This window comes from Anolis sagrei, chromosome 4 (genome assembly GCF_037176765.1).
Source record: "Anolis sagrei isolate rAnoSag1 chromosome 4, rAnoSag1.mat, whole genome shotgun sequence".
In the NCBI taxonomy this organism is placed as follows: Eukaryota; Metazoa; Chordata; class Lepidosauria; order Squamata; family Dactyloidae; genus Anolis; species Anolis sagrei.
The window spans coordinates 87,123,787-87,392,568 of NC_090024.1; the positions used below are offsets into that span (position 1 = coordinate 87,123,787).

Genomic DNA, 268,782 nt, shown 5'->3' on the forward strand with positions numbered 1-268,782 from the left:
TCCCCCTGAGGAGTTAGGGTGGAATATTTATTTATTTACGACATTTATATGCTGCCCTTCTCATCCCAAAGAGCAGCTTACAAGTTATATGTAAATAAATACAATATATTATATTATTAGCACAGCACAATATTAGTACCATACATTCCCATATTGTACACCACTATGCTATAATAACATTTAGTATGAAATATATTATTATATTGTATTATATTATAACATTATAATCAACTAGCTGTCCCCTGCCACGCATTGCTGTGGCCCAGTCTGTTGATCTGGAAAATAAAATAATGAGAAAGTGTTGGTTTCTAATATATGTAATTTCTTTATGCTTGTAGATAAACAGTATTTCTTGCTGTTTCTTTGTCAGTGTTGATGTGGAGAGTGTCTGGTTTGCCCACCCTGGAACATGCAAGATATCATTGCCCTTCTTTAAGGGTCCCTTTCAAATCTATGATACTGTATCTCTCTCTGTGTGTGAATCATCTATCTATCTATCTATCTATCTATCTATCTATCTAGCTATCTAGCTATCTAGCTATCTAGCTATCTAGCTATCTAGCTATGGCTGGATGGCTCTTTGTCAGGAGGACTTTGATTATGTTTTCTTGCCCTGATGAAGGGAGTGGGATTGGATGGTCTTAAGTATTTTCTGTTAGTCATGGGGGTTCAGAGTGGGAAGTTTGCCCCAATTCTGTCATTTGTGGGGTTCAGAACGCTCTTTGATTGTAGGTGAACTGTGAATCCCAGTGACTACAACTCCCAAATGTCAAGGTCTATTTCCTCCAAACTCCATCTGTGTTCATATTTGGGCGTATTGAGTGCTTGTGCCAAGTTTGGTCCAGATCCAGCATTGTTTGAGTCCACAGTGCTCTCTGGATGTAGGTGAACTAAAACTCCAAAACTCAAGGTCAGTGCCCACCAAACCCTTCCAGTATTTTCTGTTGGCCATGGGAGTTCTGTGTGCCAAGTTTGGTTCAATTCCATCGTTGATGGAGTCCAGAATGCTCTTTGATTGTAGGTGAACTATAAATCCCAGCAACTACAAATCCCAAATGACAAAATCATAATTTTTTGAGTAATGGTCACTCCTTGTGTTGTGAGACATTTTGTTGCCAAATCTGGTGTGATTTCGTTCATTAGTTCTTTTGTTTTTAAGGTACTCATTATGCACAGAGCATTTATATATATATAGATATTATATGTGTATACAATATATTATATTATTAACACAGCACAATATTAGTATTATATATTACTATATTGTACTACACCCCAATAATAATAATAATAATAATAATAATAATAATAATAATAATAATAATCTTTATTTATACCCAGCCGCCATCTCCCCAGTGGGGACTCGGGGCAGTTAACATGAGGCCATGTTCATAAATAATACAACAGAATAATACAAAACAATAGAAAATTAAACACAACAAAATACATAGTGCAACAAAATAAACCAAACAATAAATGGCATAATAAAATCAATAGCAGGGGCGAGCCAAATGTGTAAGATAAAATGTTAAAAACGTTAAAACCCTGGGTGAGGTAGAAAGTAGAGGAAGTGTTTTGTTTACAGGCCAGATTTGTGTAGAGGAGGTTTCCTCTGAGGTTGATAGAGTGTGACTTGCCCAAGTGAGTTTGCATGGTGAAATAGGGATTTAAACCTGTGGTCTAACCACTACACCATGTGGCTGTAACGATTGCATTACATAGATGTTCTAGTCCAAAATCATGTTTCCATAGACTTCATAGTGTCTCTATAAAGAAGTTCCATAGTGTACCTATTCTTATATTGGCCTCACATTTTTTCTCTCTAACCAATGCTATCATAAACATTGGCTAGCATCCAGTTCAGCAGTTAGAAGATCACAAGGTGGACTTATGAACTCATGATCATCAAGGATTCAAGTTTATGGTTGCTAATTACTGAATGTGACCCCCAAGCCTATATTTGTAGCCTAGCGACACACTAACTGGGGTGTTTCCAAGATGCGAGAGATCAAGGCACTGAGAAATTATGCCTGCAGTTCTCTCCTGCATTGAGAGAGATGTGACCCAGAGCAATCTCTCCAACTGCCTATTCATGATCATATTGCAACTGGGAGAGTGCTGGAAATGTCATCTTTCGGTCCCATTGTCTCCAGTGATTTGGAAATGCTTTGCTTGCAGTGGTCCCAGGCTGATAAGTAAATTTGGGCAGTGACATTGTAACTATGAGGGAGCTCCATCAAACATAGTTACATTGAAAATGCAAGATCACAGTCCATATTAGGCCTGGGTAACAACGGAAAAATTTGTTTCTAAAATCGATTTGTATTTGGGGTTTTTTTTTTTGTTTCGATATTTAAAATAATTACAAAATTTTCCCTTAAAAAAGTTCGGTATTTACGAAATTTCGTTAATATTAACGAATCAATTCGTTAAAATGGCGGATGCGGTTGCGCGACGTGAAAATAATAGTTTTAAATAATAGTTTTAACCTCGGAGAAGGAAAGAGGGGGGAAGAGAGAGAGAGGAGGGGTGAAACAAACCACTTTCTGCCTTCGTGAATGTAAGGGACAGTGAAAGCAGTACTGAAAGATGGCCATCCATTCTTAATAATAATAATAATAATAATAATAATAATAAATATAATTAATATAATAGTTTTAACCTGGAGAAGGAAAGGGGGGGAAGGAGAGAGAGAGGAGGGTGGGTGAGATCTCTACTCTGGTTTGACAGTGCTTCTTCTCAATAATAATAATAATAATAATAACAAACCACTTTCTGCCTTCGTGAATGTAAGGGACAGTGAAAGCAGTACTGAAAGATGGCCATCCATTCTTAATAATAATAATAATAAATATAAATATAATTAATATAATAGTTTTAACCTGGAGAAGGAAAGAGGTTAGGCAGGCAACAGGCAGGTCTCTGAGTGCTGCACTGCTGTGTCTCTTTGCCCAATGCACGCCGGCCAGAGCGAGGAATGAGGTGAGGTGACGACAGGAGGAGAGGAGAATTTGATCCACTTAAGCCGAGGCCAGGGACCCGGAAGTGGGGTAAATGCCGGGAGAGGGGAGGGAAACAACTATAAAACTTGCACCAGACACATACGGAAATAATAACGAAACAATAACAAAACAATTATGAAATAGCTTTAAAAATTCGTTTTGTTATTTAGCTGCTCCTGGATGGTTTGTTATCGCTTCGTTTACCCAAAAAATAACGAATTATTAACGAATTACAAAATTAACGAACGAAACCGCCCAGCCCTAGTCCATATTTATGCAACTGAATGTCCAACCTTTCAGAGTACAGGCACATCTTGATTTAAAAAGCTTGTGTTAACAAAGAAGTTTTTTTTTTTTGCAAAGTATTTTCATACCAGCACACATTTCTTTCTTGTCCTCTGTCTAGCTGGAAGCTTTTTTTAAACGTTTTAGCAACATCATGAAGAAGAAGGACTATGGCCCCTTCCACACTGCCATATAAGATCCAGATTATCTGTTTTGAACCAGAGTGTAGACTCATATAATCCAATTCAAAGCAGATAAAATGGATCATCTGATTTGATAATCTGGATTATATAGCAGTGTAGAAGGGGCCTGGAAGAAACAGAGGCTTCTGCTGTTGTGTTGTAGCTGCATGTGTGCAGTAAACAATGTATTAAATCTTCATTTGGGGGAGGGGGGGGAATCTGCTAATCCTGTTGTAGCTGTACGTGCCTGCCTACAATAGACAAGAAAAATATCAGTTGCCTCTGAAATCCCTTACTGAACGCTTGAATAGGAAAGCAGAGAGAATAGAGTGAAGCAAATAAGTTTGCCTCAATAGCTCCTGCCAGTATGATTTTTGGTTTTTTTTAAAAATCAATCTATAAGTTTGGCCACCAAAATATAAATCATAAGAAAAATGAAGTCTGGTGAAAAAAAAAATCCCTGGATGCACTTTTGAAAACGTTTCCAATTGGTCTCTAGAAGGTTCAGAATGTTTTCATTTACTTTTTTCAAGACTTGCCTGACTTGTTTGTTTAATTTCATACATGCACATCGTTAGTTTGGAATAAAACGTTTGCTGAAATATATTAAATTGTTCTTTTTTTGTGTTCCGTGCACTTGTCCCTATCCTTTCTACATTATATCTGCTTCTGGTACCAAACCTTCAAGAACACACTGTCTTGACTGAGGTATAATCAGCATAGAAACAGCATAGAAAGTAGTTATACAAGGAAGCCACTGGAAACAGTCACTGAATCCTTTGACTCTATTTGGTCTTACACTGGTTTTAAAGCTGTAGCTGATGTCTTCTCATCTGTCCATTAGCCAATAAAGAGATGAGATTCACAACACCTTAAAAAGGCATACAATTAAAATTGGCTATTTTGTGATGTGCCATTATACATAATTAAGCTTCATTACAATGATTGAACTTCAGATGAAGAATTTTGAGCTGAGTGTATTCTATATCACAACAGGCTTCTGTTCTTCATATTGATGTTATTACTGTTTCTAGTTAAAAGGCTGTATGTCCAGGTAATTGTGGTACACATTTTAAGAACATAATCCTTTAATTTTGGATACCTTTAACCCTATAAATTCATCATCCATAAAATGGCTTCTAGCTTTTAACACATTTTATTGTTAATAATATCAGGATCCAAAACTGACCAAATATAATAGCAAAACTGTAATATCAATGTCATAGTTGTAAACTTAAAAGCTGTGTGGGAAATACATATGCATACGCTATGGTGCTACACAGTGATTCCGGACCTCATCCCCCTTAGTGCCCATCCCGACAGTCTCAAAACACAGGGCGTGTCTCAGTTTTTACCATTCAAAAGATGCCTCTGGTAAAAACAAGTTAATTTGGAACAAACCAAGGTTTTCTTGGTTTGTTCCATATTAATTAAATACCCCATTAGATCTGGGTTTTCCTGAAAGGCCTGGATCTAATGAAGTATTGGGTCTGTGGGAACTCATTCCCGGGACTGCTTCTGCAGTCCCAAGGGTGATTGCCCATAGCCATCTCAATAGATTAAGAAGCCACCGTTGTCATGCTACATGCCATTGAATGGGACCTCACTTTGTGAGTTGATCGGCTGTGCACTGACCTCCACACATTAAAAAAACTCACACACAGGTATCTTCCAAGAAAAATAAAAACAAACCAACAAAAGTCCCATGGCGATCAGCGAGTGGTGACAGGGGCAGGACTGTGAAATCTGGAAGCTCCTAGTCACAGACTGGCATATGGGCAGTGGATATGGACTCAGTCGTTCTATCTCAAGGTCTGAGGCAGTTGAGTAGTTTGGCAGGTGTATCCATAACCGAGTAGCCCTTTTTAGGGTCCACTCTGCTCACACCACATGGGGAAGGGGCTAGAAAAGGTGCCCTAAACATAGTCTGCCTCTCTTATCCCTGACTAAACTGCCGCATCCAAAAGGGTCACCACCCTGCTGCCAAAAAAAGAAAAATGAACTTCGGAACATGGAACTTACAATTGCTTATATTCCCTAAGAACATGACCCATGGATATGCTGGCAGGAAGTAAACTACGTATAGTTTATCATGCAAATTATGTGGAAGACGCCTTTAATCCCTATAGTCAAGTTTATAATGGCAGCACAAGTTGTTTGCATCACCATCTCACTTTCACGTTTTGGGGGCAGGAGCTATGCACAGAGCCATGTTTTGATTTGAGATAACAAGTCCCACAAGGCTTGGCTCTCGGAGCTTAATGACCTGCTGTAGTATATATGAAACGAGGAGTGGTGACAGCCAGGGTCAGGTCATTAGTTATGCAACTCAAAACACTGCAGGCAGCTTGATCATTATTGTGAAAAGATGTCCATAGAAAAAGAACAAAACCTCCTGTACAGTTACACATGTTCCGGGAGTACATAATGAACTTGCCGCATGTGCTTTTGTCCACCTCAAGCTGTTTCAAATGTTGACTTGAAGAACAATCATATATCTTCCCTGTAGAGATACTAGGGAGCTTGCCCCCCTTCCTTTTGGGGTCTGTTTTTTTGTATGCTGAACTGAGAAAGATGTAGTCAAGAGAGTATTACAAAGTAGCAAAAAGGCAGTAATGTTGTTGAGCACAGCACACCCCCACAACACTGCGATTTATAGTTGTAAGCCACCCTGAGTCCCCCCTCAAGGGTTGAGAAGGACGGGGTAGAAATGTTGGAAATAATAAGAAATAAATAATGATAGTAAATCAAGTTCAATAGTAAAACAGCATGCAACCAGATGAAACCATCCCCCCGCTATCCAAAGGGTCCCCACGACCCCATGATGAGGCAGCAGTGGCAAATCATGAGACCCACTCCTCCCCATATAGATACACATTTGCCTTTCTCTCTTTTTATTAACGACCCACAGATATACGCTGATTCAGACTAGTGTACATGCAAATGGGGTCTGCAGCAGCAGATCTCTCACTCAGGACCCCTGATTTCCCCCTTGATGAAATATTTCCCTTCTATATCAAATATATCCCTTCTATATCAAATGTATTCATTCTATCGTTACCCTTTTATAGACTTCCTAAAATCATTTCCCCTATCTACCCTCCCCACCTTCCTGTCTATTATCAGCTGATCCAGTGATGCGCACATGCGCAGCGGTTAACTACCAAAAAGGATAACATTATAACTTTGTATCCATTATAATTTATTCTAAATACACCGTATTTATCAAATGTATCCATTTAATGTATTGTCCATTTAATGTATTATCCATTTAATGTATTCCGGCCATGAAGTCTTTCATGGCCGGAATCACTGGGTTGTTGTAGGTTTTTTTGGGCTATATGGCCATGGTCTAGATTAAAGCCTCTATCCTCGTCTTCACCCTGGCGGGTCTCTCTCTATTGGAAAAACATTAGGTCCACAACTTTTAAATTTTGACTTCAGTAAGAAATACCAGAGAGATCCTTGATGTGAGGCAATACTGAATGTATACTGTTTAATATAGATGAAAATATTCCTTATATCATTCTGAGCTTGACTTCTTGCTGATTGAAAAAGGGGAATTTACTAAAGTAGTTATAAGGGTAGGTTTTATTAGATATAAGATTCATAGTGCGTAGTAAGGAGTAACGGAAGTCTTAGGTGGTGGGTTCATTGGTTAGAGCAGGGGTTCGAAAACTTTTTAAGCAGAGGGCCAGGTCACAGTCCCTCAAACTGTTGGCGGGCCAGATTATAATTTGAAAAAATATGAATGAATTCCTATGCACACTGCACATATCTTATTTATAGTGCAAAAACATTTAAAAACAGTACAATAATTAAAATTAATAATAATTTTCACAAATATAAACTTATTCGTATTTCAATGGAAAGTGTGGGCCTGCTTTTGGCTGATGAGATAGGATTGTTGTTATTGTGTGCTTTCAAGTAGTTTTATACTTAAGTTGAACCTGAGCGAGGGCCGGGTAAATGACCTTGGAGGGTCACATCTGGCCCCTGGGCCTTAGTTTGAGCACCCCTGGGTTAGAGGAAGGAGGTAAAGGATTTGTTAAAATGTTATAATTTACCTATTTTGCTAGTTAATGTACATTTTTGCTTTTACATGTCACTTGTATGTATTAAATAAAAAATTGAAAAAGGAGGAAAAGTTGGTATGCAAAGCCATGTCTAAATTATTAGACCTCTAAACATAATTCTCTGCGGTTCTCAAAGGCAGGAATTCCCTTTTAAATTTTAGTATGACCCCTGTATCCACTTCTGAACTTACTGTGGAAATGGGAAACAGTGGATACTAACAAACCTCAATGAAATGAGCACCTTTTGCTGGATGTTACCATACTGTTGCCTTGGAGGACCTATCAAATTCCTAGAGATGACACATTTTGTCAAATTTAGGTAGGCAAAACTGCAGATACCAGTTCAGTTGGAGTAAACATATTTACAACTGGATGAAGATCCACTGCAGGAAAACTGATGGGAAGAGTAAGAAATGAGTATAGGAGAGAATGTACAAGTTTCTCAGTACCAGAATGATTTTTTATTTCTATTGAAAGACAAACTTTTATTCTAGGTCCACTGGTTGAATTTTAATTGTGTTCTGCGGAAGAGTTAAGGAATAGTTGCCTACTACAGCATGGTGATGTTTTAAACATTGCTTCTAATATATTCATAGGTTTGTTGTTGTTTAAAACAAAACAGATTTTAAGTTTAGCCGAGAGAATCAAAATACACATAATACTGGTTAAAGAAGAAGATGTGGGATATATTATACAGTGGAAATTATTGTTGAAGGATTATGCAATATTCTTGAGACAGTATGCTTGAGAGCAAGAGTTTATCAAGTGCTGGAAATAATAGCCCAGATGCTATAATGAGAACAAGGCAAATAGTTGGGGGGAGGGAACCCTTAAATAAGCAGCCTGAGAGAATTACCCATGGTTTTAAATGTACTGTATCTAAACAAATGCACAGAGCATGGGAAATAAGATTAATTTAAGGAGGTTCTACACGAGCACTAAATCCGAGTTAGGAAGTGGATTAGAAGGAACTGGTTCTGCTTTGATATGTCTACACAAACAGACCATGAACCAGTTCAATGACCACAACATTGGATGTGGATCTGAACTGAATGCAGGAATGATCTTTTCTTACTCATTCAATTTCATTGGGTCTTCTTAGGCAAGGAATACTCAGAGATGTTTTTCTTCCCATTCTGTCCCATGAAATATAGCCTACAGCATTGGTGCAGTCACCCATCCAAGTACTAACCAGGGCTGACTCTGTTTAGCTTCCAAGATCATATAGCATCTTATGGAACCATAAAGTTGGAAGAGACCACGAGAACTATTGAATCTAAAACTCTTCCATGCAGGAAAACATAATCAAAGCACCCCCAACAGATGAGGATTTAAGGATCGAACTGCAAAGACTCTGGCACAAGCCAGTCAATGTGGTCCCAGTGATGATCGGCACACTGGGTGCAGTGCCTAAAGACCTTGGCCTGCACTTAAACACAATTGACGCTGACAAAATTACCTCCTGCCAGCTGCATAAGGCCACCTTACTGGGATCTGCATGCATTATTCGCCAATACATCACACACTACTAGACACTCGGGAAGTGTCCGACATGTGATCAAATACAGCAGCCAGCAGAGTGATCTTGTCTGCTGTGGACTCATCTTGTTGTGTTTCAAATAATGATGATGATGATGATGCACAACACAAGAAAGAGGCACTGTGGCGGAAACATGAGACCATATGATGATTGCAATATATCCCAAGTCACAAGCAAGACGCCTACAAATTATCTGAAATGGGCTATTTCTTGATGTTTTCTGAAGAGTCAGGAGGACCTTTGGGTGGGGAATCGAGAAGAAAGGTCAAGGAGCAACACGAAAAGGTGTCCTAGAAATTTGCCCAAAATACCAGTTGCGATCAGCCCTTAATGAAACCCAGAATCTGCTTTTCCAGGTTAGACTTGGTGTTATCTCTTTTCTGTCTTAATCCTGAAGCCATAGAACGAAGGGAAAAAAAAATAAGGCAGGCGCCCACTCTTTGCATCCAACCTCTTCCCATTTTTTTATTTCCTCTTTCCAAGTTTGCTTTTGTGCTTTGATGGAATTTGCCACCGAGCTATAGCTACCATGGTAACCAGGACATGGCTCTCCTAATAAGGAAGAATCCCTAGAGAGCAAATAAATAAACCACAAACACAGCCCGGCTTCTTGTGTGTAGCCTCTTTGTGTGTATGCGTATGCGTGTGCACGCATGGGAGAAACATATTATCTAAGCAACCGGTTGCTATTTATTAAGAGCAAATTAGCAAATGAATCTCTGAGCAATCTGAGTTTTGAATGTGCTGATGGAACTCGCTGTACTTTCAGATGGTTGCTGTCCATTGAACTTCTCTTAATGTGCATGAAAAACATTTCACAATAAACTCCATATGAAATATCAGTAGGATTTAGCAGGCGTTTTCTGACTGGTTCTTGCAGCTGCCTTTAAGCCCATGGCAGCCAACTTAGGGTGCATCTGCATTGTAGACTTAATTCAGTTTGACACCTCTTTAACTGTCATGGCTCAATGCTATGGAATCCTGAGAACTGTAGTTTTACAAGGTCTGTATTTTAATATTGAGGCAAATGTTTTTAATGTTTATGTATGCATATAATGAATTCATGTCCCAACATTGAATGTTTGCTATATGTGACAGCGCGAGTGGTGCCACCTACATGTAGAACTGTAAGTTGCAGGATTTGAACTGTTGTATCATGCCTGATTTTGCCTTTTTACCCTGTAAATGTATAGTTGGATTGATTGGTTATTTATAGCTGTCAATAAATGTTGTTTGCATCAGTTGAATTGCTCCTCCTGCTCAATTGTTTGACCCCACCACTTCCTAGAGAGCAGAACAGTGTTTCCTTTTCCATTCCACCATAAAACTTTCTATCAGATGGATGTGTGAGAGAGACTTGGCTCTGAAGCCCTTGATTAAGTTACCTCTCAGCACCAATTCTGAGGTTCTTACCCTTGAGACTTATGCTTCATGTTCAGATCAACCTGGACGATGTTGAGAAGTCTCAAGCACCTTCAAACCAGTTCTTTGGCACCAGAGGAAGGCTTTGTGCCTTCAAAATATAGGCCATTGGAATTGGGGTTGTGATTATTCCGATATTCACAGCCATTGAGAAAGAGGGACCTGGAAAAGCTTCTCAGCTACAAAACTCCTTGGACCCAAGACAACCAGAGACTGTAATGTATATTTTCCTTTACCCCTTTGAAACTTCCAGCTTATTACCTTAAAGAGATAACTCTTTGTGAACAATAAAACCCATTTTGAGTTATCTACAGTGTTTTGGTCCTTGGGAGTTCCAGTTCTCCTAAAGGAGGCAAGGAACAATCCCCTGAGGGAAAGATGTCACGTCCATGATTCTTTCACTAAGAGTTATAGCCCCCAGGCGCAATGGCACACTGTATATATGCTGTGCTCTGCCCTGAGTCCCCTTCAGGGTGAGAAGGGCAGAATATAAATGTTTTAAATAAATAAATTAAACTCCCAGGATTCCGTCGCATTGAGACATGGCAGTTAAAGTGGTGTCAAACTGCATTAATTCCGCTGTGTAGACAGGCAACATTCAGGAACATTAGAGAGAACCATGCTTGAAAGAAAGAAGAATCATTAGGAGAAGCAGCTGCAATATTAAACTGGTAGATCATGCCTATTAACAAAGCAATTGAATTCAATTTAAATTATAGAGCAAAGAATCAAATAAGGTCCAACACAGGTCAAGCTACATGAATTAATTTACAAGGCACCAGACAAGAAAGCACACTTCTATGCATTAAAAAAGAAAACAGTACTTTCATTATCTCTATCTATCTATCTATCTATCTATCTATCTATCTATCTATCTACCTAATAAAAATGAAAATATGTATGTGTGTATGTGGTTGGGGTGCCCACTTCCACAGGCAGGCTCCCACTTCCACAAACAGCTTTAACCCAGTGCTGAGGAGCCACCAAAAGCCCTCCCTTCAATGCCATTTCAGTGCTATGAACATGTAGTCCGACCCCTGCCAATGTCCTCCCCAAACATCATCCTGCCCACCACCCAAGTGAAGGCTTTCATTTTACGTCTTTCCTCCACCACAGACATCCCAGTGTTTCTTACTCTCTCCATTGGTGGAATTTGCATGATCCCACCCACTGCCTCTCCCTTAATTTACTTATTATTTTATTTATTTATGACATTTATATGCCACCCTTCTCACCCGGAAGGGGACTCAGAGTGGCTTACAAGATATACATACATACAATATATTATATTATTAGCATAGTACAATATCAGTATTATATATTACTATATTGTACTATACCATTATATTGTAATATTATTGGTAATATTACATGTAATATAAAAATATAATTATAATATAGTATTATTGGTATTATATTACATTATAATATTATAAATGTTATATGTATATACAATATATTATATTATATTATATTATATTATATTATATTATTAGCATAGCACAAGAGACAAGGTGGAACTGTCCTCTGCCCCCCCCCCCCCCCGCTCTCTTCATTCTGGCCCAGAGCAGCAGTTTTCTACTCTCTTCAACTCTGTCTGCACAACAAACAGAACAGAACTAATCAGCTACTAAATATACTGGAGGAGTTTTGGGAATTAACTGTGACCCCCAACAACAATGGATCTGGACCACATTTAGCACACAGAATCCCCATGACCTAAGAAAAATACTGAAGAGTTTGGGGAAAATTCACCTTGATTTATAATCATTGTAGGGACTGGGATTTATAGTTCACCTGCAATCAAAGAGCGCTCTGGATCACGATGCTCCTGGACCTAACTTGGCACACAGAACCACCATAACCAACTGAAAATACTGGAGGGGTTTTGGGGGAACTGACCTTCATTTTTGGAAGTTGTAGTTCACTTACATCCAGAGACACTGTGACCACCACCAATGACGGATCTGGATCAAACTTGGCACACAGAACCCTAATGGCCATCTGAACCTACTGGAGGGCACTGACCCACCATGGTGGGAGCTGTAGCTTATCCTGCAGTCAGAGATCACATTGAAGCCCACCAATGATGCAAACTTGTTCAACATGACAAACTTTAACAACTGATGGAGTTTCAGGAGGTTAACCTGGCATGATGTGAGTTCACCCACAATCTTATGCATTTTGTAGAATAAAGCAATGACTGTTTCAAATAACCTGGGCAATGCCAGGTATCCACGCTAGTTATTACGGTAATAAAGAAACTTCATGTGTTCAGTATTATAAGCCATGTCATACTTCATGGAAGTGAACAGTGCTTACATTAATCATTTGCTTAATGGATGAAATGACAAATATTAAGAGTTTGTGGAAATTAGTATCGTTCAAGAGGAAGTGGTCAATGCAATAAAAGTCCAGAATAGTTAACTTTAAATTTGAAAATGATAAATGTGTTATATTCTGCTTCAAAGAAGCCGCTCATGCTCTACAAGGAAGGCTAGACTGGGGACATATCTGCATTGTAGACTTAATGCAGTTTGACACCACTCTAACTGTCATAATGGAATCATGTGAGTTGTAGTTTTACAGGATCTGCATTCATTCAACAGTTTAGATGCATTTTAGTAACTGTAAATTTATTTTACCAGTATAACAAGCAGCTGCTTTCTAATACTGTCCATAGTTGGTTTTAAAAGCATTAAAAGAAGCATAATAACAATAATAATAGAGTAAAATAATTAATGTAATAATAATAATAGAGTAAAATAATAAAAATAAAATAATAATAATAGAGTAAAATAATAAAAGTAATAAAAATAATAATAGAGCAAAATAATGTAAATGTAAAATAATAATAATAATAGAGTAAAATAATAAATGTAATAATAAAATAGAGTAACATAATGAATGCAATAAAATGATAGAGTAAAATAATGTAAATGTAATAATAATAATGAGATTAAAATAATAAATATAACAACAACAACAACAACAACAACAACAGAGTAAAATAATAAATAACTTTGACTCGAGTATAAGCCGAGGGGGGCTTTTTTCAGCCTAAAAAAGGGCTGAGAAACCCGGCTTATACTCAAGTATATACGGTATTGGGTTTTTTTAACGTATCAACTGCTTTATTGACTGGTAAGTCCTAAAATAATGATCATATTTCATTTGGTGAAACAAAAATAGTTACAGAAAAAATAGTAAGGGAGAAAAAGGAGCTGATCAACACTGATTGCTTGAGATTTTGGCCAAGATCCTATACCATTGATTTAGGACTACATCACATGAACCTACTATTCGACTATAGTCAATTATTGTTTATAATGGACACATACCACATTGATCACCTTCTATATCGCATTTCTCTTCATTGGTGCAATTGAACAAAATAAGAGAATATTGAAATATACATTACAGTTTATACAATGCTGATCATTTGTAATCCAGGCAGACTATCTCCAGGAGGATCTTGTCTTATTCCAAGCCCTAGAAGTAATAACATTTTTTAAAAAGAAATTCCATGGCAATATGAAGAAACAGGGGGCATTTCTCTACAGGCAGCTGTTGGAAACAGCTGAAGAATAATGCCTGTCCTGGAATGCAAGAACATGTCCTGGGGAGAGACAGATGCTGCATACCTAGCAAGAGAAACCACATCATTTGTTTTCTTGTATGAGATCTGGCATTATCAGATGGGAGTTTGCATCCTTATAAAGGAAAAAGGAAAGAAAAATGAAAATAAGTAGGAAACATAGGAACCTAACATGGCGGGAAAATAATGAGTTTGAAAAATGCAGTGAAGACAAGATGACAGATTTTCAGTTGTCTAGTTTTGTAACCATCTTCTGCCTTGAGAACGGAATCAACTGAAGTCCACCATCAGATCTTAGTTACTGAATCAATATGAATCAGTGTGTTGACCTGGATGGCCTGCCTCAGGAGAGGGTGTTTGCTCCATCAATGTTTAATATTTACAAAAATGATCAGCCACTGCCAGAAGGGACAGAGTTTCATCTATGCTGATGATCATGCCATCATCACTCAAGAAGGGATCTTTGAAATAGTTGAAGCTCTCCAAAGCTTTAGGTGCTCGTACTGCACCAGCAGATGTGTGCTTTTCCCCTTAAAAACAGACAAGCATCTCGAGCTCTGAGGATTACCTGGGAAGGAATCCCACTGGAGCATTGCAGCACATCCAAATACCTGGGAGTTACCCCTAGACCATGCTCTGACGTACAAGAAGCACTGCTTGAATATCAAGCAAAAAGTGGGTGCTAGAAATAATATCACAGGAAAGCTGGCTGGCACAACCTGGGGATCACAACCAGATACAATGAAGACATCTTCCCTTGTGCTTTGCTACTCTGCTGCTGAGTATGCATGCCCAGTGTGGAACACATCTCACCACACTAAAACAGTGGATGTGGTTCTTAATGAGACATGTCACATTATCACAGGATGTCTACACACTACACCACTGGAGAAATTATACTGTTTTCCCTGACATCCACAAGAAGCACTGCCTGAACATCAAGCAAAAAGTGGGCGCTAGAAACAATATCATACAAAAGCTGACTGGCACAACCTGGGGATCACAACCAGACACAGTGAAGACATCTGCCCTTGCGCTATGCTACTCTGCTGCTGAGTATGCATGCCCAGTGTGGAACACATCTCACCACACTAAAACAGTGGATGTGGCTCTTAATGAGACATGCCGCATTATCACAGGGTGTCTGTGCCCTACACCACTGGATAAATTACACTGCTTAGCTGGCATTGCACCACCTGACATCCGCCGGGAAGTAGCAGCCAATAGTGAAAGGACCAAGGCAGTGACATCTCCAGCTCATCCCTTGTTTGGGTGTCAGCCAGCACATCAACGACTTAAATAAAGAAATAGTTTTCTTAGATCTACAGAGACACTCGCTGGAACACCTCAGCAAGCGAGAGTCCAAAAGTGGCAGGCTCAAACCCAGCACCTCAATCCATGGGTGATACCAGATGAGAGACTCCCTCCTGGGTACACAGAAGACTGGGCGACTTGGAAGGTGCTGATCAGTCTGTGCTCTGGCACCACGAGATGCAGAGCCAATCTTAAGAAATGGGGCTACAAAGTTGAATCCACGACATGCGAGTGCGGAGAAGAGCAACCCACAGACCACCTACTACAATGCAGTCTGAGCCCTGCCACATGCACAATGGAGTACCTTCTTACATCAACACCAGAGGCACTCCAAGTGGCCAGCTACTGCTCAAAGGACATTTAGTATAAGCCCAAGTTTTTTAACTCTGTGTTTTTTAAAAATACATTACAATTGTACCCTCAGTTCATTTCTGATACGATAAATAAATAAGCATGGCTTAAACAGGTTGTAGATACTTGGGGTATAATCCTACACCCCTGAGGACACCAGGTTGGCGAAAGGCATTCTTAACCAACATGGATGGTGAAGAGAACAAGCTGACATTTTTCATATTTTATAAATGCTCTCTTTCTTTGCTCTGACCTACATTTTAGGTAATATATACAATCTGTACAGTCAATGATAGTTTCCAAACAGCAGCAATGCTTTGTTAAACACAACCATGTCTTTTGCATTTCAAACAGAATGTTTCTCTTCATACATCAGGCATTTAATGTAAATACGGCTAGGGTTGGTGATATAAACCACATGCCAGTCAGACTGGTCTTAGCGTTAAAATAAAGTGCCTGGATCATAATAGCAGGAGAAATATATTTTATAGTTTTTTGCTGCGGCAGGATTATCAACATGAACATACTGTGAAAGAAAGAAATGGAGAGCACTGCAGCATATTTTTAAAAGAACTGCCACAGTGAATGTAATAGATTCAGGTGACATATCGAATGACAGTATAGAGCAGCATGCTCCATGCTGTTTGATGTGGGGGATGTTTTCCCAATGTGCCAGGAACCAGTACTATATTTGAGCCAAATGGTTGTAATTGTTTTTCCTTTCTTGGAAACTGGTCATGGACCAACAGCCAGTGGTTTGCACACCGCATCTTTGAGTGGTACTGGCCAAGAGGTCTGTTGAACCTTATAATATTCTGGATTATTGTGTTTTGAACCATGGCTTCCTGTTATGTATGAAGCAGAAAAGTGTGGTTATGGATTCCAAACCATCATTGATATGACTTCAAAGTAGGGGTGAGGAATGTGTGGCCTGTTGAATTTGAATTTCAACTTCAGTCTAATCCTCTGCAACCAATAATGAAGGAGGATGGAAAATCTGGAGGGCCACACATTCTCTATCCCTGCTTTACTTCATATCCTGGCTTTGAAAGTAAGGACAACCTCTGGTGAATCATAACATTCTGGCTGGATTCTCTTATTGCGTGGAGGGTTGAACAAATTAGTTGCATGCACACTCATGAAGCTCGCTTTATTAAGTTTAGATTCAATTGTCCAAAGTGCAGTCAATATAGCACGCTGTTGTTCCTAGTGTGGAAAACAAGAATAGGTCAAAGATGTTGGCATGCAGGGCTATGAAAAATGCAGCTGTCTCTTTCTCCTTTGCTTTACCAAGAGAGCAAACAGTGTTCCTAAAGGAGATTTTGGAGCGTCATCAATTTCTTCTTACCCATAAGAGTCAAACAAGCACATGAAACATTATTCTGTTGTCCTTGGTGCAGAACACTTGATGAAAAACAAGTCAAAAGTGCTGCTATGCCACACAGAGCTTTCAGAAAACAACTAATTCTATATACAACAAATAGTTTCCTAGGTGTATCATTTGTGTTACATCCACTTCATCACACTAGAGAGAAAAAAACACTTAAAATCCGGTTTCTGCCTCCTGCAGAATTCTGGGGCTTGTAGTTTAGTGAGGCTGTTAAAGGCTCCTTCTTAAACTACAAACCCCAGAATTCTGCAGGAGACAGAAACTGGATTTTGAGTGGATTTTTTCTCTAGTGTGATAGGGGAGGGAAGGGGAGGTGGGTGGGTTGAACTTCCAGAACTCCCTAGTTAGCCTGTTCAGAGCCCATGATGGCCAGGGGTTTCTGAGAGTTGTAGTCCGAAAAATAAACTTTCCCACATTCTGGCATATCATATACCCCCGGTGGCACAGTGGGTTAAAGCACTGCCAACCTTGCAGTTCGAAAACATGCAAATGTGATTATTGTGTTTATTCCTCTCTTGGCAGCATGGCCCTTTCCAACAGGCAGGCTCAAAGACATATGCAAGGTCCTGCAGCAACTACTTCATCCCAGTGCCCCAGAAATCTCTCAGTTGGTGCGGCTGTCTAAATTTGAGGATAAGTTTTGGGGTGGTTGCATTGAGACTCCTCAGAATCTGAAGTGTACCTTTTCCCGTAAAGCATGTCTTCCTGACACAGGCTCTTGTATATTGTTTTGTGGAAGATAGTGGTAGGTTTGCTTTGGGAAAGATGTTTGCACCTATTTGTGGACTTCTTCACTATGGTGTCCTGATTGTAGAATGCTCTGCTTCTAAAAGCCCAAATGCTGCTGATGTTGGTCTAGTTGCAGTCTTCTTATTACTTTGCCCCCCACCTCTGGATTCTGGGAATCAAAGACTTACTGGGATACTGAGTTCTCATATTAGCCAGGATCCCATAGTAGCAAATCGTTTATGCAAAAGTCCATTACACTATAATTCAACACTTTGTGCTTTACAGAGAGGTGACAGCATTGGCAAGGAGAGGGCTAGACCTAAGGTTAGTCATCTCGTTCTTTAATGCCTGCCTTTGAGGTGTCCTCAGAATCAAAACGTTACCGAAACATGATTAGGAAAGAACGCATGTGCAGTGGTGTTGCTATTATGTTATTTTGCAGAGGAATCAGGAAAGTGACTATCATGCATTGGAATGGATGCACAATTGAACCTGATTTACAATAGGACCTAATACAGAACAGGACCAATGTGCACCAGGAAACTATTGCTAGTTCATCTTCACAATTCAATAACAGCATTCCTCAGCATCTATGCCAGGGGTCCTCAAACTAAGGCCTGAGGGCCGGATACGGCCGTCCATGGTCATTTACCCAGCTCTCACACAGGGTCAACCTAAGGCTGAAATGACTTGAAAGCACACAACAACAACAACAACAACAACAATAACAATAACAACAACAATCCTATCTCATCAGTCAAAAGCAGGCCCACACTTCCCATTGAAATACTAAGTTTATATTTGTTAAAATTGTTCTTCATTTTAATTATTATATTGTTTTAAAGTGGTTTTTTCTTTTTTGCACTACAAATAAGATGTGTGCAGTGTGCATAGGAATTAATTCATGATTTTTTTAAAAATCATGATCCGGCCCTCCAACAGTTTGAGAGACTATGACCTGGCCCTCTGTTTAAAAAGTTCTACGCTATGTAGCCAAAGATTTGTAAAGTTACGCAATCTGATAATAATAGAAAATTTTGGCCAACCTATCCAGATCTCCCTAATATGTCTACACTATGCCAAAATGGCTCCTTTATTGGCTGTAATAAATGCATACCAACAATAAATACATTCAGTTCCTTCCTATTAATACAGTTTAATGCAGACTGTATTTCATTTTTATCTTCCTACTGTTCGTGGATGCAGATGCAGCGTTTGCAGGCAATAAAATTGTGCAGTGTTTCTTCATAGCTTCATTGCTAACTCTATCCTCATTTTATTGCAAATGTTTCAAGGGTTTTTTGGAGTTTGCTTTTAAATTTATGGATGAAGCATCATAAAGCTTGTTACACTGCAAAGCTTTCTCTATCCAGTTGTTGGAGAGGGATTCTTTATACCTATTTACAGCAGGACTGTTCAGCCAAGATCTGCATAGAGACAAGCTGTGTGATGTGAGCAGGTTGTGCATTTTGGCTTTGCCCTATATAGCAACTACATGTCAGCATCGCTATGTAAGTTTGCTTGATTTCAGTTATACATTTGCTACCATTAGTTAAACTTTAGGGCTGTAAAATAAAACCTTCACTGCACAAGCGCGTCAGCACACTTATTTATTGTGTCAGAAGCGAACACATTTATTGTGTCAGAAGCAAGTTGAGAATACAGTTATAATGTGTGTGTGTGTGTGTGTATATATATACCCACAAACAAAGTTAAAAACTTGGCATTATGCTAAATATCCTTTGACCAGAAGCTGGCCACTTGGAGTGCCTCTGGTGTCACTGTAAGAAGGTCCTCCATTGTGCATGTGGCAGGGCTCAGACTGCATTGTAGTAGGTGGTCTGTGGGTTGCTCTTCTCCACACTCGAATGTCATGGACTCCACTTTATAGCCCCATTTCTGAAGATTGACTCTGCATCTCATGGTACTAGAGTTCAGCCTGTTCTGCGCCTTCCAAGTTACCCAGTCTTCTGTGTGCCTAGAAAGGAGTGTCTCATCCAGTCTCAGCCACTGATTGAGGTTCCTAGTTTAACCTGCCACTTTTGGACTCTTGCTTGCTGAGGTGTTCATGCGAGTATCTCTGTAGATCTTAGAAAGCTATTTTTTGATTTAAGACTTTGGTTTGCTAGCTGATATCCAAACAGAGGATGGACCAGAGATGTGGATGCCTTGGTCGTTTCATTGCTGGCTGCTACTTCCCGATGGATGTCAGGTGGTGCAATATCAGCTAAACAGTATAATTTCTCCAGTGGTGTAGGGTGTAGACATCTTGTTATATGTGGCATGTCTCATTAAGAGCCACATCCACTGTTTTCACATGGTGAGATGTATTCCACACTGGGTATGCATATGTGTTTTAGAAGGATTAGGAATCAGCTGGCTTTCCCTGTAATAGGCAGTAAGAGCACCTAAAGCTTTGGAGAGCTTCTGTTCTACCATCTCAAAGCTTCCTGTTTGGGTGGTGGTGACATGATCATCAGCATATATGAAACTATCTATCCCTTCTGGCTTTGGCTGTTCATTTTTGTAAATTTGTGTCAATTTTAAACATTGATGGAGCAAGTACGCTCCCCTGAGGCAGGCTGTTCTTCTGTTTTTGCCATCTGCTTCTCTGGCCCTGGAATTCTCTGGCCATTCTGTTTGTTGAGGATAAGAGCTGCGATCCAACATAACTGGAGATAGTTATAAGAAGTTAGTTTAGAGTTTTATTTTGCTAAAGGCATTGATTAATTTCAACAAGAATTGGATCCTTCTAAACATAATGACCCCAAAAGATAAATTTCATTTGGTCCTTTTCTCTGAGCTCCAGGCAACATTATTTCAAAGAGGAGGAAAAGGAGAAGAAGGAGAAAGGATGAGCACAGGCAAAGGAGGTAGGTAAGAGTGAAGGACGAGGAGAAGGAACCCTGTCAGCCAGGCATCTCCTGCCCTTAACCACACACCCTTGCTTGAAGGAGATCTGGTTTGTTTGTTTTTTGCGCCTTAATCTTCCTGCAAAGTTTGGCTTACAAAAGGATAACCCTTCTGTATCCATGGATTCAGTCAACCACAGCTTGAATACTTGTATATATCTCAAGCCTTAACTTTGCCATTTATATAAGGGACACCATTTTACTACGTCTTTGTATATTATGGGATTTGAGCATACATGGGTTTTGGTATCCACTGAGATTCCTGAAACCAAATCCTAGCAGATATTGAGGGCCACTGTATTTTACTTAAGGGAGTTGATTTGTATACACTTGGAAATTAGGCATCCCCTAATTAGTTATTGTGATACTGGTCCATTATCCGAGTGGAGACCACAAAGGGGCGCTAGATAGAGAAGAATAGTCCATTTTACGGGGTGGGGGTGGTTGAAGGAGTCTAACAATTTCTCCTTGTGTTCCTATTAGTCCCCCCACCCATGTCACCATCATTGGAACAACCATCATTTATGAAATGGGAAGGGGGGGGGATAACAAGTGAAAATGGGGAAAATTGTTTTCCACCTTCAACTCCTCTCCCCCCCCCCCCCGCCATTAAGTGGACTATCCTTCTATGTCTAGACCCCTTTTCAAGTCTGCCCGAATAATGAAATACTACCATTATTGCTGTGGTACAATTGGTCCTCCATGTCCACAGATTTAACCAACTGATATTCAAAGAAAATTTTGATTTGTATATCTCTTTTATATACTTGTATAGCTGGGGGTCACATAAAAATGTCTTAGACCAGTGGTTCCCAATCTTTTATATATTTTTTTTACCAGGGACCATCTTGGCCAGGGACCACTCTCCAACATTAGGAATAAAAGAGTTGCGAATCAGTTTTTGGTCAACTTTAGATTCGGTTTGGGGTACTGATTCAGAAAATTACAATGGATAGACCACATCAACTCTAGTTTCTGATACAGAACATATGCAATGGTCAGCGACAGGGAAGGAGTGGCAGGTCGCGTGAAAGGAGCAGAAATAAAATAAATAAAATAAGTACAATAAAATAAAATGTGTAAAGAGGAAGGAGGCTTGTGGGACCACTCTCCAACATTAGGAATAAAAGAGTTGCGAATCAGTTTTTGGTCAACTTTAGATTCGGTTTGGGGTACTGATTCAGAAAATTACAATGGATAGACCACATCAACTCTAGTTTCTGATACAGAACATATGCAATGGTCAGCGACAGGGAAGGAGTGGCAGGTCGCGTGAAAGGAGCAGAAATAAAATAAATAAAATAAGTACAATAAAATAAAATGTGTAAAGAGGAAGGAGGCTTGTGGGCCAGATTTTCATCCTCGCGGTCCACTGTTGGTCCACGGTTCACAGGTTAAGAACCATTGTCTTAGGCAAAAAGGGGTTGCAAGTTGAAGACGTTAAAGAACCCCTGCTTTCGGCAATTGATTTCACTGCTGAACCATTCTTACTGTCAAGAAGTTTCTTCTAATATTCAGTTGAAATCTACTCTCCTGAAATGTCAGACCATTAGACTTGTTCCTACTTTCCTGGGCATCAAAGAACAGGCCTGCCCCCTCCTCTCTGAGGCAACCCTTGAGGCTCTTAAATAATGCAATCAATTGACCCCTCGGTCTTCACTTTACCAAGCTGAACAGGCCTTGCGTTGTGCCCTGTGAGAATACTTGGCCAACATGAAGAGCAAAAGCACAAAGAGCAACCACACAATTAAGACACAAGAGAGAAAATGAAGGATTCACGCAGAGCTGCGTTTAGGCAAGACAAGCAATTAGCAAGAATGAGAAGCCTATTCAGCTTTGTGATTAAATTATGGGATGGGTCCCAAACTACACATTATGGGAAGACCTGGCCATGCCACAAATCCCCATCTTTCCAGTAATTAACGGTGAAGATTTCTATTAACGTCTAGCTGAAAATAGTGTGTTATGAAATAATGGGAATTATATTTCTCCACCCCTCGGCCTCATAATATTAACGCCAAGATTTTAGCATTACATTGTTGAGGGAAATTAATTTATTAGTGTTAAACTAGTAAGCTAAATTTATAAGAGGAACGCGTTGTATGAATCATTATTATAATAGTTAATCTTTAAATTAGAAAAAGTATTATAAGATACTGAAAACAGCAAAAAAGGCCATCACCCCAATTACTCTCTCCAAAAAAATGATTTAAAACCATGTGTAGTGTTGATTGGTCTAGAAAAAAAATGAACATTGCCAGCATTAAATTATTAAAATAACAAGATCCAATTTTGTTGTTCAAAACCTTAATGAATTAAAGATAACAAATTAAATTTTAATACGTTCTTTCAAAACTCTGCTCATTGCCCAGGAGCAACAGCCAGTAAATGGAAGGAAGGGTAGGAAATGCTAGATCGATGTTGTCATAATGTCATGTCCTTTCCCAGCTATGAGTAGTGGATATATCTTGCTACCTTCAGAAGCAACCATGTGATTTGTGTTTGTGTTTTATGGAGCTGGAAGCTGAGTGAACAAGAGGCCCATTGGAAAAGCTACAAAATAGAAACCTGCCCAGGTAAGAAGATGAAGGAGCGAACATTTCTCTTCCAGAGGGATAGTCATTTAGCCTGTTCAAGAGAACAGACCTGCAAGACCATAAAGAGTTATGGATTTAGTGAAGCACAAGCTTTCAAGTTCTGAAGCCATTAGGTGTGTGTGTTTTGCTAACCTGAAGAGCAGATTTCATGGGTGTTGCTATGTGTTTGCATTCACATATATGCCCATAAACATGCACACAGATGAATAGAGGGGGGAAATGTAAAACAGAATGCCATAAAATATAAAGGAAGTCTATGGCAGACTATAGGGTTGTAGATGATTGTTGTTGTTTAGTTTGTTTAATTGTTTTATATTAATTTAACTAGTTTTTGTATAATGTATTTTTGGAATGAAATGGTTGCCTCCATGTTGTAAGCCAGGGGTCCTCAAACTTTTTAAACAGAGGGCCAGGTCACAGTCCCTCAAACTGTTGGAGGGCCGGATTATAATTCGAAAAAAGCATGAATGAATTCCTATGCACACTGCATATATCTTATTTGCAGTGCAAAAAACGCTTCAAAACAATACAGTAATTAAAATGAAGAACAATTTTAACAAATATAAACTTAGTAGTATTTTAATGGGAAGTGTGGGCCTACTTTTGGCTTGATGAGATAGGATTGTTGTTGTTGTTGTTGTTGTTGGTGTGTGCTTTCAAGTCGTTTCAGACTTAGGCTGACCCTAAGTGAGGGCCGAGTAAATGAACTTTGAGGGCCGTATCTGGCTCTCGGGCCTTAGTTTGAGGACCCCTGTTGTAAGCCATCCCAAGTCCCCAGAGGGGAGATGGAACAGGATACAAAGAAAGTTTATTAATAATTTTATTATTATTTTATTTGTAGATGACTGCTGATATTAGTAGATTGTGTTGATTGGTATTTGATGCTGAATATTTACAGTAGTTATATCTGTATAACTAATATCTTCTGGCCCGACTCTCCCCAACTCACCTTAAGAGGCAGCAATCATGTTGGGAGAAGGAGGTCTGCTCAGCCTCCAACTGATGGACAAGGAAAATTTCTATATCCTCAGCAGCAAGTGAGGCTGAGACAAAGGTTTGTGAAAGAGGTCTTACACTGGAGACCTGACTTCAGTAAATGGTGGAAACATCATCTTCCTAGCACTCCATTCGGAAAGATTTCCTTTTACATAATCTGACTTCTAACTCTTAAGGTTTTGAGTACTGTTACAGTAAAATTAGTGAATACAGAATAGTTATGTCAGTCTGCTTTATGTATTTCTGTATCTATGAATGTATTTATTTGCATTTCATGGTGTTAAATGTATAAGTGTAAAAATGTGGAAGCACCTTCTCTGGAGGTTTCTAAGCAGAAGCTAGAAGAGTCGCTGTGAATTTCCCGGGCTGTATGGCCACGTTCCAGAAGCTAGACAGCTATCTGTTGGGGATGCTTTGATTCAATGTACCTATGACAGGTGGCTGGACTAGATGTTCCTTGTGATTTCTTCCAATTCTATAATTCTATGATTCTATATTTATTTATTTATCATATTTATAACCCATCTTTCCCAACCCCGTAGGGGACTCAAGGCAGCTTACATATATAGACAACAATTCAATTCCAAAAACACACACAATAAAAACATATACATTAAAACAATCATTAAAAATATATAAAACCTTAAAACCACTTATTTAAAATCACATAATCCAATATCATAGTCTGTGACCATTCCAATTTGTCATTCCATAATTTTTATTTTTGCACTAATAGATTCCTCACTGAATTCTTGGTTGCACATGCACATTTTTAGCCTTTTCCTAAAGGTGAGGAGGGAGGGAACTGATCTAACTTCACTTGGAAGGGCGTTTCAAAGCCAAGGGGCCACCACTGAAAAGGCCCTGTGTCTCATCCCTGCCAACTGCACCTGCGAAGGACATGGAATTGAGAATAAGGCCTCCCCAGAAGATCTTAACCTCCTAACTAACTCATAGAGGGATATATGTTAGGACAGGTAAGTTGTACCAGAACCGTTTAGAGCTTAATAGGCTAAAGCCAGCACTTTGAATTGTGCTCAGTAGCAGCCAGTGGAGCTGATGCAATAGAAGGGATGTCCTCTCTCTCTACGCTGCTCTGGTGAGCAACCTGGCTGCCACCCGTTGGACTATTTGAAGCTTCCGAACAGTCTTCAAAGTCAACCCCACGTAGAACACATTGCAGTAGTCTATTCGGGATGTAAGAAGAGCGTGGACCACCATGACAAATTCTGACTTCCCAAAGTATGGGCGCAACTGGATCACTCCAGGATCACTCCTAAGCTCCAAACCTGTGTCTTCAGGAGGAGTGTAACCACATCCAGCACAGGTTGTAACCCTATACCCTGATCAGATTTATGACTGACCCAGAGTACCTATGTCTTGTCTGGATTGAATTTCTGTTTGTTCACCCTTATCCAGACCATCACAGCTTCCAAACACTGGTTCAGGATCTGAATAGCCTCCATAGTAGCAGGTGGAAAGGAGTGGTGGAGTTTGGCATCATCTGCATACAGATGAAAACAAACTCCAAAACTCTGGATGATCTCTCCCAGTGGCTTCATGTAGATGTTAAACAACATAGGAGACAATACTGAGCCCTGCAGGACTTTGCAGGGCAATGGCTGTGGGGCCGGGCAGGCGTCTCCCAACAACACCTTCTGCATTCGGCCCTCCAGGAAAGACTGGAGCCATTGCAAAACAGAACCCCCAAGCTCCATTGCCAGAAGGCATCCCAGAAAGATACCATGGTATTGAAGGCTGCTGAGAGGTTCAGGAGAACCAACAGGGACACACTCCCCCTGCCCAGTTCCCTACGCAGATCATCCACAAAGGCGACCAAGGCTGTCTCAGTTCCATGACCTGGCCGAAAGCCAGACTGCACTGGATCTAGATAATTGGTGTCTTCCAAGAATCCCAGGAGTTGCGAGGCTATCACATGTTAAATGACTTTGTTACAAAAGGGGAGATTGGAAATTGGCCAAAAGTTGTTCAATTGAGTGGGGTCCAGTGATGGTTTTTTCATCAGCGGTTTTATTACAGCTTCTTTTAAGCTGGCTGGAATGTTGCCTTCCCGTAAGGAGGCATTAACCACCACCTTGACCCACTCTGCCAAACCCCGTCTGACTTCCTTTATCAGCCAGGATGGGCAGGGGTCTAGGATGCATTTGTTTGCCCTCACTTCTCCAAGGATGTTGTCTACATCCTCGAGCTGCACTAATTGAAATGCATCCATCACACCCAGACAAGCAGGTGCCAGGCATGTAGCCGGGGGGGGGGGGGGGGGCTTGAGGGACTTCAGCTCCCCCCCCCCCGAAATTCTCATGGTGGTTCGCGAAAAGGCCTTACTGGTGCATTATTTAAACTGTTATGTTTATTCATATCATGATCTGATTACCATGCTCAATATATCCCATATTCATGGGGGTATTGGGGTAATGATACAAAAGGTTTGCTAGGGTAGACCCTCTTTCACTCAGACTCAGCCCCTCCCAAAACTCAGCCCCCCTGAACCCCCCCCCCGAAAAAACTCACACACACACACACACACACACCCCCCCGAATCGAAATCCTGGCTATGGGCCTGGCAGGTGCTTGTGTTACATCCTCAGAGACTGCCGTTAGCATGGTGTCCATGCTTCTATATTATCATTACATCATTTACAAATATTAACATAAAACTCACAAATACTTTTTCATAAAATTAATTTTTGATTCATTTAATCAAATTGTTACAATTAAATGTTAAAATTAAAATAACTAGAAATTAGCAACAATGAATCAAAGCGAGAAGAAATGTTGATTGTTATTCAAAAGAAAGATCACTGGCATTTGGTGATTCAAAATAATGCATTATAAAAGCACGATGGAAATGTTGAAGAACTAAGGGGGAACAAATTAATTTAGTACGTTATTTCCAACCTTTGTTTAAATGTCAGTGACAGTGTTTCATCTCCAATCTTCATTAGTGGCATCGTGACACCAGAAGAAAACTAGGCTTCTCGGTACATAGGAAAGAACTTTTTTATTGTCACCCCACAACTCTGGAACTCTATGCCATGAAAAATGAGGTTGGCTCAGTTTTCTGAATTTTAGTAGTACAATTGATATTCTTAACTATGCTTTGGGATAGTTGCTTTAATTCTTTTCTTTTCACTTTGTCTTTTACCTTTCATTGATTTTTCTTGTAATTTCACACTGCTGGAACCAGGATTTAGGAATACTTTAAACAAATAATATGGGGGAGTTACTTGGTTTTGTTTGTTGTTTTATTCTGTGTTATGTTGCCATTTATATATTTTAATGTTCTATATTTTAACCATGTTGTTCAGGCTCGTCCCCATGTAAGCCGCTCCAAGTCTCTTTGGGGAGATGGAGGCAGGGTAAAAAAAAGTTATTATTATTGTTTGAAACACAAAAAGGTTAGTACACAGCAGACAAGGTCACTCTGGTGGCTGTTGTATTGGATCACACATCAGATACTTCCCAAGTGTCTAGGACTGTGTGATGTATCAGCGAATAATGTATGCAGATCCCAGTAGGGTGGTCTTTTGCAGCTGACAGATGGTTATTATGTCAGCATCAATTGTGTTTAAGTGCAGGCCAAGGTCTTTGGGCACTGCACCCAGTGCCTTGTTGTTGTTGTTGTTGTTGTTGTTGTTGTTGTTGTTGTTGTGTGGACAAGATGCACCCTGCTTCTGGGCTCTTCCAAACTTAATTTTGCAACTCTTGCTCTGTGAACTAAAGCTTTTTTTCTGGCAAAAAGGGAAATACATTTCCTTTTCCAGAAACCTTCAAGAGAAGCAATACGCCTTTGAAATAGGTGTACATGCCTTAACTTATGGTACAATCACGTTCAGGGTTCATATTTGTATTCACAATCTATGCACATTCAATACTGTGGAGGGAAATACTGGGGGCAGTCACTGAAAACAACATTCTCCTGTTGATTGGAATGCAGTAAATTGATTTTTCCACTCTCTTCCGCAAGTGATCTCTGGTGCAAGGAAGGTTAACAACAGAGATCCAGTTTCTGCTTGTCACGCTGGATATCACTTCCAGAAGTAGCAAAGTGGAAACATGAGTCTGTTGCATCCTGAGTGACAGGAGAACAAGAGCCCTGCCACTCATAGTTCCTGCTGCCCAGGAAGTTCCCCCAACTTCCTGGAGAATTAAGCCACAAGATGCTACTTAACTGATATAGTTATGGACTTAAATACCTGGTCTAGAGTTTTGGTCTGGTCATCAGTTTTTCAAAACAAAAAAATGAATTTCCAAATGTGTTGTCAACAGCTTTCATGGCCCCGGGCTGTATGGCCATGTTCCAGAAGCATTCTCTCCTGACGTTTTACCTGCATCTATAACAGGCATCCTCAGAGGTTGTTGGAAACTAGGCAAGTGGGGTTTATATATCTGTGCGAATGTTGCAATTGGCTGCCTTGATTAGCATTGAATGGCCTTGCAGCTTCAAAGCCTGGCTCGTTGCTGCCAGGGGGTCCTTTGTTGGAAGGTGTTAGCTGGCCCTGATTGATTCTTGTCTGGAAATCCCCTGTTGTTTGAGTGTTCCTCTTTATTTACTGTCTTGATTTTAGATTTTTTTAAAATACTGGTAGCCAGATTTTGTTTATTTTATGGTTTTTTTCCTTTCTGTTGAAATTGTCCACATGCTTGTGTATGTCAGTGGCTTCTCTGTGTAGTCTGACATGGTGGTTGTTAGAGTAGTCAAGCATTTCTGTGTCCTCAAATAATATGCTGTGTCCAGGTTGGTTCATCAGGTGTTCTGCTATGGCTGACTTCTCTGGTTGAATTAGTCTGCAGTGCTTTTCATGTTCCTTGAGTCCTAGATACTGAGTGCCAAAGCAAGGTCCCTGACACCTTTTTCATCAAACTGATCATTGACTGGACAGTGTAGCTTTTCAGACCACTAGTAGTAACTGTCAACTATGCCAAGGTGTTGGTGAATCTGCTCAGGAGTTTAGTTTGAAGGTTAGCAGAGGCCCCATCTATACTGCTATATCATGCAGTTTCAAATTTAATTATATGGCAGTGTCGTTTGTTTTTTTGGTTTTTTTGTGTCAAAAGCAACTTGAAAAACTGCAAGTCTTTTCTGGTGTGAGATAATTGGCCATCTGCAAGGACATTGCCCAGGGGACGTCCGGATGTTTTGATGTTTTACCATCCTTGTTGGAGGCTTCTCTTATGTCCCCGCATGGGGAGCTGGAGCTGACAGAGGGAGCTCATCCGTGTTCTCCCCAGATTCGAGCCTATGATCTGTTGATCTTCAGTCCTGCCGACACAAGGGTTTAGCCCACTGCACCACTGGGAGTTCCTATGGCAGTGTAGATGAGACCTAAGTTATCCATGGTACTGTAGCAGTTTTGGGAATATTGATTGTTCCCTTAAACCTAGAATGAAGCCATCAGGAATTCAAACACAGAATTCCTTCGAACACAGAACTGTCTTTTTGAGATGTGACACATGACCACACTATGCACAAGGTGTTATCAATATAACTCTGAAAATAATGAACCAGTATAATGAAATACTCTACTGCAGGCTCAAATGCCAGCAAATTATCATTTCCTCTACAACTGATAGAGTAATTCAGAGAAAGAAATATGTTTCCTTTTTCCCAGCTTCCAGCTTCCCCATCCATCAGTCTTCCCTGGGGAGAAGAGATTTCGATCCCTTCCAGCAACTTAGTAATGATTTGTGCCTTCCTTGTATAATAAACTAATTCTCTGGAAGAACTTACAGGAGATTGTAGCCTAATTCAAATGGAATAATTTCCTGTGGAACTGCAGGACTTTCAGGATACCACCTCCTGGCTCCATCTGTTTCCTGCCTTTTCACCATAGATAGTGCACAGTTCACTCACCCACCTAACCTACTTTTGCCCTAATGACTCATGCCTCTCACGTGATGCTGGGCTGTGTTCTGGTTGATAAATGGTCACAGCCGCTAGAGAAATAGTAGCATGACAGCATAATGTGTGGCATTTGACCTTGCTGGGACAGCTTTGCTTCAGCCCCTTGGCCTTAATTATGTGCCAAAGGAGTACAAGAGGTCAGGCAGCAGAGACTTCCGAAGCAGGGAGAAGGTTATCAACTGGCATAATTTCCGAGTAAAATTCTCCGTGTTGGTCCATGGTGCTTCCTCAGTTTGATTATTCAATAAATTGGGGGTGGGCATCATGTAGCCTGCAAAGAGTATGCAGCTACCCAGTCCCTTTTCTGTTGTCCCTTAATTCCCTTTATCTCTCAAAATTTAAGTTGCCTTAAAAATTAAAAATGTCCTGGTGACCCTTTGTGGAGGGTCCCCACATGCACAATGTCACTGCAAAATGGCATTCCTTTCATGCCAAGCCCCTCAAAAACCCACATAGCTATAAGCAGAATATATAGGCTGAAACAGAACATGATGTCATATGTCATTCAGTTTCATATTTGAGGGGTGACACAGTCAACTCAAGGTTCTAGGGTGGAAATTGTGGCTCTGGCTCTGTTGCTCATTGAGCAATAAATGTAATAACTTCATTGGAAGTTAGGGACATTTACATAAGAACATCTGATTGCTGGGGTGGAGCAAGGATCTAACTCATCTTTGTCCAAACCTAATACTTCAGATGCTGTAAAGGTGGCAAGCAAAACAAGGTGAAACTGAATTGCTGTTGCATCACTTCTGAATATCAAAATAGTGTTTGGTTATCTTCACAACCCACTGATACTGATATCTCTATTATTAGTTTGCATTTAAAGCTGTACAAGCGAAATCATCTCAGCACCAATTATTTTCTGTGAGAGTGTGTCCCTTTAAATCAGGAATGAGTAAACCCAGGCCCAGAGTTTGGATGTGCCCCTTGGTCTTTTTCTCAGGCACCCCTCTCTCTCACCATCCTATCCTATCCTATCCTATCCTATCCTATCCTATCCTATCCTATCCTATCCTATCCTATCCTATCCTATCCTATCCTATCCTTCCTTCCTTCCTTCCTTCCTTCCTTCCTTCCTTCCTCTTTCCCTCCCTCCTTTCCTTACCTTCTTCTTTCTCCCTCCTTCCTTCCCTTCCACTTGTTTGTCCTTCTTTCTTACCTCCTTCCCTATCGCCCTTTTTCTCCTTCCTTCCTTCCCTCTTGTCTTTCTTTCCTTCTCTCTTTCCTCCCTCCCTCCCCTCCCTCCTTTCCTTACCTTCTTCTTTCTCCCTCCTTCCTTCCCTTCCACTTGTTTGTCCTTCTTTCTTACCTCCTTCCCATTCCCCCTTTTTCTCCTTCCTTCCTTCCTTCCTTCCTTCCTTCCTTCCTTCCTTCCTTCCTTCCTTCCTTCCTTCCTTCTCTCTTCCCCTCCCTTTTCCTTCCTTCTTTCTTTCCTTCCTCCTTCCCTTCCTTACATCCTTCTCTACTTCTCTTCCTTCCTTCTTTCCCTCTTCCCCTCCCTTTTCCTTCCTTCTTTCTTTCCTTCCTCCTTCCCTTCCTTACATCCTTCTCTACTTCTCTTCCTTCCTTCTCTTTTTCTTCCTTCCTCCTTCCCTTCCTTCTCTCCTTCCCTTCCACCCTTTCATCCTTCTTTCCTCCCTCCTTCCCTCTCTCCCTCTTTCTCCCTCCCTTCCCTCTTTCTCCCTCCCTTCCACCCTTTTGTCTTTCCTTCCTTCTCTATATCCTTCCTTCTTCCCTTCCTTCCGGCCTTTCCTTCCTTCTGTCCTTCCTTTCTTCCCTCCCTTTTGTTTTTCCTTCTTTTCTTCTTTTCTTCCTCTTTACTATCCTTCCTTACCTCCCTTTTTCTCTTTCCATCCTTCCATCATCGGACAGCCAGTCCTCCTAGCAGGGAGTGCTAGCATGCGGCCCCCAAGCTAGAAAGTTTGCCCATGCCTGCTCTAAATGCTATTGGACTGCCAACCCCATTATGTTTGACACATTCTGACATTTCTATCCCAACAGATGTCTGCAATGTTAATTGTTGCGTTTTTAAAAATAATTGCCAGTGCAAAATCTCAAATGACAGCCAAGATAGACAATTCAAGAAATTGCACTTAATTTTACTTTCTTCAAGTTTGTACACTAAAACATCTTCTGCCACAGCTGTCAAACCAGACTAGTAAACTGGTTTGATTTATGGTGATTGCTTGACCGTCTTCTTTGAACATCACAGAGTCAACAGGTGATAGCAAAGTGGCTGGCCAAAATTGCGAGGTCTATTCGAATCAGAAAGCAACTATAAGCTCCAATGGACAATTGAAGCATATAATTGCTTTCTGATTCGAATAGACCTCGCAATTCTGACCAGCCAATTTGTGGAGTTCTCCTTTCTCTAACTCACAGGAGAGTCCCTTATCCCAATCACTGGTGAATATGTTGACTGTCACCTGGATGACAAGAAGAAATGGAGTGAATTATTCATTGGCTATATTTATAACCTGCCTCTCTTCCAGTGAGCTCCAAGCAATGTGCTTGGTTTCTCACACCCACTTTATCCTGGCAAGAAGAGCATAGGAGGCTGAGTCAGACCACTGATCCATCTAATCCAACACTGTCAACTCTCATCATCATCAGCCTACTAAGGTTTCAGGCAGGGTTCTTTTCTATCCCTACCTGGACATACCTGTAGCTCCGAGAAACTCTTACATGTAGATATTGTTTGGTTTTGTCTGGGGTTTTTTTTTCTGTGTCAGGAGCGACTTGAGAAACTACAAGTTGCTTCTGGTGTGAGAGAATTGACTGTCTGCAAGGATGTTGCTCAGGGGATGCCCGGATGTTTTGATGTTTTACCATCCTTGTGGGAGGCTTCTCTCATGCCCCCGCATGAGGAGCTGGAGCTGACAGAGGGAGCTCATCCACACTCTCCCCTGATTCGAACCTGCGACCTGTCGGTCTTCAGTTCTGCCTGCACAAGGATTTAACCCATTGTGCCACCAGGAGCTCCTTGTTTTGTCTGATGAAATCTAGAACTACTAGTTCTGGTTTAACTCATTACATTGCACTGGCTTCTGGCCAGCACTCTTTTTACAGGAAAATTAGCATTAAAAATAACCATAGCTGGAATGGTTTATTTTTAAATTGCTTTAAAAATAAAAATTAAGGAGCAGCAGAAGTGCAGGAAGGTGGGTGACAAGGGTATCCCAAAGAGCAAACAAAGGACCACAAATAGGTGAATGTGTGCAACTGTGCATATTGAGAGAGTTCTGATAATGAGGATGCTCATGACAGTATTATCTGATATTAGTGATTGTGGAACTTCTGTAGAGTAGCAGCTACATGCAATAAAGCCTTAGAGAATAATAAGTACTACTCTAGTCTGTTTTAGTCAGATCTCACCTAGAATATTGTGTCCAGTTATGACCGCCACAATTCAAGAGGGATATTGACTAGCTGAAATGTGTTTAAGGAAGAGTGCTATGATGATCAAAGCTCTGGAAACCATGCCCTTTGAGGAATGTGCTAGGAAGCGGGGTATGTTTAGCTTGGAAAACAGAGGATTTACAAGTCACATGGCAGCTATCCTTGGCAAACTACTTCCGGGGAGACTCTGTGGCTGATCTGCTGCGGCCACTGAAAAAACACTGGTGGCGTGTGTGATGAGGTGGTAGGGCATGACTCCCATCTAAACATATCCCATCTAAACATTAGGAAAACTTACTTGACTATGAGAGTTGTCTTACACTAGAACAGACTGCCTTAGAGGGTAGCAGCTCTCGTCTGGAGGTCTCTAAACAGAAGTTGGATGTAGTACTGTCAGGAATGCTTTAGCTTTGAATTCCTTTACAAGATGGCTCTAGTGCAGGTATGGGCAAACCCAGGCCCAAGAGCCGGATGCCGCATAACCCTTGGGCACTTTGCTCAGGCTCTCCTCAATCTCACCATTATTTCCTTCCTCATTTCTTTTTCCTTCCTCCTTCCCTCTCTCTGTCTCCTCCCTTCCACCCTTTCATCCTTTTTCCCCTCTCTCCCTCTTTCTCCTTCCATCCTTCTTTTAGCCATTTGTTCCTTCTCTCTTCCCTTCCTCCTTCCCTTCCTCCCTTCCTTCTTTCTTTCCTTCCTTCCCTTTATCTTTCCTTCATACTGTCTTCCCCTCCCTCCCTCCCTCCCTCCCTTCCGTTTTATCTTTCCTTCCTTCCCTCTTTTCCCCTCCTCCCCTCTCTCCCTCTCTCTCCTTTCATCCTTCCCTACCTCCCTACCTCCCTTTCATCCTTTCTTCCTTTTGTTTTAACTTCCCCCTTCCCTCCCTTCATTTTGTCTTTCCGTCCTCCTTCCTTCCTTCCCTCCCTCCCTTTCCTTTTGTCTTTCTTTTTGTCTTTCCTTCCTTCCTTCCTTCCTTCCTTCCTTCCTTCCTTCCTTCCTTGTCTTTCCTTCCTTCCCTGTTTCCTTCCCTCTCTCCCTCTTTTTCCTTCCATCTTTCCCTTCCTCCCTTTCATCCTTCCTTCCTTCTCTCTTTCCTTCCTCCTTTCCTTCCTTCCTACCTTCCTTCCTTCCTTCCTCCCTCCCTTCCTTCCTTCCTTCCTTCCTTCCTTCCTTCCTTCCTTCCTTCCTTCCTTCCTTCCATCACTGGGCAGCCAGTCCTCCTAGCAGATAGTGCTAGCATGTAGCCCCCATGTGAGAAAGTATCCATGATCTATGAATACTTGAGGGTTTCCAATAGAATATCTGCTGAATGTATAACAACTTGCTAAACACGCCAACTAAAATGTACCTTGAATGGCGGGAACTCAGCTCCCGCAGTGCTGCTCTCCAGGCATGTAGCCGGGAGGGGGGGGGGCGCCTCGGGGGGCTTCAGCCCCCCCCCCCGAAATTTTCATGGTGGTTCGCGAAAAGGCCTTATTGGTGCATTATTTAAACTGTTATGTTTATTCATATCATGATCTGATCACCATACTCAATATATCCCATATGTATGGGGGTATTGGGGTAATGATACAAAAGGTTTGCTAGGCTAGACCCTCTTTCACTCAGACTCAGCCCCCCCTGAAACTCAGCCCCCCCCCAAACCCCCCCCTGAAAAAAATTCAGCCCCCCCCCCCCAAAACGAAATCCTGGCTACGGGCCTGCTGCTCCCACATTGATTTGCACCCCAACGTGATCTTTCTTCAGCATGTTCTGGAAATATTGGTTATCCTGAGCAAGCAACATGTTTGAGAAGGAATTCTGGGTCAGCAATCTCATCTGACAGCTCTGAGAGGTGCACTGCCCAGAAACAAATGTCTGTTCATTCTACCTGAGTGAATGGATGAACAGTTCTAACACTGTCCTCAACACGAGACACAGGCAGCTGCAAATGCTGGTAGAAATGGAAGTTTGAGAAATAGCTATCAAGGATGAAGGCTTTGGAAATAAAAACCAGACTCTGAGGAAGACTTTGAGTCTTGAGTTCTGCGTATCCAAACTTTCCCACATTAAAGGTTTCAATGATACAATACTTCCTGCCATTCTTGGTTTTGTTGTCACATATAGATGAGTTGGTACTACAGTAGAGTCTCGCTTATCCAACCTATGCTTATCCAACACAGTCTGCCTCCTGCCCTGATCCACAGCTGTTTCAATGCATTGCGATGTTTTGGTGCTAAATTTGTAAATACAATAATTACTATACAACGTTACCATGTGCTGAACTGCTTTTTCTGTCAATTTGTTGTAAAACATGATGTTTTGGTGCTTAATTTGTAAAATCATAACGTATTTGATGTTTAATAGGCTTTTTCTTAATCCCTCCTCCAACATTTTCACTTATCCAATGTTCTGCTGGCCCCGGGAACGCATTGCCCAGCAAGATTAGGCTAGCCCCCATCTTAGAAACTTTTAAGAAGAACCTCAAAACATGGCCTTTCCGTTGCGCTTTTGTGGAGTGATTTTACATCTCCTTTGTCATGCTCCTCTATAATGGGTGTCCTCATATTGCATTGTCTCTTGCCCATATGAAGGATTGTCTCTACTACTTCGTTCATGAGTCTCCCTTACAAATATATAGGTTTTTATTTTTATCTCATTCTTGGTTTTTATCATTGTATCTTGTACAGGTGGTCCGCTCATTGTGATTGCATTTGATTTTCAATTGTATTACTTTGCACTGTTTGTTAAAATTTACACTTGATTTATTTTATTTTATTGTGATGTTGCTTTATGCTTTTTATGTTACTGTATTGTAATGCACTTCTGGGCTTAGCCTCATGTAAGCCGCCCTGAGTCCCCTTTGGGGAGATGGTGGCAGGGTATAGATAAAGATGATGGTGATGATGATTATTATTATTATTTATGTTGGATAAGCGAGACTCTACTGCAGGGGTCCTCAAACCTTTTAAACAGAGGGCCAGGTGACAGTCCCTCAAACTGTTGGAGGGCAGGATTATAATTTGGAAAAAAAAATGAATGAATTCCTATGCACAGGGCACATATCTTATTTGTAGTGCAAAAAACATTTAAAAACAATACAATAATTAAAATGAACAATTTTAAGAAATATAAATTTAGCATTTCAATGGGAAGCATGGGTCTGCTTTTGGCTGATGAGATAAGGTTGTTGTTGTTGTTGCTGCTGTGTGCTTTCAAGTCGTTTCAGACTTAGGTTGACCCTGAGCGAGGGCCGGGTAAATGACCCTGGAGGGCCGTATCCGGCCCTCGAGCCTTAGTTTGAGGACCCCTGCTCTACTGTATGTCATTTTCTTATAACCTGTCAACTTCCAGATGTTTAAGACTAGAGATTAACAATATTTGATCCTTCTGATGCTTTAGACTTTAGTTCCCAGAGGCCTTGACAAGTATGACTAATAATCAGGGATTCTGGGAGCTGAAGTTTAAAACATCCAGAGCACCAAAAGGTTGAGAACCACAGCTTTGAATTACATTCCCTATCATCCCTGACTATTGTTGGCAATAATTGGGGTTGATAGAATATACTACCAAATTGGCACAGGTATAGCATATATTTCTGTATGTTTCAATAGAGACCCGGACAGAGTGTGTTGTGGCAGAGTTTTTTGTTTGTATGTTTCGCCCTCCTGCTCTCTTCCAAACTTGAGGTAGGATTAGATGAAGGTATTACCCCAGCAAAGGACACAGTTGGAAGTACAGTCAGGTTGCTGAACAATATAAGTCCTTAACTAACCTATCCATTTGTTTCAGCCATCTGCCCACACATATACTTACGTCATTTCTGACCTAAAGGAAAACAGACTTCATGCCTAGCAACCAGGTAAGTGGCTATTGAACAAAATGAATTCTGAGAAGTCGTTCAGTGAATACAGGGCAATCGTGTAGATAAATAGACAGAAATTAGTAACATCACGAACAGCCACCCAGCACAGTCCCTTGGCAATCAGGGGAGCTAATCCAGAACAAAACCAGCTAGCCACTGTCCAGTGGAAGGAATGACTAGCTTGCTTTTCATGGAGCAGAGAGGGAGGGACAGACAGAACCAATACTGATTAAAAGAAAATTGAACTATGTGACTGGTTGATTCACACTATGATCTCTTATCTTAACTGGATAGCAACAGCTGCAGATACTACAGCTTATTCCCTGTTGTTTACCACCCCCAGTCCTCTCTTGATCTCTGCCAAGTTGTTTTTCCTCCATTATCCTATCTTCTTGAGGCTTGTGAAAGCAAAATCTTGAATGTGTTCCAAAAGAAAGCATTAAATTGTCCAAACAACTGATAGTACAGAAGCATGTCTGCTATTCAAGATTCCATAGTTTTCAAACACAGATTATGAAGTTGCTTTACAAAGGTTATCTCCCGTCTCCTAACCCTATAACCTGACTGCAGGGCATAAAGTAGGTTAAACATCTACTACATGGAATAAATGAATATAAAACACTTTCACTTGCTTGCCCTGGGATCTTGAAGAAAGTGGATACTATATCTCAGATACAACTAGATGTTCCCACTAGTCTTCAAGATTACCATAGCTGAAGACTGATTGGGTTTTCCCTTTAGAGCAACGAGAGAATGGCTGCAGTGATACACTGGAATCTATGCCAAAAATAATAATTTAACATTGACAGAAAACAGGATCACAAAACAAAACATTATCAAAAATTGTTACATAAAAATCCTATGGGATAGTAAGATATACACTGATCAACAATTAGAACATAGTATGACGGACTTAGTGAGTCAGTGTAGTGCAGTGGTTTGAATGTTTGACTATGACTCTAGGCTCTAGAGACCATGGAACACCACTGGCTGAGTGAGTCACACACTATGAAATCCCCATGAAAGGTTTGCCCTGGGGTCATCCTGAACTGGAAATTACTTGAAAGTACACAACAAATGACAGACATAACTGTAGTTGAAAAAAGAAAGAAGGAACAACAGAACAGAAGACAAGAAAATTATGAAATACTAGTATTGAGATCTACAAGTTCAGAATCTGAGGGCCCTTCCACACAGCCCTATAACCCAGAATATTAAGGCAGGGAATCCCATATTATCTGAGTATGGACTCAGATAACCCAGTTCAAAGCACAGATTGAGGGATTTTCTGCCATGATATTCTGGAATATAGGGGTGTGTGGAGGGGCCCAGAGTCTCTGTGGAAAGAAAACAGTAATTCCAGCAGTGATAGTGATGGGGAGATATTGGAAATAGATAGATAGATAGATAGATAGATAGATAGATAGATAGAGAGATGTATATTGTATGTACATTAGAAGCATTTAAATGTAAGAAAAATCAGCTTATCTATGTATTAGAAAACCAAGCTGACAGGCCAGAAAGAAGCTGAAGTATCTGTGTCCAAGGCACAGCAAGAGTGGGATGAACATTCCAGGAGGCCATTGTTTGAAAATCATTGGTCTAAGGCATTGAGGTCTCTTCCTTTGCTACTTTCCTCCTTTGTAGTAATACAAATCGATGACATGGAGTCATCTGTGTTACCCCGTTCCATGATCCAGTCCACTACTCAGACTTGTACAGTTGCGAGGGTATGATGATATTACATCTCATGACCCCCTCCGATGACTAGGCTTAGGCTTACCAAGGTAAAAGAAGAGGAGGAAATGTAGTGCTGCAATTTTTAGTAACAGCTTTAGTAACAGTTTCCTTAGCTCCAGAATAAATATATAGCTCTTCGTGCTCCTGACTTAATTATCAGGTTGAATTGTGTGCAGTTAGAATGGTCAAATCCAGTTTCTTCATCTGTATTCTTAGTGTGCGGTTTTTTAAAAAAAGCCTTGACTAATGGATAGTAGAATAGAGTATCTGCTGTTGAAAAGAAGGTTCCAGTCTGAAATCCTGGCCCTGGGTAACACAAGAATTATTTTGAACTGAAGCTATCATGTTTCATAGAGCTACAGGCTTTCATCAATTAATTGGTATGGTGAGTTTATAAAGCCGCAGCTTAAAATTGCCTCTGTCAATTAACTGGTGTGCAGATAATAAGCTAAAATTCTTGGTTCTGGGACTCATGAAAGACCTGCCACTATGTAGACCACAAGGATACAGTGGCTTGATACTTACTGGATTATATTAACTGACAGGATGTTTAAAACCTTGAGTCTCAAGTACAGTGTTCCCTCGCTATTTCGCGGTTCGCTTTTAGCAGACTCGCTATTTCAGAGTTTTTCAATAAATATTAATTTAAAATATATCATAGTATTTTTGCTGTTTCACGGATTTTTGCCACCACAGCTCTCTGAGGTGCTTTCCTTCCTCATTCCTTCCCCCCCCCCCCCCCCCCAAGCCTTAGTGGGTCTTTCCTTCCTTTCCTTCACTCTCTTTCTCTTCACCCGGCAGGTGAGGCGGGCTTGCTTCCTCTCCCTTCCTTCCTTCCTTCCTTCCTTCCTTCCTTCCTTCCTTCCTTCCTTCCTTCCCAGCCACTGCACTGACAGGGAGGCGGTGGTGGGGGGGAGCTCTGGCGGGGGGGGGGAGAGGAGGAGGAAGAGGAAGAGGAGAGTACTCAGTAAAACAGAAACAGGGTTTATTTTAAGTTTAAAAAGACGTTAAAAAGTGTATAGCTACTAAAATAATGTATAAATATTAAAATAATATTAAATATAGCATCCCTATTTCACGGATTTTCACTTATTGCGGGTAGTCCTGGAACGTAACACCCACGATAAGTGAGGGAACACTGTACCGGCTCAGAGATGGAATGGAAGGAGGAAAAGGTCAGTTTAACTACATTCCAGAAACTTGTGTGATCAATAATTTTGTCCATATTAGCATTAGTACTGAAAAATGAAATATGCTTTGGCTTGTATTTTCACCAAAGGTAGAACATGAAGCTGGAATATATCATTTCCATGGAGAGCCCTCCTCTGTGCCCATGCAGAGGGGCACAAAAGTCTGGGCAGACCCCCCCCCTCCCCCACAACTATGTTTGCCCATGGGAGTATGCCCTGGCACCAAGTTTCTCCAAAGTAAGAACTCTTCTCCATTGGCGTCTTAAGGTATGGACATACTGGACACTGGAGCCCACAGTAGTCGGTGGGCCCCACAAGCATAAGACCCCATGCTAATCTATGCACAGACCAGAATATAAAAATAATTTTCTGACAGCTACCTCAACTTTCAAATCTCCCGCTAACTCAGTAGAATGAGAAAAATTATGATTTCTCACGGAGAGTTGGCATGCCTTTATTGGCAAGAGAAAATTTTCTGGTTTTATTGCTTGCAGTGTTATGGAAACAGAATATTGTAATGGATTCATGGGAAGCAATTAACAAGTGGGGATGAAAATTGCTGACAGTGTGCGTTTTCATTATCGGAAGCAGCGCCTTCGCTGTTTGTGTTCCAAGAATTCTATTTGCGTGGTGAAAGGTTAGAAGAATTGTAAGAAATTGATGTGAATAAAAAGAATCTGTAGTCTTATTACGTGGTACCAATAAACATAAGTTTATTTTATCAATTATTTACATTTGTATACCTGTGAATTGTTGTGTAGGAAGGCCCCAGTGCATTACTTTGCAGAGGAGACTATAATCCTGTTAAGTTGGCCCTACACTTCCCTTCCTTCTCTTGTCAGCAGAGGCTCCTGTGACAACTGGAAACTCTGAAGGAGCTCCATGGCTGGCAAGGAATGGTGGCTATGGTCCCGCAGCCATGATATATGTATTTTACCTGTGCTGGTGATTGCAGTGAAATGCTAATGATGCCACTATCCAGTATAATCAATGGTTCAGGATGAATTGGACCCAGTCGTGCTGTACAGATGGCCCTGAAGCCACAGGATATTCTCGCGTTTTGAGGCAAACTTTGGAATATTCTCCGTAAAGTCATACTATAGTCAAAAACCTTGGGATACTCATGGGAAGCCATTTTATATTGCAGGGACAACTGGCCTTTCATTCAGGGTGAATACATATTGTGTTTTTCCAAGACTAGACAAGCCTGGAGACATTCTAAATGCCGAGAGGAGTTACTTTACGATGAAATTTTTACTGTTCTTTTTCTCAGAGGCCTTCTACACTGACACAAAATGCAGGCTGTATCAGTTATCTCTCAGTTCAGCACCACTGGGCAGTCACCATAGGAGTCTTACACACACATACACACACACACATACACACACACACATACATAAAGGCTGTCCCCAGATGGGACATACCATCTACATTCTCCTTAGTGCTCTGCCCAACATCAGACAGAATGCCACCACACTAAGGAAACTGGGAGGGTGGAGGGGTGAAATCCAAGGAGAAGATAGGTGCCATGTTTGGGGAAAGGTGTGATATAGGACAGTGGGATGACAAGAGACTACCATCCAGTATTCACAGGTCACCTGAATCCAAGAAATACAGGATGGCAATCAAGACAATTGTGGACAGTTCCAATTAGGAAACAGACTAACTGTTCACTGGCCTTAAGCTGAGGGAAAGCCAAAATATTGGATCAGGATTCAGGCTTTTCCCCAATTTGGAATAACCCAGGGCAAAGCTGTATAAAGGCAGCCTATTTATTTATTTATTTATTTATTTATGATTTTTCTATTCTGCCTTTCTCAAGCCCGAAGGCGACTCAAGGCGGCTTACAAATTGACAGCAATTCAATGCCATAACAATCCACAATATACAATTAAAACATTTAAAACAGCATTATAAAATCAATATAAAATCAATACAATGAAAAAACCATTAAAAACATATAATAACCAATGTAGTGTTTAGCCACTATTGAGGGTTTTGTTTTGTTTTTGTTTTGTTTGTTTGTTGTTTTTGTCGTGTCAGGAGCGACTTGAGAAACTGCAAATCACTTCTGGTGTGAGAGAATTGGCCATCTGCGAGGACGTTGCGCAGGGGATGCCCGGATGTTTTTGATGTTTTACCATCCTTATGGGAGGCTTCTCTCATGTCTGGACGGGGAACTGGAGCTAACAGAGGGAGCTCATCCACACTTTCCCCGGATTCGAACCTGTGACCTGTTGGACTTCAGTCCTGCCAGCACAGGGATTTAACCCACTGCACCACCTTGCTATTGAGGTGATCCAGGTACACAACAACCTAAGTGGTTGCATAGAGGTTACCCCAGATCAACTGAACAACGGAAATGACATCTAAAACAAAATGCAGGCTTGTGAATCCCAACACCATCACTTTTCATTTTCTGTATGATTTTTGAAACATCTTTTGCTTTATAAACAAGCCAGTGGAGCTTCAAAAGCTTGTTGTGTTGTATCTTGAGCATTTTGTTTTATTTGGCAGTATGGCCAATACAACTACCCCTGAATATATTTCCTCGTAAATAGGCTTATAAATGCAGCCTTCACTTTGTGAATAAGGAAGAACTTGGAACATTCTGAGAAATGAAGATGATTATGATTGCACATGCCGAGCTTTCTGAAAAGGTCATTGGCATGGCAATCTATGTAGATCTGCTCTGTTTTAGCATTTGGACTCAAACTTTTGTTCTCTGAAAGGCTGCTTTGAAGTAAAGGATGATAGGGATCCTGGGCAGCCCTGAAGGCAAACTCAAATCTCAGTGGTAATCCCATCCTCTGTGTTCACTTGATATTTCAGGCAATGAAAGTAAAATTCTTGTTTTAATCAAGGCATGTGCGGCATTTATCGTAGTTCAGAAAGAGAATGCCTGACAAAGTGAACCTTTAAATAGATAAGATAATTTAATAGTGACTTTGTGTCTATGAAAAAGAAAACCACAAAAACTACTTGCTACAATCATGGCATGAAATATGGGACTAATTGCCTGAAATACCTAGTGAAATGCATAAATCTATGGTAGTTGTGTTCTTCTGCTAACACCTCAAGTTCCCATTGGAGTCTGCAACCTTTGCATGCCTATATTCAGGGAAAGTCAGGGCCCTTCTAAACAGTCATACAACCCAGAATATCAAGGCATAATAACCCACAAAATCTGCTTTGAACTGGCTTATCTGAATCCCCACTGTCATATATTCCAGTTCAAAGCAGACAATGTGGGGTTTTATTCAGCTGTGTGGAAGGGACCTTAGATTACATTGAAAAAATGGTATTTTGTTTACCATTTTTGGTGTACCAAATGACTTTTTTTAATGCTGTCACATAAATAATTTCTAAATTGTTACACCGTGTAAAGTTTTTGAGAAACAGCCAATTTTGTTTTACAGTTATTGCAAAATTCCAAAACATTTTCTTTCTCGACAGTAATTTATTTATTTATTTATTTATTATTTGGAACATTTATACCCCGTCCTTTCTCGACCTCCAAGGAGGGACTCAGGACAGCTACTGACAGGCAACAATTCGATGCTGAAACAATAAAATACACAATAAAATACAATCAAATGCCTTAAAAATCAATATAAATATACATTAAAACAGTTTGCCAAGTTAAAGTCATCCAAATTGCAGTCCAATAAAATCTCATTCATTTACATGAATTTTTAGATTGTTCATATCTTTGACAGCTATAACCAACATTATGTAGCATGTTAACAGAGACTCAGTCTGTTAAAATATCACAAAAATACATTTTTGATTATTTAGAGATTTGTTCGGGCATGTCAGAGGCATGGACACTGGCGGATGAGGAGGTAGGTGATGATGGTGATCAGGTGCAGATGGAAGCTGATGCTGATCTTGATTTTGTGTCTTCAACATCCAGTGATCCTCATTTAATATCTCGGGCAGAGCTGAACAATCTGGCCAGAGATTTGGGTTTATCGAATAGCCAGGCAGAGCTGCTTGAATCAAGGCTACAAGGATGGAATCTTTCATCATCTGGTACGAAAATCTCAAAATTCCTCCACCGTGATGAAGATTTGACAAAATATTTTAGCCACGCTGACAGTGTCACCTTTTGTTGTGACATCAATGGATTGTTTTGTGTTCTCTGATGCAACCATGACCCAACAGAATGGTGATTGTTTTTTGACTCATTATTCATAGAATCATAGAGCTAGAAGAGATCACATGAGCCATCTAGTCCAACCCCCTGCCACGCAGGAAAAACACAGAGTACTCCTGACAGATTCTTAAGTTTGAAGGCTGTTTTGCTGCACAACAGCAATATCTACCCTTCTATATCTGTCAGACATGCTGTTCATATGAAAGAATCAGATGAAAACATGCAATTACTGCTAAACCAACTTCAATACTCAAAGCACAACTGGAACTTGTGTGGTGATCTTAAGGTTGCTGCATTTCTACTGGGTCTGCAGCTTGGTTACACAAAGTGTTGCTGTTTCCTTTTAGAGTTGGATAGTCAAGTGAGAGATTTGCATTATATCGGAAAAGATGGACTTCCCCAAAATAAATTGGTTCCAGGGCAGAAGAATGTTGTTCATGATCCATTGCTGGATCTAAAGAAGATCTTCTACAACAGAAGGTGCATAATTTGTCTAATTTGTTGTAATGTTTACTTACACTGTCTGATTGGATTGTTTTGTTTTATTTTTCATCGCAATGCTTAATTCTTTGTCATAAGCTCACTGTTATTACTGTTGCTTTATTGTGTATTATTGTGATATGTTTGTACTCAACTGAATGCTCACCTTTTTGTATGTGTAAACTGTCCTGAGTCCCTTCGGGGAGAGAGGGCAGTTTAGAAAATTATTATTATTATTATTATTATTATTATTATTATTTGATACATATAAAGATAAGCACACAGCAAACAAGATCACTATGCTGGCTTTTGTATTTTATCATATGTTGGACACTTCCCAAGAGTCTAGGACTGTGTGATGTATTGGTGAATAATGCATGCAGATCTGAGTAGGTTGGCCTTTTGCAGCTGACAGGTAGTAATTTTGTCGGTGCCAATTGTTTTTAGGTGCAGGCCAAGGTCTCTAGGCACTGCACCCAGTGTGCTGATCACCACTGGGATCTCCTTTACTGGCTTGTGCCAGAGTCTTTGCAGTTCGATCTTTAAATCCTCATTTACATTATTATTATTATTATTATTATTATTATTATTATTATTATTATTTTACTGACACAAAAACATAGTATTTCACAGCAAATGAGATCTATATGCTGGATTTCGTATAACAAAAATCACAAGTTGATTATTATTATTATTATTATTATCATTATTAGCTGAGTGGAGGGTGAGTCCTAATGCCATAATGACTAGGAAAGAAAAAGGAAAGTAGCTAAATAAATAAATAGACCCCCTTAAGAGTCTTTGCAAATAGTCGCAATCAAAAAGTTAAGCAAGGTCCTGCTGTCCTAGATGAGCTGGGAATCTGCACACAGCCCTTCTCCCTTTCCTGGGGCCCATTGAAAATCAAGAATCAGTACCCTGTCTTCAACCTGAAACTGTCCCATGAAAACTGGTGACTTTAATGCAGGATGGAACGAAATTAGAGACAACTCTGGAGGGGGGCGGGAATCTACCTGCAAATGCCTGTGCACTTAAACATATTTATGGTACTAAAATTAAGGTTGTCATTTCTTTTGTTGCTGACAGGTTCTTCACTTTAATAGCTGCATGGCAGATAGGTACAACACAATCCTATACATTCTGAGAATAGCTCTCCCTACCAAATGGGTGGGAACTTTGTCTGGTTCATTTCTTTTGATGCTTTATCAAGATTCACTGGCATCTTCCGAAATTTGACAGGGAAAGTGGCATTTAAAAGAGAAAATTGGGAAAAGGAAAAGTAGGAGAGAAAAAATTAAATGCTGCCAAAAGTGTTGGAAAGATTTGGGCTGGCAGATTTGTTCATCCCTTTATAGTTGCCACCATCATTCCATTTGGAATTCCAAAGGAATTCAATGTCCTTTCAATTTTCTTTCCCTGAAGTGTAAACCCTGTAAAGGTGTGAGGCCTGCTGAAATATCAAACCAGAAAGGTGTCTACATAAGATTTCCAACAGTTATCAGCAAAACTCCTATGGTTTGACAAGTTTTCTGGCTCGTCTTCACAAAAGGCAGAAGTAGAATAAATTATTCAAAATAAACTAAACAAAGGGCAGATTTCGTTTGGCTGAAGAACAGAGCTCTTCTTGGTGCTGTCTTTTGTTTATTTTGGCATAGTCTTTTCAAAGTCCAAGAGTAAAACAAAAACCTGGTCCATGAGGTCATGAAGAGTCGGAAGTAACTGAGCAAACCAACAACAGAGAAAAACCGACTATGACTTACATTTAGATTATTTTATTCTCCCAGGCATTTGGATTTATATTTTTGAGATATCAGTGCATTATAATTACACAAGAACTGGCTCTAGTAGAGATGAAGATTGCTAGAACTGCTTTTTAAAAAACTTTAATATCCGCAGTTATATGGCTTTTGGGACTCTCCCTGAGGGTGAATGGGAACTGACATAATAAGCATCCCTTTAAAATACACAGATGACCCTCAACAATCTTCCCTATCTCTACATCTGTTGTAGGATCAGTGAAGATTTTCTCCTTATGGGGAAAAAGAGCTGCAGACAGAATTACATGTTAAGTAAAGGTAAAGGTTTCCCCTGACATTAAGTCTAGTTGTGTCTGACTCTGGGGGGGGGGGGGGGGGTGGTGCTTATCTCCATTTCTAAGCCAAAGAGCTGGTGTTGTTCGTAGACGCCTCCAAGGTCATGTGGCTGGCATGACTGCATGGAGCTGAAGCGGTACCTATTGTTCTACTCACACTTGCATGTTTTCAAACTGCTAGGTTGGCAGAAGCTGGGGCTAACAACAGGAGCTCACGCTGCTCCCCGGATTCGAACAGCTAACTATTCGATCAGCAAGTTCAGCAGCTCAGGGGTTTAACCCTCTGAACCAGTACTTTATTTAGTGTAACTCTCTATACAGAGAGCTTTGGATCACATAGGGAAGGGTGAATATGTCTGTGGTGGTTTTTGTTTTTTGCTGTTGTTTTTTTTAGTTGTTTGCTATTAGTGCCTCTGTTCAGAAGATTTCACCTCACTTTCTGTCCCTGTGATAATTGGATTTGGAAATATTTGGTTTGTTGTGGAAACAAAGATTGGTGATAAAGCTTCAGTGGAGACCCCTTTTCCCCGTGGTATCTCTTTCAGGAGTGAATTTCATTTCAGCGGGGAAGATTTCTCTCACATCCTCTTGTCTCACCCCTGTTCTTAACTCTGGATCGTTTGATAGTCGAATGCTTGTAACTTGGGGACTGTCTGTACATGTGATTTGTCAATTTCAGCAAGATAGAAGCGCAAGATGGGATGCTCCCTTGAGTCACATCAAATTCCATGGATTCAACTTCTGTCATGAGTAAAAATGAAGACCAAATAACTGAGTAATATAAAGAAATTCAGAACTTTTAAGGACAAAAGATTGAAGTGACTTTTAAGGTACTTGCTCTATATCCCTGAAAACACACTTCAATGTCATTGAAGACTTGTTGCCCTGCATCCAGCAAAGGAAATAATAATAATGATGATGATGATGATGATGATGATGATGATGATGATGAAAAACAACAGGAAAAACTCAGCTGTTATCAGGACCTCAAAATCGAACTGCAAAGCCTCTGGCATAAACCAGTAAAGGTGGTCCCAGTGGTTATCGGCACACTAGGTGCCGTGCCAAAAGACCTCAGTCGGCATTTGGAAACAATAAACATTGACAAAATCACAATCTGTCAACTGCAAAGGGCCACCTTACTTGGATCTGCACGCATCATTCGAAAATACATGACACAGTCCTAGACGCTTGGGAAGTGTTCGACTTGTGATTTTGTGATACGAAATCCAGCATATATCTCTCATTTGCTGTGACATACTGGGTTTTTGTGTCAGTAAAATAATAACAGCACTTTATTGCCGTTTTGGATAGACAATACAGAGATGAATTCCTAGCCTCCAATGTGTGTTTCTGAAATGTCATGATGTATTTTGCCTCTCTTGGGTTAGAGGATACACCAGTCATGAAACAAGGCAAGAACTTTATTGTCTCCTCAATCACGAGAAAACAGCAGCAGGAAATTCCTGACTGCACTCTACTTTTTAAGGTCTCAGTTTAAGACTGCTTTCCTCTCCTGTTTATGCAAGTGTAACCTTGATACTAGGCTTGTTGCATGCAGCTGTGAAAAGACTGTCATTGAAAAAACAGCAAGAACACAATGAGAGGATCAACAAATACAGAGGCTTGTTATCAGGATCTAGTTGATTAAAATGTGTTTAAGGAACAGTACAATCTAATTAACTGTTAATGTTACAATTTGTGCTTCTTTTTAATGTCCAAATGCCTCCGCCATGTTTCTTTTCCAGCATTAAGGAACCCGTGCATTTACTGCAGCTAAAATTTCAGAGGAACCAAATCCTGTCTGATCTTAGGAACTAAGCAGGGTAGATTATGTTTGGTACTTGGATGGAAGACCAACAGAGTATTCCTTACCTAAGAATACCTAAATTCATGGGGGTTTTTTAAGCAAGAAAAATTCAGGTGGTCTCCCATCCAAAGACTCATTCATGGAGTCACCTTAAATCGACAGGTGACATGAGGGCGCATACACACATAAACAAAAGACTCGGACTTCAAAGTTGGAAAGAGAAATATTAACAATCCATCATCTTCTATAGTGAGAAGATCTCTCTGTTTTAACCACAAAACACGTGTTTTAAAGGCAATGTCTGCAAATAAATGGGGTTTTTTGTTTTTGTTGTTGGTTCAAGGCCACTCAGGGCGCTTCCAGACAGCATGAAAATGCAGGCAAAAACAAGTTACAATAACCTATTTTTGCCTGTATTGGAGTCTCCACCCTACACCCCAAACCCCGGATTTTTCTTCTCAGGTGGCTAGATGCTATCCTGATTGTAATCCGGATAGCAGTAATCTACCCCAAACCCCAAATATAGGCCCTAAAACTTACCTGAAAGCAGCCGCCAGGTGTGGAGTCTGCTTGTAAAGTTTTCCTGGTGTCACATAAGGAGAAAGAGAGGGGGGAATCTCCTCACGCACCATTTTTGTGCACCAGGAGAACTTTACAAGCAGGCCTTGTGCCTGGCAACCACTTTCAGGTAAGTTTTAGAACCTACATTTAGGGTTTGGGGAGCTTGAAAAACCAAAATGGCTGTGTCAGGCCCGTAGCCAGGATTTTGATTCGGGGGGGGGGGGGGGGGGCTTGAGTTTGATTTGGGGGGGGGGCTGAGTCTGAGTGAAAGAGGGTCTACCCTAGCAAACCTTCTGTATCATTACCCCAATACCCCCATGCATATTAGATATATTGAGCATGGTGATCAGATCATGATATGAATAAACATAACAGTTTAAATAATGTGCCAGTAAGGCCTTTTCACAGACCACCATGAGAATTTGGGGGGGGGGGGACTTTGGGGGCTTCACCCCCCCCCCCCAAATTCTACATGCCTGGGCTGTGTGGATTAGGCCCAGGGATCTCAGAACACCATGCCCAGGCCCAATTCACATAGGGCTCACACCTGGTAAGACCTTGAGCTTACCTTTAGATATGGATCAGACCAGGTGTTTAATTAATTCGGTTTTACCAGTCATCCTCTCTCTCAGTCCATGATTGGAGACTTATAAAGATCCTATCTGTAAACTACTCTGAGAAGCAGTTAATAAATATAATAAGTTAGTGATCACCATCACCACTATCACAATCATCATGATAATAGCTAGATTGTATGCTTGTGTTCACTAGAACTGTAATATATGTGTGTATATGTTTGTTCAAGTTACCTGTCAACTTAACCGCAATCCCATGTTTTTCACAAGGTCATCTTAGCTAAGAGATGTTTTTTGCCAGTTCCTTCTTTGAAAATATAGTATATAGCACTTGGAAGTCATTCACGGTCTGCCTTCCAAACATTAATTGGTGTTGATCCTGCTTAACATCCAAGATTAGATGAGATCTGGTACCTTTAGGGTATTTAGGGCTTCAGAGTAAAATCCTATTGAGTTTTATGTGGCTGATATCTCAGGAGAATGCATAGAATTTCACTATGGCTAAGCAAAGTAAGGAAAACACCTCAAGTGGTAGATGTTTAGGATGCAAATGGTACATCTTGTTGTTTTTCCCGAAGCACAGTTTGTTTCACACCCTTTAAACCAGTCTGGTCCACATATATATAAAGGAGGGTCCGATCCTGTTGCTGCATTTCAATAAAGCATAATTATTAATATTTGTAAATGGAATGGGAGAGGATTACCTTCTATTTCTTCTCAGACAGCAAAATGTCTTCTGCAATAACTTTGACAATAGGGCTCAAAATCAGCATATCCCTTTAGTACCATAACTCATCCCTGAAAGATAGGAATAGATGCAACATCCTCAGAGAAATGACATATCTCTTACCGCAGTTTAAATATCAAAAGAGAACAGGCACTGCATCTTTCCCATTCAAACTGTCATCTGAAGCCCCCTCCCAACATTATCCTTCCCCTAGCCAGGATTTCGTTTCGGGGGGGGGGGGCTGAATTTTTTTCAGAGGGGTTTCCGGGGGGGGGGGCTGGGTTTCGGGGGGGGGGCTGAGTCTGAGTGAAAGAGGGTCTAGCCTAGCAAACCTTTTGTATCATTACCCCAATACTCCCATGCATATGGATATATTGAGTATGGTGATCAGATCATGAGATGAATAAATAATAACAGCCTAAATAATGCACCAGTAAGGCCTTTTCGCGAACCAGCATGAGAATTTTTTTGGGGGGGGGGGCTAATCTGCTCTAGGTCTGACCTTTAGAGGAGCTATCCAAGGTGCTATGTTTGGAATAGGACTAGCATCGTGAATATTTCTGTTGAAGTCTAGACTGAAACCCAGAGCAGATCCACTGCCCCATGGCATGGATACTACCAGCAGGTGACATTATCTGACATAACTAGAAAGGACACACAGTTGGAGAAGGCTGGCTTAGTGTCACGTCATTTCCACTATGGAGATGATATTGGGAGAACCTTCTTAGCTCTTACAATGATAGTATCTATAAAACTGAAGGCATGGACTGCAACATCATTTTCCCTACAAACAGTTTTTTTTTCAGGTTTGTCCAGAGCAAGAGGAAATTGAAACCCACTTTTTAGCAAGGATGGTGAAATGTGCTGAGCTGATAGGGAAAGACAGGCTGCTCGACTGTGTGTGAATGCAATGCAATCTCATAAAAGCAGTGCAAATGGTGTGGGTTCTGGTTCCAAGACTGAAAATGTTCAAAGGAATTGGTCAGGAAATACCCAGCTTCTGTAAATTGGTTATCTACAGAGCCAGATAAAGGACATGCTAAGTAAAAGAAACTGCTGGCCTATTTTTACTTACCATGTTTTAGAAACCCTGGAAAAAGAGGTGAGAAGTCATAGGACTGGCAAACAGTGGAGTAAGTTTTGAAAAGTGGCAAAAGAAAGATCCAAAAACTTCTACAAGCCTCCTATACTAGTTATTTGTTCTGTATATAATTGAGATTGCTTATTATATTGTATGTATATATTGCTATGCAGTTTTCTCTTAATTCTATGTTGTTTAATGTTATGGGAGGGACTACAGACCATGTGACCAGACTATTCAGACTGAGACTCCATTTTAGAAGTCAGTGTGTGTTAGAGTTTGCATCAGAAGTGTTAGTATGAAGTCGGTTGAGTATAGTGCAATATGTATGGAGTGAGTAGTCAGTTTATATTGAGTGAATGTTCTGAAGAGAGTGTTATTCTGTATGCAACAAAGAAGAGACTAAAACAAAATGCTTTAGAGAACAGATTGTTAAAACACACCAGCCCAGGAGGAAGGTTCTAAGGCCATTTGCACATATTCCACATTAAAATGACTGCACCACACTATTTTTCAAAAGCCTGCTCCCAGAGCCAGGTTTTTACTCTCCTTCTAAAGCAGTAGTTCTCAACCTTTGGGTCCCCAGATATTTTGGCCTTCAACTTCCAGAAATCCAACCAGCTGGTAAAATGGCTGGGATTTCTGAGAGTTGTAGGCCAAAACATCTGAGGACCCACAAGTTGAGAACCACTGTTCTAAAGGCTAGGAGAGAGGGAACAGATCTCATATTGCTAGGGAGGGAGTTCCACAACTGTGGGGCCACGAGTAAGAAGGCCCTGTCTCTCATCCCCACCAACCACACTTACGAAAAAGGTGGGACCAATTGCAGGGTCTCCGCAGATTATCTTAATCTCCAAGATGGTTCATAGGGAGAGATACATTTGGACAGGTAAACTGGGCTGGAACTGTTTAGGGCTTTATAGGCTAAAGCACTTTGAATTGTGCTCAGTTGCAGACTGACAGCTAGTGGAGCTGACATAACTGGGGAAGGGGTTGTATGCTCGCTCTACGCTGCTCCAGTGAGCAACCTGGCTGCTATTCATTGGACCAATTGAAGCTTCCGAACAGTCTTCAAAGGCAACCCCACGTAGAGCACATTAAAGTAATCTATACAGGATGTAACCAGAGTGTGGACCTCCGAGATGGTGCAAAAGCTCCCCTGGTCACCACCGAAACCTGGGGTTCCAGGCTCAAGGATGAATCTAGGATCACTCCCAAGTGGCAAACCTGCATCTTTAGGGGGAGTATAATCCTGTCCAACACTGGCTGTAACCTTATACCCTGATGCCTTCTTTCAGGCAGTCACCCCATAAAGCACAGCAATTGGCTACAAAAGAGTGGGAATGTCCTCCACAAAAAAGGTTCAGATGACACATATATTTTGAGTGGTTTGTAAATCCAATTACTATCTCCAACTAGTGTAAAAACATTAAATCACTGGTATGTCAAAAGTTATACAAATTCTATTGATCTATTATAGTTGAGATTAGAAACTGGGCTAATCTCAGATAGGAGTAGGAATCGTGATCTCAGGTTTTGGACTCCATAACCCATTAGTGCTGGCTGGATAGCCCACCAGATTTCAATTTTGGGTTCAAAAAGTTTAACAGACATATGCTAAATATCCTCCCCATCCCAGTCTCCAAAACTGACAACAGAATAAAGTAATCAGAAATATCTTGGTAAACAAAAACACAGAAGCATGTGAAGTTGTATAATACAGCAACAAGGGAAAAGACCTATTTGAACACTAATGTCAAAAGTGAATTTTGCTCAAAACAAACAGTGTGCCGAAAGTCCTTCTTTCCGAAACTATGAAAGAACAAACAAACCATATTCTCCTGCTGGGAATTGTGACGGGGGAAAGTTCAAGTCTTTTTCTTCAGCATCATAAGCTCTGAACAAATAAAAAACAGAATCGTGAAGACGGTAAGTGTCAAGGGTTTCTATACACAAATGTGCCATGAAAGACAAGCAATACAAATTTAGAGTTCACTCTGACAGCTATTCAAGTGGCTAAGAGACTGTTTAAATCTGTGTTTATTAACATTCTATCCAATAACCAAAATCTCTGAGCACACAGATTAAAAATATATAGTACAGAAAGCAGTAAAAACAATGATAATAAGTATTGTCGAAGGTTTTCATGGCCGGAATCACTAGGTTGTTGTAGGTTTTTTTGGGCTATATGGCTATGTTTTAGAGGCATTCTCTCCTGATATTTCGCCTGCATCTATGGCAAGCATCCTCAGAGGTAGCTCTAAAGATGCTTGCCATAGATGCAGGCGAAATGCTAAATCTATGTGAGGGATAGGATACAGCATCTTGGATCACTTTGTTAAAGTTCAGACTAAAAGATGGAGCAGACCAAGATACCTCGGGGGTTTTTTCCTCAGATGAAAGCAGGTTTCACCAACAACAATGGATCAAGAAACCACATTTGAGAGAAATGGTTACCTGGCCTACCTCCAGGTAAACCTGCTTATCTATGGAAGTAGATAAGCAGGTTTCTGTCTCCCTATATGTGCCAGCTCTCAAATACATTTAAAATGTGTCAGAAGTTCTTTCCAGTTGATCATAAAACAATAAACTTAAGAGAAGATACACAAGCTGTGCCTTGCATCACTACTTATTAATGATTGAATGCGATTTTCCTGCTTCTTGACGGGGGGTGGACTGGAAGGCCCACGAGGTCTCTTCCAACTCTATGTTTCTATTACTTTTAAAATACATTTGTAACCTTCTCTTTTCTTTTAAAACAGCTTTGCAAACACTGAGGTTATGAGGAGGAGGTGTCAACCTATTAACATAGTTGGGGAACAAAGACAGGAGGGAAGATGTTCCCGAAAGGCAAGATGAGTAGGCAGAGGCGGCCCTAGGTAATTTTCAACGGTAAGCAAACAGTATTTTGGTGCCCCCCTCCCCGCCCCAACCAATCATTGATATATATTTTCTGTTTGTCGTGGGAGTTCTGTGTGCCATATTTGATTCAATCCCAACATTGGTGGAGTTCAGAATGCTCTTTGATTGTAGGTGAACTATACATCCCAGTAACTACAACTCACATATGTCAAGGTCTATTTCCCCCCAAGAGTGCCTCAAGAGTGCCCCTGGGCAAAATCAACTACACTGCAAATGCTTACTTTACGTAATGGATTGAGCCGCCCCTGTGAGTAGGTAACTATACTAAGGTGGAAGGAGTTACTGGAATGTAATGTAAGGGTGTCTGGGAACCAGGAAGAAGAAGTGATATACTGGCCAAGGAGGCTCTCCTAAGACGGGGCTGTTAACTACTGTTGTAATATGTGGAGTAGAGAGCCTCCACTGGTGCAATGAGTCTCCAACATGAGAGAAGCCATCCATAAGAATGGTAAAACATCAAATATCCAGGCATCCCCTGGGCAATGTCCTTACAGATGGCCAGTATTGATATCCATTGGGAAGTAAAAGCCTATAAGGAAAGGACTAAGGCATTGACATCTCCAGCCCATCCTCTGAACAGATATCAACCAGCATGCCAACACCTTAAATAAAATCAGATGTCAGTAAACATGTAGGAAGAGCTTAAATACAGCACATCCTGGCTGTTCTTTTCTGAATGTCCCACATGAATGATCAGAGTGAACAAAAATTTAATGGAGGGTATACAACCCATGCAGCAGACATCTTTCATTCAGTAATGCACCTTGCATTCAGTAAGGCAGAGATCTTGGCTTTCTTGTATTCCCTGCAAAAAACAAGGAATAGAAAAAGAGTGCAGAAGACTTTGATCATGTAAAGTCAAGCAATACATGAAAATTGCAATCTAAGGCCAAATTTTGGCAAGGGCCCAGAGGATGTAAACAACTTCAAAGCAGACAGATATTGAAATAGTATAATTTCTCCATAGGCATCATGTGATAATGCAGCATGCCTCATTAAGAGTCACATCCACTGTTTTAACATGGTATTCCACACTGGGCATGTGTACCTAGCAGCAGAGTAGCAAAGTGCAAGGGCAGATGTCTTCACTGTGTCTGGTTGTGATCCCTGGGTTGTACCAGTCAGCTTTCGTATGATATTATTTCTAGCCCTGCCACATGCACAATGGAGGACCTTCTCACAGCGACACCATAGGCACTCCAAGTGGCCAGCTTTTGGTCAAAGGACATTTAGCATAATGGAAAGATTTTAAAACTTGGTTTGTGTTTTAAAATAGATTATAACTGGAGCCCCTCGTGGCACAGTGGGTTAAACCACTGAGCTGCTGAACTTGCTTACTGAAAGGTCACAGGATCGAATCCTGGGAGCAGTGTGAGCTCCTGCTGTTAGCCCCAGCTTCTGCCAACCAGTTTGAAAACATGCAAATGTGAGTAGATAAATAGGTCACACTTCGGCGGGAAGGTAACGGCACTCCATGCAGTCATGCTGGCCACATGACCTTGGAAGTGTATACGGACAATGCCAGCTCTTTGGCTTACAAATGGAGATGAGCACCAACCCCCAGAGTTGGACACGACTGGACTTAATGTCAGGGGAAAACCTTTACCTTAACTGTACCCTCAATTTGCTTCTGACACAGAAAATAAAATAAAATAAATCTGATTTTATGCATTTTCTTCTTTATTTAACTTTTACTACAGAGTAGTCAGGTGCTCTGAATACTATTTTTTAAATAGGAAGGTGGGGTTGAATTATAATTAGTAACTAGTAAACATATTAGTGAATGCATTAATGGAAATGTACATAGCCTTCTATATATTGGACCCCATTATTTTGCCCCATAGCTCCCCCTTCAATTGCCTGGCCCATAGGCTGTGCTACTGCTCTCAAATTAAACTGAAATGGATGTGTATGTGTGTGGTGGTGTCCACATTTTTTAAAAATTAACCCACCCAATCCTATTTATCTAACCAAACACAAATAAATAGCCTGTTTATACTCCTGAACTGGATGCTGCTGCAATGGGGATTCAATACCTCCCTGAATTCATCTTTCAAGTGAGAGCGCTTCCATTTCATTTTTCATACATTATAAATGAACTGTGTCAAGTGCTAGGGTAATAAGTACATTCATTCATTCCCACCTGCCAGTGTATAGCGTTAGGCATACATTGAGGCAAAGAGTATGAATTTTTAGCAGGTGTTTTAATCAGCAAGGCTACCTTAAAGTCCAGTTTAAATATGTTATAACATGTCAGGAACAGATAAAACTGCTTTTAGGCTAAGACCCCTTCCTTCAGATGTCAAGCATACTAATGTGCATTATCAAATTCAGTGCAACACTTTCAGGTGTGCTGTTGCGGCTTTAAGAAATAAAAAAAGCTGGCCGATTCCAGTTTTGATCTTTCCAAGCACGTATGCTTGAAAAGAAGAGACAGGTTTCTTTAAACTTCTATGTAGCTGTAAGAAAGCCACAATTCATTTTATTCTTTCGAAGAGGAATATAAGAGCATTATTATTACTCCTTGATTCTGCCTCTCTTTCATGGGGTGATAGAAAGCAGGCCGTGAACTGAACTGGTTCAAAGAACTGTGTAGTTGTGTGTATTAGAAAGGAAAGACAATTCTCAGAACACCATCATAATCACACCTGACCAAAATATGGAAACAGAGGTGCAGTTTATAAGCTCAGTTTCCATAGCTCCTGTTGAATCTTATATGACAAGGGATTCTATATTCTGGGCTGTTCTATGAGATAAGGTTGAGGGACAGTCATAAAATCTGGCATGTGATAAGAAGATCATCAAGGACAAGTGACTCAACAAACATCTTAGTGACCTTGTTTGCACAGAGCACACATTGCCACATTTTTTCAGTTATGGTGTCTAGAATAAAGGGGAATCATATCATAAACTAGCTGTCCCCTGCCACGCGTTGCTGTGGCCCAGTAATGAGAAAGTGTTGGTTTCTAATATATGTAATTTCTTTATGCTTGTGGGTAAACAATATTTCTTGCTGTTTCTTTGTCAGTGTTGATGTGGAGAGTGTCTGGTTTGCCCACTCTGGAACATGCAACATATCATTGTCCTTCTTTAAGGGTCTCTTTCAAATCTATGATACTATATCTGTGTGTGTGTGAATGATATCTATCTATCATCTATCTATCTATCTATCTATCTATCTATCTATCATCTATCTATCTATCTATCTATCTATCTATCTATCTATCTATCTATATCTATGGCTGGATGGCTCTTTGTCCGGAGGACTTTGATTACGTTTTCTTGGACTGGATGGCTTTAAGTATTTTCTGTTGGTCATGGGGGTTCTGTGTGGGAAGTTTGGCCCAATTCTCTAATTCATGGGGTTCAGAATGCTCTTTGATTGTAGATGAACTGTGAATCCCAGTGACTACAACTCCCAAATGTCAAGATCTATTTTCCCCAGACTCCATCTGTGTTCATATTTGGGCGTATTGAGTGCTTGTGCCAAGTTTGGTTCCAATCCATCATTGTTTGAGTCCACAGTGCTCTCTGGATGTAGGTGAACTACAACTCCCAAACTCAAGGTCATTGCCCACCAAACTCTTCCAGTATTTTCTGCTGGTCATGTGAGTTCTGTGTGCCAAGTTTGGTTCAATTCCATCATTGGTGGAGTCCAGAATGCTCTTTTATTGTAGGTGAACTATAAATCCCAGCAACTACAACTCCCAAATGACAAAATCATAATTTTTGAGTGATGTTCACTCCTTGTGTTGTGAGACGTTTTGTTGCCAAATTTGGTGTGATTTCGTTCATTAGTTCTTTTATTTTTAAGGTACTCATTCTGCACAAAGCAGAGCATTTATATAGATAGATAGATAGATAGATAGATAGATAGATAGATAGATAGATAGATAGATAGATAGATAGATAGATAGATAGATAGATAGATAGATAGATTGTAGCTCTTCGCATTCCTCACACAGCACAGTCACAATCCAGTTTGGTTGGAAATTCTGGGATATGTCTTTTTTTTTAAAAGAGCTTTTCCAAGTTTTTCATTTATGTTTGGGAAGTGAACTCTTTCCAAAAAATCTCCAAAAATTATTTATTGACCTTACATTGAATGTGCTTCATGTGTCCCTCAGCATGTTGGGAATAGGGTTGACTTTGATGTATTGTATAAAATACCATCTTATCTAATCCATTATATCCATCTTGTCCAATCTATGATTTCCAATAATAAGAGAAAAGGATACTTCAGAAGGAGAAAAGTGGTAGTAAGGCACCGGCTGCAAATAAAGGAAACAAACAATTGGGACTTTTTAAAAAGGGTGATTCATTACAGGTAGCCTCTGAGTTTCAAACATCCAACTTACAAACAACTCATAGCTACGACTGGGTGTGAGACAACAGGAAGTATGAGAAATCTACCCCTTGGAAGGGGAATTCACTTCTGAAAGACTTATCGTGGGGAAAAGGTGTCTCCTTTCTCATTAATACTTGTTTCCACAATAAGCCAAATTTTTCAAAATCCAATTATTACAGGGACAGAAAGTGAAGTGAAATCTTCTGAACAAGGGCACAGACAGCAAAACAAACACCACATGAGTGTTAACCCTTCCCTATGCTATTCACAGTCATGTGTGTGTGTGTGTGTGGCTGGCTGGAGTTACACATAAAAATGTAGCTGTTCAGACTTGCATACAAATTCAACTTAAGAACAAACCTACAGAACCTATCTTGTTAGTAACTTGGGGACTGCCTGTATATGCCTATCAAAACATAAGCCGTCATTGGTATATTGCAGTTTATGTTAAAATATAAAATACAGAATCAAAGCCTATGTTCAATAAAGAATAATAACTTTATTTTTATACCCTGCCACCATCTCCATGAAGGAACATGAGGTGGCTTACAAATGGGTCAAGATGCCCACAAAACATAAAAGCAAAACAATCTATTAAAGTAAAAACACCATTAAAATAAGAGCATAGTAAAATATAACATTAATATATTAAATATAATAAATCTGGAAAATAACAAATAAAATGCAATAAATGATGCCCGGGGAATGTTTTTCTAACACCACTCTCCAGATCCATGGATTTCATAAAGACTTTTAAAAAGAACATTTTGATTTTTCTGCTTTTGTAAAGGGATATGATTTTGATACGTCATTGTATATTTTGAGACATGAGCATTGACCGATTTGATATCCATAGCAGTCCTGGAACCAAATCACAGTGGATACCAAGGGCCCACAGTACTTGAACTTAAAATAATAATAATAAACAAAGTATGGATTGTCGATGTTGCAATCCCAGGTGACAGCAGGATTGAAGAGAAACAACTGGGAAAGCTGACATGATATGAGGATTTAAAGATTGAACAGCAAAGACTCTGGCACAAACCAGTCAAGATGGTCCTAGTGGTGATTGGCACACTGGGTGCAGTGCCTAAAGACCTTGGCCTGCACTTAAACACAATCAGCGCTGTCAAGATTACTATCTGCCAGCTGGGATCTGCACACATTATTCACCGATACGTCACACAGTCCTAGGCACTTGGAAAGTGCCGGACATGTGATCCAATACAACAGCCAGCAGAGTGTCTGCTGTGGACTCATCTTGTTGTGTTTCAAATAATAATATTTTATTTTTTACCCACCTTTCCCCAAGGCTCAAGATTTAAAATGCATTTAAAACACATAGATTAAAACTCATAAGGATAAGTTTAAAATCATTCACATCTATAAAATGTCAATTTCAAACTTCATAATCAGTTATATAGTAGGAAAGTCAGTACAAAAGGATCAAAGAACAGTTTAGGCTTTCATCCAAAAATACAGTGTGTGCCTAAACACAAGCCAGTAAGATTATTTTGTAGCTCTTCCTTTAGACAGGATAATTGAAACCTGTGCTGAAGCATAAGAAAGACTGCTGTCATTCCAGCATAGTCTGCCCTCTTCCTTGCCCTCTCCGGTGAAATGTCAGGGGATATCTTTGCTAGCAGAACTAGCATCCACACACACAAAGCCTCCTTCTGCTTGCCACAGTGGTAGCTTTGACCTCCGCTCCCCCAAAGATCTGGCAGCAGACAGGTTTGTTCCATTATTGAGCTTTGTGCAGATAGAGCTTTTGGGTCCTTTCTTTGTTTGCCTTTAAAAAGAGCCAGGGGCGGGAGGAGAACAAAAATTGTTTCTATTGTGGGAGGCTCCTGGGGTCCTGGTTTCTAGGTTCTCTTTCTTGTCCAGTAGAGACCAGCGTGGGTTTCCATTTCAGAGCAAAACTGTGCATGTTCCCTCTTTCCAGAAATCGCAGTGAGCAAGCAACAGTTTCAATTCACACTTCCGTTGTTTGCCACATTCACCTTGCCATACTGTATGACACTGGAAAAACTATATGTAAATGTAATGGCATGTTAATTTCTATCAGTAAACAAAGTGTCTCTGGAGTCTACAAGAAAGATTTTACTGCATCATGATAACAGTTCAAACCCACTTTAACTGTTATGGCTGTGTTCTCTGGAATACTGGATTTTGTAGTTTTGGATGCTGCTTTATTTATTTATTTATTTATTTATTTATTTACTATATTTATATACCGTCCCTTTCAGCCTGTAGGCAACTCGGGGTGGTGTACAGTTGGTACTAAGATCATAAAATATAATTTCAATACCATAAAATAATCAGAGAATATAAGCAGAAAATGTCAGATTTTATTCAGCTGTGAGGAAGAGGCCTCAGACGCCCAGTCCAACACTCAAACCATTAAACCGCACTGGTGTTCACTACATAGAATCATAGAATCAAAGAGTTGGAAGAGACCTCATGGGCCATCCAGTCCAACCCCCTGCCAAGAAGCAGGAATATTGCATTCAAATCACCCCTGACAGATGGCTATCCAGCCTCTGTTTTAAAGCTTCCAAAGAAGGAGCCTCCACCACACTCCGGGGCAGAGAGTTCCACTGCTGAACGGCTCTCACAGTCAGGAAGTTCTTCCTCATTTTCAGATGGAATCGCCTCTCTTGTAGTTTGAAGCCATTGTTCCACATCCTAGTCTCCAGGAAAGCAGAAAACAAGCTTGCTCCCTCCTCCCTGTGGCTTCCTCTCACATATTTATACATGGCTATCATATCCCCTCTCAGCCTTCTCTTCTTCAGGCTAAACATGCCCTGCACCTTAAGCCGCTACTCATAGGGCTTGTTCTCCATACCTTTAATCATTTTAGTTGCTCTCCTCTGGACACATTCCAGCTTGTCAATATCTCTCTTGAATTGTGGTGCCCAGAATTGGACACAATATTCCAGATGTGGTCTAACCAAAACAGAATAGAGGGGTAGCATTACTTCCCTAGATCTAGACACTATGCCCCCAATCTACATCCCCAATCTACTGTTACCAAAGTTACAATTTTCCCCAAAACTAACATTGTTTGCATTCATTAATCTGGCAGAAAGCTATAGGTAACATCATTACTTTTGACTTTCAGTCTAAACTATAAAGAGGCATATTAATCACCCTGCCAAGAAGAAATTGAAAGTCAGCATTAGCAAGTGTCCAGTACTCTGTGGGGAAGGCAAATTGGTCACAAGGAGTGCAATTGTACCGCTCTGCTGATGCCGTGAACCTGGTTAAATGTCTGTGCTACACAACAAGATACACCTTAGGGAGGCAAGTAACCTGTCAGTATTTCTCTCTGAGAGGACACTGGGTGGAAAAGATATCTAATAATAGGAGCAAGCGTCAGCAGAGCAGAAAACGTCTGTGCTGACAGAGCAAGTGTCTAATGACAGAGATGAAAACAAAGGTAGCAACAGCAGCAACATCCATTGTTCTAACACCCTGAGACGTCTGGCTCAGCAGTTCCAAACTGAGATCCAAAAGATGAGAAAGAGATAACCAAGATCTGTAGCCTTCTGCTTTTGATTTAGTCTCATAGTATACACCTGAGTATGTGAGTGATATCATGGGGCAATAAATGCTAGAGGTGGGTGAAAATTTCATTTTTAATGTCTGGTAAAATTTTCCCCAAATCCTTCATCCACTCCCAAATCCAGTATGTCCTTCAAGTTCAAACAGGAGTATTTTACAGAGAATCTATACACATTTGAGAACATGAAAAACAGACACGAGTGGTACAGTTCCAGAATCCATGGTTTCATTGAGCATGGAGGAGCCCCCGGTAGCGCAGTGGGTTAAACCCCTGTGCCAGCAAGACTGAAGACCGACAGGTCGCAGGTTCGAATCCAGAGAGAGGCGGATGAGCTCCCTCTATCAGCTCCAGCTCCTCATGTGGGGACATGAGAGAAGCCTCCCACATAGATGATAAAAAACATCAAATCATCCAGGCGTCCCCTGGGCAACGTCCTTACAGACAGCCAATTCTCTCACACCAGAAGTGACTTGCAGTTTCTCAAGTCGCTCCTGACACGACAAAAAAAATTGAGCATGGAGGCATGTCTGTTGTTGGCTGTTGATTTGCTGAAAGTTTAAAGGTCCATAAATCTTGACTGGGGAGTCTGACAGGAATTTCAATAAACTGGCATTGGTTGAATTTGAAATTCCCAGGTTTGGGATAATTGGATTCCCAAATATATTAATGGGTTCAGGGATGTGCTTTGCCAATGTGACTAAGGGGTGCAGAGATGGGTAAATGGGTTTTTTGTTTCTGCTGGGTTAGGGTCCTTTGTAAGGCAGACAATACTGACTGGGACTAATTTCCACTTATTGTGATAGTGTATGTAAGGGGGAAATATGTGGTGCTTGTGCAACTTGGGCCAGACCTCAGAAGGGAGGCTCCATTTAGTTTGGGAGAAGGGACCTCATGAGGCAAGATAGGATATTTTAGCTTAGGCTGAATGATGTAATTATGCAGCAATTATTGTAGAACCTTTTGCTAGGTATCATTCAGGAATGTATCATTAGGGAGATGTTGAAAAATGAAAGCATTGTCCCTCCAAATACAAATTCTATCCCCAATGAACTTTTCTTTCAGACTCCAAATTTGAAGCTTTGCAAAGGGATGGCGCTGTCAGACAGGCCCCAAATTTTGGGGCCTGTCAGGACTTTACTTGAGGTGCCCAAATGACACCTCAGGTAAAAGCAAATTCGGGACAAAGCAAGTAAACCCTGTTTTGCCCCAAATTAATTTTATACCCTGTTAGACCCAGGCCTTCCTGAAAGACCTAGGTTTAATAGGGTATTGAGCCCTGACAAGTGATAGAGCACCCCACTGCCCACCACCACCAAAAGACTTAAATTTTTTAAAACTTACTGGGCCGCCATGACACCCCTACAGCACGCCTCCTGGCACATAGAAATTATACTCCAGTAGGCGAGGGAGGGCCAAGAGCAATTTTCCTCCTGGATGCATCATGGGGTCTCATATATCCATTTCTCATATATCCATTTCCTCTCTAAGTGTGCATCTACATTATAGAATTAATGCAATTTGACACCACATTAACTGCCATGGCTTAACACTATGGAATCATGGAAGCTCTAGTTTTAGAATGCCTTTAGCCCTTTCTGTCAAATAGTGTTGTTGGCTCACTAATCTGCAATGCCCATGATTCTACAACATTGAGCCATAGCAGTTAATTCTATAGGGCAGATGCCCCTTAAGTACCACATCAGACAAGCAGTAGGAAAGCGGGGATAGCAGGGGACAGTGTGGGGCAGTGAAGGGAACTATCTTACTCTGTTTCCTCCTGTCCAGGTTTGCCTGCTGCCATCCCACGTCCTCCACTTTGTGCCATTAGGAGTTGGGTGTTATCCAATTAGGCTCCACTCTGTCAAAGTTGCCCTACATCATGTAATGGGCTCTGTGGGACTCCGTTTCGGCAATGGGGAGAAACAGGAAGAAGACACAGAGGAAATTGTGTCTGATAAGGTCCTTAGTATTCTTGCATTTGACATAAACCTTTTTAACCACCTATTGCTGTTCAAAAGTCAGTTATCACCTCTGGTGAGCTTAGAGAGACAATTATGGTCACTAGCAACCATCATTATCTTCATTTTTCCCCAGCAACAAGATCATGCTTTCATCTGTTATGTGTCACTTTGCAAAAGTATTCTTGGTATAAGCCAGACTGCTTCACTGCCCCCTGTTTCTATCTCAGTATGCTTCATCATGGCACATAGCTCCACAGGCCCTATTAATATAACTCCAATACTCCCTGCGCTTGCAGCAGAGTTCCTTTGTTCTCTCTGTGTATGTGTTTCTTCTGTTTTGCTTGTCTTCTGTATTATTTCATGCAGTTGCTTAGAACATTTCAGCAGGCTATTATTTAGTTTGTTCACCCCCCACAACCTATTTGTACTCAACTTGCAAGTTGTTCCCCATCTGTTGCCATGATTTTCTTAACAATCATGTTTATCACATTACTTGGTAAATGCAAAAAGGTGTAAAATGTTCACTTTTTTCTTTATGGTGTGTTTGACAATACTGATCAAAAGGGCAGACCTGAACCCTGGAAAGTAAGTTGTAGAGTCAGGCCCCATGGAAATTGGGCAGTGCTATTATTATGCAATTATATGACAGCTCCCCGTGGGTAAAACTACACCGTTGCTCATGCACTTTTTCAATTTTAAATGTGGGAAAGTTGTTCTCTGGAACAAACTGAATCAGAGAACACAGACTGCATTCTGAACAGCATTATGAAACAACACAGATAGAATTGAGAATTGGGCAGGCTACCCAAAGTTGCTAGATTACAACTAGTTACAGCTAGGAGTCTAGTTACTAGACTTGTGCATTCAGGACTTACCTTGATCCGTTTTATGTTCAGCTTTCGGTGGGAGATCAGATATGTGTTGTTTCATTTTCATGTACATTATTTGGGGGGGGGGGGCTTCACCCATAGGCCCAAAGTGCCTGGGCCATTGAGTGCAGACTTTGGGCATACATACCCGAGCCTGGCAGGGCCTGCAACCTAGTGCACAGTAAGGAGTGCTCCTTCCTCAGTGCTTGGCTGCACGCCATGCCAAGCCCGGGTGCATAGGCCCAAATCCTGCACCCGTAGATCCGAGCGCTATTATCCCAGGCTTGGGATAATAGGATTCACAGACACCTTGATTGGCCCTGGGAATGAATGGCAATAGGTGTTTTGGGGAAATGGAAGGAAAAAGGAAGAGGGGCCAACCAAGGGCAAGTTGGATTGATGATATCCTTGAAGTGACAAACTTGACCTTGAAGGAGCTGGGGGTGGCAGCAGCCAACAGGGAGCTCTGGCGTGGGCTGGTCCATGAGGTCACGAAGAGTTGGAAGCAACTGAACAAATAAACAACAAAAACAAAGGTGTTTGGGTGCCTTGATGGGCTTTCCAGATATGACAAAGGGGAGAAGGGGGAGGGTAAATGAGTTGTTGGTTCCTGTTAGGCATGCTTATCAAGTTTGTAGATAACAGCAAATACCGAGGGATAGTTCATACTGGGGAAAGTGGAAGGTAAAAGGAAGAGGGGGCGACCAAGGGCAAGATGGATGGATGGCATCCTTGAAGTGACTGGACTGACCTTGAAGGAGCTGGGGGTGGTGACGGCCGACAGGGAGCTCTGGCGTGGGCTGGTCCATGAGGTCACGAAGAGTCGGAGACGACTGAACGAATGAACAACAGTTAATACTCCAAAAGAAAGGATGAGAATTCAAAATGATCTTAAGAGATGAGAGGCCTGGGCCAAAACTAACAAAATGAATACCAATATTAAAAAAGTATTAGTAGGGCTTCTGCAAATGTCTCTAGACCCATCCAAGTGTCCCCAAAATATGGTGGACTGCAGTTTCCTTAATTTCAATTCTCATAATCCACAATCAGTATGGTCTGGTTGGACCTGAAGACCAAATCAACTGGATGGCACAATATTGGAGGAAAGGGCTGTTTTAGAATTCAACACTGATGTGAATGAAGATAATGAGCACAAAAATCCACTAGCTGCCTCTTCATTTCTCTAGTCATTCCTATTATATAAGATTTCCACTGCATCAGACCAAAGGTCTATATGGTACAGTATCCTATTTTTCACTGTGGACAAACCAGTGTGTCTGGAAAAAATCAGAAGCAAGACATAAAAGCAACATCTTCCCCTTTTCTTCCATTCTCCTGGGCTCATGTCAGCAAGACTTTAGATATTTCAGAGCCTGCAAGTTATGATTTTTTAAATTTTTATGGCTATTAATAGATGTTACCTCCAATGTATAACTTACAGAACAGATCTTCTTATTAGCACATTTGCATTGATAGGTGTACATGTGTGTCTTGAGAAGCTGGGGCTATATTTGGATTTGCTAACTGTCCATTTGTACAACTCACAAAAATATTTATTGTAATTAAGGAGGGAAGTGACCTGACAGAAATGCTATTCTACGCCTCTGGGTACAAGACCCCATTCTTGAATTCAAAGCGACCACCTTGAATGTATTCTAGACAGTTTTTTGACAAGCAATAAGAAGAATGGACAGTACAGTCTGCCTGTTTCTTTTTGTCAAAGGAACCCCTCTGCTATTTCCATTTCCCTTCTGATTAAATTGAGTGAGATTAAATGCATTGCTTGGAGGAAGTCTTTGCAGTTTTTACAGAGTGAAAGGAGGTGGAATCAAATGTTAATTTTCTGCAGTTAAACCTTTTTGATCAATATCAGACTGTCTTCATGTTAATGGGGTATTTGTTTTACATTCATGGCTGAACGTCTGAAGTCACCAATTTAGGACCAAACACCATCAAAAATCTATCAGCCATATTAATAAATAGTGACAGAGAGAGTAATTTCACTGTCACTTTGCCTAATGGTAGGGCCAGCCCTAAGTGCACTATATAAAAATATTGTGAAAGCAGTATATAATAAATACCCGTATATACTCAAGTACAAGCCAACCCAAATATAAGCTAAGGCACATAATTTTACCACAAAAAACCTGAGAAAACATCTTGACTCAAGTATAACCCAGGGGTGGGAAATGCAACAACTACTGGTAAATTTCAAAATGAAAATATATACCAATACAATTAAATTAATTGAGGCATCAGTAGGTTCAATGTTTTTGATTATTTACATAAAACTGTATTTAAGATAAGACTATCGAACTCTAATTAAACCATTATTCTAACCTCCTTCAATATAAATGTGCTTGTGTATCCTTCCAATAATAAAAAAGAGAGTGAAATAATAAATATAATAATAACAATAACAATAAAAATAATAATTGTGCGGTTTTCTGGCATTGTATATTTCTGCTGCTTCTGTGATTGTTCATTTGTATTTTGACTCTATAGCCCACTTGTATATGGATGTCCAGAATCAGCAGCATCCACCGTGGTCCTTTTTATCCTGGGCATTGACTAAGCCAGTATAGACTTCGTGTTGGTTTGCTTCTCCATAATGATAATGGGTTAGGTGCTCTTGGTTCCACTCCTCAGCTGAGACCTCTCTAGCTTGGATGGACCTGCTGGTGGTTACACTACTGCCAGCACAGCTCTCAGCATCCTTGGAGCAGTTAAGCCCTCCACCACAACGAGGTGGCACCCATTGGGGGGTTAAAACTCAGCCGTTATCAGGACCTCAAAATTGAATTGGAAAGGCTCTGGCATAAACCAGTACAGGTGGTCTCAGTGGTTATCGGGGACCACCTGTACTGGTTTATGCCAGAGCCTTTGCAGTTCAATTTTGAGGTCCTGATAATGGCTGAGTTTTAACCCCCCGATCTCAGCTGGCATTTGGAAACACTAAACATTGACAAAATCACGATCTGGCAACAGCAAAAGGCCACCTTACTTGGATCTGTACACATCATTTGAAAATACATCACATAGTCCTAGACACTTGGGAAGTGTTTGACTTGTGATTTTGTGATAGGAAATCCATCATATATATCTCATTTGCTGTGACATAATAGGTTTTTGTGTCAATAATAACTAATAATAATAATAATAATAATAATAATAAAGTAAAATAACAAATAATCTTGACTTGAGTATAAGCTGAGACGGACTTTTTCAGCCTAAAAAGGGGGCTGAAAAACTAGGCTTATACAATAAATTTTAAATAAAATAGCACATGGATGTAATGCAATGATGCAGGCAACACAAGCAGCGATAAACACAACAGACTAGATCCTTAATTTCAGGTCTATTTATAAATGGAAGAAGGGTGCTTTCTATGTCATTAGCACATTTCAATATTTTCTCATTTGCTTCTCACTTGCTCACTGTGAATGTTGAAATACTTGTACGCAGATACTGCTCACAGGAACAGCAAGGAACAAGAGCAGGGGTGAGGAGTAATTTATATCCTGCCTTTCTGCTGTGGTAGAAGGCTGAAAGGAATATGATCACGCTGTATAAAAAAAAAAAAGATATTGCCTGAATTTGAGGGACAACACTCAAGCAGTGTGATCGATTAAATGTCGCAAGATATAAGGATAATCCAAAAGCTCAGGTGACAACCCGCCATTCTCTAATCATTGGCCCAGCTTTCTGGGGATTATGGGGTGTGCACCCCAGAACAAACAGAGGGCACAAGATTGCTTCCCTTTGCATTCGAACATTGCTTCTCAATCTTCCTAATGCCACAACCCCATAATACATTTCCTCATGTTGTGGTGACCTCCAACCATAAAATTATTTTAGTTGCTACTTCATAACGGTATCCTTCTGGGACGCCTCGCGGGAATGGGCCTTGGTGGCACTGTTTTGCAGTGGCTCAGGTCCTTCCTAGAGGATCGTACCCAGAAGGTGTTGCTGGGGGACAACTGCTCGACCTCACAACCATTGTCTTCTGGGGTCCCGCAGGGTTCTATACTGTCCCCCATGTTGTTTAACATCTACATGAAGCCGTTGGGAGAGATCATCCGGAGTTTCGGGGTGCGGTGTTATCTGTACGCAGATGATGTCCAACTCTGTCACTCCTTCCCACCCGCTACTAAGGAGGCTGTTCAGGTCCTGAACCGGTGCTTGGCTGCTGTGTCGGACTGGATGAGGGTGAACAAATTGAAATTGAATCCAGACAAGACAGAGGCACTCCTGGTCAGTCGAAAGGCCGAACGGGGTATAGGGTTACAGCCTGTGTTGGACGGGGTTACACTCCCCCTGAAGACGCAGGTTCGCAGCTTGGGTGTGATCCTGGATTCACCGCTGAGCCTGGAGCCTCAGGTCTCGGCGGTGGCCAGGGGAGCATTCGCACAGCTCCGGCTCGTGCGCCAGCTGCGCCCGTACCTCGGGAAGTCTGACTTGGCTACGGTAGTCCACGCTCTGGTCACATCCCGTATAGATTACTGCAACGCGCTCTACGTGGGGCTGCCCTTAAAGACTGCCCAGAAGCTTCAGATGGTCCAGCGCTCGGCAGCCAGGTTGCTAACAGGAGCAGCTCTCAGGGAGCACACCACTCCTCTGTTGAGCCAGCTCCACTGGCTGCCAATTTGCTACCGGGCACAATTCAAGGTGCTGGCGCTAGCCTACAAAGCCCTAAACGGTTCCGGCCCCACTTACCTCTCCGAACGCATCTCCACCTATGAACCGACACGGACATTAAGATCGTCCGGGGAGGCCCTGCTCTCGGTTCCGCCTGCGTCACAGGCACGGTTGGCGGGAACGAGAGACAGGGCCTTCTCGGTGGTGGCCCCTCGGCTATGGAATGCCCTACCCATTGACATCAGACAGGCCCCTTCGCTGCTGGCGTTTCGGAAGAAGCTTAAAACCTGGCTCTTTGAGCAAGCATTTGGCTAAATCAGCGCAATCAAACATAGGATGACGGTAAACTGAACATAGGAATGGCACAAGGATTATGAGACTGGATTTTGTTTGTGATCGAGGCATTTGTATGATTGTTGTGTGTTTGCTACTGTGTATGATGTGTTTTAACTGTTATTGCTATGTTAATTAATATTGTGTAAACCGCATTGAGTCACCTAATTTAGGTTGAGAAACGCGGTATAGAAATAAAGCAAATAAATAAATAAATAAATAAATAACTGTAATTTTGCCACTGTTATGAATTGTTTCGTAAATATCTGATATGAAGGATGTATTTTCATTCACTGAACCAAATTGGGCACAATCACCCGATACGCCCAAATTTGAATACTGGTGGTGGGGGGGGTGTGATTTTGTCATTTGGGAGTTGTAGTTGCTGGGATTTATAGTTCACCTACAATCAAAGAACATCCTGAACTCCACCAATGATGGAATTGAACAAAACTTGACACACAGAACTCCCATGACCAACAGAAAATACTGGAAGGCTTTGGTGGGCATTGACCTTGGGTTTGGGAGTTGTAGTTCACCTACATCCAGAGAGCATGTGGGATTCAAACAATGATGGATCTGGACCAAACTTGACATGAATATTCAATATACCAAAATTTGAACACTGGTGGAGTTTGGGGAAAATAGACCTTGATATTTGGGAGTTGTAGTTGCTGGAATTTATAGTTCACCTACAATCAAAGAGCATTCTGAATCCCACCAATAAAACCAGGCCAAACTTCCCACAGAGAACCCCCATGACCAATGAAAATACCGTGTTTTCTTATGGTCTTTGGCGACTCCTCTGACATCCTATTGCAACCCCCAAATGGGTCCCAACCCCCAGGTTGATAAATGCTGCCTCAGAACCTACTAGCCATCCCAGAGACCTGCACACTAGAATCTGCCGTACTATAAGTGTGTGTGGCTTTTGAACAACACAAAGAAAATTCAGAATAGATTCACTGCCCCCTTGATAGAGGCATCCCTGTTGCCATTGTTCACTGCAGCACAACATTGCCATGCCTTCTCAATAGAGGATCAACAAATTTGTTGGAAAATCACCCCAGGAGCAGGTGGAGGTAGTGGTACCGACTACAATGAGTGAGACATCATATATTCAGGGCACAACACGGGTAACCAATTATGCACCAGACATATCCACTGCCATGCTTGAGTTCTGCACAGCAGGACTCAGTGGAAGTTAGTGGTGCCCGATGGGTGATTCAGGATGATGTAAGGGAAGTGAATGAGAGCAGCCATTCTCTTCTCATACAGATGAGAATGCTAAGCTCTGGGTGGGTGGTTTGTACACACACACATAGTACAAAAGCAGAGTTCTTCTCACTGCAGCCAATCAGAAAGCTCCCCTTCAACTGGGTTGCAGGGTAGTGCTAACCATTCAAAGGCTGAATAATTTAGACTGAAAAGGAGAGGAAGAAAAGGGAAAGAATTGAGCTGTGAATTTCTGACTGCCATAAAATAGATCGTGCCGACAAACAATCTAATTTATCGAAATATTTTAAATGTACTTCTCCCCTCGCTAGAGAAGGAAACTCAACACAGCAGTGACTGCCGCAAGGGAGGTGGATGAAAGGCTAAGCTTAAAAAGAAAAGAAAAAAAAACGAGTAGATTATTCACAGAGGATTTAGGAGATGGAAATGTCAATAGAATGGCTGATGATAAGCAGGACCACAAGGAAAAGCCAAAGGAAGTTAGGAATGGAATTGGGGTTGTAGAATGTATTTAGAATTGCAAAAAGCTGTTTAGGAGTCGCAGCTGTTCCTTGACATTATTCCTTGAACTGTTTTTTTTCCTCCAACTCTAACACCAGTAAAATGAACTCTTTCTTTCTTTTCTTCCCCCCCCCCCCCCCTTTTGTTACCATTGCTGCATATTCATGTGTGGAAAAGATCTGCCCTGTAGTTTCTGTTTAGTTTCTCCTACCTTCCTTGAATGAAATGATAGCAACCTGCTAAAGATAACAAACATGGAAAATACCACACACACAGGCAGGCTTTGTTTGTTGAAAGAAGGCAATGTATCGTGTTAATCTGTAGTGACCTTTTGAGAACCGGTTAAAACAGTACAGAATAGGTATGTTAAAAGAAATTCCATCTGGTTTACCATAGCTAGGGTTGCTCACTTTCAAACTGGCCTTTGTAGCGCTCTCTCTTAAACTCCATTTGTGGCAAACGGAGTAGTAATACTATTTAGTTCTATATGGAAGGTTTGGTTGGATAATTTCTGCATCAGAAATCATTTAAAAAGTACAAGCAAGTCTTTTCATACACTCCAATTGCCCAGATTTGGCAGGGACAATCCTGATTAATCCTCTGCCTTCCCACTTTTTCAGGGCCCGTCCATGAGTAAACAATGATGCTGTCATCAGCCTTGGTTATCTAGGAAATGAACTCTCGCAATAAAGGAAAGGCTGTCCAGACAACATTCTGGACAGTCCCAAATTAATTTGCTACAAACTAGGAAAATCCTGGTTTGTAGCGAATTAATTTGATTGGGGATTTATTCTGCGCCTTCTTGGAAAGCATGGGATAAATCCACTATTTCCATGTCTGGACTACAGTCCAGACACTATTCCCACAGTTTACCGGGCTAAATAAATTGTGGGAATACCCTCCCCTCCCCCCAAGGACCCAGACCCCTTAGAAAAGTAAAAAAACTTACCTGGCCTGCAGTATACCTTTGGAGCAGCTCTCACGGCACATACAAATGACAAGCCAGGAGAGCGGGGGGAAGCGCTCTCTCGGCGCACCATTTGTACATGCCAGGAGAGCTGCTCTGAGGGTATACTGCAGGCCTGGTTATTTTTTTACTTTTCTAAGGGGTCTGGGGGCTTGGGGGGAGGGAGGGCCTCCGGACATTCTCTCGGGCTAGTCCCAAGAGAACATCTGGACAACCCACTCCAGAAAGCGCGCATTCTGGGATGGGTATGGGCAGGCCTCCAGAAACATCTGCGTTACTTTAACATGGATGCTTCTGGGATAAAAACCTGTCTGGATTCGAACTCAGATGCTTCATTAACTTCCTGCCATTTTTGTCCTTTATACTCAGCTTAATTCAATGGATGAAGATTTTTCATCTAAATTACATTCTGATGTTGCTTGGCCATATGTCTTCTGGTTTTCATTTGTGAAATGTGGAAGGTATAGTCTTTGATCATTTGTCAACTTTAAGGTCATTGTTTTTTCTTGGCAAAGCTTCTACACAGGGGCAGAAAGGAGCTTTTATCCTGGGACCCCAAATTGAATTCCAGCGAAGTTCTCATGAGCCAAACTCCAGTGGTGGGTGGAATCAATAGTGCAAAATGCAGCATCTAAAATATCTTAGGTGAAGCATTTCAGCCTCATAGTATAGAGGACAATGATGAGTAAACAAGGATGCTGTCATCAGCCTTGGTTATCTAGGAAATGAAATCTTAGAAGGCACAAATTTAGACTCCAGAACCCAAGCCCGCCTCCTCCTTGCTTCAAAGGCTACAGAAACTGTAGAAATTCGGTAGATGAAGCTTTTCTGAGTATCCAGTTTCTATGATGATAGAAAAGAGGGAGGAAATCCTTACGCTGCTGAGATCTTACTTGTCACAGGCTGTGAAAGGAGCACACAGAATTGGCTTCTTGAAATGTGATAAACCTCCAGGAGTGAAAAACCTGAGAATGGAAATGTCAGCCTGTTAGCACTGCAGCAGGTGCCTAAGATGAAATAAATAAAATGCTGAAATTATCCCAATTCAATTTCCTGACTGTAATGAGGGAGCGAGGTGTCCTGGTTAATTTTTGGCTTCCCGATTATCTCATAATAGCAACCAGGCTACATTTGAAAATGGAAAGTAATTAACTTCTGCAAAGCTTGACAAGTCTTTCAGACAGTCTTTGTAAAGAGCATGTTGGGACTAGACTTCTGCATCAGCTAACAGGATAAACTGGACTTGGTTTTAAATCTGAGTTAGAATGATGTTTCCTTCTAGATGGTGGCCCGCAGATGGTGTCAGAGCACCACCCCAGCATTCCTCTCTACAAGCCATGCTGGTAAGGCTGTTGGGAGTTGCAGTCCATCAAAACCTGGAAGTTGCACAATTCTCAGTCTTGTTTTTAAGCGAGGAAGAGAAACATATCCCCATAAGCAAATGCACATCTCACAAGGATCCCCTCTCCCACCTCACCACCACCACCACCTCCTCATCTGGTGGAATGTGCTAATAAGAAGCAGCTTGTCCGATGGGAATCAGTGATGGAAGGAACCAGGGCAAAGCAAGAAATTGAAAGTGAGCATTCCCATGGGAATGCTGTGGTTTCCTCTCTGGGGTGAGTGCATTAGTTTACCTTCCATCTGAACTCTACATGATAACAACCAGGCTACAACAACAATTCTCCAAAGGCTTCAGTGCTAGCCCTGTTCTCACAAGTATTTATTCATTCATTTATTTATTTACCATGCTTGTACCTTGCCTTCTCATCTGAAGGGAGCTCAGGGCAGCCTCACAAAGGCAAAATTCAATGCCATATACACATATACATAGCGGTAAATAAACAACTGCCTTAAAATCAACCCAATTAAAACATAAACCTTTAAACATTAAAACTTCAGTTAAAATCACAAAATCCAGATCATATTCCAGGGCCAGTCCAAGTCATCATAAAATACTCCACAATTTGGTCTTGGATTCCTGCAATATCTGATATATATACTGATTGGCTTCAGCAGATTTTATGGCTTGATCCAGAATTTATTTTGAACTTCTTAAATATGCTGTTTCTGGCTAGATGCATGTTGCAGCATGCATTGGGGGAGGTGTATGTATTGTAGACACCCTGAGCTACAAGTTGAATTTTAGCATCTGCCCTCAGATCTAGTGGGCAGCAGGAAATATTTCGGCAATTGCCCCTGAACATGAAGCACAATTAAGCCCTTTCCCCCATTTTCGTTTCCTGTGCTAACTTGAAAATTAGGTTATTATATAGATGATCTCCAGCAAAGGATCACCGCCTTGTCGTGGCGCTGGATGATGGCATTACAACTGAAGATGCAAGACCTACTCTAAGAAAATCTATGTCTATGGCAGAAGACTTTGCTTCCTCTTTTAATTGTAAGTTCCTGAAAAGTTTTATTTCCTATTTATTAGTCTGTAATAAGGATCGGTTTTGGAGTCACATTTCCTTAGGAGAAGAACCAAGGATTTAAAGAAAAATGTGATGGTGCCAAATTGAAAAATATTGATTCATCAAATTTGTGCCCTGCATTTCATCAATCAAAGACAGTCTGCATGGCATAGTGAATTGAATATTGGACTATGGCTCTGGAAACCAGAGTTTGAATTCCCACTTGACCATGAAAATCCATTGGGTGATCCTGAGCAAGCCACACACTTCAGAACACCCTATGATAAGTTCACCTTAGGGTTACCATGAGATGAGAATGACTTGAACACACCCAATAACAACAACAATTTTATAGCTCAAGGGAGATGACAATCAGTGGTGTAGGTTCGATCCAAATGTTTTGCTCAGTGAAATCGGTCTCTGAAGATTAAGTCAATGATCCCATTGATTGAACGGATCTACTCTCGTCGAAACTAATGATTAGATTTAGGGCAAAGGTCTTATACAGAAATGGTACTTTAGACAATGATGAATGGTTCAAAGTGTAGTAATCCAACAATAGTATGAACTATCAGATCTTAGAAGAAGGGTTTCAATCTACATCAAATCAGACAGCTGTGCAAGACAAAGCCAGGCTTCTGATGTGAATCCCCCTAGCCACATTTGCACATACTGGTGAGCCAGATTTCATGTCCAAACCTATCCTTGCAAACAAATCATTGTTAGTTAGCAAGTGCAAAGATACATTGAAAACCATGGTTTTATTGTTTGCTTATGAATTCTGAATTGTTCAAATTCTGAATTGACATGGTATCCAAATCCACAACCATGTATTCTCTTATTTCTATGACTTTTCATCCCCAAACAGCAGCAGACAAAAGAGGTGGGAGAAGAAATGGGGGAAAACAAAATAGAGCATGTTTTGTCATCTGTAGGACAATATGTGACTAACACAATCAATTATGACAAAACATAATGACTAACAAACTATGAGTGTGATTTATGAGTGTGGCTGCTGTTTGGACAGGTCCATAGAGGAAGACAGGGCCTGTAAGGTATCCTGTCCTCAGACCATTGACATGAGGTTAATGGTATCACTAGGGTTCGTGTGATCCAGTGTTGTAAATCATGGTGTCAACCCCATGGACTTCTCCTCATACCAGACCATGCCACAATATTGTAGCTAAAATACTCAAAAATCTGATCAGCAACAATAAAAAGTAGCACAAGTGAAACAACAGCACATGCGTGTAGCACATGCAGATGAAACCACATGATTCAAAGTGTCATTGTAACTGGGTAATAATGAAAGCGCTGACCAGAGTGCATGCTTATTAGAAGATTCAAAAAGATAAATCAGCATAGCATTTTAGCCTTGTATATATATATGAATAAAAGAGCCTTAGGCTAGGTTTATGAAGCATGTTTTGGTGGTTATAACTAACAACAGGGATATTTGAGTAAAAATAATAAATTTCTGCTGAAACACAATGCAGAATTTTTTAATAGATTTTATAGAATATTATAGATTTTATACATTTTATAGTTCCTTTGATGTCACTTCCTTGGATGTTGTCACCAAGCGCTATGCTCTTCTACTGATGCCATTGTACGAGGCCAGCTCCATAGATATGGGCATCTTTTTATTTTTATATATTTAAATGCCCACCACAAGGCTCTTATTGACAGGAGTGCTTCCCCGGATTCAAGTAATAAGTCACAGCATGGTACACAACTGGGAAGCTGGAAAAGAGCCCTCAAAAACTGTGTTTGCTGCTGGTCTATTTTTGATGTTAGGCCCCCAGTCCAGATGCTAGAAACGAACAGCAGCTGGGAGGCTATCTTAGCATTAAAGACTTTAGTTGCCAAAGTATCAACTGCCCCCCTTTAGTAGTGGTAAAATGCAACATGACTGAACTGCTTGCTTGAGCTTTGAGGATAATAGAAGCAATATAAGTAGAGCAGGACAGTCTATGGTGAAAGAAAAGCCTCAGATATTGGAAACTCCTGACCTGTTTTAGTGTAAGCCCATCAAGAAACCAACGGCAAAGGGAAAATCTTTTTTCAAATACTAGAACTTTAGATTTTATGTAGTTGATTTTAGGTTGTTCTGGGAACAGTAGTTCATTGTAAGTATATGTTTGAGTTGAACTATAGCCATATATACATTCTCTTCAAATATCTAGCGCTTGGACTAGGCAATATCCAGTTCAGCAGGGAGCTACTGGAGATCTGAGGTTAAATGAAAATTACTCCTTTGCCCCTGGGGATTATGTCCTGGTGGAGGTGGATTTAGCATACAAACTTTAGACTTTGTTCAGTGCGATCACAAAACCTTGCTCTGGTGGTTTATCAAGCCAAGAAAGAGCATTTGTGAGCTCTACTCCAACTAGTTGTGTATAAAGCATTTGTTAAAAACGACATGATGACTTTCTTCCCCCAGACTGTCTATCTCTTCAATTGTGGAGATACAAAGAAGTTTTGCAGGTAAAGCTTTCCTGATAACAAAATGAGTGATGGGAGAAATTTCCATTGCTGAATTCCTGCAGTTTTAGAGTTCTCCAAAATGCTTAACCCTGTTCTGAAATAGATTCGGCCACTTTCAGATAATCCTTTAATGCAATTGATCCTGGAATGGATTCACTGCCCCACTGGCATAAAAGTAACCACCAGCCTCCTCTATAAATCCTACAAGCTCTAGATAAGACCTCTGAGATTGTAGTTCACTAATATCTGGGGAACTAAGTTTGGGAATCACTGCCCTGGTTCAAATCCCCTTGAACTTGAGTGTCAGAGCAGAGCATTCAAAGAACCTCACCAAACTTTAAATCTCAGAATTGCATAGGATGGAGTATAGGCATGCAGCATCCTTTCAGTTCCCTTTTCTGCTAACATTCCCTATTTCCGATTTGGTTTCCCCATGGAAACAGATGGAAATCATCCATGCTGTAATTAATCACCTGATAAATGAGCTCATCTGAAGAATCGAGGCTGTCTTCTCAACATACTTTCCACATAGCTCTCAAATATCCAGCAGATACAATAGCTACAGTTGGCCCTCTGCATTTGCAGATTTGACTTTTGAGAATTTGATTAAATGTTTTATCTAGTTATCTCTAGATCTCACAAAGCAACTGTATATTCAATTTTCACTTGGGCTTGACCATAAAGTTAAACTGGAGAACCTAGATATTTGTAGAGAGAACATGTTGTACTCCAAAGCAGGAGTCCCTCTGACTCTCAACACCACACCAATAGCAAGCAGTTTATTGAAGATAGTAAAAACCAAAGCAATAAAAGTAATCCACAGAAAAAAAAGGCAAATCCACTTGATTAGGAAGTAAAAAGAGCAATAAATCCAAAGAGAAACAGACCCAGAAAGTTCATTAAACCAGAGGCTTGATTTCAAAGGCAAAAACAACAGCAGAGACACTTTAACAGGAATCAAACAAAAAACAAGGTCTAGGAACATGGCATGGCAAACTATTCATGAATACAACTATGCTTCATCTGAAGCTAGACTCCACACTTGGCACTATATATCTACTTTGTTTCCCAAACAGCTAAGAATGAATTTTTCCTTAGTTTTGGTTTCCCTACTAGCTTCTGCTCTAATCTGGCTGAGCGCCTTAGTTTCTGATTTGTTTGTCTCCGCTAGCTAAAAGCTCTTCTTCTGTTCAAGATTTCATTAAAATCTGCACCTGGAGATAACTGACCCTGGGACTGCAGCTCAGAGCTTCTCCCAGGCTCAAGACCTTGAGAATCCCTTTGCAGCAACACAGGCCTATCTAAGCCATCAAATGAACTGCATTCAGGCCCTACATCCCTAAAACTAGGCCCAGGAAACAGACCACCATCCCCATTCCTTTCAGGAACATTTTCATGAACAGCATCCCCATTCCCCTCAGAGGAATCAACTTGAACATGAACAACATTATCATTCCCATCATCCAAAGCAACCTGATCATTAGACACAATTACAGGCTGAACAGGCTGACAGAACACCTCTCCGGCAAAAGTCAGCTATGGACTCATGCTGAAGGACCTGTAGATCCCCAGAGAGGGGTTATCTAAGGTTTAAAAGGTGTTATTTTTTATTCATGGTTTTTCCACTTTTATGATGGTTTTGTGACCCTTACCCCAGCAAATGTGAGGAGCCGATTGTATGTTAAACAAAGACTCTGGCATTGAAGTTTTCTTATTAAGTTTCCTTGCTTCTGTTCTCTAATAGCACTTTCAACACACTTCTTGGGAAAGCCATTCCAATGTTTCCTAAAGGAGTGGGCAGTTAATACAATCTAGGGCCCTGCTTCTTAAATTGTGGGTCCCAACACCAAATGGGGTCCCCTTAGCGCAATGTTGAGGTCCCAAAAATATGACAACAGTAAAATGTTTCTGAATGCTACCTAGACAGCTACATAAAACTGTGTTTGCAGTGGACTGCAGAAAATAAGCCTGTTTAGCAAACCTTGCAAATGTTGATTTATTATCAATAAAAGTTTAATTTTTATACCTATTTTATATACTTACTAGCATAGCCTGGGTATAGATTTCTTAATGCTGCTTCTGAGAAATAATCATTGATAGATTTATGATTTTATGAATGCCCCCATTAGAAAATGCATACCTGGGCAATTCACTCAGGTTAATTCTTTTCTCAACTACACGGCTCTGAATAAAAGATTCTGTTAAGAACTGAATTGTTAGACATATTTTGTCAACTCAAGGACTCCTTTCGCCCTTCTCCGACTCACTTGCATTTTTGCCTGGCCCTTTGAGAAGACCTCCCTTAGAATGTCTCCATGGGAACACTTTGGCCCTCTGAAGTGGACTCCTAGGCTGGATCTACACTGCCCTATATCCCAGAAACTGATCCTAGGTTATCTGCTTTGAACTGGATCATAGGAGGACCCTTCCACACAGCTCTGTAAAATCCACACTGAAGTGGATTATATGGCAGTATGACCTCAGAAAACCCAGTTCAAAGCAGATATTGTGGATTGATATTATGGATTATATGGCTGTGTGGAAGGGTCCATACTCTATACTGCCAGACAATCTGGGATAAACAGATAATCTGGGATCAAATCCAGGGATATAGGGCAGTGTAGAGGGGGCCCTAGAGCATCCCCCTTACTCTAGCTCTCTTCCATTTTTCATCTCTCCCTTTGAAGTAGCCTTTCTATATATATTCTGCCTTCTTGTGGTTTCATCTGAGTGCTGCATGCATACAAGCATACATACGTACACATATATTTATTCATTTTTGAGGTCCTAAGATATATATATCATATATATATATATATATATATATATATATATATATATATTAGTTGAAGCCCTATCAGTATTTAAAGTTTGATAATGAAGATTGTGTGCATGAAGTTTGGTTCAGACCCATCGAGTCATATAAAAGTACAAATACACATACATGTTTTTACTTTTATGTATGTATGCATGTATATATAGACAGACAGACAGACATGAGGTCATGTAAATATTTCTCAAGTTGAAAGGGTTGGCAAATGGAAAAAGTTTAAGGGCCCTTCTACAATGCCGTATAATCCAGAATATCAAGGCAGATATTCCACAGTACCTGCTTTGAACTGGATTATTTGAGTCTACACTGCCAGATAATCCAGTTCAAAGCAGATAAACTGGATTTTATGTAACAGTGTAGAAGGGGTCTAAGAAGCCCAATTTAGTATAATGGGGTCATGGGGAAGGCAACACAGAAATCTTGGGAAAGACCGTTCCTGATAATGCTGAGCTATATCACTGATGGAAACTACATAGCCCTTATTCTGCTGGGCTACAACTCCCAGAAGCCCAGCCAGCATACTCATGATGAGGAATGCTAAGAACTGCAACCCAACAGCATCTGAAAGGCCATATGAGTTTCATCCTTGGCTTAACCTTTGCCCTTTTTGCTGAGGAACTCTGGAGACAATACTAACTGCAAGATAAATTCAATGCTTTGCCTATCAGGCTGAAAAGCTTGCAGATACCAGACTCCACTGGGTTAATACTATTGACTTGCAGAGGCTTCCTGTTGGTGATCTGTGAATAAATATTTGACATCCTGTACTATTAAGGACCCAAGTGGAGATCTGAACCATCTGTTACTGCAATGCTATACCAACAACTTGCTTTCAGATATATCTTCCAACCAATATTCATACTAACTAGTCTGGTGCCCAGTAGATTAATTAGACTGCAACCTCATTGTGGGAGTTGCAGTCCAACCCATCTAGGGCACACCAATTTGGGGGAGTCTGTTCCTGAGTTTAATATGTCATGCTGCATTCAGGACTTATGTAAGTCACTGTTTATTTTAGAGCATGATGGGGATTTCACAGCCTTCCAGATTTTTGAACTGTTATTGCCAATACAGCTAGTGGTGAAAAATGTTGGGACTTGCAATTCAACATCAGGATGGCCACACAATTTCTACTCCTATTTTAAGGTAAAGTTTTTCCCCTGACATTAAGTCCAGTCATGTTTGACTCTGGGGGCTGGTGCTCATCTCCATTTCTAAGCCAAAGAACCAGTGTTGTCCATAGACACCTCCAAGGTCATGTGGCCGGCATGACTGAATGGAGCATTTAAAATGCATACAACAACAAATGTTGAAGAAGAAACAATACAAGGAACATTTAAAGGACTGGCTAATGGCTTATAGTTTCAGTCAAGCTACTGATTTTATCTGTTTGCCAGGTATTTTTCCTATTTTATAAGAAATGAGAAGAAAAGTTGGTATTTGACCAGGTTTGGGAAAGAGAGGTAAAAATAGGAAAACTGTGCACACTGGTTTGGTGCACCCCAAACTTGGAAAAGTTACTCTTTTGGACTGAAACCTTTTGGATTGCAACTCCCAGAATCCCCCAGCTACCAAGGCCTTTCCCCAAAAAGGTAATTCTTCTACATTATGGCTGAGCCTTGGAGCCTTATCCTCGTTTTCCTTTACTTTTGATTTATATCTTAAATCAGCCTTGATATTCAAACTGGTGAGACATCTTGTTTTGTTAATATAAGGATATTATGTTACACGATATATTCCATAGCCATATTGGGTAATTTATGGTCGTATAACAGAGATGATATTCTAATGCATAAAAGAACAAGATGAAGGCTGAACTTTTAACATTGATCTCTCTTTTTTTGTTGTTGAAAAAATTGATTTCCCAACCCTAAAGTTCTATTAAATTGCATTTTTACTGAAGGGGAAGAAATTAATGTTCTTACGCTTCAGTTAATCTAAAACAGTTTTGCTTACAGAGAATTTGCCTTGAACTCCCTAATCTGAAATTTTATGGAAGGAAAATGGAACAAGTTAAGTATACAATCTAAAACTAAATAAACTAAAAATAAACTAAAATATTGGTTTCCACTTTTATTTATTTAACAGGAAATATGCCCAGCTCCCTTTGAGTTCAAAATCCATTATCCCACCTCCAGACAAGTACAGTTGACCCTCCATGTTTACGGATCTCACTTTTTCAGATCTGATTGTTCACAGATTTCATTAGTACGTTATTTCTATGGCCAACCTCTACCATAGTGTTGCACTGGAGGATCTTGGGTTTCCAAGAGAGAATGCTTTTCTAGGCATTTGTCGGTCCTCCAGTGTGATTCTATGGTCATCTTCTGGCAGATGTTTGTTGCACAGCAACCGGATCTTAGCCATGTCCCATGCACCAGACACACAGACAAGAGTAGAAATGAACAGAATGTTTTTACTCTTAATTGCAGAGATGAAACACAAACTTGCAATGTTGCATACAAAAACAAACAGTGCAAGAAACTTACATAGTCTTTGTAAGTAACACAAAATAAGGCATCTTCATCTTCAGTCAAATGAAAAAGTAAAACATAAACCTTGAGCAAACAGCTATTCCACCATAGCCTCCTTTAGAGCAGCATAACAGCTTCTCTCCAACCTGCTCCTCAGAGCAGAGCCTTTTAGCATAGATCTTCTCAGAAAAAAAGCTCTCCAGAACTTTATTCTAAAATCCCATACATTTATACCCTATCGGGTGTGGTCCAAGATTGCTCGTTGACCTACATTACCAGCTGCACATAATTACGTACTATCATAAGGTTTTTCTTCAACACACACACACACATGGTCCTGCTACAACTTACTATAACAATGTTGACTGCAGAGTTGTGCTGGAGAGACTAGAGCAGTGGTTCTCAACCTGTGGGTCCCCAGGTGTTTTGGTCTCCAACTCTGAGTTTACCAGCTATTAGGATTTCTGGGAGTTGAAGGCCAAAACATCTGGGGACCCGCCAGTTGAGAACCACTGGATTAGAGATTCCTAGAGAGATGTTCTCTAAGATAAAAATAAAACATTTTACTCACAGTTTTCCCATTTTGCAAGGAGTTTGAGGCCCTGACCTCAGCACAAGTGGAGGGCTAATGGTGCTTTCATTTCCTTTGCGATGTGCATTTTTCTTTTCTAGTTTTTTTATCTACCACAGCTTTTGTTCAGCCTAAACCCTCTAGTCCCCAAGAGCTTTTTTCCTCCTTCTCTCTGCTTTTCTCTCTCTTCTGCTTAAACCCCACTTTGAAATGGCCTTCCTCTTCTTCCTCTGCAGTGCTCATTTTAGTCTTCAAATTGTTCCCAGTACCCTCATGGCTATCACAATGCAAGAGTATAGAACCTGCAAACCATGGTATTCATTATGCCTTTTGTTTCCTTCCATTCTTCTTATAGAGTTCCTGTGTATTCAATTGCAAGAGATGTATGTATGTATGTATATTTATTTATACCCTGCTTTATCTGCCCTGAAGGGGTCTCAAAGCAGCTTAACATAAAAGCATCAGCATAACTATTTAAAATATACCGATATGCAAACATTAAAACAGGATAAAATATAAACAGTATTTTAAAATTTGCATTTTTAAATAATTAAAACACAGCATGATTTCAAAGCATGGTTTAGTTTTTTCCAAGGATGGAAAATCCACAAAATTAAAATTTTATAATCACCCAACTGCATAGTCTGCACCTACTGTGATGGCACGTCTGAGCCTTTGGGAAACTATATTGTCTATCTTTACTCACGGCTATCTGATACCTTCTAAGATTAAGACCCTTAGCAGACAGAGGCACTTTGAGACAAGGTGAAAAGATAACCAAATGAGTTTACTGAAAGATAAATAAAGGATTAACTCCACCCAGGACTATCATGAGGTAACTTAAAACAATACATTACAAAAGGAGATCTTGCTGGTTGCAGCCATCTTTCTGGGATCTTTGACTAATCTCTCTTACCTCTGGTGCCAAGTGATGGGTTATCAGTTGTTGCTTACAAACTGTCTTAATCTTCTCTCCTGTGAAGCTTAGGCTGGCCAAAAGCTTCTATTGTCCTTTGGACTGGTGGTATAATAATACTGCTAAATGCAGCAACTAAGAATGCCTGTTTGAACTGCTTGGTTATCAGACAATCCCAAGCCACTGTTCTCTGGAGAAGTCCAGCAAAGGAACTCTTTACAGGAAATGAAATAGACCAACTAAGGCTGGCCTCTAGGGGTTTTATGCTCCATCTAAAAACTAATACAAAGGAAGTTATCTATACTATTGGGAAAGCCTATAAACAGGGGGAACTAAAGCAGAGGAGAGGAGAAGGCAGAGCCAAGACTTCACACCTACCCAAATATGCCAATATCCTCTCTGGAGAATGGAACTACCATTCTAATCAAAGCCAGGGTTGTGGTTGTTATAATGAGATAATGGTGGAAATGTGCTCTATATTAAAATGTTAATGTCTTAAATGTTAAGGTGCTCATGTTACATAGTTATAGGAGTGATACAATTGAATAATGCATCTCTACCTTTCCTTTGGGAGAACAAGCTTCTTTTTACAGAAATGAATCTGAGCATCATTATTTGTCTTCCAATTGCTGGTGCCTCTCTTTAGTGCAGAGCTTTCCAAACTGTGTGAAATCACACATTAGTGTGTCGGCTGCAGTGTGTAGGTGTATTCCGCAAATGAAATGAGAGACCTCTGACTCTATGTGAAATAAGCGCATATTTTAAAATATATAAATGAAAGGTTTTAATGAGATAATGTTGCATCCCCATGCATTTTATTATTACAATTTATGTATCTGTTCCTCTTATAAGGGATTGGTTTATCTTCTAGTTTGCTAGTAAAACCCAATTACTATGTCACAAAATGATGTGTGTCTAAAAATGGTGCCACCAACACCAAATGTCTGGAAAGCTCTGCTCTAGTGCAATTACAATAGGATAAAAGCACCTTTTGATGGGCTTCCCACACAACATCCTGGTTGTTCCATAGCTGCACTGCACTTGATGGAGTTGTGGTAGCGCAATGAGTTAAATCCTTGTGCCAGCTGAACTGTTGACCTGAAGATCGGGAGTTCAATTCGACAAAATGGGGTGGGCTCCTGTCTGCCAGCTAGAGCTTCCTATCTGGGGACATGAGACACAGGATGGTAACGCATCCGGGCATTCCCTGGGCAACGTCCTTGCAGACGGCCAATTTTCTCACATCAGAAGCAATTTGCAATTTCTCAAGTTGCTTCTGACACAATTAAAAAAACTGCACTTGATTACAGTTGGATCATTTCTTTTTCTGATGAGGAAAAAAACCCATCAATGAATCCAATACTGTTGTTGTTCCACAGCTCTTCCACGTATCATAATTCATTTCCACTGCAGTCCCAGTAATGCAAAGTGGAGGTACAATTCAATAGGTAAAAATAAATGGAAAAAAATAAGAAAAATATATAAAATATATAAAAGTGCTCATGTTTTGGATACGGCAAGTACAGGTGGGAAGTGAGACTGGGCAGGAGACCTAACTGCAGGAATTCACATTGACAAAAGATCCAGCCTTGCACAATTGCATCAAAATGTGAAAGTGACTGTGTTCCATTTCCATCTATTTCCATTTGCCTAAAAAATATAATTATGATGAGACAATCAGTTGGTGTAATAAAAGTCCTTCGTGTTCTCATTTTGACTGTGAACAAGCTGACAGTCAGGATCTGAATTTGCTATTTTAATAGTTGTTGAATGGCTAATCAGTGATTGCTTGATAGATGGAGGATCTGTGTCCCTGAATGAGAACACGGGCGGGGAGACTGGAGTTACATCTTTCCACCTTAGGAAAAAGGGGAAGGTCCACATTCGATGTATTATGAGAGAGAGTTTACCTTTTGGAATAGGAATTTTCTTCATTTTTAAGCAGACGCTGATCTTGCATTGGCCTTTGTCCAAAAAATTCTCATCTAGATTTCATGAGTATCATATTTTCCCTCCACACCAGCAGTTCTGGAAGTCTCATGAAACACTATAATAAATAAATACTAAAATGTGCCATTTTCTCCAGCAGTTCTGTGCCTTCAGGGGCTGCCCTCTTCTATACTGTGCTTCCTGCCATATGGAGTAGAGTGTGATTTTCACACCTCGCAGTCTCTCAGGCTGATTCCATTTCCACTGTAATGACCTATTGCAGATGAACTCCCCGATTCTCACTTGGATAGCGTACATGTGCCATGTATATACTCACACAGGCACAAACAGTGAGAAGGAGAGATAAAGGCATGGTCTGGGATGTTTACTTTAACTATGTCAGAATGGAAAAATGACATCTACCAACTAATAAATGTGAAATCCATCTATCACTGTCGCTGGCGTATTGGAACATAAAGCCCTCCTCTATCGTCTGCCACAGAATGAACTAGATGGATTGGATTACATTCAATTTCCCCAGTGACAGCAGAACAGAGTTGACTGATACCTCACACTGGAACAGGATTTGGGGCAAGGTGGACAACTTGTAGCCCCACCATTGTATATTCATTTCAAAAGCCCTCTACAAATAACCAGTTCATCTCTTGGGTGTCTGCTGGATTAGGAGGAATGTTGTGAGAAGAAAATGGTGTGAGAAGGAGAGATAAATGGGCATCCTGATCTATAGTCCAGGCCTAGTATACCCAGGAGAATATAGGCCTGAGCAGAGAAAATGTTACTATCCTGATTTCTAGTTCAGCAGTGGAGTAGAAGGTTCAGCAGGACCAGATAACCAACGGTTAAATTGAAGACAAATGGTTAAATTGGGGCATCACTGGCTAGGATCTCAGGGAGGGAGACGAGGGAGAGGGCCTTCTCGGTGGTGGCCCCCCAGCTCTGGAACTCTCTTCCTAGGGAAATCAGACTGGCACCTTCCCTGTCCACCTTCCGCAAGAACCAAAAAACATGGATGTTCCAAAGAATTGACCCAACATTACCTAAGTTCCAGCACTTTAGCATGGTCCTCCACTCTACAGTGCCCAGGAACATTATTCTCCCAGCCCCGCCTTTCTAAATTTTGCACTTTCCCTTAGCTCTGCCTAGGTATTTGCACAAACCCAAAGCCCTCTGAACTCAGCACTTTTATCGTTCTATTTGGTACTGTTTTATGATGTTATGTTTTAATTGTGATATGTTTTTATTTGGTTTTGTTTTGATGCGATCTTATTGTGTTATGTTTTTTAACTTTGTGCTTCTTGGGCTTGTAAGCTGCCCTGAGTCCTTTAGGGGAGATTCAGGAGGGGTATAATAATAATAATAATAATAATAATAATTATTATTATTATTATTATTATTATCACCAAAGGGAAAAAGTATATTTTGCTGTTAATGCTTCCTTGATCCATTCCTGAATTTCCTGAGATACATGAGTGTCAGGTGAGTATGCCTAGACCAGCCTATTGTTATCAACATGAGGCATGCTCTTCATTTCCTCTCAGCGTCTGTGAAGTCTTGTGCCAAAAATAAAAAAAACTCTATGGACAATACTATAGGCAATTCTCTGATACCAAGAAATTTCAGAGAGGTTCACAGGGGTGACATTTCATTGTGGGGTAAAGCCAAAGGCAAAGGAGATGGACCCCAAAAATGTGTGTGTGCCTTCAAGTCACCTGTTGGCTTGTGGTGACCCCATGAATTTCATAGTTTTCCTAGATACAGAATATCCAGAGGTGGTTTGGCAGAATTTGGCTTTAGCTGACTGGGATACACTCATGTAAATCACACAGAGGGAGGTAGTCTAAATCTATCCTCCCTTCTCCCCTGTCAGCCACAACTGCCTATCTGGAGAGCAAATGCTGCCAAACATGTTTTAAATGGCAGCTGTCCTAGACGTACATCAAGATCTGTTTTGAGATTACAATATCCTCTTCTACATCCCTCCTAAAGTAAATAAATGTAAATAGTTGTGGTTAGTTTAATGTACAATTGCTGGAAAAGAACAGAAATATCCTAGACTAGTGTTTCTCAACCTTCCTAATGCCAGGGCACCTTAATACAGTTCCTCATGTTGTGGTGACCCCCAACCATAAAATTATTTTCGTTGCTACTTCGTGACTGTAATTTTGCTATTGTTATGAATCATAATGTAAATATCTGATATACAAGATGCATTTTCATTCACTGGACCAAATTTGGCAAAAATCCATGATACACCCAAATTTGAATGCTGTGGGGTTGGATGGAGGTTGATTTTGTCATTTGGGAGTTGTAGTTGCTGGGATTTCGAATTATCCTACAATCAAAGAGCATTCTGAACTCCACCAGTGATGGAATTGAACCAAACTTGGCACACAGAACTCTCATGACCAACAGAAAATACTGGGAGGGTTTGGTGGGCACTGACCTTGAGTTTTGGAATTGTAGTTCACCTACATCCACAGAGCAATGTGGACTCAAACAATGATAGATCTGGAATTAACTTGGCACGAATACTCAATATGCCCAAATGTGAACACTGGTGGAGTTTGGGGAAGATAGTCCTTGATATTTGGGAGATGTAGTTGCTGGAATTTATAGTTCATCTACAATCATAGAGAATTCTGAACGCCACCAACGATAGAATTGGGCCAAACTTTCCACATAGAACCCTCGTGCATTGAAGGGAATTGCAGGAATGAGCCTCCCTCCAGCCTCTCACGCTCTTCCTCACCTGCACATGTGCACCACACTGTAATGCAGCAAGCATGCCTGCTCTCCTCTCCCAACTTGATGTCTCAGAAACAGCCCTCCCCTTGGTTGAGAGGCCAACCCATGACAGTGGAGAAGGGTTTTTGGTGGGAGGATTAACTGTTTCCAAAAAGGAAGAGGACAGGCAGAGAGATCTTCAGCCTTCTCTGCCAAAGGGATTCCTAAGACCATCAGAGGCGACCCCTCCGAAACCCCTAGTGACCTCCCCAGAGGTCCCAACCCCCAGTTTGAGGAACACTGTCCTAGACTGATGGGAGAGGGGCACCTGGACAGCAATCTTTGCTGTTAAAATACAAAAATATATGCAACTATCCCAGGGCTCCCTATTCTCAGTTGCGAAATGCGAAGGCTTGGTTTCATTGTGCAGTTCTGCATGGGAGGAAAGAACAATGCTTAGACACAGAGCTTGAAAAGAGTCACTTTTGTGGTGGATATTATAACTCCTGGAATCCCCCAGCCAGCATGGGAGATTCTGGGACTTCTTCTCTAAAGCAGCGGCATGTCCAGGCTCTGCTGACACTTCACAGACTGTGGCTGGTGCCCACATTTCAAAAACTGGCACAACCAGTTTGTTAATTACCTTTCAGCCAGAGGTGGGGCTATATAGTGCAAGGGTCAGGTTGGTTTTCCAAAGCAGAGACCCACAGACATTTTATGTTTTTTATTTAATATATATCCTGCCTTTCTCTCAACATAGAGTCTCACAGCATAGATATAAAAGCAAAGTTAATAAACGAATGAAAATAAGTTTAAAAAGCAATGAAATATATATCTGCCTTCAAGTTGCCTGCTGACTTATGATGACTCCATGAACTTCATAGGGTTTTCTTAAGAAAGGAATTACTTGAGAGATGCTGTTACTATTTCCTTCCTCTGAAATACAGCCTACAGCACCTGGTATTTCTTGTTTGGGTAAAGGTCTGGGTAAGGGGTTAGGCTCAGGCTTACGGTATGGTTCAGGGTTAGGGCAAGGGTTAGGGTAAGGGTTTCACCATTAAAGAACTTGGTGATAGTATGATAGCTGGGTCAAGAAGCTCTGAGCATTTTGGAGATGCTGCAAAGGTTCGAATAAGGCTGTGAATAAGGGAAGAGAGGGACGGAGTGAGAGTGGGGGGAGCGAAGGAAGGATAGAAAGGAGGGGATGCTTAGGGTAAGGGTTAGGGCAAGGTTTAGGGTTTGGATTAGCATAAGGGTTAGGGTTAGGGTAAGGTTTAGGGTTTGGAGTTTGGGTTAGCGTAACGGTTAGGTTAAGGGTTAGGATTTGGATAAGGGATAGGGTAAGGATTAGAGCAGTGGTTCTCAACCTGGGCTCCCCAGATGTTTTTGGCCTACAACTCCCAGAAATCCCAGCCAGTTTACCAGCTGTTAGGATTTCTGGGAGTTGAAGGCCAAAAACATATGGGGACCCCAGGTTGAAAACCACTGGATTAGAGTAAGGATTAGGGTAAGGGGTTAGGCTTACGGTACGGTTCAGAGTTAGGGTAAAGGTTAGGGTTTCACCATTAAAGAACTTGGTGATAGTATGATAGCTGGGTCCGGAAACTCCTGTCGTTATGGAGATGCCACAAAGGTGGCTGTGTATAAGGGAAGAGAGGAGGTGGAGTGAGAGCGGGGAGAACAAAGGAAGGATAGAAAGGAGGGGACACTTAGGGTAAGGGTTAGGGCAAGGTTTAGGGTTTGGGTTAGCATAAGGGTTAGGGTTAGGTCAGGGGCGGCTCGTCCATTATGCAAAGTAAGCGGTTGTGGTACACTTTTTTTGCTAGGGGTGCAGAGGCGCCTCTGTAAATGCCCCTTGATTGCCACTTGAGGAGCACCCCCTCGACTCACAACAGCCCTAGCAGTCCAGGGGGAGCCTCGGCTTCCTTGCCTCACTGCCGGGTGATTCTCTTCCCGAAGGGGACGGGCCCTTGAGCCTCGCCTAGCCCCTCTCATTCCTGCTCCATATCAATGATTGGTGTGTGTGTGGGGGGGGGGGGCACCAAAATACAGTTTGCTTACCGTTGAAAATTACCTAGGGCCACCTCTGGGTAAGGTTCAGGGTAAGGTTCAGGTTTAGGGGTTGTCGTGTCACGAGGGACTTCTGGTGTGAGAGAATTGGCCATCTGCAAGGACGTTGCCCAGGGGACACCCAGATGATTTAAGGTTTTTATCATCCTTGTAGGCTGAGCGAAGGAAGATAGATGCTTTTGAAGTGTGGTGTTGAGAGTGCCGTGGACTGCGAGAAGATCCAACCAGTCCATCCTCCAGGAAATAAAGCCCGACTGCTCATTGGAGGGAAGGATACTAGAGACAAAGTTGAAGTACTTTGGCCACATCATGAGGAGACAGCAAAGCCTAGAGAAGACAATTAGGCTGGGGAAAGTGGAAGGCAAAAGGAAGAGGGGCCGACCAAGGACAAGATGGATGGATGGCATCCTTGAAGTGACTGGACTGACTTTGTAGGAGCTGGGGGTGGTGGCAGCCGACAGGGAGCTAGGGCGTGGGCTGGTCCATGAGTTCACGAAGAGTCGGAGACGACTGAACGAATGAACAACAACAACATCATCCTTGTGGGAGGCTTCTGTCATGTCTCCCCATGAGGAGCTGTAGCTGATAGAGGGAGCTCACCCACCTCTCCCCGGATTCGAACCTGCGACCTGTCGGTCTTCAGTCCTGCCAGCACAGGGGTTTAACGCACTGTGCCACTGGGGGCTCCTAGGTTTAGGGTAAGGGCTAGGGTTTCACCAATAAACAACTCTTCCATTCCTTCCATATTCTCTGTCTCCGACAGGGCTTACATCAGCTAAGTCTCTCTTGCGCCAACAGCGCTCCCGAAGGAGCGATGCGGCATCTCCGTAAGGCTCGGAGCTTCCGGACCCAACTATCATACTCTTCCCCGGTTGAGAACTCCTGCCTTCAAGGCTTATCAGGGGCTACCGAGGGGTCAGTGCGAGAGTCGTGGTTGGAGGCTTGCGGAAGGCGCCTTTTGCGCAGGCAGGGCTGTGCGCACGCATCCGTGGGGCCGAGGGGGCGGCGAGTGGGGAGCTTGGGGAAAGCGCCTTCTTCCCTCATTCCCCTGCAGAGGGAGCCGGGCGCCCTTCCCGCGTCGGAGAAAGAGAGAGAGAGAGAGAAAGAGAGGAGGAGGAGGCGGAGCAGGTGCTGCAGCCTCCTCCGTCGCCACCGCCGCGTACCTTTCTTTCCCTCACAGGAGGAGAAGGAGGAGGAGGAGGAAAAGGCGGGTCAGAGGGCTGGGCTTTGCAGGTTGCGAGCCTAAGGAAGCCTTGGGAGGAAGAGAAGGGAAAAGAGGGGCCGAGGAGCTTCGGAGCCTTCCTCCCCCCCCCCCCCTCTTTTCTTTCTTATTTTCCATTCCTCCCGAAGAAGGGAAACCTCCCCTTGCGGAGGAGAGGGAGAAAGAGGCGGGAGAGGCCCATGTGGGGCTTCGGCGGAGGGAAAGCAGCCTGAGAGACAGAGAGAGAGGAGTGAGGCTGCGGCTTTTTTTGTTTCCCAAAGCGAAGATGGGCGCGCCTTGAAGGAGCTGGCTGAGGCGAGGAGGCGGGAGAGCCTCGTCGAAAGCTCCTTCTGTATGTCCTCTATGGGAGCCTGAACCCCCCCCCCCTCCTGCTGCCGGATGGCGATAGACCGGCGCCGAGACGAAGGGGGAGGCGAGGCGGGCGGGGGCGGGCCCCTCGCCCCCCTCCCCGAGGAGAACGGCGCCCTGCCGGCCGGGGAGGCGGACCCCGCCGCGGTGGCCGAGGCCCCTGCTGCTGCTGCTGGTGATGGTGGTGGTGGTGGTGCGGCGGTGATCGCGGTGGCGGAGATCCAGAGCTTGCCCCCTCCGCCCGCCCCTCCGGCGGGGCCCTGCAGCCCTTTGCTGCTGGACTACGATGGCTCCGTGCTGCCCCTCCTGGGGGGCCTGGGCGGCGGGCACCAGCGCACCCTTATCCTCCTCACCTGGATCCCGGCCCTCTTCATCGGCTTCAGCCAGTTCTCGGACAGCTTCCTCCTGGTGCAGCCCGTCTCCTGGTGCAAGGGCGCCGACGGGCAAGGCAACGCCACCACCGCCCACCCGCCCATGCCGCCCCGCGCCCTGGGATACAACGCCTCCAGCCCCGCCGACAACGCCACGGGCTACAGCCGGGGCATGCAAGCCGCCCCCCAGCTCCCCACGCCTGAGGCCCCCAACCAGAGCTACTGCGAGTGCAGCGAGAGGTACCACCGCATCACGGCGGGGCTCCGGCAGAACATCGTCAGCCAGGTAAACGGTCTTCTTCCCTTCCCCCCCCCCCCGGTCCTTTCCTCCCTACTGGCCCTTTAAGAGCGGCGTGGGATTCCCGCAGGCGTCCTTTGCCGGGCAACCTGCTCATCCCTCTTGTCCTTAAAGGCCTCCCCTCTGCATGGGAGGGAAAAGGGAGGCTGCCCTTCCCTGGCGTCCTCAACGCATAATTTATTTATTTATTTACTCTGTATCCCGCCTTTCTCTACCCCGAAATGGGGTGGCTTTAACAAATAATAAAAATAATCTATATAAATAAAAATGTAATGTTCTGGGTTGTTGTAGGTTTTTTCGGGCTATATGGCCGTGGTCTAGAGGCATTCTCTCCCGCCGTTTCGCCTGCATCTATGGCAAGCATCCTCAGAGGTAGTGAGGTCTGTTGAACTAGGAAAAAGGGTTTATATATCTGTGGAATTACCAGGGTGGGGCAAAGGAGTCTTGTCTGCTGGAGCTAGGAGTGAATGTTTCAACTGACCACCTTGATTAGCATACAATGGGCTGACTGTGCCTGGAGCAAACTTTTGTTGAGAGGTAATTAGATGTCCCTGCCTGCTTCCTCTCTGTTGTTGTGCTGTTGCAATTTTAGAGTTTGGCTACCAGTATTAAAAACCTACAACAATCCAGTGATTCCAGCCATGAAAGCCTTCGACAATACAATGTAATGTTCGTTTGTGGGATTAACATAACTCAAAAACAACTGAGCGAATTGACACCAAATTTGGCCACAAGACACCTACTAACCCAAGGAGTGACCATCACTCAAAAAATGGATTTTGTAATTTGGGAGTTGTAGTTGCTGGGATTTATAGTTCACCTACAATCAAAGAGCATTCTGAACTCCACCAATGATGGAATTGAACTAAACGTGGCACACAGGACTCCCATGACCAACAGAAAACACCAGAAGGGTTTGGTGGGCATTGATCTTGAGTTTGGGAGTTGTAGTTCACCTACATCCAGAGAGCTCTGTGGATTCAAACAATGATGGATCTGGACCACACTTGGCACAAATATTCCATATGCCCAAATATGAGCACAGATGGTGTTTGGGTAAAATAGACCTTGACATTTGGGATTTGTAGTTACTGCAATTTATAATTCACCTACAATCAAAGAGCATTCTGAATCCCACAAACAACAGAATTGGGGCAAATTTCCCACACGGAACCCCCATGACCAACAGAAAATACTTAAGGCCATCCAGTCCAACTCCCTTCAGCTGGGCAAGAAAACGTAATCAAAGCCCTCCTGACAAAGAACCATCCAGCCATAGATATAGATAGATATATATGACTCTCTCACACACAGATATAGTATCATAGATTTGAAAGGGACCCCTAAAGAAGGACAATGATATCTTGCCTGTTCCAGAGTAGGCAAACCAGACAATCTCCACATCAACACTGACAAAGAAACAGCAAGAAATACTGTTTACCCACAAGCATTAAGAAATTACAGATTAGAAAACATTACTTTATTTTCCAGATCACCAGGCTGGGCCACAGCAACGTGTGGCAGGGGACGGCTAGTCTATATTAATAAAAATGTAATGTTCGTTTGTGGGATTAACAGAACTCAAAAACCACTGGGCAAATTGACACCAAATTTGACCACAAGACACCTACTAACCCAAAGAGTGACCATGACTCAAAAAAATTGGATTTTGTCATTTGGGAGTTGTAGTTGCTGGGATTTATAGTTCACCTACAATCAAAGAGCATTCTGAACTCCACCAATGATGGAATTGAACTAAACATGGCACACAGGACACCCATGACCAACACAAAACACTAGAAGGGTTTGGTGGGTATTGATCTTGAGTTTGGGAGTTGTAGTTCACCTATATCCAGAGAGCTCTGTGGATTCAAACAATGATGGATCTGGACCAAACTTGGCAGGAATACTCAATATGCCCAAATATGAACACAGATAGAGTTTAGAGGAAATAAACCTTGACATTTGGGAGTTGTAGTTACTGGGATTTACAGTTCACCTACAGAGAGCATTCTGAACCCCATGAACTGTTTACCCACAAGCGTAGAGAAATTACATATATTAGAAACCAACACTTTCTCATTACTTTATTTTCTAGATCACTGGGCCACAGCAATGCATGGCAGGGGATGGCTAGTAGTAGTAGTAGCAATAATAATAATAATAATAATAATAATAATAATAATAATAATAATAGACAGAGTTTGGGAACACAATACTCCTGATCTCACAATAGTGTTAAAAAACCAAAGTATGGATTGTCGATGTTGCAATCCCAGGTGACAGCAGGATTGAAGAGAAACAACTTGAAAAGCTGACACGATATGGGGATTTGAAGATCGCACTGCAAAGACTCTGGCACAAGCCAGTCAAGGTGGTCCCAATGATGATTGGCATACTGGGTGCAGTGCCTAAAGACCTTGGCCTGCACTTGAACACAATTGGCGCTGACAAAATGACCATCTGCCACCTGCAAAAGGCCACCTTACTGGGATCTGCATGCATTATTTGTCAATACATCACACAGTCCTAAACACTTGGGAAGTGTCCGACGTGTGATCCAATACAACAGACAGCAGAGTGTCTGCTGTGGGCTCATCTTGTTGTGTTTCAAATAATAATAATAATAAACTTTATTTATACCCCACCACCATCTCCCGCAACGGGGACTTGGGGCAGCTTACATGAGGCCAAGCCCAAACAACATATTACAATAAAGTAAAAACCAAAACACAAACAACAACATAGTAAAATACAAAAACAATAAAGCAATATACACAAAACATAAGACTGCAATGAAAAATCATAATGACAATGAGCGGGCCGCATGTACAATAAAATAATTAAAAATTCAGGGTGAAATAAAAGGAGCAGATTATTTGCAAGGGAGAACTCATAGAGAAGCGGGGTAGTGAACAGGCCTTCGTACAAGGGGGAAGTGTACTCCTAGGATAAAAACGTTGAGGGGAGCAATAGCATAAGATAGTGTGGCTACTCTCCAAAAGCTCAACGGCAGAGCCAGGTCTTGAGATTATTTTTAAAGATTTCTAAGGTAGGGGCTAATTGCCCTAATCTCTCTGGGCAATGAGTTCCAGAGTCGGGGGGCTCTCTACCTTGTACCCACAAGACGAGCCTGTGAAACTGGCAGGGGCGAAAGGAGGGCCTCCCCCGAAGATTGAAGAGCTCAGGCTGGTTCATGGCAGGAGATACAGTCACGAAGATAGGCGGGTCCCAAACCATTTAGGGCTTTATAGGTAAGAACCAGTACCTTGAATTGAGACCAGAAGATGAACAGCAGCCGATGAAGCTCCTTAAAAATCTTTATTTATATACCGCTCTATCTCCTCGAAGGGACTCATAGTGGTTTCCAAGTAACATCATCAATATATACAGAGTAAACAACATAAACATAAGATTAACAACACAAAAAAATTAAAAATTAAATTTATTTAAAAAAAAAAAGATGCAGAGCCAACCTTAAGAAATGGGGCTACAAAGTGGAATCCACCACATGCGAATGTGGAGCAAACCACAGACCACTTACTGCAATGCAACCTGAGCCCTGCCACATGCACAATGGAGAACCTTCTTGCAGCAACACCAGAGGCACTCCGAGTGGCCAGATACTTGGTAATAGAATACCAAGTCTGCAAACTTTGTGTTTTGTTTGTTTGTTTTTAATGCAATGCGACTGTTTTGGTTCACTCCCAACACGATAAATAAACAAACAAAACAATATAAGCATAAAAATTGTCACCATAACACATATATATTAAAAGTAATCCTCCCTGCTCAAGGCATTTTAGAAGGCCGGGCTGAGATTAGTGCAAGCTCAAAAATTCGAGGGGGGGGGGTATTAAGTGCAGTGATTCAATGCCTTTGAACAACAAGGTAAAGTAAAGGTAAAGGTTTTCCCTTGCCATTATGTCCAGTTATGTCTGTGTCGGGAGGTTGGTGCTCATCTCCATTTCTAAGCCGAAGAGCCTGCATTGTTCATAGAATCATAGAGTTGGAAGAGACCTCATGGGCCACCCAGTTCAACCCCCTGCCAAGAAGCAGGAATATTGCATTCAAAGCACCCCTGACAGATGGCCACCCAGCCTCTGTTTAAAAGCCTCCAAAGAAGGAGCCTCCATCACCCTCCGGGGCAGAGAGTTCCACTGCTGAACAACTCTCACAGTCAGGAAGTTCTTCCTCATGTTCGTGAGGAAGAACTTCAATTCGTATCTGAAGATACATGTGATACCACCAAATGTAAAGAGATTTGGAAAGAAATGGAGAATCCTCTTTTCTTAGTATCCAAACACTCACACTTGCTGGTTTATCTAAGTTTTCTTGAAGTTCCACTTGAACAATGGGAAGGTTCTTCTCTTTGTGTTTCAGCACCTTCTATCAGGGCAAGGCCTGACAAACAATACACTTAGGTTAAAAAATTAAAGTCGCGCCAGGATGGTGGAACAGGGGGCCCATTCCAAAGATCAACTGCATGTATTTTGAAGCTATTATTTCACTATAGAGTAATCTCCAGAGGCTTGAACCCAGAGCCAAGTTTTCACTTTCCTTCTGAAGGCCAGGAGGGAGGGAACTGCTCTAACATCACCGAGGAGAGAGTTCCACAGCCGAGGGGCCACCACTGAGAAGGCTCAGTCTCTCATTCCCACCAGACTCTCCTGCAACAGAGGCAGGACCTAGAGCAGGGTCTCCCCAGACTTCTAACTCCTACCACCTTCTTTTGTGCCCTTCCCTATAACCCATAATATCAAGGAAGATAATCCATATTATCTGCTTTGGGCTGGGTTATCTGAGTCCATACTGTTATATAGCCCAGATCAAAGCAGATAATATGGGATTTTATATAGCTGTGTGGAGGGGGCCGTTTTTAAACCCTCTATAAATGTAGAAAAGTACATTAATTGGGTTACCACATCTTCCTTAAAGGCACAGGATTCCTGCCTTCATTGATAATATAGGAAAAATGTGGATTGCTCATCCGCATTGTCCTTAAAGGCACAGGGCTCCTTTACCCACTGATAATGTAGGAGAAAGGTGGATTGCTCATCCCTATTGTCCTTAAAGGCACAGAACTCCTTCCCCCATTTATAATGTAGTTTCCCTACATTAGTGAATTGGTCATCCTTATCCTTCTTAAAGGCACAGGACTCCTGCCCCCATTTATAATGTGGATGTTCATCCATATTGTCCTTAAAGCAGTGGTTCCCAACCTTTTTTGACCAGGGACCACTCTCCAACATTAGTACAGAAAGGGTTACAAATCAATTTTTGGTCAATAGTTTGGCTATTTGAGGTGCTGGTTCAGAAAATTGCATCGGATAGACCACATCAGCTCTAGTTTCTGATACAGAACATATGCCATCCAGTAGTCACCATTTGCTCATGCTCAGCAAACCATATTTAATAAGCCTCAGCATTATATGAGAGTTTTGCAAGACCAATCACTCTAGTTGCAATTGTGTAGTGAGGCTGCGGACCATATTTTAGTTCTTGTGGACTACTAGTGGTTCATGGACCACTCATTGGGAACCACTGCCTTTAAGGCAAAGGACTCCTGTCCCCATTTATAATGTAGTGAAAATATGGATTGCTCATCCTATTGTCTTTAATATTGTCCCTGAAGGCACAGGACTCCTTTACCCACTGATAATGTAGGAAAAGGGTGGACTGCTCATCCATATAGTTCTTAAAGGCACAGAATTCTTGCACCCACTGATAATGTAGGGAAAAGGTGGATTGCTCATCCCTATTGTTCTTAAAGGCAAAAACTCCTGCCCTCATTTATAATGTAGGAAAAGTGAATTGCTCATCCTTATAATCCATAAAGGCACAGGACTCCTGCCTTCACTTATAATGTAGGAGAAGTGAAGATTGCTCATCCATATTGTCCTTAAAGGCACAGGATTCCTTTACTCATTGATAATGTAGGGGAAAGGTGAATTGCTCATCTGTATTGTCCTTAAAGGCACGGCACTCCTGCCCTCATTTATAAAGTAAGAAAACTGTGGATTGCTCATCCGTTTTGTCCTTAAAGGCACAGGACTCCGGCCCCCATTTATAATGTAGTGAAAATGTGGATTGTTCATCCATATTGTCATTAAAGGAACAACACTCCTGCCCCTTCTTATAATGTAGCAAAAATGTGGATTGCTCATTGTATTGTCCTTAAAGGCACAGGACGTCTGCCCCTTCCCCATCCATGATGTAGGGAAAATGTGGATGACTCTTCCAAATCCTCATTAAAGGCACAGGTCTCCAGTCCTTTCTTTTTATGTGTGTGTTTTATAGAAATACGTTTTAATATGCGTATTTTATAGAATGTTTACAATGATTACGTGTTTTAACTGTGCCACAACCTCCCTTGAGCCATGAGGAGAGGTGGGTGAGAAATAAAATTATTATTATTTATCCTCCCAATATTCTGGGGAAAACGTTGATCGCTCTTCCCTATCAACATTAAAGGTGCAGGACTCCTTTTTTTAAAATTCCCAACACTGTGGGGAAAATGTGGATCACTTTTCCCTGCTAAAGGCACAATACCCCCCCCCCTCCCCACACACCTTTAAGGTGAAAAGGAAGATGTATCCACTGCAGGCTATCTGGGAAAGGATGCTTCCTGAAGATCCATGCCTCCCAATGATTTCCAAATTCTAGTCCTCCAGGAGGTGTGTTTTTTTTTTTTGGACTTCAGCTCCCAGAAGCCTCAGCTGCTTTGGCCATGGATCAAGGATCCTAGAAACTGAAGGACAAGAACACTTTAAAACCAGAGTTTGGAAACTGGTCTACATGATCTATGAGCTCTGGGTTGTGAACAAAGGCACTTAACTGATTCTGTCTGCAGCACAACTCTTAACAGGACTGAAATTGGTATTTTTGGCGTACAGACCATATTGTCATTCTGTGTCCCTTGCAAGTCACCTTGCATCTCCATTTGGGGTGAAAGATCAGGTGTAAATAAAGGCACAGATGGATTGGAAGGACTGGTGCATTTGCTTCATTTTTGAAGGCACACAGAAAAGACACAAAACAGGCAAATCAAGACTGGATTCTCTATAGAAGCCCAAGATGGCTAAACTGAGACTGTCATACCCTGGGCATATCATGACAATACATGATTCTCTAGAAAAAAAAACACAATGCTTAGTGAGGTAAAAGACAGCAGGAAAAGTGGAAGCTCCTATTTTAGCTGGATAGATGCAATCGACAAAGCCATGGTACTGACTTTGCAAGATATGGCCAATATTAATGATGATAGGATGACAGGAAATTTTACACTGCAGAATTAATGCAGTTTAACACCACTTTAACCTCCATGGTATAATGCTGTGGAATACCAGGATTTGCATTTTGGTGGGGCACTAGAACTCTTTGATAGAGAAGGCTGAAGACCATAACATTTAGCCATGGTAGTTAAAGAGGAATTAAACTGTATTAATTCTAAAGTGTAGATACACCCATGAAGGTCTGTCATTCATAGGTTGACAACAACATTGTGTCTCTCTGTGTGTGTGCTATACTATGCAGTAAGACCCCATATCCATGAGGGGTACATTGGAAGGCATTCCCTCCCCCGTTGTGCATAAAACCCTATATTTTGACTAGAAGCATACATAGAACTGCGCAGGAAGCCCTAGAGAAGCCCGCAAACAATTCTGAGGGAATATTTTGAAACCTATTTAGGGATACTGAATATGTGGATAAGCGGATTGTACTGTATAGCTTCAGCTAGGGACCCATGAAGGTCATCTAATTCTGGCAAGGCTAAACTAGTGTGTTTAGGGTGGGATACTCAATTTCCTGTGCTGCTCTGCATGTACCATCAGGAGTGGTTTTGATACAGTAAAAGCCCTTTTGCATGGCCAAGGTGGAAGAAGCAATATGTCAGAGATGGTCAGGGTGAACACACCACTATTGATGGCATGACAAGTCTGTGGCCCAACCCTTACATTGCCATGTCACTGCCCTGGTGTTCATACTTTTCCAGCATTTCTGTAGTCCTTGTGGAAAAGTGACTTGAATGAACTATCCTACAATCCTGCCATCCAACCCTAAACACACCTGTTCTGTGCTGATTTGAGAAGTTAAACAATTTTAGTCCAAATCATTACATGGGTAGGAAGCCATCGGGTCATCTCCAAGTAGGATTACGAAAGAAACTTGTGGAAACCCCTGCAGAGACTGCTGCTGGTTAAAGTTGACAATACTGAGGCAGATAATCTGACTTATTTCTGTGAGGGTGCAAGAAGAGCCTCCACAATGTATTATTGAAGGCTTTCATAGCTGGATTCACTGGGTTGTTGTGAGTTATCCATGCTGCAAGGCCATGTTCCAGAAGCATTCTCTCCTGCCGTTTTGCCTGCATCTATGGCAGGCATCCTCAGAGGTTGTGAGGTCTGTTGGAAACTAGGAAAAGGGGGTTTATGTATCTGCTAGGCCATTACATGCTAATCAGAGTGGCCAGTTGAAACATTCACACCTACCTCAAGCAGAAAAGAGTTCCTTCTCCCACCCTGGGCATTCCACAGATATATAAACCCCATTTTCCTAGTTTCCAATAGACGTCACAACCTCTGAGGATGCCTGCCATAGATGCAGATGAAACGTCAGGAGAGAATGCTTCTGAAACATGGCCATACAGCCCAGAAAACTCACAACAAACCAGCCTCTACAACCATTCACACATGCCACCTGGACACATCAGATTATGTCTGGTTTCAAGGGGAAAGCAAGACCAGTCACTAGCCTGAAAACCTAGAGAGGTGCTACGAGTCATTATTGACCATACTAGTCTAGATAGACCATTTTATTATCATTTGCCATCAACTTTGATTTCTGTTGACTATGGGAGACTTCCAAGAGCCCTGGGAACCAGATAATTCTCAGATCTCATGAAGTCAGAACTGTGGTTTCTTTTATTGAATCAATTCATCTGTGGTCTTCATCTTTTCTTATTGCCTCCCACTTTATTGAGCATTATTGCCTTTTCTAATGAGTGACATTATCTCATGATACATACAAAGCACAGCAGCCTCAATTGACTCATCTTGGCTTCAAGGGAAAGTTTAGGCCATTGGTCTTTCTAGGAATCTGTGGTATCTGTAGAACTCTCCTCTACATTTTAGTAATGGAAAATTGGTCAGACTCAACAAACCTCCTATATTCCTATAAAGCAGTGTTTCTCAACCTGGGGGTTGGGACGTTGGCCGGGGGGGGGGGGGGGGGGCTTGAAGGAGGTTTCACAGGGGTCGCCAAAGACCATCAGAAAACACATATTTCTTATGGTCTTAGGAACCCCTTTGGCAGCAACTACAACTCCCAAATGACAAAATCATGCTCTTTGATTGTAGGTTATCTATAAATCCTAGCAACTACAACTCCCAAATAACAAAATCGATCCCCCCAACCCCACCAGTATTCAAATTTGGGTGTATCGGGTATTTGTGCAAAATTTGGTCCAGTGAATGAGAATACATCCTACATATCAGATATTTACATTACAATTAATAACAGTAGCAAAATTACAGTTCTGAAATAGCAACAAAAATAATTTTCTGGCTAGGGGTCACCACAACATGAGGAATGGTATTAAGGAGTCATGGCATTAGGAAGGCTGACAACCACTACTCTAAAGGAATTGGAGTAAACATAAGGAAGAAGATTCTGGAGGTATCCATGTGGCAGCCACAACATCACAATTGACTTTACATAATAATGTGAAAGTATATCTGAGCACATGCAAGATACTTTTCTCTCAGTAGATCGCAACTCTTTATATTCAGGATTAAGGCCTTCCATAGCACAACCTATGAAAGTGCTTAATAGTGACAGTCAAGTTGAACCATAGCATCTTCAAGTGGATTTGATGAATGGCAAAAATGATATCAGTTAAAAGTAAGTCTGGGAGGTCTAACTTTTATCTTCAGACACTATTTATGTATTTAATGAAATATTTACACCATGCTATTCATCCAAAGATATCATTCAAATCTTTACTTTTGTTTTGCATCTACAAGGATTATTGTGTTCCGTGATGTCATTTGCAGGCATCCCAGGGTGTCCTTTCCCTTCCCCACAAGGAAAACAGGTCTTTTTTCTGCTGGATTAAGGTTCCTGTCATGTTTTCAGTCATTAGATATATGTATCACAGTACTTTTATACTTCCTGATAATCCAGTTTTCAATGTCAACACAAGAGGTTACAAAAGATGTTATCTTCTGATCAACAATACTTCACCAGTGCTGGCTGAACATTTTCTTGTATTGTCGGGGGCTTTCATGGCCGGAATCACTGGGTTGTTGTAGGTTTTTCGGGCTGTATGGCCATGTTCGAGAAGCATTCTCTCCTGACATTTCGCCTGCATCTGTGGCAAGCATCCTCAGAGGTAGTGAGGTCTGTTGGAACTCACAACCCCTGAGGATGCTTGCCACAGATGTAGACAAAAGTCAGGAGGGAATGCTTCTCGAACATGGCCATACAGCCCAAAAAACCTATAACAACCCAGTGAACATTTCCTTCTCTGTTTGAAAAAGTTCCTTTATCATATTCTTGTTATATGATGCTATGAAATATTATCTACTTCTTGGGCACACATTTCTAGGTGTGACTTGCAGTATGTGAATTAGTCATGGGCTCCAGCTATTGCCTGCATATATGAGACTTTAGTAATAGATTGTCCGTGAGTAGTTGAGCGTCTTGTCATATTACCTAAGATTTTTGCCAGTGGGCGGTTAGATGTCACAAGATTATAATAAAACACAAGGGAGGCATAATGTGCACTCCTAATCTCTAGGAAGTTGTCCCCATAGAGAGGAATGGGACTTGCTTATTGCGCTTAGGAATTCCATGTAAGAAAACTTGTTTTCCATTAACAATCACAAGATAACACAGATATCATCATCTGGTTCTAGTTTGGTGTGTTAGGGATGCTAGGATGTTTTATTTGTTCTAACGTCAAGTAGTTGCTAATTGAAGTTGTGTTTTCATATAATGTCAAAATGTAGTTTGTTAGTTTATTAATTAAAGAATAGGCACACTATCCACATTCTTTGTATGCAAGAACATGTTAATTTTAATCATGCAAATAAAATTGAAACAACAAATTTAGCAATCTGTACCGTATATCTATCTTATCTCGTACTGTTCCATAGGCTGTTTCTCATATGGCTTGGAATCAAAGTAATAGTCGAATTAAAGTGCTGTTATTTTGCAGAGTGGATGCACTTGTTGCTAAGTTCTTTAAACAAAACAGTTTGTTGACACTGAATGTGGGATGTATGTGCTGTCAATAGTTTATTTTCTCTTGAAAAGTTTTTAACTCTCTGAATAAGATATGTTTGTCTTTGCATTAAGTAAATTAAGCTTCAAAGCCGGATATAGATTTCACACAGGCTGAATAATGTACATACGTTGAGTCTGAAATAAGTACCTTTAAGTTAAGTGGGACTAACTGAAGTAAGTGTGTATGAAACTGTATTGTCACTCCCTTTGTGAACAGTCCTCAGTGGTTAATGTCATTCTTTCTGACACAGAGCTTGAGTGGTGTCATGCTTATCAGTATGGAAGCAAAAGGTTTTTGGCTCAGAACGTAATAGATTCTGCATTCTCACAGAACTCCACAGCTATGTTGCAAATCTATTTGTTTGCAAATGAAATGTTAAAAACAACACTGAAAAATAGTCCACTCCCTAAAAAAGCACAACATCACACTGAATGGTTTTTGGTCCTTATAGAATGCTGAAAGTACTGGTAAAATGGAAAGTTGGCCATGGTTGTCTATACTCTTGTTCCATCTCAATTCGACTACTGCAACATACTCTGTGTGGGGTTGCCTTTGAAGACTGTTTGGATCTTCCAGTACAACTCTATGGTCATCCTCTGCCAGAAACTGACCATAAAATTATACTGGAGGGCCTGAAGATTTTTAGAAATCTCTAGACCCTCCAGCATGACTGTATAGTCAGGTTACGTCAGAAGCTAACCATAGCTTTACATCTAAGGACTCAGATATTCCTAGGGATAATGTTTTCATCAAATCTGCAAAAGTCAAAGTCACAAATGTGGAGGGCCAATTGTATATTGCATAGCATAATAGTAAACGAGAAGAGTGTGACAGTTGGTGTCAGGTTTTCAAAGCAGCAGTAAGGAAGCACTGAAATCCATGACAATCAGGAAATAGCTATCATCAGGTTTATGTTCTTCCTAAATATGCAATGAAAGTTGATTTGAGGTAATCCAGCTATGTATTCCTCAGTAAAACTAACATATTGCTCACATTCATAAATTATATGGTGCACACTTTTGTGCCTTTATGAAGGACCCACACTTCCAAATATAGGACTTATTTTGGCTTTCCAACTTTGAAAAAGGAGAAATTTTGTATAAGACAAGCTCCCTGCCCCTCAAATACAGGACATTTTTATAATAAGGGAAGGTTGGCAACCCAAGTTACATGTCCTCTACACCCATAAGCCCAAACAGTGCAAGGATAGATAATTATTGTTAAGACTGGGAGTGTCTTGCAATTGTTTTGTACTTATTTTTCCAGTGGCTTTCATCCAATTACCAGTTCCAATGGGAATTTCACAAATCAACACTTGTGTAAGTTAGACTTATCCAATAGACTTTCTCTAGTACCAACTCATGATTGAAAGTTAACTGTTGCTGATTTAGTCAGTGAGATTTGTGTTTATATTTGAAGCTTAGCCTTTCACTCCAATGCTGATTTGGAGGAAAGTATCCTATCAAAAACAGCATTTCCATGTCACTCTAGAAAGCAACTGCAGTGTAAAATGAAACTATTACATCATGATTGTAATTCCCTGAATCCCAAACCTCCAAAGCTCAGCAAAGTTAATACCTCCTGGGAACTATGTGTTTGGATTAACTGTGCTGTGAGCTAGGCAGGCAGAAATCGAGTGACTACAAACTTTCTTTTACTCGCCATCGATGCTGGCTGTTTGGTGATTGCTGAAAAACATTTTAACATCCCAGTAATGCTTTCTTTTAAAACAAATGGGAATGAGGGCAATGCACCAAGTGAGACATTCTGAAAATATGGGTAGCCACAACATGGCTTCAAGTGTTAACCCAGTAGAGCTTCAGCACCTCAGATCTCATAATATATACAGTATTGTTGTGTCCTTCCTCTTCAGTGGCGATTCTTTCATTTCTTTGTCATGGCTAAATCCAGAAGCCAATGCTATGGTTGATCTGACAATAGATATTCTGAAGAACATACAGAGAACTGTTAAAATATTTTGGCTAGAAGGAAAAAAATTCCTCAAAGGAATTATAATCTCTGAGATCAATTCATGTTCTCCATGTTATCCTTTCCAGTGGTTGTCAACCTGTTGGTCCCCAGATGTTTTGGCCTTCAACTCCCAGAAATCCTAACAGCTGGTAAACGGGCTGGGATTCTGGGAGTTGTAGAACCACTGTTTAGCCCATTGCATCATTGGAGGCGTCTTCATTTTACCCCACAGAATGAGTCTTGGGCAATGCACATTTTTAGTAGAATTCTTCTTCTGCTGTATCTTTGGTGAGTACTGATGCTTAGGATAGATAATGACATTAACTAGGGCTAGTTTAACCAACTTTTGTAAACCATTTTCTAATCCTGGTATCAAGATTGGATTAAAGCTATGATTTTAAGGGAACGAAATCTGTAATTCAACCAGGAGAGGAAAAGAAGGAACATGCCCAATATTCTGATACTGATTTTAGAAATGAATAACATTATTTCAACCAAGATTAAGCTTATTTGTGACATGAAAGGTACATGGGGTTTTTAGAGTGGTATGTACTCATCAAAAGTGAACACATGAAGTTCTGTTTGTGATGCAGCAAATGCTTCTGTTAAATGTAGGGGAACAATTGTTTTTTTAAATGGCAATCAACTTAATTTACAAGCAAGTTAACTAATACAGCAACCTTGTACAGTTGTTATTGATATGTATATGGAGAGATTGCAAATATACTACCAAAAGTTAATGTTTTTTTTCTTTTTTTGCAGGAATTTGTTGCTCATTATTTTTATTTATTTTGCAGTGCTGATTTTCTACGTTCTAATAGTCACTTACTTTACATTATTGCAATAGAATTTTTCTTCTTTCTCCGAGGTTCTTACCTGACAACCATGTTAAGTGGAAATACATTCATGGAAGCAACAAGTTATTTTTCTTTTTGCCCAGCACTTTTTGGTTATCCATAGGTACACGACTGTATGGAGTGGTAGGTCTGCTACAGTTGCGGATATTGCAGCATACTTGGGGCGTGTAGATTAACGTAGATCAATGCTATGGAATCCTGAGAGCTGTAGTTTGATGAGGCACCATCATTCTTTGGTAGAGAAGGCTAAGGCCTTTAGCCTTCTCTGCCAAATAATATTGATCCCTCATCAAACTACATATGCCATGATTCCATAACATTGAGTCACAACACTCTTGGAGACATGAAGACTTGAGGGGGGGGGGGGGAAAAGTCTGATTATCTGCCACCATACACACACAATTTCTCTCTGTGTTTCATATCTCTGCAGTAGTTCTGGCATTGTGGAGATGGATGCCCTTGGGCCAGTCACTATCTCATAGTCTAATCTATTTTAGAAGATATTTTAATGTGGATGAAATCCTCTTTGACTGATGTGATATAAATTGTGTTTGTTTTTATTGAGCTTGTTCCTATTTTAATTGTGGTTTTATTTCATTTGCTGTGAGCTACACTGAATGCCAGTTTTGGGAGAAAGATGTGATATACATAAATAAACATTCTCATCTTTCCATTTCATCTGGCTGACATTTTTGGGAGCTATAACCCAAGCTATCTGACAAGACTGAATGGTGAGAAGGCGGTTATCTGTGAAAAGCATAGAGAACTTGGGGCTCAAGTATTTGTATCCATGCAAGCTAGTGCTTAGGCCCTCCAACAGGTAGATTACTTTGCAGACCTCAGTGATTCCCAAAGTCCTCCAGATATTTTGGACTTCAACTCACAGAAGCGTTTGCTGCTTTGACCACTGGGAACAGAAGTTCAAAAGACCTGGAAGACCAGAGTTTTAAGACTTAAACTGTTTTAAGTTTCAGGCTAAAACCCAGAGCAGATTCACAAGTCCAGTACTGTAGGAGATACTGAGCACTATTGATCTATAGAAGGCATGTCTTCTCATCTAGGAGGTTTGGGATGCTATCCTTATCCTAGATGCACAACTGTGATTGCACTGAGAGATGAGAAGCATTTTCTCCTCTTTGATGCTCCTTTATTCTAATGTTGAACCCTGTAATTCACAACATGTTTTATGTTTGAGTCCATGTTCAAATAGAACTGTTTGTTTTGGGGTTTTTTTGTGTCAGGAGTGACTTGAGAAACTGCAAGTCACTTCTGGTGTGAGAGAATTTGCCATCTGCAAGGACGTTGCCCAGGGGATGTCCGGATGTTTTGATGTCTTACCATCTTTGTGGGAGGCTTATCTCATGTCCCCACATGGGGAGCTGGAGCTGACAGAGGGAGCTCATCCACACTCTCTTCAGATTTGAACCTACGACCTGTTGATCTTCAGTCCTGCCAGCACAAGGATTTAACCAGTTGTGCCACCGGGGGCTCCTAAATAAAACTGTCTCCTGTTGTCATTAGGGACTGGTTATCATTATATGTAGGACACACGAAACTCCACACAACTCAAATAAATGTACTGGGAAGAAATAATGCTAAAAGTCAGTTATCAGTGGGTCTATTTAATCGCAGGTCTGTGTTAATGTCTTCATCCAGACTATAATTTAACTCTTTGTAGCATACTCTTCCAAAAGCCAATGTAGTGCAATCATTTGAATATTGGTCCAGGGTTGCATGAAACCAGGATTCAGATCCCTGCTTGGTCAAAGAAATCCACTGGATTATGTTAGGCAAGTCATACTCTTTCAAAAGAAAGCAGTGGAAAAACCCATCTGAACAAATCTTACCAGAAAAAGCCTCTCATGTTAAGTTAGGCTTAGAGTCACCATAACTCCTAAATGACTTGAAGGCACACAGTGACAAAGAAGGACTACAGTCAGTATCTCCCACCAGATTTATATATCCATTTTTCTTCCAAGAAACATCTACCTGTAATGAAAATAATGTCTCTATTGCTGGTATAACTTACTGGTAATTATATTCTTCAAGACTTTATTTATTGGCAAATGTTGCAGTGCTGATGAAGCCTTGAAGGTATGAGCTATCTATTTATAAATGCCTTTAGTGAACAAAACCCTGACATATCACTCTGCATTAATTCGGGCTAGTTGACTGTTATGTGAGGGTTTTTTTAGATTTTTTTTGGTAATTTATAGCTTCAGTGTGGGAACAAGTCATAGTTATGTCTTCATTGGGTAGGAAATAAAGGTGCACTGAAAACTTTATTGCAAATACCAGTATACAAAGGGATTTTGTAGAATTTCTGAAACTGAGAGAACAATGTTGGTAGCATAAGCTTTTAAGACTAGATCTAATTTCAGAGATGCCTTTGTATTCTGATATTCCAGACTAACATGGCTATGTCTTTGAATTAATTGCAAATAGCACTATGTTTTATTCTAAATTGAGCAATAAGAAGTTCGTGATCTGAGCTACAGTCAGCCCCAGGTCTTGTTTTCACCGACTGGATGGATGTCCGCCACCTTTGGCTGCAAAGGATGTAGTCAATCTGATTTCGATGTTGACCATCTGGTGAGGTCCATGTATAAAGCCGTCTTTTAGGTTGTTGGAAGAGAGTATTCGTTATACACAGCGAGTTTTCCTGGAAAAATTCTATCAGCCTGCGTCCCGCTTCATTTTGTTCTCCCAGACCGTGCTTGCCTGTGATCCCAGTTGTCATTTGACTTCCCACCTTGGCATTCCAGTCTCCTGTAATGAAAATAATGTCTCTTTTTGGTGTATTATCCAGTAGGTCCTGCAGATCCTCATAGAACTGATCTACTTCTGCTTCTTCAGCAGCTGTGGTTGGGGCATATATTTGGATCACTGTAATGTTGAAAGGCTTTCCTTGCACTCGAATTGAGATCATTCTGTCATTTTTTGGGTTGTATCCAAGCACCGCTTTAGCGAATTTCTTATTAATTATGAAGGCTACTCCATTTCTTCGATGTTCCTCTTGTCCGCAGTAGTAGATCTGGTGGTCATCTTATGTGAAGTGGCCCATTCCAGTCCATTTCAGTTCGCTGACCCCCAGAATGTCTATCTTTAGTCTTGACATCTCACCGATAACAACATCCAATTTGCCCTGGCTCATAGATCTTACATTCCAGGTTCCTATGGTGTGTTGATCTTTAGAGCATCGGATTCGTCGTTCACCTCCAGTACCGTCGGCCGCTAGCCTTCCTTTCGGCTTTGAGCTAGCTGCGTCATCACATCTGGGGCTAGTTGAACTTATCCTCTGCTCCTCCCCAGTAGCATTTTGGCCATTTTCCGACCTGGGAGTCCCATCTTCCAATGGCATACCGACATATCTCTGGTTGTACTGGTCCATTTAGTTTTCTTGGCAAGGATACTGGAGTGGTTTGCCATTGCCTTCCCCAGGGATCACGCTTGGTCTGACCTCTCTGCCACAACCGTCCCGTCTTGGGTGGCCCTTCACGGTTTCGCTCATGACATCATTGAGGTGCTCAAGCTCCAGCGCCCCGACAAGGCGGTGATCCTTTGCTTCTTATTGCCCAATTTAGAATAAATTTAGAATAAAACTAAAGAGATCAGGGAAAATACACAGACCAGTTAGATATGATCTCACTAACATTCCTAGCGAATATACAGTGGAAGTGAAGAACAGATTTGAAGGACTAGATTTAGTAAACAGAGTCCCAGAAGAACTATGGACAGAAGTCCGCGACATTGTTCAGGAAGCGGCAACAAAGTACGTTCCAAAGAAAAAGAAAACCAAGAAGGCAAAATGGTTGTCTGCTGAGACACTGGAAGTAGCCCAAGAAAGGAGGAAAGCAAAAGGAAACAGGGATAAGGGGAGATATGCCCAGTTAAATGCGCAATTCCAGAGGTTAGCCAGAAGAGATAAGGAACTATTTTTAAATAAGCAATGCATGGAAGTGGAAGAAGACAACAGAATAGGAAGGACAAGAGACCTCTTCCAGAAAATTAGAAACATTGGAGGTAAATTTCAGGCAAAAATTGGTATGATAAGAAACAAAGATGGCAGGGACCTAACAGAAGCTGAAGAGATCAAGAGAAGGTGGCGAGACTATACAGAAGATCTGTATAGGAAGGATAATAATATTGAGGATAGTTATGACGGTGTGGTGAATGAATTAGAACCAGACATCCTGAGGAGTGAGGTTGAATGGGCCTTAAGAAGCATTGCTAACAACAAGGCAGCAGGAGACGACGGGATCCCAGCTGAACTGTTTAAAATCTTAAAAGATGATGCTGTCAAGGTGATGCATGCCATTTGCCAGCAAATATGGAAAACACAAGAATGGCCATCAGACTGGAAAAAATCAACTTATATCCCCATACCAAAAAAGGGAAATGCGAAAGACTGCTCAAACTTCCGTACAGCGGCCCTTATTTCTCATGCCAGTAAGGTATTGCTCAAGATCCTGCAAGGAAGACTCCAGCAATACATGGAGCGAGAGTTGCCAGCTGTTCAAGCTGGGTTTAGAAAAGGCAGAGGAACGAGAGACCAGATTGCCAATATCCGCTGGATAATGGAGAAAGGTAGGGAGTTTCAGAAAAACATCTACTTCTGCTTCATTGACTATTCTAAAGCCTTTGACTGTGTGGATCATAATAAATTGTGGCAAGTTCTTGGTGGGATGGGCATCCCAAGCCACCTTGTCTCTCTCCTGAGGAATCTGTACAAGGACAAAGTAGCAACAGTCAGAACTGACCACGGAACAACAGACTGGTTCAAGATTGGGAAAGGCGTATGGCAAGGCTGCATACTCTCACCCAACCTTTTTAACTTGGATGCAGAACACATCATGCGATGTGCGGGGCTGGATGAATGCAAAGCTGGGGTGAAAATTGCTGGAAGAAACATTAACAACCTCAGATATGCAGATGACACCACTCTGATGGCCGAAAGCGAGGAGGAGCTGAGGAGCCTTCTAATCAAGGTGAAAGAAGAAAGCGCAAAAGCCGGGTTGCAGCTAAACGTCAAAAAAACCAAGATTATGGCAACAAGAATGATTGACAACTGGAAAATAGAGGGAGAAACCGTGGAGGCCGTGACAGACTTTGTATTTCTAGGTGCAAAGATTACTGCAGATGCAGACTGTAGCCAGGAAATCAGAAGACGCTTACTTCTTGGGAGGAGAGCAATGTCCAGTCTCGATAAAATAGTGAAGAGTAGAGACATCAGACTGGCAACAAAGATCCGCCTAGTCAAAGCCATGGTATTCCCTGTAGTAACCTACGGATGTGAGAGCTGGACCTTAGGGAAGGCTGAGCGAAGGAAGATCGATGCTTTTGAGCTGTGGTGTTGGAGGAAAGTGCTGAGAGTGCCTTGGACTGCGAGAAGATCCAACCAGTCCATCCTCCAGGAAATAAAGCCCGACTGCTCACTGGAGGAAAAGATACTAGAGACAAAGTTGAAGTACTTTGGCCACATCATGAGGAGACAGGAAAGCCTAGAGAAGACAATTATGCTGGGGAAAGTGGAAGGCAAAAGGAAGAGGGGCTGACCAAGGGCAAGATGGATGGATGGCATCCTTGAAGTGACTGGACTGACCTTGAGGGAGCTGGGGGTGGTAACGGCCGACAGGGAACTCTGGCGTAGGCTGGTCTATGAGGTCACGAAGAGTCGGAGACGACTGAACGAATGAACAACAACAACAAGCACTATGTTTTTGTTTCACTTTTATGTGCCGGTAGTACATGAATCCAAGCAGTAAGCCCCTTTATGCCCTCTAGATATGAGGAACTCTAATGCCCATCAACCTTAACCAATGGCTGTTCTGATGGGGAAAGATGGAAAATTCAGTCTACTGCATCTGGATCATGCCATTTTGAGGAAGACTGCCCTGATGCACTCATTGGAATTTTACCAGTTCAAAGTCTTCTTCTGTGTAGATACTGGTATTTGCATGGAAGCTGCCACAGTGACCCCCCCCCCCCCAAACATTAGACCAAATGGTCAGGAGAAATATCCATTATACTTCTAGCTCCGTGTGTGTAGGTATCTTCAAATTGGATGTTGTGTTATGGTGACTCCCTGAATTTCATGAGGTTTTCTTAGGTAAGATATACTCAGAGGTGGTTTTTGCCAGTCCCTTCCCCTGAAATAGTCCACAACACATATGATTCATTGACAGTCTCCAATCCAAGTACTAACTGATTAGCTTCCAGGTTCAGATGTATTCTGGTGCCATCTAGTTAGTGAACAAAATCTTGACATATCACTCTGCGCGACATGGAGATGAGCATCACCACCCAGTGTCGGACATAACTAGACTTAAGGTCAGAGGAAACCTTTACCTTTTACCTATATAGAAAAGCATTTCCCACATGAATACTTATGGGTGATGTGGGAATCTAATCAATTTTAGAGTGACAGAATACAGTAATGTAAAATCAGAATTCATTTGTAACCAAACTTTGGCAGTTATGAATTTAGCAAGCGACTCATTATAAGGATAACAGGTTCAGTTTTGGACTGTAATATTTTACAAAGGAAGAGATTCTAAATTTTCCATGCAGGTCTCAGTTTTTATAGTAAGATGTTTGTTGTTAGTGACAGCAATATATATATATATATATATGCGAAGTCATGGATTAGTTCCTGACATCTTGAAATGTAATTTTATATCTCTCATGTCAAATACATTCTTATAACATGGAGAGAGGAGGTCAAGTATTGTACTCATTTTCTCTTAAGAGTACTTACAGTGTTGGCACTTGAGTTTATAAGCCCCAATGCTCATTACTATGAAGTAAAATATGTAAGTTGTCATGCTATGCATAGCAGGCATTTCTTATGATTCACGCCCAACTAAGAATGCTGGGCACTCAAACAATTTACATCCCTATCTTTATTGCATATATCTGAAAGATTCCCCCAATATGTGCCATCATATTCAATCGAGTATCCACCCTGTTTTTTTTTAAATGGCATAATAACATTCTTATGTCCCCTTAGATACAAGATCTTTTTATTTACTTAAAATGTAAGGGATTCACCCTGCTGGGAACACTTATTCCTGTTCTTCTGTGTGTATTCCTGAGCTCCTGCTCTAAAGAAAACCCAACATTGCCACTTTAGATTTGCTACCCTAATCTACAGTTGCGTATTTAGGTGATTTCTCCAGATATTCATATTGCAAAGGATTCCTGAAGGTGTTTTATAGACTTCTTCACTTATGTGGGCGGTAGTATGATAGTATAATGAGCTTTGTAATAGGTTTATGTTTATGTTTAGGCCAAGCAATAAGTTTAGCTCCTACTGTAATGGTGTCCCTGATTGACCTCCGTTATTTTTTCAATACATGTCGGTGCCGGTAGTTCCATTTCTTTTAACCGGTATTCACTGTTCAGGCCTTCACTGATAAAAGTATCCCTAACAAAGAACAACATGTACTATGATGAAAGGATCTTGGAGGAGTTTGTTGTATATACCGTAATGTGGGTTAAACCCTTGTGCCAGCACGACTGAAGACTGACAGGTCACAGGTTCAAATCCGATGAGCTCCCTCTGTCAGCTCCAGCTCCCCATGCGGGGACATGAGAGAAACCTCCCAAAGGATGGTAAAACATCCCCTGGGCAACGTCCTTGCAGATGGCCAATTCTCTCACACCAGAAACAACTTGCAGTTTCTCAAGTCTCTTCTGAAACGGAAAAAAACCCTACATGTTTTGTGGAGGTAATCCACATAACTCAGGGCACTGGGAAGCCACTGTCCTGAATTACATTTGGCCTTCCATATTTCCAAGTTTGCTTATTCGTGGATTTGATTAATATGGTCTCTCTTGGAATCTCTTAATTCCTCCAGTATATGGATGTCATCAAAATCTGTTGGAAGTTGACGATTAGACTCACACTGGAGGACCTAGACATTCCTAGAGAGGTATTCTCTCAGGGAAAAACTAGCAATTTCTGTTTGTGGTTTTTCTACTTTCACTGAGGTTTTGCTCACCAGCCCCAGTAAATATGGGTGACTGACTGTACATAGAGAGCCCCCATTTATAAAGGTGATTCTTGAACTTCAGAAAGTCATCTACCCTGTATAAAGAATGATGAATACTTTGGATAGAAAGGCTACTTTATTGGAAGAAAGGCTACTTTATTACCTGTGTAATTACATTACTCTGTGTTCAAACCTGCCTTGAGATCTGAACCAATTCAATCAATTTCTGCTCTGTTCTGTCATATCAGGATGATGGAGAACTACCTAAGAATCTAGCAGAAAATCTTATGGCTCTCCAAAGACTATTATAATTATTATGGCATACGTTTTGTTGATTACAGTTTATTTCATTGTTTGTGGATTGCAGTCGCTTTTACTACTTTCTCTTCTGGGTCTGTCTTGTTAATCTTGTACTTTCCATTGCGGCATCAATAATGATCCTTTATAAGGTTACAAACACTGTGGTCTAAACTTTTTTTAAAAATCCTAACTAAGGCAGATAAATTGAAACAATGAAATTTCCATAAGCCCTGATTCAACAACGTTCCCACTGACGCAATGTATCTATTATAGTCGGGACCAACAATTGGCTTTGGCTTTAGTGCAATTAATGTTCCTGTCACAGTTGTAATGGAATATGCATTTTCATAGACAAATGCTTAGAAAACATTGAATTTTTATGCAGTCCAGTGGACAGCTCCCTTTTCTCCTTAATGGGGTCAAAGTGTAAGTACAATGCAGCATGATAGGGTAGTATGTATTTTAAGAGCAATGGGTTGTCATGTTGCAATTATTTTCCTTATAACCTTTTATAGTTCAGCTTGCACTTTTGCATGTGTTTTTAAAAAGTAAGACAGCCATTTATATCTTCCGAAATGCTCCTAAAGAGGATCTAAATTTAGAAAGTGATGGAACAAATGCAGATCTTTTGTCTTCATCTTATCCTTTTACCCTCATGCTTGAGTGGTTGGCTGCAACATTTTGAAAAATAGGTGTAAAGTCTTTTCCTTTTCTTGATGCATTTCAACATATACTAGTATTTGTTACAGGCATTTTAAATCTGTTTAGCAGGCCTTTTTGGGAGACATCACATTTTTCCGGTGTATAGAGAAGAGTGCTTTTTCTGACAACAAACAAAAACACAAAATAACCTATTGCTTTATTGAATCTGCCCAACTGCCCTATAAATTAAATAGTCATAAGCTATGATGTGCACTGTGCATATGACATTGCAAGGTATAGAAGATAACCATAGATGTTCTCATTGTCGTTTTGTGAATGATGATCCAATCCAAGCCCATATGTAAAGGGATGACTACATGTTACATACAGTCAGCCTACAGAGGGGCCCTTATTATTATTGCATACCTTCGTTTTCGATTTATGGCCACTGTATCTTGTATTTTTCATGGTAAGATTTATTCAGAAGTGGTTTGCCTTTGTCTTCATCAGATCCCTTTTACACTGCCATATAAATCCAGATTATCTGCCTTGAACTGGATTATATGGCAGTGTAGACTCACATTCAAAGCAGATAACATGGGTTATCTGATTTGATAATCTGGATTGTGTAGAAGGAGCCTCATAGGCCAAGAGAGTGCAGCTTGTCCAAGGTCATCCAGTGGGTTTCCATGACTGAACAGGGATTTTAATCCCAGATGGCAGTCTTCACTATACCATGCTGGCTCACTACAGAAGCCCTTAAATAGTTATTAAACAAATCCTAGAATGTTCCCCATATCCAGCTGGGTCTAGTCATACACTTCCCATAATACTCTTGTTTTTAAAAAATCTACCTCCATATTTTACTAATGTCATATCCATCTCCCCTATTGAAACAGCCAGTTGTCTTATATCTATCTTATAATGATATCATGCTATCCTGCTTCATGGCAGTTGGACTTTTGCCTGACTGGTCCTAAAACCATGCCAGGAAAAGATCAGAGACTAATAACGTTTTTTAAGAACTGTCTGGGAAACCACTTTTGTTCTACTTTGTCTACCCTTGTTAAAAAATATTCTCTCTTCGTTCATCATATTTTTCTCCTTTTGGCTACTTAAAAAAACCAGAATGCCGTTAGCTGCTATCTTGTGATACAAAACACTCTCTCCCCCAATCTGTTTTGTGGTCACCATAACAGAGTATGAAGGACACCATGTGACGGCACTAGAGTCATGAAATAATGCCAATCAAATTAATGCCTCCCCGTGGAATCTTTTGTTTTCACTCTGTTTTCTAAATGCCAGCTAATGCATGAATGTTGTGCTAGGGACCTCAAGCAGTGTTTGCAGCTCAGCTCAGGGTAAGAAATTTAAATGTCTCCAAAAAATATAGCAGTGATGGATCTCAGAAATAGACTGTTTCAGGAGGATCCAAGATGGTGCCTGTAATAAATATTATGTGGTGTTTTGCTTGGCATGCTGGTTAGAGTGCTAGACTTGAGCTCAGCAAGGCCCCTCTAATGCTCTACCCACACTGTAAACTTGTAACAAACACCACATTAACTGCCATGTCTCAGTACTATGAAATCCTGGGATTTGTAGTTTTGTGAGATTGTTACCGTCCTCTGTCAGAGAACTCTGGTACCACAATAAGCTTCAAATGCCAGTACAGGCAGTCCTTGAGTTACAAACAAGATAGGTTCAGTAGGTTTGTTCTTAAGTTGAATTTGTATGTAAGCTGGAACAAGTACTTTTTAAGTGTAACTCAAGCCAGCAGGTATAACATCCCAGTGGTGTTTGTTTTGCTGCCTGTGCCCTTGTTCATATAATTTCACCTCACTTTCTGTCCCTGTGATAAATGGATTTTGAAAAATTTGGCTTGTTGTGGAAACAAGAATTGGTGATAAAGCTCTAGAAATTCACTTGCAGGACTGAATTTCTTTTCCTAGGGCTAGATTTCTCTCACTTCCTTATCTCACCCCTGGTCTTAATGAGGAGTCATATATCTCATATGTTTGTAACTTAGGGACTGCCTGTATTCTATAGGAAGAAGTTAATACAGTTAAAATGGTGGTTTTTGAGTCTTGAAATTGACTGAATGAACATTGCTCACAATGGTCAGTCAATTTCTATCTCTCTGAGCCAGATCTACTTCACAGGATTGTTGCAATGAGGGGAAAGAGAGATCTATACATATCATTGGGAAAAGGGCTATATATATAATAGATGTTGTGTGTAGTGGTGCCATTCTAGGGCATTTCTGGGAAGCTGGCACAACCAGTATGCCTGGTGCCAAACTTGGAGCATGCTCCTTGTGCCAGAGGATATAGAACAAGCTATTCTGCTATGAAAATTATGGAAAACCGCCGAGCAGCTGCTTTGCCTGCAGTAAAAAGGCTTTGCTTTTGACATCTGTCTGTTTGCACTGCCTTATATTGCCAAATGCAAGGGCAAAACCAACAGGTTATAAATTAGAATTGGGAGCATGGCCTTCTGTTGTGTTTTGCAAATGGGTGAGGCTGGCAATTAGGCCATGGCTCTGCGGAAAAATGGTGTCTATTAGATGCTCAAAGTCTGGTTGAAATGAGCTGCATAGCATTTAAATGCTGAAGCCTGCGACTGGGAGGGAATCCCATCAGTGACAAGGTTATGAGCGGTAGTGAGAAATAATATTATCAGGGCTGACAGAATGCCAAAAGGGCAGGTTATCTCGTTCAATTAGTCTGCACATTTCCCTGCTGCACTATGTAAACAAGCAAATTGAGCTGGCAAAGGACTCAAATTTCTGCTGCACCTTTTTAAATCCACTAGGAACAATGTCAAATATATAAAGCATGTTAAAAAATCCCATATATGCTTTTTTATTGTGAAGAGAGAGGAGAGGGAGAATAGAAAATAAGAATTAAAGTGTTGCTATAATGGAATCTTTGCTTTTTGACATGCCTCTTTGGATTTAAAATATATTCAGATGGCTACAAAGGCATGACTGGTTACATTCACTTTTTCTTAAGAATGAAATGACTTTAAAAAACCCCAAATGGTCTAATAGCTGAATCCTCAAATTGCATCAAAAACAAGTTGTTCGGTTTTGTAGTGGACTATTATGCTTGGTTTTAATTGGATGCTTCTTTGATCTCTGTGGTTCAGTTATAAAGAGATGGCCATTCTCCATCATTTGGACTCTAAACTTCCCAGGTCCCTCAAATTCTGATTCTAATTCAGATAAGCGAGTCATAGTAGCTGGTGTAAATTCCCTAAAGGCATCAGATGTCATCTGACCTTCAAAGCTAAGAAGGGTCAGCTTTGGTTAGTACTTGAATGACAGACTGCCAACAAATGCCAAATGCTGTAAAGTATATTTCAGAGGGGAGAATTGGTAAAACCACCTTAGAATATTCCTTGCTTAATAAAACCCTATGAAATTCATCAGGCCACCATGTGTCAACAGCTGACTTGAAGGTATATACACACACACTAGCCGTCCCCTGCCATGCATTGCTGTGGCCCAGTCTGTGTATATGTGTTTTGTGTATATGTTTGTGTATATGTGTATATATGTGTGTTGTGTATATATGTGGTTTTGCATATGCGTTGTAATGCATTTTTTGTTTTTTGGCTTTTTAAGTCTCTTCTGCTGTGTTTTTCAGTGTTTTTATGAGTGATGTCACTCGTTGGCCTGATAGGGGTATTGTGTCCAAATTTGGTGTCAGTTCGTCCAGTGGTTTTTGAGTTATGTCAATCCCACAAATGAACATTACATTTTTATTTATGCAGTCAGTTCTCCACATTTGCAGGTTTCACTTTTGCAGATATGATTATTTCTGGATTTGATGTGTTCCCTCGAGGAATCTCTTAAGTCCTCCGGCGTGACTCTGTGGTGAGCTCCCACTATAGAACCAAGCTGGAGGATCTAGAAATTCCTAGAGGTAATTTGTACTCCATTGTGATTCTGTGGTTAGTTTCTGGCAAAGGCTGACCATCGAATTGTGTTGGAGGACCTAGAGATTCCTGGAGAGTGTTATTATTGGGTAAACAAAGTAGTTATTTTTCCATTTCCCCACATGTCATCAGCTTTGGTTCATTTGGGGATCTTTTAGTCACGACAAATATAAAATTACGGTGATGGTGATAGTGTTGGGGATTATTTTTAATTGAAACCAAGGGTTCAGCTTGTGAGCAGTGCTGTGTAGGTAGCTGTACATGACTGGAAAATATCAAAGCTAAAGACAGCATTTGGTCATGAATGTATTCATTTACATAGAAGAAGAAGAAACCCTGCCGCATAGTTTTGCATTTCAAAATATTCAGTATAGTAGCCTGGGGAAATGAGCAACTGTGCAGTCTATAGCAGAAAGAAAAGTACCTGATTCTTTTTAGGGGGATAATTATGATAGCTCACTTTATTTTTGACAGTGGATGTTACAGAGGCTATCAAAACACATGGCTTTTCTTTAAGAGACTACATTTCAGCAGGTGGTCTGGCAATCTTAGGTTTGTTGAAAAAGTATAAAGAACAGTGAGACATCAGGTGCTCTTTGTAGGGTTCTCTTCCTCCACTACCCCCTGGCTTTACTAGTATTTGATTTAGAGTCTTAGAATTGGCTTTCTAAGGGAAAGTTGGGACTTCTGCATTAAGCATTTGTTGCAGCTTCCATGTCGACTTCAAGGGCAGACAAACATAAAGAACATTGTAGTAGTCTAACTCAGAATTTATCAGTGCATGCGAGAATCACATTTATAACAATTCACTTATTCCACTACTATGTTGTGATTGGTTAACTGTATTAAACATCACCAATACTTTTTTATTTCCCAATCTATAATAAGGGGATCAAATCGCATAGTCTATCCATTTTAAAAAGTTTAACAGCTCCTATTGCCTTTATTAATTTTAAAAGCCTCCATACCTCTTCCAGTTAAACAGACTGTCCAATAATCCTTGTATCTAATATTTTTAAAAACATAAGTAAAGCATATACCATTCACACCTTTATTTCCATGAAAAGTCTACTGTCTTGGCCACAGTAATCCACGCTCTTGTTACATCTTGAATATTTTATTTATTTATTTATTTTATTTCAAAGTTTTATATACCGAGCTTCTCACCTCATAAGAGGGACTCAGCCCGGTTTCCAACCATAAAAACACATACAATCGGTAAAATATCAAAATACACATTACAATAAAACATTTAAAAAGCACATATATTTAAGACTACTGCAACATGCTCTATGTGGGGCTGCCTTTGAAGACTACTCAGAAGCTTCAAGTAGTCCAACAAGCGGCAGACAGGTTGCTCATTAGAGCGGCGTACAGGGAGTAGACATCCCTCCTGTTACATCAGCTCCACTGGCTGCCAGTCTGCCAATTCAAAGTGCTGACTTTAGCCTATAAAGCCCTAAATGGTTCTGGCCTGACTTACCTATCCGAATGTATCTCTCCCTATGAACCAATGAGAGCATTAAGATTTGTCAGGAAGGCCCTGCAAATCTTTCCCACCACCATCACAAGCGTGACTGGGGAGGATGAGACAGGGCCTTCTCAGTGGTGGCTCCTCGACTATGGAACTCCTTCCCCAGTGACATCAGACTTGCACCCATCCTCTTGGTCTTCAGGAAAAAGTTCAACACCTGGCTATGGGACCAGTTGTTTGGAGAGTAGTGCAATATGGAACTCGACATAATTGTGGCAATGACAACTATGGGACTCGGCACTATTTTAATCTATTTTAATTGTATTTATAGGTTTTTTTATCTGTTTTATTGCTTAATGCGTTGTATTTGTTTATTTGTATTGGTAATGTGGCATTGAATTTTTCCATAATTGTAAGTTGCTGTGAATCCCCTTCAGGGTGAGAAGAGTGGGGTAGAAATATAGTAAATAAATAAATATATTCCAATAAATCTCTAATCTCTTAATAAAGCCATGCCTCTTTTAACCATAAGCTAAACCAACATTTTATCTAATAATATATATTATCATTATTCCTTTCTTTATTGTGTTTAAGTCATTCTACAACAATTATATCTTCTTTAATGAGGACTCATTTTATAGGTCTATAATCATTAATTCAGTTTATATAGCATACTTCCAAAATTCTATAGCAATTCAATCCCCTTTCATGGGATTCTTCTTCTAAACATTACAGAATATTATTCTGATATGCAATATTATAGCTGTACGTTTGTCTTAGAATAAAATCACAAGGCATTTGGAGTTTTTAAAAAAGTGAATGCCACTCTCTCCCTGCTTGTTATCCACTAATGGTAGCATTCGTTGGACCAAACAGCTATTAGTGGCATGTGAAAGATCCTTTATATGTAGACCTTTTCCTCAGGGAATTACTATGTTAATTGATGCTAACGTGCTTTGTGTTGTTGTGATTTAAAGTAGAGTTAGGTGTCTGCCTAGTTACTTGACACAAGCAAGCTTTATCCCTTCCATACCAATGTCTAATAACTAATTCTGCACTGATCCATCAATTCATATTCTGGAAGCCTTATTTTAATCATCTCAGATTCTCTTCAATCTTCTTTAAAGAAATGCTTCTTAGTTCTAGACCAGCTTATCTTAATCTCAAGTAGTGCAGATAAAAATGACCTTGGAGCAAATTCAAGGTGAGGAGATGAAATTTAAAAGTATAATGAAGGACTATTAGCTTTAAAACTGTATTTCTCTTGCTGAGAATTCTCACCTAGTGCCATCTTTAAAGATATTCCCTTCCTCCACTTCCATAAAGTATATCTGTTTATGATGCTGACATCCTACAGTAATCCTGTTAAAATATTATGCTCGTAATATTGGGTTGACATAGCTGTGGGCAACACATCCTATCAGTGGCTGTTAGAGCAAGGATTAAAATTAATTTATCAGTCGTATAGGAAATGCTGATCTCTCTACGGGACCTTGTTTATTTTTAAGATTGAAGCATGGAATCTCATCAGTGCATGAAGTTGATAAGAAGCCTTTGTATTGACCTGATGTTACAGCATTAGTACAGATTGGCCTCAGACTAATCCATGCAGATGTTGTAGAATGTATGCCTAAAAGTTTTGATCAGGTTTAATAAGTTAAGAGTTTGACTCCTTTGATAGAGTCTAGATAAAATTAGTCACAAATTATGCTTTATAATAAATGGCATATGCAGTGTGTAATGATCCCCTTTTGCTTTCTTAAGTGCATGTTCTTGTTGGCTTGACTGAGGCTGAACCAAAATGTGCCATTAATAGCCCAAATTAATCAATGTGCAGTTTTTAAAAAAATTAATATTGGGTCTCAGCCTCAGAGGAAGGCAAAATCAAATTCCCTTCTGAACAAATCTTGCCAAGAAAGTCATGTGATAGGTTTACATTAGCTTTGGGTACAAAACAGCTGTGATATCAACAACGGGAAAAGGCTGAGGAGCAATGAGACTAAGTAAGGAGAAGGCAGACTTTAAAAATAAAATTTTTATTTAACAATAAAGAAAAAATATGACATGAAAAAAACATTAGGAGAAACTCCATAAACCCAAAATGATATAATAATAATAATAATAGTAATAATAATAATAATAATAAACTTTATTTGTATACCGCCCTATCTCCCTGAAGGGACTCGGGGCTGTTTCCAACATATAAGGCAAACATTCAATTGCCAGAAAGAAAATCATACAGACAAATTACATCAAGACAAATACATAGACAATATGGAAAAATATTATAACATTAATTTACTACACTACAAAAAAATTAAAAAACAAAACAGGGAAAATTGAAAAAACATGGCTTCCAACTATCCATTTGACAGTTATAATTGATCACTAATCCTACTTCGAGTTTCATAACATAACATATTTCTATATATTTGCTAACTGACTATTCTTCCCACCCTCATACTGATTATCTTCCCCAGTAGTTGCTCAAAAATACAGTTAATGACTGCTAGACTTGCTTAAACGTGGTTAATGGTTTTTCTTTAATCAAAGCTGTCAATTTGTCTGGTGAGGGAGACTGTTAAAACCCTTATCCTGCCACACACTCATGTAATCGTGACAAAAATTGCTTCGTTGAGATCCTGTTTGAACCCTTCCAATTGAGCTGGATTTTCTGAGGCAACTGGGGAAGAACTAAATTCAGATAGGGATGTGTGTGTCCCATTACTCAACTCCCTCCGCCATCTTTCCCTTACCTTGTTGATTATAATGACCTGCAACTGAGGACTTCACCCCTCCCCATCAGCCCCAGAAAGCATTCCCATTGATAAGAAATTCTGCAATTTGTGGTCCAAAGCCAATTCACAGGGCTCTAATTAGGGTTCAGTGCCCACACCGCTTTGCTGCCTGGAGCAGCCTTGTTGCTTCCTCTGCTCACCCCGATCTTGTCTCAGTGGGATATGGGAGGATTTCAGACATTTGTTTCTGCCCACATGGCTAGCCTGGTCTTTCAGCTATCAGTCAGCCCAGCCACATTCAGGGAACAGCTGTTACACTATTTCTTTTTTTTAATCAACATGCAGCGTGTGCTGTGTTTGAATCAGAGAGACCATCTCGTCATTTGCCAGCCTTGCTGTGGAATGACCAGCCAGTAAATGGTCAAACTCTGGCCTGTTCCAAACCTAGGATTCACAATGCCAGTTCCAAATGCTCAGTCTGGAGTAACCAATCTCCCACAAATGGAGTGACACAACAGGATACAGCCTTGTAGTTGTGTGTCCAGCTGTGATAAGCTCCAGCCATTTGCCTGTCCTTGGTGGTGGTGAGGAATGGAGCGCATGGCAGGAAGGGCATATCAGATGTCTGAGGCTCAGACAGACAGCTGCATTTAGCTGGATTTCCTTAATGTGCCTCCTAAGACTGCAGAACAATCTCTCTCCAGAGATATCTCGTATGCCTTCTTAAGGCTTCCTTATGCTGCCTAGTAACTGCATAACGTTGCCCGAGCACATAGTTGTTTGCAGCACTAGCATTGCAGAAGAAAATTGTATTAATATAACTAAATGGGCACGTTGGCAAATAGGCAGAAGAGAGATTCCTGTCTGTCTGGGATCTCCTGTAAGCAAGGCACAATATCCAAATCTGCTCTGTAGAAACTTGTGCAGAAACCTGGTCCAACTGTGCTGGCCATGAAAAAGCTTTTGTGAAGAAATTTGGGAGAATCCTGTCAGTGTGGTTTAACCACTGTGCCTTGTGATGCAGCTGCTCTGGTTTTTGCATGCCTTCCAGCTAGCTGTGTGCTTGGGAAATGTTATTCTCATTGTGTGAAGAGGGTGAAGACACTCTGATCCCATGTCCTGCTTATTCCCTGCCTCACACACACAAAAAGTCAGAACTGATTGTTGAGTAGGTTTGGATAAGAGGACAAAGTGTTAGAATGCACTCACACTAAATAGTTATAGCAATTTGATGCCACTTTAACTATCATGGCTTCACCCTCTGGAATTCTAGGACTTCTAATTTGGCTGGGAAGTCTCTACTAGAATGCTGCAGTGTTGAAGTTCAGGGAAGTGGCCTAGAGCTCTCTAGCATGGAAATTGAAATATTTTCCCAGATTATAATATCCAACATTTTGTAGGATGGAGGCATGATATTTATAGTAGAATCACTCTGAATTTTGCTGCCTCATATAGATGCACTCTTCTTTTCAAGAAGAGTTTGACTCCTTTGTTCAAGAAGAGTTTGACTATGTTCATGTTTTACTTGCCCATATGCAACTTCAGCAAAATATTCTATTAAAAAGCTAATTTGAAACAGATGGTCTATTTTAAGCACATGAACCTGAGGTAGAGAGCTCTATATGGGGGGGGGGGGGGGGGGTTGTCTGTACAAATAGGGACACAGTGTTCCAAGCCTCTTAATAAAGCATAATAAAGTGCATATTATCATATTTGCTTTGAAATATTTGAAAATATGTTTGATTGATGTAAAGAAATTAAACAAATTTTAAAAAATCTAAAATTAGTTTTGAATCCATTACATTAATTTTAAGATGAAGAGCAGCCACAGATGGCTATTACAGGAGATATTTTATTGGTCTACCTGAGAAATGAGGAAAAACATCTCTAAATGTTCAATACTATGTGTTGTCGAAGGCTTTCATGGCCAGAATAGCTGAATTGCTGTGAGTTTTCTGGGCTGTATGGCCATGTTCCAGAAGCATTCTCTCCTGATGTTTCGCCCACATCTATAGCAGGCATCTTCAGAGGTTGTGAGGTTTGTTGGAAACTAGGCAAGTGGGGTTTATATATCTGTGGAATGGCCAGTGTGGGAGAGAGATCTTTTGTCAAGGTGGCCAATTGCAACATTCACACTTGCAATTGGCCACCTTGATTAGAATTGAATGGCCATGCAGCTTCAAAACCTGGCTGGGAATTTTAGGGAATTCCAGACAGGAAACAATCAGGGCCAGCTAACACATTCCAACAAAGGATTCCCCTAGACAGGAAGTAGCCAGGCAACATCCACACTTTCCTCCAGCAGACAAGAGTTCTTTCCCCTCACTGTTCAATAATACTTTTTTAAAGTAGAAACATCATTTAATAGTTGGAGAGTTCCTATTTCAGACACTTCTAAATATGCACTTGAGGAAGGCATTAAAGAGAACATATAGATCAAAATATATCAGGATTTTCTATTAATAAAAACATTGGATTCCATTGGCCAAGTTTTTGCTTCTTTTATTTTATTGGATTAGGTTATATAGTCCTCCCTGAGTGATTGATTAAGATTCCATCTGAACATTAGGAAGAACTTCCTGACTGTGAGAGCCGTTCAGCAGTGGAACTCTCTGCCCCGGAGTGTGGTGGAGGCTCCTTCTTTGGAAGCTTTTAAGCAGAGGTTAGATGGCCATTTGTCAGGGGTGATTTGAATGCAATAATCCTGCTTCTTGGCAGGGGGTTGGACTGGATGGCCCATGAGGTCTCTTCCAACTCTTTGATTCTATGATTCTATGACCTAGCCATGTTCAACCCTATGTGTTTTCACACAAGGACAATGCAGTTACAATATGGATATATGATATTCATACTTAGATGTGCTTGCCTATGTACCTACTCCAAAGAACACATCTTCAAGGAAGTCTCCTTTAATCTCCCTTTCTATATTGAAGACTGTTAAACAGAAACTAAAACACTATTGTGAAAAAGAGTCCCGGATTCTTTCAGGGAATGAGTGGCAGATATGATGTCTAAAACTTGCAAATATATCTGCAAAATGTTTTCTAAATCCATGGCATTGAAGAAAACAAATATGATTACCCTCTCCAATAATACTGGAAGAGGACAATCAATAAAATTGAAGAGCATGACTTGAGACATTCCCATGGCTTTGTACTGGTATAGTGTGAAACAGCCTGAGATCTAGGAACCCTAGAGACAAGATATTGAGACATGATTACCGTGAGACATGCAATGCTTGTAATCTGGCAAAAGTATTTCGTTTGTGAAAGAGCTTGGAAACATTAGTTGAAAATGAATATTAAAATGTTAATATCCTCCTAATTTTTATTACTGGCTGCCTGTCAACAGAAATGAACATAATGTATTTTAAGCATATTATTTTGGTGTTATTTTTCAATTTCTTTGTTTGTATGATGTGTGGTCAGTCTAGAGATGGTCTCAGGGTCCTTCTGAAGGTTTTCGTCCTCTGTCAGCTGCAGTAATGGCTACAGACCCTCCTACTCAAATATCTTATTCAACTTGTTTTCTTCTGCCTTGGAGACTAGGATGCAGAACAATGGCTTCAAACTACAGGAAAGGAGATTCCACCTGAACATTAGGAAGAACTTCCTAACTTTGAGAGCTGTTCAGCAGTGGAACTCCCTGCCCTAGATTGTGATGGAGGCTTTTTATTTGGAGGCTTTTAAACAGAGGCTAGATGGCCATCTGTCAGGGGTGCTTTGAATGCAATTTTCCAGGTTCTTGGCAGGGGGTTGGACTGGAAGGCCCATGAGGTCTCTTCCAACTCTATGATTCTTTCTTTTAAACAGAATAAACCATATAGGACTCCAAGACTCCGGATACACATGTAGTTCGCCTACCCAATTGATATTATTTCTCTTCTGGATGTGTATTTCATTTTCTGCTCTCTGTCTCATTCCTTCTCCCATTGTTCTGTCTTTGCGTATACATGCTTTCAGGAGGTGTCCTGGAATACTATTAACCTTTCTTACAAGCAGCCAGCTTCTGAACTCTTCCCGGTTACTTGATTGAAAAGAAAGAAAAATTGATTGGGGGATAATCTAAGGGTAGGCATTTTCATTATGTGGCACTCTGTGGTGTGGCAGCTTCAGAGGTGCTTATGGGCTCATGCTGGAAAGTTGGTCTTTCTTATACTTTTATAGTTTTTATTGCAAAATTCTTAAACTGACCAATTTATCCTCATAAATAATGAGTGAAATGAAACCTTGAAGGGCTTCAGTCATGCCTTTATGCCAGAAATGAAGAATGTAACACTTCTGATATTTTGGGACTGCAATCCCCATCAACTGATGGTGAGAGAATCATGGGAGATAAAAGTATCATCTGGAAGACACGTGATCCTTTTTTATTATTTGTAGTTCTCATTGATGTGTTTGGTGAATTATGAGGTACATTTTAAATGTTTCTTTCTTTTCTTCTATTTGCAGTGGGATCTTGTCTGTGATTCTTCTTGGAAAGTCCACATCGCGAAGTTCTCCCTGCTTGTAGGATTAATCTTTGGCTACCTAATAACAGGATGTATAGCTGACTGGTAAGTGAGGGTTTACATGTGTCTTAAGATGGTTAAACACATTACTCAAATTGCTTGGGATCAGAAGTGTTTTGGATTTCAGACTTTTTCAGATTTTAGAATATTTGCATAGGCATATTGAGATACCTTGGAGATGGGACACTAATCTAAACACAAAATGCCCTTGTGTTTCATATACATCAGACGCATATAGCATAAAGGTAATTTTATAAACACTTTTTTTTTAGTAATTTTGTACATGAAACAAAATTGACCACTTATCTTTAGGCCAAAGTTGCGTGGTAGTCTGTGTCTGGGTGCCTAAAGCTGAGGAGGCACAGTATGGTCTTGTAAACTGTTGTGGCCTGTTCCATCTCGGAATTGACCAAACTGTTTACATGGCCTGAAGGTACAGTTTGCTCTGGTTTCTGGAGGGAATTTGCATCTTTGGCTAATACAGTTTAAGACTGGATTAAGCAGCCTGGGTTTGTGTTAACTTAAATCAGCTTTGTGCATTATTTAGCTACTACAGAGCTGATTTGCTGACCCTTCACACTACGTTATCAGTGTAGATCAGGTATGGGCAAACTTCGGCCCTCCAGGTGTTTCAGATTTCAACAGTTCCTATTGGCTGTTAGGAATTGTGGGAGTTGGAATCCAAAACACCCGGAGGGCCGAAATTTGCCTGTTCCTGGTGTAGAAGCTCCCAAAGTTTGTGACAATTGAGCTATCAGAAATCAAGCATGTCACTATCTTGGCCACTCATGTTACAATTTTGGATTTTGAAGTATTACAGATCTTGTCTTTCTGGATAAGGGGTGTTCAACTAGTAATAAATTTGCTTATCTCTGTTATAAGGCTATTTTTCATGGAGAAGCCCCAATTCTTTTCCCCAAAACTATTATTTATTATTTATTTAAAACATTTATATTCCGCACTTCTCACCCCACAGGGGACTCAGGGCAGAGCACAACATATATATGGCAAACATTCAGTGCCGGGACTAAAACCATAAATATATACAAACATTAAAATCACTTATATACACATTAAAAGTTGCTTAAAAACCATCTCAGGACACCATTTTGCCTTAGTAAACTCAATCAACTACTGTTACTTATTCCTAAACCTTCTATTTTGAAGCATGTGACACAAGCACTGATTGATGTTGTTTTTGTGCAAACTAAAGGGATTCTAAATTTTTAAAGAAGGTGCTATGAGATAACATGGTTGGCTTACAGTGATGTACATTTACTAGGGCTGCTTGTCAGCCCAGATTTATTCATCTGGAGATGCTTTCCAAGGGGGGTAAGATAGATGCCTATTACATGCCTTTCCCAATAGATAAATTTCAAATTCCCTCACAAACATAAACATTTCTTCACTTTGTGTGGTTTGGTTCATTGTCATTAAGAGAGAGATAGTATACAAATCATAAGCAAGCATGAATAGCAAGAATGAAAAAAATGGCTCCAAAGTAGAGGGGAACTTTCATTTGCATTTTGAAAACTCTTCTATTTCTAGAAACAATAGCAAGCCCAGCTTCATTCTGGTATCCTAATCCAATTTCAAATGTTCATGTAAAAGATTTGTCATGGCTAGTAGTACGAGGCTGCAGATAGAGATCTGCAATTGTTATTAATCTCCTCCTGAAGAACAACGTTGACAGTGTCCATGCTCTGATGCTCATTGAGATCTGCATCAGATATGCCCCTGTGGTCCTGATGTGGCATTTGACATGTGCATAGAAATCTGATTATGTCCATGGAGCTCTTAGCTAAAAAAATCATATTCTATTGTCGAAGGCTTTCATGGCCGGAATCACTCAGTTCTTGTGGGTTTTTTCGGGCTATATGGCCATGTTCTAGAGGCATGCCTCTAGAACATGGCCATATAGCCCGAAAAAACCCACAAGAACTGAAATCATATTCTGTTCATGCGTTTTGCTCCCAGACTCTGGTACTTCCAAGTGACCTGCAGACTGTTCTTGTTCTATAAATCTCCAAAAATATACATTGTATCATGCCAGAAACTTTGTATTTTTCTCATGATTTAATGAGATCATTATCAGTCGAGGACAGGGTAGGAGCTGCACCAGACCTTTCCAGCAAAATAAGGATGAATCTACATTGCAGAATTAATGCAATTTGACACCACTTGAACTGCCATAGCTCAATTTTATAGAGTTGTTGAAACTGTAGTTTAGTGAGTACCTGGCAATCTTTGGCAGAGAAGGCTGAAGACTTTTTAAAACTACAGTTCCCACAATTCCATAGTATTGAACCATGGCAAGTAAAGTGACAAACCAGACTAATTTTACAGTTTTCAACATATAATTTGAACAAAGGTCAGGGATTAAATCAGAGTGCCTTGACTGTAAATTTCTCTTAGTTTGTTCTTAAACTGATGTTAATTGAATTGTTGTTTTAGGATAAGCTATTTAACTGAGTTTCAGTATTATAGCATTGTGGGTTTTTTTTAAATTTATATATGTTTTAAATTACTCTATGTGAGCTTCCTTGACCCCAGTATTGGAAAGAGGGATTTCCAGTATTGGAAAGAGGGAACATAAAATCAGTCAAATAATAGTAATAATAATAATAATAATCATCATCACCATCATCATAATGCATATCCGAGTAAGGTGGTCTTTTACAGCTAACAGATGGTAATTTTGTCAGTGCCAATTGTTTTTAAGTGCAGGCCAAAGTCTTTAGGCACTTCACCCAGTGTGCCGATCAACACTGAGACCACCTTTACTAGCTTATGCCAGAGTCTTTGCAGTGATAGAGGATTTAAAGATAGAACTGCAAACTACTTAGATCTGCACGCATTGTGCGCCGATACATCACACAGTCCTAGACACCTGGGAAGTGTCCAACGTGTGATCAAATACAAAAGCAAGCATAGTGATCGTGTTTGCTGTGTACTAATCTTGTTGTGTATCAAATAATAATAATAATAATAATAATAATAATAATATTTCTTACCCGCCTCTCCTCATGGCTCGAGGCGGGTTACAACAGTGCTAAAACACATAATCAAATGACATCGTCATTTAAAAACACTCAATAAATTCAACATATTAAAACATATTTCCATAAAATGCATATTAAAATACACAAAGCAAAGTTAGACATAGAGTGGAAGTTTAAAATTTATCATTGAAATTGTTTGAGTAGGCCTGCTGGAAGAGATGGCTCTTTGCTTATGTCTTAAATTCCAATAGCTGATCTAGTTAGTCAAGGAAAGGACTATCTGCTCTCATGGGAGCCTGCAAGCACATTAAGATTTTTATTGGAAGACCTGTTTTCAGTGATCATCTTAGACAGGTGTTCCCAAACTGAGCCATGTGGGCCAGATGTAGACCTTTGAGGTCATTTACTCAGCCCCTGTCCTATACTTTAGCCTGAAATGACTTGAAGGCAAACAACAACAACAGTCCTAATTAACTTGACTATCTCATTTGCCAAAAGCAGGCTCAAACTTCCCATTGAAATACTGGTAAGTTTATATTGGTTAAAATTGTTCTTCATTTTAAATATTGTGTTATTCTTTAATATATTTTTTTGGTATGACAAATAAGATATGTGCAGTGTGCATAGGAATTTGTTCATGTTTTTTTCCCCAAGTTATAGTTCCCCCAAACACAGAGATTGTGAACCGTGCTTCTGCTTTAACAGTTTGAGGACCCCTGATCTTAGGCAAGGTGAGCTACAGAATCGCCTTGGTTGTTTTATCTTCTCATCACAAAGTCACAAATGTAGCAGATCCTCTTTCAGGGATTTCCTATATGTTGTTCTCCCTTGGGACTCAACAGATCAGGTTAAAAATCAGACCTGTTTGAAAGGTGGCTGGAAATGCTGGAATAAAAACCTTCTTGGCTTCGTTCCTCTCTCCTTTCTCTAGGGTTGGTCGTCGACCAGTGCTTCTCTTCTCCGTCTTATTCATTTTGATATTTGGACTAACGGTGGCCCTCTCGGTGAACGTTACAATGTTCAGCACACTCAGGTTTTTTGAAGGGTTTTGCCTGGCTGGGATAATCCTTTCACTGTATGCACTGAGTGAGTATTACCTTCACAATGCATCTTTGCATCTTTAAAAAACTTGCCATCTACATTTTGCCACAGTTTGTGGAACTGATTGTATTTCATTTTGATTGTCCTGAAGGGGCCAGATAACTTGCTAATTTTCTATGTGTATTATTAGCATTGCTGTTGGTGTCACATTGCTCAAAAAATTAACCAACATCCTAGTGTGTTTGTTGCATTACAAAGTCCTCATTTATGCAGATTTACCATATGTACAAGATTGCATTGTTAGTTTATCAATCATATGGCGTACAGCGTAACTATATATGTTAACATGCAACATCTCTGAATTAGAAGGCAATAATATTTCATTATATTCATTTAGAACATTTCTCATATTCAACCTTAGTAGGAAATTTCTCATTCTGAGTTTCCACTGGTCACAAATGTGGTTATCTCTTTGGTCTCTTTAATATAGTTTTTCACCACAGTAGATAGAAAAACAATGCTAGTGCATCAAGTTTGTAGTTACTAATATAGTAATATATGTCTTCAATACTTTGGTGAATCTGAACAACCATAAGTTTACCTGATGGACTTTGCCTTCTTGTGTCCTTCAATGTCACACTTAGATGCAAAGACAAATGCTTTTCCCCATTCTCTTTGTATTGGGAAGGTAGTCATGTGGCCCAAACAGATGTTGTTGCATTGCAGCTCCCAGCAGCTCTGGCCAGAACAGCCAACACAAAGCCCTCCTGGGGAGGTGTAGTTCAACAGTATATAGAAGATTACATGTTTCACACCCCATGTCCTAAAAGGATTGTGTTCATTAGGCAATTCAGGAATGCAATACAGTAAGGCCCCATAACTGTGGACCCATATCTGTGGTTTCACTTACCTACAGAAGGGGAGGGAATGGTCTCTCTAGGAATTCTCTAGGTCCTCGAGACAATTCTAGAATAGGCTTCCCTTGGAAGTTGCCACTGAGGTCATGACTGATTTTTAGAGAAGTACTTCCCTCAAATGTCTAACTCCGCCACACCAACTCAGTAGCATACTGGGACTGGAACTTCAATCGTATCCCTGATTTCAGGTAACAGCAATCCAGTTAGAAATATATCCCCCCTCCTATATGATTTTTTTCAGAATATTAATTTTTCCACTTAAAATCTTATCTTAAATAGGCAACATTCTTAAGCAAGGGATTTCACATAGTATCATATTTAGGCTCTAAGTAGCCCGGGAGGGTCACCATCAAATTGATCCATCGAAATCAGATATTAGTAGCATATCAGGTGTTCCCAATGAATTTCAGTGGGTGTGCTGTACACACGTCTAAATCCAACACACATTGGGGATTCCTTACTAAAGATAGATCTCAGCCAAGGAGGTAAACATCAAGAAGTTGCCTCATTGGTCCTTTCAATATTCAACCTTCAGAATGATATAAGTGTCTTTGTACTAACAGGAGCCCTTGTGTCAATGCCCATCCGTGGAAGTAAGAGCCAAGAAAATATTTATGACATATGAAAATTACTGAGTGATTGGTTTGTTTGGGGATTACTGGTAGTCCAAAAGGGCAGCTTTTCCATGCTTTAATACTTCCTATAAGCTTCTCTCTCCTTTCACCTTGTGTTATATTGTAGCATTTAAGAGTCAGAATTTAACATTAAGTGTTAGTAGAAAAGTAATCTAAAACTATATAAGTGGAAAGAATTTCACATTTTTAGGTAGATGCTCCTGTTAGTGTTGAAGCCTGTCTTGTTAAAATACTGTGTTCTCATTTCTGTAATGACCTTCACCTTAGCGTACACAGCGGTATCTAAGCAGTGGCACAGGATTTGCACACAATTGCAGGGTGTTCAGTAATTTCATGGACTGCTGAACTAAAAATTGCCCTCCACAACTAGGAAGTATAGGCCGACTAAGCAGGTAGCCAGACTGGGCTCTGAAAATAGCTTTGTTGCAGCAAATCACTGTGTCTGTTGGTGCAAGGAAGTGCTTTCTGCTTTGAAATGAAGTCAAGGAAGAATGCTAGGACAAGATAGCCTTACACTAGTTTCATTAGAGGCAATTCACATTATGCTAAATACTATGCTCAAATACTTGGTTTCCCAATGAATTCGGAGGTGTGAAGGAGTAGCTAGCATTATAATAGCTATGGGAAATTTCTTTTTGCAGATTTCATCCTTTTCCCTTCCCTCACTACATTGTGGAGTGTTGAAGTAGATTCAGACTTCTTTTTCCTTTTTTGTCTGGACTAGCTTAAAATAGCCACACTGTTTTCAACATAAAGGCAAGCATGTTTTGTGTCTCCCTGCATTGAGGCATTTCTGTTATGACTTTTCTGTAAGTGAAAGAAACCCATCATCAAAATGAATTGTCTCCATCTTTGGAATCCTGAGACTTACAGAGAGGAACATTCAGGTCTCCTGTGCATCACAAAACTATTAAGCCCATTATTCAATAGAATGGAACCACAGCAGTTACTCATACTGCTATAGTTATGGAGTATGAATGAGCTCCATATTTTGATCAGAGTTTGGAAAAGTTTCTTTGTGAGTTTACAACCCCTAGAGGCTCCCAGCCGCCATAGATATAGGTATCATTTTCCTCTTAACTTACTGAGAAATCTTATTTCAAAGTGGGCAGTCACATCTCAGGTAAATGAACATACCAGAATCCAAAGTGCATTGAATATAGCATGGGTGTTATTTTATCACCACATTTTCTTTTCTTCAAGAAATATTTTCATTCATACTATGTTTTGCTACCAACAGTGTTTTCACTATTGTGGGCCCTTAGTATCTGCTAAGGCATGGTTCCAAGACCCCGTCATAGTTACCAAAATCTATGAATACTCAAGTCTTATTATACAAACTTGTTTTCTGCTGCCCTGGAGACTAGGACACAGAACAATGGCTTCAAACTACAAGAAAGGAGATTCTACCTGAACATCAGGAAGAACTTCCTGACTGTGAGAGCTGTTCAGCAGAGGAACTCTCTGCCTCGGAGTGTGGTGGAGGCTCCTTTGGAGGCTTTTAAACAGAGGCTCAATGGCCATCTGTCAGGGGTGTGTTGAATGCAATTTTCCTGCTTCTTGGCAGAATGGGGTTGAACTGGATGGCCCATGAGGTCTCTGACAACTCTATGATTCTGCAATGTCATAGTAAAATAGTGTCTCTTATATAAAATTGCAAAATAAAAAATATATTTTGTATATATTTAGAAATATTTTCAAGTCATGAATGGTGGAATTATAAGCGCATAATCTGTGGATATGGGGGCCAACCATATTTACATATTCATGTGTGAGTTGCTGCTTAAATAAAAGAGCACTTACACATTTTTATGATATTATAACTAATTTTTAAATGGTGTGTGAAAGCCCTTTTCCCATCACTGTTTTAGAAATGTGATTTTTTCTAATTAAATCTTTCTGATCCAGAACAAAGGTTAATCACTGTGTTTTATGACATTTCATGGGTTAGTTGTATGGCAGCTGTGGCTGAGTGAATAAGCAGTTAGCACTAAATAAATAATTTCCTTTCCTTTAATGATTGCTTTGATTTATTTTTTTCCTGTTAAATTGGTTTTTGGGTGAACTGGACCTTCCCACATTCTACCTGCAGCAAGCTGTGGTGCACATGGGCCCCTTTCACACTGTATTTATAATTTAAAGAGAAATGTTTAGAATTCCCAGCAAAAAGGATCCTCACCAAATTACAAACCCCAGGTTTCTCTGGCATATAGTCATGGCAGTGGCATCATAGTGCTATAACTGTGCAGTGTGAAAGGCTGCTTATTGATGAGGATGGAACTTAGTGGGATGTGCCTGCAGAAGAAGTTCCTTTCCCCTGATGGTATCAAAATTTAGCTGCAGTTTCACTTGTAGCTCACAGTGAAGAACAAATATTATTTCAAATCCAAGGAGCCACCCATTCGAAGGAGCTTCTGTTTGAGGAATGGGTGTGAGGTTGGAAAAAGCTTTGGACCTGCTAGCGTAGAATAAATACGGGCTGTGTCAATATGATACTAGTGTTGTATGCAGAGCTAAGGTCAAGGTTTCCAGCTCTGCTTTTGGTGTGCACAATTGATTTTTGCCTTGAGTGCCTTGAGTTTATTGTTAGGTTGAAAAAAGAATTATATTGAGTAGGTGAATAGGTAAACCGGGTGAAGGGCAATGAAATCGCAAATGGCTTGTCAGGGTTACCTTATTGGATTACAACTTGCATCATGGCAAAAACAACAACTACCACTAAACAACTTCCAAGCTTTACAAAGAGGATTTGATATGAATACAGGCAGTCCCCAAGTTATGAACAAAATAGGTTCTGTAGATTTGTTCTTAAGCTGAAGGTGTATGTAAGTCAGAACAGGTACATTTTTAAAGTATAACATAAGAGAAGCCTCACACAAGGATGGTAAAACATCAAAACATCTGGGCATCCCCTGGGCAGTGTCCTTGCAGACAGCCAATTCTTTCACACCAGAAGTGACTTACAGTTTCTCAAGTTACTCCTGACATGAAAAGAAAAAAAAAAGCAAGCCTTCATTCTTAACTATGAATTGTTTGTAAGTTGGATGTTTGTCATTCAGTCCCCAAAGTGCAAACAAATGGGATCTGAACTGGCTGTCACTACTCAGGGAAAAAGTTTGAGTGGAGGATGGTGTATAAAGTTTGGAGAGAGAAAAAATAGAAGTATGTATCTAGCATCAGTGAAAGAAGCTGGATGAGAAGAAACTGAAACTGAAGCACCCGACTTTTATATCACTTGAGATGTGGCAGCATTCATTGTATTTTGTACACGTCTAGTTGCCCAATGTCACAAGGAAGTTAGTTCTTGCATTCCTATAAAAGCTTAGGCAGAAAACAAAAGAAAGTCAACATCTGTCAGATTTGTTTTACTTCTTTCTCTGCTCTTGCTTGACTAGTTATGTTGACAGGCACACAGTCCCTGGTTTGGGCATCGGTGCCAGCAGGCAGACCCTCCTGCCAGGACTCTTCATCAGACAAGTGACAGATGGCTGGCCTGATAGCATCCAGCAATCCAAATTAGGCAGAAGGCGGTGAAAGAGATCCAGAGCTTGTCTCTTAATGCCCATGGTTTTTTTTTCTTTGCCTATGGGTATTGAAAAAGGGCCTAAATGCCCTAAAGGCACCAGATCCCATCTGGTCTTGGAAGCTAAGCAGGACTGGCTCTAATTAGAGACCACCAAGGAATATCAGATGCTGTAGACTATATTTTAGAGAAGGGAACTAGCAAAGCCATCTGAGTATCCTTTGCCTAAGAAAACCCTGTAAAACCCATGGGCTCACCATAAATTGCAGATGACTGGAAGGCACACATAACACACAGTGAAAGTGGAGAGAGAAATCTTGGCATGCCACACCACTTGTCTGATAAAGAGATTTATCTTGTTCCTCATTCCGAGCTAGCCTCCTCCAAGTTGGCAACTTCTGGATGTGCTGCATTACAACATCCCATCCATCTTGTCTGGACTTTCAGTGGATGATAAGAGGTATAATATCATGTATCTGGGAGATTATAGTTTGTTTGACTTCCAAGTACCTCTGTGACATGTAGTCTGAGGAAGAATCAAACAGTATGTTAGAAAAATGTAAATTCTTAAAGGATGAGGCCTTCTATGTGAGATCATAATGTCTTCATAATTTAAGTTATCAGAATGAAAGAAAACTTTATTAACAATAACAATAATAATAATAATAATAATAATAATAATAACGCTGATACATCACACAGTCCTAGACACTTGGGAAGTGTCCGACGTGTGATCCAGTATGACAGCTGGGAGAGTGATCTTGTCTGCTGTAGACTCAGCTTATTGTGTTTCTAATAATAATAATAATAATAATAATAATAATATGTTACAATCCCAGGTGACAACAGGGTTGAAGAGAAATAGCTGGAAAAGCTGAGGATTTAAAGATCAAATTGCAAAGATTCTGGCTAAAGCCAGTAAAGGTGGTCCCAGGGGTGATCGGCACACTGGATGCAGTGGTCTGCACTTATACACAATCGATGCTAACAAAATTACCATATGTCAACTGCAAAAGACCACCCTATTTTGATCTGCCCACATTATTCGCCAATACACCACATAGTCCTAGACACTTGAGAAGTGGCCGGCGTATGATCCAATACAACTGCCAGCATAGTGATCTTGTTGTGTTTCAAATAATAATAATAATAATAATAATAATAATAATAGAACTTTATTTCTAGACTACCCTCTCTACCTAAAGGAAGTTAGGATGGTTTACATATACAAAAAAGTAAGCATCCAATGCCTCAGGTGAATACAAACATATCAAAATAATACACAATAAAGCAACAGTAATAACAGTGAGCTTATGACAAAGAATTAAGCCTTGTGATCAAAACAAAACAAAACAATAAGACATAGTGGCTTTTGGAATCAGGAGAGGTAAACCTTCTGAGTACCTTTTTGCTACTCTGTTAGTATTCCCACAAGAGACAAGACAGAAATAAATTTTGAAGCTGCCAAGGTGGCTTTCTGTGTATGGAAAGGAAGAAATGATTGACGATATCCTCAGACTCATTGCATAATCTGGTTGCTGCGTGTTTCTGCAAGAAGTGATGATGAGTTGAAAAGGACTTCTCATATCCGGCTTGAGTATCCTGTTTATTCTCAAGATAAACAGCCAGGAGTAGTGCACGATATATACACTTTTGATTTAATCAGAAGTGAACACCTTTATTGGAACCTTTACAAAAATTTCCTATCATTGTTTAGTTAAAATGATGTTTCGTGAGAAACTATGCAGTGTCTAGAAGCAGATTTTAATATAGGGTACAATCTAGTTATCTAATTAAAAATGTATTAAGATAAACAAAACCTACACACAAATATACACAAAACAAAACAAAAAAAACATCCACAGCAAAAATTGAAAATAGTTTTTCAAGAATAATAGTACTATAGCCTATCCATCAAAAAGCAATAACTACAAACAATCTAATATAAGAGCTTTACATTTTCTGATGGTGATATTTTCTTAGTTTTCTACACCAGGGCCCTCTGGATAAGCTTGAACAAAATGGGATGAAATACATACATTATTGGTATTAATATTTTATTCTAAATCCGCTTGAATTAATCTTTAGATCTATAAAAGATTTTCTGTTTTCTTGTCCCTCACCTACGTGAAGGAGCCCCTGGTGGCGCAGGACTGCAGGCCGACAGGTCGGCGGTTCAAATCCAGGGAGCAGGATGAGCTCCCGTCTCAGTTCTAGCTTCCCATGCAGGGACATGAGAAAGCCTCCCACAGGATGGTAAAACATCAAACATCCGGATGTCCCCTTGGCAACGTTCTTGCAGACAGCCAATTCTCATACACCAGAAGTGACTTTCTGTTTCTCAAGTTGCTCCTGACATGAAAAAAAAACCTAATTGAAAATTGGTCTCCTGTGTGTCAAGCAATTTTGAGTGCTTCCCACACCATTTGGAAATCAACACGGATATTATCAGAAGATTGTGTTTCTGTGTGTGCATGTGTGTGGGAGCAAGAGACTGAGAGAGAGAGTGCGTGCACTCATGCTGACTTCGGTCCAGCATAAAGTTAAAAGCATGGCTTTTTATCAAAACTTTTGTGGTACTAAGATTTTGTCCAAATTAGTACATGTACATGATTTCATGTTGTTTTAAGCTGTTAATTTATTTAATCTACTTTTAGATAGTTATAATTATTCCTTGTTTTTATAAACTGTTTTACATTTATTTTCTTAGTATTCATTTTCCAGGTTCTCCAGAGTGAGTCTATGGTATGCCTCCACTAGATATTAACCATAAAGTCACACTGGAGGACCTAGAATTTCTCAAGGGGTGTTCCCTCTGGGTATTTTCTAGGTCTTCCAGTATAATTCTATGGGATGCTTCCACTAGAACATAGTAATTCCAATAGGTTCACTGTTATCTGCTGTTTTGAATTTTCATGATAAGTCTAGAAATGTATCCACTGCAGATATGGGCTCATACTGTACACAAATTTTATCAACTCTGGTGCTAATAAGAACTTCTTTAAAGATATGGCAAAAATAAATCTGAAATGTCTTACCATATACACCACAAACAGATCAGAGGTGGTTGCTTAAAGTAATTGCTGAATGAGTAGACCTCATAGGACTAGTTCAATAGATAAATACCTTCTTTATTAACCATGTCCCAACAATGACAGATGGTTTAGAAGCTTTGTACCAGTATTCCATGGATATGCAGCCATGCTGTTATTTGCAGAAGTGGAAAATCTGCAAAAGGGACTGCTGTGATCAATCATTAATATTGCAGCAAAAGCATCAGTGCAGTGCCTGTTCATACATTAGATGTGATCCAATACATAGTTCTGATGATATTTGATGGGAGATATGTTGTGGATGACATTTGTTTGTTTGAATTTGAAAGGTTATTAACATTGTGTTGCAGTTAGTTTTGACGCTTTACTTGAAATAATTGCAAAAGAATGCAGCAGGCACACAACTTACAGGGAAGTCTGTTGCAATACATACTGGAAACAGAAATGCTAGGTTTGGATTCATGTCACAGTCAAAATGGAGGCTCACTAATCTCCCGGATGAGCTTTAGGCTCAGGAGGAAACTGGATAGCAAGATGTGCCCTGGAGATCTCAGGCATCTTTTCTGAGCAGCTTCAAAGGCAAAACATTTACTCTCAAGTTGCTTGGAGATCTCCTCAGTGCGGCATTCAGAATATTGAAGAGGAGTAGTGGCTGAAGTCTACATTTTGTGATTGCCCTAACCTATTCACAGAATTATACAGTGTTCATGTGTTTACAGCTTCTATTTGCAAACCCTACTGTGTTTTTCCACCACTTTCCCCAATTTTTTTTCCACAGCAGAAGAATGCATTAAGGAGGCAAGGGTTCAACAGGGGCAGAATTGCTTTTTGATGTGTATTACTGGGAGCCCGGAAGCACTGCTAGTAGGAGGCTTAAAGTGTTATTCCAGATGTGTCTTTTCAGAAAGGATTCACATGTCCCCTCTTGTCTTGATGTTTTCGTTCCCTGTGTTTATTTCTTCCTTTTCCTTCTCCAGGGATATATCAAGCCTATAAACCTTTATCTGTTTTATACCGGTTGGTGTCTTGAGATTTCCCAAAGAATCATAGGAATTGTATTTTTTGTAAAGTGATGAGATTCTCTGACAGAATGTTCACATTGCGCTCAGAGCTGTAAAAAAATGCTGAGAAGAAGAAGAAGACAGTGTGTGTTCACTTGCACAGGTGCTTTTGGTGTGTGTTACTGGGAGCTCGAAAGCAAGAGATTTGTTGTTTTGTGGTGACCCCAGGAATATCATAGGATTTTCTTAGGCAAATATTATTTTGTCTACGTTTTAAATCCTGCCCTTCTCTTGATATGGGGACTCAGAGATTATTTCCTTCCTCTGAAATACAGCCTGCAGCACCTGGTGATCATACCCTGAGTTTATTTCTGAATCATAACTGCATCATTAGTGTATACTGTTCTCCACATTTTCCCATTTTCCCCTACTTGTCCTACTTTATTGTTAATATGCATTTATTACATTGATATGCCTCTTTTCCTCCAGTGAGCTCAAAGCTGTATACATGGCTTTCCTTTTTACAATAATCCAGTGAGGTTGGGTGTTTTTTTTTTTTTGTCGTGTCAGGAGCGACCTGAAAAACTGCAAGTCGCTTCTGGTGTGAGAGAATTGGCCGTCTGCAAGGACGTTGCCCAGGGGACGCCCGGATGATTTGATGTTTTATCATCCTTGTGGGAGGCTTCTCTCATGTACCTGCATGAGGAGCTGGAGCTGATAGAGGGAGCTCATCCGCCTCTCCCCAGATTCGAACCTGTGACCTGTCGGTCTTCAGTCCTGCCGGCACAGGGGTTTAACCCACTGCACCACCAGGGGCTCATCCAGAGAGGTAGTTCAGGCTGAGTGGAGAATGATTGGCTTGTAGCAATATGTAACAAAATTTGGAAAAAAAAAATTCTGTTCCTGGTTTGAAAGTGGTATTCCTTTTTAATTGTGTGGTACTTACTTGGAAAGTAGTTGTTATACTCCAGAAACTTCCATTTTTGTGGCTGTCACAAACTAGGTTGAGTTGCTTGAGACTCCATGAGAAAAGCTATAGCAAAATGTACTGTAGGCTGTCCCACAAAATCAACATTTTTCAGTTTAATAAACTTTTCCCCACATTTTTATGATAGAACCGATTAGGAAATGACATTTATAACTCAGGAACAAAAATAGTGTTACACAGTGTAGTCATCGAATGAGAAGATACAGGACTTGGAGCACTGCTGAATTTGGCAATAATTTCTTTCTGCGCAGCTGAAGTGGGTGGTGATAAATGTACCAGCAGAGACCTTGGGGTCTGCATACTCCTGGGGGTCCCTTGTGATGAAAATTGTCAAGTCTGATTATTACAGCAAGTATAGGTTTTGGAAGGTGGGTCAGGATACACTGGAACACCTCTAGATGATTTGCAGTAAGTCAGCAAGTTTTTCAGCGAATGCAGAATGAGGACATAATTCTCCCAATTAAAAAAAAGGGCCTCCTTGAGGAAATTTTCCTCCAGCTCCAATTTTCTAACATTGTAGAGACTTAACTTTTCTGCTGAACACAGAAATTGTGTAGTTATCCCATTGAAGCATAGAAAGAAAAGGGGAAAGCAAATTTCACAAGGGCTTGGGAATACAAAAAAGTTATTAGGCACAAACGACTTTCGGTGTCTCTATAGTGCCTAAATTTGGGGCAGAAGGATGGTTACATGGAGGGTCAGAATTCTTATTTGTAGAGGAAATATCCTCATTATCCTGTTCCCCATAATTATGTAACAGTGGCATTTATAAAGTGGCACACTACCACCTTAAATTATACTGTTGAATTGAATGAATCTTATTGAAATTAGGAATTGATTGTATAGGGAGACAATCATCATCATCATCATCATCATACTTTATTTATATCCCGCCCCATCTCCTAATACATAGACTCTTAATAACTTTATTAAGTTATGCCTGTATGTATGTAATTGTTGGCAAATATTCAGTGCCAGCGAGTACATACATACAGGCATAACTTAATAAAAAGCAACCACATTCGATAGTAAAAATCATAATAAACAATACAACACAATGTCACAGTATCTATAGTGTTTAAATCCATATTCCTTTTCTGTTCCACATTGCTTAAAAGCCTTTAAAACCTTAGCTTAACCATCTGCTTCTCCATATGCTTAGGAGCACAAAAAAAATTGAACTGCTTTTTGAAGGAGAGTAGCGAGGGGGGCATTTTGATTTCCTTTGGAAGGCAGTTCCAGAGGCGCAGGGAGGGGGGGGGGTTGTTTTGGATGCTTGGGTAGGTTGGGTGAATCTTGGGTTCAGAAAAAAAATAATTTTGTGTTATTTCAGAAGAATACCTTTAAAGGGCTAGCCAAGATTATAATGTTTTGGGGATCCCCAGAACTTTTTGGGAGTTAAATACCGTATCAAAGAGGGAAGGAGAAAATCTGGCTCTGGTTGCTGGATTTCAGTGTTTTTGTTTTGTTTTTAAAAAGTATATCCCAGAAGCTTGAATGCAGCCCACACTAAGATAGCAGAAAAAGCATATATATGTGATTATGTCTCATTATAAAAATTGTCTACTTGTTCAGTAATCCATGTCTTCAAATATTATCCAGTTGAGATCTGTGTATGTATCCGGATGCTGTGAACTGAAGGTAGTAGGACATCTTTGCTAAAATATCTGAAGTATGGTAGTGATTTGTAGCTCTTACACTGTTGATAGCAGTCTCTGTTCCCTTGGATGAACTGCATAGCTCCATGCCCCAAGAGCTGTCAATCTGATTGATGACTGAGGAAATTCAAGATGGATATGACTAACCTTTCTTAACCCCAGTTTCCGTAGCTCTGAAAGGTGACCCTGTGTTGTGCAAACTGGTGCTATGAAGGGAAAATGATGCTCATGAAGGTTTGGGGAGTATCAGAGAGGAGTGGCAAAAATCATTCATCAAGGAGAAACGAAGCCACACCATGATGGGGAATATATATTTCAACTCTCAGTTTATGTTTTAAAGCCAAGAAGATTAATGTTTTTCATAGAATCATGGGGTGCATCCATACTGTGGAATGAATGCAGTTTAATACCACTTTAACCATAATGATTCAATGCTGTGGAATCATGGATGTTGTAATTTTACAAGGTCATTAGCTTTCTCTGCCAAAGAGTGCGGGTGCATCACCAAAATTCAACTTCCATAGCACTCAGCTATGGCAGTTAAAGTGGTGCCAAACTGCATTAATTCTATAATGTTGGTGCAGTCAAGAGTCATTATATACATGTGTGAACTAGAAACATTCTACCTGAGGGTTTGTGTTGTGCTTTCTATATTTCAAGTGCAATGCCCTTTCAAGCTAATAACAACAACAACAAGAACAATAACAACAACAACTTTATTTTTGTATCCCGCCACCATCTCCCCGAAGGGACTTGGGGCAGCTTACATGGGATCGAAGCCCAGACAAGCAGAAATTAAAATATAACACAGTAAAATTCAAGTAAAAAAAATCATAAAAACATAACCATCAACAATCAAACCATCAAAACAACCAATATCCTAACCTAGGGCCATATACTGAGCTGAGGGTCGAGGCAGGGGTTTGTGCAAAACAGTTGCAAGGACAGGGCTGATAGGAAAGTGCAGGAACCAGGTAATAAATATGGGCTAAACAGGCCAAGTCAATGTGTTGTTGGAGGGGTAGTTCTCCCATGGATTTATTTTTGCTTGTATGACCAAATACCATGGTAAAATGCACTGTTTTTAAATATAATTCTAGAAAAGAAGACTTCTCTTTGAGTTGACTAGTTCAGTTTGAAACGCTTTTGAGCTTCCCACATGATAGCTGGTACAGTTCTGCCTCGAGACAGCAAATGTTTAAACAGATGCTCATAAAAACGAATTATGTCCTTTTTATAGACTCTTCATTTAGTTCAGCACACTTGCATTCTTAGAACAGGAAAACTACAACCAAAGGATTGATGGCTTTCACCTTGTCTCCCAATTGGAGATTTGAACTTTATTGGAGAACCAATGTCATCATTTCTTAGTTCCTGGGCCAACTGGAGTCCAGTTTTAACTCACAGTAAGCTTTTGTTCACCAGAATTCAAGGAGTTTGATCTGAAAATAAATAGACGCCTGCAGTGAGCAGATGCCAGTAAATAATCTGTCCCTAGGACTAAAGTATTTTATCCAGAAATCTGGCAGTCACTGTACCCTCAGGAAGAGAAACATAAACCACCAGTTTAATGTTACAGCATTAAAAGAACACTGCATTGAGCAAACATTTAAAGCATGGCTTTATCACACTGGTTAATTTTACTTGGGTTGACAAGTTAGGAGATAATTAATTTTGTAAATATGCAAATAGGCCTTGAATCAAAAGTATGAAGTTTCACTCTCAAAGTGAAAGAGAAGTCCCAAGGCAGATGAATTATGAGACCTATTACAAGACTCAGGATCACTCTTACCTGTCGTCTTGCCACATCCTCTGTGTGCTACGATTTTTACATCATAGGCTATCACTTGTGATTGTCTTCCAAAGGTTGAGTCTTGGTGTTGGATCTGTAAGTGACTGTGGAGACTTGTTCTGGATCCACACTGTCTTTCACATTGAGGACATCGATTTTCAGTCATGACAAGGGTTTGTTTGGCATGTTTCTTCCTTTTTCTTTGTATTCACGCCTCTTCAAAGTTGATAGAACAATTGATAACAGCTGAAGTGTATCTTTGGTTGCTTTTACCTTTTCTTGTGACCTTCTTTTAAATTGAACTGCATTGCTTTAGAATGGACTTTTGCAGACCCTGAAATCCCCAGAACAATTTTCAAGTTGTTTTTCCCTTAAAACTTCACATAAAGCCCCATAATATATAAAGGCACATGAAAATGTCTCCTATCCCCATAATCACCCCAGAACCTCATATTGCCCAAACACCTATTTTCCTTTATACATGGGTACCTCAATTAACAACATTTCAGACAAAAAGGGTTGTCTTCTTATGTCTGACTTCTCCTTATCTACTACATAGTTGGAAGCATATTAGTAGCATTCGCATTAGAATGATAGTGAAAGAGGGCTGGAGAAACACATATGTTCTGTGCTAAGCAGTAGAGCTTCTGTAGTAAATAATATCGTAAAGGTTTGAGCTGAGAAAAATGGGATTTAGCTCCAGTTCAAAACTATGAGTTGGGTCATGTGATTTTAATGCTTTTATTAGGTGTTTTAATATAAATACTGTAAATAATAATTAAATAAATAATACTGTAGCAAACTATGCCTGCCTGCAAGAGACAAGGTAAAAAGCACTAACTCCAGAATCAGTTACTATGCTTGCATGAACAGCAAACCAGAAAGACATGGGAAAAGCAGATATTCCTGCATGAACTGTTCCCATTAGCATGACAAAGGATGATAGAGCAAAATGACCACCAAAATGAAAATCATAAGAAATGTGGAGGTCGACAAAAGAAAAAAAATCTCATCCCTGGATATATTTCTTTCTATTGTCTCTGGAGGATTCAGATATTTTGATGGGAAATTCTGCAAGTTGCCGTCCAACAGCATGTTGTAGTCCAACATCGATGGCTTTGCTGGATAGACTTGTGGAAATCACACTCTACAAACATCCAGAGGACTACAGCAACTGAAGCACCACAGTTCTCCGAAGCTAGAAAATTGCTAATATTCCATAGAGAAACTTCAATTGACATTTACCATCTGTAGAACCATTTTTCAAAAGACCTTTATCTTAATTGGGGTAGCTTAATAAGGCTCTTCTCTTTTTTCCTTAGTCCTTGAAATAACATGGTAACTTCAGATGGTCAACAGATCTAGTAAATCAAACACGTGGATGTCATGATTCTAGTAATGTTTATCAGGCAGTGTTTTTATTTCAAGCACAGACATTTGGTCTGTGTTTTTAAATGGTTCAAAGCTACACTGCTATTAAATTTTCCATGAAGGGTTTTGTTTGGGTCTTTTGACTTCTTGTCAGATTGAGTTCTATATAAACCTTATGTGGTCCTCTAGATTGTATTTGGTTGAAGAGGAACTAAATGCCTTTTCAATGCAAAGAAGAATGTGCTGTCTTAACATCCGCTCTTTGGCAAGCACTATAGCCGTGGCTCATAAATCCAAGCCATTCTGATGCACCAAGTGTGGCACTGTGGCGAGTAAACAAGGTAGTTAAAAAGAAATAGGAGTTATCATGGCTTTACTTACATGATAAGTGGATGTTGCCATTTGGATTTTCAGATCCATGGGGCAGAAAAAGACATTTCACTTTTTCAAATAAGGGGGGGGGGGAATCAAAGCGACTGTGGGGATTCCTTTTGGATTTTCTGTCCTCATGCATCCCTTTCCCTAGTAAACAAAAGGAATTGTGGTCCTCCAAGTGTTTTGGACTTCAACTATCAGAAGTCTCAGGTAGCTTGGTTTCTGGTGAGGGAGTTTGGGAGTTGAAGTAACGAATGAAGCCCTACACTAGCATTTTCATTATCAGCAGCCAAGTAATGGGGTTACAATGAAATTTGTCCTAAATTACATAACCAGGGTACTCGGGGTACCTTTGTTACAGCAGTTTCTGTGTATCATACAAAGCAAAATTGTATATATTCCAGAGGGCATCATAAGAATACATTTCTCCAAACTTCCTTCTGTAGTGCCCGATATTGAATTTCAGCTTCCCTTCCCAACCTTCTTGTGGCTGGTAGTGAATTCATTGGGTAGTGAATTCACTTCCATTACTAAGGCTACTTTATTGGATGATAGCTCCCATAGTCTCTAAGGTAGCATGTACAGCAACCATATTAACTAGGGAATTCTGATAATTGTCATCAAAAAAGTAACTTTTGAAAAGTTAAAGTTGCAGTAACAAAGATTTCTGATTAATGTAAATCATACTTTTTTCTAACTTTAGCTAGGATACGTCAGGTGTCCTGTGACACCTGACAACTGACAATTTTATTGTGGCTTTTGCTTTATTATTAACTTCTCTCAAGTCATCTTCAGTTTACGGCAACCCTGTGAATGAGAGACCTCCAAGTGATCCCGTCCTCAACAGCTCTGCTCAGGTCTTGTAGACTCAGGGCTGTGGCTTTCTGGATTGATTTTTTTTCTTCTTTTCCTACTGCCTTTTACTTTATCATTACTTTTCCAAAAATCTGTAGGATTTTGTAACAAACCTTCAGAGTATCCTCAGGTAAGTACAGGCAACTGCTTTAAAGACCATCTTTACCATGGACTATTTTTGCTTCTGCTTATCTTCTTACCTGATTAGATTTACCTATTTCTTTAAAGTGCTTTCTACTTTGCTGCTTTTTAATTATCTTCAATAAAAAGATTGTTTTCCAAAAAGAAAAAAGACTATCCTAGTGACCCAGAATTAACCAAAACCCCAATATGCCAGGGTTGCCAGAGAGTGTTGTTTTCAGAAGTGAAGACAGTCCAGTGTAATGAAAAAGAAACATATCAGGAGGGGACCATACAACATAGTTGACCATGTTCATTCTGTGAACTACCTCATAAAGTTTCCAGAGGCTGAGACTGAGCCTAAAGTGTCCCATGTGAATTCACTGAAACCTTTCCATGACAGAGATAGCCGTCTTCTCATGCTTTCTTCCCCAGAGGCAGACAAAGTAGAAAAACTTGGTGGTATGATTTGTGATTGAATGAAAAAGGGGTAACCTAAAGAGTGTTAATGCTCCTCTGAGGCTGTACCCCCAACACCACAGTTTTCACAATTACGTTTTCTTGTGATATACACCCGACCCTCAACATGCTGTGGCAGTAGATGACAGCAAGCTAGCTGCATTACAACCATAACACATATCTCCTATGGGCAACAGATTATAGAGAAGGAGATGTTGGAGACCAGAATTATCTGACTCTTCCACAGTGTCTTAGTCATCTGCCATGGTTCTCGTGCCCCAAAAAGGAATAGATCTCTATTTCTCTGACAGTTGCTGCAAGTTAAACTCAAATGACATGGCCTCCTCCATAATAGCACCTGAAGGCTGGATAGCTTCAGAGAGCATACATAAAATCTTCTATGTTAAATATCTCTCATTTTGTTGCAGGACACAATATCCTTGAATCAACTTGTGCATCACTTCTTCTTCAAAAGTATTGTTGGAATGGTGAAGCTGTCATTAGTAAAGTTACTTGTGCCAAGTTGGTTTGTTTGGCAAGCTTATTTAATAAAAATGTGATAGATCAGGGGTTATTTGCCATCCATCTTTGTCAGTTTGTCTGGCATAAATGCAATTATGGCTGAAGATGCTCTGAACTGGAGGTAGATTTATTTGAAATGACAGAAAATAAATAGAGAAAATCTGGCATATCCATCCGGATGTGTAGCCATTATTTTCTGTCTTGTTTCCTCCCTTCTTTCATAGGGAACATTTTTTTTTAAAAGCACTTGATTAGAAAGACTGACACTATGATGATGAATATTTGGGGGGGGGGTTGCATTCTGATAACTTAATTCTGGAAATGGGGTGTCTCAAGGCCACACTGCATGTATTAAGAATGTTTGTGGTAAAACCGTAATTAGAAATGGACTTCCTTCATTTTTTTAGTCTTAGATCATACACTGTCTATATCAATATTACCCTTTTAGAGAAAGTGCTCAACAACATCAACTTCAGAATGAAACAAATTATCTAGAATCCTTATAACTTTTTGAGGGCTTGGTTTTGGGCATACATTATGAAATTGTCCTCATGCCTCTTGAGGGAGAAAAAAAGCTAAAAATACAACATTGTTATGATCTTTTGAAGCTTGGTGTGTTCTGACCCTGGCTTTGCCCACCCCATTAGCTACTATTCTGCTTGTATTTAAGAAAAGAAGTACTTGTTTTGCATGCATAGAGAAAGATGATTCTGGACATGAAACGTTAGTGGCAACTTATGGCTTCTGTATTTCACTGGAATGAGTCCATTACAGACAAAATTTCTCTCCAACTTTTGTTCAACTACAACTGCTTTTGGTGGTGGGAGCAATAACTAAGTAGCCGCTAATGGCCTCATTCTCCTTACATTCATCTAATTCCATTTCAAAACTGTATAGTCTAGTGATACCATTCTATACACCATATAAAACTGAAGCTTTAAACAGAGCTGATCCTACTCTGAAAATACTGAGAAGGTAATTTAGGAAAAATCAGAGTGACACATTGGTATTTAGTTACTTGTTTTGTATTGCTGTCTTTTTTCGTCTGAATTTTGGGGTAATTTTTAGTTTTTCATCTTTATGAGCTAATTTGTCACAGACAGTACTCCTTCTGATTTCAGCCGTTTCTAATCTCACAAAACACATAGCTCTTCCTTGGAGGGATGATAAGATTCAAGGTTATGTATACTTCGGCCAGTGTAATATTTTGGGCATTGGACTATGACTCTGAAGACCAGGATCTGAATCCTCACCCAACTACTGAGTCTGGGTCTACACTGCCATATAATCCAATATCTGACTCCGTATTTTCTGCTTTGAATGAGATTATATGAGTCTACATTTACCATATAATCGAGTTCAATGCAGATAATTTGGATCAGAAACTGGATTATTTGTCAGTGTTGATAGGGCCTGAGGAACTTTGGACATACACCTTGAAGCCTCGGGACCTTATCAGATGCAAGGAAAGGAGTGTCTTCTCACCGCAGTTCTCCATTGCTGGAACGGAGTCCCACGGACCATATCATATGACACAGAACTACTTCTGGTGGGACTGTGTGGGGCTCAGTTGCAGCAGCAGAGCCCAGAGAAGCCCAGAGGAGTCAGATGTTTCCCCAACTCTGCATTGAAGAAGGGAAGAGGAACAGGAGAAAAAACAGGGTCAGATGGAGAAACTATGTGGGAAGAAAAAACATGGACCCCATGGGTGGGTTCAGAGCCCCACAGTTCCCTCTGCTGTCCCACAATTTCCATTGCTGTCCCCCACTTTACCCCTGCTCATCTGGTAAGGTCCTAAGAGGAAATCTCTCTGAACAAATCTTGCCCAGGAAAATCACCTTGGTCTGATTGTGATATGTGGATTAAGACTTGCTTTCTTACCATTTGCTCTTGATTGGCGTGGCACTGAAAGCACAAAAAAGCAGAATGTAAGTTGGCTTTTCCTTTTAAGGGTTGTTAAAGGAGATTGAAGTGGCAGCAAATGAAAATTGATGGTGGTATTCCATCCTCTGCATCTTCCAAGCTAAAATGCACTTTCTTTCAGGTCTCTCAGAGTTAAGTGTTTTGGTTGTTATGTTACAAACATTTTGATGGCATTCCAGTCTCCCAGTAAACTGTCCCTTCTTGTCTTGTTCAATCTTTGGTGTGGCAATTGAACTAAAAGAATATACTTGCCTTCTTGCTGCTAGACTAGATGGCCTCTTCAAAAATTAAAAAATATATATTTTAATGGACTAGAACTCTCAGAACCCACAAGCATGATTCTACTTTTAGGGGGTTATTAGCGTTGGAGAGGGGGAAAACTCTTCAAACTTTAAAGGTTTCTGCTACGTTTTGATTTATTTTTCACTTAGTGTAGCTAAACTCATGTCCCATTTTAGAAAACACTGAGGGCAAATGGACCGTGTTTGTGAAAAAGCAATTTGTGCAACAACCACATTGACCTTGTGATATTGTTAGAAAAATGGGGGAAATGGCATGAAGATTTCTGCTCTTCAGAAGTAGGAAAGTCTGGTGTATATTTTGACCAGAGTGTAAAGTAAGCTTTAAAATGTCAACTGCTGCAAGACATTTTGTACAAGGCCCTGTGTTTTTCCCTTGTGAATTTTCTTTAAAAAAAACAAAACGCTGAATTTTGTGCAAAGCCCATTATTATTATTATTAATGGTATTTTTCACAAAATCATGTAAATGATGAAAAAATGGAAAGTTTTCACAAAAATACTGTAATCTGAAAACCCATTTTAAAATGACAAAAATATTTATCATTCCAACACAGTGGATAGAAACATTCTGGTAAGTTTTTGCTCTTATGTAGGAGAACAAATATCCTTTTCTCTGATTTCACTTCTTACCTTATCTTCAACATTCTTTAAAAAGCAAAACAGAAAACTATGAAAATATCCCTCATAGTTCATAGGCCTTGACCTAGTTGTAATAAAATGTGCACATATGTGCTTTCAGATCAGTTTATGGTGATCTCATTAATTTCATAGGATTCTCATTGGCTGGATTTACACTGCAAAACAGTTTCAGAATGCAGATTCACTGTATTGAACTGAATTATATGAGCCTACAATGCCATATAATCCAGTTCAATGCTGTTGGTCTGCATTCTGAAACTACGTTATTTGGAAATGTAGATCCAACCTTAGACAAGAGATAAACTCGGAGCTACTTTGTCAGTTCCAGCTAGGTAAATCAAGATTTACATATATTCCATTGGTTCAGTTGTTCTGCTCTAGCAGGTAGACTAATAAATTGGATTAAGGAATATAAAGGAAGCATATAAAGGTATCTTTAAGGCTGGATCTACACTGCCATATATCCCAGTTTCTGAATCCAGATTGTCTGATTTGAACTATATTATATAAATCCACATTGCCATATTAAAGCATTCAAATCAGATAACCTGGATTCAGAAACTGGATTATATGGCAGTGTAGATGGGGTGCATTTAACACAGTGACTTAATTTTTGAAAGCATACAAAAAGGAAAAAGGAAGTGGCAAACCAAGCTGGAACTCTTTCTATAAATTAAGGTGTTGCAAACTGAGACTGTCTGTTTTAGAATATTTTAAGACACGGCTCACTAAATAAGTCCATAATGCTTGGTAAGGTAGAAAAAGAGGAAGACTGCACTCCAGATAGATAAACTCAGGTCCCTTCTACACTGACTATCTAATGCGCTTCGAAGCTAGCTTCCAACTATGGCAACCAAACAACAAATTATCGCAGAAGCACAAAAAAGAAAGTCTTTAATGTGCATCAGTGCTCTGTAGTTTGTATAATCACCACTCACACCTCAAACTGATTCCAGGATTTTCTATGCAGTCATCCTCATAACAAAACCACTTTCTGCAATACTGTTTTCAAATGGCATTAAATGGACAGTGTAAATAGGGCCTATATCACGGAAGTCACAGCCATGAGCCTACAAGGCCTGAACAGTGCTATGGATTGTACAGTGACCTGGCGATCTCATACAAGCAGCATAAATGTAAGATGACTTGGTGGCAGTCATTTTTTTGCATCACAGTTTATTGGGACTAAAAAAATATCATGGAGTTTTTGAGCATTGGACTACAACTCTGGAGGCCACTTGAACATGAAACTTTGAGCAAGTTACACTTTGTCAGCCTCAAAGGAAGGTGATGGCAAACCTTTTCTGAACAGCTTTTGTCATTCCTGAGAAGAGCATTGTTTATATGTTCTGGTGTGCAAGCCACAGCTGCTGTGCCTGAATTTGAGCCATTATAATCTTTGTGCCATGTAAAACCTGAATGACAATGGCCTCTTCTCAAGTTTTCAAGGCAGGTGGCCCTGAATTATGAGCCAAACAATACTGTAATGTTGCTGTCACACAACGTGCCATCTTGATAAACAAGCAGCAGTGAGACTATGCAGGCAATTGCTGCAGGTCAGAGAGAGAGAGAGAGAGAGAGAGAGAGAGTTTGAAGGCGAGAACAGACTGCTGGGAGAGAAGATTGTTCTCCTCATTGTGGAACTGCTGCATTGATGGAGTGCTTTATTGGATGCCTTGAGAATTTGAGAATTGGTATAAAGATTAAGTACTTGGTAGAGCTTTAAGTGTTGAACTATGATTGTGGAGATAAGGGTTTGAACCCATTCAGTCATGGAAATCCACTGGGTGACCTTGGGCAGGTCATGTTTCACATAATCAGAGAAAGGCAAAGGCAAACCTGATCTGATGAAATTTTGCCAAGAAATCCCCACATAGATTCATTCACAGTCACCATATATTGGAAATGACTTGAAGATACATAGTTAAAGGTTTTCCCCTGACATTAAGTCCAGTCGTGTCCCACTCAGGAGGTTGATGCTCATCTCAATTTCTAAGCCGAAGAGCCAGCTTTGTCTGTAGACCCTTCCAAGGTCATGTGGCCAGCATGACTGGATGGAGAGCCGTTACCATCCCACTGGAGCGGTACCTATTGATCTACTCAAAAGTTGCATGTTTTTGAACTGCTAGGTTGGCAGAAGCTGGGGCTGACAGCAGAAGCTCCCTGGATTCAAACTATCTGGCCATCTGTCAGGGGTGCTTTGAATGCAGTTTTCCTGCTTCTTGGCAGGGTGTTGGACTGGATGGCCCATGAGGTCTCTTCCAACTCTATCATTCTATGATTCTAAACCTGTGATCTTTCGGTCAACAAGCTTAGCAGCTCAGTGGTTTAACCCACTGCACCACCAAGGGCTGCATTGAAAATATATAAAATATAAAATATATTGAAAATATATTCCTCCAGGGAGGCATTTTTCATTTTCAGTTGTACTGGGTTCCTCCATTTCTGTGGGTGTGTTTGTGCCTTCTAATCATCTGGCAACTTACGGCAACCCTATGACTTCCATAGGGTTTTTTTAGGCGAAGAGTGCTCAGAAGTTCTTTCCTCTGTTTTCATCTTTAATAATGAAACAAAACCTGAATCTTTGAATATTGGGTTAAAGATGGCTGTTGCAGTTTAAAAAGAAATCATTATTTTGTCACTTCACCCACTTTGCAAATGACAGGCATATTTGTGCCTGCCTCATTGTTCGCATTTACCTTTGTGCATGGGAAATAACTATTGTTCGCAAGGGTGAGAAATGAGAGCAGCATTAATATTTAAGGGACTTTCATTATATTTTATTTTCTGTCGATATGTGAAAGCGCTTGAGTGCTTCATGTCCTATTTGCAACCATCAAACACTTTCTTTTATAGCAACTCTATTCAAGATGCTTTATAGCAGTGCTACTCAGTCATGGCTCCTGGACTAAGTCTGGCATCTCTGAAATCAAATTTAAGTGTTGGGTGGAGGGAGCGCTGGAAATTTTATGTTTAAGAATATTTCCAAATAGCTGCCTGAAGGATGTGTATGCTTATCAGAAAATCATCTGCTTTTCACCTCTCCCTCCTCTCCCAAAGTTGCAGGTGGAAATAGATGGTGGAAAATGCAAAAGAGCTCCAGGCAACAGCCATTGACAAAACTCATGGGAGGAATCCAAGCAGCTGTGATTCCTCCCAGTCGCAACTTGAAAAAGCTTCTGTTAGCTAGAGATGTAAAAATCTGTGTCAATTGCATTCTATTGCTTAATAATTCCACCTAAGTGACCGCATTATAAAACCTCCTCTCCAAAGGGAGAGATTTTACACATGCACACAGAGGTCCCCTTGGTGGATTTAGCCACCTTAATCTGGTTTCTCGCTGCATATATAATGTATGTTTGTCAGGGAACTGCACCATTCTTATCTCTGTGTTGGCACATGCACATGTGTCTTTCTGTACTCACACTTTTAAAGAGGCATGCTTAAAATAACCTACAGCAGGAGGAATATAGTTTTCAAATCTCATATGTGAAATCTGGGCAAACTCTACTATAAAGTCATAATGAACTCTGCTCTCATTTAATTTACTGAAAAGAGGGGAGCAAAGCGGCCTGGATTGAAAACATTGTTTAAATTGGGGATCACCCACATTCTTTTCTTGACCCTCAAGGTTTACCTTACTTCACACTCCAAGAAATTATTTTTCTTGTCCAAGAGAGAATGGTGTAATCAAGGGTCCCCAAACTAAGGCTTGAGGACTGGATACAGCCCTCCAAGGTCATTTACTCGGCCCTTGCTCAGGGTCAACCTAAGTCTGAAATGACTTAAAAGCGTACAACAACGACAACAACAATCCTATCTCATCAGCCAAAAGCAGGCCCACACTTCCCATTGAAATACTAATAAATAAATATTTGTTAAAATTGTTCTTCATTTTTTTAGTGTTTTTTGCACTACAAATAAGATAGGTGCATTGTGCATAGGAATTCATTCGTATATTTTTTTTCAAATTATAATCTGGCCCTCCAACAGTTTGAGGGACTGTAACCTGGCCCTCTGTTCAAAAAGTTTGAGAACCCCTGGTGTAATCAATATCCCTCCCTTCCATTCTCTGGAGTAAGAAGAGGATTTCTCAGTTCTATTCCTTAGAGATCTTGATCCAAATCATTCTTTCCTGGCTTTAGCAATATCAGGGGAACCCCAATCTGTATGAAATGAGAAGGAAATCAGCAACAGCAGGAGGGATTTTATCACAAGCAGCAAAGGGTCAGGGCAGGAAATGTGCCCATCACCTCCAGAGTAGATTTGCATAAGTGGCATGTTTCTCCATCCAGCTTTATTGACTAGAAGCAACATTTGAAGGTTTTTCAGAACTGACCTGAATTATGTATCAAACTATTAAAACAGAAGCCTGCAGAAAATGAACTCTATCTGGAGCTTCCCAGGGTAGCTTGGCATGATCTAAAAATAGGCCTCCAGTTGCTGGGAAAGCCCGGAGAATGTTAATTAGCTCATCACTTTGAGTGGGTAAAATCCATGTGTGCTGCTCAGCTCAGAGGTGATACCAACCACTCCTTAGCATTTCATTTTTTTAATTTCAGTAGCATATAGAAAAAGACGGCTGAGGCCAATGTCTCATTTGGACTGCTTTTGAGCGAAGAAATGAAAAAATCATGTTACTTATTTATTACATTGCCCACTATAGAGAAGAGAAATGACATTTTGAAAGCAATTAGTTAAAGCTTCCATCTCAAGACCTCCCTAAAATAATTGATGGTGATTTTCTTTAAAAGTGTAGCCTTTTCTTTCTTTTAGTTGAAAAAAAAAAACCTACCTGCCTTTTTTAAAAAGTCACCCAAATGCTACAATCGGCTGTCTTTTGACTGCACACACATTGTAACTATATTCAAAGCATTACAAAAGGAGAGATGTTATCCTTTATTACAATGACATAACAGCACAATTGAGTGAAGGCTTGATTAATTGTGGAATTAATTGCAAGTTACTCTGTTTATAATTCCTTGCTTCCTAGCTCAGATATGGGAAGGAGTCTGGAAGTTAGAAAGATTATAATTTTATTAAGAAACTAGCTGTCCCCTGCCACGCGTTGCTGTGGTCCAATCTCTTTATCTGGAAAATAAAATAACGAGAAAGTGTTGGTTGTAATATATGTAATTTCTTTATGCTTGTGGGTAAACAGTATTTCTTGCTGTTTCTTTGTCAGTGTTGATGTGGGGAGTGTCTGGTTTGCCCACACGGGAACATGCAACATATCATTGTCCTTTAAGGGTCCCTTTCAAATCTATGATACTATATCTCTGTGTGTGAATCATATCTATCTATCTATATGTATGTATGTATGTATGTATGGCTGGATTGCTCTTTGTCAGGAAGACTTTGATTACATTTTCTTGCCCTGATGAAGGGATTTGGATTGAATGGCCTTAAGTATTTTCTGTTGGTCATGGGGGTTCTGTGTGGGAAGTTTGCCCCAGTTCTATCATTTGTGGGGTTCAGAATGCTCTTTCATTGTAGGTGAGCTGTGAATCCCAGTGACTACAACTCCCAAATGTCAAGGTCTATTTCCCCCAAACTCCATCTGTATTCATATTTGGGTGTATTGAGTGCTTGTGCCAAGTTTGGTCCAGATCCATCATTGTTTGAGTCCACAGTGCTCTCTGGATGTAGGTGAACTACAACTCCCAAACTCAAGATCAATGCCCACCAAACCCTTCCAGTATTTTTTGTTGGTCAAGGGAGTTCTGTGTGCCAAGATTGGTTCAATTCCATCGTTGATGGAGTTCAGAATGCTCTTTGATTGTAGGTGAACTATAAATCCCAGCAACTACAACTCCCAAATGACAAAATCATAATTTTTTGAGTGATGGTCACTCCTTGTGTTGTGAGACGTTTTGTTGCCAAATTTGGTGTGATTTCGTTCATTGGTTCTTTTGTTTTTAAGGTACTCATTATGCACAGAGCATTTATATATATATAGATAGATGAGGCAATTGATACTGATGGAGCAAATTAAGCATTTACTGGAAGGTGATGTGAATAAACTGTTCAGCACTTTCATTTTTATTGTAAAGCGTTCTTATCATGCCTTTTCATAATTTATTCTCAATGTGGTTTGTGATAATGAAGCAAAGAATTAATTGCTCGAACCACATTCCAATCAAATAAAGTCTTCTCTCTGTTTTGAGTGTTGGACAAAAGGTCTGGGTAACCATGGTGTGAATCTCTGTTCAGCCAGGAAAAACCATTGTATGACCTGTGGCAAGTAACAATCTCTCAGCCTTACAAGAAGGCAGTGGCAAACCTATGTTGAAGAAATCTATGATAAGTCAGAGTTGGCTTGAAGGCACCTAGAAACAATAACTTATCCCCACCCCAATTACGTATGAAAATTATGTGAGCTATCATGCCCAACAATCCTAGCTGGCATTGCCAATAGTGACGAATGCTAAGTGATGCAGTTCAACAACATCTAGGAGGCTGTACAACTCCTATTCCTGTTAATATGTTGTTGTAATTGCCTCTTTGTAAATTGCCTTTTTATATGTGTTGTACACTGCCATGAGTTGCCCTAAAGGGCTGAGAATGGCGGTTAATAAATGCATCAAATAAATAAATAAATAAATAAAACTCAGTGTAGCTTAGTTGCAAGTATGTATGGCTAGAATTGGCAATTAGATGTTAGTACTGTATTCCACTAAGAGCCCAGGTAATACATTAATATGTGGGAGTAAAAAGTGATGTGTTTGGTTTGTACAGTTTGCATCCCACTCTATTGATTGCATACCATATGCACCCAAACATACATATAATACTACTCTGCGGGCTGATAACAATGCTTCATGCATCTGGTGCAAGTATGCTATAGAATGTGGAAGCTTATTCCTAAATGGAACTTTTGAGCTTTACAGTTCCACCAGAGTCTTTGTTATATGTTGTTTTGGATCATTTATCTACCATTGTGCACTTTAATTTTTTGTTCCCGATGCCTTGTGACCATATCATTTTATTGGACTTTTCTGGCAGATGAACAGGATGTTTGGCTATTTGTCTGATGTTTTAAGTCAAGTGATAATGGAATGATTGAGAAAGCAATTGAGTGGGTTACCTAGTTATTATCTGTTCTATTGCAAATCATAGCATTAGTGCTCAGGTTGAAAGAGATCTTTTTATTACATTATTTCACTAAGCTCAACATCAGCAAGAGATGGGAGGCAGTTTTAAATATTCACACATGTGAATTGGTCAATGCAAGAAAAAAGACAGTTCTTAGACACTAATTTGTTAGTAGTTGCAGTAGATCAATTGCAAACCCAGATTGTGCAAAGCATCTATCCATATAATGCCATCCCAATATATTTAACAGAGATTTCTGTCATAGTTGTGTGACCTTTTCTCTTTGGATATTTATTTATCATGTCAGAAGTGAATTGAGAATACAGCTACAATGTATTTTAAAAACCACAAAAAGTTCAAAAACTTGGCATTATATTAAATTTCCTTTGACGAGAAGCTGGCCACTTCGAGTGCCTCTGGTGTCGCTATAAGAAGGTCCCTCATTCTGCATGTGGCTCAGACTGCGTTGTAGTAAGTGGTCTGTGGTTTGCTCTTCTCCACACTCGCATGTTGTGGACTCCACTTTGTAGCCCCATTTCTTAAGGTTAGCTCTGCATCTCGTACCACAGCGCTTTGGATGAAACTTCATCTTACATTTTAAGCAACTGAATGAAAAAAGAAGTAATGTGAGAGGTTTTCTGAACAGTAGGAATGCAAATACTATGGATATATTTTCTTGTATTTGATGAAAACAGATGTCTTCTTGATATGTTGATCCCCACCCCACTCCCAAATAAGCTTGTGTAATGCTATGTCCTTGAAGGAAAGCAAAAACACCAGCAAGTTCTTCTATGTATGCAATCTTGTGTCCACAATTCAACTATTTGCATGTGTGTATGTGTGTGTGTGTGTGTGCGCACACATATACACACACACATTAAAAAGACTTTGGGAAATTTTCACAAATAACTTTCGAAGTATGAAAAAAACCCATTGAAAATTGACTTTCATAATCAGAAATAAAACTTTGGAAATTGTTGTTCTCACTTGTGAAAATGAAACAAGCAAAGCTTTACATTTCCAGCTGGTGAAGGCTAAAACAATAGCAGTAACTGAATGTCTGCCAGCTGCATGAATAGGGTGTCCATGTGCCTTTACATTGCTAGAGTTTGAGGAACAAAATGTCACAGATACTTCATGTAAAAGGTTGTTGTTACAAAATCAGGGAAGAGACACATAATACATTTATCTTACAACAGAGTTTATTTAATTTTAGATATTTTTCCTTCCCGTCTTGGTGTGAGGCAGAGATGACAGAGTCCATGAAACCAAGATGAATGAATAAATACAAAGCTTTAATTGTGTCAACAAAGCGAACAAAGTTCCCACACTTCTGTTTCTCCGAGTTTCTAAATAATGGAGGGCCGGCACCATCACTCAAGCAAACTGGGCAGCAGCCAAAGGCCTGAGAAACAAATCTTGAATTGATGTATGCTTCTGTTTGCGCTTTCTTCTTTTCCTTTACCATTCTATAGGCTACACAGAAGCATTTGGAGAAAATACAATTAATGTTTGTATGAACAATAACAAAGGGGGTGTCTGTAAATGTGTGTGTGTTTAAAATCATGCAAACACATTTGTAGTCTATCTCCTTTCGTTTTGAATGAGGGTTGTATTTCCTTGCCTTTGTTCTGAATTTGCTTTGTTCTGCCATTGCACCACTTTCATGAAACCAGTCCAGACTGAGGTTTGGTAATATTGTTCCGTGGACTTACTTTCGTTGTGTTACCTTAAAATCAAATTTTGCTAATCAGCAGGGTGACTTGATAACTTTGTGCCTACCGTTGCCATTAAATCTGAGAGTCTAATGAACAGGAAGAGGAATTAAAGAGGAAAAATAGGCTAGTATAGCTGTAGGGAGAGGCTACAAATGCAAGGAAACAGGTGGAGAAATGGTTTCTATTGGGAGATTCAGAGAGCATTTCATTCCCCTGCCCCCTACCTCTGTTTCTACACAGACGGTATTTATGCAAGAATATTAAATGCAGTCTTATTGGCATGTAATTCAGTTCTACTGTGAACCAATATATTATTTATAGGGGCTTCCCTTCCAGGGCATAAGTGGTTCTTAATGCAATATTAATAAACATGCAAAGTGCTGAGTGATTTGAGGTTCTGAATACAATCTAGACTTATTTTCCCAGCAGTTTAAACACTGCTTGCATAATTTAAAGGTTGTTAACTTGTCAGACCTGCTAGGTTCTCTTTTTTCACAAAAGCAAGGACCAGATTTCTCTGGTCATGCAACTACCGGTATTTCACAAGTAAAGCAGTACTGTGCTGTATCAGATCAAACGCTCTTCTGATCCAGCATCCTGTATTCCAAAGAGGCCAACCAAATGCCTCTTTGAGCTTGGAGAAGGTATTATTTAGTTACAGTTTACAAAATGTGTGCCCCAGCCACTTTGAGAGATGGGAGATTCAGGAACTGTAGTCCCAAAGAGGAATTTAAATGCTCGCAATATTGTCAGATATGTTCACCTGCACCAAAGAAAATACAGACAACTGAAATTTTCGCTAAGGGAAAAAACACAAGTTTCAGTAAAAGAATGAAAAATATTTTTATTATTATTATTTCCCAGGATTTCCTGACTATTAGAAATCCCTCTTCGGGAGAATAATAGAGCAGCAAGAATTTTGTCTAATTCTCTCCTGATTTTAGAACATCCTGAAGTATAGAAAAAGAAGAGGGAAAAAAAATAAAGAGCTGTTTTCTGCCCATATAAAATGGATATTCTGTGCAGGAATTTCACAGAGGAAATGTTTGATGTTGTTTTCTTCTTAACATGCTTTTTTGTCAAAATAATTCTTCCTCAACGCTTTAGGGTTTTTGACGACAGGGAAAACACAAGAGAAGAACATTTGGTTTCTTCTGCAGCAGGAAGACTACTGCAATAATTTGTGCTCACCTAGGAAGATGATATAGTCAAGAACGTACATGCATAGTCCAAAAAAATTAAAAGCATCCTTACCCCATGAAATTTATATTCCAATCCTATGTTCCCTCCCAATCGGTTAATTGATCTTTCAGAAAAGTGCAAGACACCTTAGCACATGTGAAGTGCTAGCAGTATGAGTACTCTTAAAATCTCTTGGTATTTAGCAAATAGTTAGTTTTCAATTTGCTATGCATGGATCAGTACTGCCCATTGTTCTAACTGACCCTTGTGTGTTTTCATCTGGAATTCCAAATGGTTGATATGGTATCATGAAGGTCTAACATTTTTAGCCTTTAACATCTGTCCTGGCACGATCAATGTTTTCTGTGTTCGTTTTATCAAAGGCAGATTCTTTTGGGCTGTGGGAGGTGGGGAACAGAAACTGTGGACAGACCTTCCTTATTCAATTCCACATCAGGTTGCTTTCCTAGGATCCTACAGGGATCTTCTCTATTTACCAGTGCTGTATATCATTTACCTGAAACTATAGTAGAGTTTTCACTTGCTGCTGATAACCTGTATCTAAATGTTCCCTTTTCATTAGAGCTTGCTTTTGTAGTGCTGTCTCCGAAACAATGTAGTGGGTTTATAATGGGTTGGATAAAAGACCGTAGGATTCCACATAAAGTGGAGCTACTTGTGATAAAAAACTAAACAGGCTTGCAAGCTTTGGATTTACATGAGTTCTAGACAACAGACCATACTCACTAAACGATAATGTTAACAAATTTGCATTTCTTTTGGATACAACTTTGGGTTCCCTTTTTTTAAAAAAAAAATTTGCTCTTTTAGTTCACAAATATGTGGTTATTGTGTTGCATACTTGAGTAATTTGAGTGGTTATGGCATGTGGTCAATATGGGATTTCCTCATCCCCCATTTTGCTCAGATTCTAGTGGCATGGCTTTTTTATTATTTGTGTAGGTGGCATCTTAGAATAATTTTATAAGAACTCTACTGCCTCCCTGTTGGGTTCTGGAACCATTAATAGAAGCTTGGATATTCTATTCTATTCTATTTTATTTATACTCTGCTGTTCACCCACAAAGTTTTTCAGCACAGCTCACAAACTGTTAATTTGTCTGTTCCCTGACTTGTAGGGATAGTTCTATTTTTTTCCCTCTCCCTCTCAGACAGACAGGCCTGTTCAGCTTAAACATTTCCAGCTTTTGGTCTTGTAATGAGGCTGAACATACCTGGATTTTACAGTGGAAAACAAGGTGATTGGAAACACAAAGTTTCTGGAGAAGGGCAAAAAGCATTCAAAAAGATTAATTCCTCTCGCTTTCAGGCATAGTGAAACATATGCCATGTCAGGTAGTAGCCTAAACATTGTAAATTGAGTTCTCTCTTCAGCAGTTTTTATGAGCATGTTTAGTTAGCCTGGAGGTGTTTGAACCCAGAAGAAAGTTTTTTTTAAAAAAAATGCCTTATCTGGCAACTCCCTGCTGTGACTCAGTAGATTACTGAAGGTAAAGTTAGTAAACAAGAGCAATACCAGAGACTGATTTTTTTTCTGTTCCTCGTTTAAAAGTGTTATTCTTGTTTAATTGTGTGATACCTACTTTGAAAGTAGTTGTTGTATTCCAGAAACTTTGTTTTTGTATCTGCCACAAGCTATGTTGAATTGGTTGAAAGATATTAATTGAAAAACAATAGCAAAATGTGCTGCAGGATGTCCTGCAAAAACAAAGTTTTTGCAGTTTAATAAACTTTTTTCCATTTTTCAATGATAGAACCAATTAGGAAATGACATTTATAACCCAGGAACAAAAATAATGTTACATAATGTTATCCGTGCCAACTACATTTCTTTGGGAAGAAGTTCCATTCACTTAGTGGCTTCCTTTCAGTATTTTTAATAGGAAGAGGTATAGAGTGAATGTGTTTCATCAGTACTCATAATATCCAAGATTGTGTCATATCTACTAACTAAAAATAGAGCCTGGAATGGCTGTTCATGGGTGCCAATTGGTGCATGTATTTCTGCTTTTCCAACTTCTGCTGCCAAGAATTACAATTGGCTGTAAGCTCAACATGTGTATAGCAATAGAGTCTAGAGAAATCTCAGACAAGATAAGCATAATTGTAGCAGTTGGTGTGGAAGACAATAAAAGAGATAGCTACCATCTCTTGGAGTTTTATGCAGTCAAAATATTATGGAACAGCACATAAAATTCTCAGGGGCCTTTCATATTTCACAGTACATCACTATGATTCCAGTTTATTTATTATTTATTTATTTACTTTATTTATATACCGGTTTTCTCAGCCCTCAGGTGACTCAAAGCGGTGTTTAACTACCATGCCAACATCACATAGAAACCTGGGACTTTGGGAGGTCTATTTAGTATTCCAAGTCAAAGAACTCTACTGCCTCCCCAAACTACAAGCCCTAAGATTTCCATGGGATGCAACCATGACAGCTAAATCACAGTGCTTTAACTGCTTGTTGTGGAAAGGCCCTCGACAGTGGTTCAATCCAAGTCCTTCTGTCTATGCTGGAGCAAGTCTGTTGGAAAATATAGTCCATGGGTGAGCAAAACATTGCCTTGGGGAGATGTGTGGAGTTAACACTATTTTTGTAGCTCTTGACCTCTACAGATTCTTCTTTTCCTGAGAATTGCCTTTCCTCCCCTGGTTTAACATTTTTTTAAAAATTCCTGTTTTTAAAAAAACAAAAACAAGAAGTTGACTACAGTTACTTCTGGACGTCAGTTACCAGTTCGTGCAGCCTCTCAAGGGTCCCAGGAATCAAAAATTTGCTCTTGGAGGCTGCAGGAATATCTCGATCCATGTTGTAGTCCAACACAACTGGTTGGCTTCAGGTTGAGGGAGACAGTGTTAGGTGAACTCATGCATTTCTTCCCTCTGTGGTTCCCCTTTCGCTTACAATACCTTTTTAAAAAAGAAGGGAGCTTAAAAGACAAGCTGTATTTGGGTGACATGGTACAAAACTGCCTGAGACTTCTGCCCCATAGTTTGGAAACCAAAATGAGTGTGCTGTTGCAGTACATCCTCTAGTATTTCTTTCAAATACCCAGGGAAGGAGCGCAACCCTGCACAGATGGGAAAGGAAACCAAAAGAAACTGGATTTAGAATAGCAAGACAAACTGAATCCTGAGACAGATGGCTTTGTTTCTCATCATGCTTTATTAAGATGCATGGAACATTGCATCTCAATTTGTAGAGACATCAGGCTTTTCTAATGTCAAATCCTTCATTACCTGAATTGCAAACATAGCTTCCAAAATACTCCATGTGCTTTTGCAAGACTTAGTATATCTATTTTTCTATAAAATTGGATATTTTAATGACACTTAGCTGGGCAAGTAAGACATGAATCCAGTGTATGATTCTTTAAGAGTAAGACTACAGTTATACTACACAGTAATAGCAATTTCATACCACTTTATATATTATTTAGGAGCCTGGGAATTATAATTTGCTGTGGTATGGCAAGCCCTCAGTATTCTCTGGAGTTTGATTCTAGGATTTCCTATTGATACCAAAGTCCATGGATGACCAAGTCCCAGTATACACAATGGCATAGTAAAATGGCAGACAGTTCAAATATTGTGCCTGAGGAATTGCAAGAGACTATAGCAAGGTATTTTTACACATTACTGTAGTCCTTAGCATGCAATAAAGTCAAAGTTTGGTTTTTGGAATATTTTTTAATGGAATATTTTCAAGAAACCCAGGATTCTATAGGATGGAGCCATGGCAGTTAGAATGGAATCAAACTTCTATGTAATGGAGATACACTCTTAAATCTCACTGAACATTATGAGATTAACTGCTCAGTTATATTTTAGAAAATATTCCTCAGGTGTGTGGCCGTATTCTAGCACACTACACCCCAGTGAGTCCGGCCATGACAGCCTTCAACAGTAGACTTGGGCGTGGATTTGTTTTCTTCCATTTACTTCTGTACCTTTGGGAGCACGTAACTAAGGGCCCTCCCAGTGAGAAAACCCGTTCCCAATTAAAGGAAGCAGGAGCTGCTCGGCTCCTCCTCCCCTTTCTGGCATCACTGTTTAATCATCTTTATTAATCCCATCAAGCAAGAAGAAAACCCTCATTCCCCGAAAACTACTACCAGTTACCTCTCCTCTAGAGTAGAAACTAGTAGAAACATCTGTAAGGAAGCATTAAATCCAAAGCAGTAAAGAGATTGAAGCATGTCAGGAAAAGAAAGGGGTTTTTAAAGGAAGCCCAGGGAGGATAGCTCCAGAAGGCCATATCCCTTCCTTAACTGGAAGTGGGAAAGCCTTCTTAAAATGCCGTGGAAAGAGTGTGTGGCATGGTGCAGGCCCGGGAGAGAAAGCGCATGCACCAGCCTACAGCGTCTCTCCTCTAGAGTAGAAACAGCTTTAAAGCCTCCTTAAAGCATCTGCGCTTGCCTGCAGCAATTCTCTTCTAGAGTAGAAACAAGTAAGAAGCTTCCTTAAAGTGTGTAAAAAAACCCAATTCCCATTTGTACATAACATTGAGCTGAAGGTGTTGCTGAGTAGATGAAGGTAAGAAACTGGTATTTGCTTCAATCAGAAAGATTACTATAATACAAGGGGCATTCCTTTTGAAATGGCAAACATTCAGCTGCTCCAATTTAAGAACAAAACACTGCAGCACAGTGTTGTTCCCAAGCTGTGTCTCTTCAACAGATGGGTTTTTCAGAGAAGATGCGGAGGTGGTCAGACTTTGCTAAGGGAAATTTGTGTAGCTTAAAAGCAGTCCTCAAATAATTGTGTTTTTGTGGACTGCTCAGTTCTGCTGTTGGATGATGTGAGGTAGTTGCCTCAGGTAGTAGATTTGGGATATTATAAAAGGGCAGAAAGCAGTTGCATTTTTAATATCAGGGAATTTTTAATGTTAATGTTCTATATAGCAATGATTACTCTGCCTCTTATTTTTTTGCTACCTTGCCTCTTATCTATTGTGGTCCTGGATGGCCAAATCTCTCTGTTATAGTTTCTCCCACATTGACCTCTTTCCCAAGAGATCTCTCCATCTTCAATGTGAAGATTTTGGGGAAATTCTGATCAGAAATGGAATGGCCCCAAATCTTCACGCATGGCTAAATGGGATCAAAACCGCTAAATCTGTCAGATGAAAAATTGGTTCACCGTACCTAACATCCCTGAAGGCAAAGGCAATACACCTTTCTTCCACCTTATCAAGAATATAAATCGCATAATAAGGAGTGGTGGAAACATTCCAGCAGAAGGTGTGTATGGGAAAGAGACAAGGGGGTCGGTGATGAAAGTGTGAGTTAGCAGTTGTCATTTCACATGAGACCAGGTGAATCTGCATCTAAGAGACAAGCCAAATTCCATATATGCAAACAAAGTTCAGAACAGAGGTTGTTAAAATGTATTTTTATCCTTCTGTTATCTTTAATGTGATATATTGTTCATGCTTCCCATTTTTTGTGTGTGGTGTTTTCCTCAAGACAATCTAGTTTCAGCAAAGTCAGTAATTTTTGTAACTGCTAAAGTGAGGTGATCCCAAATCGTTTTTCATGGCCAAGTCAAAACAGCAAGTGTCTCCCATCCCATAAGCACCTCCTCCAGAGTAATATAAATAAAGATAAGTTTAATATTTAACTATTCTCATATCTTTTGTGTAATCCCAAATAGGCCTCCTGGGTCTACATTGGCCCTTGGTATTTCTGGAATTAGGTTCCAGGATCTCCCATGGATACCAAAAACTGTTGATGGTTAAGTCCAATTGTTTACAACAGAGTAGTAAAAATATTGCCCTTTATGTAAAATGGCAAAATCAGGCTTTGCTTTCTGCAATGTTTAATTTTTTAATCAAGTCTTGGATGGTTGAACCTCTGAATACAGAATCCATGGGTATGGGTGGACCAACTGTACTTGAATTAAGAACAAAATCACAAAATGGAATTTCTGGTCAGTATCCCCCCAGTTCAAAAATCTCTTTATCCAGATAGCAGAGAGAAGTTTAGTCTAGAAAGCTTTTCTCTGACAGTATGTTTTCTATATTTTTGATATATTAGATTTATAGCACTCCATTACTGAGTTCCCACCTGCAGCCTCAGAAGCTTTAAGACCCTAAAATTTAACATTAGCAGCAGTGAGAAATAAGTTATTGGCTGTTTTGGTTACTTATGTGGGGTAATACAGATTTAAAAGAGGGAAGAGACGCTTGTGCATCGTAACATGCTTCAGATCCATGAAGGTTATACTTTGTAAAGTGGGGAAAGGGCAAAGAGGATAATTTCTATTACTTTTCTAAGTACTGTAAGTATCAGCCACCATAACAGCAGAAGCAATATAGCATCCACAATATTTCTTCACCTGGTTCAAAGCCATGTACAGACATATGTGTTTTCACCTATCACCACCTTTAAAAAAAACAGCAATTAAAAAAGACCTTGTATATAAGTTTGGGCCTTGCTTTAAAAAAAACATTAACACCAACTGCAAAAGGCTTATAAGAAAGGTGAATTGAAGTTGCCATTATCTAGTTCTTTTCATATCAAGCCTTTATTTAAGGCAAGGATTTTGAAACTCTCTATAGAAACTTTTTCACATAGAATTGCTCCTTTCTGCTGTAAAGAATTCTGGATATTTTTGGGACATACATGGCATTAGCCAGACCTGTTTGATCTCTTACTTGTTATCTGTTGAATGCATACATAGTTTCAGCCAGAGCTTGGGACGGTTCCTATGTAGACAGTTTTGTACTGTTTACTCTTTAGAAACCCTATGCCCCCACCCCATGATTATGTTGATTAGAGGATTCTAGATATTTTAGTTTAACCTTTTCAATCTTTCCGGTATATGTCTAACACAAGTGGGCTCATAATACAGGAGATGATCAGTGATAGGCAAGATTTTAATTTTAATAAGATGGGGCTTGTGATTTCAGCAGCAGAGCTTGCTGCACAGAAAAGTACAGACTGATCCTGTCTTCAAGTCTCATTTTTTGTTATGTCTTATACTAGGTATCTTCTAAGTTCTTGCAGGGTGGGTTCAGAGTTGATTTCAGTGATGTTCCTCTAATACTGAAGAAAGGGATCAGGACAGTAGAGATGTGACTAATATTTATTAGTTTTTTGCATGAAATCTACACATTTTTGTTCACAGATCAATATATTTTGTGCAAAAAAGAAAATATGGTTTATGTACAGATGAATTTTCCCAAATTAAATCCAGAAGTGTAAAAACAAAAACAAAAAATGCCTCACACTGTCAAAATGCAGGAAAAGCTCTCGTAATCTCACACAACAAGGAGCAAACTTTTGATTTATTTATTTATTTGCTTTAAGAACAAAATGGGGGGAAGGCTGACCACCTTCTCAATTCCTTGCCTCTTGTCACGAACCTCTCCAAACAATATGGGAAGTCGTGCCAGAAGTTTAATGGGGAACTAGGAAATCAGAGGGAATGGCAGTCCCATCACTTTGCTCCACTGGAGCACAGCTTTCTCCATAAGAAGAAACCTTCCTTTTGGTGAAGGGCCATATTTGGAACTAGCTCTAGATATCCCTGTCTTAGCTGCTTGTATTTGTTCTGTGTCCCATAAGAAACAACTCCCCAGCTGTTTCCATAGCTAGACAAAACAAAGCCAAATCAGACCCTCCTAATTAATCAGATTGTTTTTATTGCTTTCAGAATTCATCCGATTGACATTTTGAACTCATAAATAAATTGGAGATTGAAGCTAGGGAGCTAGAGATTTGGAATAATCAGTTGGGTAAACAGGATGTTTTTCAACAATAAAACAGAATCAAACAATGTCTTGCAAGTATCACCTGCTGTAATGAGAAACACAAAGGTCTCCCATCTCCCAACAAGTTGCCTTAGCTATAGCAATGGTATAGAACAGTGGTTCTCAATCTGTGGGTCCCCAGATGTTTTTGCCTTCAACTCCCAGAAATCCTAACAGCTGGTAAACTGGCTGGGATTTCTGGGAATTGTAGGCCAAAATACCTGGGGACCCACAGGTTGAGAACCACTGGTATATAACCTGGTTTCCCCAGTTTCCTCACTGGGCTTTGAGAAGCCTTTAGCAGTATTTGAACCTGCAGTTCTGACCCTATATTATATTTTAAGTAGTCTTGATTTAGGTTGAGCTTGTGACCTTTGGGGATTGCACTGCAAAATGGGTAAAACTGAACCATAAGATTTTAGTCCTCTTGAATTGTGGGATTGCAGTGTTACATATGTTGCTACATTTTGTTTCAGCATTGTAGTGTTGTATACATTGTAGTTATATTCAATATTATTGTATCCCAGAAACATGTAGGAGGAAAATGCCTACTGAACTGAATGTGACTAGTCTTAAGTGGTTTTGAGAGCTACGTACTAGTTATTGGTGATGTAATTCTTCACTAATTCTGTTATTAAAGGAAGCAGTGAATAATTAGAGCAAATTTCTTCTCTATGTGAGAAATCGAAAACTGTGTAGTTTTGGTTTTTGTTTTCTCTTGCCTTGTTTTGTGTTTTTTGCAGACTTAGGATTTATACTGGGATAAATTCACACATGTCGTTCCTTTGTGTAAAAAACAAAAAAAATTCTTCATAGCATTTTCTGTGAAGTGTGGAGATATGGAATGAAAACTGCCATGTTCTCTTGGTCATTAGGATGGGCAGCTAGTGAGACCCCTCAGGGCCTTGTTGCAACTGCTTTTCTCCAAGTCTTCTGCAAATAGTTATTTTCCAGAAACTCAACTTGAAGACCTCAGAAACCCTTCAGTTAGGATGCTCTTTGGCTTACGAGGTAGGTTTTGAGGATTGTGTTTGACCTTTAACAAACACAGGTGTGACTCATAAGAGTTAAGAGATACAAGTCCAGCTTATGATCTCATAAATATTGAAGAGGATATCAAGTGTTCTTTTTTTCTGCAGAAAATCCTGTAGTTACGGGCTTACTACGCGCACATTTTGCCTGTTTGGGTGATTCTTATCCATCCTAGATTCTCCATATCGGCGTTTCTAACACTTGATAAATATTTTTTCATTCATTTTTGAACATTTTAATCTTATTTCTATTATTATTATGTATTCATATTTATATATAAATCCGTAGTTCTGTATAATTCATATAAAATGCATAGGTCACCATAATGTCTCCCACATCTCTAAAAGTTAATGCATAGTAATAAAATAAAATAAAATAAAGTAAAAGAAATTAATAGTTGCAGTATAGTTCAATAATAACACAATAGCTGAACAGAAACAAAATCCTAGAACCAGAGAGTATAGCTTGAAGTCAATTCGATTTTGACATGTTTTATGCATGGATGGATTTGGCTGATTCATTGTCTCATTTAGGCAGGGGTACTTGGCATTTTCTGCCAAGGTGCTCTAGTGTCTTGGCAAACTACAAACCAAAAATTGCATAAGATGTTGCCATAGCAGATGATGCTGATGCTGATGATGATGATGATGATGATAACTTTATTTCTATCCTGCTCTCTCTCCCTGTGGGGTCTCAGGTCAGTTCACAACAGACAACGGCAAACATTCAATGCCATAAAGTGCAATCAAAAATAAAAATAAGCAAAGCAACCATAAATCAAAAAACATATTAACATCCACATCAACCAATAGTGAAAACACTACAACAAATTAGACATGACATAGCAAAATTATTTTTACCAAATAATCATTTAGGAGACAAAACTTCAAAATTAGGGTTAATAAAGAATATAAAATTTAAAAGTCAAAGTAGCCAAAGCGGTTAATGTGGACTCAAACCCTTATAATTGTGTAAGTGCAAGAGACCCTCAGTAATCTGCAAGTTCTGAGCAGTCTTTTTCCTCCTGACACTCCTGCCTAAACCTATGGTTACTTTATTAAGGTGCAGTAACTGAATTCCACCAACCTTACTTTTTAACAAATTATTTTCAAGCTTTCTTGCCAGGATAACATCTTATTCCTTTTACAGCTGCCTGGATCTCAGCCCTGATGTATTCTTGCATATACTGATATTTTAGTCCATGTGGCTGTAATCTACAGTATGCAACTACTGGTGTATGAACTTGTGCTTTGCTTTGCCTTTTAGTTTTCATTCTTCAGCTACTCGGTAGTATTGATGCAAGTTGACAGTGGCAGGAAAGGTGAATGCACATGGAAAATAGCAGGCAATATTTATGTTGTCAAGATCCCAGTGTTCATGTTACTTCATTTTTTCAGGCATGCCTGCGCTTGACAACATTCTTAGTCTTTCTTGAGTAACCATTGTACCAAGAAGCCATTGAGTGAACCATCTGCATGTTTATTAATTTATATAGGCAGCTTGACCCTCTTAGTTCCTCTGGTTATAGCAGCATTTGTGATTCAGGCATTATGGCTTGATATGTGGAGTAGTGAGGGCATTCAAGTGACTGATCCATAAAGTACTTTTAGCCATCGGGTTGTCAGATATGCCTTTTGGTTTCATTTTTGGAAAATAAGAATGTGGCATAGGCGTCTTTTCCCCATGTTCCTTTGAATAAATAAAATAAGGAGTTAATCAGAATGTCCCTTTTTATTGCTATTTATTATATTTTTGCACATAATTAAGCAACCCTTTTTTGTCAGGAGTAAATTCTTGGGGGCCAGAAGCTGGTGACAGGTGAGGCTAAGGTCAGAAGGTGGATCCACTTCCTTAGCATAAAGTATGCATAAAGAAGAATAGTGGTAGTTGTGTCTTATATCAGTAGGACAGTGAATCCATTCTAGGTTTTCACTAGCTTGAACAGAGCTGTCCAAAGTGCTGAATCTATTTTGTAGGCCCAGTAACTTGAAGCGTAGATTCACTGCCCAGCTGACATAATAATTACCAGCAGCAACATCCACTGTGTCCATGGCAGTGGGTGAAAATAAGCAAGTTTCCTTTCTAGGTTTCAGAATCAAGACGGTGCTTCCATATGTTGCCTTTGGGTTTCTTTGGATAATTATATTTTCTCCATAAATCAGATTGCAGCTTGTCTCAAATTGTAGGTTTGTTCCATCCCTATGGTGCTGCTTTTGCACACAAATAGATTCTGATCTATTCGCATGAGTGCAGTTGTACCCTTAATGCTGACGTACACACCTTTCAGAATTGTGACCACTTCCTCTGGTCTCTATAATTGACATTTCAGAGCAATCAGTACTTATCCTTGTAGATGCATTCATGTGGACGTGTCATAAAAATGTCAGTGATGCAGGTAGGAAATGTCACTGGATGTTTCTGTACTATACCTGTTCCACAGTAAGAACATTCAGGTCAATAGTTTACTTCCTAATTCTTTTAAAATAGTGTAACTCCACCCCCCATATATGTATGTGTGTGCAAGCTTTGGATAACATAAGGAAGAGATAACACCCCTGTGGTGTTATCTCTTCCTTATGTTATTTTGCTGTCTGTGCCCCTGTTCAGAAGATTTCACCTCATTTTTTGTCCCTGTAATAAATGGATTTTGAAAAAATTGGCTTGCTGTGGAAACAAAGATTGCGAAAAACCTTCAGTTGAAACTCCTTTTCCCCATGATAACTCTTCCAGGAGTGAATTTCCCTTCTGAGGGGTAGATTTATTTTACTTCCTGTTGTCTTACCCCCATTCTTAACTATGAATTGTTTGTAAGCCAGATGTTTGTAACTCAGTGACTGCCTGTAGGCTTATGTTTAATTAGGATGATCAATTTGCTAACTCATTCTTGTTGGGTATAGTGTTCAAGACAGATTACTGAAGTAGACACCATATTCAGCATAATTTGGATCTGGAAGGGCCTTCCTTAGGTAAGGATCTTTGGTATTAAATAGGTTTATCAAATATCTCCACATTGTCTTCTCTAAGATGACACTCTTCAGTTGTATTGGATTTTGCTGTTGCTGACTGATGTAAAGTCAACTTTGATTTATGGCAATGCTGTGAATGAGGGATCTCCAAGGCACTCTATCATCAACAGTCCTGCACAGGTCTTACAGACTCAGAATTGTGGCATCTTTGATTGAATCTGACCAACTGGAACATAGTCTTCCTCTTTTCCTATTGCCTTATAAAACATGGAAAGTCATGTCTTCTTATGAGATGTCCAAAGTACCACAGTTCAGTTTAGTCATCTTGACTTCTAGAACCAGCTTTCTCTTGATTTCCTTTTGTATCATTGCATTATCTTCCCATGATGATGGGATTGCATGCTCTGGTGAGGCAAGAAGTTATGCTGCTGGTAGTAGTGCTACTGGTAGGGCTTCCTATGTCAGAAAGGCCTCTACTGAGGAGTCAAACTATATGTGCCAAATAGTTACTTGGTGGCAGCAGTCATGGGAGTTGACATTAGTGGAGGATTCTATAATCCATGTATTGGATTACAATTTGCATAATCTCTGTTACCATAGGATTTGTAGTCCAACACATCTGAGAGGTATTAGTTTGTTTGTATTTTAAAAATCTTAGAATGGCAACTTATATCCACATCATTTTTAAAATCATGGTTCAGATCCTATCGCCTTAAGGTAAACCTGCTCAACATATATTTAGAAGAGGTATTCCCTCAATTGGTATTCACTGTCTGCTTCTCATAGCATAACTTCGTTGTTGCCTACATATTTCACATTGTTGTTGCTTTCTTTTGTTATTATCATTGAAAGGTAAACAGGTGGTTAATTTAGAAGGCTTTTGAAGAAGTTCTTTTGTGGGAAGACATGTGAATTTATTGCAGGGTATATGTTTTTCCTTTAATATTTAGTTTGATCCTCAATCTTGATTGAAAATTTCCAGTGAGAGCTAGAGGAAAGTTTAAACCAGAAAGAAAACTGGCAAGAGATTGTTCAGCTGAATAAAATAGACTCTGAAAAGCAATCTTGTCCCTTAAGTGCACTTGTTTATTGCCTAGACTTGATGCCCAGAGAGACACAAGCTGTCTTGTTTTTTGAAAGGGTGGTTTCTGCCCCCCACTGTTGGGTATGACACTGCTCGTACTCTACATTTTTGATTTCATAGCTAGCTGTCGCTTTCTCTTTTATTTTGTTGTTCAGTGGACCAGAAGGTGACAGTAATTGAACTCTACGGAGGACTGATGGGGAATAAATAGCACTTATTGTAGGGAAGACACAAAAATCGCCACAAAGAATCCCTAACGAGTATTTCCTTTGTTCCTTCTATGATTGTAAGTGATTAACATATTAAACATACTGCAGAGACAATTAGATTCTATTTGCATTTTTACTGTTATAATCAAGGGCCTTAACCAGAACTGAGTGTTTATATATTATTTATTTAAATTTTACATTACACCTTTCTCCATAAAGAAGCCAAGACAGCCTGGATAATCTCGGCTCTTCTATTTAAAAAGGGGGCGGGGGGAGGTGATATGTAAAAAGCTAGTTGCAATCATGTCAAAAATGCAAAGTTATGATATTGTATTGGTGTGTTGGAATTTTTTTAATGTTATTGACCAGCAAGTACCAGCTGCTTCATAGATCCATTAAGAAAAGTGTCCATGACATGTTCCAGGTGTATTCTCCAAAACACTGTACAACCAATTTCAAGTTTTGATAGCTTTCTTTAGAAACACAGAGATCAATAAATGCAGGATTTTCTAACTCACTGACCTAAATGCTATGTAATTTTGGATCAAATTTCCCAAACAGTAATCTTTCAGAAGAAGTATCTCTGCCTTCCCAAACAAAGTAACTATCTGATGCTAGTCTCATGATTATGGTTTTCCTTGGCTCGATCCCTTTATGTGTTTTGGAAAAAGTGACTATAATTTTCAATTTGCTGGATTTTAATAGCACAATGCTTGGGAAAGTTACTTTTTTGTACTATGGTTCCATAAAGTTCACTTTCTCCACTTAAGAGCTTTCAGGATGAAATTTTACCTGCTTTGCTTTTAGCTTTGTTGGATATTGTGAATGCATTTATTTATTGCATTTATACCCCACCCTCCTCTCCCCGAAGGGGGCTCAGGGCAGTTCACAACAAGGCACAATTCAATGCCAAACATACATATATAGAAGAAAACAATATATACTTTAAAATTCCATAATTAAAACATATCAATCTTTAAACCATTATTTAAAAATCACACAATTCAAGGCATATTCCTGGAGCCATTCCGGTTGTCAATTGCATTGTTCATTGTTGCACTGAGAGATCATTATTGCACGGGGAGTCAATGCCCAAAGACTTGGTCCCACATCAATATCTTCACTATCTTCTTGAAGGCCAGAAGGGAGGGAACGGCTCCAATTTCCCTGGGGAGGGATTTCTATAGTCGAAGGGCCACCACTGATAAGGCTCTGTCTCTTGTTCCCACCAGTTGCACCTGTGAGGGAAGTGGAATTGAGACCAGGGCCTCCTCGGATGAGCTTAACCTCAGAGATGGTTCATAGAAGTAGATACATTTGGACATTTCTGAATATTGTGAACGGTTTTATTACTGTATCTATTTTTAATTTTGTAAATCCATGTTCTGAGCCTGCGGAATAGAAAGAAGGAAAGGGGGAGATTGTTATAACAGATTCTCCTTTTCTGACCAATTTTCCAGTACAGTCACTGGTTTAAACTATGGGGGAATTGAGTGTTTACAACAGCTCAGTTGAACAGAAAAAGAAATTGAAGCTACCATAAGAGAAGGCAAGGATGTGCAAATTGTGATGTGTTGCGAATTAGGTGCAGCTCCCAGTGTTTTGGGATCTTGCTTGTTTGCCTGGAGTTTAAGGCAGAAGATGGAGCTCGAGAGGGCAAAGAAATGGAACTAGAAGTCTGTTTGTGGAGTCCCCAGGCAGAGATGTCTACCAGACTAATGCAATCGGGGAAAACAGTGCCCAAGAGGTAGCATAGCAGAAGAGAGAAACAGGTAGCCATCTGGGAGATAGAGGTTGGGGGTGGGATTCTTTTTTCCACTAAAACACCCAGACTTCCCAGCCAATCTAGGCAACAGTCCCCAGCCTTTCAGCTGTATCACAAAGATTTAGATTTTAATGTATTGTTGAAGGAATCATTGGGTTGCTGTGAGTTTTCCAGGCTGTAAGGCCATGTTCCAGAAGCATTCTCTCCTGATGTGAGGTTTATCTATCTGTGAAATGTCCAGGGTGGGAGAAAGAACTATTGTCTGCTTGAGGCAAGTGTGAATGTTGCAATTGGTCACCTTGATTAGCATTGAATGGCCTTTCAGCTTCAAAGCCTGGCTACTTCCTGCCTGGGAATCTCACTTGCCTCAAGCAGACAAGAGCTCTTTCTCTCACCCTGGACATTCCACAGATATATAAACCTCACTTGCCTCGTTTCCAACAGACCTCACAACCTCTGAGGATGCCTGCCATAGATTTGGGGAAATGTCAGGTGAGAATGCTTCTGAAATATGGCCATACAGCCCAGAAAACTCACAGCAACTCACAGATTTTAGTTCTTTAAATTAAAATATTCTATGCAGAAAGCTAGCATTGTGGCCCAAAATCCAAAACCTGCATTCAAAATTATTGATAACCCTGTATTCAGAAATTGGTGCATCTTTCTAGCAGAAGTAGGAATAACAATACTTGGTTGTTGAGTGTTTTCCAGACTGTATGGCCATGTTCCAGAAGTATTCTCTCCAGATGTTTCACCTACATCTATGGCAGGCATCCTCAGAGGTTGTGAGGTCTGTTGGATAGATGCAGGGGAAATGTCAGGAGAGAATGCTTCTGGAACATGGGCATACAGCCTGGAAAACACACAACAACCCAGTGATTGTGGCCATGAAAACCTTTGACTATACAATAACAATACTTTGTTGGAGACTTGCAAAAATATATGTCTATAACTGGGTGATGGTTGTTGCTTTTACTGACCAAGTTTCCAAAAAGATCTGATTTAAGGGCCCTGAATAATTTGTTTGGTATGTGTTACAGAAGTAGGTGGCAAGTTTGATAGTTTATGGCTAAAAATAACACTTAGTGTTGTAAGACTGAAAGTGGATAAAAATGGAATGTAAAATATTCAAGAAGAAAGTGATTTGAGAACTTAATTACCATGAATCTTTGCTGATCTGTCTGGAACTGATCTTGTGAAAGTTTGTTTTAGCTATAAGAATTGTAGATTTCTGGGAGGGAGGCGTCATCCAAAATTACTTTTTCCGAGCTCTGATTCTTAGACCTTTTACAACACAGTCATTACTCTAAATTTGTCCCTCAGAGAGACGCGGTGGTGCAATGCGTTAAACCCTTGTGCCGGCTGGACTGCTGACCTAAAGGTTGGGCTGCTGACCTGAAGGTTACCAGTTCAAATCCACAAGATGGGGTGAGCTGCCATCTGTCAGCTCTAGCTTGCAGGGACATGAGAAAGGCTTCCCAGCAGGATGGTAACACATCTGGCCGTCACCTGGACAGCCAATTCTCTCACACCAGAAGCAGCTTGCAGTATATTCTCAAGTAGCTTCTGACATGATAAAAAATTGTTCCTCAGAATCTAGCATGTTTAATACCTGGTATACCATAATATCCAAAAGAACATTAAATATATGTTGATTTTTTGACTTGTACATAAAACAATTTAAACAAGAATATATGTTTCCCGTGATTATGAATGTACCAGTGTAATGCCTTTTCTTTGGCACAGATAGTTGAAAATCAGGAACTTAGTTGCAAATATGATATGCTTAGCAGTTGAATGCCATGCTCTTTGTGATATGCAGGAAGTTATTTATTTAAGATGCAGCAAAATGATACGGGAAAATGAGTGTGTGGGTGGAAGGCAGTTCATCATAGGGAACAGCAGCCAGACTAGTTTGCCCTCTGGAGTCCAGTCGGGTTTCCCACTCATGTGTCCTGTGTTGGAAGGAGACTTGAACACAGACAACCTATCACTTCAAGACACCCATGCCCTTGGGCAGAAAAACATACGCAGCATTTATTGATATCCCGCAAGTAAAGCTTGGAAAAATTCCTTTTCAGTACAACTCGCAGAATCTTGCCGAGGAAAACCTGGGAGTTGCAGGCCAAAGGGGAACTTTTCCAAGCAATGCCTGTGCTAGTTTGTAAATATACATTGCTGTCTGACAGAATAGATTCTCATCTACTTAAATCCTATTTTTGATTGCTTATGGAAGGGTTTCCTGTGGCATCCATTAGTCCACACCTCTGGTGGATATACTTGTTTTGTGTGGCTGTATCATTTTCAGAGACTAGAATTATTACTTGCTCTTCCCAACCTCTTGATCATAAATCATATACCGTATATTCTGGTGTATAAGACTACTTTTTAACCCCAAAGAATCTTCTCAAAAGTCAGGGATTGTCTTATATGTGGGAGTAATCTTATACGCGGGAGTCATCGTATACACTGGAGTCATCTTATAGAACGGGTGCTGAAACTTCCAATCAGATTGGAGAATCTGTGGATGCCGCATATGGTGGGGGGAGCTCAAAAATGGCAATGACTGCGTTCTTGCCGTATGCAGTGACTGTATGAAAGCATTAAGGGTGACGCTGTACAAGTACGATAGAAGAAAATCCATTCATCAGGATTCGTGGACTTAATGCTGTCCTGATGGTGAGGTGAAGGGGCACCTCACCCAAAGGTGTAAGTGAAGGGCGTTGCAAGCTGCAAGCATCCGCGGCACTCAGGGTATGGAAAAAAGAGATAGAGTGGCTCTGGGCCCAGAAAAACACACCTCTTTTACCTGTCTGGCCCACCCTTGTATCCTATTTCCATACCTCCTCCTCTGGCTCTCGGATCTCTCTCCTGAAGACTGCAGAGAAGCGGTGCAGGTGCGCATGTGCAAGATCTGAGAGGCAGAGAAGGAGATACAGTAATAGGAAAATTATCATATTGAAATCAAATCTGATGCTTATAAAAATTTTATTTGGTGTGCATTGGAAGAGGGGTAGTCTTATACGGCGAATATATCCCAAACTCTATATTTTAACTGGAAAAGTTGGGGGTCATCTTATATGCCCAGTTGTCTTACATGCCGGAATATATGGTACATTTACTTGGGGGGTTTTTTGGTACTACAACTCTCAGAATTGTCTGCACTGATTATGTGCAGCCCCAAAAGTAACATCTCCAATCTCTGCTTATGGGAATATGTTTCTTCTCCCCTCCCCACTCCCCTCATTTCTGTTGGTCTTTAGGCAAATGCAGGGGTTGTGCATTGTGACATGTGTGACTAAGCCTTTCCACTAGCACGTTTATTTTTTGTGTCTATAATAAGTAGAATGGACAATGTGGCGCTTCCTTTTTGGCCTCCGCTGGCAGCAAAGAAGACCAAGCAATTGCCTGCATTCCTCTGAGGATAACTGCTGCTAAGCTGAGATCACAGTTGTAAGCCGACAATATTTTGAACTGGAAACAGTCCTTGCATACAGTCTATGGAGGCCTTCTCTGTAAACAGGCAATGCCATCTCAGTGATAACACTCAGAACACCTTTGTTTCCAAGCCACGTGTTTGCTACTGTTTATAGAGCTCTCAAGTTTAAGAGAGCCATCATTGCTACATCCCATGTAATCCTGAGACGTTTTAGTTTAAAGGTGAAAGGTGATGGAGGGGAAGTCTTATGATACTTTTTTTTAAAGGTTATATTCTAGAAATGAGCACATTGCTCTTTTTAGGGGTTGTTAAATAAGAATAAGAGCTTTGTCAAACACTTCTGATATCCTATGGAATTTCCTTCCATGGGAGGTTAGGCTATGTCTTCGCTATCTCTCCTCCTCCCTGCAGCCCTGCTTTTCCCAGCAGACAAAGAGCTTTTTATTCAAAAGCCATTTAATAATTTATTGTCACCAGGGAGATTTTGGTGCGTACATGCTATGTTTTAATTGTATTGTTATGTTTTAAAACAATTTTATGATTTTTAGACATTTCAAAACAATTTCATATTTTTTAATGTAGTGCTGTTTTAATGTGATGTCATTTCATTGCCTTTTAACCTTTTATTATATCATTCTTGTTACATTGTTTTTAATCTTACTTTTTTACCTTTGCGAGCTGTCTTGGTCCTATGGCAGGGGAAAAGGGAGCATATAAGACAAACAAACGAGTTATATGCATTAGTAAATTGAAACAAGACATAAGCAAAATGAATACAGAGGTTCCATTAACATATATTCTTCATTTTAAGAATTCCATACAACTGAGTCTGAAAATTGATACAGTAAACTGAATAAAATGCATAAATGTAAGACAAGTTCTATATACTCCATGTTTTCATGAGTTCCCTATGGCAAAAGAGTTCAGAGTAGAAGTAGAAGATGAAATGAGGTAGTCTTACATATTTTTGTAATAATTAGTTGTAATTAGTTGTTTAACATATCAAGGCCATAGCCTTGATATGTTAAACAACTATGTCTAGTTGATCAGCTGGACTTTTGGGTGGGTGCCAGCTTTAGAATACGCACTGTAATAAGCAAGGGATACAGATGGTCCCACAACTATGACTTGTACATCCCTGCTTTCGTGGATTAGAAAAATTAGCCGTTTATAGACACCAGATCTCAAAATCATCCAACCAGCATAACCAATAGTTGTGCATGCTGATGGATTTGTGGAAATCTAAAAGGTAATTTTTCTATGGTCTGCCTAGTCTAGAGTATGCCAAGGGTAAAACTTCTCTCTTAAAAATATTGCATTACTATGCAGAACATTTCAGCTGCAATTTCAAATGCAGTTTTGTTGTGCAAGTTCTTGTAACTGAATTTATAACTGTGGAACGCTTTTTTCGAAGTGGATGTACTTTATTTCTTTTTTCTTTTTTCCTTTTCATTTTTCAGGGATAGAGCTTTGCCCTCCCAATCACCGTTTCATGATCACAATGGTGGCAAGTTTTGTAGCGATGGCAGGCCAATTCCTCATGCCAGGTTTGGCTGCTCTCTGCAGGGACTGGCAAGTTCTCCAGGCTGTCATCATCTGCCCTTTCCTGTTGATGTTACTGTACTGGTTGTAAGTATTTGCAAGTTCCTTCTTTTTTCTTCTTCTGTCAGTGGCAGAATTAAAATTGTAACTCCCAGAATCCCCCAGCCACTATATTGATTCTGGAAACTATTGTATAAGTAAAGATTTTCTTAGTCTGCTGCAAATAAGATTTGATGTCTGTGCCGACACTAGATATTATCAGGAGAAGTTGGAATACTTTATACCGGATGAGGCAGCATAACTTCCTTTTTTCAAAACTTAATAAAACCCATTGTAGAAATCAGATTTTTTTTTAAATAATGTATAAATTTTTTTTAAATAATGTATATAATGTAGGCGCATACCTAAAGTTTTGTTTTACATAGTTTTGAAGATCAAATTAGGTAGGTGACGTCCCCCATTCTCCATACACTGAGTAAACCGATTTCTAGCGTTTGTCATGACTCTTGCCAGCATAGCAGGCGTTATGTTAGCATTTTCTTCCTGGATGTTGGTCTTCAAATCTTGTAGGGTCCTTGGATGGTTCACATAAACATGGGATTTCAAAAAACCAAGGGACCAAATCTGGAGAGCGGGCTGACCACTCCAAATCCGCTCGAAAAGTAGGCCTCAACAGCAAAAGCACGTTCCTCACTGTTCTAATGCATGATGACGGCTGAACTGTGTCAGGACAAAACTTTATACTCCTGCCTCTCGAACGAGACAACTAGTGCTCCGCTACATCTTCAACCGACTGAATGGCGCGCATTTTAAAAAAGGAAGTTATGCTGCCTCACCCTGTATTACCTGATGTTATTTATATTTATCCTTCCTTACATTATTTAGGTGGTCATTGAGGGTATTTATGTAGAAGAGGGATTTTTAGCTCTTCTCCTATTCCCCAGCTCTCCCTTGCAAGTGAACTCTCCCCCAACCTCAGTTGCTCTTAATAGATTTGCTTTATTTGTCCTCTTACATTTTATTACTCTTCTTTTATTGCCTTGTTTGTTCCCAATGAGGTCAAGGCCATCAGGGAGTGCGGTCTATTCAGCGTAGTTTGATGGACTGCTTGTCCTTCCTTTATACTGCCTGAAGGCAACAGGCAGACTATGTGACTTTAATGTCATCACTTCTTTTCCCTTTTTTATAATACTTGCTTGATGAAGAAAGGCACTTGTTTCAAAAGTTTGTACAGATAATTGTGACACCTTCAGGCTAGCCTGATAAAAGTATAACCACAAGGACTTTGAAATTTGATGGAGAGAGAACAGGCACCATCAAAAACTGGAAATAATTGAAATTGGGAACCTTTTTATTTTTGCTCTGTTTGGCGACATAGGTCTACCATGTGATCTAGCTGATCACATTTTTATTTTAATTCAGTTGTATTTTCAAGCAGTTTTATAGCACACCCTCCATATCCGTAGAACATACATTCCTAGATTTGTTGTTGTTTCTCAAATTAGAAAATGAAAAAAATGAATCTGTGTTTTAACAAATTTAGGCTGGTGTAGCTATTACACTATATGACCCCTCACCGCCAAATAACCTCTTAAGTGAGAAGTGTTGTGCGCTTTTAGCACCTCCTTTTCACAATGCCCCGCCTATCTATTTCTGGGTTAGAGATATGAGAATTTTTAGGAGGCAGGAAAAGAAAAGGGTCTTCTCCCCCAGACCTTGATTTCTATTTTCCTGTGGAAAAAGAACAACACATTCTTTTACATGGGAGGTAACAGCTGAAATACATGAATATCTAACAAAAAATGTTGGGGTTGTCAAGAAACAGATTTTTTCCCAGGGAAAGGGATGAAAAGATAATTAAGTTAATTTCAGCCTGGCTCAAGCTAACTGTGTCCTGAAGAGCAGTTACCCAACAATCATGGATAATTGCAGACCTTGCCTACTCCAGTTTCTCCAGAAACTATTCTGGTTGTCTCTCTTTTCTCTGTCTTCCCCTCCCTTCCCTTCTTCTCTGCCCTGATGACACTGTATGTATCCTTTTCTTTTCATTTCCTACACTGTTTATGCCACTGTCAGCCTTTGCCTTTTCCCTGTTTTGATCACACCTTGTCATATCACAATGCTTCTGATAACAAAGCTGAAATGACACGTCCTCTCTTTCTTTCGTATGTTGCCTGGCACAGCATATGTAAGTTCATCCCCTTTTCATTGCACCATGGTGCGCAGGGAAAAGTGAATGATGATACTGGTTCAAATTACAACTGGACAAGCTGTCTGCATCTCTGGAATTGTGGCAAAACTTTTATTAATGTGAAGTAAAACTGAATTAACTCATCTCCCAGTGTTATGGGCCAGAGGTCCCTTGATTTTGTGTGGACATTCAGGAGTGACTTCTGACTTGATTTAAGTGCTTTGGCCAGTGTAGGCATGCCCCTAAAGAGGTCCACAAATGGCAGTGGTGTTCTGCAGTATGCCTTTGGCCCAAGTATAGTCAAAGTGTAGGATTTGTTATCATCTGCGGGTTTCAGGTATTCACAGGAGGTGCTGGAAAGTATTCCCTGTAGATACAGTGGTAGTACTATATCATCATCATCATCATTGTTATAATTTCTATCTTCTTTTCTCCAATAATGAGGCTTCAGGTAGGTTAAAATATGTTAAAAACAATACAAATTAACACTCCACTAAAACAGTAATAATAATTATACTATGTAATAAAATAAAAAAAAATATATGTTCCTGGTTTGAAAGTGTTATTTCCTGTTTAATTGTGTGCTACTTGTTTTGAAAACAATTGTTATACTCCAGAAACTTTGTTTTTGTGACTGAAAGTAGTACTATTATTTCCTTCATTCTAAGCACTTTGTTTGTAATTTTCCTTAATGAATGTGCAGACCGCAAAAACAAAAGTTTTTGCAGTTTAATGAACTTTTTCCATGTTTTTATGATAGAATCAATTAGGAAATGACATTTATAAACCAGGATTAAAATCATGTTACGTAGTATTATAAATATAAAGGTTGGGGAGTTTAGGAGGAGGAGATTCCGCATTTTTTTAAAGTGAGCCTTAATTTGTTTGTAAAATTAATAGTGATTTTAACTTGCTGTCTTCATGGTCAAATACCAGACATGTTACTTTCCTAACAGTTAATTTCTTTTATTTTAATATATTGCTGTATGCTTTAAATACTTTCAAATGATTTTTAATTCAATGTTTTTAAAGAAATTGCTTAAGAATTAGTGTTATTAAATGTAACATGGTATAAACACAAACTTTTTTAAATTGACGTAACAGCAATACTTGAGTGCTAACACTCTTCTCCCAGAGAAATAGCAAAAATACTTGGGCAGAAGTGGTTCCTGGCTTTTCTCTTTTAGTACTTGATAAGAAAAAAAAAGGAAACCAGGCCAAGCTGGTCTCAGAAAATAATACTGGTTCCTTGTCTTAAAATGAAACAAAGTGAGGGGTGCCATTTTCATCAATGTTCTTCTCAAAGGAAGCAACAAGTCCATTTAGCTATTTTCTTCCCTCTGCAAGAAAGTATTTTCAATTGTGCAGTTTTCACAATCTGTCCACAATTTGGAACTTACTCTGCACAAAATTCACAGGTACAGCTTGTTCTGCACAGAAATGAATTTCTACAAATAAACACTGTTTCTTGTTAAGAAAATGCTTTAGTTGCATAAAATTTGCACATGGTTAATGTGACTAGTAAATAGGTTGTCTGCAAAGGGCCTTTTTCTGTGCAGAAAATAGTTTCTGTGTATACAAATAGTTTCTACACAGAACAGGCAGTTTCATCCCCACAAACCAGCTTTTTCTGTAAAGGATTACACCTTTGGAGCCACTTTGAGTCACCTTCAGGTTCGAGAAAGGCAGGGTAGAAATATCATAAATAAATAAAACCATTTTCTGTAGAAATCAGCTACGTACAAACTTGCAGAAAAGAAGTCCTGAATTGGAAAGGTTCTTGTCATTGGGGTTTCTCAATAGGTTTTTAACCATTTAAAAGACACATATTTGCATTTTTTCTATCCCTGAATAACATAAATTGCTATGGAAATTCATCAGTCATGCAAAAGAAATACATGTCAACATCATTCTTCTCCAAAGAGTATTACCAGTTGTAGTTTGACATATATAGTCTGTCTTCTACTAGCAACTTCCTGGAAGCCGACAATAACGCATTCTTCATCTTTGCAGTTTTTTCCCAGAATCTCTTCGGTGGCTGGTAGCCACACAGCAGTTTGAAACTGCAAAGAAGCTCATCCTGCACTTAACATGCAAGAATAGGACGAGCACAGAATGTGATATCAAAGGAGTGATGCCCGGTGAGTTTTTGTGACTGCCAAGTGTTATGAATGGTTTCTGTGCTGTACTGACAACCGCATCATCAATCTCAGATCCACAATTGAATTCTCTTGCTTGATTTGCTTCAGGGCAGATAATTTAGTTCATTTGAGCTTGTGATGGTGCTCTCGTGATTTTATTGGAAATTAAGGCTTGTCCGCTGTTTGCCTCCAGGAAATTCCCACAATAGATGGAAGGGTCTAGGGAGAATAGCAGTTTGGACACACACACATTCCTTGAAATGTTGCTTCTGAGATAAAGTATCATTTCTGAGCAAGGGATACGTGCTTCTAAACTGCTCTCACCATTCTGAATTTCTCTCTGATTTAACCTACAGGAGCTAAATTAACTCAGACATGCAGGACTGAACAATAACTCACTTTATGCTTACATGCTTTCACAGAAACACACAAAAGAGCAGAAAAACAGTGTTGTCTTACTAGACACAAGTTTTGTTGGGCTGTATTTAGGAAACAGGACACATCTGGTTCTGTATTTTTACAGAACCACTTATGCTCTCGTGCCACCGCGCCCTTTCATCATTTAAACAGCATCATCGGTCACATATAGTAAGTATTTTCCTGTCTGCACTGCTATAGAAATGTATCATGCGGGAAAGTGTGACAGGAAAGCCCAGTGGTACAAACAACTTAACAGAAACCAAGGGCAATGTTTTTCTCTAAAGTCGATATGGGGTCAGAATGTAATATCTGGAAGTCTATCTTAACATAATGGACAGTATGTGCCTTTGAAAATATGGAAAACATTATACTTCAGAGTATACATTCAGAAACATGACATAATGGAGTTGAAGGGTTTTTGCTCACAGATGGTAGCCAAGAGACAATGGCCTTAATATGTGGCTATACATATGGCACAACACGATGTTATTTACTTGTTTATGCACAATACAATTTTAATAACAGGTTTAGTTTACCTTTGAATGGAGGTTCAAGCTCCAAGAGCTGTTAATGTCATCAATTAGGAAAGATCAAATCTCTTGTTATCCAAAATAGGAACTTGGCTCTTCTCGCTTCCACAACCAAAAACATGGCCTGCCCCAGACTTCATTTGACATAATACATGACATTTCAAACCAATTCATATTGCCCAAAATTTGGGCTCACTTTTTCTGCATTGAGGTTAAACCATAGTGAGGTGCCCATATCGCTGCTTCTCTGCTTAGTCCCATTGCAACTTGCATTGGATTTTGCGGACTGCTTGTTGACAGTACATGTGAATCAAACTGCCATCTAGATCTATTCTGAAGCCAGCTTATGACCTATTACCATTGGTTGGTAAAATTCTGTTTAATCCATGAGGTACCACACTAAAAATGATGGAAGGAATTGTCCAGTCACATTGGTAGATTTGGATAAAGAAGCTCAAAGTCTAATTGCAGAAATGTCATGTTAACATCTGCATTAAACAGTGCTTCCTAAGCTATCTGATATAGGGGACTAGCATTTTTTCCCCATGTGCCAGGAACCAGCACTATATTTGTGTCCACTGGGTACACTTATTTCTTTCTTTCATGGAATTTTGTTAACTACCAGCAGCCAATGTTTCAGGAAATGGCAGTGGTCCAGATATCAGTTTGAGTAACATTGCCCTAAAGCACCTGTGGAATTTGCTTAATTGCCGCAATCATATTCTGTCATTCCTTCAGGAGAGTTCAGCTTGTATTTATGGTTTCTCCCAATTAGGGAGATGTATTTTTCTCCAGAAATAGAAAAAATATCTCACTTCTTCACTTAATTCTCTGGGCCTATAAATAGCGTAGTAGAATCCTGATATTTCAATGCACTGTAAAGAAGTTTACACCCTTTCTGGTTGCAGAAATGAACCAATACATTCAGAGCACTATTTTCCCCCCAAATGAGGAAAAAGGAGATGAACTGAATAACCTTACAGTGTATTCCATAAAGGTTGAGGACATGACAAATATCTCTGTGCAGTCCATCCGTGCCCACTGTGTCTGTGCTCCCCCAGTTTAACTGAGCCATGTATGCAAACCCCACACCCTTCAGATTTGCCATGCAGGCTTCCAAGGAGTGTGGGTTATGCTTCTACCTGAAAGCCAGCTCTACTGAGACCAGGACACAAAACCATGTGTGGGCCTATACAGATAAGGAGGTGGGCCTGAGAAGTAAGTTGATTTGCTTCTCAATGACTAAGATCATGGATAAGAGTTTGAAATGTTACTTATTTTTTGAACTGTGGCTCCCAGAATATCCCAGACAGCATGGCTTAGTGTTCTGAGATTTGTATTCCAAAAGTAACATTTCTAGCTCTGACACATCCACCTTGCATATGACAGAAAACTGGGCAGTAGCCATTCTTTGCAAGCTAAGCTTTGTAGGGAAAAGTAAGAATGATCCCTGCCTCCAAGCAGCCTGAGCAATCACCAAGGAGTATCATAGTTCACGTTTGAACATGCTGTGGCTCTCAGAGACTGAAGATATGCAACTAGAAAAACTGTATGGGCGTGGTATCTTTTAACAGTATTGCAATTGTGTACAGTTGCCATAACTGTATCCTATGGGATCCTGAAATTTGCAGTTTAGGGATGAACATTTAAAATTTTTGAAGGCTTTCATGGCCGGAATCACTGGGTTGTTGTAGGTTTTTCGGGCTGTATGGCCATGTTCTAGAAGCATTCTCTCCTGACGTTCTGCCTGCATCTATGCTAGGCATCCTCAGGGGTTGTGAGGTCTGTTGGAAAACCAGAGAAGTAAGCCATAGCAGAGCACCTGAACAACCAACCTGGACATAACATACTATTTGAGAACACAGAATTTCTGGGCCACTTTAACAACTACCATGCCAGGCTACACAGAAAAGCATTGAAATCCACAAGCATGTGGACAATTTCAACGGAAAGGAAGAAACCATGAAAATGAACAAAATCTGGCTATTAAACAACTCTAAAATTATAACAGTAAATAAAGAACAAAACTCAAACACAGGGGAAGCCCAGACAAGCAACAATCAGGAACAGCTAATCGCCTGTTAACAAAGGATTCCCCCAGGCAGTAACAAGCCACACCAAAAAACTATCAGTTCATCAAATGCTAATCAAGGTGGCCAATTGAAACATTCACACCTACCTCCAACAGAGTTCTTTCTCCCACCCTGGACTTTCCACAGATATATAAACCCAATTTTCCTCGTTTTCTAAAAGACCTCACAACCTCTGAGGATGCCTGCCATAGATGCAGGTGAAATGTCATGAGAGAATGCTTCTAGAACATGGCCATACAGCTTGAAAAACCTACAACAACCCAACATTTAAAATTGTCTACCAGAGAGTGCTAGTGATTCATTAAACTACAAATCCTAGATGTATATAGGATGTAAACATGATAGTTAAAGTGGAATCATAGTGCAATATTTTAGTGTGAAAGCCCCCAAGTTAAGCCAAAGAAGTCTATGTTATTTTGATAGGTTTTGTGTGGGTGATAGATAAATAAATATAGATAGGATTTGTGTCTGCTCTTCTAATACGGTCTCTGTCTTCAGAGTGGAACCACCGTTCAGTGGCAGAGAGCATGCTTTCTTGGCAGAAAGTCCTAGACTTAATTATCTGCATTGCCAAAGAGGGCTAAGGAAGCATAAAATCCCAGAGAGCTGCTTCCCAGTCTGTGTCAACAAAATTGCCCAAAGGTCTGAGTCAGCTTCCTCTGCCTCTTTCCCATTAAGCTTCATTTACCTGTTTGGTTGGCTCCCTCTCGCAGGCCACAGGTCGTCCCTCACAGCTCTGCCAGGAAGTGAGGAAAAGGAGCGCCCTTCACGGAGCTCTCGTGGCTTTGCTACCAGGGAGTTCCTGATGGGGGAAGTGGGAAGCAGCCAGGCTGGAGGTAATGTATAAGCACATTTTCTCCAGGCTGCAGCTTGTTTGAAACCCAGTGCCAACGCTCAATGGCCTCACTTGATGTGTGCATTTGTTGAGCTGTGTCACTTCAGACTGCATTAGAAGGAGATGAAGTGGCAAAATGTTTGAATGTTCCTCTGCTTCAAAGTGAACTACACACAAATATGCATTTAATGATCAAAGTGTGGCTGAGAGATCATTTTGAACAGTCATGGTTTGGGACTATCACTCCCACAATCCCACAGTAAGTCTGGCCACTAGAAGTAGCAGTTTAAAAACATAGCCTTTCTAAAATCTGGTCAGGGATAATTCTACACTGGAACCTTCTGTCTCACAACAGGCTCATTTTGCATGTGGAGGAAGGTTGTCAGCTATATAAAGATGCATTGGAAGATTTGATCTCTTATGGGCAGCCAGAAGAGATATAGTCCAATGATAGGTATGTCATGCCAAATGGCTGAAATCATGTTGCTTGGCTCTCAGAAGACAGAGGGATCACACAGAGTTTGGAGGCAGTCTCTCTTTTATACAAGCTTTTTCTATGGCTATATTTCTGTACCCTTCGCTAGTATTCTCCCTGCCCTCCAGGTCTGAGTTTCCTACAATGTCTGTTATATCACAGTTGTCACGGTACTAACATTTACTTCACCTTATCTTATGCATGGTGTTCTTATAGTAACAAAACCACTATGCGCTTTTCTTGCCTGTTGCATTTTACAATGCCAGTTTGTTCTTTATCTCCAAAAAAGTATTTGATCTGGCAAATCATCTGTGACAAAACTACAATAGTTATGGGAAACCTTGGGCAAGTCTCATCCTTGGAGGAGGGAAAAGGGAAATTATTTATTTATTTATTTATTTATTTAGAAATTTTGTATACCAGTATTCTCATCTCCATTGAGGGACTCAGGCCGGTTTCCAACAACAATATCACAAACAATAATTAAAAACATCATATTCCATATTACACTAAAACATTAAAATAGCAAAATACAGTCATATAATTACAATGGTCAGTCGTCACAATAAAATCGTTGTTTATCATCATCCATCCATATCGCAGGATACTGCCTCACTCGTCGAATGTCCGTTTCCAGAGCCAAGTTTTCACCTGTTTTCTAAACGTCAGGATAGAAGAGAAAATCCTCTCTCAACAAATCTTGCCAAGAAACCCCCATGATAGGTTCGCCTTAGGGTTGCCATAAGTTAGAAATAACTTGAAGACACGCATCAGGAGCAATTTGGCGTGTTGTGTAAAGCCTCCAGTGGCACAATGGGTTAAACATTTGTGCTGGCAGGACTGCTGACCGATAGATTGGCGGTTCGAATCTGGGGAGCAGGGTGAGCTCCTCTCTGTCAGCTCTAGCTTCCTATGCGGGAACATGAGAGAAGCCTCCCACAGGATGGTAAAACATCAAATATCTGGGCATCCCCTGGGCAGTGTCCTTGCAGATGGCCAATTCTCTCATACTAGAAGCGACTTGCAATTTCTCAAGTCGCTAACATGAAAAAAACCCAAAAATTATTTATTTATTTCGAGTATTTATATCCCATCCTTCTTACCCCAAACAGAGACTTGAGGAAAAACAGCAACAATAAAAGCAGCCTTTATATACTTTTTATAATGTGTCATAAAAATACTGTAGGAAGGAAGAGATGAGCAGCAGCAAACAAGGTGCAGTCCATGAGTACAAAATTAACACTTATAGAATATGCAATTCAGCATATAAAATGTAACCTGGATATCACTAGTGCGACATAATAAAACAGAAGATGTCAAGTTCATAATGTAGTTGAAATCATGTCCAAATGATGTTTGACAACCCATATTGAAGATATTTACATGTATCTTAAAATACTGCGTTGTGACTTACTTGCATGCTATTTTTCCTGCTGTGTCCTTGAATTGGAAAATATTACAAGTAGTGATGCCTGCGGTGTACAGGAAAGCTCCATTATAACATCTTTTCCCCTTTTGGATATCTCCCACGTCACTCTGAAGGAAAATGTCAAAAGGAATTTCCTGTGTTTGTGGGGGTCTCTCGGTAGAATTCTACTAATTCTGAGTTTGCCGGAGTCTCATCTTTCCAAGTGTTACAGAGATCAGGGGTCAACAATGCCTTGACTAGAACCAACTGCTGCTCACGAAGCAGTACATACACACTTTTGAATTATACAGAACTTTTCCTAAAACTGGTTTTTGAAAAAGAGAGAGGGTGAAACCATTTTTCCAGATGGTGTTCAGCCTATTGTGCAGTTTGCCTCAGGCATAACACAATAATAATAGGGGAAACTCTTGTAAACTCTTTAGGGTAGAATAATCCAAATGAATCTAGGTAATACAAACAGACACTGTGACAATTAATCAAGAATCTCTACTGTGTACTTCAACATGCAAAAATATAAAGAAGACAATAATTTTTGTGCAAATTTCCCAGGTCTCCAATGAAAAAGCTTCCTGATTGTGTGTGCTGAAATTTTAAAAACACAGTCAAAATGTTGTATCACACACAGTTCCTTCACAATTTTGATATTTTTATCAGTGTAGTTGTTGGTTTGATTACATTTCCATGATTTGAACAGTGTTTGTGTTTCATTTCAGCAAATTAAAGTATCTTGAATTCTGATAGAAGACTTTAGCCCCTTTCTTACTATTCACTCAAAGAAAACTTACTCACAAAACAAAAGCATCAAAGCAAGTTGTAAAAAGCCTGTACTTGATGGAGGAACTATGATGTCATATTTGCATTTAGAATGCAAAGTTGCTATAATGCAAGTTTATTTTTTCTTTTAAAAAAAGTGTTCTATACCTCTCAGGTTTGGAGGTCAATGTTATTAGTCCCAGTTGCAACAGATTCATTGAAGAAATTGAATTTTCTTAGTTAACTTTTAATATACATCCAATTGATTTATTCTACACTAACTCGAACTGAGCTACTGAACTTGCTGATTGAAAGGTCACAGGTTCGAATCCGGGGAGCAGCGTGAGCCTGCCATAGATGCAGGCGAAACATCAGGAGGGAATGCTTCTGGAACATGGCTGTATAGCCCGAAAAACCTACAACAACCCGGTTAAAGCAGAGTTAATAGATTTATGAAACTTTGATATAATGGGTCAGAGAGCTCTCATGAGAACATCCATATTATTGTTGGGCTGCTTGGTATCATTCCAAAATGAATGTCCGCAAAAGAAATGGCATGTTACTTTTGTTTCAGAGCTGGAGAAAGAACTTGCTCGGAGGCCAAAGAAGGTCTGCATTGTTAAAGTTGTGGGAACAAGGAACCTGTGGAAAAATATTGTTGTGCTCTGTGTAAATTCGTAAGTATTGTCATGCTTTCTTCCAGACCTTAAAAACGTTATTTATAAAAGAAAAGAAAAAGGCAGTTCCAAGCATCCTCTTATTATTTGCCTATGCTGGCTCAAAGATTTGTGGAATTATCAAAAAGAGACTGTTTTTTACAAGCTCTGTCCCTGTCTAGTACATTGAGTGTCCATCAGAAATGAGGTAAAGATAATATATTGTTATATGTTTCAGTACCTGGGTAGAAACTCAAGAAGTGACTAGCAGAAAATCTGGTGCTTTTGCATTCCCCAAAGCTAACCTCTGGGTAAACACTTAGCTCAGCAGGGACATAGCTATATCTCTAGATTCTATCTGAACAGTACTTGGGAGGCCCAAATGTCACCTCTCCCATAGAGCTTATTTTAAATGCACTTTTAATTATGATCAGTATTTCATTGTGTAATGTTTTTATGTATATCCTTCTGTTTTTATTATTGTATATGGCATTGAATATTTACCTTTTGTATGTATAAACTGCCCTGAATCCCTTTAGGGAGAGAGGACAGGTTAGAAATAAAATAATGATGATGATGATTATTATTATTATTATTTTGCATCTGTATTAGCAAATTCCTCATGAAATTCTTCTGTTACAAAGGAATGACTTGTGGGTGAGAAGAGGGTTTCAACCCCTTCCTTGAGACCAGGGGTCCTCAAACTTTTAAAACAGGGAGTCAGTTCACTGTCCCTCAGACCTTTGGAGGGCCAGACCCCCCCCCCACTCTCCCCTTCCTGTTAACTGGGGGGGGGGGCAGCTTTGCAGCCCTGCACCCAGGTAGAGGTGGAGGGAAGGAGGCAGGGCTGGATGGCAAGAGGAGGCTTCAGAGCTGTCTATTGGCTACACAGAAGTAATGGATATAAAAAGAAGAGGAGGAGAAAGAGAGAGAGAAAAGGGAGAAAGAGAGAAGGGAGAAAGGAGAGGGGAGAAAGAGAAAGAAAAAGAGAGGGGAAAGGGGCAGAGACTGAAACGGGGAGAAAAAGAGAGAGAGCGTGAGGGGGAGACTGAAAGAATGAAAGGAGCTCTGCATAAGCAAAGCAAAGACTGATTTCACTGAGAGAGAGGCCTACTCCTTGGCGGGCCGGATAAATGCCTTCAGCGGGCCGAATGTGGCCTGCGGGCCATTGTTTGAGAACCCTGCTGTAGACAGATGCTTTTCTCTATTCAGTGATTTCTAAACCATGTTTATGGTAGAAACACAGGCCCAGGTGCAGGGGCCATTTAAAAAACAAGGGTTACGCTAATCTTCCATTTCCTCACAAAATTCCCCCATTATTGTTTTCCAGCGAGGCTTTTGTTTTGTGGTTTTTTGTCATTTTTGGTAGTGTAAAGCCAGCATTGACTAAAACAACAGACATTCTTATTCCCCTCAAGCTGCACTAGTTTTCTTATTTCCTCACCCAGAAGGTTTCGTTTAGAGCTGGGATGGAGATGATGCTGGACCATAATTCACCATTCTTCAGCATTGCCTATGCTAGCTAGGTTTGATGGGAGTTGTAGCCCAACTGTCTTTGGGTGGCTACACTTTTCCCATCCCTGTCTAGAGGTTAAATTATTGTAATTTCAGTGAAACAAAGGCTTTTCATCACCATACATGTGCTGATGTGCTTGAATGTCGATATTACCATCCAACTACAACTACACCTACAACGACAACTACACCCAACTACAAGTAGTTAACAACCACAAGATAATGATCAAAGTTGATACTTTTCGTAATTTAGCAGCTCCTCTCCCACCAAAACATGTGAATAATTGTCTGCCAATCTGATTCTGATGTTTTTGCTGTGACAAACTAATATGACTCATCACTCCCTTATCCCCCCCCCCCAAAAAAACCCTTTGTATTGAATGATTTCACACATAGCTGAGCCATGTGTAAACCTTATTTAAGAAGTAATACAACTTACAGACGTTGGCAGTGCTTCCCATCTTCAAGGCTGGGGGTGCCAGGTGGCTATGTGGTCCAGCGAAGGACTTTTGAGGTGATATATATCAAGGAAACCAACATATGGTACTCATCCATCCCAGAGGAATGAGACTTTTCTATCTAAGTTGTGACTGACAAAACAAATATAGCCCATCAGTGGTGAATGACAGTTCCCAACTACCTTATTTTTGATACCTGTCTGGGATTGCAAAAATGATTGCCTGAAGAATGGCACATTGTCTGACAGACTCTATTCAGCAAGCTATATTGGAGATCATTTGAATAAAAGACAGGGCATCAATCTTCCTTTTCCTTTTTATTCCTTTTTTGTTTGTACATAAGTTATCCCAGGGTGATTAGAGTTTCTTGCATCAAGCCTGTGTAGACTCTAAGATTTTCTCTTCTCTTTGAGAAAGAAGGATAAAGTTGCTCAGTTGGCTATAAAATCATAGATTGGATGGTACCTCAAAAATCACCTATTCCACTTGACTGACAGTGCTGTCACCTACAGCTGAAATATCTCTGACAGTCAATATTTTGAACAGTACATCTATTATTCTAAAAGTGTCAGTTGTTGGAAGATGGAATGAATTGTGTCAGTTGTGGCTATGTTTTTTTCATTGGCATCTTTTCTAGCACTGAATTCAGAATAAACATATAAGCATTCTCATGGTATATGTGTTGTCAAAGGCTTTCATGGCTGGAATCACTGGGTTGCTGTGAGTTTTCTAGGCTGTATGGCCATGTTCCAGAAGCATTTTCTCCTGACATTTCACCCACATCTATGACAGGCATCCTCAGAGGATGTGACCTCACAACTTATGAGGATGCCTGTCATAGATGTGGGTGAAATGTCAGGAGAGAATGCTTCTGGAACATGGCCATACAGCCTAGAAAACTCGCAGCAACCCATTATCATGGTATTTTCTCACATAACACTTCTTTATTGCACAGAAGTGACAAATGGCATAAAACCGTCCTTATCACATGTCACGTGATATCCTTTTGCCAATCTGCCACCTCTCCACAACAAAGCCATCTGCTGGTGTGAGAAAATTGGCTGTCTGCAAGGACGTTGCCCAGGGGACGCCCAGATCCATTTAACCATTCTGTGGGAGACTTCTTTCATGTCCCCGCATGAGAAGCTGGAGGTGACAGACGGGAGCTCATCCCGTCTCGCAGATTCGAACTGCCGACTTTCAGGTCAGCAGTTTAACTGGCAAAGGTGTTTAACCCATTGCGCCACCGTGACTCCTTAAGGAGGCAGATTATCCTGCTCTTCTACCATACTTCATGGAATTGTAAAATTTATTTTACAGATGTTTGAAAACAGAAAAACTACACATTGTTTCTCGCTCAGAAGTGTGACTGCAGGTCATTGCCAATGCACTGCAGCTGTGCAAACACTTGCAGCAGTGCAATAATGAGGGTCACCAAGCTGATAATTTGCTGCTATTCCTGATTACATGAATGGCGTGGGATAGTGGCATCATGCAATAAACATAGCTGATTTTCCATGTGATGTGTGGGGTTAGAAGTGTTGGGGGCAAACCCTGCATTTCTGTTGTTGGTAAAATGGTTTGGGAATGTTTACTGTATATACATGCCTTCAAGTTGCCTTTTGATTTATGGCAACCTCAAGAATTTCATAGCCTTTACTTTGACAAGGAATTCCCAGAGGTGGTTTTGCCAGTTCCTTCCTCTGACATGTAGCCTACAATACCTGGTATTTATTAGAGGTCTCCTATCCAGTGATGACCCTGCCAAGCGTGTAAGATCAAACAGGATATATGGTGTCTAGGATATTTGAGCTTAAGAGTGTTTAGGGAGCAAAAATCTACTGAAAACAGTGGGAAGAGGTGGGTTCTGGCAATCAAGAGTAAGACATGGATGCACATTTCAGCCTTTTCTCTCTCAATCCATTTCAGGACTAGCATAGAATTTTTCTGCTGCAGTCTAGTTCTTGAATGCCACTTTGCGATCTGCTTGAGTATTTGGTGACCCTACCCTCTTGTCCTGTTTTGCCTCCCACAGACTCACTGGATTTGGGATACACCACTGCTTTGCTAAGAGTATGATGGGTCACGAAGATAAGATGTCCCTCACCAACAATTTCTATGCGGACTACTATACCATGGCAGGAATTGCCTTGATCTCCTGCCTGGTCATGTGCCCAGTGGTTGGATATCTTGGGCGAAGAGGGGGGCTGCTGCTCTTCATGATTCTCACCGCTCTGGCTTCCCTTTTGCAACTAGGCCTGCTCAACTGTGAGTGTGGATATGAGACCATTATATGCCTTGATACAGTTCACACAGCTCTAGGCTTCAAATGTGCATGAAGTTGTGAATGTCATACAGGTTCAATTGTAGATAAACTTACAGGAATGGTCTGCTTTAGGGACCAATTCCAAGACTTGACAGCTGCCAGGGACAAAGTTTGTGACAGGATGTTAAGGGCTAGAGAATAGTTCTCTGCACCCTGCTTAAAACAGACATACAGTCCCCCCTTGGTATCTGCTAGCATTTGGTTCCAGGACTCCCATGGATTCCAAAATCAATGGATGCTCAAGTCCCATTATATACAATGGTGTGGAAAACCATCCATAGATAACAATGGCAAAATCAAGGTTTGCTTTTTGGAATGTTTTTAATAATATATTTTCAAATTGTGGATGGTTGAATACTTAGATGCTGAATCCATTGATAAGGATGACCAACTGTGTATGCATATGTATGTGTGTATGGATCATGTCAGGAACAACTTGAGAAATTGCAAATTGCTTCTTATGTGAGAGAATTGACTGTCTGCAAGAACGTTGCCCAGGGGATACCCAGATGTGTTTTGATGTTTTACCATCTTTGTGGGAGGCTTCTCTCATGTCCCCGCATGGGGAGCTGGAGCTGACAGAGGGAGCTCATCTGCACTCTCCCCGTATTCAAAGCTCTGACCTGTCAGTCTGCAGTCTTCCGGCACAAGGGTTTAACCCATTGCGCCACTGGGGGCTCACCAACTGTATATGCACATATGCCACTAACAGGATGTCAGCCAATTTGTAAAAGAGAGAGTGAGGTGAGATAATTCAAATGTAAATACATATACATTTTCTCTTGCCCATTTCATTATACCAAAGTTTAACATCTGGCTCTAATTTGCCAAATAATTCCCATTCATAGACTCCACACACACACACGCATACACACAGATAATTAAGTATCCTGAGAAAAAATATCAATGGAGCCACAAAGTGATAAGGGAACTCCCAGTGCACTGGAGTGCAAAGACCATGTAGGCTGGACCTTGCTATGGCAAAAGGAAAGGTTCCCTTAGATATATATATATACAAGTACATTTTCAGTGACAATTTGCAAAGACAAGTTCCCAGGCTTTCTGAAAATAAATAGCAAGTTACAGTCCGACAGTCCTGTGTATGTCAGCAATAATTAATCGCAGTGCAAGTGCCTCCTTAGAACTTTCTCCCCTTAGAGCCAAGGCCATCACTCTCTGTGTTTGCACTTGGCCACTTGGAAGTCATAAAACATAATCTCTCCAAGATTTATGTTCGGTTCTACAAAAGGCTGCATGCTGTGTATCTAGATTGGGTGGATTCAATGAAGGATACAGATCCAAGTGTTTTTGAACAGTCTCTCTGTGTGCCCCTCTGGATGGCTTGCCCAGTGGTTCCCATCATCCCCAGACAGCATGGACTTGTTGACTGAAGAGGATGAAAATGGTTACAGGTTGTTGAATGCCACAAGGCTTTCACAATTGAAAACAGTTCTGGTGGGAGACATCCATACTAAACTAAATATACCTACCCCATCACTCTAAAGCAGTGGTTCTCAACCTGTGGGTCCCCAAATGTTTTGGTCTTTAACCCCCAGGAATCCTAATAGCTGGTAAACGGGCCAAAACATCTGGGGACCCACAAGTTGAGAACCACTATCCTAAAGGAACAGCTGTGGGAGCAATATCTCAGCCAAAACATACAAGCAATCCAGACACAACAAGCCACCAAAGAGTTAGCTGGAACTAGCCCAGATTTTCCTTTGCTCTCTAAATTTTATTTAATATATGATAATTCCCTCAGAGTATTCTATGCTTACTAAAGGAATTCTGTTCACAAGATGCATGGATGTCATGAGTCTTCCAGTATGACTTCCTGCCTCATAGTCACATTCTTGGAAACTTTCTTTCTAACCAAATGGTTTCCTGAGTTTTCCAGCAACCTAAGAATGTCTCTTTTTTTAAAAAAAAAAAAACTTTTCAAAATGGCTTTTGTTTAGTTTCTGCTTTAATTCTACACCTGGATTCATTTACCAGCCTGCATTTTATTGTTATTTTTTCATTAGAATCCTATCCTTTTTGGAGGGAAAAGGGACGGAAATTAGCATTTCTTGCCAGGCTGTTTATGGAGAGGAAATGTTTCTGTCCATTGAAGGACAAATACATTTTAGGCGTAAAGGGAGGGAAGGGGAGTCAGTGTCCCTACTTCGCGGAATTTCACTTATCGCGGGTGGTTCTAGAACGTAACACCTGCAATAAGTAAAGGACCACTATAATTAATCTTTGAAACCGACCTTCCCAAATTTGGTACTTTCCAGATAGGAAAGTATCAGATTGAAATCCAACAATCATAACATTGGCCATGCTACCTGGAAATGATAGGGATAGCCAGTGGTTTAATTTATCATGTTTTAAAATGACTGCCTTTCACTGCTTTCTTCTATTTCCTTTTTCTTTTCTTTTTTATGCTTCAACCCATTCATGGTTATGAATCCAGTGATAGGAAAATACAGTCAACTTCCAGACTCAGGTACAGTTTTCAATCTATCTTTTTCTATGTGATTTTGATTTTTAATAATCCGAATTGTGCATTACTTGATGTCAGACTGTGAATAAGCTTTTCAGGTTTTACCCATTCTGCTTTCTTTCCCCCTTATTCACAACAGTTATTTGAAAAGCATTTTTTCAGACTACGCTTCCTGAATTCCCATGATTAATATAGCCAGTGGCCAAGTTGATTCTGGATTCAGTAGTTGTCATCAAAACAAAAAGTAGTGGTAACCTTCCCAATCTCTGGTTGCAACCATTTCCAGAGGGCATCCCTTTACTTTTCTTCCAAGAAATGAATGGCCAAGTTCACTGAACCTGTCTCTGATAAACACAGTTGTTGAAAAACACTCCAATTTGCATAGCCCTGCCTCTTTATCTGCAAAGACCTGACTTTTGTTCTATTATTTGTTCAGTCTAGAAGATGGTGACAGATTATTCACAACTGTGGGGGGAAAGAATTTGCATGTTGGGGCCAGCGATTGGGTGGATAGGAACAAAACTGAAAATACACGTTGGTGGTATCATTATAGTAGACTAACCAGAAGATGCAAAACAAAAAAAATCAAAAATCCATTATAGTAGCTTCCAAAACTCACTGGCATCATAACCGAGGAACTGTTATAGAAAAATCAGGCAGGAGAGAGCTTACAGATTTGAAGTTGGGTCTATGCCTTGTGATCATATCTACTTCTATGTCCAGACCTAGTAACAGAGGATCTTTCCAAGGAGGTCACAAACTCTGGCAAAATAAGGGCATTTTTGGCTTGACGAACAGAGTCAGAACAGATTTCAAAAGAGGAGACTTTATGGCTGCAATGGAAAATAGAAATGGCCTGTTTAGCCTTCATCCTTGTTGTGCCTCAGTTTCTCTTTTTGGGAAGGTAGGGACTAAGGTCTCCACCTTAATAAACCCACTCTCACTATAACATCCAAACCCTCAAGACCTTCAACAATGTATTTTTGTTTCCCTTACATGATTTTGTTTACCTGCCATCTCCACCAAATGAAATAGCTGGTGAGCTTCAAAGGCTTATATTTTGTGTATATAATAATACTTTATTTGTCACCCTCCCTATCTCCCCAGGGGAACATGTTTGTGTCTTTTGTTTGGTCTAATTGCCAGAATGGGAGCATGAAAGGTTTGCTTCATAAATGAAAATTCTGCTCCTCCAGTGAAATTTTCCTTAAGTCCCCAAATTTCTATCATTGTAGAGGGTGAGATACTTAAAATCATTCATACCTGAAACCCTTTATAATTTACAATGTTCCTATTCCTTTCGTAACCTGCCTCTTTTCTTTGAATGTCTAAACTCTATAAACAGTCAACTGAAATTTAAATTACTGGAATGCTGGAAATTTCAGGGCTGAAGGAAAACTTAATTGGGATGGAAGAATTTTGGAAGGGCAGCAATCTTACTCAGAGGTAGCTGCACCTTTTAGTATCACCATTTTGGATTTTGATTGTCTTTAATGTACAGCATGGGAGTTTTTAGTGTATGTGGGAGGGGAGGCAAGTGTTATTTTCATGGATATCACCCATTGGTGCACAGTGCATTCAAAGAGCCCACCCTGTGTGCTGCCATAACAACCCAAGATGTTATTACCTAACAGTTTGGTTCTTCGTCTTCCTTTCACTGCCTCTGTTGCTACTAACGAAGTAAGGTTAAGTCTGTTTTATAGATAGTTACTGGTAGAACCGAGATGAACAGTCATTTTCCATTTGTCTCACAGGTATGAGTGATACCGTAAAGGAGAAGTTCTCCACTACATTTTCCATTGTGGGTATGTTTTCATCGCACGCAGTTGGAAGTCTCAGTGTGTTCTTCTGTGCAGAAATCACACCAACAGTGATAAGGTATGGCAATGGAAAGCTAGCAGAGCTGACATCCATAGATTTTAACCTTCAAAGACAATTCACTTGTAATTTAAACCTCTGGTATTTTTAGGTATGGTCATTTTGAAAAAAACTAGTTGTTATTTTAAGTCCATGATAAACACCAATTCAGAGCTTTCCAAACTGTGTGTTGGCTGTAGTGTGCAAGTATGTCGCACAAACATAACAAGAAACCTCTGAGTCTATGTGAAATGAGACATAATCATATATTTTTAAAAATATATAAATGAGGTATTCATGAGATACGTTGTGTCTTCATACATTTAATTATTATAGCTTATGTATGTGCCTACATCTCTTAAAACTGAATTACTGTGTCACAAAATTAATCATGTCTAAAAAGTGTGTCCCCAAAATGAAAGGATTGGAAAGCTCTGCATCAATGATAGCTTTTTTCCTCTAGAGAGGACATCTGTGACATGAGGGGTTTGAGGACTGCAGCATACCTGGGCAAGGTTTATTGCTTCCTTGCCCCCATATGCCATGGTCCTGACTTCAACTCGGCCATTCCCCTTACATAGTGGTTAAATGCAGTTTTGCACTCTCTACTTTGGTTCTGTGAGGTGGGAAAAAAGGCTGGTAGGACACCCAGACTCTTCCAGGAGTCCCAATGTCACACTGTCATATGCTTTCCTGATTCTCAGTTCCAGTGGCCTGCACAAGACCTGTCTCACAGGCGAATGCTACTGAGCACACACAGTTAGTTAGCTCTGTCATCAAAGCTATTTCAGATAACACCACCCCCAATCCCAACATTTTCAGCCTAGCTGAGCCCCAGCAGAAGTGTTTCCAAGTTATTGCAGATCAAGGCATTGGTCAGTGACATCTCCTGTGCTCTTCTGGTTGCAGGGTGCATTGAGACCAGGCAGCTGGAAAGTCTCCTCAAAGGCCTGTTACAAAGCCAGGGGAGGGCACTGCAGATGCAATATCCCTGCATTCAGAAGCTCTGAAACTGCTCGGTTGGGGTGCTACTTGGCTGAAAAGCTAGGTTTTAGTCATCATGTTTGGTCATTAATGCCCATAAATGTGAATGCTAAAAGTTACAAAATTGTAGGCCTACCTGAGGTGCCTAAAACTGAAGCTCTCCAGCTGTTTTGGATTCCAACTTCTAGAAGCCCTAGCCACCTTGTTCAGTAGTCAAGAATTCTGGGAATTGGAGGCCCAAACAGCTGGAGGGCCACAGTTTGAGGATGCCTGATCTTGTGTATACTAAGCAGGATGTCAACTGTGTCCAGAGGAGGGCAACTAAAATGATCAAGGGTCTGGAGAACAAGCCCTATGAGGACCGGCTTAAAGAGCTGGGCATGTTTAGCCTGAAGAAGAGAAGGCTGAGAGGAGACATGTTAGCCATGTATAAGTATGTGAGAGGAAGTCATAGGGAGGAGGGAGCAAGCTTGTTTTCTGCTGCCCTAGAGACTAGGACAGGGAGCAATGGCTTCAAACTACAAGAAAGGAGATTCCATCTGAACACTTCCTGACTGTGAAAGCTGTTCAGCAGTAGAACTCTCTGCCCCGGAGTGTGGTGAAGGCTTTTAAGCAAAAGCTGGATGGCCATCTGTTGGGGGTGCTTTAAATGCAATTTTCCTACTTCTTGGGATGGGGTTGGACTGGATGTCCCATGAGGTCTCTTCCAATTCTATGATTCTATGATTTTAAAACCAAGCAAAAGGCAATACTGTATGCCTTCCACTTTCACAAAGGTCAGGAGTGCAGTTTTGCTCTGAAACTGAAAAACTGCTATTTTCTACCTGAGGGAACACCTTTCTAGGAATATCTAGGTCTTCCAGTGAAACTCTGTGGTCATCTAGAGAGATTATATTATTCAAATCCACAAGAGTTAAACTTTCAAATGTAGAGCACCAGCTTTAATTTTATAAAATTAAGGAAGTCAATAGTATTCACTGGAGTGTAGATTTTCTTTTGTCATAAGTGAAAATCTCTTTGCAAACAGATACTGTTGTGAACAGATTCAAACATCAGGAATACTTGTGGTCTCCAACACACACCTATGCAAGACATTGGAGTGCAAGCTCTTTGAAATAACATCATTTGCTGTGGTTTTTTAGTATGCTGATCCCTTCCCTTAGTCCGAGGCTGCCAAAAGCTTAGGCATCATTGAAGAATTTTGGTTCCTTATGCCAAGGAGTTAATTATAAAGCTGCTTTGCAACACTTGAACAAAATGAAACTCCTAATCCTTCTGCAGTAAACTGCTTGACGGAGCAAGTGGGTGTGTGTTTTGTATATGTGTGTGTGTTTTATGTGTTTCCTGCTACAAAACAACAAAAGTGGGTGGGGGTTGGTAGAACAATTTAATTATGGGAGATGCAGAGAACGAGTAGAGCAGTGATGCATTCACAAACAGGCTGAAACTTTGGCATCATTCATTTCTCACCATTTGGGGCACCTCTTCTCCCTTTGCCCACTTAGTGACCTTGAAGAAGATTAGCAACAAGGAACAAAGGGTATCCTGTCTACTCTAGGGGGCCTTGTCCCGTGATTTGGGGCAACAAAACCCTTGGGTTCCTTTAAACCTTGTGTGTGCAAGGGGATGAATAGGAAATATCTAAACAAGTTGAAAGAGAATCAGCAGCCTGTGCAGTAACAAATACTTTGGATTCACCTCTTTGACCACAAGATAAATCTAACAATAAGGATTTTTAGTGAGTCATAGTTGAGTGAATGGGATTGCTTCTGTGGAAGTTAAATCAGGAGAGGACTAAACTCAGGCTGTCTATACTTTGGCCATAACATGAGATGATATGACTCACTAGAAAAGACAATAATGCTTGCTACAATGAAATGCAATAGGAAAAGAGGAAGACTGCATTCCAGATGGATAGACTCACTTTAGGAAGCCACGACTGTCATGAATCTGTAAGACCAGAACAAGGCTGTTAAGGATGACTTGGAGGTCACTCTTCATAGGGTTGCCATAATTATTATTATTATTTACTATTATTTACAGCATTTATATACCGCTTTTCTCACCCCTAGGGGGACTCAAAGCGGTTTACATATAGATAATGGCAAAAATTCAATGCCTTACCACTACAGTATTAAAACCATACTTTAAACATAAATAATATTAAAAACAGTACATCATCAAATATCAAAACAGTTATTAAAACCATAAAACAATCTCATTAGTCGAGTCAAGTTGACAGTGGCAATTAACAACATGCATAATTCTTCAGAAGTAACTGAAGTAATGTTTAGGAAGTTGGCAAGACGTACCTTAATTTAGTACTGTCAACCACCTCTCTTCATGTTGGAAGAAAGACCTGACCAAGCCATTTTGTGGAGCTGGAAAATGAGAACATAACAAAAATTAATTGCTAGGACTGCAATATTTAGTCAGCCTTAAAAGCAATAATAATAATAATAGGATTACTAATTATTCTATATGCATCTATCTATGAATGATAATTGTTATTGCATAATAAAAATACACACCATTAAAATAGTGCCAAAAGGCATAGCAAATAGTGCAGCCATAGGTGCAATTGGAAGCTCCAAAGTGGTCTAGCCAGCTTGACCTTTCTTGAAAAGGAGTTCCACATTAAATCCTAATACACAGAAATCCCTGTCTCATGTACTCACATATCTGAAGTAATGTGGTAAAGGCATTTAGACCAAAACCAGCATTTTCTCAGAAGCAAATTGCAGGCCTATACAGTTGGTGGGGCCCCCGGTGATTCAGTGGGTTAAACCACTGAGCTGCTGAACTAGCTGACTGAAAGGTCGGCGGTTCAAATCCGGGGACCGGGGTGAGCTCCCACTGTTAGTCCCAGCTTCTGCCAAACCAGCAGTTTGAAAACATGCAAATGTGAGTAGATAAATAGGTATTTATTGATTGATTGATTGATTTACAGTATTTATATTCCACCCTTCTCACCCTGCAGGGGACTCAGGGTGGATTACAATATACATATACATGGCAAACATTCAATGCCATAGACACACAACATATATAAACAGACACAGAGGCAATTTAACATTCCAACTTTTTATGAGGGTATTCTGGCCATCCATTTGTAACACTGATGAAGTACTTCCTCATTCTTTGCAGGCTTGCTGGAGATTTTTATGGCATTGTCTTTCGGGCTGCAAAGGTCGACAGCAAGCTACACAAATTGGTCGGACACTCACTCCAACCCAGGCTGGCTTTGAACTCATGACCTTTCGGTCAGTAGTGATCTTAATGCAGCTGACTCCCAGGCAGCTGCACCACAGTCCTGGTGCCACTTCAGTGGGACAGTAACAGAGCTCCCTGCAGTCATGCCAGACACATGACCTTGGAGGTGTCTGCGGACAACACCAGCTCTTCGGCTTAAAAATTAAGATGAGCACCACCCCGCAGAGTCAGACACTACTAGACTTAATGTCTAGGGGAAGCCTTTACCTTTATCTTTACAGTTGCTGTAAGACTAGTGATTGTCCAATAAATATGGTTTTACCCTCTCTTCAATTACTGCCAAAAATGTCAGAAATTTTACATTATTTTTGAAGCCAAAGTTCCCTTAAGTTTTGGGTGGCCACTTCAGAACTGCTGGAGCAAAGTATACTTTTTCTCAAAGTATTGTTTTCATGTATCTTTAGAATCTATGTTATCATCTGTTATATTACCAAGATGGTCAACTAAGTTTTCTTAAATTCAAGATTCCCCTGCTGTCTAAATGCCTGCCTCAGATTTGTTATAATAGGAAATATAGCAGGCTGATACAGAAGACATATGATGCTAATAAATTGTGGCTTCTGATATTTTTTCCAATCATGATTTTTTTTAAATGGTTCAGTATCTTGCTCTCCATTAAATAAGTGTGAGCAAAGCATGCCCCCTAGTGGTGATGCTGTGAATTTCACATGTCAACCTTTTAAAGCTGTATTGTCGAAGTCTTTCATGGCCGGAATCACTGGGTGGTTGTAGGTTTTTTGGGCTGTGTGGCCATGTTCTAGAAGCATTCTCTCCTGATGTTTCACCTGCATCTATAGCAGGCATCCTCAGAGGTTGTGAGGTCTGTTGCAAACTAGACAAGTGGTGCTTATGTATCTGGAAAGTCCAGGGTAGGAGTGAGAACTCTTGTCTCTTGGAAGCAAGTGTGAATGTTTCAGTTGGTCACCTTGACGGCCTGACAGTTTTTAGGTGTGGCTTGTTCCTGCCTGGGAGATCCTTTGTTGAGAGGTGATTAACTGTTCTTTTTTGTTTGCTATGACCACCACCAAGATCTTAGTAGAAAATTATAACAGTAAAGGACAAAACTCAAGCACACGGGAACTCCAGACAAGAAACAATCAGGAACAGCTAATCACCTCTCAACAAAGGATTCCCCCAGGCAGGAACAAGCCACACCAAAAAACTGTCAGGCAATCAAATGCCAATCAAGGTGGCCAGTTGAAAAATTCACACCTACCTCCAACAGACAAGAGTTCTTTCGCCCACCCTGGACCTTCCAAAGATATATAAACCCAATTTTCCTAGTTCCCAACAGACCTCACAACCTCTGAGAATGCCTGCCATAGATGCAGATGAAATGCCAGGAGAGAATGCTTCTAGAACATGGCCATACAGCCCGAAAAACCTACAACAACCCTTTTTAAGCTGTCTTGGGATAGAGAACAGAGTGTTATTATTGAATTGAAACAAGATGACAACGATGATAATAATTATGACAATACTTAAAACAGAGTAGTCAACACATTTTATTTGGGAGACTTCTTTTTTACTTTTGCAAATTATTTATAGCTTGTCATATCCTGACATAACATTGTTCGCTATCCACATCAATTGAGTTTAGGGGCATAGGACCACCATGGAAGTGGGAAAACCACAAATAAACAAACTGCTTTTTCAAGTGATAAAATACCTATCTAAGATTCTGTATGTCCTCCAATGTGACTCTATCGTTGACCATGTAGTTGTGCTGGAGGACCTAGGAATTAATAAAGAGATTATATCTGTGACTAAGAGAATATTACAAAAACAGAAGTACATTTGCATCTGCCTCTAGTTTTATTTGGGAGAGTAGGCCATGGGACATGAAAATTGCCCTTTGGGATTCACCCACCTCTACTATCGCTCTCATTTGGTGGGCAAGGTTGGTACACCTAGATCTGATTTGAATATTACTTACTTTTTAAATATTCTTTTCAAAACCATATTCTGCGGGATGTGGTTTTTTAACTGTTAGTGTCATTTTTATTTTTAATCATTTTATTCATATAATGGCCATGAACTTCCTTGTGTTTTCTTCATATTGAAGGACGGGTGACCATATCAGAGGGAAATAACATTTTGTGATGATTTCGTATCAGAGGGAAATAACATTTTGTGATGGTGGCTGTTTCATTAGTAGCCTTGTCCATTTGAAGGTGTGCATATTATACTATAATATTACTGAATGCAAGCTTGAAGGGATTTGCTTTGGTGGTTATGAAGGCTGTGCTTACTTCCACAGGGGCGGCGGGCTGGGTCTTGTGCAAGCCAGCGCTGGCTTTGGTATGTTGACTGCGCCCATCATGGAACTCCACAACCAGAAAGGCTACTTCCTCCATCATGTGATCTTTGCCTGTTGCACCCTCATCTGCATCATCTGTATCCTTCTGTTGCCCGAGAGCAAAAACCAGAACTTGCCAGAGAACATTCCGGATGGCGAACATTACACCCGGCAGCCCCTCCTGCCACACAAGAAGGGGGAGCAGCCTCTGCTGCTGACAAACTCCGAACTCAAGGATTACTCTGGCCTGCACGATTCAGCAGCTGCCGTGAATGACACTGCAGCCGAGAGTGTCACGGCCAATGGGATGAAGGCGATGTAGCTGATTGGAGGAGGAGCGCTTTGGCATGGGCGGGCTTTCCGCAGGTTTACAGACCAGTGAAAGAAGGGATGGATACACAGGGGAATCGGACTCTGCTGCTCAAACCACTTCTTGTAGGAATGTTTGGAACACATTGGCTTTGGAAACCGTTGTTTGGGGGCCGGGCGGGGAGCGGGGGGAGGCATTTTCAAAGCAAGTTGAATGGAGAGAACAGCACATCAGAACATTTCTTTCCTCCCCATCATGAAATATTTCTATTTATTTTGATGATTTTGTTTCTGTTTCCATGAAGCACTTTATCACCTCTTTTTTTTTGTCCTCTTGTGACCACAAACATGAAAGCCATTTGTTCTCCAGAAGAGTAGCCATTCCACGAAAGAAATCATAGGGTTTGTTCTGTTTGTTTTCTGTTTTGCTTGGGTTTTTTAAATTGTCTTTTGTGTTTTTTGTTGGAGGAATGAGGTGTGTCTTGCTGTGACAGTGAAATCATTGACTACTGATGTTTTCTCAGTCTGTTCAGAATCACCCAACAACCCCCTGTCTCTTTCCTGCTCCCTTCAAACTAGTTTATCTAATATTCATACAGAAATCACAACTTAAAAGTCCAAAATTAACATTCTAGATAACAGTAGTAGATTTTGGTTAGTGAACCCTGATATGTTTTTTAAAAGCTGTTTCTAAATTTTATAGAAAGTGGAGTCATCTGCGAATCAAAGCAGCAAACAAAGTTCTGCACAAGCAAAGTATTCCCCATTCACCCCAAAGGAAATCAGGAATGTGGACTGAAATGGGAAACATGTCTCTCCATAACGAAGTCTTATGAGTGTTCGTTCTTAATGATAAGCAATGCCTTGGGGGGGGGGGGGGGGAGAGACTGCATTGCTCAGTGGTAAACCCAATGCTTTACCATGACTTGTTTTGAACATAACAGGAAGTGACATAATGATGAGGAGAATATGTCCAAGTTGGGAGGAATAAAATGAGATAGCCAAGAGAGTCTAGGACTCCAAAATGCTTGTTTAAGAAGCATCAAGACTGGATTTCTGGCTGTCCCAACATAGATTCAGATGTGTGCCAAGAATGTTTACTTTTTAATGTGACAATACTGTAAAAGAACTGACACAATACATTGAAATTTCAGATTGAGGGAACAGAAGTGGGAGAAATGGAGAATAAACCATTGGAGAAGAATGGCCAGAGCCATCTCCACATGGAGACTGGTAATTTTCCCAGTTTTTCAAGGATATTGTCAGCTGGCTGCCATCTTCGATATGAAAACCTATAGGAAATGGCCATTAAGTGCACCAAATCAAAATCCTAAGTGCTCTTGTAGAATTTCTCACCCACCAGTAAATTAAATCAACTATTCCCATGGGATCACTTGGTTGAACCCTTGATACCCTGAACCCTAAATCCGCTTGGAGGTAGTGCCTGCTGAAATTCAACAGAACTTGCCTCATCATAAAACGTATTTTGGAACAGAGGGTTGGGAAGCAACATTAAACTTCTTTCCTTTCCCCCCAAGAGCTGGACATAGGTTATGCCAGCCATTTGTCCTCCTGAAAATGTTGGTTTCTTTAATGTTGGCTCTGGGAGGAGAGCCATTTAGTGCCAGGTTCATGCCAGACAATATTCTGAATGTGTGGCAACTTGGAGTTAGTTGTTTGCCCTCCCTCCCCTTCTACTCAGACCATCCATTTGTGATTGACTGCTCAGTGGTACAGCCATTTTTCAAAAGTGAATGCAGCCTCTCAGTGTGCGGTAATGTCTTGAGCCATTTCACAGTCACTTTGTTTGAGATACATCCTGCATTTGCGGGCAAAGGGCAGGGCTCACTGTTCAGCCACCACCCTGCCATGTCCCTTCTTTGCTCTAAATATTGTCTGTTGACTTGACTTTATCTGTGTTTCTCTTCCCGTCTTCTGTCACACCGCTTCTTGCGTTCTTACGACCTGCTCCGAGCTCAACACACAGCTGCTTGTCACACGGCAAGGTAGCGTAGTAACCACCAGCACTGGCTGGCTAAATTTGCTAGTGGGTTGAAATGGGCCTGGGGCATTGATGCAAGTTTATGTACTTGAGAAGAAAAATAATGTCTTAAAGCTGCTAATTTTCATACAGAGGAAGAGATACTTGGGAAAATCTTTTCTCAAGCCTGGTGAGGAAAAGAACAAAGTGAAACACTGGATTTGTGTGTCTTCTCTCCCTGGGATGCCACTACTGCTGTGAGACTCGCAGGGGGAAAATGTGTGAGCCCAATCTTTCTTATGCTCTCTAGTAAACCGTCTGGCTCTGCCCACCAAATGGCCACCCCTCCTCCATTCTTTTAATGTTCAGACACTTACAGTCCTTGCATTTACATTGGGAGGGAAACAAAAACAAACCATGGCCTTTTGAATTGTGCAATATTCATGTGCCAAAATTGTGTGATGCCTTTTGCCTTTTATATAATGCTTTTCTTACAAGCAATGTATCAGGAACAATGAGTTTGTTGTTAGATCTGTGAAGGACAAGTTGGATGTGCGAGGCCTTGAAAGGCATTAGAGGGGAAAGAGAGAGAAAGAACATTGATTGTCAACACGCAAAGCCGACACACAGCACTTTTGCAGTCCATGTGGTACAAAACAGCTTTTTAATTCCCACCTCTGTGCATATATCTTTAGACTAGAGTACTAATCATGTTGACCACTCACCAGCCTATGGAGTTTATTGCATTTTAGCGTCGTTTTGAAGTCCCCGTTGTGCTCACCTACACCATCTGCTGTGATTTTCCTGTTGAAATGTTAAAGCTCCTTCAACTTTGCAAGCAAGCAGGACAAGAGGGAAAAGTGTCAGCATATGTACAGAACAGTTTAAGCCTGTAACAGGAGCATTTGGTGATTTTCATATACCCTTCACCTTTTGATTTTATTTTGGCCTTAAATCTGACATTTGGAATTAGTACTTTACAAAATTCAGCCCCAACTTGTCTTGTGGTTTTCTTGGTTTAATATATAACTGGGTTACCTTCCCAAAGTGCTTTGACCGAATGGTTTTGTTTTTTTCAACTAGCCTAATGACTTGTATTAAATAACTGATTCAAGACAGCTTTGATGAAAAGATTAGGAAAAAGATAAATTATTCTCTTGGCAAAAAAACAAAACAAAAAACACCACAGTATATACTCCAGTGCTGACCTAGATGACTTGAATGCTTACAAGACAGACAGCTCCCAGCACAATCAGTCTAAAGCAAGCATGAGCAAACTTTGGCCCTCCGGGTGTTTTGGACTTCAACTCCCACAATTCCTAACAGCCTACCGGCTGTTAGGAATTGTGGGAGTTGAAGTTCAAAACACCCGGAGGGCCAAAGTTTGCTCATGCCAGATCTAAAGGTACTGTGCAACAGTTTCATCTTTCCCTATTTAGTATTTTTCCCCTTCTTAGGAAAAAATCATCCAGAGATTGGGGAGGTTTCAATTGGTTTTGCTGACTGAGAGATTCCGGGATATGTAATCCAAAAAAGTAACTGTTCCAACTGGGGGTGGGGGTGAGGGTGTGGGTCTGGAGTTCACAGATGGAAGACAACATCAGAATCTTCTGATTGAATCAGGTTAATCATCCCATCAAACCCTCTTTTGGAAGCCCTACATACGCAGGGCAAAAATGTAAGGATCCTTGACCTCCAATGGACCACAAGCTTTAGCTTGCTATGGTGTCCCAATGCCCATCTCTCTATGTATAGACATTGGCCAGAATACTCCATCACAGTTTACATTACATAATATGACGTATGCTTAGCCACCAAACACTAAGAAACCTAATCGTGAATTACAAAGATATATAATGGGAAGTTGTATCCCAATGTATGTCAGCCCTGTTGTGCGTTGGTTCCAGTACGCATCAATCACTTTGGGGCCGTGGAGCCCCCGGTGGCACAATGGGTTAAATCCTTGTGCCGGCAGGCCGGTGATTCGAATTTGGGGAGAGCGTGGATGAGCTCCCTCTGTCAGCTCCAGCTCTCCATGCAGAGACGTGAGTGAAGCCTCCCACAAGGATGGTAAAACATCAAAACATCCGGGCGTCCCCTGGGCAACATCCTTGCAGACGGCCAATTCTCTCACACCAGAAGTGACTTGCAGTTTCTCAAGTCTCTCGACACAAAATAACCCCTTTGCGGCCTCCCTATGTAGTAACACAACAGAAGTCTTTTTTCTGGATGCAGATATGATGGTACTGCCCCAATTCCAATTCAGACAGAAGTCCACTTACAAAGACACAAGTCCCCAACCCATTTGAGTATGTCAAATATTGAGCTCTTCCTTTTCATATTCTTTATATTTACTTGGATCAGTCAGTCTAGCATTTGGTTTCTGGGCCTTTCTTTATATATGTCTACTGAGTATTGCAGTCTCAGTTATTTGGTAGACCATAGATGGGCTCATGTGAGTCAGCAACTCTCATCAGCCAATTCACTCTGGTATAAATATGCAGAGATTTGAAGTCCCGATCAAAACTAAAGGGTCTTGAACTGATTATCCATGGCGTAGACCAGTGGTTCTCAACCTGTGGGTCCCCAGGTGTTTTGGCCTACAACTCCCAGAAATCCCATCCAGTTTACCAGCTGTTAGGATTTCTGGGAGTTGAAGGCCAAAACATCTGGGGACCCACGTTGAGAACCACTGGCTTAGACCTTTCATTGTACATCGCTTACCTACTCCATAGGTGTAAGTGGCCTGCCTTATGTCAGGGAAACGTGTAGGACTTGCTCACGTTCCATTTTGCAGAGTGTAAACGCAAGTCTGTGATAGTACTACCAGACATATTTTTCCCATCACGCAGCTATAATAAAGTGATGGTGGTACAACTTGAATAAACAAGTTTTGCAGTATTTTTATGTACCTCCAAGGTCCCGCAATATTCTGCTGGAGTAAAAAGAAATGAGCATCTACATTAGGGAGAACAGTTTCCAAAATCCCTAATCATAGGCCAAAGCAGCTAAGGTTGCTGAAAATTGAAATCCAAAAACAGTTGGAGGACTAGAGTTTAGCTTCTAGAACATGGCCGTTTTGGCACTATTTTTTTTAAAAAAAACCTTTGTCTTCAGTCTAGCTTCCTCAAACTAGGGGTGGGATACCTTTGGTCTTTTACATGCTTTTGACTGCAGCTCCCAGAATTCCTTACATTGATCCATGTTGGCATCTGGGAGTTGGTCCTAACCCTACTTAAGACTTGGGTGGTTCTTCCTTTTGTCCAGGAATTATATCCACATACTGCTTTGAGTAGCTATCTCTGGCAGTAAAGAGCCCACGTGACTCCCTTGCACATTTCCCAGAGAACAATCAGGTGCATTGGCAACAGTGGGCATGGCATTTAGGCATAATTCCTCACCAACCCCACAAGAGGGAATGTTTGGAAACCTTGTTAAAGGTATTCTTTTGGCATCAAACACAAATTCAGTGCCATTTTCCTCCGCGACAGGTGAACAAGTGTGTAATGCCACGGGAAAATCAGGCCCATTATCAGGGCCACCTAGACCAAAAGGCCAGTCATGGGGTCTACATCACAACAGCTTGTAGTTGTGCAGCTGCAGGCATGCCCACATCATGTCAGAAGTTATTTTTTGGATTACACATCCCAGAATTTCTTAAGAGGAGCCTGAAAATACGAGGCCAAAGGTCAACTCTTCCTAGCTCTCTATCATGTATTATGATCAGCTTCTGGTGAACCATCCTAAACTGTTCTGATTGGGACAGCTCTCTAAAGGGTTGGGCATGTTTAGACTGCAGAAGAGATGGCTGGGAGGAGACATGATGGCCATGTATAAATATGTGAGGGGAAGCCAGGGAGGAGGAAGCAGACTCTTTTTCCTGTTGCCCTGGAGACTGTTTGGATGCGGAGCAGTAGCTTCAAACAGCAGGAAAAGGAGATTCCACCTGAACATTAGGAAGAACTTCCTAACGGTGAGAGCTGTTCAGCAGAACTCTCTGCCCAAGTGTGGCGGAGGCTCCTTCTCTGGAGGCTTGTAAACAGAGGCTGGATGGTTGGGGGTGCATTGAATGTGATTTTCCTGCTTCTGGGCAGGCGGTTGGACTGGATGGCCCATGAGGTCTCTTTCAATTCTATGATTCTAGGCTAGTGAGGAGCTTACCACAAGCAAATTCTGTCCTAGCAGTAAAACACTGAGACTAGCAAAGACTAACCACTGTAGAGTAAGGTGGACAACATCCTTTCCAGACATGGTACTATCATTCCTAGTATCCCTTACCATGGACGTTGCTGGGGGTTAGGCCTTAAGTGAACTGCACTCCAATTAGACGCAGGAAGATGTAGTTGCCCCCTCCCAGACTAGTCCTTTATCCTTGTCTGATGATTAAGGATGGCATGGAGCAGTTGGCAGGCCTTGTAGAAACCCCCAGGGTCTTTGTTCAAGAACTATCATCCCAAGATTTGGAGGCATTTACATTCTTAAGGGGAATGAATCCTCAGTTGCATCCTAATAAGGGCAACACTGGTCAGTGTATTGTGTTCAGGTCACAGGGTTGAAAATGTGGCTCTCCTGATGTTGTTGCACTGAAACTCGTCGGGCTTCACCATTGGTAATGGTGAAGGTTCACGAGTGCTGAATTCTAACAACACCCAAAGTACCAATATCCCTTAGCTCTTGTTTCGTCTTCTTTTTTCTGAGCCAAGTTCAGCCAATCCATATGTCATTTAAATTACTACTCTTATTAAGAGGCAATTAAAAAACAATTTCAGAACTGGGTTGTTGTAGGTTTTTTGGGCTTTATGGCCATGTTCTAGAAGCATTCTCTCCTGACGTTTTGCCTACATCTATGGCAAGCATCCTCAAATGCTTTCCATAAATGCAGGCAATACGTCAGGAGAGAATGCTTTTAGAACATGGCCATATAGCCCGAAAAACCTACAACAACCCAGTGATACCAGCCATAAAATTCTTCAACAATACATTTTTTCAGAACTGTTTAACAGATTGGAAATTATCTGGATTAAACTGAAAAAAAACTAAGTTTGTAGTGTAAATTGTGTTACAAAAAGACTATAAAAATGGAATGGAAAACCACTTTATTAATTCTGTGCGAATGCATTCCCATTTGAGTGTACTGGCTGCATTTGTTTAGGTTATTTAATTGGAAGTATTGCATTTTTGTTGCCAGTTCCTAAAAGCCAAACAAACAGGGAGAAAAAAAATCATCAAATGCAGAAGTGCCATAAAAAAAAAAAACTCTGAATGTCATAACAAGTTGCATCTGTAGCTGGGTCAGAAAGGCAACCGTGAAGTGTGGCAGATCTTCACACTTGATTTTTTTTTAATTAACAGAACCTCATTTTTCAATATAGTGTGTACAAATACGTTTTGGGAACAGAGTAGTGTGCAATGTCTGTAGTGGGTGAGAATCCCCTCCCCTTCCCCCCAATTTCTGATGAAGTTTTTATTGACTAATTGTTGTTACTGTATGGGGTTTTTTTGATCATGAGTAGTTTGGTGCTTCTTCATGGCACAAGCTTAAAAAAAATCAACTACTGAAGAACAGTCTTAAAAGCTAAGTGTCTGCATGATGTTACATCTGGTGTACCTACTGAAACAACTTTGTATGTAAATGTACAGGAATAAAAACGGACGTTGCCCGGTTAGCAACCCATGCCTTGCTTGTCTTTCTTGCCATGGAATTCCAGTTCCCAGGGACCCAAAAACTCCTAAACCAAAACAGTCACCACCAGTGAGTGTTCAACTCTCGCAAGTCGTAAACACCCTTCCTTTGGTATTCCTGACCCAGTATTTCTCTTACCAGCTTTCTTAAAGTTTAGAATGAGTATCTGACTAGGTTTGGCTTTCCTTTTCTGCTGCACAACAAACTCTAGAAGAGTCCCTTCCACTTACGGGTGCCATTATTTCCATCCTATTGATCAAGGCATTGCTGTTGATTAGGATGAGATCTAAACAGATCTCCTCTAGTCCAGTGGGACCTGGGGGCCAACAGAGAGCTCTGGCGTGGGCTGGTCCATGAGGTCACAAAGAGTTGGAAGTGATTGTATTTATTTTATATTTATATGTATTGGCATCAAATTGCTGCTTGCTGCAAGGCCTCCCTGAGTTTCCTTTTAGGGTGAAAAGGGTGGGATACAAATATGTGAAATAAATAATAAATAAATTATGGCCTTAACCAAACAAACCCTTCCAAATGATTCTCCAGTGCTAGAGAGGGCTAATCTTACAGATACAAGATTAATTGATGTCTCTTCTAGCACCATGCTCATGCAAAATATTCCAGTTAACCACAAGCAGAGCTAAAACTCCAGGGAAGGGGGCTGCGGCTATATAGGCAGCAATTCATTTATCTACGGAAAGGGTGGGAAATGTGTAGCTTTCCAGATTTCGGGGACTGCGAGCGCCAGCAGATCTAGCCAGTCTAGTCAATGATGGCTGTAACATCATCTGGCAGGTCACTTGATTTAAACGAATCTTCCTCAACCTGTAGTACTTCAGATATCTAGTCAGCAGGGTTGATGAACAGGCAACAGGAGCTGCATCAAAAACTAATAATAAATCCAAATTTGAGTGAACTAGGCCAGAAAAGATGAAAGCTGAGTAATTCTGTGTGCAGTACCCCACATATGGAGTAGGTGGCGATCTTACCCTGCTCCCATTATTATGAGCCACAGGATTTAGATGCTTGTACACTGAAATAACATGGAGTGTCACCAGGCAAGTGCGCTGCTCCATTTACAGAATTTCACAGCTGTCCAGATGTCTTTTCCAGTTTTCTTCTGCCCTGCTTCTAACCACTGAAAATCCACTGGAGAGGAAAAGATAAATGGCTAAGAGCATTTCCACAGACACATTCTCTCCCAGCCCTTGCGATGCTTTGAAAATGCAAGCTAAAACAAAGACAGGTTGTGAGTTTTCTGGGCTGTATGGTCATGTTCTAGAAGCATTCTCTCCTTACGTTTCACCCACATCTATGGCAGGCATCCTTCTCAGGATGCCTGCCATAGATGTGGGCGAAACATCAGGAGATAATGCTTCTGGAGCATGGCCGTAGAGCCCAGAAAATGCACAGCAACCCATTAATTCCAGCCATGAAAGCCTTCGACAACACATAAAGCAAAGTCACTTCACTGTGCAAAATATGTCACTCAACCACAGAAAGAGCATAATACACTTTATGTTAAAAAAATATATTAGGAAACAGAAGACATACAATCAAAATATGCAACGCCATGCTAAAACTTGTCTGGGAAAGCTGCCATTTCTTCCTTGATTCGGTTTTCTACCAGCAGAATGAAGCCACTGTCCGTATTCTGAATGTTGTAGCTGACAAAAATCTGTTTCTTCGTCTTGCTGGCTAAAGCACAAACAAAACTGGGGCATCAGCTTTTCAGGAAACACAATGAACAGGTAATTCAGAAACAAGGATTTAGCAGTAACAAAACAAAACAATAAACACCCAATTCAAAGACAGGGAGCATAAATTGCCTGACTGTACACCCAGCAAGTGCTCAGCCATAGCAGAGCACTTGGTGAAGCAACCTGGGCACAGAATATTATTTGAGAACACAAAAATGCTGGACCACTCTTAACTACTACCATGTCAGACTACACAGAGAAGCCATTGAAATCCACAAGCATGTGGACAATTACAACAAAAAGGAGAAAACCATGAAAATGAACAAAATCTGGCTACCAGTATTTTAAAAACCTCTAAAATCAGGACAGTAAATAAAGAGAAACACTCAAAAACAAGGGAAATTCTTGACAGGACACCATCAAGGCTAGCTAACATCTCCCAACAAAGGATTCTCCAAGGCAGGAAGCAGCCAGGCTTTGAAGCTACAGGGCTATTCAATGCTACTCAAGCTGGCCAACTGCAACATTAACACTTGCCTCAACAGACAAGAGTTGGATTGTTGTGTTCCGAGCTGTATTGCCATGTTCCAGAAGCATTCTCTCCTGACGTTTTGCCCACATCTATGGCAGGCATCCTCAGAGGTTGTGGGACAAGAGTTCTTTCTCTCAACATGAACATTCCACAGATATATAAATCCACTTGCCTAGTTTCCAACACACCTCACAACCTCTGAGGATGTCTGTCATAGATGTGGGTGAAACATCAGGAGAGAATACAGCCCGAAAAACTCACAGAAACCCACTATCAGTATAATGGTCTAGGATAAGGATCAGCTCCTTGGACTCCTGTTGTTAAAAAAATATCTACAGGGCCTAAAATTCCTCAAAAGGGAAGCATGGTCAAAAGGTCTCTGTGTCCCTATTTGGAGAAAAAAGTGCTGTGGGTGGGGGGTTATAGTCCATAGTATATTGGTGAGGAGGCTAATGCAGCTTCAGGTCTCCCACAATTGTCCAACTGTGATCTAGGGGTCCTTGAAGATCCATAAAAGGTTTTAAAACACACCCATACCTAATTTTTGGGCTAAAGAAGTAGAGGTATTGTCAGATGTATCACCAAAGAGTAAGGTAGATACTGGAATGGAGTCCTGAGGAAGAAAAAAGAGAGTTAGTTAAAGGTTTTGTAGCTTCACTGTCTTGTATTACTCTTACATTGTTCCATACGCAAGGGAAGAAATGGGTTGGAAGATTGAGAAGGAAAGGAGACATCAATACCATGTTATTTCTTGTTGACTCAACTTCTGGATTAATTCAGACATTACTTCCAATGTTTTGATCTAGTTGGTATGCCAAGATCAACCCTCTTAGGGCCCTTCCACACAGACCTATATCCCCCAGAATATCAAGACAGAAAATCCCACAATATCTGCTTTGAACTGGGTTATCTGAGTCCGCGAGAAGGAAAATCTGGTCCGCGAATCTCCTTCCTCGTTCCATTTATTTAATTCCTGCTCCATTCCACAGAGCTGACCAGCCCTGCCCCTTTTGCTACTAATGTTGAAGAGTGGGCCCTGGTCAAGTGGGCCCTGGTCAAAGTAGGCCCTGATCAACGTGGGCCCTGGTCAAATGGGCCCTGATCAAAGTGGGCCCTGATCAAAGTGGGCCCTGGACAAGTGGTCTCTGGTCAAGTGGACCCTGGACATGTGATCTCTGGTCAAGTGGGCCCTGGACAAGTGATCTCTGGTCAGGTGGGCCCTGATCAAAGTGGTCCTTGATCAAAGTGGTGCCTAGTCAAGTGGTCCCTGATCAAAGTGGTCCATGGTCAAAGTGGTCCGTGGTAAAGGGCCCTGTTCAAAGTGGTCGCTGGTTAAGTGGTCCCTGATCAATGTAGGCCCTGGTCAAAGTGGGCCCTGATCGAAGTGGGCCCTGGACAAGTGGTCTCTGGAAAAGTGGTCTCTGGTCAAAGTGGTCCCTGGTCAAAGTAGTCCCTGGTCAAGTGGGCCCTGATCAAAGTGGGCCCTGATCAAAGTGGTCTCTGGTCAAGTGGTCCCTGTTCAAGCCGTCCCTGATCAAAGTGGTCTCTGATCAAGTGGTCTCTGGTCAAGTGGCCCTGATCAAGTGGTCCCTGATAAAAGTGGATCCTGGCCAAGAGGTCCCTGATCAAAGTGGGCCCTAGTCAATGGTCCCTGATCAAAGTGTGCCGTGGTCAAAGTGGGTCCTGTTCAAACTAGGCCCCGGTCAAGTGGTCCTTGATCAAAGTGGGCCCTGGACAAGTGGTCTCTGGCCAAGTGGTCCCTGATCAAGTGGGCCCTGATCAAAGTGGGCCCTAGTCAAGTGAGCTCTGGTCGAGTGGGCCCTGATCAAAGTGGGCCCTGTTCAAAGTGGGCCCTGTTCAAAGTGGGCCCTGGTCAAGTGGTCTCTGGTCAACGTGGGCCCTGGTCAAAGTAGGCCCTAGTCAAAGTAGGCCCTGGTCAAGTAGTCTCTGATCAAAGTGGGCCCTGGTCAAAAAAAGATTGGGAATCACTGGTGTAGACGCACCCACAGACAATGCTCCTTCCCTTTGGGGCTGCTCAAAGAGGGGAGGAGTCCTGCTGATGTACTAGTCTGAATGTTAGATTAGAGCTTAAGGGACCATTGTCTTAGCCTTAGAAGGCAATGGCAAACCTTTGAACAAATTTTGCGAAGAATATCGTAAGGGTCCGAGAGGAGGTTTGAAAGCACAAAGCAACAAATCACTGTCTATATTTCCACTATTTAGGCCCAAGGAGAAGGAAGCCCCACTGAGCTTAATAACTCTTGTTTTGATGTAACTGGGTACAGAACGACAGCCCAAAGCCGAAATGACATATAATTTCAAGTCTTCTGTGGCACTACATTGCTGTAAGTAAGGGATTCAAAGCCACTGAAGATCAGCCTCACAGGCATACATTTTGGAGAGATGCCTATGTGCCAAACTCCCCCTAAAAGATAGGTTAAGATCAGACTCACCTGGCCTGATTTAAAAACAAGCACAAATCCAAACATATCTTTTTTACCTATACAGATTTTGCGTGGCATATCCTTAGCCACCCTGCGGTGAGAAAATTTGTGTCCTGTGGTTTTTGTTTTCACTCTACAACTACCCTAGTACTTGACATAAAGGCTTAAATGTATGCAAACACATCTCCAAACACATCATTTTACACGTATATAAATTTTGCATGGCGTTGAGTAGCCACCTAGGGCTGAAGAACTTGCATCCTGCAGTTCTCGTTTGAGTCACAGCTACCTAAGGAGTTGACGTGAGAGCTCAATCCATGGAAAAGGAGGGCGATTTGGGTTCCTGAAGTGACTTTTTTAGGACATAGGTCTCAGGGTACACCTACACTGTAGAATTAATGCAGTTTGACATCACTTTAACTGCTATGGCTCAGTGCTGTGTAGTTTTACAAGGTCTGCAACCTTTTCTGCCAAACAGTGCTGGTGCCTCACTAACTGCAACTCCAATGATTCCATAGTATTGAGCCATGGCAGTTAAAGTGGTGTCAATCTGCATTAATTTTACAGTATAGATCAGTGCTTCCCAACCTTATTTTGACCAGAGACCACTCTCTAACATTAGTACCAAAAGATTTACAAATCAGTTTTGGGTCAACTTTAGATTCGGTTTGGTTATTTGGGGTGCTGATTCAGAAAATTGCATTGGACAGACCACATCAGCTCTAGTTTCTGATACAGAGCATATGCCATCCAGTAGTCGCCATCTGCTCGCCTACAGAAAACCATATTTAAATAATCTTGAGGTGATGTGATAGTAGTCATCTTTCATGGCTTGTCAGAGACTCCCCTCCCGATATCCCCATTACCTCGGCACTATAAGAGGATTTTACGAGACCAGTCGCACTTGGTTTTGAGGCAACTGTGTAGTAATGGTGAGGCCACGGACCATATTTTCATTCTTGCGGACCACTGGTGATCCCCCAGATCACAGGTTGGGAACTACTGGTATAGAAATACCCAGGGCCTCCTGATGGCACAGCAGGTTAAACCGCTAAGCTGCTGAACTTGCTGACCAAAAGGTTGGCGGTTTGAATCCAGAGAATGGGATGGTCTCCTGCTATTAGCCCCAGCTTCTGCCAACCTAGCAATTTGAAAACATACACATGTGATTATATCAATAGACACTGCTTCCAACAGCACTACATGCAGTTATGGTGGCCACATGACCTTGGAGGTGTCTACGGACAATGCTGGCTCTTTGGCATAGAAATGGAGATGAGCACCACCTTCCTGAGTCAGACTCGGCTAGACTTAATATCAAGGCAAAACCTTTAGTTTTACCTTCTTATAGATGTACACACAGAGTAAACCCTGTACCTTTAATTGTTGTGTTGCAAGAGGGAATTTCAGCAGGTCTTTCTAACCATGCAAGCAGGTAACAAGCAACACTTGCAGGGATTCCCTCTTCTTCACAATTACAAAAAAGTATAGGAGACTTTAGTTTTCACTTTTTTTTTCATGTCAGGAGCAACTTGAGAAACTGCAAGTCGCTTCTGGTGTGAGAGAATTGGTCATCTGCAAGGAACTGCTGTAACTGCAATGGCTCAACTGGCTTATGGGAGTTGTACTTTTGCAAGGTTTTTTAGCCTTACCGTCCGAAGAATGCTAGTGCCTCATTAAACTACAAACCGCAAGATTCCAACACATGCTAAACTGCATTAAATTCTATATTGATTAGTTCTCCAGCAGAGAAGACTGGAGACCTTATAAAACTACAACTCCCAGGATTCCATAGGACTGAGCCACGGCAGTTCAAGTAGGTCCAAACTGCATAAATTCTACATTTGTGGTGTTTGGCAGAGAAGGCTAAAGACCTTATTAAACTACAACTCCCAGGGTTCCATATTGTAAAACTAGGATTCCATAGCATTGAGCCATGGCAGTTCAAGTGATGCTAAACTGTATCAAATTCTATACTCCTGCCATTGGGCAGAGAAGGCTAAAGACCTTGTAAAACTACAACTCCCAGGGTTCCATATTGTAAAACTAGAACTGCCAGGATTCCATAGAATTGAGCCATGGCAGTTCAAGTGATGCTAATCTGTATTAAATTCTATACTCATGCCATTGGGCAGAGAAGGCTAAAGACCTTGTAAAACTACAACTCCCAGAGTTCCATATTGTAAAACTAGAACTCCCAGGATTCCATAGAATTGAGCCATGGCAGTTCAAGTGATGCTAATCTGTATTAAATTCTATACTCATGCCATTGGGAAGAGAAGGCTAAAGACCTTGTAAAACTCCAACTCCCAGGATTTGAGCCAAAGACACCCAGGACTGCACAGCATTGTGCCATGTCAACTCAAGCGGTGCTAAACTGTATTAAATTCCATACTGATGCAGTGTGGCAGAGAAGACTCAAGACCTTGTAAAACTACAACTCCTAGGATTCCATATTGTAAAACTAGAACTCCCAGGACTGCACAGCATTGAGCCCTGGCAACTCAAGTGGTACTAAACTGTATTAAATTCCATACTGATGCATTTTGGCAGGGAAAACTCGAGACATTGTAAAACTAGAACTCCCAGGATCCCATAGCATTGAGCCATGGCAGTTCAAGTGGTGCTAAACTGTATTAAATTCTATACTCGTGTCATTGGGCAGAGAAGGCTAACGACCTTGTAAAACTACAACTCCCAAGGTTCCATATTGTAAAACTAGAACTCCCAGGATCCCATAGCATTGAGCCATGGCAGTTCAAGTGGTGCTAAACTGTATTAAATTCTATGCTCATGCCATTGGGCAGAGAAGGCTAAAGACCTTGTAAAACTACAACTCCCAGAATTCCATATTGTAAAACTGCAACTCCCAGGATTCCATAGCATTGAGCCATGGCAGTTCAAGTGGTGCTAAACTGTATTAAATTCTATACTCATGCAATTGAGCAGAGAAGGCTAAAGACCTTGTAAAACTCCAACTCCCAGGATTTGAGCCAAAGACACCCAGGACTGCACAGCATTGTGCCATGTCAACTCAAGCGGTGCTAAACTGTATTAAATTCCATACTGATGCAGTGTGGCAGAGAAGACTCAAGACCTTGTAAAACTACAACTCCTAGGATTCCATATTGTAAAACCAGAACTCCCAGGACTGCACAGCATTGAGCCCTGGCAACTCAAGTGGTGCTAAACTGTATTAAATTCCATACTGATGCAGTTTGGCAGGGAAAACTCAAGACCTTGTAAAACTACAACTTCTACGATTCCTTAGCATTGAGCCATGGCAGTTCAAGTGGTGCTAAACTGTATTAAATTGTATACTCATGTCATTGGGCAGAGAAGGCTAAAGACCTTGAAAAACTACAACTCCCAGGGTTCCATATTGTAAAACTACAACTCCCAGGATTCCATAGCATTGAGCCATGGCAGTTCAAGTGATGCTAAACTGTATTAAATTCTATACTCATGGCATTGGGCAGAGAAGGCTAAAGACCTTGTAAAACTACAACTCCCAGGATGCCATAGGATTGAGCCATGGCAGTTTAAGTGGTGCTAAAGTGGTGTTGGGGCCCACTCACCCGCGGGCTGTTCATAGCCAGGGCCAGGTTGCCCAGCCTGGGCGCGTCGCCGACCCAGAGGAAGAGCGAGTCCCTCAGCCGCATGGCGTGGAAGTGCACCAGCTCCTCCGCCAGCCGCCCGCGGAAGTCGTGCACCGAGATGCGCTCCCGCTCCGCCTGCGAGTCCCCGCCATCCGCGCCCCGCGAGGCTGCCTCCTCCATCGCAGAGCAAGGCTAAGCCTTGCCGCTGCCAGGCAGGAGCAATCGAGCCCAGAGCGCTTCCCGTTCCCAAAGAGGGAGGGGCTGGGCGTCTCTTTTCAGCCACCTTTTGTTGTGGAGGTTTGGAAGCTGTGAGTTTTCCGGGCTGTACAGCCATGTCTCCAGATGTGAGGTTTATATATCTGTGGAATAATGTCCAGGGTGGGAGAAAGGACTCTTGTCTGCTTGAGGCAAGTGCGAATGTTGCAGTTGCTCACCTTGATTAGCATTGAATGGCTTTGCAGCTTCAAAGCCTGGCTGCTTCCTGCCTGGGAATCCCATTTGCCTCAAGCAGACAACACAGAGAAGCCACTGAAATCCACAAACATGTGGACAATTTCAACATAAAGGAGGAAACCATGAAAATGAACAAAATCGCTCCCATTTGTAATCTGGTCTCTTTCTCTTCTGCTTTTTTCACTGTCAAGCTTTCACAGCCATACACAGCAATGAAAAATACAATGGCACGAATCATCCCAACTTTAGTATTCAGTTCTATATCTTGACATTTCGGGATTTGTCTAGATCCTCCACCACTGCCCTTCCAAGTCCTAGGATTTTTGAGTGCAGTCTCCACTCTGATTAATGATTGAACCAAGGAATGGAAAATATTTTATTTCAGTACCTTCATTACCCATTTAATTAGTTTTGTTCTCCTAGGAAAAAGTCAAACATAAATACTCCCTAGAAGCCATGATGACTACATTGAAACTGTTGTACTTTGGATCCATCATAGAAGACATGACTCACTAGAAAAGACTTGGTTGGTAAGGTGATCGGGTGACTTGAGGTCTCTCGTTCATGGGGTTGCTAAAAGTCAAAGTTGATTTGATGGCACATAACAGCAATTATCTGACATAAGCTTTCATGGCTTGCAGTCTGCAGGCCCTTCCACACAGCCACATAACAGAGAATATCAAGGCAGATAATCCACAATATCACCTTTGAACTGGAATATCTGAGTCCATACTGCCATATAATCCAGTTCAAGGTGGATAAGTTGCCTCCGAAAAATCCTGCAAATCTCTTGGGAAGACAGGCAGACAAATGTCAGCATGCTGGAAGAAGCAAAGACCACCAGCATTGAAGCAGTGGTCTTCCACTATCAATTCCACTGGACTAGCCACGTTGTCCGAATGCCTGACCACCGTCTCCCAAAGCAGTTGCTCTACTCTGAACTCAAGAATGGAAAATGGAATGTTGGTGGGCAGGAAAAGAGATTTAAAGATGAGCTCAAAGCCAACCTTAAAAACTGGCATTGACACCAAGAACTGGGAAGCCCTGGCCCGTGAGCGCTCTAGCTGGAGGTCAGCTATGACCAGCAGTGCTGTAGAATTTGAAGAGCCACCAATGGAGGGCGAAAGAGAGAAATGTGCCAAGAGGAAGGCACATCAAGCCAACCCTGACTGGGACCATCTTCCACCTGGAAACCAATGCCCTCACTGCAAGAGAACATGCAGATCAAGAATTAGGCTCCACAGTCATCTACGGACCCACCGCCAGTACATTGAACTTGGAGGGCAATCTTACTCGGACAACGAGGGATCGCCTAAGTCAGTCAGTCAGTCAGTCCACATACAGACCTGTTGGTCCCGAGATTTTTACCTCTGTTGTCCAGACTTGATGCTTTGTTCCATGATTTAGGGGTTCCCAAGATGGCCGCTCAGGACTTCTGCCAGAAACCAGCAATTTTTTTAGAAACCCACGAGATGCGGAGATTCGGTTATGCGGATCACCGCAAAAGTTCTGTTCTATGTCCTGGCCAGATAAACTGTTCTCCACACGTTTCTGGCACACAAACAAAGTTTACAGGGCAGGACTACTTTTATCCAAGTCAGCACTACACAATGAAACAGGAACACATATTTTTAAGCCAGGAACAGAACTTTGTCATTATCTACTATTTTTGGAGCCTAGCTGCCTGGCCATCCGTCCAGACAGATTTGGTTGTGTCCTTGTGGCATCAAACAAAAGAGTGCTGTTCCTGGGTTATACATGGCTTTTCCTGATTGCTCTTCTTGTGAAAAGATGGGGGCCACAACTTTGTCCTGGCCAGAGAAAATGTGCCCTCCACACATTTCAAGTTTCTGGCACAAAAACAAAGTTTTTGCCTTCTATTCACCTTCATTTTAGGAACCAACCAATCAGCTACAAGCATCTAAAACCTAGGCACAAAGACAGATAAAAAATCGCATGATTTCTGATTGCAAGGACATACAGACAAGTGAAGATCCGGATATTTGGCTCAAAACTATGATATTCCTGCACCTGGAAATCTCACTTTTTTGCCATTTGTAGTGATTGCTTCCGGGTTAACGGGGAATGGCATCCGGCTACTCTCCTGTTTACTGCAGAAGCTCCTGGGATAAAGGTATTGTCTGGGTGGGCTCTGAGTCCACATTGCCATATAATCCAGTTCAATGTAGATTTTATACAGCTGTGTGGAAGGAGTCATAGATGCATCCATCTAAACTGAATTCAAGATATTACAAATCAATCAGCCAAGGCTGTGGTCACATGGGCCAAATAAAGTGGAGTTATCTTTCATTTTGTTGCAGGGAGAAATATGTGTTGTGGCTCAGTCAGAGCCTGAGCTTTCTGAACCTGAGTTTCCTCAGGACGAGGAGGATGATGGATTACAGATTTCTGAACATGTTCCTGATGTTGAGGCAGAGAGTGTTGATACTGAAGACGAGATGACGTTACAGTTTCCCAGGGAAGGAATGTTATTTTAGAAGATGGTCATGATTTGGGTGAAATTTCACAGCTGCAGGTGGAGGAGTCAACCGCTCCATCTGTGAGCTCAGTGCCTGTCGATTCCCAGGCTGGCCAGTCCCAGGATAATGAGTTATTCGGCCTTGAAGGTGATGGGGATTTGGTTAGGGAGGACCGTTTGCAATTAAGGGTACGCCGAAGTGCTCGGCTTGCTAACAAACAGGAAGTTTGAGGTCAACGTAATGCTTTTATGCTAGGAAACCATATTTAACAATCTGATTGCAGTCAACCCTTTGTCAGTGCAACTTTGCTTAAACCCTGTTAATTTCTTTGGAATTGCCTTGGCTTTTGAGGAAAGCTTTTGGCTCTTTGGGACTTTGGTTTTGATCTTGGTTTCTAGGAACTTTGTCATGCTGCCATGGATTCTTGTTTGACCAATGCTTGTGGATTATACTTCATGTTATTTGTCTTTAGACCTTGGAAACTCTGCCTTTGCATTTAAGACTTTCTTTTGGCTATTGAACTTTTGCAACCTTATTTCTATGTTTTCGATTTTGCTTTTTTCTTCAATAAACTACAAAACCTACAGCCTTGGTGTGTGGTGTTGTTCTGAGCAAGGTGAATCTATCCTGAGTTGTGACAATATGATGTGTGGCTGGATTTGCAACAGAAGCACCACATACAGATGTTAATCATATGCAGAGGGAAACAGGATTTATTTTGGAGCTTCCAGGAAGCTCTAGAGTGATGCAGTGTTTTGTAGAAAGCTGGATCGGATCCAGCTTAATCCAGGCTGGATCTACGCTACCATTTAATCCAGATAATCAAAGCAGATAATCTGCATTTTATATGGTGGTATAGATGGGGCCCCAGTGTCTACACATCCCAGAATCCTCTTACCAGAATGGCCAGCCATTGGCTGAGGGAGTTAGTCAAAAAAGGATGTTTCTCACAAGCTCTGATTAAGGCCCCTTCTACACTGTCATATAAAATTCAGATTATCTGCTTTGAACTGGATTATATGGCAGTGTAGAAGGGGCCTTAGTTCTATATTAGTATTTTCCCCTTGTCCAAATTGTCCCAACAGTGACAGTTATTGGGTCTTTCACTTTTATCCTGTATTTGTTTTCCTTTGAAAGCTCACAGGAGATTTATTGGCATTTTTTAATATTTGTATCCTTGTACCGTACACAGATTGAATGTAGGTGGCACATCACAACTTAGCACTTGAAAGCTTACTTTCATCAGATTTCCTGTGGGCGGGAAGTGGCAGCCAGCACCTTGAGATTCTTATTCTTTCTTTTTCTCCAGTCTGCAACCATATCCCAAACAGATTAGGTTTGAAGGGGAGGCTGGGAGGATGCATCCCATTGAGACATTTTTCTGGCTCTCAGCCTGTTAATGAGTTCCCATGACAATCGGCCACCTCTGATGAACTTAATGGAATGCAGCCTGCAAAACAAATGGTCAAGAATAATGGGAGCCGCAGTCCAAGAATATCCGAAGAGCCACATTTGCTCACAATGGTTTACACTATTTCTTCTCCAGGGAAGTGGAGCTCTTTACAAACACACATTTCCTCATTATAATCAACACGCCTTGGCCACAGTACTAGAGAAAGAGCTGCCTCAGCAATACCGGGGGTGCCTCATGAATATTTATGACATGGTCTCGAGACAGGAATGACAATTTTTCCTCCATCTAGTCGACAGATAAACCCTCACTCCTTTCAGACCTGAATGGATGTCTGACATTAATACTCTGAGATGCTTAACACACATGATGATTTATCGTAGGTTTTTTTTCTCCATTTTTAATCTGACAGCAAAAATAATGTTAAATTAATTAAGCGTAGGCTTCATGCACATGTCTGGACTATTTTTCCAATTGACTTTCTTGATATGATAACAAACCCTCACTAGTCCTTAATAACAGCAGTGCTCTTGACATATTGGGACATTCACTCAGACAGACAGACCAGCAAACCAAACACATACATACATTCTGATTTGTACCCAGAGTCTGGAAAAGACAACTTTTTCTTTTCCTACTATAGGTCACACAACTATGTTGTTGAACTACAATTCCTATTCATTGGTTACAACATAGTCAGAGGTTAACCAACAGCAGTTTCTGCAGCCTCAGTTCAACCTTTTGCAGTTTTTTGTTTTTTGTTTTTGTTTTTTTGTCATGTCAGGAGTGACTTGAGAAACTGCAAGTCGCTTCTGGTGTGAGAGAATTGGCCATCTGCAAGGATTTTGCCCAGGGGATGCCCGGATGTTTTGATGTTTTTATCATCCTTGTGGGAGGCTTCTCTCATGTCCCTGCATGAGGAGCTGGAGCTGATAGAGGGAGCTCATCTGCGCTCTCCCCGGATTTGAACCTGCGAACTGTCGGTCTTCAGTCCTGCCGGCACAGGGGTTTCACCTCTGTGCCACCAAGGGCTCTCTTTTCCAGTGCAGAATGGAGAATCAATATGGAAATACTGTAGAGTGTCGCTTATCCAACATAAACAGGCTGGCAGAAGATTGGATAAGCAAAAATGTTGGATAATAAGGAAAGATTAAGGAAAAGCTTATTGCAAATTATGTTATGATTTTACAAAGTAAGCACCAAAACATGTTTTACAACAAATTGTCAGAAGATGCAGTTCAATACACAGTAACGTTATGCAGTAATCCCTGTATTTACGAATTTAGCGCCAAAACAACACAATGTATTGAAACAGCTGTGGACCCAGACTGCGTTGGATAATACAGATCGTTGGATAAGTGAGAGACTACTGTACTAAAACTATCTGTCCCAAGGGTTCCCAAACTGTGGTCCTCAAGGCCCCAATCGGCTTGACCAAGAGTAAAAAATTCTGAGAACTGAAGTCACAAACATCTGGAGAACAAAAGATTGGGTATCAATGGTATAATCCAGTGGTTCTCAACCTTCTTAATTCCTCTTTTTGTGTTGATTCCCCAACCATAACATTATTTTCATTGCTACTTCATAACTATAATTTTACTACTGTTACGCATCGTCATATAAATATCTGATAGGCAGGATGGATTTTCATTCACTGGACCAAATACCCGACATGTCCAAACTTGAATACTGGTGGGGTTTTGGGAGGTTTATTTTGTCATTTGGGAGTTGTAGTTGCTGGGATTTATAATTCACCTACAATCAAAGAGCATTCTGAACACCACCAACGATGGAATTGAACCAAACTTGGGCCCCAGAACTCCCACGCCCAGCAGAAAATACTGGAAGGGTTTGATGGGCATTGACCTTGAGTTTTAGAGTTGTAGTTCACCTATATTCAGAGAGCACAGTGGACTCAAACAATGATGGATCTGGACCAAAATTGGCACGAATCCTCAATATGCCCAAATGTGAACACTGGTGGAGTTTGAGGGAAATAGACCTTGACATTTGGGAGTTGTAGTTGCTGAGATTTATAGTTCACCTACAATCAAAGAGCATTCTGAACACCACCAACGATAGAATTGGGCCAAATTTCCCACACAGAACCCCCATGCCTTGAAGGGACTCACTGGCACGAGTCTCCCTCCAGCCTTGCATGCTCTCCCTTGTCTGCACATGTGCACCACACTGCCAATTGCTGAGCATGCCTGCTCTCCTCTCCCCACTTGGAGTCTCAAAAACAGCCTTCCCCTAGGCTGAGAGGCTAGCCAATCACAGCAGAGGTACACCTACAATGAAAGAGCATTCGGAATCTCACCAAGGATAGAATTGGGCCAAACTTCCCACACAGAACCCCCATGCTCAGTGGGGCGAGCCTCCCTCCAGCCTCACACGTTCTTCCTCACCTGCACATGCGCACCATGCTGCCATGCGCCGAGCATGCCTGCTCTCCCCTCCCCACCTGGAGTCTCAGAAACAGCCCTCCCTTTGGCTAAGAGGCCAGCCAATCACAGCTTTCGATGGGAGGATTTGGCAGCTGTTTCCAAAAAGGAAGAGAAGGACTGGCGGAGTGATCTTCAGTCTTCTCTGCTAAAGGGGTTCCTAAAACCATCGGCAATAGATGCTTTCGAATGGTCTTTGGCGACCCCTCTGAAACCCCTTCGTGACCCCTCAGGGGTCCCGACCTCCAGGTTGAGAAACACTGGTATAATCCATTAGCGCAAAACATCTTATACCCTTCCTAATAGGTAGCCATCTAGCATCAAAAAAACTTGAAGGAGGGATCTCTAGCCTTCCACCTGTTCCATAAACAGTCAGCTTCTGCCATACCAGAAAGTTCTTTCTAATGTTTAAGTAGTGTATTGGACTACTGTAAACCGCCTTGAGTCTCCTTCGGGCTGAGAAAGGCAGTATACAAATACCGTAAATAAATAAATGAATAAATTAAACCCTTGTGCTAGCAGGATGACCGACAGGTCAGAGGTTCAAATCCGGGGAGAGCATGACACTGATGAAGTACTTCCTCATTCCCCGCATGCTTGTCGGAGATATTTTATGGCCTAGTAAATTAGTTAAATTAGCTTCCCCACAAAGTGGTGCCTAAATTTCCTACTTGACAGATGCAACTGTCTTTCGGGTTGCAAAGGTCAACAACAAGCTACACAAAATTGGTCGGAAGCTCACTCCAACCTGGGCTGGCTTCGAACTCATGACCTTCGGTCAGCAGTAATCTTAATGCAGCTGACACCCAGCCAGCTGCGCCACAGTCCCGGTGCATTATATGACATTGAATGCTTGCCATGTATATGTACATTGTAATCCGCCCTGAGTGCCCTGCGGAGTGAGAAGGGCAGAATATAAATACTGTAAATAAATAAATAAATACTTTGGTGGATAATCAGGAACCCATTTAATTTATACTCTAAGTAAGTCCCATTCAGTATTCCTGGTGTTGCCATTAACAAAAGTCAGAATATTTTTAAACAAAGTGATAGGGGAACGACAACAAAAAACAGGGTAAAATTAATTTGGCTCATGCATTGCCCTCTTAGAAACTCTTGAGCCATTTCCTCCACCAAGCAAGAAATGCCCCAAGAGACATGATGGCATCGTCATTTTAGCATAGCGGCATTCCCCACATTCTCAGCTTTCAAGCAATAGGGTGCTTATTCTCAAAAATCAAACTGCTACAGGGTGCAAAGGGGGGTGGGGTGGAGTGATCCTTTTTGAAATGCAGCTTGTTTCCAAGGCTAGGCTGTGTTGCCTAGGAAACTGCAGAAGGTGGGATTTGATTGAATGTGCATCCAGACTGTGGGCAGAGTTTCAATGAAGGAGGAATGGTGTCTGTGGGGATGGAAAAAAGCAGACCTAGAAAACGAAAGCCTCAAAGAAAGGTTTAAAAATAAACACTCATCACGAAGGTAATTCCGTGACCGCGCCCCAAAGGGAATGTGAAATTGTGTATCAGAGAAGCTGTCGCTGTTCGAAATATACAAGAAGAGCCAACCTAGACAGAATCCTATGCCGCATTGAGAACAATAGGGACACTGCTATTCAACACAAGGAGGTCTCTTCACAATACATATGGAAGCTGCCTTTCGTTTGTAATTTCTTCCCTCTAAAATGTATTCAGTTTTCCTTTGCAGCTGAAGAAATAAGGCTGGGAGAGGAAGTGTATTATTTCCCTAAAAAATTGGTGTTTGATCCCAGTTGGACATATTTATGAGTAGATGTATACAGGATTGTATTTTTAAATAATCAGTTAGACAAAATCCATGTCTGGCAGGTGTCATCTTGAAAGAAACATTAATTCCTTTTCCTACAAATCGGGAAGGAAGGTCACACATGTTCAGCCATAATGCCCAAAGATAGTCTATATAATTACATGTTCAGCCATTCTGCTCCTGTCTTTAGGAGGGAGAGCCAATATTCCAGAGGACAGGAGCAGAATTCAAAACAATCTTAACAGATTGGAGAGATGGGCCAAAACTAACAAAATGAAGTTCAACAGTAACAAAGGCAAGATACTCCACTTAGGCAGGAAAAACGAAATGCAAAGATACAGAATGGGGGATACATGGCTCGAGAGCAGTACATGTGAAAAAGATCTTGGAGTCCTCATGGACGACAAGTTAAACATGAGCCCTCAATGTGATGCGACGGCAAAAAAAGCCAATGGGATTTTGGCCTGCATCAATAGGAGTGTAGTGTCTAGGTCTTGGGGTTTTGTCACACCAGCCTGTTGTTACAATCACATTATGTAAACAAATGGAAACATACCATTATTGGAATGACTACTTTCACATCTTGCTGAAATTGTGCAATGCTGACACTTTGCTGAGATGAATTCTCACAGTCAGACTTCTTCCACAGCTTTGCTTTCTACGTGTGCTTGCTCTACCCAGACCATGTGCACTGTTTGGTCTATTTTTCCTCCTTCCTCCCCTATTTTGCCATAACTGTTTTAGGCATTCCTACAAGAGTTTCCTGCACTATGCAATATCAGGACAACTGCAGGATAACATTATTGCAAAAAGGAAGGATGATGTAAGAACAGCAACATTGGGTTTATTGACAGCTTTCCCCCTCCCATCAATGAAAAGTGGGGTGCACACTGTGAATGTGGGGAAGAGACAACCATGTCAAAAGCCCCGTACAAAGGTGATTTCATCTTGCTATAAATGCAATTTTATCAGCATTGTGTGATAACGTCCCCAGAGTGGGTTTTTTCCACATCAGACAGTGCATTCTGGTAATTGATGGAGCCAATATCAGTTCATGTTGAACTTTCAAGGAACTATCCAAGGTTCTGAATCCAAGCCTCAAAATAAGCTTAGCACCATGGAAAACAACTTTGAATTTTGATCTGGGGCTTGGTGTGGCTTCACTGCACCATTGACATGGATGTTGCTAGCTGCCACTAGATTTTAGTCAAAACTTTTTAAAAGTTGCTGAATCTTTTGGGTAAGGATAGAGTTCAGAACCTTGAAAGTTCTTTACAATTTAGATGGAAACCAGGCAGGATTCACTGCTGCTTTGGCATGAAAACTAGCGAACATCAAGGCAGGTCCATCTACCATCAGATTCATGTAGGATTACCCTCTTGTGATTAGGCACCACATTGGTGTGTGGATATTCTTCACTATCACCTTGGAAGTCCAGTTTCTGAAAGCCATTGAATATTACTGGAAATGTGTTATACTGTAATACTGCTCATGGTCCACACTTTGAGGTTGATTTTTTGAAGTGCAACACCAAGAATCCCCCCAGCCAGCATGGACAATGGCCATATGTCATAGTTTTCTGGGAGTTATACTCCAAAATCTAGTTTCCCAAGCTCTGTTCTCAGTGGACTGTATCTCTTTCAAATTACAGGCAGTGACTGTTCTCACATGGTTGAATTCACTCTATTAAAGGTGTTTATAAACCATGTCAGATTACACAGAGAAGCCATTGAGATCCACAAACATGTGGACAATTTCAACAAAAAGGAGGAAACCATGAAAATGAAAAAAAAATCTAACTACCAGTATTTTTTTTAAAAAAAACCTCTAAAATTGGGACAGTATACAAAGAACATCACTCGGAAAACAGGGAAATTCCAGACAGGAAGCAATCAGGGCCAGTTAACACTTCCCAACAAAGGAATCCCCCAGGCAGGAAGCAGCCAGGTTTTGAAGCTGTAAGGCTATTCAGTGCTAATCAAGGTGGCCAATTGTAACATTCACACTTGCTTCCAACAGACAAAGAGTTTTTCTCCCACCCTGGACATTCCACAGATATATAAACCCAACATGCCTCGTTTCCAACAGATCTCACAACCTCTGAGGATGCCTGCCATAGATGTGGGTGAAATGTCAGGAGAGAATGCTTCTGGAACATGGCCATACAGCCCGGAAAACTCACAGCAACCCACTGTTTATACATTTCTCTAAATAATTTCCCCTACCTTCCCCCTTCTATATTTATCATGGTTTAGATACGCTGAGAAGCTTGTTGATCTAGTATTTCAGCTTATTTATTTATAGTAAAGTATAATAAACATGTGGGATGATTGCACCTGAAAACAGATGCATAGCATTTCTCTCACAGAAATAACTGCTGGGTAGGAAATTTTTGTTTCAGCAAAGTACACTGTGCCAAATTATGTTAAGTTAGTCATTGTAACCAAGGTATGACGTTAACCAGCTAATGAAACAACTCCATTGCTCTCTTGAGTATGCAGAAGAAAGGTGGTAAAAAACTAATGTATACTGCAACAAAGGAGCGAAATTGCTTTGTGCAAACATCCCCTGAGAGCTGAAAAAAATCAATATTGTTCAGTTTTTTGCTGAATAATGATTGAGGAATGGGGCTCAGGATCACTTGGTGATTACAGAAAGAATAAAGAAAATTCCTGGGGGGAAAAAGAGTCAGGCTAGAAATTTGTTGCCTCTAAAAGCTAGATAAATGTGGGGCCCTTATCTGTAGGAACAGTGTGTGAGAGAGATTTAATGTAACTATCTCTGAAAAAAGATGTTCTCTCTAAGCATTTTTGTAGCCCATGCATGGGCAAACTTTGGCCCTCCAGGTGTTTTGGACTTCAACTCCCACAATTCCTAACAATCAAAGTTTGCCCATGCCTGTTCTAGACTTTCCAGGGAGACTCTATGGTTTTCTTGGGCCAGATGTCCTTCATTTCAATAGGATTTGCTATTATCCATTGTTTCAAGGAGCCATATAAAGTCTGGGACCATATCCCCATGAATACAAGGGTCATACTATATTACAGAGTAACACTATGTAATGAAATTTGAAAGATTTTCTGTTCCTGGTTTGAAAGTGTTATTTCCTGTTTAATTGTGCAATACTTACTTTGGAAGTAGTTGTTATACTCCAGATACTTCATTTTTGTGGCTGCCATAAACTATGTTGAATTGGTTGAGACTTGATGCAATATTCATTTAAAAATTTTTGCAAAATGTGCTGCAGGATGTCCTGCAAAAGTTTTTGGCAGTTTCATAAACTGTTTCCATGTTTGTATGATAGAACCAATTAGGAAATGACATTTATGACCTAGGAACAAAAACTGTGTTACATAATGTGATCATTTTCAATACTCCCCGAAGCATTAAATACTCAAGATACAGGGTCTTGTGTGGAAAGGAAAAGCAGGTACAAATCCCTACTCACTAGGTGACTTTGGGCCAGTCACTGATACTCAATCTCACATATACACAGAGTTGTTGTTGGGAGGAGAAATGATCAAGGCAATGAAATAAAATAATTGGGGACCCAGAGCTGAGGAAGTATGATCTATGATACAAACCAATTTGTTTGTTAAATTTAGTCATTTTATGTGCAAGTAAATGAAACAAAGGCCCTTCTACACTGTCCCTATATCCCAGGATCTGCTCCCAGATTATCTGCTTATCCCAGATTATACGGCAGTGGAGACTCAGTTCAAAGCAGATAATCTGGGATCAGATCCTAGGATATAAGGACAGTGTAGAAGGGGTCAAAGACTGTGTACTCGAAGGCTTTCATGGCCAGAATCACTGGGTTGCTATGAGTTTTCTAGGCTGTATGGTCATCTTCCAAAAGCATTCTCTCCTGACAGGGTAATTCCAGACAGGAAAAATCAAAGCCAGCTAACACCTACCAACAAAGGATTCCCTCAGGCAGGAAACAGCCAGGCTTTGAAGTCGCAAGTCCATTCAATGCTAATCAAGGTGGCCAATTGCAACATTCACACTTGCCTCAGACAAGAGTTCATTCTACCACTCCGGATATTCCACAGATATATAAACTTCACTTGCCTAGTTTCCAACAGGTCCCTCGACCTCTGAGGATGCCTTCCGTAGATGTGGGCAAAACATTAGGAGAGAATCCTTCTAGAACATGGAAAACTCACAGCTACCCGGGCAAAGACTGCCATTCTGGAACCCTACAGGATCATTCCAGAGTAACCCCTACTTTTATAATGAGGCTGGACCTATGCTGCTGAATAATGCAGTTTGAAATATGTTATATCAGGCATCCTCAAACTGTGGCCCTCCAGCTGTTTGGGCCTTCAGCTCCCAGAATTCCTGACAATTGAACAAGCTCATTAGGGCTTCTGGGAGTTGGAGGCCCAAACAGCTGGAGGTCTGCAGTTTGAGGATGCCTGCATTATATGGTCAGTGTAGACCAGTGGTTCCCTAACTTTTTTTGACTAGGGACCACTTTGACCAGCGTCCAATCTCCAACAATAGTATCAAAAAGGCTACGAATCATTTTTGTTTACTTTAGATTCAATTTGGTTTTTTGGGGTGCTGATTCAGAAAATTGCATTGGATAGACCACATCATCTATAATTTCTGTTACAAACCATATGCCATCCAGTAGTCACCATCTACTCAGCCACAGAAAAACATATTTAATTAGCCTTGGCGCTATAAGAAAGTTTTGTGAGACCAGTTGCTCTTGTTGCAACGGTGTAGTAATGGTGATGCCATGGACCATATTTTAGTTCTTGCGGACCACTGGTGGTCCACAGACCACAGGTTGGGAACCACGGTGTAGACCCATATCGTGCCATTTGAACTGCATGATATGGGTCTACACTGATCATATAATGTAGTTCAAACTGTATTATTTGGCAGTGGAGCCCCTGGTGGTGCAGTGGGTTAAACCCCTGTGCTGGCAGGACTGAAGACTGACAGGTCGCAGGTTCAAATCCGGGGAGAGGCAGATGAGCTCCCTCTATCAGCTCCAGCTCCTCATGCGGGGACATGAAAGAAGCCTCCCACAAGGATGATAAAAACATCAAATCGTCTGGGCGTCCCCTGGGCAACGTCCTTGCAGACGGCCAATTCTCTCACACCAGAAGCAACTTGCAGTTTCACAAGTCGCTCCTGACACAACAAAAAAGAATGGCAGTGTCACTCCAGCCTGAAGCTTGGAGTCAATGATGTGTCTTTAGTTGGGAGGAAGCCTCTTTCTTTTGACCAGATCTTTCTTCCAAGTAAAGTGCATATATAGGATGGGCAGAAGAGACAGCATAAGCTGAAGGGCGTGATAGATTAAAGGGTTTCTTTTCAGCCGCTGGATTTGCTGAACACAACAAAAATTGCTGATCTGGAGCTGGGGTGGTATTAGCTGCTTCTAACTGCAAATTAGAAGCAGCTTACTCCTTGGGTTAATGTCTGTCTTTGGGATAGTATATAGAGTTGGTTTTTTAAAGGAACACAAACATAATTTTGTCACCTTCCTTTCCCTTTACAGAGAGATCTCCGGGGGGGGGGGGGGGGCAATTTGGTTCAACTTTCAGCGGATGATGGGAAGTGGAAATGACATCCCTTCCCAAGGCATCTTCTTCCCAGCTATACTGTTTCTCAAAGGCAGCTGTTGCCTGAAACTGAGCTCCTTTTTTGCCCCAGGAATATGAGCAAGCCCTGGCTGACCTCATGCAGAAGGCATCACCCGAGCCTAGTCAAAAATGAATTCTGAAAATATGAAAGAGTCATTGTAAGGTGTGGATGGGCAAAGAACACCACCCTGTTGTGGTGCTTCCTATTTATGGATGCCAAAGAAAGAAGAATAAAAGGGAAGGCTGATTCTTTTCAAACTGGGCCCTTCCACACAGCCCTATATCCCAGAATATCAAGACAGGAAATCCCACAATATCTGAGTGTGGAGTCAGATAACCCAGTTCAAAGCAGATATTGTGGGATTTCCTGCCTTGATATTCTGGGATATGGGGCTGTGTAGAAGGGCCCCATGTCTCCAAATAGGAAAAAAAAACCCTTTTAGTGTCAATAAAATATCTCCAATGTTTGAAATATTCCATGAATTAATAAATGAGAATCCTTGTATTGTCGAAGGCTTTCATGGCTGGAATCACTAGGTTCTTGTGGGTTTTTTTCGAGCTATAGGGCCATGTTCTAGATGCATTTCTCCTGACGTTTCGCCTGCATCTATGGCAAGCATCCTCAGAGGTAGTGAGGTCTGTTGGAAATAGGACAATGGGTTTATATATTTGTGGAATGGCTGGGGTGGGGCAAAGAGCTCTTCTCTGCTAGAGCTAGGTGTGAATGTTTCAACTGACCACCTTCATTAGCATTTGAAGACCTGCCTGAGCCTGGGGAAATCTTTTGTTGAGAGGTGTTAAGATGTGCCTGGTTGTTTCCTCTCTGCTGTTTTGCTGTTGTAATTTTAGAGTTTTTTTTAATACTGGTAGCCAGATTTTGTTCATTTTCATGGTCTCTTCCTTTCTGTTGAAATTGTCCACATGCTTGTGGATTTCAATGGCTTCTCTGTGTAGTCTGACATGGTGGTTGTTGGTGTGGTCCAGCATTTCTGTGTTCTCAAATAATATGCTGTGTCCAGGCTGGTTCATCAGGTGCTCTGCTATGGCTGACTTCTCTGGTTGGAGTAGTCTGCAGTGCCTTTCATGTTCCTTGATTCGTGTTTGGGCAATGCTGCGTTTGGTGGTCCCTATGTAGACTTGTCCACAGCTGCATGGTGTGCGGTAGACTCCTGCAGAGGTGAGAGGATCCCTCTTGTCCTTTGCTGAACGTAGCATTTGTTGGATTTTCTTGGTGGGTTTGTAGATTGTTTGTATGTTGTGTTTCCTCATCAGCTTCCCTATGCGGTCAGTGGTTCCCTTGATGTATGGCAGGAACACTTTTCCTCTGGGTGGATCTTCATCTTGACTCTTGTGGCTTGTTCTTGGTCTTGCAGCTCTTCTGATGTCTGAGGTGGAGTATCCATTGGCCTGGAGAGCCCAGTTGAGGTGGTTCAGTTCATCTTGGAGGAGGTGGGGTTTAATGGTGCTTCTGCCAAGGCTTTAATGGTGCTTCTTTTTTGACTTGGGTGATGGTTGGAGCTTTTATGTAGATATCTATCTGTGTGTGTGGGTTTTCTGTAGACGTTGTGACCCAATTGTTGATCTGGTTTGCGGATAACTAGGACATCTAGAAAAGGCAGTCTTCCTTCATTTTCTTTTTCCATTGTGAACTGGATGTTAGGGTGGATGCTGTTAAGATGGTCCAGGAACCTGTTGAGTTCTTCTTCTCCATGGCTCCAAATGGTGAAGGTGTCATCCACATATCTGAAACACAGAAATGCTGGACCACACCAACAACCACCATGTCAGACTACATAGAGAAGCCATTGAAATCCACAAGCATGTGCACAATTTAAACAGAAAGGAAGAGACTATGAAAATGAACAAAATCTGGCTACCAGTACTAAAAAACTCTAAAATTACAACAGCAAAACAGCAGAGAGGAAACAACCAGGCACATCTTAACACCTCTCAACAAAAGATTTTCCCAGGCTCAGCCAGGCCTTCAAATGCTAATGAAGGTGGTCAGTTGAAACATTCACACCTAGCTCCAGCAGAGAAGAGCTCTTTGCCCCACCCCAGCCATTCCACAGATATATAAACCCATTCTCCTAATTCCAATAAACTGTTATATTTATTCATATCATTATCTGATCACCAACCTCAATATATCCCACATGCTTGGGGGTATTGGGGTAACGATACAAAAGGTTTGCTAGGGTAGACCCTCTTTCACTCAGACTCAGCCCCCCCCCCCCAAACGAAATCCTGGCTATGGACCTGCTACCAAAGCGTGACCATCACTCATAAAAACACTGAAAAACACAGTGGAAGGCACTTAAAATGCCAAAAAACAAAATGCATGTGCAAAACCACATATATATACGCAAACACACATATATACAGTTATATACAAATATATATACACACACAAAACACATATACACAGACTGGGCCGCAGCAACGCGTGGCAGGGGACGGCTAATATATATCTCAATTTGGGCGTCATGGAGATTCAGTATCCACGGGGGTCCTGCCACCAAGCCCCAGCGGATACTGGGGGCTTAGTGTCTGCCCTTCCTCAGGAGGGAGAAGGAAGGAAGGAAGGAAGGAAGGAAGGAAGGAAGGAAGGAAGGAAGGAAGGAAGGAAGGAAGGAAGGAAGGAAGGACATGGCGTGGGGAGGAAAAGGGGGAGACCCGCAGCGCCGGAGCCACGCCTTGACGCGCCTTCCAGGAAACAAAAGAGCAGGGCGGCGGCGAGGAGGAGGAAGAAGAGAAGGAGGAGGAAGAAGAGAAGGAGGCAGGTGTGGCTGGATACGGCGCCTGTCGTTGGATGCACCAGCTATGGATCTTCCCCTCCGTCTATTTACACTCTCCCGACGACCAAGAACAAAGCCGGCTTCTTTGATCCGCATCCTTGTCCTTTCCTGCCCTTTCCCAGTTGGTTCCTAGAGCTCTTCCTTGATGTGCCGCATTCCCTCCCTTCTGCGCCATCCTGGAGAAGACAAGAAAGGCTGGGAAACAGGAGAGAAAGAGGAACTCCGCATTCTAAAGGCAGAGATTCAGTCAACCATCTTCCACAGATCTAGAAACCCAGTTTTCCTAGTTTCCAACAAACCTCACAACCTCTGGAATGCTTGCCACAGATGCAGACGAAACGTCAGGAGAGAATGCTTCTAGGATATGGCTATACAGCCCGAAAAACCTCCAACAACCCAACAAGAGCTCAGCTCGCGTTCATAGTGGAATTGAGTGCAATAAAGGGACACAAGAGTGAGGCATTTGCTTCAGCTTAAATTCCCTTGGAAAGATGGCACATTCCTGCCCAAAGGTAGTCCCCACTTTTCAGGCTGCCTGAGGCCTCCTTTGCTCCCACGCCAATTGTGGGAATTACATGGGAAGAGAAAGAAATGCCCCCCAAGCAGAACAGCATTAGAATGAAGAGTTTCCCCATTATTATTATTATTATGAGGAGCGGCTTAAGGAGCTGGGCATGTTTAGCCTGAAGAAGAGAAGGCTGAGAGGAGATATGATAGCCATGTATAAATATGTGAGAGGAAGCCACAGGGAGGAGGGAGCAAGCTTGTTTTCTGCTTCCTTGGAGACTAGAATGAAGAGTTTTCCCATTCTTCTATTATTATGAGGAGCGGCTTAAGGAGCTGGGCATGTTTAGCCTGAAGAAGAGAAGGCTGAGAGGAGATATGATAGCTATGTATAAATATGTGAGAGGAAGCCACAGGGAGGAGGGAGCAAGCTTGTTTTCTGCTTCCTTGGAGACTAGAATGAAGAGTTTCCCCATTATTATTATTATTATGAGGAGCGGCTTAAGGAGCTGGGCATGTTTAGCCTGAAGAAGAGAAGGCTGAGAGGAGATATGATAGCCAAGTATAAATATGTGAGAGGAAGCCACAGGGAGGAGGGAGCAAGCTTGTTTTCTGCTTCCTTGGAGACTAGAATGAAGAGTTTTCCCATTCTTCTATTATTATGAGGAGCGGCTTAAAGAGCTGGGCATGTTTAGCCTGAAGAAGAGAAGGCTGAGAGGAGATATGATAGCCAAGTATAAATATGTGAGAGGAAGCCACAGGGAGGAGGGAGCAAGCTTGTTTTCTGCTTCCTTGGAGACTAGAATGAAGAGTTTTCCCATTCTTCTATTATTATGAGGAGCGGCTTAAAGAGCTGGGCATGTTTAGCCTGAAGAAGAGAAGGCTGAGAGGAGATATGATAGCTATGTATAAATATGTGAGAGGAAGCCACAGGGAGGAGGGAGCAAGCTTGTTTTCTGCTTCCTTGGAGACTAGAATGAAGAGTTTTCCCATTCTTCTATTATTATGAGGAGCGGCTTAAGGAGCTGGGCATGTTTAGCCTGAAGAAGAGAAGGCTGAGAGGAGATATGATAGTCAAGTATAAATATGTGAGAGGAAGCCACAGGGAGGAGGGAGCAAGCTTGTTTTCTGCTTCCTTGGAGACTAGAATGAAGAGTTTTCCCATTCTTCTATTATTATGAGGAGCGGCTTAAAGAGCTGGGCATGTTTAGCCTGAAGAAGAGAAGGCTGAGAGGAGATATGATAGCCAAGTATAAATATGTGAGAGGAAGCCACAGGGAGGAGGGAGCAAGCTTGTTTTCTGCTTCCTTGGAGACTAGAATGAAGAGTTTTCCCATTCTTCTATTATTATGAGGAGCGGCTTAAGGAGCTGGCCATGTTTAGCCTGAAGAAGAGAAGGCTGAGAGGAGATATGATAGCCAAGTATAAATATGTGAGAGGAAGCCACAGGGAAGAGGGAGCAAGCTTGTTTTCTGCTTCCTTGGAGACTAGAATGAAGAGTTTTCCCATTCTTCTATTATTATGAGGAACGGCTTAAAGAGCTGGGCATGTTTAGCCTGAAGAAGAGAAGGCTGAGAGGAGATATGATAGCCAAGTATAAATATGTGAGAGGAAGCCACAGGGAGGAGGGAGCAAGCTTGTTTTCTGCTTCCTTGGAGACTAGAATGAAGAGTTTTCCCATTCTTCTATTATTATGAGGAGCGGCTTAAGGAGCTGGCCATGTTTAGCCTGAAGAAGAGAAGGCTGAGAGGAGATATGATAGCCAAGTATAAATATGTGAGAGGAAGCCACAGGGAAGAGGGAGCAAGCTTGTTTTCTGCTTCCTTGGAGACTAGAATGAAGAGTTTTCCCATTCTTCTATTATTATGAGGAGCGGCTTAAAGAGCTGGGCATGTTTAGCCTGAAGAAGAGAAGGCTGAGAGGAGATATGATAGCCAAGTATAAATATGTGAGAGGAAGCCACAGGGAGGAGGGAGCAAGCTTGTTTTCTGCTTCCTTGGAGACTAGAATGAAGAGTTTTCCCATTCTTCTATTATTATGAGGAACGGCTTAAAGAGCTGGGCATGTTTAGCCTGAAGAAGAGAAGGCTGAGAGGAGATATGATAGCCAAGTATAAATATGTGAGAGGAAGCCACAGGGAGGAGGGAGCAAGCTTGTTTTCTGCTTCCTTGGAGACTAGAATGAAGAGTTTTCCCATTCTTCTATTATTATGAGGAGCGGCTTAAAGAGCTGGGCATGTTTAGCCTGAAGAAGAGAAGGCTGAGAGGAGATATGATAGCCAAGTATAAATATGTGAGAGGAAGCCACAGGGAAGAGGGAGCAAGCTTGTTTTCTGCTTCCTTGGAGACTAGAATGAAGAGTTTTCCCATTCTTCTATTATTATGAGGAACGGCTTAAAGAGCTGGGCATGTTTAGCCTGAAGAAGAGAAGGCTGAGAGGAGATATGATAGCCAAGTATAAATATGTGAGAGGAAGCCACAGGGAGGAGGGAGCAAGCTTGTTTTCTGCTTCCTTGGAGACTAGAATGAAGAGTTTTCCCATTCTTCTATTATTATGAGGAGCGGCTTAAGGAGCTGGCCATGTTTAGCCTGAAGAAGAGAAGGCTGAGAGGAGATATGATAGCCAAGTATAAATATGTGAGAGGAAGCCACAGGGAAGAGGGAGCAAGCTTGTTTTCTGCTTCCTTGGAGACTAGAATGAAGAGTTTTCCCATTCTTCTATTATTATGAGGAGCGGCTTAAAGAGCTGGGCATGTTTAGCCTGAAGAAGAGAAGGCTGAGAGGAGATATGATAGCCAAGTATAAATATGTGAGAGGAAGCCACAGGGAGGAGGGAGCAAGCTTGTTTTCTGCTTCCTTGGAGACTAGAATGAAGAGTTTTCCCATTCTTCTATTATTATGAGGAGCGGCTTAAAGAGCTGGGCATGTTTAGCCTGAAGAAGAGAAGGCTGAGAGGAGATATGATAGCCAAGTATAAATATGTGAGAGGAAGCCACAGGGAGGAGGGAGCAAGCTTGTTTTCTGCTTCCTTGGAGACTAGAATGAAGAGTTTTCCCATTCTTCTATTATTATGAGGAACGGCTTAAAGAGCTGGGCATGTTTAGCCTGAAGAAGAGAAGGCTGAGAGGAGATATGATAGCCAAGTATAAATATGTGAGAGGAAGCCACAGGGAGGAGGGAGCAAGCTTGTTTTCTGCTTCCTTGGAGACTAGAATGAAGAGTTTTCCCATTCTTCTATTATTATGAGGAGCGGCTTAAAGAGCTGGGCATGTTTAGCCTGAAGAAGAGAAGGCTGAGAGGAGATATGATAGCCAAGTATAAATATGTGAGAGGAAGCCACAGGGAGGAGGGAGCAAGCTTGTTTTCTGCTTCCTTGGAGACTAGAATGAAGAGTTTTCCCATTCTTCTATTATTATGAGGAGCGGCTTAAAGAGCTGGGCATGTTTAGCCTGAAGAAGAGAAGGCTGAGAGGAGATATGATAGCCAAGTATAAATATGTGAGAGGAAGCCACAGGGAGGAGGGAGCAAGCTTGTTTTCTGCTTCCTTGGAGACTAGAATGAAGAGTTTTCCCATTCTTCTATTATTATGAGGAACGGCTTAAAGAGCTGGGCATGTTTAGCCTGAAGAAGAGAAGGCTGAGAGGAGATATGATAGCCAAGTATAAATATGTGAGAGGAAGCCACAGGGAGGAGGGAGCAAGCTTGTTTTCTGCTTCCTTGGAGACTAGAATGAAGAGTTTTCCCATTCTTCTATTATTATGAGGAGCGGCTTAAAGAGCTGGGCATGTTTAGCCTGAAGAAGAGAAGGCTGAGAGGAGATATGATAGCCAAGTATAAATATGTGAGAGGAAGCCACAGGGAAGAGGGAGCAAGCTTGTTTTCTGCTTCCTTGGAGACTAGAATGAAGAGTTTTCCCATTCTTCTATTATTATGAGGAGCGGCTTAAAGAGCTGGGCATGTTTAGCCTGAAGAAGAGAAGGCTGAGAGGAGATATGATAGCCAAGTATAAATATGTGAGAGGAAGCCACAGGGAGGAGGGAGCAAGCTTGTTTTCTGCTTCCTTGGAGACTAGAATGAAGAGTTTTCCCATTCTTCTATTATTATGAGGAGCGGCTTAAGGAGCTGGCCATGTTTAGCCTGAAGAAGAGAAGGCTGAGAGGAGATATGATAGCCAAGTATAAATATGTGAGAGGAAGCCACAGGGAAGAGGGAGCAAGCTTGTTTTCTGCTTCCTTGGAGACTAGAATGAAGAGTTTTCCCATTCTTCTATTATTATGAGGAACGGCTTAAAGAGCTGGGCATGTTTAGCCTGAAGAAGAGAAGGCTGAGAGGAGATATGATAGCCACAGGGAGGAGGGAGCAAGCTTGTTTCTGCTTCCTTGGAGACTAGGACAAGGAACAATGGCTTCAAACTACAAGAGAGGAGATTCCATCTGAACACGAGGAAGAACTTCCTGACTGTGAGAGCCGTTCAGCAGTGGAACTCTCTGCCCCGGAGTGTGGTGAAGGCTCCTTATTTGGAAGCTTTTCAACAGAGGCTGGATGGCCATCTGTCAGGGGTGATTTGAATGCAATATTCCTGCTTCTTGGCAGGGGGTTGGACTGGATGGCCCATGAGGTCTCTTCCAACTCTAGGATTCTATGATTATTCAAAGGTGAAGTGAAATAACACTCATAATAATGGGGGCACATGTTATTTGTTAATAGGGTCAGACCTTCATCAACCGCGCCCTATTCAATCTCTTTGCTGGGTGTGTAAGGGAGGCGGGGCCAAGCCGCAAACCCCGCCCAATTTCTCGCCCCTCTCTCTCTGCATTACATCACCCAAGGCGGGGAGGGGCGTGGTTTGGGTGAATGGGCGTGACTACACTTCCTGGCCACGCCCCGTCCTATATAAAGGGAAGCGCCTGCCGCCGGGTGCGCTCTCTTGTTGCCAGTGTCCGGGGCCAGGAGGAGCTGGAGGGCGGCAGCAGCAGCAGCTAGCAAGGAGGCAGAAGGGTCTACTACTCGCAGAAGGAAGGGAAGCCGTCGCCATGCGTGAGATCGTCCACATCCAAGCCGGGCAGTGCGGCAACCAGATCGGAGCCAAGGTGAGTGCAAGGAGAGGAGAGGGAGGAAAGGAAGGAAGGAAAGAGGGCGGGGTCCCTATTGTTCCAGGTCTCGGAGGCGGTGGATGATGGGTCGGCATCAGGGGTGTGCACCTTCCCCTCCCTCAACAGAAAGCTCAAACTGTCAAGATACCCCAATCTATCTGAGCCCATTTCTTTCATCTCCCATTGTAGAAGGAGAAAGGTCCTCTCTGTTTCTTCGATTCTGGGACGCATTATTCCCCCGACATAAGGCTGGATCTACACTGCCCTCTATTCCAGGAGGTGGTCCCAGGTTATCTTCCTATCCCAGATTATATGGCAGATAGAATCATATTCTAAGTTTATTTGCTTTGAACTGGATTATAGGAGTCTACACTGGCATATAATCTGGGATAAGAAGATAATGTCACACCAGATTCTGGGATGGATGGATGGATAGATATGTGTGTGTGTATATATATATATATATATAACAGATATATAGAGGGGGGAGAGAGAGAGATCCCAGGATTCGGTGCCAGATTATCTTCTTACTCCAGTTTATATGGCAGTGTAGACTCCTATAATCCAGTTCAAAGCAAATAACCTTAGAATCACAGATATATAGAGAGAAAAAGAGCGAGGTCCCAGGATCCAGTGCTAGATTATCTTTTTAACCCAGATTATATGACAGTGTAGACTCATATAATCCAGTTCAAAGCCAATAACATTAGAATCACAGATATATATATATATAGAGAGAGAGAGAGAGATTCCAGGATCTGGTGCCAGATTATCTTCTTACCCCGGATTATATGACAGCGTAGACTCATATAATCGAGTTCAAAGCAAATAACCTTATAATCACACACACACACATATAGACGGAGAGAGAGAGAGATCCTAGTATTCGGTGCCAGATTATTTTCTTACTCCAGATTATATGGCAGTGTAGACTCCTATAATCCAGTTCAAAGCAAATAATCTTAGAATCACAGATATATAGAGAGAAAAAGAGAGAGGTCCCAGGATCCAGTGCTAGATTATCTTTTTAACCCGGATTATATGACGGTGTAGACTCATATAATCCAGTTCAAAGCAAATAACCTTAGAATCACAGATATATATATATATATATATATATATAGAGAGAGAGAGAGAGAGAGAGAGATCCCAGGATTCGGTGCCAGATTATCATCTTACTCCAGATTATATGGCAGTGTAGACACCTATAATCTAATTCATCATAAATAACCTTAGAATTATATATAAATGTATATATATTTATGTATCCCAGGATCTGGTGCCAGATTATCTTCTTATCTCAGATTGTATGACAGTGTAGACACATATAATCCAGTTCAAAGCAAATAACCTTAGAATCACAGATATATATATATATATATATAGAGAGAGAGAGAGAGAGAGAGAGAGATCACAGGATTCAGTGCCAGATTATCTTCTCACTCCAGATTAAATGGCAGTGTAGACACCTATAATCCAGTTCATCATAAATAACCTTAGAATTATATATAAATGTATATGTATTTATGTATCTCAGGATCTGGTACCAGATTATCTTCTTATCTCAGATATGTATGACAGTGTAGACGCATATAATCCAGTTCAAAGCAAATAACCTTAGAATTACACACACACACATATAATGCTGAAATCAGTGTGTGTCTTGCAATCAATTGTGTTTTATATCTATCGATATATAGATAAAGGCATTGTTGGAAAGCTAACAGCATCCCTGGCTGGAAACCTGCTCCTTTGTTACTCATCCTTTTGTGGAAAGGGAAAAGAGGGGAGGAGGCAGGGGAGCAATTGTCGCATGTCACACCCCTATTGCCCCATCACCATAATAATCCGCTGGATCAATGTTGCCATAGAATGCAGATCGAACTGCATCCTATGGGTCAACACTGGACATATCATGCAGTTCGAACTGGATTCTATGGCAGTGTCGATCCACCCTTGGGTATTTCCTCTCTGAAGTGGTACAGGACACTACAAGCTGTACAAATTCTCCTTTTTTGCATGGCAGAAGCAAAAAGGGAGCAGAACTGGGGCGCTCTGAAATGGGGAGGGGGATTTCCCTCCGCAAAAATTATGGTGGGAGTGTTTCCTTTCGCATTGCAGCTCTCTGAAACAGCACCCAGCAAGCAGGGTCTTTTGTGGGAAAAACAAGGGGGTGTTGGAAGGAAAATCTGGGATTTTATTGGGAGGATTGGGGATGGCTCGACCACACCTTCTTCCTCCCATATCTCCTTCCATCCTAAGATTGGGCTGGCAATTCTGTACCATTTTCATTGGAACATCCTTTCTCATATCTATGGATGTGGTTGTATCCCTTGAACATAATGTGTTGTTTTTTTGTTTTTCTAATGATTTTTTAATATCCAGTTGAAAGGTGGAAGTGGCTACTTGCCTAGAATGGTTACAAGCAGCTTTCTGTACAGTCAGTCGTTTGCCATCCTAGTATTTTAAGCCAGAGGGTGGATGGAGGATTGGGTTGCTAATGCGGGATTTGGTGTTCCCATCAGGAGTAGGTGTGGCCAGTGAAGAAAGAGACATTGCACTGGCTTTAGAAAGCAGGCAGGGTATAAGTTTTGCCTAAAAGCAAGCAGCCGGGGTGGGTTTTCATTTCTAAATGATCCATATAATTATTGCACGGCAGCAGCCTAAATGCTAGGGAAAATAGGAGATGATCCTGCTGCCCAAAATGACAGTCTGGATCTACTCTACCAAATAATGCAGGTTGAATTGTGTGGTGAGGACCCCCCAGTGGTGCAATGGCTTAAACCTTTGTGTCAGCAGAACTGCTGACCAAAAGATCAGCGGTTTTAATCTGGGGAGTGGGGTGAGCTCCCATCTGTCAGCTCCAGCTTCCCATGGGTTGCTAATGCGGGATTTGGTGTTCCCATCAGGGGTAAGTGTGGCCAGTGGAGGCATAAGAGACATAAGAGAAGCCTCCCACAGGATGGTAACACATTCAGGAGTCTCCTGGGCAACATCCTTACAGACTGATAATTCTCTCACACCAGAAGTGACTTGCAGTTTCTCAAGTCACTCCTGAGATAAAAAAAATTGCATAGTATGTTCAGTGTTGACCCATCTGAGGTAGTCTGCATTAAATTGTTCTACACTGACCATGTAATACAATTCAAACTGTATTATTTGGCAGCTATAGTTCTAGTCTACATCTGGAAGCTTGTTGGGGTTTTTTCTGGAGGTTTTTTGGAACCAGAAAATCAAGCAACCCGGTCCTCAATCTGATGAGGACAAAGGCAGGCTCTTCCCATAGTTGAGCTTTGCCATGAGCAGCAAGGGCAGTTCTGTTCCAGTTTGGATAACTGAAACATTGAGTTGAAAGAGACTGCAAGGGCCGTCCAGTCCATCCCCAGTCTGCCATATAGGAATGCACAATTGAAGTGTAGAACAAGAATCTGATAGTCCCTGCAGTTTCAGGTTATGTGCAGCAAGTGCAAAGGGGCGAGGAGACCATGAATGATGGGGCGACAACTGTGGCTGCCTTTCTTCCCCATCTTGCCGCATCTACAAAGGGCTTTTCTTTCATCTCCCACTGTTCATCCTTAAGATGAAAAAAGAAGAAAACGATAAGACTGATTTTTTGAAGGACAAAGCTCAGAGGAAATGAATAAACCTCCAAAAACACAAAGAATCTTACAACGTCTTTAATGCGAGCAAGTTTTATTTGGTGAGCTGCAGCACACCTCATGAGAGACATTGAATCTGAATGGAAATCACCCATTCAGTAGGAGGCCCCAGTGGCGCAATGGGTTAAACCCTTGTGCCAGCAGAACTGCTGACCAAAAAGTTGACCGTTGGAATTAATGTGGTATCAAACTGCATTAATTCTACAATGTAGATGCACCCCAAAGCAATGTGGAAGATGGCAGGGGTGGGGGGGGTGGAGTGGCAATTGCTCTGAGGACCAGTTTTTCTCACATATGGAGAGTCATATGGACACTAACACTGCTGTCAACTCAGTTATTATTGAAGGCTTCTGCTGGGAGGACTGTTGACCAAAAGGTTAGTGGTTTAAATCCTTGAGATGGGGTGAGCTCCCATCTGACAGCTCCAGTTTCTCATTCGGGAACATGAGAGAAGCCTCCCACAGGATGGCAAAACATCTGGGCATCCTCTGGGCAATGCCCTTGCAGATTGCCAATTCTCTCACACCAGAAGTGACTTGCAGTTTCTCAAGTCACTCCTGACACAAATTTATTTATTTGTTTGTTTGTTTGTTTCGGGTATTTATACCCTGCCCTTTTCGACCCCCTGGGGGGGGGGGGCTCAGGGCGGCTTCCAGCTGGCACATATATGATGCCTAAAATTAAACACAATAAAATACACATCAAGATCAGTAATTATAAATAATTAAAAACATTAAGTTAATACAATAAAATCCTCTAGAAAAGAAAGCCAGTCTGGTGGCCGTTGTCTCACCGAGTTCTGTAATCGAAGACTCCATTCAGCTTGTCCATAATCCGTTTCCATAGCTATTGTCGACATTATCCTCGTCAAGTCTACAAGATTACTCAAATGCCTGGCCCCACATCCATGTTCTTAATTTCCTTCTAAAGGAGAGGAGGGATGAAGATGATCTAATTTCCCCGGGGAGTGAATTCCACAGGTGGGAGGCCACCACCAAGAAAACCCTGTCCCTCGTCCCCGCCAACCATGTTTGTGACAAGGGTGGGGCCGAGAGCAGGCCCTGTCCAGAAGATCTTAAACTCTTATGTGAAACGTTCGTACAGGTACACTAAGCATTCCAGCCTTGCTTAGACAACGTAAGGAGATACGTTCGGACAGGTACACTGGGCCAGATTTTATAGGTCAAGACCAGTAGGACTGGAGTCTACAAAGGCATATGCTGAAGGCTTGTTGTTGATGTACCGCAAGCCCCTTTCTTGCTTTTGCTCCTATATACTGACTTGAAATTATTGGGGGGGGGGGGATAATACCGAGGACTTCTTGTAGCTTCTTCCATTTTCCTCCCTGTGCTAATATCAAAGGGTTAATTTTTAATATTGTGAATGAAGATGTGAAAATGCATGTTTTTGTGTGTCTACGCACATCTATGTCTATTGTGTCATTTTGTGGCTTGTCGGGAAAAATACCCAGTTAGTTTGGTGGACCTGTTTCGGGGGTGGAGATGGTAGGTCTGTGTTGTTTTGCCTGTTTCAAACAGGAACATCTTTTGCTGTGATTCCATTGTTCTTAAAAGATACTTTTAGATGAGGCGTGTCAGCAGTTGCTCTGGGTTGGCCTTCTTGACATTTTGAGGACAGTTGGCTAATGGCTCACCCTCTCCAAAATCCCATTCCAGTTCTGGGAGGTCATCAGCGATGAGCACGGCATTGACCCCACTGGCAGCTACCACGGAGACAGCGACCTGCAGTTGGAGAGGATCAACGTCTACTACAATGAAGCAACTGGTAACCTCCCCCTTCTCTTCCCTCCATGATAACAGATTGCAAAAAATAATAATAATGCTGTGCCCGAGAGATATTTACAGGCACCCTACTGAGGGCACAGTGGGACAACAGCGCTGACAAGGCTGCCCCTTGAAAGGCTGGCTTTAAATCCTTAGTGCCTGCTTAAAATTCAAGCCCATGTTTCATCAGCCTGCTCCCCTTTAAATCTGCACCTCCCCCTTTTATCTGTCTGGAGAGTTGGTGCCTCTCTCCAGTGAATAGTAATGAAGTTGCCAAGAGCGGAGGAGCTGCCTTGTCTTTAGCAAAATCTGCTGACAGCAGGTCTGTGATGCCAGCTTTTGTGTCTCTCCTGCAGGTAACAAGTATGTTCCCCGTGCCATCCTTGTCGACTTGGAGCCTGGGACAATGGACTCGGTGAGGTCTGGACCTTTTGGCCAGATCTTTCGGCCAGACAACTTTGTCTTTGGTATGTGTTTTGGCATGGCAGCCATAGCCGTAGCTGTTCCGAAATGGCTTGTCTAAGCAAGGCTGGAATGCTTAGTGAACTGATCAGCCGTAGCTTGGCAACAGAAGAGGCCTTCACAAAGAAAATAGCCACAGTAGTATCATCGGTGTAACATTTTTGCTGACGGCTAGCTGAATGTGAGGTCAGATATCCATTTGTCCTTGTAGCAGTGGACAAACTGTTCCCCATACACGCACGCACACAATTGTGGGTTGTGAAGAAAAGTATCCCTTCTTGAAGAATAAAGAATTTACTGTAGCCAGAGTTTTAGAAAGTTACTTTATAAACTACACTATCCATGTCCCTTCACCCTGATTGGCCATTGTGAGAGCTGTGACTTTCACAGCAAAAACCATAATAGCTATTAGAGTGAAAGCCAGCATGATACAGTGGTTTGTGTATTGGACTAGGACTTCAGAAACCAAGGGTTAAATTCCTTGGCAGGTTGTACTATTTACGCCTCCAAGCATGACAAAAAAGCCCTGCCAAGAAAACCTCCATATAGATTTACCTTAGGGTCACCATTGGTCAGAAAAGACTTGGAGGCACACAACAAAACTCATTGGAGTGTCAAAAATGTGCTTATCTAATGATGATTAGTTAGCTGATAAATTCACATGATCCAGTTTTGTTTCACATAGCAAGAAGCATCACAAAAAGAAGGGATACAATTTTTGGATCCACTAATTTATATGTGTGTGTGTGTATGTATATATGTATATATACACACACATACATACACACATACACACACACACATACATAGACATACATATATATACATTAGCTTGGGTACCTGGCATTGCCCGGATTATTTGAAAAAATCAAATTTTAATTGTACAAAATGCAAAAGGTTGTGGGTGAACTACAACTCACATTGTGACAGGTTAACCCCAAGAAACTCCATCAGTACTTAAAGTTTGTTACGTTGGGCAAGTTTGCTCTGGGTGCATCATCAGTGGAGTTCAGTGTTTTCTCTGGCTGTAGGGTAAACTGCAACTCCCACCTATGTGCCAAGTTTGGTCCAGGTCCATTATCGGTGGAGGTCACTATTTGTCTGTGGGTGAACTACAATTCCCAGAAAGGAAGTTCAGTCCCCCCCCCCCCAAAAAAAACCCTCTCTTAATCAAATTTCAGCATATCAGGTATGTGTGCCAAGTTTATTCCAGTTCCATTGGTGTGTGGATTCACAGTGTTCTCTGGATGTAGGTGAACTACAACTCCCCCAAATCAACGTGAATTTTCCCCAAAGACCTCCAATACGTTTTGTTGGTCATGGGGGTTTTGTGTGCCAAGTTACTTTCAGGTCAGTCATTGGTGGAGCACAGAGTTCTCTTAGATTGCAGGTGAACTATACATCCCAGTACCTACAACTCCTATAAATCATGGTGAATTCTCTCCAAACTTCTCTAGTACGTTCAGTTGCTGATCAATTCCTCTGTTTGATGTGTGGCATAAAAAAGAATAGGAATGGGTTAAGGGAGAGGCAGTGGGTGGGCATTACAAATTCCACTGGTCAGAAACACTGCAATGTCTGTGGTGGAGGAAACTCATAAAATCTAGGGTGAACTTGTTCCCATATGAAAGCTTTCACTTGGGTGGTGGGCAGTAATGGTGTTTGTGGAGGACATCGGCAGAGCGCTTGGAAATGTTCATGGCGCTCACCATAATCTGCAGTGTCATTGAAGGGAGGGACATTGGTGTCTCCTGAATAGAGGGAGCTATAGCTGTTTGTGGAAGTGGGAGCTTCTCTGTGGAAGTGGACACCCCTCCACATACATACATATTTTCACTGTTATTCTGTGTATTATTATATGTATAGATAAATATAAAAGCCCACAGCTACTATTTTAGCACAATTTCTTGAGGCAGAGATTTCTTAGTAAGCATTGTCTAGTATAGTTTGTATGCTTATGCTGCATAGTTTGTTTTCATTTGGCTTAATCAATAGTCAGATTTATAAACTATGTCAACACTCACATTTGTAGGCATCCCCACTGGGGCGATGCCTGCCCCCTCTCTTTTTGACATTATACCACAGACATAAAAACAAGGATATACAACTTACTTTGGCTCTTCTTAGCTAATTTAAACATGCAAAGATATTCAGGTTTACATGTGGAGGCAGACATACAGGGGCCTCGCACTTACAGGCTCTATGCTAGACTTTTTCCCTGATACAAATACATTTTGGTATATAACCTCTTTACTAAAAAGCAGCTTTTTTGGGGAATATTCACCATGTTATGTCTATTTGTGGTGGCTTCAAGTTTGTGTTGCTTTGTTATGTCAACTAGTGAAACTACTATTGATTCATCCTGCTCCTGCTTTTCCCTCTAGGCCAAAGTGGTGCTGGGAACAACTGGGCCAAAGGCCACTACACAGAGGGTGCCGAATTGGTGGACTCTGTGCTGGATGTGGTCAGGAAGGAGTCTGAGAGCTGCGACTGCCTTCAAGGCTTCCAGCTCACCCACTCGCTGGGTGGTGGCACAGGCTCTGGGATGGGCACCCTCCTCATCAGCAAGATCAGGGAGGAGTATCCCGACAGGATCATGAACACCTTCAGCGTTATGCCCTCACCCAAGGTGTCGGACACAGTGGTTGAGCCATACAATGCCACCCTCTCCGTCCACCAGCTGGTGGAGAACACAGATGAAACCTACTGTATTGACAATGAGGCCCTCTATGACATCTGCTTCCGCACACTGAAGCTCACAACGCCGACTTACGGGGACCTCAACCACTTGGTCTCGGCCACCATGAGCGGAGTCACCACCTGCCTCCGGTTCCCTGGACAACTCAATGCAGATCTTCGCAAGCTGGCGGTCAACATGGTGCCTTTCCCTCGCTTGCACTTCTTCATGCCAGGCTTTGCTCCTCTGACCAGCCGCGGCAGCCAGCAGTACCGGGCCTTGACGGTGCCAGAGCTCACCCAGCAGATGTTTGATTCTAAAAACATGATGGCAGCCTGTGACCCACGCCATGGACGCTATCTGACCGTGGCAGCCATCTTCCGAGGCAGGATGTCCATGAAGGAAGTAGATGAGCAGATGCTCAACGTCCAGAACAAAAACAGCAGCTACTTTGTGGAATGGATCCCCAACAACGTGAAGACGGCAGTATGCGACATCCCGCCACGAGGCCTCAAAATGTCCGCCACATTCATCGGCAACAGCACAGCCATCCAAGAGCTCTTCAAGAGGATCTCTGAGCAGTTCACAGCCATGTTCCGGCGTAAGGCCTTCTTGCATTGGTACACCGGTGAGGGCATGGATGAAATGGAGTTCACAGAAGCCGAGAGCAACATGAACGACCTGGTCTCCGAATACCAGCAATATCAAGATGCTACTGCTGATGAGCAGGGTGAATTTGAGGAGGAAGGTGAAGAAGACGAGGCTTAGGATTGACGTTGGTTTAGTACAGTTAGGCGAGTGTCGGGGGTGCAGTCTGTTCAACTCTACTGGTGCATGCTTTTTCAGTTTTACTTGGTGCTTTTTCACTGTTGCCCCATCAGCAGTTTTGTAACTTCACCCTTTATGTAACAGTAGTTTCAAAATACTTCTGAAAAAGTCTTCTGTCTAAATGTCTGATCTCAAACATAAAAGGCATTTGTGTTTCACACTGGTGTCTGGAGTCTTTTCTTGTCTCGGAAAATTACATAGAAGTGTTGAGTCACTGAAAGAATCCTGTGTTTAGAATACAATAGATACCATGCTACTAAATGGACACCCCCTTCAATCTCTGAATATTACATCCCTCACCCGTTTAAATAACCGTCTCAGATGAAAAGGCGTTTTGACTAAATAGCAGTTAGCAGGCTTTTGCTTATATTATGACTGAAAATGTATTGTGTCTACAGGCAGAATCACACAACATGTTATCTATGGAAAAATATGTAATTCTTCCAAGTTTTTGGAAGCAGAGCTACAAAAAAGGAAAGTTTTCAGAATAGAAACCTATTGCTCTCATTTACTGCCATGAAGAACTTGTTTGTTCCACTATATATCTTAATGGGCATAATATTACGTAATCATCACCCTTTCCTTCAAAGTGAGAGTAAAGTCCCCAGTTTAAATGTGACTGAAAGGGGGGGGGGAGGTGATTATTATTATAATCATAGGGGGAAACCTACATTGGGTCTGCTTCCCTTCCATGAAAAATCAAAGGTAAGTCATAAACTCTCCATAAGATTGTTGTATGCATTTTGAAATTCCACAGCTGTCCGGAGGTGTGTTTTGCAAGGGTAATGCACATAACCTGTTTATGTAATTAAAGAGTCAAGTTTGACTGCTTCCCCATCATTGAAAACACATTCCCATCCATCATACAGCATTACTGGTCCAGGGCTGTGTTACTCTTATGCTGTAGAACAAGGAGTTTCTCTCATGTTCATCCAGCTGAAAGTTCACTTATATTTATATCATTTTTGTTGTATAGAATTTTTTGTGGGGGAAAGGAAGATAAAAAAATCACATTCTTCAGGGAACCAAATACTATTCATGCTAATAATATGAAGAAAAGTGGGTGGGGTCCTGTGGGAGGGAGGGATGATTGTGTGTGTGTGTATTATATATGTATGTATGTATGTTTGTATGTAATGTTCGTTTGTGGGATTAACATAACTCAAAAACCACTGGATGAATTGACACCAGATCTGGATACAATACACCTATCAGGCCAATGAGTGACCATCACACATAAAAACACTGAAAAACACAGTGGAAGAGACCTAAAAAGCAAAAAAATAAAAATACATTACAACACATGCACAAAACCACATATATACAGATATACACAAATATATACACATATACACACACACAAAACACATACGCAGACTGGGCCACAGCAATGTGAGGCAGGGGAGAGTTTATTTAAGCTGCAGAGCATGCAGTCTAGTTTTAGAAAATGCAAGGTGATAATTACTAGGCATTCTTTCTTTGGCTTTATGAGATCATACCTGCCAGTGCTTGCTTGGGTGTGGATATGAAATATGTCCATTCTGTAAAACATTACAGTAAGTATAAGAGTAATAAATTTCTTACTGTGGACTAACATCTTCATAGAAAAGGTCTTAAAGGTCAATAAACTTGCCACTTGCAAATTTACTGGTTTCTATTTAGTACACGCTTGGGTATCCAGCGTTGCCTGGGTTATTAGAAAAGGTCATTTTTAACTGTACAAAATGCATAAGGTTGTGGGTGAACTACAACTCACATCATGCCGGGTTAACCCCAAAAACCTCCATCAGTAAAGTTTGTTATGTTGGGCAAGTTTGCTCTAGATCAAGCATGGGCAAACTTCAGCCTTTCAGGTGTTTTGGACTTCAACTCCCACAATTCCTAACACCTGGAGGGTCGAAGTTTGCCGATGCCTACTATAGATGCATCATTGGTAGGGTTAAGGTTCTCTCTGACTGTAGGGTAAACTACAACTCTCATTATGGTGAGCAGGCCCTCAAACCCCTCCAGTAGGTTGACTTACTCATGGGGATTCTGTGTGGTCCAGATACATCATCAGTGGAGGTCACAATTTCTATGGTTGTGGGTGAACTACAACTCCCAGAAAGGAAGGTCAGTTCCCCCCAAACCCCTCCAGTAATCAAATTTCAGCATATCAGGTACGTGTGACTAGTATGCTCCAAATCCATCTGTGTTTAGGTTCACAGTACTCTGGATGTAGGTGAACTATAACTCCCCCAAATCAAGATGAGTTTTCCCCAAAGCCTTCCAGTATTTTTTGCTGGTCATGGGGGCTCTGTGCCAAATTCTCCCCAAACCTCTCTAGTATGTTTCCGTTGCTGATCAATTCCTCTGTTTGCTGTGCCATAGAAAAGAACAGGAAAGGGTTAAGGGAGAGGCAGTGGGTATGGTCATGCAAATTCCACACCAATGGAGAGAGTAAGAAACACTGGGATGTCTGTGGTGGAGGAAACACATAAAATCTAGGGTGAAATTGTCCCATTATGAATGCCTTCACTTAGGTGGTGGGCAATAATGGTATTTGTGGAGAACATTGGCAGGGCTCTTGTACATATTCATGGTGCTCACTGTAACCTATAACGTCATTGGAGGAAGGACCTTTGGTGTCTCCTGAGTACTGGGAGCTATAGCTGTTTGTGGGGGCAGGAGCTTGTCTGTGTAAGTGGACATCCCAGCCACACACACATACACACTTATTTTCACTTTTATTATGTATATAGATAGATAAAGATATTTGGGAAGGCTCTTTCAATCTAAACGTGTATATTTCACGCTAACCTCTCTACAATGAAAATTCATCTTCTTCATCATTGGAAGTGATGGAGCAGAATTGTCTTGGTTGCCAGAATAAGGTTCTTATCTTTAAACTGGAATTAGATTCACAACCAGCTCTCTCATGATGAAAATGCTTCTCAAGATTGGCACATGGAATGCTTTGTGCAATGTATCTGCAAACACCTGGAACTAAGGGATTATTGTTAGAGACCCTAAATTGGATCTTTTTAGGTCCATGTCGCGGGAGCACGGAAGGAAGGAGACAGTCCCAATGAAAGATCAAAAAACAAGGTTTTATTTTAGTTTCTTCATGAAGAAGACGGACAGCTGGGTAGCATGTGCAGATGCTATCCTTCAAGTGACTGCCGTGCTCCCTTGGCTTTTGACCACCAAATATATAACCTCAAGTAAACAAGAACATTTTTTTGTCATGGAAAGTACCCTCTTTCCAGCCCCCTCTCTTGACCTTTTGATGGAAAGTACCTTCTTGTACACGTGGCCTCTGCACTTCAAAAACAACATTTGAAGTTAACCACAAGCATCCTGTGTAAGAAAGTATCTTAATATGTCACATCTTTTTTCTTCCGTGGTGCTCTACACAGAAAGGGTATGTCTCTCTTTTGCTATTAATTTCATTCAAAGCCCCTTACTTAGTATTTGCAAATTTCTCTCAAAGACCCTTTCATTATGAATATACACTCAAGATCAACAAATGCATATAGAATAAGAGCCCTTCCACACAGCTCTTTATCTCAGATTATCAAGGCAGAAAATCCCACAATATCTGCTTTGAACTGGGTTATTTGAGTCAACACTGAAATAATGTGGTATTTTCTACCTTGATATAGGGTTGGGATATAGGGCTGTGTGGAAGGGCCCTCGGATAGAGCAAGAGTGGGGAAGTTTTCATCCTTTAGAAGTGTTTGCCTGCAATTCATATTTATTTATTTGTTTGTTTATTTATTTGTTTGTTTGTTTGTTTGTTTATTTATTTGTGGTATTTGTAGCCCACCTTTCTCAGCCTTGTGGCGACTCAAGGCAGCTCACAGAATTAGCAAATTGAGTGCCACACATTCATAAAAATACAGGTAAAAACATTTAACTCAACATTCAAAAAGCATATACAAACAATTTAAATACATATGATCACCGATATCATCCTGTTAAAATCATTATCCAGCAGCATCGTCCAGCCATTCCATGTTCATTCTTCCTATTTCATAATTATCTATTCCTCTGCACTTCCAAACGCTTGTTCAAAAAACCACATTTTTACTCTTTTTCGGAAGGTCAAGAGGGAGGGGGCTGATCTAATATCCCTAGAGAGGGAGTTCCACAGCTGAGGGGCCACCACTGAGAAGGCTCTGTCTCTCATCCATGCCAGGCGTGCTTGTGAGGAAGGTGGGATCGAGAGCAGGGCCTCCCCAGCCGATCTTAAATTCCTAGATGGTTCATAAGGAGAGAAACGTTTGGATCCAATACAATCCATTGCCATTGGAAGTGGTGTGCGGGGCTTATGGGAAGATCCAAATTCCTTGCCCAGCATATAGGATGGGGCCATCTGTGAGTGCATACTGCTCCAAACTGCATTTAAATCTTTACCTGCCAACGCCAGCATATGTTTGGAATAGATCACAAGGGCCATCCAATCCAACCTCATTTTGCCATGCAGGAAAACAGATTCACCCAACCCTAGCCCTTGCTTTAAAACCTCCTTCACACTCTGATGAGGCATAGAGCCCTTCCACACAGCCTTATAACCCAGAATATCAAGGCTGAAAATCCCACAAAATCTGCTTTGAACTGGAATATCTGAGGGCCCTTCCACACAGTCCTATATCCCAGAATATCAAGGCAGAAAATCCCACAATATCTGCTTGCTTGCTTGCTTGCTTGCTTGCTTGCTTGCTTGCTTATTTATTTATTTATTTATTTATTTATTTATTTATTTATTTATTTATTTATTTATTTATTTATTTAACATATTTATATACCGCCCCTCTCAGCCTAGAGGTGACTCATAAAAACACTGAAAAACACAGCAGAAGAGACTTAAAAAGCCAAAAAACAAAAATTACATTACAATGCATGTGCCAAACAACACCCACACACACAAACACACATATACACCGGCTGGGCCACAGCAATGCATGGCAGGGGATGGCTAGTACAATATAAAAATATAAAACCGTACAAGCTTTCAAGCATTATCAAGAGCATCTCCATATCAAGCCATTATTCAATTGTGTCATCAGGTAGTTCCATTATTTATTATGAGCATTTGGGAAGGCCTGCTCAAAAAGCCAGGTTGTCACCTTTCTTCGAAAAGTCAAGAGGGAGGGAGCTGATCTTATATCTTTAGACAGGGTGTTCCACAGTCAAAGGGCCACCACTGAGAAGGCCCTGTCTTTCGTCCCCGCCAAACGCATCTGTGAGGAAGGCATGACCGAGAGTAGGGCCTCCCCAGAGGATTTTAACGACCTAGATGGTTCATAAGGACTGAACTGGGATATCTGAGTCCACACTCAGATAATGTGGGATTTCCTGCCTTGATATTCTGGGATATAGGGCTTTGTGGAAGGGCCCTAAGTCTGCTGTTCCTATCACCAGGAAGTTCTTCCTAATGTTTAGCTGGACTCTTTCCCCCTTCAATTTGAATCCATTCCTTTGTGTCTCCAAAGCAGCAGAAAGTGAGTGTGCCCCCTCTTCAATGTGACACCCTTTCATATATTTAAAGGTGACTGTCATGGCCCTTCTCAGCCTTCTTTTCTCCTTTCTTTCAACCAAAAGCAGAACTAAAATCATGTAAAATATTTCTTTAAAACAAAGCTTACAATCAGTAATGCACAAAAAAGGCATGTTCATTTTTTTAAAAATTATTTCCAAAGACTGGCCAGAAAAGAAAGTTCTTAAGTAGCCAATGGATAAAAAAGAAAGAGCCTTTTTAGTTTTCCTTGCAAGGGAGTTTCAAAGTGTGGGAGAAACCCAAGAAGAAAGCCTTATTTAGTTTTCTACCAACGACACCTGTAAAAGCAACATGATAGAATTAATGCTCCTGCAGATCTTAAAGGGCAGTCAGGTTCATATGGTAAGATAAGATTCTTCACATTGTCTGGGCCAAATTCTTGAATAATTGAAGGGTTTTTCACATCAGGAGCGATTTGATAAACTGCAAGTCACTTCTGGTGTGAGAGAATTGGCCGTCTGCAAGGATGTTGTCCAGGGGATGTCTGGATGTTTTACCATCCTGTGGGAGGCTTCTCTCATGTTCCTGCATGAGAAGCTGGAGCTGACAGATGGGAGCACACCCCGTCTCAAGGATTCGAACCACTGACCTTTCTGTCAGCAGTCCTCCCAGCACAAGCCCCTGATAGCATCCATTGTGCCACTGGGGGCTTCAATAATAATTGAGTTGACAGCAGTGTTAGTGTCCATATGACTCTCTCCATATGTGAGAAAAACCTGATCCTCAGGGCAATTGCCACCCCCACCATCATCCACATTGCTTTGGGGTGCATCTACATTGTAGAATTAATGCAGTTTGCTACCACTTTAATTGTCAATGCTGTGGAATCATGGAAGCAGTAGCTTTCCAAGGTCTTTCACCTTTTTGCCAAAAAGTGCTGGTGCCTCACCAAGTCCCATAGTATTGACAATTAAAGCGGTTTCAAACTGCATTAATTCCATAGTGCAGATGCAACCCTAGTAGATGTGAGAAAGTTTTGTTCCAACTAACACAGAAAATGATTACTAATAGAGAGGACAGGCTCCTGCAATAAATGAGTGTATTAATTCCTCCCCCCTCCGTGCTCCATTAGCGAAAAAACTGCATCACACATAAAATGTCCTTGGAATTGATTAACTGCTTGCTAACTTTCAAAGCAAGGTGGAATTTCCTCCAAATGTTTAATATCCCCACAGCTGGTTTACTTGTTTAATGTTACCATATGGAATTTAACCCTTAATGGTCAGAGGATTGGATCTCACACCCTGCACAGTTCTTTTTTTGCAAAACAACACCAAACACTATGCTTCAGTATTGGTTTTTAAACTATGTTTTGAATAACAACTCAGTTTTAGAGCTTGTTTAGTGCTGCCTTTAATGAGCTGTTAGAGTTTAATGATTTGTTAGATGTCTTGTTTGCCGAAACTGCCAGGAGATGAAATACTCCTGGGAGGGAATCACCCAAAGTCCTTTCTGCCCAAGAGACTCCATTTGGAAGGCTTAACACCCTTAGTGTTTGATAAAAGTTTTGTTTTCATTGTGTGCAAAAGTACCAGCAACTTGTCACCACTGGCAAGTTAACTACTCCTTGGGTTGCTATGAGTTTTCCAGAATGTATGGCCATGTTCCAGAAGCATTCTCTCCTGACGTTTCACCCAAAATGCTTCTGGAACATGGCCATACAGCCCGGAAAACTCACAGCAGCCCAGTGATTCCAGCCCTGAAAGCCTTCGACAACATAACTACACCTTGTATTGTCGAAGGCTGTCATAGCCAGAATCACCAGGTTGTTGTAGGTTTTTTTGGGCTATATGGCCATGTTCTAGAGGCATTTTCTCCTGACGTTTCACCTACATCTATGGCAAGCATCCTCAGAGGTAGTGAGGTCTGTTAGAACTAGGAAAATGGGTTTATATATCTCTAGAATGACCAGGGTGGGACAAAGAAATCTTGTCTGTAGGAGCTAGGTGTGAATGTTTCAACTGACCACCTTGATTAGCATTTGATGGCCTGGCAGTTGTTTGGTGTGGCTTGCTGGTGCTTGGGGCAATCTTTTGTTGAGAGGTGATTAGATACACCTGATTGTTTCCTCTCTGTTGTTTTGCTGTTGTAATTTTAGAATTTTTTAATACTGGTAGCCAGATTTTGTTCATTTCCATTTTCACTCCAACAGTCACCATGTCAGATTACACAGAGAAGCCACTGAAATCCACAAGCATGTGGACAATTTCAACAGAAAGGAGGAAACCATGAAAATGAACAAAATCTTGCTACCACTATTAAAAAAACTCAAAAATTACAACAGCAAAACAACAGAGAGGAAACAATCAGGCACATCTAATCACCTCTCAACAACAGATTGCCCCAGGCACCAGCAAGCCACACCAAACAACTGCCAGGCCATCAAATGCTAATCAAGGTGGTCAGCTGAAAAATTCACACCTAGCTCCCACAAACAAGAGTTCTTTGTCCCACCCTGGTCATTCCACAGATATATAAACTCTTTTTCCTAGTTCCAACAGACCTCACTACCTCTGAGGATGCTTGCCATAGATGGAGGCGAAATGTCAGGAGAAAATGCCTCTAGAACATGGCCATATAGCCCAAAAAAAACCTACAATAACTACCCCTTACTTCTCATTACAATTGTGTGGGTTTTGAAAAAAACAAACAAACAGGGAAATTACTTTTTTCAGAAACAAAGTTCCCATACTTGTGTCAAGTTTTTCTCTGAACCACAGCCACAGACATTACAAAATAACTTTTCCAAGCTCAGCTGTGTTGAAAGCTCTCTCAGGGCCCTTCCACACAGCCTTATATCGCAGAATATCAAGGCAGTGGGATTTACTGCCTCGATATTCTGGGATATAGGGCTGTGTGGAAGGGCCCTTGATCCTGGCAAGAATCCTTGCAAACCGCCTTCCATCCCTCTCAGAAGACACCCTCCCAGAATCCCAGAATGACTTCCGCTCCTCCAGAGGAACCGTGGACATGACCTTCACTGCACAACAGCTTCAAGAAAAATGCAGGGAACAAAATCAACCTCTGCACATGGCATTAATTGACCTTGCAAAGGCATTCGACACTGAATCACAGCACTCTCTGGACCATCCTCCAAAAAATCGGGTGCCTTGACAAATTTGTGAACATCCTGTGGCTCCTCCATGATGACATGATGGCAACAGTCTCGGACAGCAATGGCTTCCAAAGTGACCCATTTAAGGTGGAATCAGGTGTCAAACAGAGATGTGTTATTGTCCCAACCTTATTTTCCATCTTCATCGCTATGATACTTCATCTTGTTGATGGGAAGCTTCCCACCGGAGTGGAAATCATCTATCGGAAAGATGGCAAGCTATTCAACCTCAGCAGACTGAAAGCCAAAACCAAGGTTACAACAACATCTGTTATAGAACTCCAGTATGCTGATGACCACGTCGTATGTGTGCATTCAGAATAAGACCTACAAGCCACTCTAAACACCTCCGCAGAAGCATATGAGAAGCTCGACCTGTCATTGAACATCGAGAAAACCAAAGTCTCTTTCAGCAGTCACCAGCCAATCCTTCTCCAATGCCAGAAATGCAGCTTAATGGTGTAACATCAGAAAATGTTGATCATTTCCACTATCTTGGCAGCCACCTTTCCACAAAAGGCAACATCGACACTGAAATACAACACTGCCTGAGCTCTGCAAGTGCAGCATTTTTCCAAATGAAGCACAGAGTGTTTGAGGACATCCATAGGGAGATCAAGGTGCTTGTCTATAAAGCTATTGTCCTCCCAACCCTGCTATATGCCTGTGAAACATGGACTGTCTACAGACATCACATGCAGTTCCTAGAATGATTCCATCAGGATTCCACATGACTGCATGGAGTACCGTTACCTTCCAGTCGAAGTGATGCCTATTGATTTATTCACATTTGCATGTTTTTGAACTGCTAGGCTGAGAGAACCTGTGGCCGGCAACCTGGTGGGATGACTCCTATCGCTGGAATGTAGACATCGAGGGCTATAACCTCTTTCACAGAAACTGAACAAAGGGGAGAGGAGGCGGAGTAGCCTTATATGTCAAAAACTCTTATGCTGCAGAAGAAATGCATGACAGCAATCCAGGAAATCAGCTTGAAAGCATCTGGATAAGAATCAAGGGAACTGGGACTCAAAAAGATCTTGTTGTAGGCGTCTACTACAGACCCCCAAGCCAGGAGGAAGAACTTGATGATGTCTTCTGCCAACAGTTGACCAAACAGGCACAGAGAAGAGATGTAGTAGTCATGGGCGATTTCAAGTATCCCGATATTTGCTGGAAAACAAACTCGGCCAAGAGTACAAAGTCCAACAAATTCCTCGCTTGCCTTGCAGACAATTTCATGGTCCAGAAGGTAGAAGAGGCAACAAGGGGATTGGCTACTCTTGATCTCATCCTAACAAATGTGGAGGACCTGATCGATGTGGTTTAAGTGGTAGGATCCTTAGGGGCAAGTGACCATGTGCTCCTGCAATTTGAGGTACAAAGAAAGGCCGAAACTAAGACAAATCAAACCCGCATTTTGGACTTTAGGAGAGCTGATTTCCAAAAAATGAAGGAAACACTGAGCAGCAT

General features: G+C 41.0%; 3 protein-coding genes across 4 annotated transcripts; 2 read left to right on the forward strand and 1 right to left on the reverse strand.

The window, feature by feature from the left end:
- The first annotated feature begins 92,772 nt into the window (after window positions 1–92,772).
- Window positions 92,773–218,387, forward strand: SLC22A23 (solute carrier family 22 member 23). 2 transcript variants are annotated; one of them, XM_060774753.2, is made up of 11 exons: window positions 92,773–93,990; window positions 129,659–129,762; window positions 133,651–133,805; window positions 183,626–183,794; window positions 187,912–188,039; window positions 191,796–191,918; window positions 195,149–195,251; window positions 199,239–199,471; window positions 201,985–202,017; window positions 203,769–203,892; window positions 210,389–218,387. In XM_060774753.2, the coding sequence occupies exons 1-11, from the start codon at window positions 93,364–93,366 to the stop codon at window positions 210,747–210,749; spliced, it is 2,160 nt and encodes a 719-aa protein (XP_060630736.2). In that variant the 5' UTR covers window positions 92,773–93,363; the 3' UTR covers window positions 210,750–218,387. The 2 variants fall into 2 exon arrangements, with proteins under 2 accessions (XP_060630736.2, XP_060630737.2); XM_060774754.2 differs by lacking the exon at window positions 191,796–191,918 and having other exon boundaries at window positions 92,775–93,990.
- A 1,512-nt stretch (window positions 218,388–219,899) lies between these two features.
- Window positions 219,900–226,894, reverse strand: PSMG4 (proteasome assembly chaperone 4). The gene is made up of 3 exons (XM_060774752.2): window positions 226,652–226,894; window positions 221,167–221,242; window positions 219,900–220,095 (listed from the first exon to the last, which is right to left on the reverse strand). The coding sequence occupies exons 1-3, from the start codon at window positions 226,850–226,852 to the stop codon at window positions 219,974–219,976; spliced, it is 399 nt and encodes a 132-aa protein (XP_060630735.2). The 5' UTR covers window positions 226,853–226,894; the 3' UTR covers window positions 219,900–219,973.
- Window positions 226,895–249,058: 22,164 nt separating this feature from the next.
- On the forward strand, window positions 249,059–258,810 carry LOC132774554 (tubulin beta-2 chain). Its single transcript, XM_067467516.1, has 4 exons — window positions 249,059–249,239; window positions 254,578–254,686; window positions 255,042–255,152; window positions 257,532–258,810. The coding sequence occupies exons 1-4, from the start codon at window positions 249,183–249,185 to the stop codon at window positions 258,590–258,592; spliced, it is 1,338 nt and encodes a 445-aa protein (XP_067323617.1). The 5' UTR covers window positions 249,059–249,182; the 3' UTR covers window positions 258,593–258,810.
- Window positions 258,811–268,782: the final 9,972 nt, after the last annotated feature.

Coding starts and splice junctions, on each gene's coding strand:
- SLC22A23 (XM_060774753.2), top strand. CDS start 93,364: ATGGCGATAGACCGGCGCCGAGACGAAGGGGGAGGCGAGGCGGGCGGG. Junction 183,795..187,911: donor TTGATGTTACTGTACTGGTT/GTAAGTATTTGC, acceptor TCATCTTTGCAG/TTTTTTCCCAGAATCTCTTC. Junction 202,018..203,768: donor CAGTCAACTTCCAGACTCAG/GTACAGTTTTCA, acceptor TTTGTCTCACAG/GTATGAGTGATACCGTAAAG.
- PSMG4 (XM_060774752.2), bottom strand. CDS start 226,852: ATGGAGGAGGCAGCCTCGCGGGGCGCGGATGGCGGGGACTCGCAGGCG. Junction 221,243..226,651: donor TGGCTATGAACAGCCCGCGG/GTGAGTGGGCCC, acceptor TTTCTTCCTCAG/GACTCCATTCCAGTATCTAC. Junction 220,096..221,166: donor TTCTTTAGCCCAAAAATTAG/GTATGGGTGTGT, acceptor TTTGTGCTTTAG/CCAGCAAGACGAAGAAACAG.
- LOC132774554 (XM_067467516.1), top strand. CDS start 249,183: ATGCGTGAGATCGTCCACATCCAAGCCGGGCAGTGCGGCAACCAGATC. Junction 249,240..254,577: donor GCAACCAGATCGGAGCCAAG/GTGAGTGCAAGG, acceptor ATCCCATTCCAG/TTCTGGGAGGTCATCAGCGA. Junction 255,153..257,531: donor GCCAGACAACTTTGTCTTTG/GTATGTGTTTTG, acceptor TTTTCCCTCTAG/GCCAAAGTGGTGCTGGGAAC.